This window comes from Thalassophryne amazonica, chromosome 20 (genome assembly GCF_902500255.1).
Source record: "Thalassophryne amazonica chromosome 20, fThaAma1.1, whole genome shotgun sequence".
NCBI classification, from domain to species: domain Eukaryota; kingdom Metazoa; phylum Chordata; class Actinopteri; order Batrachoidiformes; family Batrachoididae; genus Thalassophryne; species Thalassophryne amazonica.
The window spans coordinates 27249827-27534920 of NC_047122.1; the positions used below are offsets into that span (position 1 = coordinate 27249827).

At 40.8% G+C, this 285094-nt stretch overlaps 11 protein-coding genes, 1 long non-coding RNA gene and 1 pseudogene across 14 annotated transcripts; 4 read left to right on the top strand and 9 right to left on the bottom strand.

The window, feature by feature from the left end:
* The first annotated feature begins 24210 nt into the window (after positions 1-24210).
* cart4 (cocaine- and amphetamine-regulated transcript 4) lies at positions 24211-29622 on the top strand. Its single transcript, XM_034161466.1, is given in 6 exon segments — positions 24211-25146; positions 25224-25363; positions 28205-28288; positions 29134-29196; positions 29198-29221; positions 29223-29622. Coding segments are annotated over 6 exon segments (426 nt in total). The 5' UTR covers positions 24211-25052; the 3' UTR covers positions 29244-29622.
* A 15719-nt stretch (positions 29623-45341) lies between these two features.
* On the top strand, positions 45342-54417 carry jtb (jumping translocation breakpoint). Of its 2 annotated transcripts, none has more exons than XM_034160825.1 (6): positions 45342-45510; positions 45975-46191; positions 48536-48576; positions 48909-48994; positions 52531-52607; positions 54124-54417. In XM_034160825.1, exons 2-6 carry the CDS (start codon positions 46103-46105, stop codon positions 54278-54280), a joined length of 450 nt encoding a protein of 149 aa, XP_034016716.1. In that variant the 5' UTR covers positions 45342-45510; positions 45975-46102; the 3' UTR covers positions 54281-54417. The 2 variants fall into 2 exon arrangements, with proteins under 2 accessions (XP_034016716.1, XP_034016715.1); XM_034160824.1 differs by having other exon boundaries at positions 45345-45510; positions 52528-52607.
* A 656-nt stretch (positions 54418-55073) lies between these two features.
* Positions 55074-61875, bottom strand: glmp (glycosylated lysosomal membrane protein). Its single transcript, XM_034160823.1, has 7 exons — positions 61736-61875; positions 60416-60586; positions 60209-60307; positions 59889-60047; positions 59313-59531; positions 55642-55907; positions 55074-55562 (listed from the first exon to the last, which is right to left on the bottom strand). The coding sequence occupies exons 1-7, from the start codon at positions 61841-61843 to the stop codon at positions 55397-55399; spliced, it is 1188 nt and encodes a 395-aa protein (XP_034016714.1). The 5' UTR covers positions 61844-61875; the 3' UTR covers positions 55074-55396.
* A 1731-nt stretch (positions 61876-63606) lies between these two features.
* On the bottom strand, positions 63607-81557 carry cct3 (chaperonin containing TCP1, subunit 3 (gamma)). Its single transcript, XM_034160858.1, has 14 exons — positions 81425-81557; positions 75417-75478; positions 74104-74154; positions 73964-74026; positions 73714-73810; positions 73284-73401; positions 72839-73025; positions 72529-72678; positions 71882-72014; positions 71512-71593; positions 71197-71377; positions 70843-71088; positions 65789-65920; positions 63607-63774 (listed from the first exon to the last, which is right to left on the bottom strand). Exons 1-14 carry the CDS (start codon positions 81450-81452, stop codon positions 63682-63684), a joined length of 1623 nt encoding a protein of 540 aa, XP_034016749.1. The 5' UTR covers positions 81453-81557; the 3' UTR covers positions 63607-63681.
* Positions 81558-85902: 4345 nt separating this feature from the next.
* Positions 85903-88373, top strand: LOC117502167. The gene is made up of 2 exons (XR_004558203.1): positions 85903-86044; positions 88201-88373. It is a non-coding gene; the product is annotated as an uncharacterized LOC117502167 (long non-coding RNA).
* LOC117502165 (protein disulfide-isomerase A3-like) lies at positions 88154-98277 on the bottom strand. The gene is made up of 13 exons (XM_034161197.1): positions 97996-98277; positions 97784-97862; positions 96794-96911; positions 96600-96707; positions 96037-96166; positions 95836-95949; positions 95526-95651; positions 95091-95273; positions 94701-94809; positions 94419-94547; positions 89395-89474; positions 89249-89306; positions 88154-88401 (listed from the first exon to the last, which is right to left on the bottom strand). Exons 1-13 carry the CDS (start codon positions 98148-98150, stop codon positions 88312-88314), a joined length of 1479 nt encoding a protein of 492 aa, XP_034017088.1. The 5' UTR covers positions 98151-98277; the 3' UTR covers positions 88154-88311.
* A 12402-nt stretch (positions 98278-110679) lies between these two features.
* On the bottom strand, positions 110680-133829 carry LOC117501779 (GON-4-like protein). 2 transcript variants are annotated; one of them, XM_034160737.1, is made up of 26 exons: positions 133746-133829; positions 127229-127475; positions 126848-127062; positions 125605-125679; positions 125454-125504; positions 125328-125381; positions 123165-123260; positions 122997-123089; positions 122350-122511; positions 121452-121662; positions 121265-121366; positions 120610-120650; positions 120104-120201; positions 119839-120034; positions 119554-119640; positions 118549-118726; positions 118111-118261; positions 116315-116462; positions 114838-114954; positions 113927-114754; positions 113780-113857; positions 112702-112899; positions 112150-112293; positions 111819-112027; positions 111631-111733; positions 110680-111251 (listed from the first exon to the last, which is right to left on the bottom strand). In XM_034160737.1, the coding sequence occupies exons 2-26, from the start codon at positions 127455-127457 to the stop codon at positions 111138-111140; spliced, it is 3978 nt and encodes a 1325-aa protein (XP_034016628.1). In that variant the 5' UTR covers positions 127458-127475; positions 133746-133829; the 3' UTR covers positions 110680-111137. The 2 variants fall into 2 exon arrangements, with proteins under 2 accessions (XP_034016628.1, XP_034016629.1); XM_034160738.1 differs by lacking the exons at positions 127229-127475; positions 133746-133829 and having other exon boundaries at positions 125605-125675; positions 126848-126988.
* A 5887-nt stretch (positions 133830-139716) lies between these two features.
* On the bottom strand, positions 139717-167353 carry LOC117501475 (annotated as a pseudogene).
* A 2890-nt stretch (positions 167354-170243) lies between these two features.
* LOC117502060 (integrator complex subunit 3) lies at positions 170244-210712 on the bottom strand. The gene is made up of 29 exons (XM_034161050.1): positions 210452-210712; positions 206182-206265; positions 198949-199032; positions 197305-197418; positions 197103-197187; positions 196938-197004; positions 196709-196850; positions 194239-194368; positions 193841-193938; positions 191081-191272; positions 190903-190990; positions 190734-190813; positions 189082-189173; positions 188887-188993; positions 188419-188538; positions 186725-186854; positions 185714-185768; positions 184860-184963; positions 182264-182428; positions 182039-182192; positions 180790-180858; positions 180490-180565; positions 180299-180412; positions 175539-175587; positions 175296-175463; positions 174960-175060; positions 174807-174879; positions 170572-170749; positions 170244-170448 (listed from the first exon to the last, which is right to left on the bottom strand). Exons 1-29 carry the CDS (start codon positions 210533-210535, stop codon positions 170371-170373), a joined length of 3081 nt encoding a protein of 1026 aa, XP_034016941.1. The 5' UTR covers positions 210536-210712; the 3' UTR covers positions 170244-170370.
* A 6776-nt stretch (positions 210713-217488) lies between these two features.
* On the bottom strand, positions 217489-221066 carry LOC117502396 (zinc finger protein OZF-like). Its single transcript, XM_034161431.1, has 2 exons — positions 220642-221066; positions 217489-218983 (listed from the first exon to the last, which is right to left on the bottom strand). The coding sequence occupies exons 1-2, from the start codon at positions 220832-220834 to the stop codon at positions 217884-217886; spliced, it is 1293 nt and encodes a 430-aa protein (XP_034017322.1). The 5' UTR covers positions 220835-221066; the 3' UTR covers positions 217489-217883.
* Positions 221067-221205: 139 nt separating this feature from the next.
* LOC117501476 (zinc finger protein 84-like) lies at positions 221206-250779 on the top strand. The gene is made up of 3 exons (XM_034160372.1): positions 221206-221360; positions 223817-224428; positions 250052-250779. The coding sequence occupies exons 1-3, from the start codon at positions 221294-221296 to the stop codon at positions 250777-250779; spliced, it is 1407 nt and encodes a 468-aa protein (XP_034016263.1). The 5' UTR covers positions 221206-221293.
* Positions 250780-255432: 4653 nt separating this feature from the next.
* On the bottom strand, positions 255433-266843 carry LOC117502201 (zinc finger protein 583-like). The gene is made up of 3 exons (XM_034161239.1): positions 266592-266843; positions 264486-264776; positions 255433-256560 (listed from the first exon to the last, which is right to left on the bottom strand). The coding sequence occupies exons 1-3, from the start codon at positions 266764-266766 to the stop codon at positions 255641-255643; spliced, it is 1386 nt and encodes a 461-aa protein (XP_034017130.1). The 5' UTR covers positions 266767-266843; the 3' UTR covers positions 255433-255640.
* An 8777-nt stretch (positions 266844-275620) lies between these two features.
* Positions 275621-281782, bottom strand: LOC117501477 (gastrula zinc finger protein XlCGF57.1-like). Its single transcript, XM_034160374.1, has 2 exons — positions 281446-281782; positions 275621-277303 (listed from the first exon to the last, which is right to left on the bottom strand). Exons 1-2 carry the CDS (start codon positions 281780-281782, stop codon positions 275805-275807), a joined length of 1836 nt encoding a protein of 611 aa, XP_034016265.1. The 3' UTR covers positions 275621-275804.
* Positions 281783-285094: the final 3312 nt, after the last annotated feature.

Genomic DNA, 285094 nt, shown 5'->3' on the forward strand with positions numbered 1-285094 from the left:
TGGGCTACTGCTGGGTGAAGAAGAGGAGGAGAACGTGCCTAGAAACAGTTGGAGAAGAGGAATACTAGAAGGGTGGAAGTGAGAGTCAGGACTCTGAATGTTGGCAGTATGACTGGTAAAGGAATGACAGAGCTGGCTGACATGATGGAGAGGAAAAAGATGGACATATTGTGTGTGCAAGAGTCCAAGTAAAAAAATAGATTAGATAGATAGATAGATAGATAGATACTTTATTCATCCCCTTTAAGGGGAAATTCATTTGCCTGAGAGCATTCATACATACACAATTCATCCATTCAATAAAATACCAATAAATAAGCCAAATATAAAAACACATAAGAAGTAAAAAATACATTAACAAGAGGCGTTAAACAGTCTCATGGCGACCGGGACAAATGAGCTTCTATACCTCTCAGTCCTGCATCTCATGGAGAGGAGTCTGTCACTACGGTTGCTTTTCTGAGTAACCACAGTGTCGTGCAGAGGATGAGATTTGTTGTTAATAATAGAGTTCATAATACACCTCATCCTGCTCTCCACCAGTTCACCCACAGAGACCGCCTCCCTCCCATCGCTGACACGCACTTCCTAACAAATTTGTCCAGTCTGTTGCTGTCCCTGACAGACATGCTGTTCCCCCAACACACAACAGCAAACAGTACAGCACAGACCACCACAGATTGATAAAAAAGGAAAAGCATATCATTACAAACATCAAAAGATTTCAGTCTTCTGAGGAAGAACAGTCTGCTTTGTCCCCTTTTATATGCAGCATTTACCTGCACCGACCAGTCCAGTCTATTGTCAATATGGACTCCGAGGTACTTATACGTGAAGACCACCTCAATGCCCACATTGTCTATATTGACTGGTAGGTGTGCTTTCCTCTTGCCAAAGTCAGCTATCGTTTCCTTTGTTTTGCTGGTGTTCAACACCAGCCCATTGCACCTGCTCCAGTTGGTGAACTCCCTGATGACTGCCCTATACTCCATCTCATCCCTTCCCCTCACACAGGCCACCACAGCTGTGTCATCAGAATATTTCTGCATATGACATGTTGGAGTCCTGTAGGTGAAGTCCATTGTATATAGGGATGGGTATTGATAAGATTTTATCGATATTGGGGTGATTCTTTAACTACGGACACTACTGGCCTTGTAAATGTAATTTCCACCACACCATTGCCTTACAATATAAAGCGCCTTGGGGCAACTGTTTGTTGTGATTTGGCGCTATATACATGTGCTCTGATGTCACTATTTATCTCCATAGAAACTACCCAAACAATCTTTCATACAAACTGTTTAGGGACATTACAGTGTTGTGGTGGAAATTACAGCAATAGTGTGGGACAACTACATTTTGTTTAAAAAAAATCACAACAGCTGTATGACATTGAATACCCCAATTATGTTTTGATTATTTTACTGATATTTTATTCAGAGATATTTTAAAACATCAGAAAAAACATTTCTTTACCATTCATTTTTATAATTGAAGATCAAAAGTCTGGGTGTGGGACCAGCACAAAATGGCAATATTTGCATATAATGATGCTGAAAAAAGGTGAAAAAGTCATCATAGACTACTAGAACAAATTTCTTAACACACTTTCATTGTAAAGATAACTATAAAAGTGTGAAATGTCCCCTTTTTTGTGTTTTTCATAAAATATGATCAAAGGACATAATAAGTGCCCGTAGTCTAAGAATCACCCATTGATGCCATTATCTATTCTGCTTATCGATACCTCATGAATTTTGTACTAAAAGTAGGCTTTACAGGTTTTCTATGTATTTCATTGAGTCTTAAAGTAAATAAATATAAAATTGGTCACTGTATCCTTGATCTCTGGACATAAATAAAAATAAACAAAACGGTGTTTCGCTTTGAAGTTATTAATTCAGACTGGATTCTATCGTTCCAACTTGACTCGTCAGAGAGCCGCGCAACGTTTGGAGCTGTGTAAACAGAACGGAGGATGATTATCGTTTCTTTCTCGCAACAAGACAGGAGTCCCAGTTAGTAACTTTAATCCGCACAAAAGTGAATCACGATTGACATATTCAGGGATGAAAGTGGTGAAAAACAAAAAAAGCTGAAACCCAAAATTACCCCCCAACACCACCCACACGAAAATGTTTCAATTCTAGAAGCTCTGAAATACAATCTGGGACTATTCCAGACGATAAACTGCAGTGAGTGCAGCGTCCATTTAGGTGAAAAAAAACTTTCCTTATTCAAATTCATTCCAGTAGTATTCTGTTCTTACTAGGATGCAGCAGTTTTCTGGCTTGGCTGTTATTACTGTCATTAAACTGTCATTAAACTTAAATAAGACAGTGGTGAAATGGAGGCGTAAGAGTCACTAGGTGTTCACAGGAAACATTTATTTTTGTATGTATTTATTTATTTATTTATGTTCATTGTTGCTTTTATATTTTCTGTCATGTTTCTATTCAGGTTCTTTTTGTCTCTTTGTCTAAAATTGTACATAATAATCATTAGATTATTAATATATAAACAAAAATAAAGTTAAGAAATATTACAATTTGAAAACAAATGCACCCAAACTTGATGACTGCTGCAACTGCTTAATGCTAACTTTTAACATTGAAAATGCCATAGACATGCTAACGCGTTAGCATCGCTCCCGTTTTTAAGTTATAAAATACATTTATCAACTGTTTCAGAAGACCATAGCAGGTCGGTTTAACATAGAAAAGGTAAATAATACTCACAGACGTATGCTCTTTAGGGTTTTAGCGGGGGAAAATTAAGCAAAAGAAAGAAAGAATAAACGAAGCAATAGATCGAAGCATTGCTTCAATCTGCGAACCACTGCTTCGATTGGTTCAAGGTTCAAAGCAAAGCCGCGCTGCAGAAAAGTTGATTACGGACCCGCTGCAGGGTCCGTAATCAATGTAGAGAAATTGTCATTTTCCTGACAAACACCCCACAAAACAACGGCCACTCTGAAGGACCAATAACAGAATCGTTAAGCACAAAACTTATCGATGTTGGTGGATCGAATAATTTCTTAACGATACCCGAAAGGAACCGGTTCTCGATACCCATCCCTAATTGTATACAGTGCGAAAAGAAAAGGGGAGAGGACGATTCCCTGGGGAGCGCCAATGCTCGTTTGCGCAGTTCTAGAAACTGCCTGCCCCAGCCTGACGTACTGTGGCCTCTCTGTCAAGTAGCTGTTGATCCAGGAGATAAATACCTACTCCACACCCGACTTCTCATGCTTATCCCTCAGAATAGAGGGATGGATGGTATTAAATGTGCTTGAGAATGTTGTGTGTTGGGGGGGTGTGACTGGACGTTTTGGTGTTCTTTTCTTTTCTTTGCTCTCCAGGTGGTATGCAAACTGATTTATTGTCTGTGGAGGAGGTGCTGGCAGAAGAGTCCTTCACCCTCATCAACGTAATGTGCAGCACCTGTGGATGGTGCTCACGTGCAACCTTAAAGACTTTCAGCTGAAGCAGATAATGAGATGGCGTTCTGCATTTAAGCCATGTGTGATTCAAGCAGAATTGCCGGGAACTCGACCTTGTGATGTTCATTTGTGAGACGCTGAGGACCGCGCCTGGGTTTGACACATCGTGCCTGTGAAGGAGGACGGGTGAGGGACACATGCTGTCAGCACACATCAGAGGTGATTTGATTGTCTGAATAATTGTTAACAGTAATTTGGTATTTTGTTACGCAGTATATGTGAATATTGATGAGAGTTGTGCAGCTTGCTTCTCACTGCCGTGGCGTGCGGACTGATGATCCTCCACCTGTTGTGAGAAGCTGCTCATTTACATAAAGCTTAAATTCAGACCTGAATGTGTTGCTGATAGTGTGTGCCTTTGAAGGATATTAGTTGTAGCTGCTGACTTACCTCACCTTTTCTATCCTTCGCAGAGTCGGTTTGTCGTGTCCACCTGGGGGGTGTTTGGCGGTGAACGTGGGTCCAGAAGCGCCGGGCTTCGATCCTTTTGGGCGCTGGAGAGCGCGCCGTCCTTCACTCCGCCAGACAGACGCATTTACGTTTGTACACTTTGTGTTGCACAGAAGGGGGGAAAATAAATTGTTTTGTTATTGGAACCGCTTTCTGGTTGTTTTGGAGCTGGGTTCCGTCAGACGCAGGTCCGCTCCTCAACCCGCGTCGACACATAACAGAGAAGTCAAAGAATATAAGCCGCATGTACCCCTCCAAATCATCAAGAAAGGAGAGTGCCCTATGCAGCATAAACAGTATGGCATCCTCCACACCCATGTGCGCTTGATACGCAAATTGTAAAGGGTCAAGTGCAGGCTGTAATTGTGGCCCAAGAAGCCGAAGGAGGAGCCTCTCAAGGGTCTTCATAACTACAGACGTCAGGGCCACTGGTCTGTAGTCTTTGACCTCTGACGGCCTCCCGACCTTGGGCACTGGCACAATGCATGAGGTTTTCCACTGCCTCGGCACCTGCCCTGTCTGCAGGCTCTGGTTGAAGAGCACCTGCAGAGGCACTGCCAGCAACGCAACACAATCTTTCAGAACCCTTGGTGCTATGCCATCAGGTCCAGCTGATTTACCAGGACGCACCTTTCGGAGCTCCGCCCTCACCTCGTCCACGGTGACATAATTCCCGTACAGTCCCCCCGCATAGCTGCTGGGTGAAGCGAAGCAGCTGACAGCAGCAGAGGTGGAGACACCACCGGGTGGAGCAGAGCAGGAGGCACCAGCAGAGGTGGAAATGCCGCTGGGTGGAGCAGAGCAGAAATCAGCAGCAGAGGTGGAAACGCCACCAGGTGGAGCAGAGCAGGAGGCATCAGCAGCTGAAGTGGAGACGCCGCTGGGTGGAGCAGAGCAGTAGGCATCAGCAGCTGAGGCGGAGACGCTGCTGGGTGGGGCAGAGCAGTTGGCATCAGCAGCCGAGGTGGAGACGTCGCAGGTTGGGGCAGAGCAGTTGGCATCAGCAGCCGAGGTGGAGACGTCGCAGGTTGGGGCAGAGCAGTTTACATCAGCAGCTGAGGTGGAGACGCCGCTGGGTGGAGCAGAGCAGTTGACATCAGCAGCCGAGGTGGAGATGCTGCTGGGTGGAGCAGAACATTTGGCATCAGTAGCCGAGGTGGAGATGCCGTTGGGTGGAGACAGCTAGGAAGGTAATGGGTGTAACATCTGGACAGTAGAAGGAAGACAAGGAAGCTTGGTGGTGGAATGAAGATGTCCAGGAAAGCATAAGGAGAAAGAGGTTGGCAAAAAAGAATTGAGATAGTTGGAGAGATGAAGAAGGTAAATGGGCATACAAGGAGATGTAGTGTAAGGTGAAAATATAAGTGGCAAAAGCTAAGGAAAAGGCATATAGTGAACTGTACAAGACGTTGACCAGTAAGGAAGGAGAAAAGGACTTGTACCGATTGGACAGACAACGGGCCAGAGTTGGAAAGGATGTGCAGCAGGTTAGGGTGGTAGAGTTAAAGTTGTAAATGTGCTGACAAGTGAGGCAAGTGTGTTGAGAAGGTGGAGGGAATATTTTGAGGAGCTGATCAATGAAGAAAATGAGAGAGAATGAAGGCTGGATGATGTGGAGAGAGTAAATCAGGAATTGCAAGAGGATGAAGTGAAGACAGCTGTGGAGAGGATGAAGAGCGATAAGGCAGTTGGCCCAAATGACATTCCAGTGGAGGCATGGAAATGTCTAGGAGAGATGGCAGTGGAGTTTCTAACCAAATTGTTTTGTAAAATCTTGGAACGTGTGAGGGTGCCCAAAGAGTGGAATTGGCTCCTGTTTTTAAGAACAATGGTTATGTGCAGAGCTGCAGTAACTACAGAGGCATAAAGTCGATCAGCCACAGCATGAAGTTATGGGAAAGAGTAATAGAAACTTGACTTAGAAAACAAGTGAAGATCTGTCAGCAGCAATATTGTTTCATGCCGAGAAAGAGTGCCACAGATGTGATGTTTGCTATGAAAGACTGATGAAGTACAGAAAGGGCCAGAAGGAGTTACACTGTGTGTTTGTGGATTTAGAGCAAGCTTATAACAGGGTGTCAAGAGAAGAGTTGTGGAATTGTATGAGGAAGTCTGGCAGAGAAATACACTCAACAAAAATATAAACGCAACACTTTTGGTTTTGCTCCCATTTTGTATGAGATGAACTCAAAGATCTAAAACTTTTTCCACATACACAATACCACCATTTCCCTCAAATATTGTTCACAAACCAGACGAAATCTGTGATAGTGAGCACTTCTCCTTTGCTGAGATAATCCATCCCACCTCACAGGTGTGCCATATCAAGATGCTGATTAGACACCATGATTAGTGCACAGGTGTGCCTTAGACTGCCCACAATAAAAGGCCACTCTGAAAGGTGCAGTTTTATCACACAGCACAATGCCACAGATGTCGCAAGATTTGAGGGAGCGTGCAATTGGCATGCTGACAGCAGGAATGTCAACCAGAGCTGTTGCTCGTGTATTGAATGTTCATTTCTCTACCATAAGCCATCTCCAAAGGCGTTTCAGAGAATTTGGCAGTACATCCAACCAGCCTCACAACCGCAGACCACGTGTAACCACACCAGCCCAGGACCTCCACATCCAGCATGTTCACCTCCAAGATCGTCTGAGACCAGCCACTCGTACAGCTGCTGGAACAATCAGTTTGCATAACCAAAGAATTTCTACACAAACAGTCAGAAACTGTCTCAGGGAAGCTCATCTGCATGCTCGTCGTCCTCATCGGGATCTCGACCTGACTCCAGTTCGTCGTCGTAACCGAATTGAGTGGTCAAATGCTCACATTCGCTGGTGTTTGGCACGTTGGAGAGGTGTTCTCTTCACGGATGATGCGAAGGAGATGTGTTGCACTGCATGAGGCAAATGGTGGTCACACCAGATACTGACTGGTATCCCCCCCAATAAAACAAAACTGCACCTTTCAGAGTGGCCTTTTATTGTGGACAGTCTAAGGCACACCTGTGCACTAATCATGGTGTCTAATCAGCATCTTGATATGGCACACCTGTGAGGTGGGATGGATTATCTCAGCAAAGGAGAAGTGCTCACTATCACAGATTTCGTCTGGTTTGTGAACAATATTTGAGGGAAATGGTGGTATTGTGTATGTGGAAAAAGTTTTAGATCTTTGAGTTCATCTCATACAAAATGGGAGCAAAACCAAAAGTGTTGCGTTTATATTTTTGTTGAGTATATGTGAGGGTAGTGCAGGACATGTACATGGATAGTGTAACAGTAGTGAGATGCGCGGTAGGAATGACAGATTCATTGGAGGTGGAGGTGGGATTACACCAAGGATCAACTCTGAGTCCTTTCTTGTTGCAATGGTGATGGACAGGTTGATGGATGAGATCAGACCGGAGTCTCCATGGACTATGATGGACTAGATGACATTGTGATCCGCAGGGAGAGTAGGTTGAGTCTAGCCTGGAAATGTGGAGATATGCTCTGGAGAGCATGGGAATGAGCGTCAGTAGGAACAAGACTGAGTACATGTGTGTGAATGAGAGGGAGCCCGTTGGAATACTGTGGTTACAAGGAGGAGAAGTGGTGAAAGTAGATGAGTTTAAATACTTAGGGTCAGTTGTCCAATCTAATGGAGGGTGTGGTAGATAGTTGAAGAAGAGAGTACGGGTAGGATGGAGAAAGGTGGCAGGAGTGATTTATGACTGAAGAATATTTGGTAGAGTGATAGGGAAAGTTTACAAGACAGTAATGAGACCAGCTATGTTGTACGACTTGGAGGCGGTGGCACAAACAAAAAGACAGGAGGCAGAGCTGGAGGTGACAGAGCTGAATATGTTGCGATTCTCGCTGGGAGTAGTGAGGATGGACAGGATTAGGAATTAACATATCAGAGGGACAACTCAGGTGGGACAGTTTGGCGACAAAGTCAGAGAGGCGAGATTGAGATGGTTTGGTCATGTGCAGAGGAGGGACCCAGGGTATATAGGGAGAAGGATGCTGAGGATGGAGCTCCCAGGCAGGAGGAGAAGAAGGAGGCCAAAGAGGAGGTTTATGGATGTGCTGAGGGAGGACATGCAGGTGGTTGGTGTAACAGAGGAAGATGGAAAGGACAGGGTGAGTTGTAGATGGATGATCTGCTGTGGTGACTCCTAAGGCCTGGTTCACACATCAGGATAATTAGGCCGATATCGGACCCGATCTTCCCCTTCGGACAATCTTAAGGACGCCCCAACAATTGTGATGACGCTAAAGATAATCTCATCAGATATTCCTCCCGTGTGTGGTGTGTTAAGAGCGCTCTGATCTGCTCAGAAGGACGTCAGGGGTGCTCAGATCGCAAATTGGGGATATTCAACATGTTGGATTATTTTTGCCCAATATCGCAGCATGTGTTGTGTCCTCCGACCACAAACGAGCACACAGCCTACTGAATGTGACATGCAGCCAATCAAAAAGTGAGGTGACGGAAGCACGGAGCAGAAAATAAAATCAAAACAGCTGAAAGTCCAGTGGTCGCGCTGTCTCCACTCCTTTAAAGAACGCCTTTTCTTTTTTTTGTATTGTTTTTTCCCTCTGTTTTAAATAGTCCACAAAGTATCTCCATTTGTTTACTCTGAAGTCATGTTTAATCTCAAGAGATTTTGCGAGATTTCCTGTCTGAGCTGGGAATGTTCGTGTGTGAAATCTGTTCATGTGTGGTGTTGTTGTCCTTACCGTGTGGCTGAACACCACACACTGTACCACCAAACCTGTTAGATCTATGATTTTTTTTATCTTCACATGTGTGGTCTCTCAGGTTTTGGAAACCTAAAGATAATTTTAAAATCCTGTCATGTGAACCAGGCTTAACGGGAGCAGCTGGTAGAAGAAGACAATGAAGAAGTACTGGATCTTGCACAAGAGCAAGGAAGAAGAACCAAAGTGGTGGCACCACTAGCAACGTGGTAAAGTCAGGGGAGTCAAAATAGTGGCTAAGTGTTAGACATGCTATGTAGGCCCCAACAATGAATGAAACGTTCCAAGTTTAGATGTGGGTTAGCACGAAGGGAGAGAAAGATAGTGACTGTTTCAGGACCAGCACGGTTGCAACGCTGGCTTTAATATGGCAATAGAAGTCTGCCATAGCTTTTTACTATTTTACTATTAGCAATGATAGCTGTTAGGGACTGCAGAAAGGTCAAGGACATTTCACCTGGTAGATAGTTGCTTTGGACAGGTGGGGATGGACCAGTTGTTTGCCATCCAGGGCTCAGGGTGGTCCCATAGTGTGGTGTATGTGGCAAGGTGCAGAACCAACACCCAGACCTGACCTGATCTGACCTGAAACTGGTCTGGTTCCTTTGTTAGACTTCTGGTGCTGCTCAGATCTCTGGATCAGACCCACTAATACTCAGAGACATAAATTGTTCTACTTTAAAATGTGTGCAGGTGTTAAACATGACTCTGAGTCTTTGCTGGAAACCAGACCACTCTGTGCTTTTTGAACTGTGGCACTAAAAACACAAGGATGGAAAAAAAAGGGACAAGGACAGTTTCAGCTCTGTTGAAGCTTTGTCTGTGTTGACACGTGCTTTGTCACTTGTAACTGACTTCATATTTCTGAGCAAATCTGGTCCCTCGGGGCTCAGGTGGACTTGGCAGGAGATGATTTATTTCTGGTGCTGGTGACAGCACTGGACGTTTGATTGTGATCAGAAGTGTCTGCTGACGAGGACGATACCATCACTGTCACAAACCAAAGACGAGTGATGATGGAATCCCAGCAGGCAGAGCGTTTATTTCAGTTCCACGGGAACTTCCAGCTTCCAGCCGCCTGCTGCTCGTCTTCATGTCCACCATCTCTGCTTTATCGCCAGTGTGGAAGGACGGAGACAGTAATTAGTCCTTACAACATATGTCTGAGAAGTCAGTGTTTATGCATTTATCTTCAATGAGGTCATTTTCCAAAGGTGGACCGACAGAAGAACCAATAGATGGAAACAAATTGTCCCACTACTTTTGACTCCATTTACACCTGGAATTAAAAAGCGTTTTTCCACACACACTCGCACACACAGGCTCTCTCTAAACGCACACTCGCACACACAGGCTCTCTCTCTCTCTCTCTCTCTCTCTCTCTCTCTCTCTCTCTCTCTCTCTCTCTCTCTGTCTGAGGATGAAAGCAGTGTTTGATGTATTCTGACCTTCAGTGAATCTTTCTGCTGTTCACAGATAAAGAAACAACAAAGCAGCTCATTACACCGTCACACATCACAGCATTCAAACAACATCATTCAAACAACATTTGTGATTGTTGTCATGGTGAAGACACCAAACACATCTGTCTATTCATTTAAGCTGACTACAAGCTAATGTTAAAGCTAAAACTGTCATTGACCCGCTGACAACTAATTAACTGGCGAGCTGATCCTCTGATTGCTGAATAACTGTCTAACTGCTAAATAACTGGCCAACTGACATTCTAACTGCTGAATATTCAGCCAGCTGATCTTTAAACTGTTAATTAACTGGCCAATTGTCCTTCTAACTGCTAAATAACCTGCAAAGGGGCAGATCATTATTCCAAAGGTCCATTGGTCAGAAGGCCCATTGGTCAGCTAGTTGCTAGTAGGCTAGCAGCATGCAATGGTAACTATACAGTATTCCGACGGCCCAAAAGAACTGTCCAAGGCAGCAGCGACACCTTTCCGTTCTCTAATATTCCTCTGGATTTGAAAGTTTCTCTGTGGCATGTCCTCAGTTTGCTTCTGGCCTGGCAGTGGGGAAGTCCAAAAGCTGCATACCTCTGCCTGCACGCTCCTCCAGCACTCAGAGGCTTCTCCGTTAGGCATTACACCATGTCCACATCCTGATGGACTGCTGGACCAATGGGCCTTCGGAATATTGAATACTCACCCCTGCCAACGGCTAAATAACTGCCCAACTGACCTTTTAACAGTTAATTAACTGGCTATCTGATCTGCTGACTGCCAAGTAACCAAAAGGGTATTGGACGTAGTACTGTAGATCAAGGATTGGCTTTGAGCTGTTCTTGTTTCTTGAGGCAGTTTTGCCTTTTCATCTTTGCAGCACCTCTCAAGCTCCATCAGGTTGCATGGGGAGCATCAGTGCACAGCCATTTTCAGATCTCTCCAGAGATGTTCTATTAGGTCTGGACTCTGATTGGGCCACTCAAAGACATTCACAGAGTTGTCCTGAAGCCATTCCTTTGATATCTTGGCTGTGTGCTTAGGGTCATTGTCCTGCTGAAAGATGAACCGTCGCCCCAGTCTGAGGTCAAGAGTGCTCTGGAGCAGTTTTTCATCCAGGATGACTCTGTACATTGCTGCATTCGTCTTTCCCACAATCATGACGAGTCTCCCAGGTCCTGTTACTGAAAAACATCGCCAGAGCATGATGCTGCCACCACCATGCTTCACTGTAGGGATGGTGCCTTGTTTCCTCAAAACACGAGGCCTGGCATTCATGCCAGAGTGTTCAATCCTTGTCTCAGCAGAACAGAGAATTTTGTTTCTAATGATCTGATAGTGCTTCAGGTGCCTTTTGGCAAAGTCTAGGTGAGCTGTCATGTGCCTTTTACTAAGGAGTGGCTTACTTCTGGCCACTCTATCATACAGGCCTGATTGGTGGATTGCTGCAGAGATGGTCTAGTGGTTAAAGCGTTGAGCTTGAGACCAGAGGATCCTCGGTTCAAATCCCAGGAAGGTTCTCCTCTCTCCACAGAGGAATGCTGGAGCTCTGAGTGACCGTCAGGTTCTTGGTCACCACCCTGACTAAGGCCCCCGATCGCTCAGTTTAGACGGGGGCCAGCTCTAAGAAGTGTCCTGGTGGATCTGAACTTACTTATCTGAACTTATCACCCATTTACGGATGATAGAGGCCACTGTGCTCATTAGGACCTTCAAAGCAGTAGAAATGTTTCTGTACCCTTCCCCAGATTTGTGCCTTGAGACAACCCTGTCTCTCAGGTCTACAGACAATTCCTTTACTTCATGCTTGGTTTGTACTCTGACATGCACTGTCAACTGTGGGACCTTATATGTAGACAGGTGTGTGTCTTTCCAAATCATCTCCAATCAACTGAATTTACCCCAGGTGGACTCCAATTAAGCTGTAGAAACATCTCAAGGATGATCAGTGGAAACAGGATGCACCTGAGCTCAGTTTTGAGCTTCATGGCAAAGGCTGTGAATCCTTATGTACATGTGATTTCTTAGTTGTTTTTATGTCTGCCAAGGAAGTAATAAAATCATTTGTGTTTATTTATCTGTCTGTCTGTTTGTCTGTTCGTAGAATTATGTCAAAACTACTGCATGGATTTTGACGAAATTTTCATCACAGATAGATATCAGGGCATGGAAGAACGCATTTAATTTTGGAGATGATATGGATCCGGATTCTGGATCAAGATTCACTTTATATACGCTTTGAAGGATTACGTCAAAACTACTTCACGGATTTTGACAAAATTTTCAACACAGATACATATTAGCCCATGGAAGACTCCATTAAGTTTTGGAGGTAATCTGGATCCGGATTCTGGATCGAGTATCACTTTATATAGTCTTTGAAGGATTACGTCAAAACTGCTTTCATGGATTCTCACCAAATTTGCACCACAGATAGATTTTTTTTTTTTTTACAATTTTATTCATCATTTTCAACAGAATATGATTCACAAAACATTCCAGCAGTATACTGTTCTGTGGTGTTCATTTTTTTTATACACCAAACCCCAACAAATGATAGCGATTTGGTTTCAAGTCATTTTAAGGTGATCATTCAAAGCACAGATAGATATTAGGGCATGTAAGACTCCAGATCCGGATTCTGAATCAAGATTTCCCTTTATACAGGCTTTGAAGGATTACTTCAAAACTCCTTCATGGATTTGCACCCTAACCTTAACCATAACCTAATCCTACTCCTTCCCCCCACCCTAACCAAAACCACCCTGACTCCCCGCTTCACTTTTAATTTTGTGCAGTCATCACAGAATGAATTAGAATGAATTTGTGCTGTTGTTATGAAAATGAGGCACTTTTCGTCACAATATCACAAACCAATAGATTAATGTATATTTTGTGCTGCTGAATCACGACTTGCGGTGAGACTGGGTTGATTATTCATACCATTTGCCATTGTGTTTCATTGACCGTGCAATAGTCCTTTTTTAGCGTGCAATTTTGGTGCAATATGAAATGTGCTATTGCACACTCCGACCGCCACGCATGCTCACACTAACGGGGGCACATTTAGCTAAATATAGCGGAGTTTATTTTGCTGACAGATGCCGATTTGAAGGAGCTAATTGACACTGCTAATTCTTCTAACACACAAAAAAAAAAACAAATCCACGACACTGTAATCCGTCTGGAGGCATGAAGAGCTTTTGGGATGAAAAGTGATTTTTTTGATGGACTGAGGAACTACACAAAGTCTTTTTTTTTTTCTTTTTTTTTTTTGAAGTACACAGAGTCAGCGCACGGCATCACAAACTACATCGTCACAATTTTGGACTCCAATATAAAGTTCGTGTTGGACTGTTAAGCACCAGTGGACACCAAAATGGAAGTCCCTTTTCTGTTGTTTATAAATTAATAAAATATCAAATAACAAAGATCTATTTTAGCTGTTATACAAAACAAATAATGAATGTTTTTTTCATTCTTTCAATAGAACAAATATTTAATTCAGTGAAAGCTGGAATGTACTCGGCTTTGCCTCATTGAATGGAACATTCCATCTTTCACCTCATGAAATATTCGTACCATTGAACTCATAAACATTCATTATTTGTATAATGTATTATCTAGCCAATTACTCACCACATGGTGGATTTAATTCAACATCACCAACAATACTATCACCTCCTACCTATCCTGGATTCCAGAGAACTGTTAGGGCGTGACTAAAGTTGCCTCAAGAAGAGATAGCTGCTATTACTAGTACTACTACTATTACTACTACTATGCGACTGCTATTGCTACTTGCAAAATTGAAGAGGTAAAAAGCTCAATGGAAAAAGAAGAGAATAGAAAGCATGACACCAACCTTTTAGGACACTTGCTGATTATGATGCAGCTCCCCTGAACTATTTGTACTAGTGATACTATACTACTAAAGTGTTCAATAGCCTTTGTCACTCCCCGTATGTCAAAGTGTATGTGTGCTGCATGTGGCTCGATTCTGCAGCACAAAGTCTCTTCACTTAACTACTACTACGACTACAACTACTACTAAAGTGCTCAACAGCCTATTGTCACTCCTCATATGTCATAGTATAATGTGTGCCAAGTTTGGCTCAGTTCTGAGGTGCCGTTTGGACAAAATACACACACACACACACACACATATATTCAGTTATCTCTTATCGATAATTATCATCATCCATTTACTTAAGTACCATTTTAAATGCAGAATTTTTGCTTGAAATCGAGTATTGTAATAGTGTGGTACAACTAGTTTTAATACTAGTTTTAATTTGGCTGCTTTCAGTGATGCCGGTATTTGGTTAGACTCTTTCTCTCCGATTGTTCTATCTGAGTTATTTTCATTAGTTACTTCATCCAAACCATCAACATGCTTATTAGACCCCATTCCTGCCAGGCTGCTCAAGGAAGTCCTACCATTATTTAATGCTTCAATCTTAAATATGATCAGTCTATCTTTGTTAGTTGGCTATGTACCACAGGCCTTTAAGGTGGCAGTAATTAAACCATTACTTAAAAAGCCATCACTTGACCCAGCTATCTTAGCTAATTATAGGCCAATCTCCAACCTTCCTTTTCTCTCAAAGATTCTTGAGAGGGTAGTTGTAAAACAGCTAACTGATCACCTGCAGAGGAATGGTCTATTTGAAGAGTTTCAGTCAGGTTTTAGAATTCATCATAGTACAGAAACAGCATTAGTGAAGGTTACAAATGATCTTCTTATGGCTTCGGACAGTGGACTTATCTCTGTGCTTGTTCTGTTGGACCTCAGTGCTGCTTTTGATACTGTTGACCATAAAATTTTATTACAGAGATTAGAGCATGTCATAGGTATTAAAGGCATTGCGCTGCGGTGGTTTGAATCATATTTGTCTAATAGATTACAGTTTGTTCATGTAAATGGGGAATCTTCTTCACAGACTAAAGTTAATTATGGAGTTCCACAAGGTTCTGTGCTAGGACCAATTTTATTCACTTTATACATGCTTCCCTTGGGCAGTATTATTAGACGGTATTGCTTAAATTTTCATTGTTACGCAGATGATACCCAGCTTTATCTATCCATGAAGCCAGAGGATACGCACCAATTAGCTAAACTGCAGGATTGTCTTACAGACATAAAGACATGGATGACCTCTAATTTCCTGCTTTTAAACTCAGATAAAACTGAAGTTATTGTACTTGGCCCCACAAATCTTAGAAGCATGGTGTCTAACCAGATCGTTACTCTGGATGGCATTTCCCTGATCTCTAGTAATACTGTGAGAAATCTTGGAGTTATTTTTGATCAGGATATGTCATTCAAAGCGCATATTAAACAAATATGTAGGACTGCCTTTTTGCATTTACGCAATATCTCTAAAATCAGAAAGGTCTTGTCTCAGAGTGATGCTGAAAAACTAATTCATGCATTTATTTCCTCTAGGCTGGACTATTGTAATTCATTATTATCAGGTTGTCCTAAAAGTTCCCTAAAAAGCCTTCAGTTGGTTCAGAATGCTGCAGCTAGAGTACTGACGGGGACTAGCAGGAGAGAGCATATCTCACCCGTGTTGGCCTCCCTTCATTGGCTTCCTGTTAATGCTAGAATAGAATTTAAAATTCTTCTTCTTACTTATAAGGTTTTGAATAATCAGGTCCCATCTTATCTTAGGGACCTCGTAGTACCATATTACCCCATTAGAGCGCTTCGCTCTCAGACTGCGGGCTTACTTGTAGTTCCTAGGGTTTGTAAGAGTAGAATGGGAGGCAGAGCCTTCAGCTTTCAGGCTCCTCTCCTGTGGAACCAGCTCCCAATTCAGATCAGGGAGACAGATACCCTCTCTACTTTTAAGATTAGGCTTAAAACTTTCCTTTTCGCTAAGGCTTATAGTTAGGGCTGGATCGGGTGACCCTGGACCATCCCTTGGTTATGTTGCTTTAGACGTAGACTGTGTTTCATAATTATTGTATGGCCTTGCCTTGCAATGTGGAGCGCCTTGGGGCAACTGTTTGTTGTGATTTGGCGCTATACAAGAAAAAAGTTGATTGATTGATTGATTGAATACAGTAAAAAAATCTCAGTACTTATTCCTACACAGGATGCCAGTAGTTTATTGCAGTTAAAACTACGAATTCTCCTTAACTCATCAAATTATCATAAAAACACAGCAACACATACATTTTAAATGTAACCTAAAAATGTTGAAACTTTTCATTTAAAGCCACACAGATTTTAGTCAAAGCTTTAGCTGCTGTTGCACTAAACCTCAGCAGCTCCTGATGGAGGACGAGAAGCGGAGCTGATTTATTCTGTTCGTTTTTTTCACTGCACGGCTGTGACGTCGGCTGCAACCTCGCCTGCCAAATCATCTGCCGTGAATTTATCTCCACCGTCAGTTTGTCTGAGAGACGAAGAAAAACTGAAGGTCATGATGAGGCGTCAAAATTAAAAGGCCTACAAACCAAACCAGCTTCAAATGTCACACTTCATCTTCAGTCATTTACAGTCCAGCCATTCATTTCAGTGTAAAGAAATCATTAGTTTGAGAGTAAACAATTGTTCCCTCACGTTAAACACTTTCTGGTTCAACGTTAAAATGCATTCAGGTCTGAACCTTAAGGTAAACTTTTTGTGGGCAGTTGGTTGAGGGTTGTCTGTAAAACACTTCACATAGCTCTGCACCAGAAACAAAGATCTTTGGTCTTCCCACTCTGGGAGTAACACTGCTGCTGTATTATAAAGTGGATGGCTAAAATATTTTCTGTCCGAGATGCAGCTGGATCCACGTGCTGGATTGGATGATTTCTATGGTGGACGTGGGATCGACTCTGCTGTAGGAACAGATCCAATGAGTGGCTCGATGACCCACCCCCACCCCAGACAGTGGACTGGACGCCTACATGGACTCTTGTTAATTGCTGTTGTGTTATCTTCTGTATTGTAAACCTTTATGGTAGAATGGTCTAAGCAGTGGGTCACCCCTTTGAGTCTGATCTACTTGAGGGTTCTTCCTCAATATCATCAGAGGGAGTTTTTCCTCACTTGTCACCTGTGTGCTTGCTCTAGGGGTTGGTACGGTTGGACTTTACTTGTTTAAAGTGTCTTGAGGCAGCTTTGCTGTGATTTGGTGCTATATAAACTAAATAAATTGAATAGGATTTTGGAGGAGAAGAAGCCACCAGATAGCACCAAGGGTCTCTGGCAGCTGGTGTATTGCTGAGCCATTGTCCACTGCACTGCAGCATACAAGCTTAAACTTCAGGCTGCACAAGGCACAGAAAACATATTTTCTCTTACCAAAGCTGACCATCAACTACTGCTGTTGAGGGAACTTGTAAAGCTCCACAATGCTGTGGCAGCTCCATGTGAGTTACACAGACCAGGTAGAATTTCTGGATGTATTTGGAGCTGACAAAGTGGACTATATGTCATAGAGTAGATAAGGAGGTGTTTATTGGAGGAATCTGTGAGAAGACCCAAAGCTCTATGTTTCTCAACCCACACCTCTTCCCATCAGTCATGGTGGGCAATAGTTTGGTCCTGATTGGTGCCTATGCTACTGTCACACTGGACCACCTACATTGAGCAGTTGTACAAGAATGAGCCTCCTGCAAGGATGTTAGACATCTGTATTACCAAGGTCCTGCTGGATGATCCCGCGGTTAGTTGTAAAACACCAAATTTTATGACAATTCCAAAGGTGGTGAAACACCTGAGGACAGGGAAAGCTCCAGGGATCTGTGGGATTGGAGCTGAACTCCTCCAGGCAAATGGAGATGTTGTTTTTCCTGGTGTTGCAAACAGTTTTTGCTTTCATGTAGGACATGGTTACCATCCCTATGGACTGGAAGAAAGGAGTTATTGTCCCAAGAATACCCAAATGAGCTTGTTGTGGCAGAGCAGAAAGAGAGAAATACACTCAACAAAAGTATAAACGCAACACTTTTGGTTTTGCTCCCATTTTGTATGAGATGAACTCAAAGATCTAAAACTTTTCCACATACACAATATCACCATTTCTCTCAAATATTGTTCACAAACCAGTCTAAATCTGTGATAGTGAGCACTTCTCCTTTGCTGAGATAATCCATCCCACCTCACAGGTGTGCCATACCAAGATGCTGATTAGACACCATGATTAGTGCACAGGTGTGCCTTAGACTGCCCACAATAAAAGGCCACTCTGAAAGGTGCAGTTTTATCACACAGCACAATGCCACAGATGTCGCAAGATTTGAAGGAGCGTGCAATTGGCATGCTGACAGCAGGAATCTCAACCAGAGCTGTTGCTCGTGTATTGAATGTTCATTTCTCTACCATAAGCCGTCTCCAAAGGCGTTTCAGAGAATTTGGCAGTACATCCAACCAGCCTCACAACCGCAGACCATGTGTAACCACACCAGCCCAGGACCTCCACATCCAGCATGTTCACCTCCAAGATCGTCTGAGACCAGCCACTCGGACAGCTGCTGAAACAATCGGTTTGCATAACCAAAGAATTTCTGCACAAACTGTCAGAAACTGTCTCAGGGAAGCTCATCTGCATGCTCGACGTCCTCATCGGGGTCTCGACCTGACTCCAGTTCGTCGTCGTAACCAATTTGAGTGGGCAAATGCTCACATTCGCTGGCGTTTGACACGTTGGAGAGGTGTTCTCTTCACGGATGATGCGAAGGAGATGTGTTGCACTGCATGAGGCAAATGGTGGTCACACCAGATACTGACTGGTATCCCCCCCCAATAAAACAAAACTGCACCTTCCAGAGTGGCCTTTTATTGTGGGCAGTCTAAGGCACACCTGTGCACTAATCATGGTGTCTAATCAGCATCTTGATATGGCACACCTGTGAGGTGGGATGGTTTATCTCAGCAAAGGAGTAGTGCTCACTATCACAGATTTAGACTGGTTTGTGAACAATATTTGAGGGAAATGGTGATATTGTGTATGTGGAAAAAGTTTTAGATCTTTGAGTTCATCTCATACAAAATGGGAGCAAAACCAAAAGTGTTGCATTTATATTTTTGTTGAGTATATGTGCAAGTTAGGGCACCAGGGTTAGGAACCACTGTTCTAGACCTTACCAGCCCATGAACAAACACAGGGACAAAGGAAAACTCCCTCAAGCAGACCAGACTCGGTGAGGGCGACCATCTGCCATGATAATATGGTCAGCTAAGCAGGCACATATATGTCTGAGTGTTCACTGCTTTCATGTACTGTGCAGGGGTGCTCAAGTTCGGTCCTCAAGAGCTGCCTTCCTGATACTCTTAGTTGTCTCCCTGCTCCAACACACCTGAATCCAATGAAAGACTCGTTAGCAGGCTTTTAATGAACCTTTCATTGGATTCAGGTGTGTTGGAGCAGGGAGACAACTAAGAGTATCAGGAAGGCAGCTCTCGAGGACCCCTGATGTCCTGGGTTGTGGTGGTGAGGGAAGGTTTGCTGAGTTTAACTTTACAGAGGGAGATTGAACCCAGATGCAGAGAATCAAACAAATAAAAAAATATATATACGGGGGAGGGGGTTAAAAATAATTTTTTAGTAGACTTACAAACAGAACAAATGAAGCAGCAAATAGACTTTAAAGCAGCAAATAGACTTTCAAATAAACTGGGACCAGGAGAAGCAGCGAGACAACAGGAGCAGTAAAAAAAGACACCAGCAACAACAAGGAGCTGAAACAGCCGGACACGGCCACAAACAGAGAAACTAAACATGCACAATTACAGAAAGGAGGAGAAACTAAAGCGGCTAACTGATGCCCAGAACACTTCAGCCATTCACATTCACTCATGTGAACCACCGATCACTTGGAGCAGGTTGGGTGCCCTTGACTAAGGTGCCCTTGCTCAAGGGCACCTTTGTGCCCTAACCTGCAGGCTGCCACCTCCCTGTGTGTGTACAGGCCTACAGGCCTATTTGAGTTATATTTGATTTTTGGAGGAGAAATTGTTCAAATGGGTTTCAGGTCGGTAGTTTTGTGGCCCCCAACAGGATGCATGGAGCTTCTCTTTTCTCCAGTGTGCACTCTCATTTCCAGGGGGCGCTATTTATTCTGTGCAGACAAATTGTGTTGTGCTTGTGGTGTTTTTAAAGAGTGAGATGGACCCAGATCCGTGATCACCTAAAGTACCAAAAAAAAAAAAAAAAAAAAACTCAAAGTGGCCACCAGAACTATTTTTCTTTCTTTCTTTCTTTCTTTCTTTCTTTCTTTCTTTCTCCTCTGAAGCTGTTTGTGTGAAGAGACGCCGCCAGGCGTCCTGATGATGGCGTGCCGCTGACGATGCTGTGACGCTGCTGTGTGGCATTTCATGGTGAAGTCTGTGGTGTCACATGTTGTGTTTTTCTCTCAGCAACCTTGGTTCCATGAATGTGGCGGTTTGGACTTCATGCAAATCAGACACAGACAGAACGAGTCAAATCACGAGCGCCTTCTCTGTGCGTCATAGCTGCTCATGGCAACGCCCAGAGAGATGAATGATGGGAGAATTATAGGCACATTTAACAAATAATCAGCAAATAGTGCATTCTCCCAGGTCATGACCTCTGACCTTTGGACTAGGGTTTCCCAATCCTGATCCTTGGGACTCAAATTACTGCAATTTTTCCATTTGTCCCTGAACTAATCAAAGTGGATCAGCTAATCAACAACTGACTGGGCTGATATAAAAAAAACATAGCATGGTACCTTAGTCATATTAGCATCATTTTATACCAGTAAAGACACTGACTTTCAAACTGCTGTAATAACACAGAGATGATTTCAGTCTAATGCTAAAGCTGTAGCTAATATGGTGGTCATTCAGGGTTGAGCACTTTGGGGGTTTTGAGGGGTTGTGAAATGAACTTGTGATGGTGTGTGCAGGATTTGGTTGAAAACATCCATCGCTGTGTGTGGTCTGTATTGGAACTTATGAACTCAGGAAGTGGCTCTCCTGGACCATGTGAAACTTTGGCTAGATGTTGGCATTCCATCTGTTTCTGTTTTCTATTTCTACTGTTAAGAAATTCTTGTACAATCTGTAAAAACCTTGTAAGGGTTAGAATGGAGTAAGCAGTGGGTCACCCCTCTAGGTCTGGTCTGCTTAAGGTTTCTTCCTCATTATCACCAGAGAGTTTTTTTCTTACTACTATCACCTGTGTATTTGCTCAGGGGGAGTTGGTTAGGTTAGGCCTTACTCATGTGAAGCGCCTTGAGGCAGAATTGTTGTGAACTGGTGCTATACAAATAAAATATATTGAATTGAATCTGGGTTCAGATCAGCTGTAGAGCTGTGCTTCCTCTGACTGATCTGACATCGGTACAATCACTGGCTCACTAATTACAGGCAGTTTTTAGTTTTCAGTGACTACACTTCCTGAGGCTCCTGAGGAAGAGCAGACTGGAGCAGAAGCTGTTGGTGGGACTTGTGACCTAGACTGCTCTCTGGAGTGCTGTGGAACAGAATTTCCCCTCAGAGACAACTTAACTAATGAACTAACTAACTGCCTAACTGAGTGTATGTGGTTGTTTAACTGCAGCATTTCTGTCTCTGTTTGTTCTGTTGCTTTATTTGTTAGTTTGGTCAAAACTGATAGTCACTCAGTCTGGTCAGCGTCAGGTTTCTTTCTACAAGGAGATTTTCCTGAACACTATGCTTGCTCATTGGCTAGCTGGGTCAGGGTTAAACTTCATTCATGGGCCAGTGTTCCGTCAATGGGGCTGGGCGATATGACCTAAAATTCATATCACAGTATAAATTGAATCCCTTCACTGTAACGGTATATATTGCGATATAAACTGAAGTGTAAAAATTATAATGGAAGTGATACTGAATGGGTTATACGTATATTCCCTTAGCAAAGCAAAATTGATTAAAAAATGCAATTTTGAGAATTTATTGTGCAGTTCTCAAAACTCAAAATTAAAACCCAGCAGTCTATTGTGCAAAATAGTGCAAACGAACACAAATATAATTTTTTCATAACTTAGAATGTAAATTTCAAAAACATGAACAAATGTATTTAAAAAAACAAAGTTATATACAACTATTTACATTAAAATGCAGGAAGTGCTTCAGGCATTTTTTTGTACAACTGCAATAAGATGCCACACAAAGTATATTTGTGTCACTCAGAAAAAACAATTCCTGTCCGAAACAAGACCTCTCTCACTTGTGTTGCACATGTAATGTTGGACATTGGAATGACCTCAAACTTTGTCACTCCTGCTTCTGTCCAACTGGAGGCATGGAGAGACAGTGTTAGTACAGTTGTCTGCCTTTGGTGGCGTTTTGTCCAGAAAGTCCTTAGAGACCACCCCACATGGGTTGTTGATCCTGACTGGGTCGTGCGTTTCCACCAGTGATAAACGGGAAAGCCTGTTTTTTCTTCTTCTCTGCTTCTCCTCCCCCAAGACTGAACTGAATGAGGAAATTAGACATTTTGCTGCGGCTCCCTGCAAAAGCGCGCACCAAATATGACTATAAAATTCACAAAAAATTGCAGAAATGATTCATGATAATTCACGTTATAGTAGGCCTGTTAACAGAATTTAAAAACTGGTATAGAGCTTGAAGGGCGCACTGTTTCTTAACCAGCTACTCCTGCTTTGTGGTCTCTGTGCTTGCAGCAACAAGTGTTATCGCGATTTGTTGGTGGAGTCCAAATCTCCACCATAGAACAAATTAATATCATTTATACCGTCTACCGCATATGCCATGCACCCCTACCCACTGAGATGAACTAACAGTCGAAATGAGCTCCACTGTGCGCAACTGTGCATGCACATCTCTCTCTACTCCAGACTTTAATGCCTCACCCTTTGAGTTGGACTACCCCTCTTTACTGCGCAAGTGCGCATGTGCATCTCCCCATCAAGATGAACTCCTCGTCATCTAATAACAATGTTCTGCTTTAAAGACAGTGTGTACATGTAAATCGTTACTTTCTTAAATTGAAAAAATTGGGTTTTCTTCTGTGGGGGAACTCAACGTGACGGGGGAGTTCATCTCGGCAGAACACCGGGTCAGAGTTACATTTCACTTGTGGTCCGGTCTCTCCGAATGAACAGTCCTCCCTAAAAATCGGTCCGTCCTGCCTTCACTGCATAGCCGTCATTTCAAAGCTCAGCAGCATATTTTCTGAGCATCACCAGCAAGTCACTCGTTTTCTGCTTCAAACTGCACTCCAGTCATCATCTATCTCAGCGACAAATATCTGAAGCTTTTGTACAACATTCATTTCCACATAAATTCAGCATTATTTCATAATAAAAGATGGCGGACCAATCAGACAGCACAGTAGCAGCTGCGGCGCCTGCGTCATTTCAGAGCGTCTGTAACGACTCGCCATTTATCGCCTTGTTTCTGCTTAAAACTGACTTTAGAATGATTTAATAGGCCCCCCTGACACTTGCATGAGTTTGATCCATGCACTTGCACACGCTGCCGTGCACGATAGTAAACTCATCTCAAACACATTGTAAACTGGGTACAGCTTCGTGCAAGTGCGCAAAGAAAATTTTGAAATGTTCAAAATCTCCATGACACATTAATTACGTGAACTTCACGTGAACATTACGCAAGCAAGTCAAAAACACTTCGTGTGAGTGCGAGTGATTGAGTCAACGCACCGCATCAGAGCACAGCTCGTCTGAACGATTATAACGAGATGTTAAATCTATCATAAACATACTTTTACAGCTGCACACAAGAAGGGATGAACATGCAACTGTTTTACCAAGCCATTACAATATAAACATGACAATAATTACCTTTTAGATGGTTCCAAATACATTCTCCTCATTAAGCGCGTGCGTGATAAAAAACAGCAGCTGGAGCGCTCCTCTGGGATTCCGGAAGCGATGATGAGCCATTTTCAACAGCCAACTTGGACAGAAAATTATTAATCCACTACAAAATAATTTATTTTATATACACAGCGTCCAACGCACAGGGTGTGGCAGCCAGTGGAATAAAGCACAGCGTCCAGCTGGGAACACAGCGGGTGGGATTGTCACAACAATGTGCATGCAAGTGCGCGGATCAAAGTCGTGCAAGTGTCAGGGCACCTTTTGTCATCTGATGCTTAATAATCACATAAATTCATTTGATCGCTTTGGGTGTAGAGAGTCTGTCTCAGATGTGCTGCTGTGGTCCCAAATGCATGCATGCACAGTGAAGGCAGGGCGGACCAGTTTTTAGGGGGGACCGTTCGGTCTGTGATACAAGATCAGGGTTAAATTTACCTCATTTGTGGGCTGGGCCAGGATTAACACTTGCTCATTGGCTGGGTCAGGGTTAAACCTTGCTCGTAGGTTATACCTAACTTCAGCGGAGGTTGATGTTACGTTGTCATTCTGTTTGTTTTGCTTCAAAATATCCTAACAACTGGCAGATGGATTAAAGGATGTGAAGTTTCTGAAGGGGCAGAGGTCAGAGTTTGTATTTTTTTTTAAAGCTAACATTTACTGATACCATCATAACGAATATGTCCTTTGTGTCTTTCTTTTAGTTTCTCACGTTATGACATCACAATGACCTGATGATAATGAGAATGTTTTTGCTGACTCTTACTCCGGTGGAGGGATTTGCTCTCTGAGTGCTCTTCTATTTTCCATTCAATTTTTTGTTTGTTTATTGAGAAATGTTTTTTGTGTTTGGCCCCTGGAAGCTGCTATACATTTTAAACTCATCAGACATACTAAATTATTCTGTAAAAACAAACATTAACATCTGACAAACACACATTGTGACCTCCAGCTGTCACTGTGCGACCTTTGACTGATGCAGGCTAAATATTGTGATCCTGATGAATATTAATGAGTGGCAATTATCATCCATCAGCGCTGAATGCATGAATAATGTTTGATTGACAGTAGGAGGCGGACTCTCTGAGCATATAAATGCAGGTGGAGTCAGTGAGGAAGAAGAAGCTGCAGCTGAAGTTCCAGAAAGAAGAAGGAAGCGTAACGTGGCGTCATCAGCACACTTTGGAATGTGAGTCTTTATTTTCATTTTTAAAAATAATCCACACTTTCAAATTTGAATTTGATGATTCTGATTTCTGTGGGCAGACACGATGGACAGCGTCCGTACGGTGGTCTACTTGTCTTTCTGTCTGTCTGTGCTGACATCATTCTGCCAGGGTCAAAGGCCAGAGGACAACCAGCTGCCCTCGCTGCTGGATGAGTCCATCCTGGGATTCAGGGAACTGGTCAGTGTGGACTTTATAGTTTTCATAAAATTTGCATGTTAATCAAAATTAATATAATGATACAGAAGATTAATGACAAATTATCAGGAAATAAACTGCGACATTTATACATAAATCATCACAACAACTCAATTCAAATGTAAAATTAAATTTAGATCTGTTTAAATTGTAAATATGTAATAAAGATATTAAAATATAAATTCAAGTGGAGATGTTGCCATATTACATCCATCCATCCATCTTCTACCGCTTAGTCCAATTAAGGGTCGCGGGGGGCTGGAGCCTATCCCAGCAGTCATAGAGTGCGAGGCGGGGACACCCAGGACAGGATTCCAGTCTGTCGCAGGGCCATATTACATAGAATCAAAATTGCAATTTATTTAAATTGAAAAATTTAATGAAGCTGAATTTAATTAATAAATTCAAGGTATTATTATAGTATTATGCAATTGCTCAGTGAATCAGTGAGACCTCTCATCAAATTCAGGGACTTTTAGTTTATTAATTGAAGCTTAATTTTGGAAGATCAAGTTAAAATATTTGTTTATAAATCATTTATGTTGAAAAAGTTACAAATAAGCTGTAAATGTTGTTTACTAATGATGCTTGTTTAAAAAGAATGTCATATTGAAAAGCATCAAGAAGCATTTCAGCTCATTAATGCTATTAAATATTTTTGGTCACTCCAAATTCTGGGTTAGCAGATGGACAAAGATTAATTACCAAAGGAAAATTATTAAACATATTATTAATAGTAAAATATTATAAATTAAAAAACATTTTAATGAGGGTGTTAAAATTTGAATTACTGGCAACAAAGGCATCTAATGATGACTGCTTCAGTCTAACAAGCTAAATGAAGATGATGGAATTTAATTAATTTTATTTCTGATTTACAGTGGTGATATTTAATTCTTACTTTCATTATAAATGTTGTATTTATATTTAAAAAAACATTTAATTTTTTTTGCTCCTTTTTGTTCTTTTAGCATTTTAAATTTAAAAAATTGTTTAAATTTGAAAATCACATTTGTGTTTGGTTTCAGTTTATGAACAGACTAAACAACAAATATTAATTGTTTAATCCTACAGGTTTATAAAATGATCCGGAGTTACAGAAATAAAAATCAGGTTTTGTTCTCAATCAATCAGTCTGTCTGTCTGTGCATGCCAACACACACACGTGTGTGTGTGTGTGTGTGTGTGTGGTGTGTGTGTGTGTGTTGTGTGGTGTGTGTGTGTGTGTGTGTGTGTGTGTGTGTGTGTGTGTGTGCATGCATGTGTTTTATTGGCATGGCCAAGCTTTACCTTAGGTTTAGGTTGAGGCTGAGACAGTTTATTTTAAGTTTAGTTTGAGGGTGAGCCAATTTACTTTAGGTTTAAATTGAGGCCGAGCTAGTTTATTTTAAGTTTATTTTAGGTTTGGGTTGAGGGCAAGCCAGTTTATTTTATTTTAGGTTGAGGGCGAGCCAGCTTACATTAGGCTTAGGTTGAAGGCAAGCCAGTTTACTTTAAGTTTAGGTTTGGGGACGAGCCACTTTACTTTAGTTTTAGGTTGAGGGCGGGCCAGTTTACTTTAGTTGACGTAGAGGGGTGAGCCAGTTTACTTTAGGTTGAAGGTGAGGGTGAGCCAGTTTACTTTAGTTTTAGGTTGAGGGTGAGCCAGTTTACTTTAGGTTGAGGATGAGGGTGAGTCAGTTTACTTTAGTTTTAGGTTAGGGTGAGCAGTTTACTTTAGGTTGAAGGTGAGGGTGAGCCAGTTTACTTAGTTTTAGGTTGAGGGTGAGCCAGTTTACTTTAGGTTGAGGATGAGGGTGAGTCAGTTTACTTTAGTTTTAGGTGAGGGTGAGCCAGTTTACTTTAAGTTGAGGGTGAGCCAGTTTATGTTAGGTTTAGGTTGAGGATTAGCCAGTTACTTATGTTTAAATTGAGGGCGCACTAGTTTATTTTAAGTTTCTTTAGGTTGGGTTGACAGCAAGCCAGTTTTATTTTAAGTTTAGGTTGAGGGCGAGCCAGTTTACTTTAGATTTAAATTGAGGCACAAGATAGTTTATTTTAAGTTTACTTTAGGTTTAGGCTGAGGTAAGCCAGTTTATTTTAAGTTTAGGTTGAGCGTGAGCCAGTTTACTTTAGGTTTAGGTCGAGCCAGTTTATTTTAAGTTTAGGTTGAGGGCAAGCCAGCTTACTTTAGAGTTTAAATTGAGGGCAAGCTAGTTTATTTTAAGTTTACTTTAGGTTTAGGCTGAGGACAAGCCAGTTTATTTGCCAGTTTACCTTTGGGTTAGGTAAGGGTAAGGGTGCCCGTTTACTTTAGGCTTAAGTTGAATGCGAACCAGTTCAGTTTCGGTTTAGGTTGAGGGCGAGTCAGCTTACTTTAGGTTTAAAATTGAGGCACAAAGATGTTTATTTTAAGTTTACTTTAGGTTTAGGCTGAGGGTACGCCAGTTTATTTTAAGTTTAGGTTGAGCGTGAGCCAGTTTACTTTAGGTTTAGGTCGAGCCAGTTTATTTTAAGTTAGGTTGAGGGCACAGCCAGCTACTTTAGATTTAAATTGAGGGCAAGCTAGTTTATTTTAAGTTTACTTTAGGTTTAGGCTGAGGACAAGCCAGTTTATTTGCCAGTTTACCTTTGGTTTAGGTTAAGGGTAAGGGTGAGCCCGTTTACTTTAGGCTTAAGTTGAATGCGAACCAGTTCAGTTTCGGTTTAGGTTGAGGGCGAGTCAGCTTACTTTAGGTTTAAATTGAGGCTGGGCCAGATTGCTTTCAGTTGAAGTTTTAGTGCAGTTGAACAAAGGTTGCTGTGATGTCCCCTGAAGAATTTAAAACACTAACTGTGTTTCAGGCTGAAACTCTGCAGGGTGTCCTGCATGAAGCTGACAGCAGGGCGGCGCTCTCTGTGGAGAAGAAGGCCAGCGTCATCCCTCGGGTGAGAAAGTGATTGACAGCTGACAGTCATACAGCTTCTAGTGTGTGATGATTCTCTTCCACAGTGATTCTTTCATGAATTCCTCTTCCACATCAAACTGAAGGTTTTCATGGAGTTTAATCCAAAACTGTTCATCTATTTGTTTGTTTTTTCTCCCAATAATTATCATTATGATTATTATCATCTTTATTGTGATTATTATTATTAGTCAGTTTTTGAGGTTTGGCTGAGTATGTTTCTGTGCAAATAATTACTTTTTGTTTGTTTGTTTCAGGTTTGCTGACAAAAAAAAAAAAAAACAAAAGAAAAATGAATGAATTCATTTTCATGAAACTTTAGAAAAATGTTCATTTTTATTGGATTTAAACATTCTGAGCTAAATCTGTTAAATTGGGTGGAGCCAAGACAAACTTGTTTAATGATCAAATTTTTTTATATTTTGGCTGAGGTGCAGAATGTCATGAATAAGATAAGACAAGAAAGAAATTGTGCAACATTACGGCAAAGTAAAATTTGTAGAAATAGAAAGTAAACACGAATACTTAGGCATGACAAATCAAGAGAATGAAAAATAGAGAAACTCTATTTACATTGTAAGAAGGATATAAATATAATACATGCAGTGTGTACAATAAGCCCAGTGAGTGTATAGTTAAGTATATTTGTCAAAAGTATTGCACAGTTTGTTGGCCTGCAGTATACATAAATGAATATATACTTACTGGCAGATTGTACGCTGATAGTTATTGTTTCTATCAGATATTTCAGCTCCTGATGAAAAAATTAAAAACAGAATATCATAACAGCTCTGTCTGTCTCTCTCTCTCTCTCTATCTCTCTCTCAGTGTGATGTGGGCGAGCGATGTGCGATGAAACACGGCCCTCGGATCGGCCGATTGTGTGACTGCCCTGAGAGGAACTGCCTGCAACACCTTTTTTCCTGCGCTGCTACTGAACTCCCTCATCTGTCCTTCTGTACTCGTGAGATGCTCACTGACTCACACACCCATTACTTCCCAACACCGGGGTCATGACCTCAAGTTGGAGGTCATCTGATATATCAATGACATCATGAGCAAATGAATTTGTTCTTGTGTTTTTGTCTCATGTGAATGTGTATCTGATGTGTATCTGAAGTTAAATCAACAACAACACTGAATGAGCTTCATTTTTACTTTTTCTAAACATGATGCACCAACATGTGATTGGGCACAGTGAGGTCACATGATCATGTTATCCTTTGTCATAATGTTTACTGAATCTGTCATCTAAAATGTTATCAGACCTCATAATTTTAAAAATATGTATTAAAGGGAAATAAATGTCATTATTTCAGCTGAAGTCTCTCTCACACACACACACACACACACACACACACACACACACACACACACACACACACACACACACACACACACACACACACACACACACACACAGATACAAGGTTTGGGGGCTTTCACACTGACAGGAACTTACCCTAAACCCACATTTGAACCATTAGATCTGAAAAGGTGTTAGTTTAGAAATGACACTATCCTCACAGAGAGAGAAACAAACACACACACTTGTCTGCATGCTCTTCTTGTCTTTCTGTCTTCAGGTCTCAGATTTGTTTGTTTTTGTTAAATAAAGAGTCTTCATATAGCTGCATGCCTCCAGTGACTTCCTCTTTCCTCCCAATAAAAAACAACTCTGAGTCCTTCCTGTTGTGTTGAATTTAACTCTCCAAAGGTATAATTTTAACATCTTCCAAGAGTAGAATGAGAGATGACAAAAAAAAAAAAAAACACTTCTTGTGGCACATGGTGTGAGGTTTCCACTGTGATGCTCCGACAGTGTCGCTCCCTCATAATGAGAACAATGCAAGCTTAATCCCAGCCCAATTCCAGTTTGTGGTTTTTCTAGAGTCGATGCTCAAACATCCAGCAGATGGCAGCATCTCACTGCCACCAGATAGTTTTTGCCTTTACTTGACATCAGAGGTCTGATACATTTGTTTGCTCCAAGACAACAGAAAGTCACGTTTCACTATCTCATCTACTTCCTGGTAATTAATATAATTTAGGCAACGACCTTTGATTTGACCTTCACCTTGGACCTATGACCCTGACATAAACTATTGCAAAATGATAGTCCGCTGAGCTTGTCCATAAGAAATCTCTGGAGACGCAACCGTAGCCTTTACACTCGCCTCTTTGCGTGTTGTTCTGATGCTGACTCCACTCTTAGCAGTGGTTCCCAACCCTGGTCCTCAGAACCTGGAGTACTGCACATTTTCCATTTGTTACTCATCTACAGTTCAGGCAGGTGTGAGCAGTCAATCAACAGCTGCCCATTTTCCAGAGGTGGGATGAAGTCACGGTCAAATCATTCTCAAGTCATCAATCTGCAAGTCCCAAGTCAAGTCTCAAGTCAGCTTGCAAACAATTGGTGGTCATTATGACTTAGACTTGACTTGAGACTTGCTGATTCATGACTTGAGAGTGACTTGATGGTGACTTTGTCGCACCTCTGCCATTTTCCCACCAAAACAGCCCGACCCATGGAGGCATCGACTCTACTGGACCTCTGAAGGTGTGCTGTGGTTTCTGGCACCAAGATGTTAGCAGCCCATCCTTTTGTTGGACTGGACCACATAGTCCAACAAACATCAGTGAGCTTCCTGCAACCCTCTCACCCTTTCACTGGTTATCCTTCCTTGGAACACTTTTTGTAGGTACTGACCACTACAGACTGGGATCTTCCCACAAAAGCTGCAGTTTTGGAGATGCTCTGACTCAGTTGTCAAAGTCACTCAAATCATTATGCATCCCCTTTGTTCTTGCTTCCAATACGTCACCTAGGAGGGCAAAATGTTAACTTGCTGCCTAATGTATCCAATATATCTGCATAATAATCTTATGCCTGATCATGTACATGGTTGGGAGTTAAAAACACCTCAACTTTGGGAGAATGTTGAATGTTTAACTTTTTGAATATTGTGAATTTAAACACTGTGACAGAGTGGATTTCACGCCAGGCTTCTGCATTAAGATTCTGTTAGGCTGCTTAGTCCAGATTACAAATCATCCACTAAATTAGAGTTTTGTGGTTGGACTGAGACATTTCAGCTGGTTCAAAGCCGCCTGAGGGTGGAGCCTAAAGAGGTGATTGCCTGCATAGAAATATACAGATGATGAGCAGAACAGGGCAATGTCACCGACTAGTCGGTCATGTGACGTCTAAAGCAGATTAAGAGGCTTAATGTGGTTTAGTCACTCTGTGTTTGTTTAGTTTTTTGCTGATTGACAGGCGATGCAGAATGCAGCTGCAATTTTTGCTGCTGCTGTTGATGCTTCTCTGCTCCGTCAGCTGCAGCCTACCTGACATCACACCAACATCCACACTGCACCAGGTAAGCACAGGGTGGAGCCATGCTTTTTTTTTTTGCTACTGCTGGTAGCAGGTCCTGTCAGATCTCAGAAGTGACCGAGAGTCAGCCCTGACTGGCTGATCATCATTGCTGTTCGAGTCTCTTAGTGATAAATAGAAGTTTGTTCTTCTGCACAGAAAAACTGATTAGTTTGCTTCCTGTTTCTGACCTGACAAGTTTGATATATGACCTGCAGACAATCTGGACTTCTGATTTTCATAATATATGTATATATTTTACTCTTTTGCAATGTTGCAAGTATTTGAAAGGATCACAGTTGTAATTATGACAAAGACCTTGGCTTCTGGTAAAATCAGACTTTTGTGGTCAACATAAAATTTGGTCTAGTACACAGTAAATTCTGCAGAGTAAAATTTACTCTGCTGGGATAACATTTGGTCCCAGTCCAAATTCAGTTAAGTCTGGGTCAATCTTCTTTCCTACTCTCACCTATGGTCATGAGGGTTGGGTCATAACTGAAAGAACTAGATTGTGCATACAAGCGGCCGAAATAGGTTTCTTCAGGAGGGTGGCTGGTGTCTCCCTTAGAGATAAGGTAAGAAGCTCGGCCATTCGTGAGGATCTCAGAGTAGAGCCACTGCTCTTTCGCGTTGAAAGGAGCCAGCTGAGGTGGCTCTGGCATCTGGTAAGAATGCCCCATGGGCACCTCCCTAGGGAGGTGTTCTAGACACATCCAGGTGGGAGGAGACCCTGGGGAAGACCCAGGACTAGGTGGAGAGATTATATCTTCACACTGGCCTGGGAACGCCTCGATACTCACCAGTCAGAGGTGGTTAATGTGGCCTGGCAAAAGGAAGTTTGGGGTCCCCTGCTGGAGCTGTTGTCCCCACGACCCAGTCCCGGTTAAGTGGTTCAGGATGAGTGAATGAGTGATTTACGTTTCTTTTGGTCCTTTATATAGGAACCTATAATCAAACTTTGGTTGCCTTTTTTGTTTTCTTATTTTTATGACTCCATTTTTGATAAGCTGTTTTTATGTATTTTTAGTTGTTTTTTAATTCATTTTATTTTGTTTTAAGGAACACTGTGACAGTTCTTTGGAAAGCACTAAATAAAACAAATATTGTTGTTAATTTATGTCTAAATTAAAAATCACAATAAAGTGTTTTGTTTTATGTGCAGGTCATGACCTCTGAATCAAACAACATCCAACTCAGTCGACTTCCAGGTTTGTGCCAGCGCCTGAAGAGACGCAGAATCACTGTTCTGGTAATAAAAACAAAAACACGTTAAGAACTTCGATTTAAATATATATATATATATATATATATATATATATGTATGTATATATGTATAAAATCCATGTGTTTGTGTCACATGAGGAAGGATGGTTCAGACCCCAATCCAGAGATAAGAGTAGCAAGTTCAAAGACAGTAATGAGTGGGGCAGGTCAAAGGTTGGCATACAGAAGAGCAGTCCACAACTGGCATCAGTGTGTCCATGAGGGGATAGGCAAGAAAGCGGATAGAGAAGCAGAGAAAGGTCCAAAACCACGAGAGGCAATTAACAGCAAAAGTGTCCAAAAAGCAAGTAAGATCAAACAGTCACAAAAGGAAAATAAAGGTTGGCAACAAGAAGACCATCACTGGGAAACACAAGAAGAAATGGCTAGAAGAAAGCAACAAAGTACAAACATTCAAGTAACACACAGGAGGAGCAAAGGGGTATAAATACACACTGGAGGTAATCACACAAATGGATGACAGGTGAGAGTAATTATAGACAACAGCTGGAGAGAGACACAGGAAGAAAAGAAACACAAACACAAGGAAAAAACACAAGGAAACCAAGACGACTAAAATAAAACAAGAACAAACTACAATAAATATAGAAACACAACCGTTATAAAACAACCAGGAATGAAACACAATAAAACCAGACTACAATAACTCAGGAACTGACCTGCAGAACATTTAAACTTGAGCACCACACTTGTAGAGTGCAAACCTCCACCAACACTAGTTTCCAATTCCACAAAATTTTGACCTTGGAAAACAATTTCAAGGTCAAAGTTCTGTTAAAAGTGGCTTTTCAGAAGCTAAATTAGATGTGACCAAATGTCAGCAATATGTATTTAGTTCATGCACTTGAATCAAATTTTATTTAATTTAATTTATTTATTTATTTTTGTGGTCTGGTCAGGTTTGCTTGTTTTTTTATTTTATTTTATTTATTTTTTTGTGGTCTTGTCAGGTTTGCTTGTTTTTTTTACTTTTTCAGATCATTTTCACAGAACATCGGTTATCTCTACTATACACAATTTGTCATTGCTTTTTGGCATCTGGTTTCTGACACATTTTTGAAAATTCATTCAATGTTAAAGGATAGGGATTTTTCCAATTTTCCAAGATTATTCCTGACTTTAACCTTGAAAACTGAATCAGTTCTTGCCTATCAGGATATGAATCCTCTAAAAAAAATCATAATGATATATAAAAAAATTGTGGGTTACAGGTTACACAAACAGACAAACGGGGCAAAAACATAACACCCAACTCCTCAGAGGTAATAAACACCAAGGACATACAAGGAAAAGGACAGCACACAGACATGAAAACCCACAGGAAACTTAAAATAACTGTTGTATGGCTGGGGGGGCCTGGCTGCCGGTTTGTTTGTCTTTTTGTTTTCCTCCCAGGTGGTGTGCATTTGGGACTGAGTGGCTGTGTTGCTGAGGCTGTCAGGACCTCACCCTGATCACCTGCGACTCGTCAGGACTCACAGCTGAGGTGCATCTGGATGGATTGGAGCATGTTGGCATTTAAGACTGGAGTGCACAGTGTGTATTTGCCAGAGACTCGACCTTGTGACCAGACGGGTGAGATCGTCGTCTTGGGAGCCATCTCATCAGCAGCGGACGCTGAGAATGTCAGGTTTGATGCACGGTCTGTGAAAGAGGAGGGGGTGAGGTCTCACGCTCGTCAGCACACTTCCTGAGGTACGTTGGATTTTGTGACTAACAGTTATACATTCAGTAAATGTGGTGTCCCTCACACCTTATTGTATTGAGCTGTATGTTAGTCATGTATCAGCTTCCACTGCGGTGGAGTTTTGTGAACTGGATGTTCCATGCCTGCAGGTTGGGAAGCTGATCCGTAATCAAGCCAGGAAGTGTTTGCTGTTTGTACACCTTTAAGTGTTCTGTGTGTAGAGTGTGGACTCACATAATGGTTCCTTCTTTCACAGACTCGGTTGTTGCGGCCACCTGGGGGGTGTCGGCGGGGTCCTTGGGTCCGAAACAGCTTCTGGCTCCGGACCGTTAGCGCTGCTGGGAGTGCACCACGCCAGGCCGCACCTTTTTGTTATTATATTATCACTGTTATGTATTAAATTCAGTTAGCCTTTGTACCGTGCTCTGCTTATTTCATACTGGGTCCTTCAAACGCTGGTCGGTTCTCCGAGCTGCGTCCGACACATAACAATAACACCAGGAACAATCACAAGGGGGTGACGGAGGATAAGGACCAACCGGGATCATGAAAGTTTGGAACACAGAGATCCACAGCGTGTCAATTTCTATCAGATCGGACAAAACAGGAAGTGCAGGCATGTTAACCGACATCACATTCTAATCTTCCTCACAGTTTTTTCCAGAAACAACAAAACAAAGTAACTTTGCCCTCAGTGATGTCAGCATGTGAACATGCTTTGTGATGTAATGCAAGTGCTGTTACGCTTTTTCTGAAATTTTTTACTATCGTATTTTGCTCAAAATTAGATTTCTGCCTGAAAATCAGTGACACACGCATCATGTGATGATTACATGATGGCTGTGAGTGAGTCATGTGACAATCCACAACCATCACATGATCAAATGAAGGCCATCAGGAAGTAGAAATGTAAAGACTGCTACAGTAATATAAGTACTAGGGCACCACTGCTGTTGTACGTCAGATTCCATGTTTTTCTCCAACATGATGACACTTTGACCTGCTGGTGATTTCACTGATTAACAGCAGACAGGATGAGTTCATTAGTGAAATCACCTGGTGGATTTGATCTTTACAAAGAAACCTGCACCCTAGATGGTGGATGACAACAGAACCAGAACCAGGCAGCCGTGACGGAGCTGACAGGTGGCAGCAATGCTGTGGACACAAACAAATAAAGCCACCAAAAAAACAGAAGGCACGGAGTCAGAACTGAGCATGAACAGAGAAGTGACAAGGAATCACTGAGGCCACGTACCACACAGGCAGAACTGAGTTTCTGGCGATAGAGGCATGACCAGAGTTTAAGTACAGGTGGTGGTTGATTTCTGGTAGGTGTGAAGAATCAGCTCCGTGATGCGGTGCCTGGAGGAACAGGAAGGGAGGGGGCAGAGCAAACGCCAAGGCATCACATGAATGGCCATTCAAGTTAGAATTCCAAGTTGAAAATTTGGGTAGGATCCGTAAGACCAAGGTTGCCACGCAATGTGGTGGCGCAGACAGTGAACAGTAAACAGGAAAACCTTTTCCTGAATATTTACAATATTAACAACCTCTGACATGCAATTGAATGCAGCATAAGTGCTGAGCGTTTGTGTGAGGAAGCAGCTTTGTGGTTTCATTTTCAAACAGCAGGTGTTTCTTCTTGCAGTGTAACATGGACAAGTTCTGCTGGCCATGGCGTCACCAAGGGCGGAGCCAGGGGCAGAGAGATCCCATGCACTCTGGTCAGGTGTGTCGCTGTCCAAGTGGCTGCATGTGCTCACACTTTTATCTTCACACACTCTGAACATCTGCTTTGATTACAGACCTCCAGATGGCACGCGAGCAAGAACGAAAAACAGCAAAACATTGAAACCATCGGCTTTGTGCCTGATTTATAAACTCTGTATGTGTGTCTGTGTGTGCATATGAGGGAGTGTGTAACTGTGCGTGTATCTGCCCATCCATGTGCTTATCGTCTCCATCTGGCACCTTGGTGGAATTACACCTGAAACATCTGTTACTATCTTTGACTGGAAACATGGTTCCACCTCCTCTGGCTCGGCTCCTGGTTTTATTGTTGCCGTATGCTAACAGTGTCCTGAACAGGGTCTTTCACGCGCCAAGTAAAAACTGTCATTCGAGTCTGATTCAACTTGTTCTATGATCAACTTAATCATCAATAAACATTTTGCTTTATTGATTGTTTTTCTTTTGACAGTGATTTTGTCTCCTATTGGCTAAAAAGAGCATGTTGCTCTGCCTCTGCTTCCTGGTGGTGGCACTGTTTCATCTGTTAGTGCAGCATCACAGAATCTGCCAAACTTGAACACAAAGACAATAAAGTCATGATGAAATGAGATTTAAATTATCAAAAATTTTTAGTCATGGTTCCATAACAATTTATGATCAAAAGGTGCTGAAAAAGTAAGAAAATAACAAGGGACCAAAAACAGAACCTTGAGGAACTCCATATTTTACTCAAGAACATTTAAATATCATGTTATTATACTTTAAACATTCAGATAAATCACAGTTTCATCATTCAGATAAATATGGCCTACAAAGAGAGAATGTGATCAGAAATGTAAAATATGTGGTTTACTTGAAAACAGCAGGGCTTTCTATAACCTGCTAATTTAAGTCTCTTTACCGTCAAAATATTTAAATAAGCAAAAACTGGTGCAGGTTGTTTACAGCCCATCATAGTCTCGACTTCACTTACATTGGTTTCTATTCTTTGTTTTCTTTGAGTTTTTAACAGTCTTCAAGATGTTTGGATGCACAGCCGTTCCGCTGTGCTTCTGATCCCGTCAGATTTCAGCAGTTGGTCAGCTGGGAGACTGATTAAGCCCCTTTCACACCGGGCCTGCGTAGAGTTGCGTAGAGTTGCCACGAATGGCTACGTAAGTTGCACGCAGAAAAAACCTCTTGTGCACAGGTGGCAGAAGCTTGGCTCCATGACGCTGTTTTCACAAACTGCCTGGACACGCAGATGGATTTGATACATTGGAAAAAGTCAGAATAACTTATTTCCCGGAGTTAATGGACTTTATTTAATGTGCCACAATCGTGAGAGAACTTATGGAGGTGAAAGCACCGCAGAGCTGCAGCCAGGGATCTGTCCATGAGGAGTGGACAGTGAACATGTCCTCTCGCTGGCGATCCATCTATGAGGAGTTATACTGGACAGAGACATGTCCTCTCACTGGTGATCGGTCCGTGAGCAGGAGTTAATGGACGTTATTTAACGTGCCACAATCGTGAGAGAACTTGAGGAGGTGAAAGCACTGCGGAGTTGCAACCGGTGATCGTGTGTGCTATCCATCCATGAGTGGATGTAGACATGTCCTCTCGCTGGTGATCTGTCCATGAGTAGTTAGTGAATGTGGAAGCTTGGCCGGCCCGCCTCTTTATCTTCTGTGGTTTTGAAGTTTCACTGCCAGCAAAGTCTAATGGGATGAATAAAATCTAGCAATGCAGGTATGTACTGATAAAAAAAACGAAAAGGATTTTTTGCCCCAGTGTAGGGTTCTATACAGTTGCAGAATCATGGTGTACAGTAGCGCAGTGTTGTGTAGATTTTCATACAGTAGCGGAGCGTTGTGTAGAGTTACGCGGAACACTGCATCCAGTGCTCTTTGCCGAAAGTCCGTGAAAAAAATTACACGTTTAATTTTTTGCATCCATTTCGCAGACCCCTTTGCGTCCCTCAGGCTATTGCCACGTTGGGCTGCATAAGCTCAGTGTAGTGTCTACGCCGCATTATGCAACTCTATGTTGGTCCGGTGTGAAAGGTTCTTTAGGAATCCCAGCAGCTGCGGGTGTGTCTCCAGATCTAACTGGAGTTTTATCAGAAACTGTCGCCAGTCTCAAAATTGTGCCAAATCCCACTGTGGATGTCTATTGGATCAGCTGTGACGACCCTGAACAAACGGGAATAGCTGAAAGACAAACAACTCCAAGATGCTTATTTGCTCATCCAAGTTAACATTCTCAGTTGATCATTTTATTTTGTTATGGGGAAAAAATAAAATAAATAAATAAGTAAAAACTTTAAAAACATGATCACTTTTCTTGATTTAAAAAAGATTATTTAAAAATGCAGTTTCTCAATATATTTTTGTCGCACAATTGTTTCTAAATGTTTTATTCTGACAGAATATTACACTATCATAAAAGTGTAACTTAAAAAAAATTACATTAATCACTTGGGAATCCTTCAACTCAGTTCTTTAGACCGACATTTAAAAAATACTACAAATAAAACTACAAATTTTAATTTTTAAGTACGTTATTTATTTTTGTCACAGCATTTTATTGCCATAATATAGAATTTTTGCAAAATGTTGACTCTAAACTTATTTTACTGTATGTGTAAGAAACTAATTCAAAACATTTACAGCAAAAGTTAATTATGTCCGCCAAGGACGTAATAAAATCACCTGCATTTATCCCAGCTAACACAGAACGTCCTTGCAACATTGCTGGGAGGTTACATTTTCGTTGCACAATTAGGAACGTTCTGTCCACCTCCTGGCAACTTCCATCAGGAACGTTTACTTGTTACAGTTTTTGGACGTTTCTTTGGAACGTTGTACTTACGTTGAGGGGACGTTCTATTAACTACATAATTCACCAGCCTTATCAATCTTTATATTGATTGATAAGGCTGGTGAATTGGTATTGTTGTAAATTTAAATAAAGTCATTCCTGTATTTTCTTTCTTAACACTTATATTTTATAACTTGCTTAATTTTCCGAAACTTTTCATTCTCAGGGATACTTTAGTAGGCCTACCGACCAATTCAGCAAAACGCTGGAGGACCAGGAGTTTAGGAGGATAGTGGTAAATTATTGTTCCTAACACTTTTGCAGAAGTGGTTATTTTCATGAAAGTTGCATATTGCCATTGCACACATACTTCTTTTTACTCTGTCATAGGTGAATCTGCTGAAACAGCTATCTGGATCAATGCTGAACTCCTTTGCCAGGACGATGCTTGGTGAAATTGGGATGTGGCGGTTGTGGGCTGGCGTCAGCCATAAAGGATGGAAAGGGAAGAAAGCCCTGCAGCCTCTCACTCTCTAGAGTTTTGAAGAGTAAGTTATCAAGGTGTCTCACTGCATCATTTAATTTTAGTTAGCAATTAAAAAGAATTTTATCGTTTCTCCAGTTAAAAAAGAGGAAAATACAAGACCGTTTTTTATTTTGTTTTTGTGACAGAAGCCTTCAGCAACAAGATGGAAATTTTACCAGATGCTATCGATGATGCGTTAACTGAAACACTGCGCCATGCAGCAAAGAGGGTAAGTAGTTAAACTTTTATGGCATCAGCAACTCACAGGTGACTTGTACTAGCACCATGGCCACACCTAGTCATTCCCTTCAATCAAATCCCGGTCCAGTGTTGACGTTTCAAGAGTAAAGACCGTGACCGGCTCACATGCACCCCAGCTCTTTGGAGCAATCTCTCTCTCTCTCTCAATCCGTTCCTCACATTCTGTATTCTCTTTCCGCAAACATCTTAAAACCTATCTGTTTGGGCTCACCTTCCCTCCATAGTGTAACTGTCACTCGGCTGTGTTGACAATTGGAATTCATTCATTCATTATTGGTTTATTTGACAGGGACAGTGCATATTAATGAACGTACAATTGTTTATAGACAGTATATATACGAGGTCTGTCAATAAAGTATAGGTCCTTTTTATTTTTTTCAAAAACTAAATGGATTTCATTCATATGTTTTTACGTCAGACATGCTTGAACCCTCGTGCGCATGCGTGAGTTTTTCCACGCCTGTCGGTGACGTCATTCGCCTGTGAGCACTCCTTGTGGGAGGAGTCGTCCAGCCCCTCGTCGGAATTCCTTTGTCTGAGAAGTTGCTGAGAGACTGGCGCTTTGTTTGATCAAAATTTTTTCTAAACCTGTGAGGCACATTGAAGTGGACACGGTTCGAAAAATTAAGCTGGTTTTCTGTGAAAATTTTAGCGGCTGATGAGAGATTTTGAGGGTGATACTGTCGCTTTAAGGACTTCCCACGGAGCGGGACGTCGCGCAGCGCTCCCAGGTGCCATCGTCAGCCTGTTTCAAGCTGAAAACCTCCACATTTCAGGCTCTATTGATCCAGGACATCGTGAGAGAACAGAGAAGTTTCAGAAGAAGTCGGTTTCAGCATTTTATCCGGATATTCTACTGTTAAAGGAGATTTTTTTTTAATGAAAAACGTGCGGACGGATTGCAGTGTCGGCTCGCAGCCACCACGACGCTCCGCCACAGGAAAAACACCTCTGTTGGAAGCCTTAAGGACAAGTTGGAACATGCCCAACTGTTAAACAATTTCTCAGATACTCACTCCACTGAAAGCCATCAAAAGCCACCTGGATTTTACAAATGGTTATCAACACGGAGGTGTTTTTCCTGTGCCACCGCACCGCGCCGGCTGCATCCCGACACGCGGACCTGTCCGCACGTCTTTCATTAAAAAAATCTCCTTTAACAGTGGAATATCTGGATAAAATGCTGAAACCGACTTCTTCTGAAACTTCTCTGTTCTCTCACGACGTCCTGGATCAATAGAGCCTGAAATGTGAAGGTTTTCAGCTTGAAACAGGCTGACGACGGCGCCTGGGAGCGCTGCGCGACGTCCCACTCCGTCGGAAGTCCTTAAAGGGACAATATCACCTCAAAATCTCTCATCAGCCGTTAAAATTTTCACTGAAAACCAGCTTAATTTTTCGAACCGTGTCCACTTCGATGTGCCTCACAGGTTTAGAAAAAATTTTGATCAAACAAAGGGCCAGTCTCTCAGCAACTTCTCAGACAAAGGAATTCCGACGAGGGGCTGGACGACTCCTCCCACAAGGAGTGCTCACAGGCGAATGATGTCACCGACAGGCGTGGAAAAAGTCACGCATGTGCACGAGGGTTCAAGCATGTCTGACGTAAAAACATATGAATGAAATCCATATAGTTTTTGAAAAAAATAAAAAGGACCTATACTTTATTGACAGCCTTCGTACACACACACACACACACAGACACACACACACACACACATATATATATATATATATATATATATATATATATATATATATATATATATATATATATATATATATAATATATATATATATATATATATAGGGCACACACTTTAACGTAAATATGCCAGTTTTAGCATAATACTAATTTCCATCCGTAGTCTCCAGACATAAAATATAAAACACAGAGCATTTAACAAGCATAAACACATTGATAATTTACAATATAATACACTGTCATATTTTAATATAACCCAGAGCCATATAAAGGAGGAGTTAATCTGTTCCGGTCAAGATGGAGGTTAAAATGCTGTTGTCTCAATATAAAGTGCAGGAAAGTACTGAGGTAGAATTCAGTTGTAGGTGTGTACAGGTACAGTCAGTTTTATTATAAGATGCTGAATTAAAGTGCTTTGTCGTGATAGTAAAGTGCTCGATACAGCTGCAGTATCTCTTTAAAGTGCTGGTGTGCATAAGCTTACCTATGTGTTGTTGTGTGCGTGTATATGAAAGTATATTGCTTTTGCATGTCTTTAACTCGTAATGATTACAGGTTTGGTTATCTTTCAGTCATGTTTTAAGCTGTGTCTTGAATAAAGCAAATGTGGGGCTGAACCTGATTGTCGTTGGCAGAGTATTCCATGTGCTATTGCCCCTAATAGAGAGTACATTTTGAGCAAAGACAGTTTTTCAAAATTTGATCTCGCAATCACACCTAGCGGAGGATCTGGTGTTAATTTCATTGTACTTTTCCTGTTAATATTGTTCCTCAGAGGGAGTGGGGCCAAATTGTGTAGGGACTTGTACACAGCACAACACATTTTAAATAGCATGAAATTCTCAAAACTTAAAAGCTTATATTTTTCTAAGATTGGATGGTGATGACAAATCGTTTTTTGTTTTTTTTTTGTCCAATATTTTTATGGCTTTTTTGTACAATTGTTCTACTGGTTTCAGTACAGTTGTTCCTGCAAAGGACCCTGTTGTAATGCAATACTCTATATGTGACATGAAGGTTAAGTAAGATTTGGCCGCATCTATTGTAATAAACGGTCTTATCTGTTTAAAATTAGATCGATTGAACTTTACAGTGTGATTTTACCTTTTTGATACGTTTTTTGAATGTAAGATTTGGGTCTAATATCACTCAGAGATATTTGAATTGGTTCACAAGCACAGTTCTTCCCCTTCCAAGAAAACATGGGATCTGGCTAACTTAATTGGTCTTTTGGTGAACATCATACATACAGTTTTTGGTCTTCAGCAGAAGACAATTTTTATGTAGTCATTTGTGTATTTTACATAGTGCATTTGTGAGGTCTACAGATATTTTGTCACTCTTTCCCTGGGTCAAGATTACTGCGTCATCTGCATACATTTGCATATTTAGTTCAGAGCACACATCAGGGAGATCATTTCTATACAGAAAGAATAATAGAGGGGCTAATATTGAGCCTTGTGGAAGACCAACATAACTAGGGAGATACGAGGATGTGGCACCATCCACAACAACACGCTGCTTTCTGTTCGAAAGATAGGATTGAAACCATTGAATAGTATCCTCTGAAAAATTAAAATATGAATTGTAAAAATTGAGATATTGAATTAAGGATTCTGCATATTAATACATGGACTGGTTGAGCGCCCTTGAACTTCACTGTGCTGAGGGGACTGGCACTATAGAAGTTATTGTATAGTATTTTTATGAATGGTTTTCTTTGTTTTTTAGGCAAAGAAGGAGGATGAAAGAACTGGTACTGGTGTTAATGCTGACTCAGATGCTGGGGTGGATGAAGCCCCGGGCGACGATGTGGATGCCGATGCCATGGGCGACGATGTGGATGCCGATGCCATGGACCATTGTGTAGTGAATGATGACGCCATGGACGGCAGTGCCATGAGTGATGATGCCACAATTAGTCATGGGTCAGATGAGAAGTGATTCATTTTATACTGAGAACTTATGCCTCCCCCTCTGTAAGGTGCGGGGGAGACATGAAATAGGTGCCCAATTTTCCTTGCACAACTTTTTTCCTGGATGCCATGATCATCAACTCGACTGGACTGACGCTATGTTTGTTTTGATCCACCTTTGTGATCCACCCACCATTGTGGGGACAAATCAAAAGCTGTGTTCACCACGGGGACACGTTCGGCACTATTCAGGATTATTTGAGTTTTTTTGTTTTTTTTTTACCGATGACGAACAATGCGTAAAAAAATCTGACCAATGCAACTACATCGGTCCAAACCGGTCTGGATCCGGGACTGATGTTGCTGCTTTAAAGGGTGGACGGTGGCGACATCTTCAGTTTTTGTTTAACGTTGACCCTTCTAGTTAATTTTATACTGAGAACTTATCCATGGCTTAATGCTATTGTAACTGTAATAATACTGGATGATGTCACCTGGCTTAGTACCTGAGAGATTGGAGTGTATTTTACCTGTTTCTATGACTATTATTTTATGTGTTTATTTATGTAAGGTAAATTATTCTATTGAAGTTTTATTGCACTGAAGTCACTGATTGAGAAAAGAAATTTCATTTTCTAGTGTATACAATTGCACAGTGAAAATAACAATCTTTAAACCTTAGTCATGGGTCACATCACGGATGAGAACTGATCCCTGGCTTAATGCTATTGTAATTGTAATAATACTGGAGGGCGGATGAGAACTAATCAAGTTACTGAGAACTTGTCCATGGCTTAATGCATTGCTATTGTAATAATACTTCTAAAGTAATAAACTTGCAATTTACAGACTCATGCAGTGTTCAGTGTTCCTTCGTGTTGGGGGACATTGCAACATTGTTGCAGCAATGTTGTGTCACAACCTCCTGAGAACGTTCTAAGTTGGTTGGTTGGCAACGTTCTTGGCAACATTCCTGGAACGTTCTGGAGAGTCTCCAACGTTCCTACAACGTTGTGATACAACGTTACTGCCACTTTGATGTAACGTTCAGGCAACGTTCCATTGTTAGCTGTCTGCCTGTTAGCAGGATTATGTCAAAACTACTCAACAGATTTTGACGAAATTTTCACCACAGATATGTATTAGGCCATGGAAGAACCCATTAAATTTTGGAGGTGATCCGGATTTGAATCCGGATTCTGGATCAAGATTTCACTTTATATAGGCTTTGAAGGATTACTGTTAGCAGAATTACGTCAAAACTACTGCACGGATTTTGATGAAATTTTCAACACAGATTAGGCCATGGAAGACTCCATCAAATTTTGGAGGTGATCTGGATCCGAATCTGGATTCTGGATCAAGATTCACTTTATATAGGCTTTGAAGGATTACTTCAGAACTACTTCACAGATTCTCACCAAATTTGTACCACAGATAAATGTTAAGGCATGGAAGACTCCATTAAATTTTGGAGGTGATCTGGATCCGGATTGGCAAACGTCAGAAATCTCTGACTGTAACTTTCACCAATCCCTGTTCTCGTTGTTTTTAAACTGTTTGGTAGAATGTTATAATTTTTTTTATATAAAAGAAGATATTTTCAAATATTTTTAACCCTTCATTTTTCCTAAAAAATATGACATAATTAGTCAAAATTGTATAGTTTATTTCAGTATGAAATATCACAATATTTTATTTTATTTTATTTACAGCTGCGCATACGTGGCTTTTATTCTGAAGATGTGTGTGCGCAGCGGATGTTCCCATTAACCGGGCCACAGACGTTTTCACAACAGGATAACAGCTGACTATTTCGGGAGAAGGAATAAAGAGTTGTATTCTAAGGGGGAAACCGTTATTTTGAGCTGATTGGTCTCGGTTTTGCCAGTGCTGGTTTGACGGGTTTCGGTGAGTTTTTCTGTCTAATGTTAGCTTTTAGCTGCGTTTCGTAGTACGTTGTTAAGCTAGCAGTTAGCATTCGCTGGTAACAGCTGCGTGTGTTCAAAGTTACAAGAATAAATAAATGTTCGTGTTCGTTTAGAACACACGTCGTACATAGAGACTGAGCGTTAGCCTGCAGCTCTTCGATAATTGTTTATTCAACAAAAAATATTCTTTACTGGTTTTACGTTTTATGTTTTACTTTTAAATTATGTATTTTAAGCATCGTAAATACAGACTGTGGGTTAACTTTTCTGCGATATACATTTGACCTAATTATTGATTAATCGGTTTCAGGTAGCACCGTGTGATCGATTATTGATCGATCATGTCATCTCATAAAGTGGTGACGATAACGGAATTTACGTCAGGGCTTTTGGAGGCATGGTTACTTTGTACTCAGTTCTGATTGGTCTGTTGTATTTTGTCAGTGTGGAGAAGCCAACAGCTCTGTTGCCATGAAAACGAGGTCTCTTCACCCACATGCTGAGAGTAAATCATAAACAGGAACGTGACATTCAAGGTGGAGGCGGCGTTGTCCTGGTTGAGAACCAGGGTGATGGAGAGCGACTGCCGGATCCCTGTGCCATGTTGTCGTCTCCGGGTCCTCGCCTTCCACGCCCTCTTCTGGGGTCTTGTATCGCTCAGGTCAGGTTTCAAATCTCAAAAATCAACACATACACATTGACTGCTTTGATTGTACAGATTTAAAGGGTATATTACAATGGTAATGGTTCCTGATAATTCGCCAGCAACACGTGCCATTAACCGTGGTAACAGGTTGCAGCAGTTCCTGAGGACACCTGACACCTCAGCCTCAAATCATCACATTTGTGATCAGCGGGCAAGAATGTATACTTTGTGGCATTCGTGACTTGTCGCTGTTATGTGTAAACACGGCATAAGGTCATTCTGGACTGTATTTTTTTTAATCTCCAAATATAGTTAATATAGTTTTTAAAATGGCTTTAATTTGGCTTTCATTTAAAATGATTGTATTTTATGATCAACAAAGGTCCAACCGTCAACATTGCATACGTCTCAAGACTGAATCAGAATGATTACATACCAAAGTGTTGTCTCAGATTTCTCTGCTGCTGTGTTCACACACAGAGCCATGTAGAATTATTGTACCACTGTGGCACTCCACAGAAAAACAAACATCCCTTTGTCAGCCTTATAGATGGCAGATCCAGTGTCACCGACCGAACGGTCCTGCCTAAAAATCAGTCTGCCCTGCCTTCACTACGCATGCATCATTTTGGTGCATCAACAACATAATTTCTGAGCATCAACATCGATACACTGATTATCACCTTGTTTCTACTTAAAACTGCACTCCAGTCATCATCTATCTCAGTGACAGATATCTGAAGCTTTTGTACAATTGTTTCCACATAAATTCAGCATTATTTCATAATAAAAGACGGGAGACCATTCAGTCATTATTCCCTTGTTTCTGTTTAAAACTGACTTTAGAATGATTTAAGAGGTTTTACTTTGTCATCTCATGCTTAATAATCACATTATTTGATCGCTTTAGTTGTAGCGAGTCCATCTCAGATGTGCTGCTATGATTTGAAATGACACATGGATAGTGAAGGCAGGGTGGACCAGTTTTTAGAGGGGACCATTCAGTCAACGACACCAGTTTCACTGACAGTGGGACTACCAGTAGCGCTTAGCTTAGCCATTGCTTTAGCTTAGATTAGCCAGTAAGTCAAAGGGCTGGGAGCTGGTCTACATTCCGGCTGTCCTGTTAAATGCAGTCACTCATTGTCACGTTCTGTCCCAGACTCCGTGATCACACGCTGGGAGAGGAAACAAGCTTTAAGAATGTTTTCCTGGCTACATGAAAGGAAAGGATCAAATTTACGGTTGGATCCATCATGTTTTGAAGACAATTCAAAATTGTCCACCTAATAAGTAACACTAGTCATGTGATGACATCCTTGCAAAATACACATTTTAGCCATTTTGACGTATTTGCCGTCAAAGTCAACAACAAAACACTGACTTCACACTGCAGAAAATTGCTCATTTGATATTTTGTTTAGTAATGATAGTGTTGGAGGAGTTTTTAAAAGGTGAATAAGAACAGTATGCTGCTACCACAGAGAAATGTAGCACTAGATCTGACTCCATCTCAGAATCTAAAAACACATCTTTGAGCCAGAGTCTGTTTTTGGATTGAACAGTTGATGATAGAGGCCACTGTGCTCATTGAGACCTTCAAAGCAGCAGAAATGTTTCTGTACCCTTCCCCAGATTTGTGCCTCAAGACAATCCTGTCTCGGAGGTCTACAGACAGTTCCTTTGACTTCATGCTTGGTTTGTATCTTTGACATGCACTGTCAACTTTGGGCCCTTATATGTAAACAGGTGTGTGCCTTTCCAAATCCTGTCAAATCAGCTAAATTTACCCCACGTGGACCCCAATTAAGCTGTAGAACCATTTCAAGGATGATCAGTGGAAACAGGATGAGGGGGAAAAAATTAATTTTGGAATAAGGCATAACAAAAGGTGGAAAAAGTGAAGGGCTGTGAATACTTTTCGGGTGCACGTCTCAGCAGTGCAACAGGTCTCATGGTCATCTACAAAGTTAATCACCATGTAATGACCTCATCCTCGTTCTATTAACATCACGAGTTACAACATGATGGTATTTATTGTTTTAAAATTATTGTGAACAAACTGGAGGTTGTAGACTCATTTATTTATGTGTTCATTGGGGGGGGTACACGTCTAGCCTAATGCAAAGTCGAGGAATAATTTAACACAACTTAACAGACACAGACAACATAAATATGGACTCTGAAGCAGAATATTCCTGCAGTGATGTTGGGTTATAAAAGTTGAGAAATCCTTTAAAGCTCATATAGTTCAGTAAATAAATGATAAATAAAATGTATATAAGGAAAATGCATCATTTGTGTAATGTTAAACATGATCAACAGGGACTGAAAATCACTTTTGTTGTTTGTGTTGCAGAGTATTTGGATCGGCTTTGCTGAATGAAGATAAAGCTGCAGGTACAAACTTTGCTTTTTGTTGTCTCACAAATTAATTTTAGGGCAACATCCATGTTTTTCACACTGGTGTCAGGTAAACTGACTGAAACCAGCAGGAAAACTGAAAGTTTGCTACATTAACACTGCATTTAATTTCCTGCTGGAGAAAAAATGTGGGTGCATAACAACATCAAACTTTTTTCGCTGAAATGAGCAAAACTAATCTAACATTCAGAGTTCAGCAGAAAACAGATCAATCTTTAGTTTCTTGATATTTTATAATAACCTTGTTACAATCTTGAACATGTATGTTCTTTCCATGTTTGTCTTCTGACCTTGTTTCCCCTCTGCAGCTACCAAATCTGTGATTGCCCCCTGCTGGCTGGTGGAGGAATTTGTGGTGACGATGGAGTGTTCACGTTGTAACGCATTCCAGACTGTAAGTGTGTACGAATTAAATTAAAAACATTTAAGTTATTTTCGATGGCACTATGTTAGCAGCTTAGCTAGCAGGTGGTGTGAGAATACTACAGAAAAGTACTTATTACCGATGCCCAACAGCGGAGGATTATGTATTTGCTCGTTTATTTGTTTGTGAATAGCCAGTAACCTGCAGTTTTTCATATATCGCTATGATTTATTTATATTTATATATATATATATATATATATATATATATATATATATATATATATATACACACACACACACACAGATCAAAGTTAGGAAACATTTTGGAAAACTGGAAAAATCCCTATCTTTAACATTGAACAAATTTTCAAAAATTCATAACTGTCAAAAAAAAATCTAATTTCTTTCATATTTGAGAGCGTTATGTAGGATCGTATCCTTTATTGACTAACAAAGTTTGATCAGGATCTGATCCAGATTACAGATTTTGTGGACATTTAAACTTAACATTGAAAACCCCATTTAATGTGTATTTTACATTATATCTTAAACAAACATGCCCCAGTTACTCTCATATTTGAAAGTGAGGTGCAGACTGGCACTCACTATCGCCTGACAAAGTTTGATTTGGATCTGATCCTGATTGTGGCTTTTTAGTGCAGCAGATAACAGAATATTTACAGAGGAATCCTTCATATGGTGATGCAAGCACCAAAGCCAGCACAAATACTCCTTAGACATTACTCTTGAAAAAACCGACTAGCTACTTCAGTGTTCAATAGGCAGTGCTCGCTGCAGCCTGTCGCAAAAGCAATAAATGTTTTTATGTATGTCCACGTGAGGACAGCAAGCAGACACACGTACGTCACAGTGGACAGTTGCAAGGTCATGTCCTTCAAAACATGGTACTTGTTCCCCAGCTCTGATGTCCAGGCCCAGAGATCTCAACAGCTGCTGCTTTTGGCAGCCATGACCCCTGTCTGTTCAGTACACACACCAAAGTGTCACTCTCTGTTTCTGTGTTATGTGATCTTTTTTTTTTTTTTTTTTTTTTAATGTAACTGTGTATGTAGTTGTAGTAGCGTAAAACTTGTGCCAATTCAACATGCAGATCCACCTTGGATTTGCTGTGGCGACCCCGAGTGCAAACAAGGGAGCAGCCGAAGGGATTTACTAACTGTGTATGTAGTTATTGTAGTACTTTATTTAGTGTCTTATTTAGTAGTTATTATTAGTTATTATATAGTATTTAGTGAAGGGGCCTTAATGTTTTTACTCCATAACATTCAGTCATAGATAGTCCAAACTATACATTTCTGGAATCTTTGTGATCATACACTTAATGTATAGCTTTCAATCTGATTGGAACATTTTTTAATTTTGACCCTTGTGCAATTCTTCAATTGACAGTGATGAGATTTTTCCGCGGATTTGACAGTCCCGGGGGTCGATTTTGTGAAACGTCCAAATCCGTTGAGAAAATTTTAGGGGGGTGGGGGGGGGGTAAGAATGCAAAAAAAAAAAAAATAATGCCAGGAGTGCCTTTGTTTAATAAAATTGTCGTCTATTCAGAACACTGAGTGGTCTTTGTTTGTTATCGCCGATGCAGCAAGTTCGATCAGTCCGTCAGTCAGCCGAACGCGCAAGTAACGCTGTGCTGATCAGTGACCAGTATGAAGTAGGTGCACAATGAGCATGTAGTGTAAGGGAGTTAACTGTGTAGTCTTTCAACTTCCAGTATTCGGTACTTTCCCTCCAACAAATCAATCAATCAATCAATCAATTTTTTTTTTATATAGCGCCAAATCACAACAAACAGTTGCCCCAAGGCGCTTTATATTGTAAGGCAAGGCCATACAATAATGATGTAAAACCCCAACGGTCAAAACGACCCCCTGTGAGCAAGCACTTGGCTACAGTGGGAAGGAAAAACTCCCTTTTAACAGGAAGAAACCTCCAGCAGAACCAGGCTCAGGGAGGGGCAGTCTTCTGCTGGGACTGGTTTGGGCTGAGGGAGAGAACCAGGAAAAAGACATGCTGTGGAGGGGAGCAGAGATCGATCACTAATGATTAAATGCCGACAAAACAAATCATAAAACCGAGACGGTATCGAAGCGCAGTCGAAAGCTATTACTTACGCACGTTTTCATTGGTTATTACAAAGCTTATGACCAATCAGCGCAAAGGTTATATATGCGTTTCTCCTGTCCTTTCCTTTCTCCCGCCCTTACATGTATGTTTGTTGACAAGTGTGCCATGCTGAAAGTGGAGAATGCTGAAAATCAAGTAAGTCTAGTTATGAAAAAATATTTTGGTCACAAAAATACACATATACAGTAGATGGTCTTAGTAAGGGTTTACAGTTTGAATTATAGATATGAACACCTGGCATTTATAGTAGTTTTTAATATCATTTTAGTACAATTTACATGTTTTAAAACGGGTCCAGGGTCCCGTCCTGGACCCACCGGGGCCTGCGGCCCCTGGACCCTGGCTTACTTTCCTCTGAAAATTGAATTTGCCAATCTCATCCCTGAATTGACCCCAATCTGGCTGCCTACTGAAGATTCAAGTAGGCGGCCTTACTTGAATCTTAGACATTACTCCTTAAGCCCCTTTCAGACTGGTGCAAACATAGAGCTGCGTATTGTGGCGTACCGTCTATGCCAAGCAGCTCTATGCCGAGTTTTTGCTCCCTACGCGCAGTATGTTGAGGGCTACGCGTAGGACGGAAGAAATTAAACGTTTAATTTTTCGGCATAGAGCACTGGACACAGAAAATATGCAGTTTTAAGCAGGTCTGTGCAGCATGGCGTTACTGCATGCAAGTTTGTGCAACACAGTGCTCCTGTACACATCCAAAAACTGAGTGCGTCCATCTAGAGTGAATCAGCTGGACAGGATCACACAGCTACAGCACCTCTGTGCACTCAGAACAGCTGATGTAAGTGCCCTTAGTGATTTTTCCCGTCAGGCTGGGATTGAACCAAGGATCCTCTAGTCTCAAGCCCAACGCTTTAACCACTAGACCATCACCTCCCCATTTAATATTGAAAATCCCATTTGGAGTACATTTTGCATATCTTAATGTTAAATTTAAATGGCCACAAAATCTGTAATCTGGATCAGATTGGAATCAAACTTTTTCAGTCGATAAATATCAGCCTCCATAATGCTGTCAAATATGAAAAGAATTTGATCTTTTGATAGTTATGAATTTTCAAAAATTTGTTCAGTGTTAAAGATGGGGATTTATCCTGACTTCCTGACTTTGACCTATGACCTTGAAAATTGAATCAGTTCTTGCCTATCAGGATATGAATCTTCAGAACAATATATGAAAAACTGCTCTCCAGGCTGTTTACCAACAAATGTGTGATAACATAATTATTAACTTTGTTTTGAATCATAATCAGGACTCTACTCTGAACATTTAATGACCCCCCCCCCCCCCAAAAAATATGAAATATATTTCAGTGTTATGTTTCTCTTCACATATCTTGAAAGAGGCAGCAGGGTGGAGTCTTTGGTTTGATGACTGTTGGTGTGTTTGTGTTCCAGAAGACACGGGCGGAGTGCGAACAGACTGGTTATGTGGAAAAAATCAACTGTTCAAAGTCCAATAGAGACATGTACAAAAGGTGAGAAAATTTAATAACAGTGCAATAAAAAACACTCAAAACTTAAATTTTTACCTGAGCCCAAAACAATATGGCCATCTGGTTTGGTGAAGGCCTTTTGTCCGTCCGTCTGTCTGTGTTCAGCATAAGTCCAGTCCTGTTACTGCCAGAGTCTTCAAATTCACTGGGACCATTCTTGGTACACAAACCTTGGACAAGTTCAAAGATGGCTAACCTTGACCTATTTTAAGAAGTCAAAATCTCACATTTTGTTTTCTATTTTTATGCTACGAATCATGCAAATCCACTTTTTTTGGGGGGGGGGGGGCAGCATTCTGTAAAGGTTAGCAAGAAATAAACACTTCTAAAACTGAAAATGCTGTTTTTGTAACCTGGTAACACCTCTGGAATGATTTACAAGACATCTTGCGGACATCAGCATGCATGTGCGTCACACGCGGTCAAAGCTAACTTTATGCCCAGGGGAATTTTAGCATTGTGTTATATTTTTTATTTTATTGATATAGTTTATATTTCATTATGATTAGATAGTACATTCCCTCGGCTGCTCCCTTGTTTTGCACTCGGGTCGCCACAGCAAATCCGAAGAGGAGCTGTACGTTGAATTGGCACACGTTTTACGCCGAATGCCCTTCCTGACACAACTCCACATTACATGGAGAAATGTGGCAGGGGTGGGATTTGAACCAGGAACCTGCCGCACCAAAACCAAGCGCACCCATGCATTTCATTATGATTTGATATTGAATATTACTTTCATTTCAGATTCAATTTATGTTAGATAAACTGGTTTAATCTTTATCAGCTGAAGTAAAGATAAAATAAATAAATATCCCCCCCAAAAAATACAAGTTAGAATTTCTAAAAAATAACAGGATAATTATTTGATGTGTTTGTAGTTTCCAGAGTTGTGTTGCTCCACATTTTAAGTGGAAATGTTGCAAAGTACATTAGCCTATTTTGCAACAATTTTATTAGAATAAATGATGATGCCACTATCAAACAAGAGCAGTCAGCGATTTCTGACATCTGCTAATCCAGATCCGGATCACCTCCAAAATTCAGTAGAGTCTTACATGCTCTAATATATATATATATATATATATATATATATATATATATATATATATATATATATATATATATATATATATATATATATATATATATATATAAATAAATAAATAAATAAATTTGGTGAGAAGCCATGAAGTAGTTTTGAAGTAATCCTTCAAAAGCCTATATGAAGTGAAATCTTGATCCAGAATCCGGATCACCTCCAAAATGCAGTGGAGTCTTCCATGCCCTAATTTGTATCTGTGGTGAAAATTTCATCAAAATCCGTACAGTAGTTTTGATGTAATCCTGCTAACAGGCAGACAAATAAATAAATGCTTATTTTGTTACATCCTTGGTGGACATAATTAACATTTTATAAGAATTGTAAGTTGAATACTCTTTCATCATTAATTGCTTTAACATTCTCGACTTCCCATTTTAATTCTGCCCTCTCCAGCTGTCGCTCTGCTGTGATGGAGGAACACCTCTTCTGGAAGTTTGAGGCAGCCATGTTGGCTCTGACAGCACTCTTCGCTGTGTTGGTGGTCATCCGTCAGCGCTCACTTGACCGCCTCGCTTCTGAGAAAGTCCGACGCCAGATTGAGTCCATCTAGGACCAGAACCTGGTCTGGACTTCCTGAATTGTAAACTGGATTCAGTTATTAACTGATCCAGAAGAGCCAGATCCCAAAAGAACTCCAAATCCTCCAGGACGGTTTGTCTTCTTAATAAACCTGATGAGGAAACTTTATCGAAAGATTTTAAACTTCAGTTTTATCATGAAGTCATTTGACAGATGTTGTTTGACAGCACAAACAAAAGCATCAGTCTGTGAAAAACTTTTCCAGTTTATAAACACACAGAACGTAAAGTGGGTCTCAACCTTGTTGACCCTGGAGTGACCTGCGGCTATCTTGTTTTGGGAAGGGGGGGGGGAACCCTTATTTATGATTTGTTTATTTCTGCTTCAATAAAAGAAAAATGGGAAACAAAAAAGTCCCAAGTTGGGTTTGTACCGAAACGTCAGTAACATGGCGACTAGCTAAACAAGACTAAATCCGGCCGCACATTATACAGTAATATGGTAAGAATGCTAGTTAGTGGCATTTGTCTTATAGGGAAACAAACTGCGCGTTTCAGCATGCACATAATGGCATGTGTTTGAAGTTACGCTGCAGCACTTTCAGCATCTTTAAGCATTCTGTGATGCAGCTGGTGCTATATTTCCTACAGGTTTCAAACTGAAGTCAGATTACTTGCATTCTTGTGGATACCTGGCGAATAAAGGCTATTCTGATTACATCAATACAAAATTTGCATGGTGTCAGGTCACTTGACCGGTGGGACTTGAACTCAGATCTGTAGCAGCTACAAACGCTGAAATGTTAAACACGTCAAATTCAGAAATTCATTTAAACTTGTTTAATTGCTGCAGAAAAAAAACCCTTTATTACAAAACTTTGCTTTAATTTTAGAAGGAAAACTAAAATATTTTGCATGAATCAGTTTAAAAAAAACACGTTTATATAAAACATTCAGGCAAAATAAGCGATTCATTGTAATTTTAGCTAAAAATCACTGTAAAGAGGGTGAGTGGCTCGTGATTGGATCACATCTGTAAAAGTTTGTTTTTGTGTCCATTGTGTCACTGGTCTTCAGACAGACCCAAAGCTGATGTAAACCAGATCGCCCAGCATCCTGGCTAAAGGTGGGATCAGATGATGTTGCCATTAGTTGATTGGCTCGTAGGTTGGCAGTTGACTCTTCCGTACACAGACGTAAACTCCACCCAGAAGGAGGAGGATCATGGGAGTCCCCAGACCAACCGCCATGATGGTGACCACCAAAGGAGAGAAGGAATCAACTGGAGGAGAGCCGACACCCATCAACAATGTCCTAAAGGAGAGGAAACATTTTTAAGTAATTTTTTTTTTTGGGGGGGGTGGGGGGGTAGTGCACAAGCACGCTGCAGTACCAGCTGAGGAAGCGGGTGGCGTTGTAGAGCGGTTCTCCAGCGATGCCGAAGCTGATGTTGATTCCGAAGCTTTCTATTTCCGTTCCGTAGAAAGCTTGGATCAGCCTGGAGGCTGTTGGTGCCGTTGTGCCGTTCATATGCTGCGGCGCAGTGTGTCTGCACGGTGTTGCATCTTCCAGCTCTGCATGAGGCTGGCGATACGCCACGGGCTTCCACTGCACGAAACCATCCAAGCTGCTGTTCTCAGGTGGCACCCACTGAGACACCTGAGGGGTCAAAGGTCAAGTTTTTAACAGAAGTGTTTCAGATAACGGCTGAAGGATTGTTCAGTGTGCACGTTAAAAACCCCAATTAGGGCTCCAAACGCTGTGGGGCTGGCAGGGGCATAGCACCAAATTCTGGGCTCTAGGTACTAGCCATATTGAGCCTATTGTAATTCTCTGTAATATTGTATAGTTTGTATAGTCATCTTCTATCTGTCCCTCGGTTCCTGAGACTACAAAGACACCATTTATTCGGTAATCCTAAAAAGCAAATAGACAAAACAGGAAAAAAAATGTTGGAAAGGTTACTGAAATTTAATTAAATTTTCGTTAAATAATTTGCTTGTAAAGTGGCTCCATAAGCTCACCTTCACTAACATCCTCATTGCTTGTGTGCTTTTATGGTTTTGTCTTTTTATTGTGATTTTCTCTGTTTTTATTATGCTGTGTGAAGCACTTTGAGGCAATTTCATTGTGAATTGGCGCTATATAAATTAATAAATTTGAATTGATTTGACCAGATGAGGGACCAGAACCTGGATCAGCACCTCCTGCTTTGTCTGAAACTAAAGGCCATGAGGTTCATAATGTTATTACATTCTGATAATACATTTTTTTTTTTTTATTGTAAAAAGTTTAACCAATTTGTGTGTGTGCATGTATTTTTGTAGGTAGGTGAGTGTGCAACTGGACTGTGGCCATATTATATCCCACAGCAGCCTAATGCATGTTTTTTTTCTGTCATTGTAATAAAACAGACTTTTCCAAATCTGCACATATAGTAAAATGCAACACAAAACTGTATTTAATGACAGTTTTTTTGTGCCCCCCCCCCCCCCCCCCCCCCCCCCCAATGCTCTGGGCCCTGGTACCCCCCTGGGGGCTGGAACCCAGAACCAGGATTTATTTTTTTTTTTCTCCCATTAAATGCATGTGGGTGTCCCACTAATCTGAGAAATTGATCTCAAAATCAGCTGAAAATTTGGTACAGGTAATGTCGACCCCACTGTTACCTCATTTCCTTATGTCATGAATGATGAAGGGGGTGTGGCCTATTGGCTTATTAATTAGGGAAAGTGGGCAAGTGTGACACAAATGATAAAACTGCAATTAAGGAAAATGCATTTTGGCCCCAAACTTTCTGACTGTACATCAAACAATCAATTTCTATATGTACATATTGAGTGAAATGTGGATTTTCTGCCATAGGCCACACCCATTTCTGTTTCTACATTGTTACACAAAACCGACTTTCTGAACGCAACGTGGTCCACGACTCTGACCTGTACCAAACATTTTATATCCAATCTGTAGATGCTTGATGTAAAACTTATCAAAATCTGTTTGACAGCTCAAAAGCTGTGTGTGGAAATTTGAAAAAAGTTTCCAAAGCAGTGCAACAGCTAATCACACTCCAGAGAGAGAGAGAGTGAGAGAGATTTTTTTTCCCAGAACACTTGCTTTCTTGTAATGCTCCATGTTGACCTCTGACCTGACTGTATCTATAAATATACAAGCTGTAATTTTGGTCACACGCCTTATTGCACGTGTCTACATTAAAGCATAAGGGGGTGGGGCCAATCAGCTGTAACCAATCAGAGATCAGCAATGTTTTTATATCATTTTCTATTTGGATATTCAAATAAATAAATAAGTCCTTAATCATTCAGCCTGTGTCTGACATCTAGTGGTAGTATGTTGGTACTGCACCATCACAGCCGTTAGCCATTGTTTTTGTAATACTTTTAGAAAAATCATTAAACTTATTATACGCATTTGTAGTTCAAAAAGTTATCTGAATTTTAATTTAATAACTAAAATATCAATTATTTATAGACATTTTGTAAACCTGAGGTACTGATGAACTTAAAATACAGAAATATAAAATGTTTGCATTTACTTGTCAGAATTATTCAAAAATAACTGCAAATTGCAGATGTTTGGAGAGAACATTTGACTGTTGCTGATATTTTAAATGGCTTACTTTATTTAGCAGTTTGTTGCGCCAGTCACTTTAATTTGAAAGGAAGTGCTGCTGGCCACACCCACTTTACGTGAGCACAGAGCAGTAAGCCATCTCACACTCGCGGGTGACGCACTGCATTGTAGGAGAGGTGAGAGGTCATCACAGCTGACGTGTGTGAGCGGCGCGATTTAAATCCAAGTAATTTCTCTCTGTTTATCAGTATTTTGTGTCTTTGCGTTGCCAGCAGCCTCAGTAATTCCAGCTCCAACAGTGTATCTTAAAGTTGCTGCAGTTAAAAAGCTCGTAGTCGTAACTGAGTGTCCTGCTGGGTGCGAAGCATTTTTTTTTTTTTTTTTTTTTTTTTTACGACTATCGAGCAAAACAAAGGAATACAGTGACAACTCTCAATATTTATAACAATCAGATATAATAACGAAGTGATGATGAACCTCCAAAAAAAAAAAAAAAAATACAATCTGCATTACAGCATGTCCTCAATGAGGCAGGTGGATTGTATCCGTTATAATGCAGTCTGAAGTGTTTACTTTGGAAATTAGAGTGTTTAAAGTGGGACACCTGGATATCCCAACTAGGAATAATGGAAAAGGACTGCAGTTAAATTTTGTGGGTTTTCTTCACTTAACTGGGGCCATGATTAAGAGGGACGGCTGGGGGCTAGAGGTGAACGTTTTCATTAATCAGGAATGAAAGTTGGAGATTTGAAGATGATCAGATGCCATAGTAGTTCTGACCATAAGCGATGCCAACTAGCAATCCAGCAGCATTATTCCCAGGACCCGCCGGGCAGCATCCGGTGTACCGGTTACACCGGGAAGCCTGGTGGAGACGGAAGAGCACCACCAGGAGCCTGGGGATTAATTTGACTCAACACGGGAAACCTCACCCGGCTCGGACACGGAAAGGATGAACAGATTGATCGCTCTTTTGTTCTCACCGGTTCCTGTCGGTGTTTATTCTCAACGTTCTTTGTTGGTGGAGGGATTTGTCTGGTTAATTCCAATAATGAACAAGACTCCAGCATGCTAACTAGTTATGTGGTCCCGTGTGGTCGGCGTCAACTTCTTAGAGGGACAAGTGGCGTTCAGCCACACAAGATTGGGCCATAACATGGGTAATTGTGACAGTAGTGAAGAAGAAAACAGACATGCAAACTCCAGTGAGCTGGTGCTTGGATCCCGTGATTGTTGACCCGGAAATGCTATCAGCTCTCCAAGGCATGAGTACTCAAAACTGTGAGATGGCTTATTAAAGTAAAAATAAAAATAAATTTTTAGTTTGGACGGGGAAACGTTTATCAATGTTTTATGCTGCAGATGTCATTACTTTAAACTTGGTTAAATTGTATTTTATAAAAATTACAACTTTAAATTATATTTTAAGGTTTAAACACCTAAAATTATTTAATTTTGACACATCTGTACCTGGAAGATTGACGGCGTGAACTCGTCATCAATGGAGCGAAGAACTTCTACTCTGCTTAGAGGAAAAGCTCCGCCCACTGCCTGTAACTCCAACGAGAACTGTGAGCTAGGCGACCTGGGTGGCACACCGTTGAGCCACACTTTCAATTGGGAGGAGTTTGAGCTGTGGAGGAGGCGGGGATAGTCTTCATCACGCCCCTCAGATTCAAACGCTGACAGCTGCAGGAAAAAAAAAATAAAAAATCAAATTTTCAATATAAATTTCTCTCATTTTTAGGTTATTGATTTTCTTAAAGGGTTGGAGCGCGCACACACACACACACACACACACACACACACACACACACACACAAAAAAATCCATATTTGCACATGCTTCAAGCGAGCATGTTTACATATGAATTATTCATTTACATTATTTTGCTGATAGTTTTATTTGATGCATTTCAACATTAAAGCTAAAATGTGATTCTGCGACATGCATTACCACAAAGTACCGCCTCTATGGCATGACCGTCACTGGTACATTCTCTGCTCCTGGCAGCACCATGACAACAAAGCAAAATTGACCTCTGACCTGAAGGCAAAGTGTGCCGTTGCTGAAAGTTGGCGCTGTGCCACAGAGGCGCGCCGACGTCCCAAAGAGGTCAAGATGAGACCAGATGAAGCTCTGCAGCTCGTACGGTGGGAAGAGGCCAGAGGTGGAGTTGGCGGTGACGTCGTCATACTCCCACAGCTAAACAGGAAAGTGAAAAATAAGGTTCACGAGCAAAAATGACTGGAGTACATGCTGACCTTTGACTCTTAGCTAAGATGGATGTCAGTCGTCTCCTGTGTCCTCGATTCTCTTCCACCCACCCCTCCTTCCTTCCTTGCTCAGCCCCTATGAACACTCACTCTGCTGTAAATGATGGCGTTGCTGGACACGACGCTACTCTCTGGCGTTACCTTCAGGCTGTTGCTGCTGTTTGGAGACAAAAACTCTGTCCAGTTGACCTTAAAAAAAAATAACAATTGAGGCATTTAAAAGTTGTTTTTCAGAACGGTCATATCTGACAACATCATTCTTTGTTTGCGTTTCTGTAAAGTTTCAAGATCATGGACCTTCAGAATCGACGTTGGTGTGTTGGTGTGAATTAGCAGCAGCGTTGGCGCCCCCTGGCTGCAGAATAAGAAGTGCAGCGTGTCGTTGTCTCCCAGCGCTCGTATGTGCAGCAAATCACCACCAGGAGGCGCCACAGAGGAGTTCAGACCAGGATTCAACGTCACAGAAAGCTGGGGGCAAAGCAGAAACCGAATCCTCTCGTCAATCACACTGATCAAAGTCTGACATTGATTGATCAGTCACATAATTAATCAGACAACCAAATCCAATCAGTGTTCACTAGTGACCTGGTGCGTGACCATAAAAGATGAAGTCACATTTGATCAAATTTAAATTGAATCATCATTCTAAGAAATTGCAGTGAGGATTATTTGTAGAGTACAGTTTCTTCACATTTTCTACTAGGTTTATTCAGTTTACAGTGAAAAAAAAAAAAAAACAAGATTATGACTTTAGCATTTGTTTTTGTTCTGTTCATTGATAATTGTACAGGTTATAGGTTATATTAAATTTAAAAAGTATGTACCAATAAATAAATAAATAAATGGTGAAAATTTCGATCAGTGTTGTTCAGAGCCCAAGATGACACCTTTCAAAGTCTTCTCTTCACAGCCCAAATGTATAGTTTACTACAGATAAGTGAAGCCATAAGTAAAATAAACCAGAAAAAAAAAATCACATTTAAAAAGCTGAAGTCAAAAAATTTTAATATTTAAAAAACCCCCAAAACGATCAATTATCAAAATTGTTGCCTCTTAAGCTAATATTTGATTAATCATTGCAGCTCTACTGATGTAAAACTTTAGGTTTTTAAAAAACCTCGTCATTGTTTCAGGATTTTTTTTAAGTCGGGTTTGATTCAAATACATTAAAAATTCCCAAACTTATTCAGTTTGTTTGCTTGCTGTGTGTACTTGTTGTAATCTATATAAAAGTTAGTTGATTTTAGTTGCTTTTATTCAAATATGGAAAAATAAGAAAGAGATTAAGGAGAAAAGGTGTCTGTTTTAAGATATTCAATGCTTTAATAAAAAGAATAAATTTTCATATTCTTTGTTTTGCTTATTTTCTTACACAAATGTATTTTCATGAAATAGGTTTTATGTTAAGTTTTTCTTCAAAAAGCAGCAAAAATATATACTGATTAAAACATTTAATTATATTTTACAAATATCTAAAAAGGAGAATTGGTTTATAAAATGTAATTTTTTAAAACCACGTTATTTTTGATAAAACATCTGGTTTAGGAAAAAAAAAAACCTCGATTTTTATTTTTAGTGTCACTTCCTGTAAGATCCTCGGTTGTATCTGTTTCTTACCGTCCGACGGAAACTTTCGCTCTTCAAACGGTCACACAAACAAAAAAGCAACAAAAAGATAAACCGTAAAACATTTAAAGAAACCCAAAGCCGTATCGCCACCGCCATTTTTGTTGTGACCGAAAAGCCGGATATCACATGACCTGGTTCTCAACAGGTCAGGTGACCCAGTGCAAAAACCCCGCCCTCACTGTGACGTTCAAAATGATAGAAATGGCGAAACAAAAAAAAAAACCAGAGTGGACATCATTGGCCGAAGCAGCTGTGGCCGCCATCTTGTTCAAGAAATTTAATGAAGTTCTGCAAAGTGAATCAAACAAATCGTTCAGTTTACAGCACAAATATGTGAACTTTTAAGCACTCAAATCGGTATATAAAAAATAAAAATAAAAATTTGATGTTTGATTCCACCCAGGCCACGCTCTTTCTGTGTGGAGTTTGTTTTTCATGTTGGGTTTCCTCCATCCATGAAAAACAGTCGTACTGGTGGTAGTATCATACTTTTGGACATCGCACTGTTTCACGTGATATTTTCACCCCCCCCAATTTTAGGAAAAGAATAAGGCGCGCTCTTGGTCGTTTGCTTGTTTTTAATCTTCTTCCCTCGATGAAAAAATTTCAAACCAATGGCTGATCTTGTGTTTGTCTTCTCCATACGAGATGAAGCAAAATTTGCTTTATTGCTGTAATCTCAGGAGCGTGACATTATTCTGACAAGTCTTCTCATGAAGTAAACATTTTTTTTTTTCTTGCTGCAAGTTTAGGTCATATGTGACAAAAGAAATGGTTGCATGAAGAACATAAATTTCATGCCATTTAGGAGATATGGGTGCGGACGGCTTCGATGGGCAGTCGGATCATGTTGAAGATGAGAAGTTAAAATATGCATCAGAATCAGCAGTGAAGACGGAGAACGGCAAGCAGAACAACAGCGCTCAGAGCACAATATCCCTGCTGGCAAATGCTGCTTTGGTACAAGTGCATACTTTATTCTGACATTTCAAAGTATGTGATAGTTGATTTCAGAATGCAGACACCATCTCATGAAACTGGCACGTCTAGGTTTGTTAATCAAGGCCCATAAGTGCCAAAATGTGTCAATCTTGTACAATATATGTATTACCAACCTACAATTAGAACGTGTGCAAAATTCCTCCTAAAAATGTGAGAATTAATTTCAGAATGCAGGCACCCATTCATGAAACTGATGGAGTCTAGATTTGTTAATCAAGTGCCATACCTGGTAAAATGGGCTGAACACCAATGATATAACAATATGCAAATTTTGTACCAAGTTTCAAGAAATTCCTCCTAAAAAATTGAGTTGATTCCAGAATGCATATACCCTTTTGGGCATAGAAATTGCCATGAAATTGCCAGTGGCAGATACAAAGTCCCAGAGTCCCAAAGTACGAGTACAAAAGTCAAAAGGTCAAGAGCGATGATGGGCTGAGATATGGTCAGTGAAGAGAGAGCTAGAGGAGGAAGCTGATGAATGTGTGGAGTTCAAGACTGACAGAATGACAAATGAATCAGATGAAGAATAAAATTAGCAGAACTGGTCCACAAACTTGCCAGAGTCCACATCAATATTTCACTGTTTCTGAGTGAAAGATGTCTGAGGGGGTTTGGACATGAGACAAGAAGAACATGATGAAAGAGAGAGAGTCAAGGAAGAGTAAAGGAGGAGGGGACGACCCGCACAGATGAGTGAAAACGGAAAGATATTGTAAACTCTTATCTGAAGCCAAATCCGATTTTATTTTGATGAAATAACTTAGTGAAAAACATCTGACCAAACAAAAATAAAAGTGGCTTTAAACAAACTAATGAGGATTATTTTGTATCAGAACATCGAGAGAGAGAAAGAAGACATTTGCAACATTTTATTTGTTGAAGCTTTGCTGACAGTCCATACAGGAAGTGCTGTCATGTCTGGATCGTTGCTACTCTGGTCCGTGTCCACCCACAGAGTCACTTGTGTCTTTCTTCTTGTGGCCCGAAACGATGTCGTCGATGCGCAGCAACAAGACAGCTGTCTAAGAGACACAAGACAGAGACAGTGGATTAAAAAAATAAAAATTAGGGACTGAGGGCTAAAGTTGCTTTAACTAAAACAAACAAACAAAAAAAACAACAAAAGGACCAATCAGGTGGTGTACATTTAGTGTAAATTTATTTTACACTTCAATGCCCCAGTGATGCAGCAGATTTAAAAAAAAAACAAAAAAACTTGAGTTTGTCTGAAATTGCCCCACAATGACAAATTTTAAATTAATTTTATTATCTGTGATAAATGTGATCAGGTTTCACTGATTACATACATTCTCAACAATAACTGAAAAGAAAAAAAAAAAACCCACCACCACCAACAACAAACAAGCACTAGTTATCTAACTCCTGGCGTGCAAACATCATGAAATTTAACAGCACTTGAGGTTTTTTCCCCTCACATACAGCTCAAACAGCTGGCAGAAAATCTTTATGGATAATCACTGCAATCTTTAAATACTCCATCCGAAAACAACTGTCAACTTTAATTACAGGTATCCACATAATCTGCGATTTATGTATGTTTCTTCCTTATGGTTGCACAATATTTATTTAGAGAAAATAATGTCTATGATACAATATACTTTATTGTCCCCAAATGGAAATTTGTCGTGGACTTCCAAGTGCTCTGCAAACATTTCTGTCTCAAAAATCAATAAATACAACAAAACAGTAAACTGCTTGCATGCCTATGGAACATTCATCAGCATATTGCACATTTCCCATAATATAATTTACAATTAAAACAGCATAAAACATAAAAACCAGATTAAAAGAGATGAATTAAAGTACACACCTTATGAGTCTGATTGAGGTAGGAATAAAAGAGTTCTTGTATCTGTTCAGTTTGCACCTGGGGGCTCTGTATCATCTCCCAAATGGTAAAGTTCATACTCCTGATGGAGGATATGGGATGGATCACATAGTATTTTCTGTGGTTGTCTATAGACAAACTGCTCACAGATGGGCTGAAGGGGAACCTTAATTCCAGGTATTCACATAATCTGTTATTTACATATGTTTCTTCCATATGGTTGCACAATATTTATTTAGAGAAAATAATTTCTATCAGAAAGAGGTTAAAAGTACAACTACAAATCAAAAAGTTGCAATGTTAAAGCATTTACCACTTTCTATTTGCCATTCCTTTTCAGAACACTTAAGATGTTTTGACATTGAGGATACCAAGTGATGAAGCATGTCGTGTGTTTTGTCTCATTCTTCCTGCAAACACATCTTAAGGTGTCCAACAATATGGGTCATCACTGTTATATTTTTCATTTAAAAATGTTCTGCCCACTCCCTAATGGGGACCGGTCATGACTGCAGGCAGGCCAGTCCCTCTTCTGTACCCTCTTCTTCTGCAGCCATCTCTTTGTAATGTGTGCAGAATGTGGTTTTGAATCATTAAATGATGTTACACACTGCAGATGGGGAAATATGCAAATCCCTTCCCATCTTTCTTTGCTGAACATTGTTTTAAATGTTTGCATAATTCACACATGATTTGGTTAGAGGTGGTGTAATCGTGATTTGGTGAAAAGGCAATATCAATGAAAAGCCACTGCCTTTTCACCAAATCATGATTACAGTAACCCATTTGAAATAATGTTTTTATTTTTGGTAAACCTCATTACTTGCCCTAAATTGCCCTCATCTCAAATTGGATCAAAGTAAATTTAAGAATCATTGTTTTTCCCCTCCATGCTGTCATGTTTTCTGATTTGTGGTTGTACTAAGAATATTTAAACACTGCTATTAATAATTAAAACTAATTTCATCCACTGAACTAAAACTTGCATGTTTTGAAACTGAAGTGGACTTGTTTCACGTTATGTGATATTTTATGTAAACATCGTGGAGTATTTTGACAAAAAATGTTCTGTACATATTTTTCAGTGCATAATTTCAGACATTACATAAAGTACTCAAATCCCGAAGAACGAATAAACCAGCAGAAAATTCAGAGTGACTCCAGAATTGCGTTAAACTGAAACTCACCTCCACAGCAGTTTTGTAGGACTGAGCTTTGACAGCCATCGGCTCCCAGATTCCCAGAACAGACATGTCGGACAGAGCCCCCGTCTCACCATCCACCCCCCAGTTCACACTGTTGTCCTGAGTGTGTTTGGCCTAAAGACACAAAAACAAAATCCTCAGAACCTGATCCAGAATCAGCAGCAACTTCCTGTTTTAGATGTTTAAAAAAAAAAAAAAAAAAAAAAGCAAAGAGCAGTTAGTAACTAAAAGTTTAAAACCAGCACTTATTTATGCTCAGTCAGGACAACACTGTCACCAACTTTACTACCTGGCGAAGTCCCCACAGACAGATCAGGCTGAGGACATGACCACAGACCTCACATGACCCTAACACCTGGTTCACATGGCAGGATTTTAAAATTGTCAGTAGATTTTATACCCAAAAGACCCACACATGGCACAAAATAAATAAATCATATACAACAGTTTTGGTCATACAGTGTGTGGTGTGCAGCCACATGCTAAAGACAACACACCACACATGAACAACTCAATTTCAATTTATTTAATTTACATAGAGCCAAATCACAACAAAGCTGCCTCAATGCGCTTCACACAAACAAGGTCTAGCTTTACCAACACCTAGAGCAAACACGCGGGTGACAGTGGTAAGGAAAACCTCCCTCTGATGATACTGAGGAAGAAACCTCAAGCAGACCAGACTCAGAAGGGCGACCCACTGCTTAGGCCATTCTACCAGTTACAAAGCTTTATAACGGTGAAGAAAAAGAAAACAGGAATTCAATACAACATGGCATAATAACAAAATATGTATTTGATAAGTCCATGCAGGCAGTTATGCCACAGACAGAGGTCGCCCAGCAGTCCTTATGTCATCAGTGGGTACTGTTCCCGTGGCAATGTCCATTTCAAAAGCAGACTGACAGTGTGCAGTCTGTCACCCTGTCTTCAGTAGTTGTCCCACTATCCGTACCTCAGACAGAGGGGAAAAAGTGAACAAGAATGTCAACCTCAGGAAGAAAAAAAAAAAAAAAAAAAAAAAAAAAAAAAAAAATGTCGTGAGTGAACAATTTCATTCACGACATTCCCACGTCAGACGGGAAATCTCGCAAAACCTCTCGATATGAATGAATGAATGAATGAATGAAAACTGTTTATTTCGAACATTTGATACAACAACAATTACAAGATAGATCAGTAAAGACAACAACAAAAAAGTTCCTACTGTGTACCCAACATGTCCGAAAAGGGGTAGGGTGAAGCATCAGCTTATTTATCCCTACCCCTTCTTCCCCACAACCAGTAATACCCTTTGCCACATATACACATAAATTCCTACACACCTAAACCGATATCAATATATATATATATATATATATACATATATATACACACACATACATATACACATCAACATACACATATATACACATATACATATATACACATATATATACACAAACATAAATATACACCTACACATACCTACTTACATACAAAATACTATATATTTACAAGCCGAAGCAAACAACAAAAACACCCTAACCCTCATTACCCTTCCTCCTCCCTATACCCAGAAAAAAACATATTTTTGTACCGCTGTTTGAACTGGTTCATGCTTGGACATTGCTTGAGCCCCACTCCCAATCTGTTCCACATCCTCACCCCACAGACAGAAATACAGAAACCTTTTAATGTTGTTCATGCCCACTGATGCTTTAAATTAAATTTCCCCCTCAGACTGTAATCCCCTGATCTGTTAAAAACATATTTTTAATATTTGCTGGAAGTAAATTGTTTATTGCTTTATACACAATTTGTACTGTTTGAAAATGAACCAAGTCTGTGAATTTTAAGAATTTGGATTGTAAAAATAGTGGATTTGTATGATCTCTATAGCCAGTATTATGAATAATTCTTATAGCTCTTTTCTGCATTACTGACAGTGATTGTGTTGTACCTTTATAAGTATTACCCCATACCTCTGCACAGTACTGTAAATATGGTAAAACCAGTGAGCAGTAAAGAATGCGGAGTGAGTTGTGGTCCAGAATATGTTTCGCTTTGTTTAGAACTGAAATGCTTCTTGACAGTTTACTTTGTATATGTTTTATATGAGTCTTCCAGTTTATCTTATCATCTATTATCACCCCCAGAAACTTATTTTCATGTACCCTTTCAATATCTACCCCCTCGACTTGTAACTGAACCTGTATATCTGTATTACAATAGCCAAATAACATGTATTTTGTTTTACTTAAGTTTAATGATAATTTATTTCTGTCAAACCATATTTCAATTTCCCATTTCCATACTGATCCTCCTCAGTAACTCCTGCAAATCCCCCCCTGAACAAAAAATGCTTGTGTCATCTGCAAATAATACTAATTTTAATATTTTGGAAACATTGACAATATCATTTATATAAATTAGAAACAGTTTTGGACCCAATACTGACCCCTGTGGGACGCCACAAGCATTGTCCAAGCATGATGATGTATATTCCCCCAACTTCACAAACTGTTTTCTGTTACTTAAGTAGCTTCTCACCCAGTGCAACACCAACCCCCTAATCCCATACTGTTCAAGTTTATTGATTAATATGTCATGATTAATTGTATCAAAAGCCTTTTTAAGATCTATAAATATTCCAACTGAATGTAATTTGTGGTCTATGGCGTTTGTAATCTCCTCAACTGATTCTATTAATGCAAGTGATGTTGAACTATGTGCTCTGAATCCATATTGACTATCAGTAAGTAATTTATGTTTATTTATGAATTTGTCTAATCTATTATTGAATAACTTTTCTAATAATTTGGAAAATTGTGGAAGCAAAGAAACAGGTCTATAATTTGTGAAGTGGTGTCTATCCCCAGTCTTATACAGCGGCACAACCTTAGCTATTTTCATTTGATTGGGAAATTTACCGGTTTGAAATGATAAGTTACAGATGTATGTTAATGGTTCTACAATCCATTCAATGACCTGTTTTACCACCACCATATCAATTTCATTTAAATCGGTAGATGTTTTATATTTACAATTATTCACAATGTCTATAATTTCATTTCCATCCACTGCTGTGAGGAACATTGAACAGGGATTTCTTTCTATGAGATTATTATCCCAATCCTCAGGTTGGGAATCGGGAATTTTTCTGCCAAGCTTGGTCCAATATTTACAAAAAAATTATTAAAACCGTTGACTACCTCATCCTTATTTTCCTTCTTGACATTATTATCAATGAAATACTGAGGGTAACTCTGTTTTTTATTACCATTTTTGATAATGCTATTTAATATATCCCATATTCCTTTAATATTGTTTTTGTTATTATATAATATGTTACTATAATATTCCTTCCTACATACCCGTATAATATTAGTTAATCTATTTTTGTATTTCTTATATCTATTTTCTGCCTCTTTAGTCTTTAGTTTTATGAATTCTCTATACAGTGTATTTTTCTTATTACATGCATTTCGTAACCCTTTCGTCATCCATGGTCGAGCTTGGATTTTTGTTTTCTGTAGTCTTGTTTAATTGGACAATTTTTATCATATAATGATGTAAATATTTGTAAAAAAGTTTCATATGCACTATCAACATCACTTTCACTGTATACCTTTTCCCAGTTTTGCTCCTGTAAATCCTTCTTTAGTGTGTTCATGTTTTCCTCTGTCCGCACTCGCCTGTATTTTATTTTCTCCTCTGGCTGATTCCGCCGATGGTTTCTATTATAAACGATGAAAACTGGTAGATGATCACTAATGTCATTGATTAATAATCCACTCACAGTGTTATTCTCAATATCATTGCTGAATATATTATCAATTAAGGTGGCACTATGGGATGTAATTCTGCTTGGCCTGGTGATTTTGGATATAAACTCATACTGTACATTATACTGATAAATTCATCTGTTATTTTATGCTTATTTGGATTGAGCAGATCAATATTTAAGTCACCACAAATGAACACAGTTTTTTGATTAGTTTTTGAGAACATTTTTCCCATACAGTCAGTGAATGTTTCAATACTAGATCCTGGTGCTCTATATATACAGCTGACTAATACATTTTTGCTTTTTTCTTCACATATTTCAATAGTTATACATTCTAATAAGTTATCAATCACAGTTGTCATATTGTCTACTATTTTATAATCCATGTTCTTATCCACATACACAGCCACTCCTCCTCCACTCTTATTCTTTCTGTTTACACAATTAAATTCATATCCATCCAGTTCAAAATCCATTCCTTTATCTTCATTGATCCATGTTTCTGATATAGCAATTATGTTAAATATTTTTTTAAACTGACTTAAATATTCTTTAATGTTGTTAAAGTTTGCATATAGACTTCTGCTGTTGAAATGGATTATTGATAATTTGTTATCCGTTTTAATGATCCGATTAACTGTTCATCTGTATAATAGCAACAACTGTCATTGATATTTGAGAAGAATTATTGTCTGGGTCTATATCGTGCTCCAAGTCCAGTACATTGTGGTCTGTGTATTTAAATGTTCTCAGTTCTACTTTTCCATGATCAGCAATCCTTTGAGTTATATCCTTCTTGTCTCCAGATGTAGATGAATAGGTAGTAGATGAATAGGTTCCTCTGATATCAAACGTGACTTTGTAGTAATTCCCCTCCGTGCTTCCATCACCTCACTTTCTGATTGGCTACATGTCTCATTTAACAGGCTGTGTACTTGTTTGTGCTCGGGGCACACCCCGCATGCTGGGATACCAGGTCAAGACAATCCAACATGGTGAATATTCACGATTTGAGGTCTGAGCGGCCCCGACATCTTTCCGAGTACACGACAGCACTCTTAACACACCACACACAGCAGGAATATCTGATAAGATTATCGTTTGAGCCATCACCATAGTTGGGGCTTCCTTAAGATTGTCGGAAGGAGAAGATCAGGTCAAAAATTGTCATAATCATCTTGTCATGTGCACCAAGCATAAACTGACCTGAGATCAGCAAAGATTAAAGTAAAACTAATGGGTGAAATAGTGTGTTTGTTTTTTTTACCCTCAGTGAAGTCAGCACTCTGATGGTGGAGGCGCCACAGTTTTGTATCAGGGTTCGGGGAATAACCTCCAGCGCCTGGGCAACAGCGCGGTACGGCCACTGTTCGATCCCTGTCAGGGCACGGGAACGTTCCATCAAACGCTTCGACACCGCCATCTCAACAGCACCGCCCCCTGGCAGCAGGAAGGGATCCAGCAGCACGTTACGACACACTTGCATGGCATCCTGAAGGTTCCGCTCCACTTCCTGAACAACAACAACACGCCAGTGAACGCCTCACAGTCAGGACCTGATCAAATGATCAACAGTTAATCAATCAATATTCAGGATGTGATGGGAATCAGTCGCTCTCACAGCGAGAATCTCCTTGCTAGCTCCCCTCAGCAGGATGCTGCAGGCTTTGGGGTCCTTGCACTCCGTGATGAAGGTGAAATACTCGTCACCAATCTTCTTGACCTCAAACAGCCCCGCCCCTGTACCCACGTCTTCCTCACGCAGTTCGTCAGTGCGACTGACGATCCGAGCACCGCACGCCCTGAGAGAGACAAATCTCTGAGTGCTGACATTTCCAACATCACCTGAAGGCAACTACAACAAACACAAGTGTAGACATTCACAGCATTCAAAGTGAGCCAGCAAAGTATGTTGGGAAATATATTCCACTATTACCTGGCAATGCGGTTGTTGTCAGTCTTCCTGATGCGGCGGATGGCAGTAATGTTTGCCTTCACCAAGTAGTGCTGAGCCAGATCTGATAGACCAAACAAACACATAAACCTCAGAACCACACGATGTCACCTGTTTTTGGATGGTGGCCCTAACCTACAAAATATTAAATAAATAAATAAATAATGCAAAGGGTTCAAATTTCAACTGTTGACCTGCCAAATGTCACTCCTACAGGGACTAAACAGCATCACATATAATCCAGTTCTCCTGGAGGTTCCAACCTCCAAAGGTTCATGACCAAGTTGCTGGTTCCAATGGTGACTTGTATCCCAGGTGGATACAGATTTTAAATATCACTAGTTGTCAGTACCTGAGATTCCCTTCTCAGTGAAGACCAGGTCTGGTTTGAGGCGAATGATGTCTTCACAGATCTGCTGGATGTACTCCTCCTCCATGTGCAGGATTCTGGCAAAGTCCTCCTCCTTACTGATCTCGATGTCCGTCTGTGTGTGCGGAAAGACACACAATCACAAAAAAAAAAAAAAAAAAAAATTAAAAGCATTCATTTGAAAGTGGGCGTGCCTTTACTGTCCCACTGCTACAGAAACTTTTTTGTGCGTGACTAAAATAAAACATTCAAGAGGACACACTAGTTTCTGATCCATGTTCAACACTGGTTTCTCTCACTGCTTGAGGACAACCTGCTCCAGAAAAGTTGAAACTGTCATACTTTTAAAAGTTTCTTCTTCACTGATTTAACTATACAAATACGGCTCCTGTGCCCTTCTGCTTTCCAAACATTATTTACTTTGAAGACCCATAAATTAATGTGGATGGATGGCTGCTGGCCAAAGATGAATAATAATAGTAAAATTAACATTTTTAAATGGAGAACAATTTGTATCCAATTTGCTTAACTAATTCGTTAGCAGTGATTCATAATAAAATCCACCTTTTTAGAGGCAATAACTGAGCGTAACAAATGCGCTGTGATGATGTCATCCGGTGTGCAGTCACCTGACTCTCTCCCTTCTTGTACTCCAGCGAACAGTCCAGCAGGACGATCCGAGGGTCTTTGATCATACGTCTCATCCTCGGGTGAGTCACGTCTTTGTTCACCATCACACCGCTCAGTACGCATGAGTCCTCAATGATCCCGCCGGGAACCTTAAAAATAAAATAATAAAATTTAATTTTTGCACTTTGAGTTTACAGCGAGCACACCACGTTCACGGTGTTCCATTGTTCTTGGTTTAAATTAAATTATTTTGGGGAAGCAGTTTAGTTTCCTCATCGGTATGAATGTGAGCTGCAGTTACAGTCGTACCTTTTCCACCTTGGCATAATTCTTGATGTCGATCTCTCGATGTCCGCTCTCCTCACGCTCTACGGTGCGCACGGCGTCCAAGGCGATGCTGCAGGCCAGCTGGGACCAGCGGCTCAGAGCTTTGGTGTTGATGGCCGAGTGGATGATCTTCAGCATCATGGAACGATCTGCCGTGTCCACTGGCATGCTACAAGAAAAGTCGATGATAAAACAAGATAAGATACAAATGAGCCTCTGCAAGATGAAGAAACATACGCCTACAATATCTGGTTGAGTTTGATCCCAGCTTCCCCCTACAGGGCCACCAAAAGTATCGGCACTGTCACTCAGTCTTACCAGAGCCACGAAGGCCTCAGCACGAGGAATCCACTAGAGTGAGATCTGCACCAAATCTGAATCTTTGGCCTGTGGAAGCAAACTGCAGGTTTTGCTACCACGTCCTCACCTTATCTCCTTCAGCGCGTCCAGCATGTCCTCCAGAGCCTGTCGGTAGGCGCTGATTATAACACTCGGGTGCATCTGCTGCTCCAGAAACTGTTCGGCCACAGACAGCATCTCACCGGCTGGACAGAAAGACGCTGTGTCAGCTTCGGTTTGTGATCTCACAAAACCAGATTCCAGTCACGCAGAAATATTTCAGCAGGTTATCAAAAACAGTTTTTCAAATCATTTACTGTTTATTGTGTCGTATGTGGGTCAAAAAATGTCCATTGATCAAGATTACCCAAAGAGCCCCCCACAAGAATAAAATGTAGAAATTATATCATCTCAGATCACTTAATTCCTGTCGGTGCAAAAACCGCTGGGACACTTTATGTCTGACGTGACATCAGATCCAGATCAGTTCTTTGTGACAGGGTGCCAGCCGGCCTCACCCAGGATGATGACCGATGTCGTCCCGTCGCCCACCTCTTCATCCTGTGTGCGGCTGATCTCTATCATGGACTTGGCAGCAGGATGGTGGACCTGGATCTGTTACCATAGAAATAGCACATCAACACCTCAGCTTCACAGGGGACAGGTGGTTTCACTGATCAGTCACACAGTCAATTCACATTATCTTGTTTCTTTCAAAGATGTCAAAACTACACACAAGTTTGATGATTTAATCTAATGTGTTCTCACCTCTCTTAGGATGGCGTTTCCATCATTGGTCATCACGATTCCGCCTGTGGGGTCGAGCAGCATCTGTACAGGGACAGTTTTAGTAAAGCGTGTGAAGAAGTGCACGTCTGTCCTGTGATTGGACCCTGAAACCATCTCACCTTCATCATGGCCCGGGGGCCGAGGCAGGTCCTGATCACATCCGCTATGGTCTGCAGATGAGGAACAGGAAGTCAACAGGCAACAAGCACAGATTTTCATTAAAGAAACACTCTATAGAAAATGTTACAACAGTGAAAAATGTACATTTTTTTAAGAAACCATCAAATTATGTTCTTTCCTTAAAACAAATAAACAATTACGTTTGTTTTGAACAACTGAGAATAATGCGTGTCAGGTTTAACCAGTTTAACTCTGTTTAAAGTTCTGGTTTAAACACAGAAAGCAACGAAATAGTATTTTAAACCAGTTCATTTTCAATTTAACCAATTCAAGACATTTTCTTGCTCCTTAAGATGATGAAGCTAACAAACGGTGACAAAATCAGAGGATATCTGGTTTACTGTGAAGTTAAAAATCAGTAAATAGCTACTGTGCATTGAACAGGAAACTAATGCATCATGATTGTTCTGCGTCTCAGTTTTTAATGGTCGTGGATTTGTTATGTTATTTAAATGAACTTCAAATTTTTAAAGTCAACATTTATGTCATGAAAGTTGCCAATGACATCATTAGTAACTGATAAAAAAAAAAAAAAAAAAACATATCTGCAAGAAATATTTAAAACAGCAATACTCAAAGGCAGCGTGGCAGTTTTCCTGACATCACCGATCTCAGTTTGGCCAATGCGAGTGTCATGATCACATGACCAGTGCTGAATTGCCATTAAGGTTAAAGCGTCATTGAACATCAGCACGGTGGCTTAGTGGTTAGCACTGTTGCCTCACAGAGAGAAGGTCATGGGTTCAATTCGCGCCTGTGGCCTTTCTGTGTGGAGTTTGCATGTTCTCCCTGGGTTTGCATGGGTTTCCTCTGGGTGTTCCGGTTTCCTCCCACATCCAAAGACATGCGGGTTAGGTGGACTGGAATCTTTAAATTGTCCATAGCTGTGGGAGTGGGTGTGAATGTGTTTGTCTGCTTGTGGCCCGGCAACAGGGTGTACCCTGCCTCGCGCTCTATGACTGCTGGGATGGCCTCCAGCCCCCCACGACCCCTGTTTGGAGTAAGCGGTTGAAGGTGTGTGAAGGTGTGTGAGAAGGTGTGTAGGTGTGTGAAGGTGTGTGAGAAAGTGTGTAGGTGTGTCAGAAGGTGTGCGTGTACATCAGTGACGTCGGCTCATCACCTAGTGTTCAAATCTGAGTGCATTGATACAGGTTCCAGGTCCTCAGGGATCCTGAATCTGCCAAATGCTGACTGGGTCATTGCCGCACCTGTCTGAGGTCATAAGCTGTTGGGGGTGACGGGTGCGACTCACCTTGGCGGCGCTGATATTTCCTGTCTGGACTTTGCGTCCCGACTCTCTCTTTACATTCTGGTCTGCAGGTTTAGAAAAGAAACGAAAAGGAAAAAAAATAAAGACAACCCCCTGTACAACTATCATGTGGCACAGATGAACTATCAATTATTTTTATTTCCAATATTGACTGATCTGAGCATAAGGTTCATCTGCCCAGAAAATTTAACAAAGTAATGAAATGCTGATAAAAAGCCAATATTTAGTGCTGCTGTTTCTTTTCACTTTTATAATTAATTTAGATGTTGACACAACTTACGACTATTGCAAATGTTAGGATTTCTTTTTACTCCCATAAAAATGTCTGGATGTCAGAAACCACAAAGGTTAGAAAAACCAAACAGCAAGTAGGTCTGAAACCAACACCGCTACTAAGATTCTAAAAATTACCATCACTGTGGTCATGGTGCACTATAATAGCCACTTTTACATTTTGGCTAATAACTTCTAAACCGCAAGTTGTACGGACAATTTTTTTTTTTTTTTTTAGATTCTTTGGGTGCTTCTGCATCTATCTGGATAGGCCACACCCATCATTTTTCCATCATTTTGAATTGTTTGCAAATCTGTTTTTTTCCCCACTACTCCCACCATTTTTGTTCAATCTACATAAAATTTACCACACATAATGTTTGGACCAAGCCACACAAAAGTTATCCAATAGATTTTTGATCTTCCTTTCCGTTTTGCTGCTATTGGCTGCCAAATTTGAGTGGGTGTGGCCTAATTCGATAAATGTGGTCTAGCTCATGAAGCAATTACTATTTTGCAGTTAAATGTGGAGGACATGATCAGTATGGCATTCTTCAAAAACTGATACCTTAATTGAACTGATGGGGGCACTACAACCACCACCCATTGTAAACTGTGCAAGGCCCTGCACGCAATGACATGGAGTGTTAGCGAATACAGCGTTTTCATGTGACGTATCGGTCACGTCATTTTGTCCCATGGCCATTCTGGATTACAACGTGGTGGCCGCTGTGATACACTTCGTGCATTTAGCGAACAATTGCAGCAGTTTCAACGTCGATGTGAAGAAGCCTCACGGCACCATGGCGCTGTGAGAGGTCCGCCGCTAACAGAAATCCACTGTTACCAGAATTTTATTTTATTTGGCAATAAAATTATATAACAATACATAAAAATACTGCAGAGGATAACACAAGAACGCTTCCAATATGGATGCTTATTTACATTGTGGTCCTCGAGCACCGAGCTGCTGATCCACAAGCTGCCCTTCTAGCGCCTGGTGAGAGAAATCACTCAGGAATTCAAGACGACCTCCACTTTCAGAGCTCCGCTGTGATGCTCTGCAGGAGGCCGGCGAGGCTGACCTGGTCGGCAGCTTCCTAATTCACAATATCGCAGTGTGACACTGTCGGACAGTTCGTTACATTAATCAATCAATCAATCAATCAATTTCTTTATATAGCGCCAAATCACAACAAACAGTTGCCCCAAGGAGCTTTATATTGTAAGGCAAGGCCATACAATAATTATGTAAAACCCCAACGGTCAAAATGACCCCCTGTGAGCAAGCACTTGGCTACAGTGGGAAGGAAAACCTCCCTTTTAACAGGAAGAAACCTCCAGCAGAACCAGGCTCAGGGAGGGGCAGTCTTCTGCTGGGACTGGTTGGGGCTGAGGGAGAGAACCAGGAAAAAGACATGCTGTGGAGGGGAGCAGAGATCAATCACTAATGATTAAATGCAGAGTGGTGCATACAGAGCAAAAAGAGAAAGAAACAGTGCATCATGGGAACCCCCCAGCAGTCTACGTCTATAGCAGCATAACTAAGGGATGGTTCAGGGTCACCTGATCCAGCCCTAACTATAAGCTTTAGCAAAAAGGAAAGTTTTAAGCCTAATCTTAAAAGTAGAGAGGGTGTCTGTCTCCCTGATCTGAATTGGGAGCTGGTTCCACAGGAGAGGAGCCTGAAAGCTGAAGGCTCTGCCTCCCATTCTACTCTTACAAACCCTAGGAACTACAAGTAAGCCTGCAGTCTGAGAGCGAAGCGCTCTATTGGGGTGATATGGTACTACGAGGTCCCTAAGATAAGATGGGACCTGATTATTCAAAACCTTATAAGTAAGAAGAAGAATTTTAAATTCTATTCTAGAATTAACAGGAAGCCAATGAAGAGAGGCCAATATGGGTGAGATATGCTCTCTCCTTCTAGTCCCCGTCAGTACTCTAGCTGCAGCATTTTGAATTAAGTGAAGGCTTTTTAGGGAACTTTTAGGACAACCTGATAATAATGAATTACAATAGTCCAGCCTAGAGGAAATAAATGCATGAATTAGTTTTCCAGCATCACTCTGAGACAAGACCTTTCTGATTTTAGAGATATTGCGTAAATGCAAAAAAGCAGTCCTACATATTTGTTTAATATGCGCTTTGAATGACATATCCTGATCAAAAATGACTCCAAGATTTCTCACAGTATTACTAGAGGTCAGGGTAATGCCATCCAGAGTAAGGATCTGGTTAGACACCATGTTTCTAAGATTTGTGGGGCCAAGTACAATAACTTCAGTTTTATCTGAGTTTAAAAGCAGGAAATTAGAGGTCATCCATGTCTTTATGTCTGTAAGACAATCCTGCAGTTTAGCTAATTGGTGTGTGTCCTCTGGCTTCATGGATAGATAAAGCTGGGTATCATCTGCGTAACAATGAAAATTTAAGCAATACCGTCTAATAATACTGCCTAAGGGAAGCATGTATAAAGTGAATAAAATTGGTCCTAGCACAGAACCTTGTGGAACTCCATAATTAACTTTAGTCTGTGAAGAAGATTCCCCATTTACATGAACAAATTGTAATCTATTAGACAAATATGATTCAAACCACCGCAGCGCAGTGCCTTTAATACCTATGGCATGCTCTAATCTCTGTAATAAAATTTATGGTCAACAGTATCAAAAGCAGCACTGAGGTCTAACAGAACAAGCACAGAGATGAGTCCACTGTCCGAGGCCATAAGAAGATCATTTGTAACCTTCACTAATGCTGTTTCTGTACTATGATGAATTCTAAAACCTGACTGAAACTCTTCAAATAGACCATTCCTCTGCAGATGATCAGTTAGCTGTTTTACAACTACCCTTTCAAGAATTTTTGAGAGAAAAGGAAGGTTGGAGATTGGCCTATAATTAGAGCATTAAATAATGGTAGGGCTTCCTTGAGCAGCCTGGTAGGAATGGGGTCTAATAAACATGTTGATGGTTTGGATGAAGTAACTAATGAAAATAACTCAGACAGAACAATCGGAGAGAAAGAGTCTAACTAAATACCGGCATCACTGAAAGCAGCCAAAGATAACGATATGTCTTTGGGATGGTTATGAGTAATTTTTTTTCTAATAGTTAAAATTTTGTTAGCAAAGAAAGTCATGAAGTCATTACTAGTTAAAGTTAATGGAATACTCAGCTCAATAGAGCTCTGACTCTTTGTCAGCCTGGCTACAGTGCTGAAAAGAAACCTGGGGTTGTTCTTATTTTCTTCAATTAGTGATGAGTAGAAAGATGTCCTAGCTTTACGGAGGGCTTTTTTATAGAGCAACAGACTCTTTTTCCAGGCTAAGTGAAGATCTTCTAAATTAGTGAGACGCCATTTCCTCTCCAACTTACGGGTTATCTGCTTTAAGCTACGAGTTTGTGAGTTATACCACGGAGTCAGACACTTCTGATTTAAAGCTCTCTTTTTCAGAGGAGCTACAGCATCCAAAGTTGTCTTCAATGAGGATGTAAAACTATTGACGAGATACTCTATCTCCCTTACAGAGTTTAGGTAGCTACTCTGCACTGTGTTGGTATATGGCATTAGAGAACATAAAGAAGGAATCATATCCTTAAACCTAGTTACAGCGCTTTCTGAAAGACTTCTAGTGTAATGAAACTTATTCCCCACTGCTGGGTAGTCCATCAGAGTAAATGTAAATGTTATTAAGAAATGATCAGACAGAAGGGAGTTTTCAGGGAATACTGTTAAGTCTTCTATTTCCATACCATAAGTCAGAACAAGATCTAAGATATGATTAAAGTGGTGGGTGGACTCATTTACTTTTTGAGCAAAGCCAATAGAGTCTAATAATAGATTAAATGCAGTGTTGAGCCTGTCATTCACAGCATCTGTGTGGATGTTAAAATCGCCCACTATAATTATCTTATCTGAGCTAAGCACTAAGTCAGACAAAAGGTCTGAAAATTCACAGAGAAACTCACAGTAACGACCAGGTGGACGATAGATAATAACAAATAAAACTGGTTTTTGGGACTTCCAATTTGGATGGACAAGATTAAGAGACAAGCTTACAAATGAATTAAAGCTCTGTCTGGGTTTTTGATTAATTAATAAGCTGGAATGGAAGATTGCTGCTAATCCTCCGCCCCGGCCCGTGCTACGAGCATTCTGACAGTTAGTGTGACTCGGGGGTGTTGACTCATTTAAACTAACATATTCATCCTGCTGTAACCAGGTTTCTGTAAGGCAGAATAAATCAATATGTTGATCAATTATTATATCATTTACCAACAGGGACTTAGAAGAGAGAGACCTAATGTTTAATAGACCACATTTAACTGTTTTAGTCTGTGGTGCAGTTGAAGGTGCTATATTATTTTTTCTTTTTGAATTTTTATGCTTAAATAGATTTTTGCTGGTTATTGGTAGTCTGGGAGCAGGCACCGTCTCTACGGGGATGGGGTAATGAGGGATGGCAGGGGGAGAGAAGCTGCAGAGAGGTGTGTAAGACTACAACTCTGCTTCCTGGTCCCAACCCTGGATAGTCACGGTTTGGAGGATTTAAGAAAATTGGCCAGATTTCTAGAAATGAGAGCTGCTCCATCCAAAGTGGGATGGATGCCGTCTCTCCTAACAAGACCAGGTTTTCCCCAGAAGCTTTGCCAATTATCTATGAAGCCCACCTCATTTTTTTGAAGCCCACCACACTAAACTCACTATCTGGTATAAGATACAGATCCACTGAACCAACTGCTACACATCTATTATGATAAACAGCTTTATCTCGAGGATTTAAAGCCTCCTAATAACTGTACATTCTCTCCATTTTTCTATCACGCGCCAGCCTCCTTGTAATCCAGAATGGAGACGGCACCTGTCCTACAGCAAATCGGTCACGTGATTGAAAACCCTCTATAGGATGTGCAATGCTCACAACTAGTTAAAAAAAAAATGCTCACAAATAAGTGGCATGAAATTAAAGCGTGCCAGAAATTTTGAACATTTTACAGTTTACTAATTGCCACGCAAGATTGCATGTCAGTACAAGGATCAAATTTGTGCGTGTCAAGGTGGATTAAGATGCCTCCAGTTTTATAAATTCCACTGACATTTAAAAACTCTGGGGTTTAGAGATGGAAAGTTCAGTTTTTTGACATTGTTCTGTGGTTAGAGAGGGTACGCATTTTCTAGTTCCTGCCAGTTTCCATGTTTGAGGAGACAGACAAAATCATTGTCTCGCACAGCATCATGAACTAAATGCAACTGGTTCAATTTTTGGTAACGGTCTGGATGTGAAAAATCAAATTTCAACAAACTGTCCACATAGACTACTTGTAGGTCTCTTTCGTATTCTCACTTCTCAAACATAACCATCGAACACAATATATAATAAACTAACAAGACATCTGATCGATCAAATGTTATTTCAGAATGCGAAACCCATACGTTCTGCGTTTCAATAAACTTTCCCAATTCAACATTTGGCCGCTAAAGTTAATAACCGTAAACGTGGTTAACGGATTATCACTTAGACGAGGATGTGCTAGTTTAGCCTAGCAGCCCAGCTAACAGCTCCCATATCAACATTATGGCGCAGCTAGTTAGCATGCTAAGTGTCTGAGTGGCACATGGTGCCGTCGGTCGGCTGAAATACCAACCGTCAAAAACCGGATTCATTATGACCGTCTGTACAACAAAACAGAATAAAGCATTCAGATACTCACTGAGCACTAAAACCTGCTGTCCGATCATCACGACAACATACAAAAACCAAAAACCGGCAACAGACAAAAACCGGTAACAGACTCCTGGAAGCTTCTAAGGAGAGGAGAGGGAGGAGCTACGAGTGGGAGGAGCCTGCGAAATCACGACGGCTGTCCAAAAAAAAAAAAAAAAAAAAAAAAAAAAAAAAGATGGTTACCACTCCCTGTTGGTGATCAGTACTGAAAACAAATTACATGACAGTATAACATAATAAACCACTGGATTACAAAACGATAACATAATCTGAATACTTTTGGATGACTCCAAAATCAATTTTGGATTTTTGTTAACTCATAAACTATTATAAACTAGCGTGTTGCCTGTGGGGATCCATGGATTGGGTGTGTTTATAAAATAGGTAGCTGACATTTTCCAAGGGTGGTAATAAACTATGCAAAGTTTCTATAATGAGTTTAACCAAAAGTGCAGTGAATTAAAATGAGAAAGTTTTGTGAATAATTGTATTTATTATTTGGCACATTTAGTTGACGTCATGTTTTACAACTGGCAAGGTTGACATATTTCCATTGTTCAGAGCTTGTCTTGTTACCAGAGACTGATTAATGGTGATATCAACCTCCATTTGCTGTTGTTACACAATATCCTTAATTTCTCCAAAAATATTAGCCCTATCAACTTTCCATTTTTGCAGCATTCATCCTTGACCCAAAATACAGACTGAACCGTCCGCCCTGCCTCCACTGCGCATACATCATTTCGGACATCAGCGGCTCATCTGAGAGTCTCTTCACCCAAAGCGATCAAATGGATTAATGGAATTATTAACCATCAGGTGACAAGGTAAAGCCTCTTAAATCATTCTAGTCACTTTTAAGCAGAAACGAGGCGATACTGTGACGTTTTGAAATGACCAATGCACAGTGAACACATCAGCTAGCAAGTCGTGTAGCTGTGGAGCCCTGATTGCTTCCTCCATCTTTTATTATGAAATAATGCTGAATTTATGTAGAAATGGTTGTTATACAAATGCTTCAGATATCTGTTGCTGAGCTAGATGACTGGAGTGCAGTTTTAAGCAAAAACAAGGTGATACTCTGTGAACCGCGGCTAATGACGCATGCACAGTGAAGGCAGGGGGATCAATTTTTAGGGGGAACCATTCGGTCAGTGACACCGCAATTGAATATTTTTTAATAAAATCGAACTTTGTAAACGTTTAAATCGCCCACACTGTAAAACCCGTAGGAATTTTTGTTGTTGTTCCTGGCTGTTTCAAAAATAGTAAGTTGTTTTAGCTTCTCTTTTCCAGTAGGGGTCACCACAGCAGAGATTCTTCCATATTGATTTGGCACAAGTTTTGCATCAGATGCTTGGGCGGGGAGGGGGGTCTTGAACCAGGAACCTTCTGATCAGGAAACAAGTGCTCTCACCACTTGGCTGCCTTGCTGCTGTCATAAAGCACATTTTCCCCCCTATGGAACATTAATATGACAATGAACCCACAAACACCTTTATATTACAAAAGGGACATTTAATGACTGTCACAAACAAAATGATCACAGTATATCTATATTTGATAAACACATTTTATAAATATTTTCAGTCCAATGCTGGAAAATAAGGCTCACAATTGTTTTGCTTCACTTTTCACAAATGTACAAACAGTTGTTCAACAAATATTAAAACCAAAAATCTGATAAATAGAAAGTTTTCATTTTGTCCTTCAAAAAGAACGTAGAGAAGAAAGAAATGCTAGAATATTTGTGTGCGAAAAATAAATAACAATGAGCAAACAGTGCATAAAGATCCAGCTACCTTCGTGTTAATATTTTTGTTCAAACATGATTTCCTCATAAATCGGAGAATGTTGCTTCATTTTAGTGTGGCCGACAAGGGGCGCTGTTTGCACACTCCTGCTCAGAGTGATTGACAGCTTATTCTGATCCAAAACCAAAGAGTTTCTGGTTAGTATGACAATTATGAGTCAGGTGGTAATTGTTTATTTTCCAGACTGCAGAAAATAAACATCAACATGATGCATAGTTGATGTTTATTTTCAGGAATGGGAAATAAAAACAAAATAAAAATGTAGTCCGACAGTTTTTGGAATTCTTTGATAAGTTCACAGCAACACTTTTACACAAACATTCCTATCAATCACTCAGCAATATAAACAGTATGGTAATGCATGGTAAATCTGTCTGGAGGAGGCAGCTTTCAAAATGAGAATACAAGAGAATAGTGAGGGAAGCCACATACAGATCAAATTTAAGGCTCGAGTCTCCCATGTGCCTTGTGGCAAATTCTAGCAGGAATTTCACATTTTTTAAAGAAAATCCTTCTCTGCTCTACTGTGAAGCTGTGACTGGAGAAACAACAGACAAACGTGGCTCAATGCAGTTTCTCCAATCACAGGAACCTGTAACTCTTGTTAGAATTGTTTGGGTGCGTTGCCTCACTAGTCTCATTCAGAGTTGACTGGGTGTTTTGATGGCTTCCCTCAGTAGTCTCCTTCACAGTGTCTTGATGGCTTCCCTCACTCCACTCTTTGCACTGTCACTCAATCTGAAGAAAACTGGCTGTGAAAGTGATGATTTACTGTAAAGTCAAAGTATTCCACTAACTGTGTGTAGTACTTTATTACTTTACTGTATGAAAGAATTTGGTTGTTGCTCAATAATTTTGTTAATTTATTTCTGAGTGTATTTTTAATTTGCTCTCTAAATTCAAAGGCGTTCATTTTGCTGACAGGCCTATGTGACATCGTTTATGATTCAGCACATGCTTCTGTTGGACCAGGGGCCTCATGTACAACCTTAAAGGACATGTCTTTTTTTTTTTTTTTTTACATCCCAGTTATTAAGACAACATAAAAGTACTCATGATTGTAATTCCGCAGACGTGCTAATAATTAGTCAATCAATCAATCAATTTTTTTATATAGCGCCAAATCACAACAAACAGTTGCCCCAAGGCGCTTTATATTGTAAGGCAAGGCCATACAATAATTATGTAAAACCCCAACGGTCAAACGACCCCCTGTGAGCAAGCACTTGGCTACAGTGGGAAGGAAAAACTCCCTTTTAACAGGAAGAAACCTCCAGCAGAACCAGGCTCAGGGAGGGGCAGTCTTCTGCTGGGACTGGTTGGGGCTGAGGCAGAGAACCAGGAAAAAGACATGCTGTGGAGGGGAGCAGAGATCGATCACTAATGATTAAATGCAGAGTGGTGCATACAGAGCAAAAAGAGAAAGAAACAGTGCATCATGGGAACCCCCCAGCAGTCTACGTCTATAGCAGCATAACTAAGGGATGGTTCAGGGTCACCTGATCCAGCCCTAACTATAAGCTTTAGCAAAAAGGAAAGTTTTAAGCCTAATCTTAAAAGTAGAGAGGGTGTCTGTCTCCCTGATCTGAATTGGGAGCTGGTTCCACAGGAGAGGAGCCTGAAAGCTGAAGGCTCTGCCTCCCATTCTACTCTTACAAACCCTAGGAACTACAAGTAAGCCTGCAGTCTGAGAGCGAAGCGCTCTATTGGGGTGATATGGTACTACGAGGTCCCTAAGATAAGATGGGACCTGATTATTCAAAACCTTATAAGTAAGAAGAAGAATTTTAAATTCTATTCTAGAATTAACAGGAAGCCAATGAAGAGAGGCCAGTATGGGTGAGATATGCTCTCTCCTTCTAGTCCCCGTCAGTACTCTAGCTGCAGCATTTTGAATTAACTGAAGGCTTTTTAGGGAACTTTTAGGACAACCTGATAATAATGAATTACAATAGTCCAGCCTAGAGGAAATAAATGCATGAATTAGTTTTTCAGCATCACTCTGAGACAAGACCTTTCTGATTTTAGAGATATTGCGTAAATGCAAAAAAGCAGTCCTACATATTTGTTTAATATGCGCTTTGAATGACATATCCTGATCAAAAATGACTCCAAGATTTCTCACAGTATTACTAGAGGTCAGGGTAATGCCATCCAGAGTAAGGATCTGGTTAGACACCATGTTTCTAAGATTTGTGGGGCCAAGTACAATAACTTCAGTTTTATCTGAGTTTAAAAGCAGGAAATTAGAGGTCATCCATGTCTTTATGTCTGTAAGACAATCCTGCAGTTTAGCTAATTGGTGTGTGTCCTCTGGCTTCATGGATAGATAAAGCTGGGTATCATCTGCGTAACAATGAAAATTTAAGCAATACCGTCTAATAATACTACCTAAGGGAAGCATGTATAAAGTGAATAAAATTGGTCCTAGCACAGAACCTTGTGGAACTCCATAATTAACTTTAGTCTGTGAAGAAGATTCCCCATTTACATGAACAAATTGTAATCTATTAGACAAATATGATTCAAACCACCGCAGCGCAGTGCCTTTAATACCTATGGCATGCTCTAATCTCTGTAATAAAATTTTATGGTCAACAGTATCAAAAGCAGCACTGAGGTCTAACAGAACAAGCACAGAGATGAGTCCACTGTCCGAGGCCATAAGAAGATCATCTGTAACCTTCACTAATGCTGTTTCTGTACTATGATGAATTCCTCTCACTGTGAGCATTAGCAGGTGCATTTCTGGAAAACATCTAACTCAACAATCCTCTGCATTCTTCAGTGTTGTGACATCCTTATTAGCAAAATGGAAACATCCCAATAACTGACAGAGGGAAACGAACCTGCTCCGTCCAAAAATGAAGCTTCTGAGCTGCCGTTCGAAAGTGATGGCTCAGATTTACAGAGAGGAGACGAAACACTTCATCCCAAAACTTTTAACTTTTTCAGAGTGTTGGATTTTGGAGCCTAAAGTGTGATGACGCACTGTTTGTGTGGATGCTGGTTACTGAAGCTGATGTGGACATGGACGTCAGGACATCTGACACTGTTTATAACAGGCTGCCTGGACACAGAGATGGCTTTTTTACAATGAAAAAAGTCAGAATACATTATTTTCAGGAATTAATGGACATTATTGTACGTGCCACAATCGAGGCAGAGCTGCACCCGGCAATCTCTTGCACGCGTCTGCGGCTTTGATTGTGTGGAGCTTACATTTGGCAATTAATCCCTAACACGACAGTGAGTCTGGCATGTTCAGGATTTTACCCCTTTTGTGTTTTGTGGCTAGATTTCTATTTTATTTTATTTTTTTACTTTGAGAGAGTGAATTTGGAGATGTGTGCTGTGAAGCTTGATCTATCTGTGTGTGTGTGTGTACGCTGTGCAGCTGACAAGATGCTCATTTTCGCCTGGCAGCAGATGTAATTTTATTTTTTTTAGATTTTATTGATAACAACACTCATAATTAATCATGCACAAAACTGATACTGCAGCAGAGATTGTTGGTGACAGGCTGACTCGTGGCTGCAGGTGCACATCAACCTTCTTGGAGCTGCAGTTTTTAACAGGACTACATAAAAATTAATAGTTATCACTTAAAAATGAGTCATTGTAACACAACATCACACTTATGTAAACTTTGGAATGAATCTGTGCCCTGTTCTTAATGTTAGCAGCTACATTCCATTGAAGCACACGCTGGGATGCTTCTAGTAGCAACGTCACTTGTCGGAAACTCACAGGTACTTTGTTTTTGGATGTCTCCGTAGCTGTTTGTTGCGAATGCCGTATACTTTGAAACCGGTCACAAAAGGGCACAAAGTAATCCCGGTGGATCATCGGATGGTCACTAAGAGCTTAAATCTAAATTGTTATGAATTTGGTGCAACATGTCCTTTAAGCCAAGCCATGACAGCTGTGTTGAATGCAATCATCAAAATGTCATCCAGATACATCACATTCCAACATTAAAGTGCAATTTGCAAGAAGACCCGGTTTCCCTAATGTAATCGGAGCTATTGACTGCTCATATGTTGCTATAAAGTTACCATCACATGATGAATTTGTTTTTGTTAATAGAAAACGTTCAAATCATATGTGATGTGCAAATGCATCTAACTAACATCGTGGCTAGGTGACCTGGTTCAGCACGTGACTCCATCAGGACTAGCAGCGTGGTTAGGGCAGTCCAGTCTCATGCTCTGTCATGAAATGAACATTTCACGAATGAGTGACATTTCCGTGACACTGTTTATTTTACTATTTCTAACATTAACCCCTTCTCCTAAACCAACCTAACACAACTGTCTCCCTTCCCCTAACCCTAACTCCCCCAGACTCCTGCGTGTCACCCCACATTTCATGTCCCAGTCTGGCACATGCACAATGAGTAAATAGTTTAATTTGCATAATTGTTCCAAAAGAAACCAGCACGGCCACATTTGGGCATGTGAGCATTCAAATATGTTTGTTATTTTTGTTTCTTGTTGGTGAAACTAGAGCTTCTTAACAGGCCCCCGCTTGTCTCCCTGTGTTCAGCATTTGTCATTCTAAGCATGTGTATAGTTGTGATCTCACACACCATCAGCCACAGTGCACCTCATGTGTGCGCTGCTTCTGTTTCACTTTTATTCCGGTTGACAGGGTACCAAATAAAATATCCCTGCGTATCTCTACTTCATCTGTAGTTAAATTCCTTTTCCAAACAGAGAAGGGAATCCCTAGGTCCCAGGCCCTATTTAAATACATTTGCATATTTAAACGGGCATGGACAGGGAGGAGTTTGGTACTTCTGCATGTGCGCTCAATTCTATTCAGTAGGATGTACAAAAAGGAACATGCTTGGATCCATGCGTACGCACACTTTGATGCATCTGATTTTTTTTTTTTTCCTGCTTACGCCAGTTCTGGGTTTTGGCGTACATCCTGTTTCAGTAAGAAACCCACACAAGTCGTTGTAGACAAGGCCCCTGGTCCATCTCGATCTGTTGAAGTCAGCATGTGTCTGTCGTCATGGAGAACAGCTGGCTAGCTGTGATTGGTGGATTTATCAGAGCTCATCCTTTGATCTGCTCAGCATCAGGCTGCGGGTCGCATGTTCCTTCAGAAACTTCAGGAACTCTTTGACCTCTCGACCTCCCTGAAAACAAGAAAGTCAACGCAGAGTCCCCTGATGCACTACTACAAAACTCACCAGTAAACAGTAACAATTAAAAGCAGCAATTTTGTGAAAAATAATTTGTGCTGCTCCTGATTTAGTAACCTTACCTGTATCACAATTTAAATGATTTTGATTATTCAAAAATAAGCAACATACACAAATTAATTTACAAGCCAGTCTGTGGTCCTTTTACCCACCCAGTTAGACCGTCAATTTCTTAACCACGAAAGCCTTCGATATTAATGGGTTCGATATCAGTGGCTGTCCATTTGTCCAGGACAAATAGAAATGCTGTTGGGACAACAGGGGTACTGCATTATGTTTTTCCTTTTTGGGGAAGTGGCTCGATTCTTTATTTCAGTGATATTTTTAAACATGGACATCACTGGGAAAGTGCAGGTACAGCATCAAAGTCGTCACTGTTTGTGTGTTGCGATTTGTTAGAAAATCACAAATGCATCATGGGAAATGCAGTTTTAGCATGGTTAGCCTTCAGAAAACTTTCATTTCACACCGTGACAACTTCAGCGAAAGGAAAAGTCGTTAAAACTAAAGACTTGGAGCTGGTCTGTTGATCTAGATCACAGTCTGCTGATCTTGATCACGGTGTGCTGACCAAATTCCTGCTACGGTAGACCTAATTCAGTTCTACACAGCCATAAGACTCCATCAGTTATGAACCTGAATGCCACACAACCACCGAGGAAACAGTTTAAATATTTTTAGTGAATGTGAGACACATTCGATTCAAACTCAAATGTTCAAAGTGTCACGATGAAGCAGAAATAAAATAACTAAGTAAAAACTGCTGTAACAATGACGTTACCTCATAACGTATTGGCTCATCCTTTCTGCCAGCAGGAAGAAAGTAAATGGTCGGATACCTGGAAAAAAGAAAGAAAGAGTGAGAGAGAGAGACTTAGAATCTTAATTGACGGGTCCTGATATACAGTTCAGGTGTACGTGTCTCACCCCTGGATGTCGTAGCCCAGCGGAATGTCATTATCAACGGCGTTCATTTTAGCAATGACGACATGTGGATCAGCATATAACTGAAATCCAGAGAAGAAACATTACTCACAGACAAAATCATGTCTGTTTGCAGCTCACAAACCGCTCAGTGGGTTTCTTTTAGTGTGTAGATACATAAAGCTGCTGTGATGTCATCATATTATAAAAATTTGGAAAGTTGCAAGACCGCCAACTTATAAAACTTTAAATTTCAGATGGTATGTTATGTTTATATTTACTGCCCCCTACAGGCTGAAATTCAGCCATGAAAAATCATTGCAACCACTCATACATGTGAGTCCACCACCACCATCTGGCAGTTTGGCAGAATTACACCTAAAAAAACAAACCAATATTTTACAGCTTCTGACAAAAACTAATGACACTCCTGAGGTGTACACACAAAACCGTGTGGTGGGTGTAACATTCAATTCCTGTATTGTCAATTGTGTCAGTAGTGTGGCTCAAGCAGAGGGTCACCCCTTTGAGTCTTAGCACTGTCACCTGTGTGCTCACTCTAGGGGTTGGTAAGATTAGACCTTACTTGTGTGAAGAGCCTTGAGGCAGCTTTGTTATGAATTCGTGCTATATAAATGAAATTAAAAAAATGGTGGTTTGGCAAAATTACAACTGAAACATTAATTGCTATTAGGTACAGTTTCTAAGTTTCATTATACAGAAAAGGCCAGAACGTGGCTCGCTTTACAGATACAGGATGCAAACATTTAATAGTTTGGTTGATTGAGGTTTCCAGTGACTGTTATGCAGTTGTGTTCAAAATAGTAGTATTTAAAAAAGTGAGTAAAGCTCAAAATCCTTAAAATATTTTATTTCCATACAGGCAAATGTATTGGGAACACTGCACATTCTATTCCAAATCAAAACATGATTTATTACTTTACAAAAAGTGAAGAAAAAGGAATATTAGGCTGTTAAAAAATAGTGTCTGCATTTTTCTTTCTGTGACCCTTATTTAAGGACAAAGGTATCAAATGTTGTACATGCTGGTTGTTGTGCATTTGTCTCTGTAAATCTGAGTAAAATGGGTCATTCCAGACATTGTTCAGAAGAACAGTGTACTTTGATGAAAAGTTTGAGAGGTATAAAGAAGTGCAGAAAATGATATGCTGCACTGCTAAAATGATCTCAAATACTTTAAAATGGCAGCCAAAACCAGAAAGAGGTGGAAGAAAATGGAAAACCACAATTCAAATGGATCAAATAGCCAGAATGGTAAAAACTCAGCCAACGATCAGCTGAAGGGTGATCAAAGAAGGTCTAAGGGTACCTGTGACTACTGTAACAATTAGAAGATGTCTATGTGAAGCCAAGCTATGGGCAAGAACTCCCACAAAGTCCCATTATTGAAAAAACAACACGTGCTGATGAGGTTATAATTTGTCAAAGAACACAGTGACTGGCCTAAAGAGAAATGGCGTGACATTTTGTGGACTGATGAAAGCAAGATTGTTCTTTTTGGGTCGAGAGGCCGCAGACAGTTTGTTAGACAACCCCTAAAAACTGAATTCAAGCCACAGTTCACTGTGCAGACAAGTGAAGCATGGTGGAGCAAGGAGAAGTTTCTCATACTATGATGTTGGGCCGATTTATCACATACCAGGGATCAATTCAATTTATTACATTTATATACATAGCACCAAATCACAACAAAACTGACTCAAGACGCTTCACACATGTAAAGTCTAACCTTACATAACCCCTAGATTAAGCACACAGGTGACAGTGTAAGGAAAAACTGCCTCTATTGATATTGAGGATCAGTTTGAATACATCAAAATACTTGAAGAGGTCATGAGGTCACACCCCGCTTGTTTTCCTCCAGAAGAATCTCTACGACCTTGGTGAACCATTCGGCTTCCCCTCTTATCTTTCTGCTCTCCCCTACAGAGGTTGTCAAGGCAACTCCAGACATTATGCACACACGGACAGAAACTGATATGAACTCATCTGCACACTCATGCATGACGCACGCCTCCTCTACCAAGATTTCTACCATCCCCCCCTTGTGTCTCTGACCCCCCCCCCGCCCAACCAGGCCTCCACTCTGCCTCTCCTTTCCCCCCACTGGGAGGGAGCATGGCTCAGCTGCTGCAGATTTCCTTTTTCCCCTAGCTTGCAGCTGTGCCCCCCCACACTCATATTGCCTGAATTCGGATGGACTGCCTTAAAGTCTAGCATACATAAATAAATCAAATATATATGTGTGCCATCATTACGTTCAGATAGTAATAATTGTGGATTAATTTCTGTATTTTTTGTCTGAGGTAACTGGGTGTGATATGAATTGCCCTTTTAGGGATCAATAAAGTTGTGTGAATTTTGAATGTTGCCTTATGCAGAAGAGGAAATGCCCTTGAAATGGGCATTTCAACAACAAGACAAACAACCCCAAACACACCAACAAGCAACCAGCATCTTTGTTTCAGACCAACAAGATTAATGTTATGGAGTGGCCAGCCCAATCCTGGGACCTTAATCCAACCACCGGAACTTAATCCAATAGAAAACATGTGGGGTGATGTCAAAAATGCTGTTTCTGAGGCAAAACCAGGAAATGCTGAGGAATTGTGGAATGTAGTCCAGTGGTCCTGGGCTGGAATACCTGTTCACAGGTAACAGATGGTCGAGTCCATGCAACACAGATGTGAAGCAGTTCTCAGAAAAAGGTTTTATGCAACTACATATTGGTTCAGTGATTCACAGGAAAGATAAATCTTCAAGCATTATTCCACTTTATACCATAAATGCTTGAGTTTGTAAAAACAAATGCAGACACTGCTATTTTGTATTTTTTTTTAACAACCAAAACTCCTTTTTCTTCAGTTTCTGTAAAGAAATAAACTTGATTTTTTTTTTCTTGATGTTTTGATTAGGAATAGAATGTGCAGGGTTCCCAATGCATCTGCTGTATGGAAATAAAAGCAATTTTAAGGCTTTTGAGCTTTACTCACTTTTTTAAAACACACTGCTATTATTTTGAACACAACTGTAGGTCAGGTTAGGTCTGGGTGCCACATGTTGAACCATCCACCATATCAGAGAACCATCTTGGGTCCTGGATGGCAAACCACTCAGGCAGACAACCAGTCCATCTCCACCTCTCCAAAGTAACCACCTAAGTGCTGCAGCAGGTGAAATGTGGGCATGTTCTTTACCTACTCCAGCCACTGGGTCCTCAACAATGAGGCACCTACTTGCGTGATGGATCACATCCAAAGAAACACACCACATGCACAAAATGTTGTAGATGATGTCTCAAAATATCAGTGATCCTCCTCATTTAAGTCCCATTAAGTAACTGCTCATTTGACACAAAGGAATTCCAGCGGGACCTAAGGAACCTCCAGACAGACCTGGTACCAAAGACATCCAGTCGTCATCTTTAGTCACTGTTTATAGTCCAAGTCTCACAACCATACAGTAAGGCATGAAGCACCAGGAACCTAAAGACTTGGACCTTTGTTGTCCTGCAACGATACCAGCATCACCAAACACATCTGACCTCATGACTCCGTAAGATCTTCCCAGGATTCTCAGGATCTCTACAAGTTCAACACTTTTACCACATACAGATACAGATGGCTGAGTCAAGGAAATCACTGAGAGCCTTGATCTTAGTCTTGATGCAGGACAATCACAAACCCAGACACTCTGATTTGCTCAGGGTGCAGGACCACTTTGTGTCCCTAGGTTGAATAAAAAGTCTGAGGGCCACAGAGCCTTCTTTTATTGTGCACCTGTTTTGTAGAATAATCTCCCTACAGAGATAAAACAGTTAAATTCTGTAGAGACTTAAGTCCAGACTTAAGACGCATTTATTCTCCCTCTCGTAGGGCAAGCATACTGGCATAGTATGGTACTGTGCTTCCTATCCTTTTAAATTTATTTTATTAGCAACGGGACAGGTCTTGGCCTCACTTCATCTAAACTCTGGGTCTGTTAGTGAAGCTAAGGGCTAGCAGCCAGCAATCACCTTAGTATTCTCTCTGCTTTCCTGTTGATTTACTGCTGGCAAGCTCATACCTTAGATGTAGTTCTTCTGGCCGACTGATTCTGCTCTTTTTCTCTCTGTATGAGGCACTGATGGCATCACACAAGATTGACAGCCGCAAACCACAGAATGTTGGACTGACCATGAAATGCTGTGCTGATGCAGCACACTGCAGTCTGCCTTTTGAATAAACGCTGCCACAGTGCCAGGCCCACTGATGGCATGAGGAATGAACACTGGTCCTGCACCCCAGGGTGCTGGATGCCCCTTCCTGTGGCTTAAATTATTGCATTGTCATCTCAACAATTGCTTTATGTTTTGATTTCCTGTTTCTTCAGCTTTGTAAAAACCTTGTAACTGTTAAAATGGACTAAACAGAAGGTCACCCCTTTGAGTCTGATCTGCTTGAGGTTTCCACCGCAATATCAGAGGGAGTTTTTACTTACCATTGTCGCCTGTGTGCTTGCTCTAGGGGTTGGTAAGGTTAGACCTTACTTATGTGAACTGCCTTGAGGCAGCTTTGTCGTGATTTGGCACTATATAAATGAACTAAATTAAATTGTTTCCTCACTCAGCTTTTGAGTATTCATTAATTTCACAGAGATCACAGCATCGTCCACAGAGTCAAGGTCAGTAAACCATTCCGCAACAACAAACAACATGGTTTCTACAACATGGCCCAACATAGAGTCAATGCAAGCATTTAACAGTGGAGGAGTTCCTGCGTCCATCATCTCATAGCTTTGGAGCCTTTTTCAGAACAATCCAGACAGACCTGTAATCCATCATTAGCGCACAAAAGTAAAGCATTAAGTGGACATGGCCTGAACCAGTTTCTGCAGTATTCGGCCCTGATGCACCTACGTACTGGATCATGCACTGGAAAAAGGACGACATGTCTGTACTGTCACAGCTGATCCTCTAGTCAGGATAGACAGCAGCAGGGCTTATGTGAAATGTAGTCTCTCCGTACCGTGTCAGCCAGCTCTCTGTAAACTGGCTCCAGTTTCTTGCAGTGTGGACAGAATGGTGAGTAAAACTCAATCAGCACATCTTTCTGTGGATCATTGACAATATCTTCAAAGGACTCGGCCACCACCACCTGGACAACAGAGAATCTCGGTCACAGTGGAGCAATACAAGAGCAGAGCTGTACACCGTCCATCAGTCAAGCATCCATCAATACATCTGTCAGCTACGCGTATGTTGACCATCAAAGCATTAACCAGTCATCAACCATTAACACGTGTCCTACCTTCACAACACCACTGTTTTTCTCTGGAATCGGCTCAGATTTGATATAACGTTTGAGATGACCTGCAAAGTACTTGTCCAAAAACCTCTCCAAAGACAGACTATCCCTCCTGCAACATAACCAGTAATCTGATTACATCTTTCAGCAGCAACATGAATCTGAACATGATAAAGAAATTAAAGGTTAGTCTGGTTTGGACTTTGTAAACTGACAAACATTAGCGTGGTCCTGGATCGTGACCTAAGGTAAGTTTTTCATCTTATTTAAACTTATCCTGATTCTTCCTAGATGGTCTCATTAAACCTGATTAAGCTTGGTTTGATGTAGACATTTAGGTGAACTCCTCCCTCACTTTAACCTGGTTTGGTCCAGTTTAGTTCAGACACTCACGTGAACTCTTCCCTCATTGTGTACTTGTGACCCAGTTTTGTCTTTATGGTAACAATCGGAAGCTCTCCTCCATCTGTTACACTGAGTCCAAAGTCGTCCTCTAGCTCATTGAGGAAGTCTTTCTTATTGGCTACTGAGAAGGTCAAGCCCCGTCCAACATACTTTGATGCCACCTTCATTGCCCTGGAAACAGACAGGTGAGGTTAGTACTCCAGAACTGTTTTTACTTTGCATCACTAATCGCACGATCCTTCACGACGCTGATCACACAATGATCAGCCTGATTTTTTTCAATTAGCTGACTGTGAGCTACTGCAGTGACTGTACATGTACATTCACCTATTAGCTGAACGTGAGCTTTCGCAGCTACTATACATGTGCGTTCACCTTTTGGCTGAGTGTGAGGTAGCGCAACAACTGTACATGTGCGTTCACCTGTTCCTCCAGTAGTTTGAGCCTCTGGCGTTATGCTGATAGTCAAGGTCATAATAGACTGTGAGCAGGTCACGAACCCGCAACTGGTCTTTGTTTGCAAGAGTCATGTGAGGGCACATTCCGTAACTATGGAGACAGCGAGGGAGAGACCTGTGTTCAGCTGCAGTTCTTCTAATGACCATTAGGAGCAAAATAAAAAGTTTGATTTCCCCTGGAAGATGTCCATGCAGCAGAAGACAGTGAGCAAAGTCACATAGCAGGACCTTTAACCTGTGTACAATGTGGTGATGGAACAAGGAGCTGGTCTTACATGTGGTCTCTGATGAAGCGTCGCAGGGATCCAATGGTCAAGTAATCGCTAAAGATGACGACTCCATCCTCAAATTTGTTGGCCAGTCTGGGAGGTCTGAACAGCAACACGCTCCTGCAAGGACAATCCCATAGACTGCATCATCACCAGGTAATCCCTGAAGACCATGACCATGGACACAATGTCTGTGCAGATACTGACTCAGTGTCTGCCCCATATTTCTCCCCCAGCTTCAGGTCTGTGACGTGGGCAAATCGGAACTGCTCCCTCAGTAAACCTGCAGCCTTCAGAAACTCAGCCATCCGAGAACTCTGTTCACCTGAGAAGACACCTGAGACACATCGTTTCCCATGATGAACATGGTGACTGAAGTGGCCCAAGATCCAAATACACCAAGACAGGTCTGAGGAACCTCTCCACAAAAAGTAGCACATGCTCCAAGGTTCCTTTTGCTGAACAAAATCCCCTCAAGATCAGATTACAACATGTTACAAATTACTTTAAGACTAGAATAGACCAGTGGCATCCAGAGACATTCCAGAAAGGGCCAACAGGGTGCAGACTTTCTTTGCAACCAACTCCAGCGGGTGATTTCACTGATTAACATCACTTTGAGCAGATGGGAAGAGTTCTTCAGTGAAATCACCTGATGGAGTCAGTGGTTGCAAAGAAAGCATGCATCCTCTTGGCCCTTTCTGAAATGTCTTTGGACACCACTGGAATAGACCAAATTAGCATAAAGTAGTCTAGAACTGATTTCTCACCTACGATGCTGGCATCAAAGTGGCTGATGAAGGCCAGAAGGTCTTCATCAGTCTTCAAATGGACAGAGTCTGGACCAGACTGCTTCTTCATGTAGTGGTAGATCCCATCTGAAGATAATGTTTATCTTATTAGAAACAATCTGTTGGATTGCCTTAAAACTGGTTAAAAAGACCAGTGTAGCTGTTTGTTTTACCTGCAGTGCGTGGCCCATCATAGGGGGCAGAGTCTCTGCCGTTCCTGAAGATCTTTAGGGTAGGATACCCAGACACGCCAAAATGACCACATATCTCTGTGTTTGTTGTACAGTCCACCTGACAGACAGATAGATATAACTAGAGAGCATTCAGCATCACACAGAGTTTCAAAGTACACATAAGACATCATAAAAGTCCTGGGCTTATTTCAGAATATAATACATTTTGTTTTACCCAAATGAAGCGATAATTTATTTGAATTAAACCAGTATTTAAATTTTTGTAGTTCCCTCTCCATCATGTTCAGGAGCTGTCCCAAATGATCCCCACTACCAAACACATCTCTGGTACCAAACACATCTATCTATCTATAAAAGTCTGAATTAAAACTGATTCTGCATCTAAATGTAATCAGGTGTAGAAATGGCATTGTGAGAAGAAATACTGCTGGTGGTCACATGACTATTTATAATTATATCCAATATATTAAAGGCAGCTGTGTGTGTTGTGTGTGTATATGCAAAACTTTCATATCATTGGGCAGCACGGTGGCTTAATGGTTAGCACTGTTGCCTCACAGCAAGGTCATGGAATCGATTCCTGCCTGTGGCCTTTCTGTGGGGAGTTTTCATGTTCTCCCAGCGTTTGCACGGATTTCCTCCCACAGCCAAAGACATGCAGGCTAAGTAAATTGGAAACATTGTCCAGATCTTCCTTGAGATCTCAATGGGACTAACGTGGTTCAATAAAAATTAAATTACATTTGTCACAGTCCAACAAAAGCACAGTCACATTTATTGTGACTTCCCACGTGGAATACCTTGATTGTGTACAATAGTTGAGACTAATGTAAAAAATAAATACATAAATAAATAAATCTCAATTCATATACTTACACTGGCAAAATCTCAGACCTGGCAAGATTTCGTACTTCAAAATCTCACACCCGGGTACTGCTCAGATGCACTGTGCGTGATTTGGTAAATTACCTTTGCTAATTGGACGATTCCCTTCAGTTTGGTTGCTGCCTTGTCAAATTCTGGAGCTAATTTCTTACAATGACCACACCTGAAGGAAGGAAATTGAAAAAGGTAAAACGAAGTGTTAAATATTTGAGAGTAAGATTAAAGAAGCGAATTGACTTTCCAAACCATTAAAACAAAACATTGATTTTGTCTAAGTGACGTCACGGCACCGTTACCATGGAGCGTAGAATTTCACCAGCATGGTCTCGTGCTCTGTTGCCAGGTAGTCAAAGTCCGCGTATCCGAGCTCGAGGACATCTCTGCGCGCGAGCTCCGCGGCGGGAAGAGACAAGAGCACGAAAGTAAGGGCGGGAAAGAGGACGGCGGGCATGGCGGCGAATAAAGATTAAATAATAAATATGAGGAATGAAATTAATGTATTAGAGCAAACCAAACAAGCAGCCTCCGAAAACCGTCAACGCACTGTTATTTAATGGTACTAAAGCGGAACGACATAACTTTCAAAATAATATAACTTTGAAGATTTTTTTTTTTTTTTTTACATGACTCAGTCCGCAACAGGGGAAAAAGTAAAAGCGAATATTATGGTTTTAAATACAATCTCTACAGCATTTAGCTCTTTGCAGACAGCAGGTACTCCAAAAACTTTAGTGCACCTGACAACAATAATCCTTGATACGAGTGATTTTATTTTGAAGGTGGAGCATCCGGCTCGCCAATAAAAGGCGGGATCAACATAAATTGGACCAATAACTAAAATTCCACAAACCTCCTTGCTGATAAAATAATTTGCTCATTAACCTGTCAATCACAAGGTCATTATTTGTACACATCTTGCAAAATTTTTTATCAAACATAGGAACAAATATAACACACAAGGAGTAATACAGAAATCTGTACTTATTTTGGTAGCTCTCATGTTAATTTAGAAAAGGTAAATTGCATTTTATATTTATATTGCAATATTTTATTCATGTATGTATGTCCATTCTTCAGAATCACCTTTCCATCATTCAGGGCTTTGATAAATTTAGAAAATGCTTATATGTTGTTGATGGACCGAATTTTGCAAAGTATTAAGTTTTTTAAGTTAAAAAGTAAAAAAAAAAAAAAAAAAAAAAGGATTAATTTGTGTGTGTGTGTACGAGGTCTATTAGAAAAGTATCCGACCTTATTATTTTTTTAAAAAACCATATGGATTTGAATCACGTGTGATTGCATCAGAGAAGCTTGAACCCTCGTGCGCATGCGTGAGTTTTTTCATGCCTGTCGGTTGCGTCATTCGCCTGTGAGCAGGCTTTGAGTGAGGTGTGGTCTACCCCTCTCGTCTATTTTTTATTGCGAATAAATGTCTGAACGATTTGGAGCTTTGCTGCATCAGTTTTTTTCCAGAAACTGTGAGAGACCTCCAGGTGGACACCGTTCGAAAAATTAATATGGCTTTCAGGGACGATTTTATGAGGATTAAACAGATTACGGAGTGTTACTGCCGCTTTAAGGACTGCCCACAAGTCCTGAGAGAGTGGAGCGCTCCCAGCCCCCATTGACAGGCTGACACCCCGCTGGAACAACCAGATCATTTCCAACGTGAAAGCTTTGTTGATCCGGGACCTCGTCTGACTTTCACAAAAAGGCAGAAGATGTGGACAGTGCTCACGCAAAGCCTGCCCACAGGCGAATGACGCAACTGACAGGCATGAAAAAACTCACACATGCGCACAAGGGTTCAAGCTTGTCTGACGCAATCACACGTGATTCAAATCCATATGGTTTTTTAAAAAAATAATAAGGTCGGATACTTTTCTAATAGACCTCGTATATATATATATACATGAGTATATAGATAGATAGATAGATATAGATATATACACTCAACAAAAATATAAACGCAACACTTTTGGTTTTGCTCCCATTTTGTATGAGATGAACTCAAAGATCTAAAACTTTTTCCACATACACAATATCACCATTTCCCTCAAATATTGTTCACAAACCAGTCTAAATCTGTGATAGTGAGCACTTCTCCTTTGCTGAGATAATCCATCCCACCTCACAGGTGTGCCATACCAAGATGCTGATTAGACACCATGATTAGTGCACAGGTGTGCCTTAGACTGTCCACAATAAAAGGCCACTCTGAAAGGTGCAGTTTTGTTTTATTGGGGGGGGGGGGGATACCAGTCAGTATCTGGTGTGACCACCATTTGCCTCATGCAGTGCAACACATCTCCTTCGCATAGAGTTGATCAGGTTGTCAATTGTGGCCTGTGGAATGTTGGTCCACTCCTCTTCAATGGCTGTGCGAAGTTGCTGGATATTGGCAGGAACTGGTACACGCTGTCGTATACGCCGGTCCAGAGCATCCCAAACATGCTCAATGGGTGACATATCCGGTGAGTATGCCGGCCATGCAAGAACTGAGACATTTTCAGCTTCCAAGAATTGTGTACAGATCCTTGCAACATGGGGCCGTGCATTATCCTGCTGCAACATGAGGTGATGTTCTTGGATGTATGGCACAACAATGGGCCTCAGGATCTCGTCACGGTATCTCTGTGCATTCAAAATGCCATCAATAAAATGCACCTGTGTTCTTCGTCCATAACAGACGCCTACCCATACCATAACCCCACCGCCACCATGGGCCACTTGATCCACAACATTGACATCAGAAAACCGCTCACCCACACGACGCCACACATGCTGTCTGCCATCTGCCCTGGACAGTGTGAACCGGGATTCATCTGTGAAGAGAACACCTCTCCAACGTGCCAAACGCCAGCGAATGTGAGCATTTGCCCACTCAAGTCGGTTACGACGACGAACTGGAGTCAGGTCGAGACCCCGATGAGGACGACAAGCATGCAGATGAGCTTCCCTGAGACGGTTTCTGACCGTTTGTGCAGAAATTCTTTGGTTATGCAAACTGATTGTTTCAGCAGCTGTCCGAGTGGCTGGTCTCAGACGATCTTGGAGGTGAACATGCTGGATGTGGAAGTCCTGGGCTGGTGTGGTTACACGTGGTCTGCGGTTGTGAGGCTGGTTGGATGTACTGCCAAATTCTCTGAAATGCCTTTGGAGACGGCTTATGGTAGAGAAATGAACATTCAATACACGAGCAATAGCTCTGGTTGACATTCCTGCTGTCAGCATGCCAACTGCACGCTCCCTCAAATCTTGCGACATCTGTGGCATTGTGCTGTGTGATAAAACTGCACCTTTCAGAGTGGCCTTTTATTGTGGGCAGTCTAAGGCACACCTGTGCACTAATCATGGTGTCTAATCAGCATCTTGATATGGCACACCTGTGAGGTGGGATGGATTATCTCAGCAAAGGAGAAGTGCTCACTATCACAGATTTAGACTGGTTTGTGAACAATATTTGAGGGAAATGGTGATATTATGTATGTGGAAAAAGTTTTAGATCTTTGAGTTCATCTCATACAAAATGGGAGCAAAACCAAAAGTGTTGCATTTATATTTTTGTTGAGTGTAGCTAGATAGATGTGTTTGGTACCAGAAATGTGTTTGGAAGTGGGGATCATTTGGGACAGCTCCTGGACATGATGGAGAGGGAACTACAAAACATTAAATACTGGTTTAATTCAAATAAATTATCGCTTCATTTGGGTAAAACAAAATGTATTATATTCGGAAATAAGCCCAGGAACTTATGTAGAAACTTATTATTGAATGATGCTGAAACTGAAATCAATCAACCAATCAATCAACTTTTTTCTTATATAGCGCCAAATCACAACAAACAGTTGCCCCAAGGCGCTCCATATTGCAAGGCAAGGCCATACAATAACCATGAAAAACCCCAACGGTCAAAACGACCCCCTATGAGCAAGCACTTGGCCACAGTGGGAAGGAAAAACTCCCTTTTAACAGGAAGAAACCTCCAGCAGAACCAGGCTCAGGGAGGGGCAGTCTTCTGCTGAGACTGGTTGGGGCTGAGGGAAAGAACCAGGAAAATGCCGAGAAGGGGGGCAGAGATCGATCACTAATGATTAAATGCAGAGTGATGCATACGGAGCAAAAAAAAGAAAGAAACAGTGCATCATGGGAACCCCCCACAGTCTACGTCTAAAGCAACATAACCAAGGGATGGTCCAGGGTCACCCGATCCAGCCCTAACTATAAGCCTTAGCGAAAAGGAAAGTTTTAAGCCTAATCTTAAAAGTAGAGAGGGTATCTGTCTCCCTGATCTGAATTGGGAGCTGGTTCCACAGGAGAGGAGCCTGAAAGCTGAAGGCTCTGCCTCCCATTCTACTAATAGTAACCGAAACCAAATTCATACATACATACATGAACTACTGCATTGAGGTTTGGGGAAACAGATATAAAACAAACACAAACCCAATATTTCTGTTACAAAAGAAAGCTATAAGCGTTATAAGTAAAAAAAAAAAAAAAAAAAAAAAAAAAAAAAACCCATATCATGAGCCAGCAAACCCACTGTTTGCTTGCTTACACATTCTGAAATTTTGGGACTTGGTTGATTATATTACAGTACAGACCATGTAGTTAACAATAAACTCTTGCCTCTAACTGTTTTAAATGAGGGAGTCCTGTTATCACCTGAGAGGAACATTAGTATTTGACAGCTTAAAGATTGGAACTACTGTAAGAAGTCACTGCATCTCCGTAAAAGGTGTTAAAATCTGGAATAACTGTTCTGATAGTATTAAATTATCTGGTACTTTGGCTGGCTTGAAAAGAATTTATAAAAACAATATAATTTATTATAGTACAATAAATTAGGTTAACTGACTTTGTTACTGTTCTATCTGTGTTATACACTGCTGTTTGTTCTGCTGTGCTCAAATATTTTCTTTTACTGATTAATCTATATTGTATCTGCTTGTCTTTCTTGTCTTTTTTTTTCTTTTTTGGTATTTATTGTTATGGGTGTACATATATGTGTATATAGCAACTGGTGAAGGGGTGGTCGTTTATAAGCTTTTGCTTCAGCCTTCACCCTTTCGGCCGCACAAAACTGGGAAATTGAGTTTTTGTTTTCTTTTGTTTTGTATTATGAGAAATTCTTTTGTTAAGTATGTGTGTGTAGTTGCTTGACGCGAGGACTATGGAAACCACCATGTGTGTGTGCCGCCAAATAAAATTCATTCATTCATTCATTCATAGATAGACAGATAAACACTCATCTTCATCTTCAACTGCTTTTCTGGGTTCAGGTCGAGGGGGCAACAGCTCCAGCAAGGGACCCCAGACTTCCCTTTCCTGCGCCACATTGACCACCTCTGACTGGGGAATCCTGAGGCGTTCCCAGGCCAGTGTGGAGATATAATCTCTCCACCTAGTCCTGGATCTTCCCCAGGGTCTCCTCCCAGATGGACGTGCCTGGAACACCTCCCTAGGGAGGCGCCCAGGAGGCATCCTTACCAGATGCCCGAACCACCTCAGCTGGCTCCTTTCCACGCGAAGGAGCAGCGAATCTACTCCAAGCTCCTCACGGATGACTGAACTTCTCACCCTATCTCTAAGGGAGACACCAGCCACCCTCCTGAGGAAGCCCATTTCAGCCGCTTGTACCCGCAATCTAGTTCTTTCGCTCATGACCCAACCCTCATGACCATAGGTGAGAGTAGGAACGAAGATTGACCAGTAGTTCGAGAGCTTCGCCTTTTGGGTCAGCTCCCTTTTCGTCACAAGAGTACGGTACAGTGAAGGCAACGCCACCCCTGTTGCGCAGTTACCATCGGTCATCATGCCTGTCATTGTTAATACAAAGCTAAAATGTAATTTGTGTGAAATTAAAGAAATTTCCTCACATTTTTAAAGCACTGATGCATTTACAGTGCATCTGGAAAGTATTCACAACACTTCATTTTTTTCCCCCACATTTTATTTTACAGCCTTATTCCAAAATGGAGTAAGCCCCTTTTCCTCCCCACCCCCCTCAAAATTCTACTCACACCACCCTATGACAACATGAAAACAGGTTTGTTTGGGGGGGTTTTTTGGTTGAAATTTTTGCAAATTTATTAAAAATAAAAAAGTAAGGAATTACATGTACATACAGTAGTGTTCAGAATAATAGTAGTGCTATGTGACTAAAAAGATTAATCCAGGTTTTGAGTATATTTCTTATTGTTACATGCGAAACAAGGTACCAGTAGATTCAGTAGATTCTCACAAATCCAACAAGACCAAGCATTCATGATATGCACACTCTTAAGGCTATGAAATTGGGCTATTAGTAAAAAAAAAAAGTAGAAAAGGGGGTGTTCACAATAATAGTAGCATCTGCTGTTGACACTACAAACTCAAAACTATTACGTTCAAACTGCTTTTTTAGCAATCCTGTGAATCACTAAACTAGTATTTAGTTGTATAACCACAGTTTTTCATGATTTCTTCATATCTGCAAGGCATTAATTTTGTTGGTTTGGAACCAAGATTTTGCTCGTTTACGAGTGTGCTTGGGGTCATTGTCTTGTTGAAACACCCATTTCAAGGGCATGTCCTCTTCAGCATAAGGCAACATGACCTCTTCAAGTATTTTGACATATCCAAACTGATCCATGATACCTGGTATGCGAGATATAGGCCCAACACCATAGTAGGAGAAACATGCCCATATCATGATGCTTGCACCACCATGCTTCACTGTCTTCACTGTGAACTGTGGCCTGAATTCAGAGTTTGGGGGTCGTCTCACAAACTGTCTGCAGCCCTTGGACCGAAAAAGAACAATTTTACTCTCATCAGTCCACAAAATATTCCTCTATTTCTCTTTAGGCCAGTTGATGTGTTGTTTGGCCAATTGTAACCTCTTCTGCACGTCTTTTATTTAACAGAGGGACTTTGCGGGGGATTCTTGCAAATAAATTAGCTTCACACAGGCATCTTCTAACTGTCACAGCACTTACAGGTAACTCCAGACTGTCTTTGATCATCCTGGAGCTGATCAATGGGTGAGCCTTTGCCATTCTGGTTATTCTTCTATCCATTTTGATGGTTGTTTTCCGTTTTCTTCCGCGCGTGGTTTTTTTTTTTTTTTTTGTCCATTTTAAAGCATTGGAGATCATTATAGATGAATAGCCTATAATTTTTTGCACCTGCGTATAAGTTTTCCCCTCTCCAATCAACTTTTTAATGAAACTACGCTGTTCTTCTGAACAATGTCTTGAACATCCATTTTCCTCAGGCTTTCAAAGAGAAAAGCATGTTCAACAGGTGCTGGCTTCATCCTTACATAGGAGACACCTGATTCACATCTGTTTGTTCCACAAAATTGACGAACTCACTGACTGAATGCCACACTACTATTATTGTGAACACCCTCTTTTCTACTTTTTTTTTTTTTACTAATAGCCCCATTTCATAGCCTTAAGAGTGTGCATATCATGAATGCGAAAGCCATCATTAACACCTAAACAGAAAAAACAAGGTTACAATGGGCTAAAGAAAAGCAGTCATGGACTGTGGATGACTGGATGAAAGTCATATTCAGTGATGAATCTCGAATCTGCATTGGGCAAGGTGATGATGCTGGAACTTTTGTTTGGTGCCGTTCCAATGAGATTTATAAAGATGACTGCCTGAAGAGAACATGTAAATTTCCACAGTCATTGATGATATGGGGCTGCATGTCAGGTAAAGGCACTGGGGAGATGGCTGTCATCACATCATCAATAAATGCACAAATTTACGTTGATATTTTGGACACTTTTCTTATCCCATCAATTGAAAGGATGTTTGGGGATGATGAAATCATTTTTCAAGATGATAATGCATCTTGCCATAGAGCAAAAATTGTGAAAACATTCCTTGCAAAAAGACATATAGGGTCAATGTCATGGCCTGCAAATAGTCCGGATCTTAATCCAATTGAAAATCTTTGGTGGAAGTTGAAGAAAATGGTCCATGACAAGGCTCCAACCTGCAAAGCTGATCTGGCAACTGCAATCAGAGAAAGTTGGAGGCAGATTGATGAAGAGTACTGTTTGTCACTCATTAAGTCCATGCCTCAGAGACTGCAAGCTGTTATAAAAGCCAGAGGTGGTGCAACAAAATACTAGTGATGTGTTGGAGCGTTCTTTTGTTTTTCATGATTCCATAATTTTTTCCTCAGAATTGAGTGATTCCATATTTTTTTCCCTCTGCTTGGTCTAAAAAAGTAACCGTTACTGACTGCCACAATTTTTTTTCCTTATTTCTTATAGTGTTTCTTAAAGCCAGAAAGTTGCCATTTGAAATGACTTTAGTTTTGTGTCATGTCTGTGATCTGCTTTTTTTCCACAAAATTAAACAACTGAATGAACATGCTCTGAGGCCGGTGATTCCATAATTTTTGGCAGGGGTTGTAGTCTCTCAGTTCCTGCTGCTGAAAAACATCCTCACAGCATGATGCTGCCACCACCATGCTTCACTGTAGGGATAGTGCCTGGTTTCCTCCAAACATGAAACCTGGCATTCATGCCACAAAGTTCAGTCTTTGTCTCATCGACCAGAGAATTTTGTTTCTCATGGTCTGAGAGTCCTTCAGGTGCCTTTTGGCAAACTCCAGGTGGGCTGCCATGTGCCTTTAACTAAGGAGTGGCTTCCATCTGGTCATTCTACCATACAGGCCTGATTAATTGATTGCTGCAGAGATGGTTGTCCTTCTGGGAAGTTCTCTCTCCACACAGGAATGCTGGGGCCCTGACAGTGAGGTTCTTAGTCACCTCCCTGACTAAGCCCCTTCTTACCCGATTGCTCAGTTTAGATAGGTGGCCAGCTCTAGGAAGAGTCCTGGTGGAGCCAAACATCTTCCTTTTATGGATTATGGAGGCCACTGTGTTCAAAGCAGCAGAAATGTTTATGCCTTGAGACAATCCTGTCTTGGAGATCTACAGACAATTCCTTTGACTTCATGCTTGGTTTGTGCTCTGACATGCACTGTCAACTGTGGGACCTTATATGTAGACAGGTGTGTCCCTTTCCACATCATGTCCATTCAATTGAATTTACCCCAGGTGAACAACAATTAAGGTGTAGAAACATCTCAAGGATGATTAGTGGAAACAGGATGTATCTGAGCTCAATTTTGAGGGTGTTAATACATATGTACATGTGATTTTAGTATAACAAATTTGCAAAAATCTGAAAGAAAAAAAAAACCTTTTCACATTGTCATTATGGGGTATTCTGTGTAGAATTTTTAAGAAAATGAACTTCATCCATTTTGTAATAAGGCTGTAACATAACAAAATGTGGAAAATGTAAAGTGCTGTGAATACTTTCCAGAGGCACTGTACAGATCATCATGACATCGACCTGCAAGTGAAGTGACTACCAGTTTACTAGGCGAAGGCAGCAGCATGAAACCAGGAGCGGCTGGTCGGTCACTAGATTATAGTGCCCTGCCCCCTCAAAATATTTAGTTCTTTCAGCTTCTTCCTTTGTCACTTGAGGTCAACACAGCAGATCTGCATGTTGATTTGGCACAAGCTCTACACTGGATACCTTTCCTGATGCAACCCCATATTACGTCAGACACAGATGGTCTTGAACAGGGAACCTTTGCATTAACCGCTTGGCCAATAAGTATGTAATTTCAGAGAGTAAAGCCCACTTCCTGAGTGGGTCACTGGTCACATGAAAGTCTGTGTAGTCATAAACGTTTCACAGTCATGTGACCCGAGGTTGTCAATCTGTCCTTTTTATGGACAGTTTCCCCTCACCTGCTGTCACTCTGGCCTTATACCCAGAAAAGCTATTGGTACACTGACAGCCGCTAAGGCTTTTGTGATTATCGCACAGCATTGTTTGACCCAAACATCAGCATGGACTATTCTTTGGAATCTTAAGCGCCATTCGAAGCGTAGACTCCAAACATTTTTCTAGCTGAATTGAAAACAAGAAGCCAATTGTGGAATAACTAAGCTAAAATACCTAGTTATCATTTCAAATGTGTTTATTGTGAAACATTACAATCAGCAAGGAACTTATCCTGACATCTGCATGTTTCTGTAAACAATACCCAGTTATTGATTGATAATGTTCAATATCAAGGTAGGATATCACATAATTCAAAGCAAAGGCTGCAGCCGAAGCACTCTAGATCTATATCTGAAGCTTTGACTCAAACCTGGTCTTGCAGGATGAATTGAAAACAAGCCCCTGGTTAGCAGCGTATAGCCAAACAACTTCATCAAACAGTTTTAAAGCATTTCCATGGTTCAAATACATTTGATATGATCCCATATAGACTAATAGAGTAATAACACACTGAACAGCCACTTAAACAGCAGTTCCATGCTGTGATTGTTAAACACATTAATTATTGTCATCCGATGACAGGTCAGAGGTTACTGTATTTTGCTACAAATATGCTCAGTTGCCAGTTTATTAGGAACACCTAGTAACTCATAATGCATCCCTGCGTGAAATCCCCCTTCATGAAGTGAAAGCGTACTCTCTTAAAAATCAAACCACCAGCTCCCACTGCATGAGACAAATTTTGCTGCTTTTATCATCCTGAGCAACTCACACTCTAAAACAATTACAATTCAGCTTTATTAGTTTGAAAATGGTTTTCACATTTTTAATGAACTTTACATTCATTCAGTCTGAACAAACAAAAATCCTTCACAGAACTTCCTTCTACGGGCCGAAAACAAGAGAACACAAACTTATGTAATTAAGCTTCAAAGACAATTTCATTTTTTGTACAAGAGCAAGTTTTTTTTCCTTTAGTTTTCTCATGTGGACTGTTATTTTAAAGGGGTCATTTTTACCGTTTACAGGTTTCACGTTGAATATCTTCAAAATTTCACAGCTGCAACTTTTGTTGTTCTCTGCCCCGCCTATTCAGGTGTGTTCAGCCAATCAGGAACCAGGAAACACCACATAGTAGGTCGAATGGATTGGATTAAATGTCAGACTAAAACTAACAGCGTTAAAGCTTTCCATTATCTCACATTCATCTAGAACTGAAGAGGTCTGTGAGACAACTTCAGTCTGCAGGAGGCTCCACCTCCCAATCCCATCAGAGGGGGTGTGGCTAGTAGCAACTCCTTTCTCGGAGACAGGTATAAACACTTTTTTAAGGAGGCATAACCTCACTGTCTGTGATGCACTTTTAACTACAAACTATATGTTTCAATAATACCTGTTAATCTACAGCCACATCCATAAGTATTTGGACAGTGATTTTTTTTTTTGTACCTCTGTACTAATATATACAAAATAAAGACGCTTGTAAACTTTTATCTTTCAAAGGGTATTATGAAATCATTAACTATTTAGAAACTAGATTTCTATGATAAAGCTGAAAAAGCCAGCCACTAACAGTTACTTTAATGTATATATTATATACATATTGTTGGTAGTAAATCTATTGTAACAGAATACCTGAATTAAACTGGTCAGCTTCTGTATTTGGACATGTTTATGTACGTAAGCAAGACAGGCCAAATAATTTCCCCTTGAAGACCTTCACTCAGACCTTTTTATGGTGTGTTAACTGACAAGTTTCACTGAAATCTATAAACTGCTCTCAAAAGACTCATTAACAGTGTGATTCTTTTATGACTACAAACTTTTGTTTGCAAAATGGAATAAAAAAATGGCTTTAACATTTTTATACTGTCCTTCCATTTTCAGTGGCCATAAGAAATTGGACAAATCGACTAGCTCATGACCAGGTGCGGTCTGTTCCCCTTGTTATAGCTAATTAGTAAAAGTTATGGATTTGTTTATTGGAGCTCTCCATATAAGGTCGTATAAGGCTGGGAAAAAAAAAAAAAAAAAAGTGACTCACTCACTGGTTTACAGAGTATGGATTGTCAGGTTTATGGACCTAAACTATGTGCTGAAATTCAAACTGACAGAGTTTCACAGGGCAGATGGATAATGAGCCAAAGCAAATAGAAATATATGGAACATTTTTCAGTGTTTGAGTCAGTCACCTAACCTCAGCCCAACAGAGCATGCTGTACACTTCCTGAAGACAAAACTGAGGGCAGAAACACCCACTAACTGTATAGTCTGACATTTACAGATTCCGAACATCGACAGCATTTGAAAAGCAACAAACCTTAGAATTGCTTCAGTTTGGCCAATGACTTATGGTCTCTGAAATTAGAAAAACAACCTACAAAAACAAGTATAATTCCTGAATGGTTAATGTGATATTTGTGTCAAACCCTTTTAAAGTTGAAAGTCTAAAATACAAGAACACTGTTAATCAAAAGACATCTGTGGTAGTTTACGGAGGCTGAATTAGAACAATGATCTGTCCAAATACTTATGAACCCGATTAGATATTAGCTAGTTGTAAAGAGTATAAAAATTAACCCTTAAAAATTCCCTGCAGTCCAGTCTCACTGTAGCTGCGAGGCTCTGCCCCCACAAGAATAAACTTGTGAATGTTGTCACAATCACAGCAGCTGACTGTAAGAAAGGTAAAGTTCTTAACTATGGGGATGCATTTGCCTGTTGCTTCCTATGAAATTAAAATAAATCAAACCCATACTTTTATAATGCTAAAATAAATGAAATACAAAACAAGATATTGCATTCTTGTTAGTGTAAGAAATGATCAGTTTTACAACCAGTTGGTGTTAGACACGTCCAGGGATGGATTCAAGAATATTTCCTTGTACATCAGTGAAATGACTTATGTTCAGAGCTGGTAGCTTTGTATCTTGCACCAGGCTGTGTGTGTGAGACAGGTGAAGGAAGCCACCAAGACACAAAGATAACTGAATGAGTTCCAAGCTTCCTTGGCTGTGACTGGAGAGATTTTAGTCAGTTGCTTCTCCCATCACAGGCCAAGTAACAAAATGCGTTAGCAATTTGTTTTTACTTTCAAATTAAAGAAATGCGTTTTAAAAATTCTTGTGTCTTAACTAAAGTATTTTTTTAGTTGTTTTTGTGGTCTGTTTTTAAAGGCACTGTAAAATTAAACAAAAATTGTTGTAAACATGTATTTTTTTTGTCTCCCCACAGAAGCAGCATCTGCTTTAACATTTAAATACTTCATCAGAATGAGGTCATATGAGGTTTGACAAGCAGCCATATTTAAAGTGCTCACATCCCATGCACTCCACCGTGGGCCTTGCTTTAGATTAATAATTATCATGATGGTGTGAGTGGATGGTGAAGTCTTCTCTCTTTGTGTACTCGCAGATTACTGACCAATCACTTCAAAAAGTGGGAGGAGCTGTCCAATGGTCAGTCATGCACAGCCACACCCCTTTTCTTCATAACCACAGCCACTTTTGGACACATACAGCTTGGAGATTATTTCCCATGAAGCTTGAAGTCAGCAGGACTCTGGAATAAAGAGGATCCAGATCTGACCTGGCACCTCTGGACTTGGCTTGGATAGGCTCAGCATTCAGTCCGGGGCGGCTTCCATCGTGTGGATTGACTGCTTTTTGGAAGAACAGGAAGCAGATGTTTGGGAGGCTGAGAAATAAAGACTCATCAAATCCTGGAAACGAATGCTGACCTGTAGAAAAAAAACAAAACAAAACATGTAAACAGGAAGAAGTGTTTCCAACAAGTCATTTTATTTTGAAAGTGCTGTTGAGAAAGTTTATGTGCCAAACATATTTTGTCTGAATTTGCTGATCAGGATGAAACAATTCAGTCACAGAAATGTGTAAAAAACAAACAAACACTACTGCAGATGTTTGAACATGTTCTTTTTTGATGTCACGTGAATCAATCAAACAGTCAACCCGAGGACCTGTCACCCGGACCACGCCACAAGGAACTTTTTTATTTTTATGCATCCGAAAAACATCCTCCTGAAGCAGAAAACATTTGTTCAGGCTAGAAACTGTGGCTAACGGAAGTAACTCTGTCCGCCCCCCCATTAACCTCACCTCTCGGGCTGTTTTGTTCCCTAGCTGGGCAGATATTAGCCTGAATGTGTTCTGATTGGCTCCTCGCTGCTGACAGGTTGTCAGGATGGTGCGGTCCGCCTCCCTGAAACAGGACACAATGATTGGTCAAAATATTCAGACTGTAACACATAAACAGAACCAGATTCATCAGTGGCAACAGTTCTAACCGGGTCCACAGGACGACCTTCTCACCGCTGGAGTTCAGCAAACTGTTTTTAGCACAAACCAGCTGCCTGGATGCTCTGAGGTTCAGTCCGCTCCTCCTGCTCCCATCCGGGGGATTCTGGGATATGGAGTCAGTTTCAGCATGCAGCTTTTGGAAGAACTCCCAAAACTCTACCTGCAATTCAGGGTGGTCGCTAAGGAGGGAAGAGACCTAAGAGGGGGAGGAGCCAAAGTTCTGTTTAAGGGATTTTTAAAGGTGACACTCAAATCCATTTATACATAATACAAAGTTGCTGTGATCTTTAATCTTATTAGCAGAGATCAAATATTCACCTTAGAAAGGTCATCAGACTCTGGGGCGGAGTTACCCAGCAGAAACGAAACCACTTCCTGGTACTGGGCGGTGCCTTCCCCAAGGCTCCGCCCTAGCTGCTGCAGAAAATGACGAGTGTGTTCGAACAGCTGCTGCTCTCCCAGCTGAAAGTGGATAAAGAGACAAGATTATGCCACACCCACAGACTGATGACATCACATCTGCAGAGCTGCCTGTGTAATTTATTTGTTTTTCATTTTTTAAAGTGGCCACTGACATTTCTGTCTCACAGCGACAGGATGAAAGTTAACAGACTTGCATCATTTTGTTTCTGTTCAACTGAACCATTTTTGGCTAGAAAAATTCTGATAAAATGTTTTGTAAATGATGCATAATGGAATCAATTCTAATCTGAAGGCCATCAAACTTTTCCACGTTCAAGTTGCATGACGTATGCGTTCGCACGCACGCACGCACACACACACACGAGGTGAGATGATGCATGCTGATCCAGAGCCACGTGTATGTGATGACATGACTCCCGCAGCCTTGTGATGTCAGCACAGACCTACCAGCCCACAGCTGCGAGCTTGTGTCTGATTCAGGAAAGCGGCATAGTCCCGCAGCAGCTGAGGCCACGGGCGAAGCACTGCGCTCAGTCTGTGAAACAGATCCACTGGGTCGCCTGCAGGCCCCGCCTCTGAAAACTGATCCAGAACCTGCAGCAGCAGCTCGGTGCGGCTCGGACACACCTGAACTGCATCACACACCTGAAAGGTGAGAGGAAGAGCAACCAATCACATCAACCAATTACTGTGTACGTCACTGGATGGATAAGTAAACGAACGGAAACAGAAGACTGTGGCACTATGTCCTCCATGTGAAGCGCCTTGAAGCGGCGCTGTTGTGATTTGACATGATATAAACAGAGAACTTGAATTGAAACAGCCAATTACGGCACTGTTTCTTAAACTTGATGATGTCAATAAAACCTTTGCTTTTACCTGAATGTTTACACGCACTACGGTTGTTGTAGTTTACATTTAAGAAACACTTTTTTAATCATTGTGTTTTTTTTAAAAGTCATAAAATCTGACATCTTGTTAAAGCGACACCTGATGCCTGCACCCCTTGTGCACTGACACAGCAGTGAGCATAAAAAAGTGTAAACTGGACCAGATGTGTCTGTAAATTTGGACAGTGACTCTATATTTCCTGTAAATATCAGTTATTTGACTCAGATTACTACTAATAATCAGTACTTAGGTGTGTGTGTGTGTGTGTGTAGGATAAGGGTGGGGTGGGCTCAAGTGCACACCTCCTCTGACATTTTATTCTGGAGCTGATGTTTGATCTTTTTCTTTAATAGATCTAGGGAAGCAGCATCCTAAAGGTTCAATATTTGACCAGAGGGGTTGCAGGTTCAATTCTACATCAAACAGCAAACTCACGAAGGCGCCCATTGAGCTCCCGGTGTGTGACTGATCACCTCATGAGCATCTGAGCGGAAGCAGCGGACCACAAGGTGTCGCTGTAACACACGCAGCGTGGCTGTAATGCAGTGTACAAACACACTCTGTTTTGGAATTCTATAGTTTTTGTTTACTCAAGTTGAATTTGACTGCAGTATAGAAAAATGTGTCGTCTCACCCGGCGGAGGTAATCCTGAGCAAACACCTCATCCTCCTGCTCCTCTTGCTCCCGCTGCTGCTCCTCCAATGACGCCTCCTATGCTCACACAGAAATTCTGATGAATATGTCAAAGTTTCATTGTAATACACGTTATATAAAACACACCTGCACATTTACTTCAGACACTCTGGATTTGTTTGATGTTCTTCCATCATCATTTTCTTCTTCTGCTCTCCACGCCGCCAGCGTTGCAGCACTTTCACACGGTGACGCTGCCTCCTTACAGTGCGATGGGCTGTCACCATCATCAGGGCTGATGCTTCCTGCTGCGCTCGGCGAGGATACAGACAGAGTCAGAACAGGAACAAACACATCCTCCTCTTCTGCTCCTGCCACGCAGGGGGAGGTGGGAGCTTCACAAGAAGGAGGAGCCACTGCTGCTCCCTGATGACTGTCTCTCCTCCTCCTCCGCAGCCTGGCAAAGGTCAGATAGTGGCAAATGATTTGCTCTCTGTTTGATGAGGACATAGTGGAGGCAGAGCTGATGTGGGTGGAGTTATCCAGCTTTCCACTGGCCTTCAGAAGAAGGTGAAAGAGGAGGACACGGGTGGGGCTGAGGGCACGACTGGGGCAGGAAGAAGGCGGAGATTGAGCTTTGAATTTGAAAAGTGGCTGCGAGTATGTAGGCCTGGTTTGGCCATCAGCTCGATGTGATGCTGTGGGTGACGTGGGGTTATGATGAGGTGGTGTGACCTCCTGGGCGTTTGTCTCCTGTATGAGCACGAAGCCAATGCGGCGGAACACCAGATTGGTGGGGAGGGAGGATGGGTAACGCGTCCCAGATAAATATCTGTAATTATCGGCTGCTGTCCGTAGGAAGGCCCGATGACTGTGGCGACAGCGGGTTAGCTTGACAGCAGCTCTTGTCTGAGGAGCAGACACATAGGAGCTGCTGAAGCCTTTGACTGACCGGTAGATGACAGGAAGGCTCCTCTGTGGGGAGACAAAATGTTTTAAAGGACACAAAGCTGCTTCAGAAAACGAACTCCACAGAGCCTAAATGGCTGTTCTCATACCGCCAGCCACAGGGGCATGATGCTCTCATCTCTCTCCACGGGGGGGCGCTGATCTGCCGGATCCACCTGACCACAGGCTAACGGCATGGGCAACAAAACCCGCTGGTACCGGTACGCCTGGAGAGGATTTGGGATCAGCTGTTTACATATGTGTGTGCACATGTACAGTAGTGTTCAGAATAAAAGTAGTGCTATGTGACTAAAAAGATTAATCCAGGTTTTGAATATATTTCTTATTGTTACATGGGAAACAAGGTACCAGTAGATTCAGAGGATTCTCACAAATCCAACAAGACCAAGCATTCATGATATCCACACTTAAGGCTATGAAACAGGGCTATTAGTAAAAAAAAAAAGTAGAAAAGGGGGTGTTCACAATAATAGTAGCATCTGCTGTTGACGCTACAAACTCAAAACTATTATGTTCACTAAACTAGTATTTAGTTGTATAACCACAGTTTTTCATGATTTCTTACCACAGTAGGAGAAACATGTCCATATCATGATGCTTGCACCACCATGCTTCACTGTCTTCACTGTGAACTGTGACTTGAATTCAGAGTTTTGGGGTCGTCTCACAAACTGTCTGCTGCCCTTGGACCCAAAAAGAACAATTCTACTCTCATCAGTCCACAAAATATTCTTCCATTTCTCTTTAGGCCAGTTGATGTGTTCTTTGGCAAATTGTAACCTCTTCTGCACGTCTTTTATTTAACAGAGGGACTTTGCGGGGGATTCTTGCAAATAAATTAGCTTCACACAGGCATCTTCTAACTGTCACAGCACTTACAGGTAACTCCAGACTGTCTTTGATCATCCTGGAGCTCATCAATGGGTGAGCCTTTGCCATTCTGGTTATTCTTCTATCCATTTTGATGGTTGTTTTCCGTTTTCTTCCATGCGTCTCTGGTTTTTTTGTCCATTTTAAAGCATTGGAGATCATTGTAGATGAACAGCCTACAATTTTTTGCACCTGCGTATAAGTTTTCCCCTCTCCAATCAACTTTTTAATCAAACAACGCTGTTCTTCTGAACAATGTCTTGAACATCCCATTTTCCTCAGGCTTTCAAAGAGAAAAGCATGTTCAACAGGTGCTGGCTTCATCCTTAAATAGGGGACACCTGATTCACACCTGTTTGTTCCACAAAATTGACAAACTCACTGACTGAATGCCACACTACTATTATTGTGAACACCCCCTTTTCTACTTTTTTTTTTTTACTAATAGCCCAATTTCATAGCCTTAAGAGTGTGCATATCATGAATGCTTGGTCTTGTTGGATTTGTGAGAATCTACTGGTACCTTGTTTCCCATGTAACAATAAGAAATATACTCAAAACCTGGATTAATCTTTTTAGTCACATAGCACTACTATTATTCTGAACATTACTGTAGCAATTGTATTATTTTAATTGTTGTCTGGATGACAAGTGGACTAAATTTAATGGCCCCAGAAATCACAAAAACTGTCTCACCTTGACAATGTTGTCATGGAAACTAGGTCTGCAGCACTGAAGGATTCTTCGTCGCACCTGGACTGAAGTCTTCCGCAGCAGGAACTGAGACACCAGTTTAGTCGGGTCATGTGACCCCTCCATGTTCCTCAGACCCAACACTAAAAGGCTAAATCAAAAACTGTCATCGTACACGCGAGGAAACAAAACGTACAGCATGACAGTGACTGTACTCACAACAGAGGGGAAGCATAATGTGTTGGAATTTCCAGAATTGTGCAACAACAAATTAATTTCTAGTTGATACAAAAATAAAAAAATATAGAACTAATTTCGTGAAGCTAATAATGCTAACACTATTTAGCAATGGTTGCAAAGGAGAAGAATAGACAGCACCACCAAGACTTTTAGAGAAGAAAAAAATCTGCATGAAACAAAGACTGATTATGTGAACTCGTTTTTACACATTAACAACAGCAGCTCTGCAAGCACGTTACGTGTGTACGCGGTGCACATTACATGTACAGCAGTGTTGCCACAGTTACTTTGAAAAAGTAATCCAATTACTGATTACTCCTTGAAAAAGTAACTTAGTTACTTTACTGATTACTCAATTGTAAAAGTAACTAAGTTAGATTGCTAGTTACTTTTTTAATTACTTTCCCCAGCTGCCGACAACAACCCTCTGCCACCTCAACATGACAATGATACTTGTTTTGCCAAAACTCACTTTATAGTCACCCTTTCTTGACTTCAATGAAAATAAATACTTGTTTTATACAAAGTAAAATAAAGACCTCTTTCTTGACCTCATATTTAACTGTTGACAGCACTGTACCAGTAAAACTTGCAATTTCTAACCTACATTGTTTATAAATGTAACTATTAAATTCTTTCTAACATTTTTCTAACATTTAAATTCTCTCTAAACATTTTACTTGTCGAAATTATTATAAGTAGTATTAGTAGTTGTAGTAAAAAAAAAGGTTTCAAAACTGGACCTTTAATCTAGGGGTGTTGTGGGGGTGGGGCACATCCTTGGCCCACGCCCCCATTCCATGTGGATTCACCCCTGCTTTGGCATTTGAGCACAAATAATGGATAACATTTATTTATGCAGAAAACATGACCAGATTTACAGGTAAGAAAGTTTTATTGCGTTTTCACACCATGTGGTCCTCACAAAGAGAGTTTAGGTGCATTTGAGTGGAAAATAGTGTTAGTTGTTGATGCGTCATGGAGGATCAGCTGTTTTTAACGAGCAGATACGGAGGAAGGGAAAAAAAAGCATAAAAATGTCTCTGTAAAGCTCAGTGCAGGTGTGCTGGTGTCACCGCGCTTTAAGAGGTGAGGACAAGTCGTAGCTGGTGCAGAAAACCGCGGATGAAAAGCTCACAGCTCGCTTAAAGTGGGCAGTTCAGTCGAACCCCGACCCCCTGCCCACGGACCAAGTTTAATGCTGCTATCGACCCACAATGAAAAATAATAGTAACGCACAGTGACTTGGAGAAGTAACTTTAATCTGATTACTGATTTGGAAAGATTAACGCGTTAGATTATTTGTTACTAAAAAAAGTGGTCAGATTAGAGTAACGCATTACCGGCATCACTGATGTAGAGCTAACTGTTGTGCTTAATATGAACTTACATGTTAACATCAATGAACATGTTCAAACTAAACAAAAAACATTATTTGGTTGAAGTATATTATGGATTTGTAGCTGACACCATTTTCAAATGTGGTCTCAACTGTTGACTGGGCGGGGAGTAAGGAAACGTCCAACAATATTAAAAAAAATACGAGCTCGTGCTGTTACCAGTCCTCTGCTGCAGTGAAAGCTGCTGTCCTACGGGGGCAGTAAAGAGCAGGATCAAGGCTGACGCAGGGAAGCAACTCTGGATAGAGGAAGACCGGACGGGTGGCAAAGATCCAGGCCAGTTCAGCAGGCATGACAGGGAAGCTTCGCACTGGCACGGACAGGAATTGACAGACAGACAGACACAGACAAACACTTTCCTCTTATTTACTTGTGATAACTGATTTTTTTGGACATGCAATGCTTCTAATAAACCTCTCAGAAAACTAACATAACTTAGTTTGTCTTCTGTGCTCCCGCTGTAGTACTGATATTACGTTAAAATGCTTTTATTGTGAAATAATCTGGAAATCATTCTCATTAACAGCAGCTTGACACAACTGGCAGCCTGAAGTGCTGCGTGTACAGCAGCTGGCAGCTTTGGAACGCCATACTCACTGCGCCCAAGTGCATCAGGAGGGCGGGTTTGCGGCTGGGAGGCGATGGGCTTCTGTTGCAGCTCCTCCAGCAACTGCAGCGCCCCCTGCAGGTTGGAGGCTCTAAAGATGCTGCTGAAAGAAGGATAATCTGGCAGCATGAGCAGCTCACTCCGCTGAGCCAATAAGTCCAACTCCAGCTGGAAGCAAAAGTGGAAACACCGCACTAGTACCACCAACAAACACTAAGCTGCTGGTCATTTGTTATTAGTATTAACAGGTTCACAGCAGGGTTAAAACATGCTCAAATGTTCTGATAATCTACGTGTTATTTAGCGTGTTAATTATTATAGCTTTTATTATTAATGGTGAGGAAACGTAGGTGATCTGTGATCCCTGGAGCGCTCCTCATGGTTCGGCACACATATGATCCATGGATTAACCACAAAGTTTTCATAACAGTGTGAAGAGTTTTTCAAATCTGCTGCTTCAAAATTAAAATGAAGTCATGAAGTGACTTTAGCCTTCATGCAGCTCATCGACCATCACCTTGGAATGACTGAGAACAGCAGTGTCTCTGCACAGCAAGCGCACGGCTGACCACACAACGAATCATTTTAAAAAGTTTATTTACATTAATGAGGTAAGCATGTGTGTTTACCCCTCTAGGATCCTCTACATGCTACCAGAGACTCCTAATGACATTTTTACCTCATCAGTGGCAACAAGTGTTTTTAGCTTGACCCATACAAATACATTATGTAGCCAGTTATCTCATGATGTTTGTGCTCTAAATCTAAATTAAATTAATTTTTGCTTCAAGTTAAAATCAAGCCCAGTTTGAAAAATGTCAAATTTTGCCCTTTAATTTAACCTTTATTTATCCAGGTTCTATTTTCCCTCAAAGGGGAAAATAGAAAATCCAGCTGTCAATCACCACAAACACACACCCACTTAACAGTAATCCAATCAAATGCCTCGCAACATGAAGTGGTGTTTGAGTTACATGACATGAAGCAATCATTACCAGGAACTGTCTGGTGGTCTCGGCCTCGCTGTGCAGTTTGGACACAGGTGAAGTCAGCAGGTGAACCTGAGTCAACAGCTGGACGTGCTGATGGACAGAAATACGACATGTTCAGATTTGTACAAGCTCAATGAAGCCCCTGACGAGTCCCCCCCCCACCCCGTAAGACCTGCTGAAGCCCTTCTGTCACAAGATTCCAGATTTCTGAATGTACACACATAATTTAAATCATCTTTGTGAACTTTGAACTTCTTAGAGAGGAGCTAATGCTCGCAGCGCATGTACCTGCTGGATCTGCTGCTGTAGTTGGACTTTGTGCGACCCGTCCAGCCTCAGCGTATACGGTTCTGAAACCTGAGTGTTGGTCAGCAGGCCCAGCTGCTGCCGTTTATGGAGCAGACCCAGCTGCTGCCGAACCGTTTGCCGCCCTGTGATTGGTCCATCCTCTGGGTCATCCTCGTCCAATCCTCCACTCAGAGACCTGCGGACACAATACCTGTGTAGAAGGCCAGGATTTTTTGGGGGGAGGGATGTCACGTAATTTACATACTTGTGCTGTTCCTCTAGCGTGTGTGCTGCTTCTTGTGTCTCATCCTCCTCCTCATGACCTTCTTCATCAATGTCCTGTCCAGTAAGATCCTCCTTTAACTGGAACACAGAGTCCACTGCGTCACTTAAAGTCAAAGTGAGACCCAACTTTATCATACAACGAATATTATCCAAAAAGAGCATAAAAAATACCATTACTTTACTGATGTTTTCTTAAAAATGAACCCAGAAACCATCAGGGGCCCTTTAGAAATATTGAACATCAGGAAACGTGATAAAGCATGATGAACACTCAAAATGACAGATGACCACATGCCCCTTAAATCCTGAAGCTGTTGTTAAATGACTTTATTATAGTATAACTGCACAATTTAATTATTTCAAAGTTTTATAACAGTGATTTATAAAAATCATGAGCTTTATTAGTGTTACCCGGCTTTTCAGATTTAGTTTGGTTAGAGTGGATGGAGTTTCAGTAAAGAGTGAAAAACACATTTTAAATCTCACCGTTTCAAACAACTCCTCCATCAGCTCATTCACCTCCTTCTCTGGAAAACACAGATTGTCACCAGTCATCATCTGATTTCCACTGATTAATCAGCAATGTAAGTGTGATGGATGGCTTTGGACCATTGAAGACAGCAGCTTCATTCAGTATGTACGGGGTTCCACTCACAGCAGCCTGATCTGAACCCGAGTCACTGCACCCATCTCCTCCCATAGCTCAAAGTTAAAGTCAGGCTTACTGTTAATTCTGCCACATGTATTGCTTATGACAGACCTCCGTGTACACAAATAAAATGCAACAGGGTAAACTTTGATGAACATTTCCATGGAGATGGCGAGGTAGTGGAACACTGCCCAAATCAGGTCACAATTTATAAAGATTAAGTGCTTAAAAAAAAATAAATAAAAAAGAAAAAAAAAGGCATTTTTAAGTTTCTCACTGCTGCACACAGGAAACTTTCGGGACACACACACACACACACACACACGTTTAACATCAGAAGTTTAAAATGTATGGCTATTGTGTTATTGTTTTGGTGATATCCTGGTGGTTTGCTGTGAATAAAGCAGTTATGAGTGAAACACTCAGACACAGAAAATTAGTATTGTTGAAGGTTTGGTTGAAAGTAGAGAATCATCTCCTAAAGCTACTGACTGGTGATGCGGACGGCTTTGTCATCACGGTAATCTTCTACATCTGGCTCATCGATGTCAGCCAGGAAATTATACTCTGGATCATCTTCATCGTCACACTCCTCTGTTGAAAAACAACAAAAAAGTGTGAGATTGACAGCTAGTGATCCCCCCCTCCACACACACACACACACACAAACCCCACCCACCTTCATTTTCCATGTCCGAGGTCATCAGTCCCCTGAGCCAATCAGTCCACTCCCTGTCCTCAGGGGCGGAGTTTGAGTCATACATGTCAGGTGTGATGTCAGGGGCACGGAGCTCTGCCTCTAGCCGTCCCAGAGGGACATCACGGAGCGGGCGCTTTGAGCGTGTGCGGTACGCCATCAGACCAGCCTCATCCTCGGACTCTGACAGAGGCTGACAGAGAGAAGACACTGGGATTTCATATCTCATTTGACCTGTTGTCATGGAGACGCCGTACTAGCACACCTATTTATTCACTGCCATAACTGCACAGACATTAGCTGTAGCGCTAACCAATCAGACTTAAGATAATGGACAGATGTCCCGCCCACTACCGCACATTTTTACATGGATATTAACTGTGAGGAAACAACTGAATCTGAACAATGTCCTCGTGCGTTACCATGGTGACATGGTCAACAAAAAGATGAAAAACTGACCCACAGAGAAACTCGCAGAGCTTCCTGAAGCTTTATCATTAAAAACTAACAGTTGAACAATAATCACAGCCATGACGCTCTCCTCTGGTCTATACTGAAGGCGGGACCCCCACACAGCTTTATGTGGTGTACTTCAGCAAGAGGCAACAAACTGCAGAAGTACAGCATCAAAGTAATACCACCGGCCAGCAACGACACAAAACTGGTAAAGATTAAAGAGGGAGTGAATTTATTATTTACAATAATCTGCCACAAACAACGAAGACCAGAAGTCTTCAGGAACACGTGTCCAAAAAATTACACAGATTCAAGTATTAAGTAAACATAAATAAATCAACAGTCAAATGAAACCATTTCTAATTAGAAAACATCATTCACAACAAATTTAAAACTACCCAGACCCCCTTGTAAATCATGTTACCTGATAGGGTTCCATGCACACAGCTAGCTCCTCCTCCACAGCGTGAAGTTTCTCCAGGAAGCTTCTGTCAGTCACCGCTTTGGAGGGTGGAGCTTTGGGAGGAGGGGGTGGACCCATTGGCACAGATTCTGACTGTAAATGCTTGAAGCAGCTGCGAGAAGTCTGAGAACAAGTAAGGCCCAATTTTTTTAGTGTTTCAGTCACATTTCAGAACAAATTTGAGCATTTGACAAAACAAATAGTCTGGTGGAGAGGGACATGAGAGAAAATGACTAATGTAGGAGTTTTTTTTTCTGTGGTGACTTTCAGAAAGGTTTTGCAGGTCAGTGTTGAAGTTTTGCACCTGGTTGACATGAAAGACCACATGAACCACACACAGGGGTTTTTCTAAAATTAAAATATCTTAAACTAAGAATTCACCCCCTGTACAGTTGTCATGGAGGAGCAAACTAACTGCAGAGATCAAAACCCTTTTTTTGGACCAAGCTATAAACATTTTTTTTTTCTGCTCTAAAGTTGGATGTTTTAAAATGGGTTTCTATGGGAATGTGCTCTGTTTTGGAGCCAGCCTCAAGCAGCCGGTCAAAAAAACTGCACTTCCTGGTTGGGGTCAAAATGCAAGCTTGAGTGTTGCCGCTTGGTCTCACCTGCCAGGGGCTGCAGCTGCTCTCGTCCAGCCTGGACTGTCGCCTTCCTCGAGGAGAGGAAGCCGCACTCTCCATGTCGCTCTCATGGAACGTCTGGGAGGAAAGAACAGAATTAGAGTCCAACCGCAAAGCAATACATACAGTCTGCAGGTTCAGACACACTCTCACATCTTCAGCCGTCTCATCCTCTTCTTCCTCATCAGGGCGATACTCTTCATCAGATGAATCTTCCTCAGCCAGAGGGATGTCCACAAACTGAGGAGCCTGAAGACAAGAAACACTTCAGAACCCAGTTCCATGTTAAATGGATCTCTAATAACTCAATGTTGACCTGCTGAGCAAAGTTTATAGTAGGGATATCCCGATCAGGTTTTTTTGGCCCCGATCCGATTCCGAGTCATCTGATTTTGAGTATCTGCCGACACCGAGTCCTGATCCGATACTTTAAAAAAAACTGAATGAACAATGAACAAATGCTAAATATATAATATTTTCATTTTAATCACCTTATTTTATTATTTATCACCTAAACAGTGCAATTCTCCTTGAGGTAGCTTGAACAATCAAGTAATAATCTACCAGACTTAAAAAAATGTACAAATTTCCATGTCCAAGGTTCCTTATGTTAAACAAGAAATTATCTAATCTGAAATAACAGGTGGTTTTAATTTACAGATGAAAGGTTTCTAAAGAACCATTTATTGATTTAGTTATTTTAATTACAGGTGTTCTAAACTTTTTTTTTACAACAACAACAAAAACATTTCCAATGATTTTTCTTCAGAAAACTGCTCTATAAATGAGCAGTACTGTGACACGTTTTTGTTTTGTACAGATCAGTAGTTTCTGCATCAATCTGTTTTGTACAGATCAGTGGTTTCTGCCACTAGTCTTGTACATTTTGGCCCGACGCGTCGTTCCTATTGGACAGGGCGAAGCTACGTCACAGCTCAGAGCATCGAAAGTTGAATTGGGTTGAACTTTTGACCTCGTCAGCCTGCCGACAAGCAGCAATGCGCACTCCCGTCAGAAGCGTCGCTTTAGCTCGGCTGTTGACGCGACGTTTCTGATGCCTCTAAAAAGCAATGCATCTCATTTAAAATAATGCTTTTTAGACTGATTCTTGATGCCTCTGACGATTCCGATGCATGAAAGGCCCATTAATCTGCAATAATGAGCTTGAAATAGTGCTGATCAAAATAATGAGGATAAAATCTATATCAGATTCCTGATTGGGATGCAATGTCCGATTTTGTTCAAGTCTAAAACTACGTGATCAGGCCCGATTTCCGATCACGTGATCAGATCGGGACATCCCTAGTTTATAGTGCAGCAGATAACTGAAACAATCTTTCAAATGGTGATACAAGCACCAAATTTGACACACATACTCCTTAGACATTACTCTTTTAAAAAAAAACAGTGTCCACTTGAATTTTCAATAGGCGGCCAGGTAGGAGTCAATTGAAGAATTACATAGGAGTCAAAATTTATGAAAGCTCCAATCATATTGAAAACTACATATACCACATTATTTGTCTCATCATCAAGATTCCAAAAAGGTATAGTTTGCACGATCTGTGACTGAATTCTATGGAGTTATGGGGAAAAACAGCAAAAATGGTGACAAAGGTCAATTTCAGTTTGTACAGGGGTCAAAAGTTAAAGTTGCTCCAATTTTGGTAAAAGGTGATGCAACCACATCAAACAGAGCAGGACGCTCCTGGGATGAGGATTTGGACTACCAATCTGGAGACCTAGGGTTGATTCCCGGTCAGGCTATCTGTTTCTGTCTTTGCATCAGACACATTATCTGCGTCATCTCAGTCCATCCAGCTGGAGGTGGATACCAGCCTCGGGTGGGGAAGTAACCTGTGATGGACTGCTTTCACCTCCAGTGGAAGGCATCGAGTCTCATCCCCTTCAAACTACAGAATCCAGTGATATGTTTCTGTATTGTGGATTAGACAAGTTGCTTCCACTGAATCCTGTAAGGCACACCTTAAAATTTAGTTTTTTAATTTCTATGTACTTTTTCAGTAAATGTTGGTTTTTGTGTTTGAATTTATTGTTTTAATTTTTAGGTTTTTATGGATGGATGTTAAATTGTCTTCATATTTTATTATCTACAGAAATTAATGCATTATTATTAATAAGAATAATACATCTTCCACATCAAATCAGTAACAAACACAAAGCTGGTTGTTAAACCTGGCTTCACACCAGAATTCATGAATCAGCTAAATCAGCACTAACTCATCAAGTTAAGGTTATTGTGGATTTAGCACATCAAAACGTGAGCATGGAGGAGGTGAAACTATGCGACTATACCTTGATGGCGTCACTGGATGTCTTGATGGGCGAGATGTTCCAGGCTGGAACCACCTGCAGTCACTTTGAAGAGTTAAACATCAACTAACTTTTTCCAATACTGTGTCTTAATGAAGACAAACTCACCATTCCTTTCTCCAGGACTTCTTTAAACTTTGACCGAGTCATTTTGGGCTCCTGAGGTTTGGAAAGGGATAAAGAAATCCAGATCAATGAACCTTATCAGTTCTGAACCTTCAACATGTTTCATTAATTGGATTTAAACAGGTTCACTCACAAACGGTGGGATGGCTTCAGTCTCATTGATGGCGGCTTTCATCATGGCAACCACATGCTCATTGGTGATCACTTCCTGGTGGTAACATAGTGTTTTTATTTTTTCATCAATATCCTCAACATTTTATAAACAAAATTAAAAAAACAACAACTGACAAATTCTTCAATGACAGTCAGCTGCTTTGAAACATTTTTATATTTAAACCTCAGAAATGTGCAGTCATTCAAATGATGACAGCCCACTATCGTAGCTAATCCGTGCTAAAATCAGGCCAATTATAAAGAAACTCGTGTAATGGGCCAGTGAGCTGTAGCTCCACACAGACTCACACCCCTGTGGCCATTATTCTGTAGTTCAGTAGATTTCTTTGGCCCCATATGCATGTGGTATGTTTCTATGACAATAAACAGCTAACAGCTAGCTTATAATGTATGGCAATAAAGAGTACTCACTCTCAGCAAGAACCAAGTGTCTGTCACAAATTAGGTTTTTTTGTCTCTGTTGTGATAAAGTGCACAGAGCAGCCACACAAAGAAAAAAAAAGCAGACCACTGTTAAATAATAATAATATGAGTAATTAATAATAATAATAATAATAATAATAAATAAATAGTAATAGTAATAATAATAATAAAAAATGCTGGGTAGTGTTTATTCTGGAGGTGGCCACGTGTTCCATTCTGATTTCAAATAACACCAGCAACCAGGGGAGGGGGGAAAGTACATGGAAAGTACATGCCTTAGAGTTTTGTTTCTGAAATAATGGCCTCAAACAGTATGATCAATACAGAGGAGTGGACAGACAACACTGCATTGTGTGTCAGGAACTTGATGTGAGGAAGCAGAACTGATCCTGAGCTTCAAAGGTTTTTTCCGTCTAGCACCTTCACACACTCATTAAGTAGTTGGTTGAATTTTTCATGCTCCATATAAATGTTCCGCTCGCTGCGACGCATTAACCTTGGACAGTTTAGGGTGACACAAACTTTTATGTTGCACATGACATGAGCAGAGAGCAAATGAAGCAGACACCAAAGGGCAACCCTGAAAATGATCAAAAATTAAGCAAAGTATTTCCACACTGGCAACTCTCGACACAAATCATTTCCACACCCGTCTCATGATAGAAAGATTTTGTGCGTCTGACACGCAATGTAAACCATTTCTGTGTATCTGATTCCTAACATAAACTTTTCCATGTGTCTGACCCCTGATGTAAAGCATTTCTGTGCATCTGACTCACATGGATGATGTTCTTGACGTTCACAGTGGTCAGGTTGTGCTGTTTGGACTTTGTCTCGAGCGACTGGTCCAGTTTCCTGTCAATCTTCACCTCAACTCCCACCTCATCCTCCTCTTCTTTGTCACTTTGTGAAGAGTCAGCATTCGTCCTCCCCACCAGCTTCCTCTTCCCCCCTCCTTTCCTTCTTCCTGCCATCACGTCAGATTGAATGTCGTCTGACGGAAACATCTCGTAAGTCAATGTTCAACTCAAATCACAGGAAAACACCAAAAGTTTTGCATGTGTTTTAAATATTGTCATATTAAACTCAGACATGGATGTAAAATACTTCACACTGGTCCCGCCCCCAGTAACTGATGCTGTGACATCTTTGCGCATTACCCATGGTGATGATGAGGCTAGAGTCAGTGTTATCTTCCTCCACCAGCAGGTAGCCTTCCTCCTCCTCCTCAGCAGCAGCTCCACCCTTTGCAGCATCCGGTGACAGCAAGGCATCATAGGAATCATCCACAGGACTGCAAAGTTGCCCGCTGTTGCTCCTATTGGCACCGATGTCTGCTGCACCAGTTTGTGTATGGGATGGGGCGAGGTTGGAATGTTTGTGGTTCATTATGGAAAAACATGACCTGACCGCATGAAAACAATAAGTTGACAAATTCAATATCCAAGACTGAAAAAAAGTAGACATTCTGTTCATGCTCCTCCTTTGAGTAAGGTGTTATCAATAAAATTTGTTACTTACAATTTTATTTTACATGGTGTAGATTTTTAATGACTCATAAGTTTATGTGTTCTTTAAAAGATATCAACATATAGTACCTACGTTCTTAAGTTTCTATTTGATAACATATAGATTCTGCTTTTTATATTCCTATAGTATGCTAGCAGTTACTTTAGATACCAATACACATTACATCTTAGCTTCTGTTTCTATAATAAAATGCCAGATTTACAGCTTAGCCTACTAACTATAATTTAATTTTACTACTAGTCCTATACTAAAATACCTATACTACAATCTTCTCCTGTATTAATATTTAGGTTTTAAAACCTACTCTTGTATATTATATAATACCATATTTTTGTATATGTTGTTTATTACCCTTATTATTTAATTATCAGTTATATATATGATGTCTTATCTTTCTTATGTCTTATTAATTATTATATATATATATCATTTTTTTCTTGAGCCACTTGGGTGGGTAGGGAGAGTTTCCATGGGATAAAAAAGCTTTTCAACCTACCATCCCTGGTTCTCAAGACCAGGCACCCAAGTGGCTCTACTCTACTCTTCGTTTTTAGATATTCAGATATACCTTAGTGTACTAGCATAGTTCCACCTTAGAATTGGAATATAATATATAAGACATACCTACTGAATTTTCATGGCTCCAGAAATTATTTTTGCCTAAAAAACGGCAGACCCCATGCACACTAAATTGGCCATATCTCAGAAACTACTTGGCCTACAGGCCTCAAACGTCAGATTTGTTGTTCTGAATAGTCTGGGAATATTTGATTAAAATTTAAAGAAAATCTGAGACAAAGTGCGTGAGATACCTCAAATATTTGTTGAATTGACATGGAATGACCCTTTCCCCTAAAAGGGGATGAATAAAGTATCTATCTATCTATCTATCTAGTAGAGACTCATATTCTACCAAGCCATTTATTATTATGACAAGATATCTAGACAAAGAATGACACCAATACCTTACTGTGGAAATTAGAAAAATATCTGTCATGTCAACTCCACATTAGAGCCACACCATGCTGAAGTGATCACAGTAAGAAAGTAAGAACTTGTAATCAACGGAAACTCTACTAGTAGAGTCTCCGATCGGAGAGTAGACTCTAGTACATTCTCCGACTGGAGACTCTACTAGCAGCCTCTACTGTGATTCTGCCAGCAGAGTACTAGTAGAGACTCCGAATGCAGTGTCTAATGGTAGAATCTCCAATTCTACCAAATCGCAGGCTCTACTTTGACATATACAACCCCTGGCAAAAATTATGGAATCACCGGCCTCGGAGGATGTGAATGTTTTCACAGTTTTTGCTCTGTGGCAAGATGCATTATCATCTTGAAAAATGATTTCATCATCCCCAAACATCCTTTCAATTGATGGGATAAGAAAAGTGTCTAAAATATCAATGTAAACTTGTGCATTTATTGATGATGTAATGACAGCCATCTCCCCAGTGCCTTTACCTGACATGCAGCCCCATTATCATCAATGACTGTGGAAATTTACATGTTCTCTTCAGGCAGTCATCTTTATAAATCTCATTGGAACGGCACCAAACAAAAGTTCCAGCATCATCACCTTGCCCAGTGCAGATTCGAGATTCATCACTGAATATGACTTTCATCCAGTCATCCACAGTCCATGACTGCTTTTCCTTAGCCCATTGTAACCTTGTTTTTTTCTGTTTAGGTGTTAATGATGGCTTTCATTTAGCTTTTCTGTATGTAAATCCCATTTCCTTTAGGCAGTTTCTTACAGTTCGGTCACAGACGTTGACTCCAGTTTCCTCCCATTCGTTCCTCATTTGTTTTGTTGTGCATTTTCGATGTTTGAGACATATTGCTTTAAGTTTTCTGTCTTGACGCTTTGATGTCTTCCTTGGTCTACCAGTATGTTTGCCTTTAACAACCTTCCCATGTTGTTTGTATTTGGTCCATAGTTTAGACACAGCTGACTTTGAACAACCAACATCTTTTGCAACATTGCGTGATGATTTATCCTCTTTTAAGAGTTTGATAATCCTCTCCTTTGTTTCACTTGACATCTCTCGTGTTGGAGCCATGATTCATGTCAGTCCACTTGGTGCAACAGCTCTCCAAGGTGTGATCACTCCTTTTTAGATGCAGACTAACAAGCAGATCTGATTTGATGCAGGTGTTAGTTTTGGGGATGAAAATTTACAGGGTGATTCCATAATTTATTCCTCAGAATTGAGTGAGTCCATATTTTTTTCCTCTGCTTGGTCTAAAAAAGTAACCGTTACTGACTGCCACAATTTTTTTTCTTAATTTCTTATAGTGTTTCTTAAAGCCAGAAAGTTGCCATTTGAAATGACTTTAGTTTTGTGTCATGTCTGTGACCTGCTTTTTTTCTACAAAATTAAACAACTGAATGAACATCCTCCGAGGCCGGCGATTCCATAATTTTTGCCAGGGGTTGTATATGCTGATTCTGGCTCCCCCTCACTCCTCATTCTCCTGGACCTATCTGCTGCATTTGACACAGTCGACCATGACATTCTACTCACCCGGCTCCACCCCACCACTGTACTCACTGACAGTGCCCTCAGTTGGTTCCATTCATACCTCACAAACCGGACAGAATACATCTCCATGTGTCATTCCACAACAGCAAATCCACACACAGTCACCTGCGGTGTTCCCCAGGGGTCAGTCCTTGGTCCCATTCTTTTCATCATCTATCTCATTCCCCTTGGTCAGGTCATCCGTCACTATGGGTTTTCATTCAACTGCAACACCGATGACACACAGCTCTATGTCAACGCCACTGCTGCAACCCCACCCTCATCATCACCGCCATCCCCGTCACAACTCACCACCTGTCTGAATAAAGGTATGGATGGAGCTCAACTTCCTCCAACTCAACAGCTCCAAAACTAAAGCCGTACTGGTCGGCACTCCTCACCAGACCAAAGCATCACCCATAACCAGCATCACCTCCGGAACATCTCCAAACTCCAAACTCTGCCCCATTCTCTCCCTCTCAGATACCAAAAAACTGATCCATGCCTTTATCTCCTCCAGACTGGACTACTGTAATGCACTTCTCATCGGGAGCCCTAGCAAGAGCCTGCAGAGCCTCCAATACATCCAGAACTCTGCAGCTAGGATCCAAACATGAGCACATTACCCCCATCCTCCACTCACTCCACTGGCTTCCTGTCTCCACTAGGATTGAATACAAGGTCTCCTTTCTCACACACCAATGCATCTATGGACATGCCCCCACCCCCCCCTCAAAGAACTCCTCAACCCACAAAACACAACATGTTCCTCCCGCTCCATTCACTTAAATCTCCTCCACATACCCAGAACCAGGCTAAGGACCATGGGAGATAGTGAGCCTTCTATCCTGCTGCCCCACGCCTGTGGAATAGAGCCCGACGGATATGGATTTTTTGAGGCCGATGCCGATAATGATATTTGGATGAAAAAATGCCAATAATCGATAAATCGGCTGATTTGCCAATAGCTGATAAATCAGCCGATATTATTTTTTTTTTAATAAATAAAATGTTCTTTTTTGGACTCTTAACAAAAAAGGTATGAGCTAAAAGCTGAAGCTTTGTCCTCATATTGATTAACTTTATAACAGAAGAATTTTCAGGTTCAAAAAATATAACTGGAGCAGTTAGGAGGCTATTCAAACGGGCCAACTAGCAAGATATCACTCCTGAAAACGATCTTTGCCATATCACGTGAGGTAAATCTGCCCTACAATTGGATTTTGGAAAACCATGTGACGGAGAACCAATTCCGATTGGACACTCACATTGCACGTCATCACACATCTTCTATGAGGAGTACCAAGATGGCCGTTGGTGGATCGAAAGTCTGCGGAGTTAACTTTTCAGCAAAAAAAAAAAAAAAAAGTAAGTTTCTATCTCATATCATTAAAAAGTTATTTACAATTTAGTAAAGCTTGGTCCCAGCCGTCGTATACGACGGCGTCGGCCCCAGAGGGTTAATGGCAAATGGCAGTAATTCCCAGAACCCTTCCAGATGACCAGTGAATCTGACTGTTTCAACCTCTTAGCAGTAAACGAAAGTTTTTCATGCTAGAAATAAGGTCTACACAACGTGGGCTTAATAAAAGTGTGACTGACGCAATGAAGCACATTTGACACATTACTACATAAACTGAGTTAAACTGAGTTGAACTGAAATGGGAGAAATGTGGGGTGACTATAATCGCAAAGTTATTACAAACAACATCCTTATAAACTTACTTGTATGCTTTTGTCAGCTGATCAGTGCAGTGTGACGGCGAACTATGGGGGCCGGTGATGAACACATTTAAGCAGGGGTGTAAGTAGCTCTCAGTTGAATGGAGTCAGAGCTCCATCTACTGGACAAACATTGCAAGGACATTTTACACTGCCAACGCAAACATTATTTCAGTAACTGTTCTGTTTCTGAGAAATTATCAGCGTCCTATCTGCAAAATTTCAGCCGACAGTGAGTACTTTGAAAAGGGCTTATATCAGCCGATCGGTCGGGCTCGACTGTGAAATGCCCTCCCTGACACCCTGAGGGCAACATAATCCACTGACTGGTTTAAAAGGAGTTTAAGACATTTCTTTTTAGAGATTTATTTAAAAACATTTTTTTCCCCCATTTTAAAATACGACTGCTTGTCTTGTTTTTTGCTTTTATTTTATCTTTTTAACCTGTAGCCCTTTGAGATCTTTGATGAAAAGGGCACTATAATATATATATATATATATATATATATATATATATATATATATATATATATATATATATATATATATACATACACACACACACACACACACACACACACACACACAGTGCTGCCAAAGTAACTTTGAAAGGACAACTTGTTGGCAGCTGCTGAATGTATTTAATAAAATAACTCATAATCTAACTTGGTTATTTTTAAGATTTACTCAGAAAAGTAACTATTAGTTACTTTGCTCCCTTCAAGGATAAAGTTTGTTTTTGAAAAGTGTTCACAGTTCTACAGGAACCTAAAAGACATTTTAGAATTAGTGATTCACTCACATCTTTCTGTGACATTAAACAGGAAACATGTCAAACATGGATCAACTCTTGTTTTTTTAATGTGTTTATTTCGTGTCAGAGGAAGAAATTATTCACAAACTGATTTTGTTCAGCTTCAGTTTTTGATTTGGATTAACATTTGTTTATGATCTGACATTCATACCAACTCATGGGAATCTATCTGTATTATATCCAGAGATTAGACTCACTTAAAGGTAACATTAACCACTCGGGGCGCATATTTATTTAATATTTTTCACTTTTTTCAGTGTGTAGAATCAGTTATACGTACAGACCATTAGGTGTCACCACTGAGGCGTCTTTACCCTGTTTTATGGCGTAAATAGTTCCTGAAACACAAAGTTCGATGTCTAAATCGTTCATTCAATAATAGCTATGTTACTCTTCAGATTATCGCAGGCTAACAGCTAGTTAACAGAGACTAGCCGGTGTCGTGGTCTGAGTTTGCGCCAGTCTCATTTTACCACGCGCATGCTCAAATCGATTTTTTTTTTCGCGGTCAACTTCCGGGAGGTCTAGAATTACGATTTCTTGCGGCGATCTTCAACCGAGCAGACGTATTTTGAAATAACTGTATTTTCCACACACTTTTGATTCAGAAACCTTGAAGTGGGACATAAATTCAGACTTGCAGGCTGGAAATTTCAGACTAGCTAGGTAACTAGTAACCAGAATTATAATGGTTAAATCAATAAGCATCAATAGAAAGTGACAGGATTTACTTGTGGTTCCAATTTAAAAAAATTATTTAATATATTTGCTTGGCAAATTTGGACCAGGGTCAATAACACACAAGTCTCAATATACCAAGATGATAAAATCAGACTGGTGGTAAGTTCAGACTGTGACTGCTACAGTCTAATTTTACCTGGTAAATTCAGACTGGTGGTAATCTCAGACCGTGACACCGGCGTTAGCTAGCATGTCAAAGCGCTCTGATAGACCGTATGCACCTGACGATACAGACGCGTCACTTCAGCGCTTTAATGCGTTACTTTGAAGTCCAACAGACGTGGGGATACGCTGCAAGGGGAAAAAAAGAGCCAAAAAAATAACCCCCAAAATTTAAATGATTACCTTCCAAATGACAACGCAAATCCGCGCGGGTGATGCCGCACCGAATTCTTCGTTTCCTTATTATTCGCAGTCAGTAAAACGTTTGGTGCACTGTCGCCATCAAGTGGATAGGGGTGGAACAGCAGGAATGATCGCGCCACCTAAAGCATTGGAGTGCCAAATCCGGTTCTGGATACATTATCCAGCATTTTGTAGCTTCAAAGACTAAGCCACTTTCACCACAGACAGCATCCTCATAACCCTGTGTCAGCGACAAAACCTGATAACCTGCAGAATCCTGTTCGAAAGTCTGGGACAGAGCAGACCTAAATTAAGTGATCCACAATTTAACAACTTTATTGTCCCTGTAAAAAAAACATACATCAGACAGGAATCTAAGCAGTACAAAATATATAATACAAAATACAGTTATGATCAGATCTGACTAACAACTAGTTGATGAATGCAAACATTGAGCTGGCTGATAGGACGAGCCTAAACACAAGTGGTATGATGGTGTTCTTGTGGCGTCTGGTTGGACAGCTGCTCTCCACAGTGTTTCAGTTTTTCAGGTGCTCATTGGATCTCTTTGGTATTGTTGAGTCTCTACGGAGGTCAGTCCACCAATCTGAAGGCCTTGACCCCACGGCTTCCCAGTCAGGAATGTGGCTGGTCTTAAAAGTCTCAGATTCCATATTAATTGATCTTCCTTGGTCTATGTTGTTTAAGAGGTTATTGTCATGTTCTGAACCTCACCAGGGTTCCACATCGGCCCACTGGCCTTCTTAGCCTCTTTCATCTTGTGGGATGTGCGAGGAGTGGCTCAACATGTTGCCATCAAGGGCGTCGGTGCCAAGTTTTCCCAGTGGTTGATGAGCAAGTGCAGCTGCATATACAGGAAGTTAGTCCTAGTGGGCGGACGTTGTCATTGTATGATGGCACTGAACGGTGAGCTGATGTAGGTTTTTGTCTGTCCAGGTGACAAAGAGCTATATGGTGACCCACACAGTCAGTGTGCCTGACAGACCAACAGGTCTTAGTCAGCTGAGTCCTTAATAGGCTGATAGTTACTAAGACTTTTCTGGAACAGGCATGATTAATGAGTTCACTACAGAGAGGTTGGAAATGTGTACAATTGGCAAAAGTCTGAACTACAACATCAGGACCTGCCCCAGCTGGTAAGTCTGGAGTCCTTAACGCTTTGCCACATCTGTGGATTGGACTTACTGCTGCAGTCTTCCTCCAGCTGTAGTTTGTAGACCTGAGAGCATGGCCACTGAGATCTGGAACCTTCCTGGTCTTCAGAGAGCACTGCCACTGGTTGGTAAGATTAGACCTTACTCGTGTGAAGCGCCTTGAGGCAGCTTTGTTGTGATTGGTGCTATATAAATGAAATGAATTGCCACTGTGCTCTAATAGCAGCAGTGGAAGACTGTCATTCAGGACAATCCACGTACGAACCTGCACAAGGACAAGTGAGCAGCAGATAGAAACATTCCTCCCACAGTACGTACTAGGGGAGCTACGATCACTACCTTTGCACCCCCCCAGGACTAAACCAAACCAATTTTCTTAGGTTCCTTAGATAACCCCAAAACACAATCAGGATGTTCCCAAAAATAAAAACTGGCCTCAAGCCAGTTATCCAAGATGGCCACCAAAAGTTTTTTTGTTTTCTTTCACTCAAACACCTTTAAACAACATATAAACAACTTCCTACTACGTATTTTAATGATAAGGGTCTATTGGTGGCCATTTTGAATCTTAAACCCATTCATGAATTTAATTTAGGCACAAATGAGTTGAGCGGCCATCTTGGACGCCATCTTGGCTAACTGGCTTGAGGCCAGTTTTTATTTTTGGGAACATCCTGATTGTGTTTTGGGGTCATCTAAGGAACCTAAAAAAGTTGGTTTGGGGGGGGTGTGCAAAGGTAGTGGTCATAGCTCAGCCAAAGCAAAACTTTTCCTTAAGTTGGAAGCTGGGTGAATGTTTTGTGGTGCCAGTAAGGCACCAACCCCAAAAGGACTTCTCTACAAGCTGGAGACCACCTACAGGCCCAGAAGAGGTCCCACAGGGTCTAGGGCACAGAATAGGGGCGCAAACTCTGTCCCCAACACCAGGACAAACTACAGCAGGAAATATTGGAATGTGGTCAAGCATCCTTCTGAAATGTTGCATTATTCAAAGGCTCCAATGATTATTAAATTTTAAGAAAGAAACTGTTACTACAACCCCTGGCAAAAATGATGGAATCACCGGCCTCGGAGGATGTTCATTCAGTTGTTTAATTTTGTGGAAAAAAAGCAGATCACAGACATGACAAAACTAAAGTCATTTCAAATGGCAACTTTCTGGCTTTAAGAAACACTATAAGAAATCAAGAAAAAAAGATTGTGACAGTCAGTAACGGTTACTTTTTAGACCAAGCAGAGGAAAAAAATATGGACTCACTCAATTCTGAGGAATAAATTATGGAATCACCCTGTAAATTTCCATCCCCCAAACTAAAAGCTGCATCAAATCAGATCTGCTCGTTGACACTGACCCTATGCCATGACATTGATCCTATGTCTTTTTGCAAGGAACGTTTTCAGTTTTTGCTCTATGGCAAGATGCATTATTATCTTGAAAAATTATTTCATCATCCCCAAACATCCTTTCAATTGTCCAAAATATCAAAATAAACTTGTGCATTTATTGATGATGTAATGACAGCCATCTCCCCAGTGCCTTTACCTGACATGCAGTCCCATATCATCAATGACTGTGGAAATTTAGATGTTCTCTTCAGGCAATCATCTTTATAAATCTCATTGGAACGGCACCAAACAAAAGTTCCAGCATCATCACCTTGCCCAATGCAGATTTGAGATTCATCACTGAATATCACTTTCATCCAGTCATCCACAGTCCACGATTGCTTTTCCTTAGCCTATTGTAACCTTGTTTATTCTGTTTAGGTGTTAATGATGGTTTTCGTTTAGCTTTTCTGTATGTAAATCCCATTTCCTTTAGGCGGTTTCTTACAGTTCAGTCATAGACGTTGACTCCAGTTTCCTCCCATTCGTTCCTCATTTGTTTTGTTGTGCATTTTTGGATTTTTGAGACATATTGCTTTAAGTTTTCTGTCTTGACGCTTTGACGTCTTCCTTGGTCTACCAGTATGTTTGCCTTTAACAACCTTCCCATGTTTTTTGTATTTGGTCCTGAGTTTAGACACAGCTGACTGTGAACAACCAACATCTTTTGCAACATTGCATGATGATTTACTCTCTTTTAAGAGTTTGATAATCCTCTCCTTTGTTTCAACTGACATCTCTCGTGTTGGAGCCATGATTCATGTCAGTCCACTTGGTGCAACAGCTCTCCAAGGTGTGATCACTCCTTTTTAGATGCAGACTAATGAGCAGATCTGATATGATGCAGGTGTTAGTTTTGGGAATGAAAATTTACAGGGTGATTCCATAATTTTTTCCTCAGAATTGAGTGATTCCATATTTTTTTCCTCTGCTTGGTCTAAAAAAGTAACCGTTACTGACTGCCACAATCTTTTTTTCTTGATTTCTTATAGTGTTTCTTAAAGCCAGAAAGTCGCCATTTGAAATTACTTTAGTTTTGTGTCATGTCTGTGATCTGCTTTTTTTCTACAAAATTAAACAACTGAATGAACATCCTCCAAGGCCGGTGATTCCATAATTTTTGCCAGGGGTTGTATTTGTAACTGATCACATGCAGCTGTGCTCAACAGTTTACATAACCAGGGAGAATTTTTGTTTTTTGGCCATTTTTCAGAGAATATGAATAACACGAAAACTTTTTTCCCACCCATGGTTAGTGGTTGGGTGAAGCCATTTATTCTCAGACAACTGTGTTTACTCTTTTTAAATCATAATGACAACAGAAACTACCCAAATTACCCTGATCGAAGGTTCACATACCCGTTCTTAATACAGTGTTTTAGCCTCATTTAACATCAGTGACAGCTTGGAGTCTTCTGTGGTAGTTGTGGATGAGGCTCTCTGATGGCAAAGCTGCCACTGAATGTGTCTTGGACTTTATTTACATCAATTATGAATAAATACAAACAGTATGGCACTCTATAGTAAATCTGCATGGAGTAGACAGTTCTCAAAAACAAGAAGAAGAGTGAGAAAAGACACCAAGACACCCAGACAACCCAGAATACAACCCCTGGCAAAAATTATGGAATCACCGGCCTCGGAGGATGTTCATTCAGTTGTTTAATTTTGTAGAAAAAAAAGCAGATCACAGACAGGACACAAAACTAAAGTCATTTCAAATGGCAACTTTCTGGCTTTAAGAAACACTATAAGAAATCAGGAAAAAAAATTGTGACAGTAACGGTTACTACAGATCAGCTTTGCAGGTTGGAGCCTTGTCATGGACCATTTTCTTCAACTTCCTCCAAAGATTTTCAATTGGATTAAGATCTGGACTATTTGCAGGCCATGACATTGACCTTATGTGTCTTTTTGCAAGGAATGTTTTCACAGTTTTTGCTCTATGGCAAGATGCATTATCATCTTGAAAAATGATTTCATCATCCCCAAACATCCTTTCAATTGATGGGATAAGAAAAGTGTCCAAAATATCAATGTAAACTTGTGCATTTATTGATGATGCAATGACAGCCATCTCCCCAGTGCCTTTACCTGACATACAGCCCCATATCATCAATGACTGTGGAAATTTACATGTTCTCTTCAGGCAGTCATCTTTATAAATCTCATTGGAACAGCACCAAACAAAAGTTCCAGCATCATCATCTTGCCCAATGCAGATTCGAGATTCATCACTGAATGACTTTCATCCAGTCATCCACAGTCCACGATTGCTTTTCCTTAGCCCATTGTAACCTTGTTTTTTTCTGTTTAGGTGTTAATGACGGCTTTCGTTTAGCTTTTCTGTATGTAAATCCCATTTCCTTTAGGCGGTTTCTTACAGTTCGGTCACAGACGTTGACTCCAGTTTCCTCCCATTCGTTCCTCATTTGTTTTGTTGTGCATTTTTGATTTTTGAGACATACTGCTTTAAGTTTTCTGTCTTGACGCTTTGATGTCTTCCTTGGTCTACCAGTATGTTTGCCTTTAACAACCTTCCCATGTTGTTTGTATTTGGTCCAGAGTTGAGACACAGCTGACTGTGAACAACCAACATCTTTTGCAACATTGCGTGATGATTTACCCTCTTTTAAGAGTTTGATAATCCTCTCCTTTGTTTCAATTGACATCTCTCGTGTTGGAGCCATGATTCATGTCAGTCCACTTGGTGCAACAGCTCTCCAAGGTGTGATCACTCCTTTTTAGATGCAGACTAACGAGCAGATCTGATTTGATGCAGGTGTTAGTTTTGGGGATGAAAATTTACAGGGTGTTCCATAATTTATTCCTCAGAATTGAGTGAGTCCATATTTTTTTCCCTCTGATTGGTCTAAAAAAGTAACCGTTACTGACTGCCACAATTTTTTTTCTTGATTTCTTATAGTGTTTCTTAAAGCCAGAAAGTCGCCATTTGAAATGACTTTAGTTTTGTGTCATGTCTGTGATCTGCTTTTTTTCTACAAAATTAAACAATTGAATGAACATCCTCCGAGGCTGGTGATTCCATAATTTTTGCCAGGGGTTGTACACAGTATTAAGAACAGGAGTATGTAAACTTTTGATCAGGGTCATTTGAATATTCTGTTGTCAGGTTTAAAGAGTAAACAGTTGTGACAATAAATGGCTTCACCCAACCACTAACCATGAGTGGGGGGGAATTTTTTTTCCTGTTATTCATATTCTCTGAAAAAAAATGGGCAAAAAAAAAATCTGCCAGGGTATTTAAAGGGTATGTAAACAACTGTGTCTTTGTGGCTACAGCCACGGTGGGGTTCGAACACCAGATTACTTGTACTTGAGCGAAGTTAGAACATCTTTTCAATCCGGACTTCACCTTGTTATTTATGGAAACTGGGTGCAACATCATCTTATTTCTACAGTATATCTCTTTATTCTGTGTACAAACAGTCAGACCAACAGCTGATCCAGGAGTTTGTAAAACAGTATTTAGGTTTGTAGCCAAAAATATTCCAGAAAACGACTCGCCGCTCTATTTACATATTTATATATATATATATTTATGTAATGTTTAATGGTTTGAATGAGAAAATGCTTTTTAGGGGGCGACTCAGCTCATAAATCACAAAAACAAAACAAAACCACAAAACCTGTCGGTTAAAAATGATTTTTTAAAAGTCTGTGTGATTCTGAGACATCTGCTGTCAATCAATTAAAAGTTGATCATTTGAGCTGATGGCCTTCCAAAGTTTAACGCCACCTTTGGAAACAGTCACAGTGTTCTGACCACAGTACTCATGAGCAGGGCAGCATCACACCTCAGTAACTGTCATCGTACCACAAAGTTTATGAGAGAGATGATACTCAAAATGTACGAGGAGGTTCACTGCTTCGTAGTAAGAGTCCAAATGCCCCCTTCAAAATAAAGTAATAAAAGTTGCTATTCAAACGTCACGTCTGTCATCACATGTTCCTGCGTTAAAATATCACCAGTCCGCTCAGCTTGTGCTTTCCATAAAATCGTCCTGGTGCAAGATGACCTTTGACCTGACAGCCACCTCTCAGCTGTCATTATCTCCATGGAAACATTGGTTTTTAAATCAGCAAACGTTTTCAGTTAGTCAGCAAATCAGTTCATGTTCAGTGCGTTGTGTAGAGCCCCGCCCCCTCCATCAGCAAGCCAGTGTGAGTCATGGACTGAGGGGAGGGGCCTCTTTCAGTGGTTACAAGCAGCAAGTTAGCTGGTGATTTGTGATTGGTCGGTGGACCGGTGTCAGTCACTGTCCGAGCCCACGGCTGATGAACCTTTTCGTTTTCGCTTTGGTGCTTTGGGCTTTGAGTCCTCCTCCTCCTGAAACACACAAAAGGGAGCTTCAGAAGGCAAAACCAAAAAATACTGCCACCTGGTGGAACAAAAACAACAAACAAGCTACCAGCACCCTAAACCTGTGATTCTCAAAGGGGGACATGAAGTACTGAAATGGAGCCAACATACTGAGGCGCTGCTGGAGCCGCTCTCCTCCTCATTGTTAGCAGGAGGTGCTGCTCCTTTCCGTGAACGAGGTGAGGATGCTGGAGCCTTTCGGCGAGATTTAGGCGGCTTTGACTGCGAATCTTCATACTCCTCTGCCAGGGCGAAGAGATCACTGAACCTAGAGAAGGATGTCAGGAAAATGTGTTAATATGGAACATCATCAGCAAATAATCTGCCACTAAGATGTTGGGCAAAGGCAAACAATCTGCCAGTAAACTAGTGGTGAGAATCTTTTGGCACCTCACTATTCGATTACAATTCAGAGGGCTGCGATTCGATTATAAAACAATTGATGCATCTTTTTTTCTATACAGGATTTGTTTTTTCCTCACTGTATAACTACTTCTTACTTTTCAAATCAGTTTTTTAATGATGTTTATGGATTTATTTTCAACACTTTCTTTAACAGCTTAGCTATATTTGCACCCATGTGGTTGTAATTCACTGATTCTAAATTCTGAAAACCAAGGAGGCTGTTGGCCCCCTCCAGCCCACCTGCTAATGGCCCAGTCACATGGCACACCACGATTCCTGAACGAAGGGAAAAAGTTAAAAAAAAGTCACAATTCGTTCAGAAAAGGTGGACGAAAGAGCTTTATCACCGAATAGCCTGCGAAGCAAGAGCATAAAAGGGACGAAAGAGAAACTAAACAAAACCAAAACTAACGATCTCGACGCTTTAAATGAAACGCGCCTGGAGCCACAGCTGGAGCAGTGTGTATCTGCATCTCTGCGTTCCAGGACTCTGCATTGGGATGGAGCTCATAGAGCCTGAGTCCCAGAGAAACTGCAAATAGAAGCTGTGGAGATCTGTGTGCACGTCGGTGGGTCCACCTGCTTTGGTTCCTCATCCAGAACAAAAGAGGGATCACCTCTTTCATCATCAGAATCCACACTGTCTGACAACACGCTGCACGCTCTGTCTTACGCCAAAAAAACAAAAAAAAAAAAAACAAAAAAAAACCTCTGGTGTTCCATGGTCACTGCTCTATCACTGTATTACGTTACTAAGCCACACACACACACACATATATATATATATATATAAAACAGAAAACTGTCAAAAGGGGGAATAAATACAAGTGTAAAGATGATTGAATATATAAGAGCAGTAAATTGATCAGTGCACTGACTCATATGTGCGGTTATTTCAACCAGCTGCAGCTGATCCACAATGTGAATTCTGCTTCCAGAACAGCTCTTTATATAATCTTTTGAATTATGTACCTGTTGCCACATGTACATAAGGGCTGGACTGTCATTCCTACACTCAGTTATATTTAATAAAAAAAAAAAATAAGCGCACGCAGCAGCTGCTGCTGCCGCTAATGCTGCATTCAAGTACCGTTGGAAATTACACAACTTTTTTGTTGTTTCAAATTCAGCAGTTGCTTGTGGCAAAATAATTAATTGTATCCACACAAAAGATTAATTCTGGCCTATATAAGGTGCCTGAGCTCATTGAAGCTGATCCCCCACCCAGATAAAAAAAATCCAAGCAAACAGGCTGAGTTTGCCCTGTAATTTCCGACTTTATATGAATGCAGCAGCAGCCTCAGCGCTCATAAACCGGCTTCTGCACTGTGTGAAAACATTCAGCTGGTCAAATGAAGTCAAACTAAACAACTAGAAGCACTCAGAGAGTGCAAACCTCCGCCAAGGCCATGGGGTCACTGACGCCATAACATCTACACGCTGTGGAATGATTGAACCTAAAAAAGTCTAACAATGATGTTTGCTCAGTAGTAAAAAGTTTCATCTGCTGTGACTGGATAGCATGTATCCTTAGCGCTTGGCATCACAGTTTATTACAACTTGCACCTTTCCCAGAAGCTACTGTCATCTGAGCACTGATATTGATATTGCATGTGCTTATAGACAAAAACAAGTAAGAGACAAAATTCTATTTATTATTCAACTAAACTGCAAATATATTAATTTTTTATCATTTATGAAACATTCTCTAAACAAGACCATAGGGTCACTGACCCTAAAGAGATTCCCTTCTTGGCACAGTGATCTATTCAACAATTCAGTGTTACAACCAAAACTATGATACACACACTTTTCTTTCCTTTATATTTGACATCGTTGACCATGAAAACATACCACATGAACTTGGAATCACTTTTATGTCTTTATTAGTTCAAAAGTTATTGTATAAAAACGATTTTTCGGTAATGGTGGTTTTCTTCTGGATCTAGCTCCATAACATTTGAAGCTACATCAAATCTAATGACACCTTACTGAATCAGTACAGATTCAGCTACAATTTGGTGTTAGTTGTGCATCTCTAGCTTCATTTGTCACCTCACACTGACATTTTCTATTTTCCCTACATTTTTGCATATTCTGGATCACCAGATCCGGAATCCGGATCCGATCATCATCAAACTTTGTTGTTTGATAGAACATTTGACTATGTTACACCCTAATTTTTTTCAAGCCTTTCTGCCTTGTTTTTGTGGAGTTAGAAACTAGAATGTCAAAATTCCCCCTATCCCGCAATGGTGAAGAATCCTTTAAAAATTCCTGGATCCGGATCGTGATCCGGATCACCACTAAAATTTAATCACTTGTTCCTCTTGTCATTTCCAACCACTCCACAAAATTTCATCAAAATCCTGCTGAGTTATCCTGCTGACAAACAGACAAACAAACAAACGCGACCGAAAACATAACCTCCTTGGCGGAGGTAATAATGTTACAAAAACTAAAACAATTAAAAAACGTCAAGAATGACAGCAAAACAAAACATGGACGAATTGAAATTTTTCAACAGTTTAAAAATCCTGATGAAGTGCCAGCTGCAGGAATGAAGTTGCGCGAAGGTTAAACGATGCCAACGAAAGTCAACAAAAGTCCAGATTTCTTGTTTCGTTAAGGCTTCATTGCCCTTCGTTAAGTGCTGTGTGACTGGGCCATTAGGCTGCCTGTATAAGTGTCGCTTCAGACTAAAGCGTGTTTGGAATATTACTGCTCCAGGAAAGAAAAGAAAATTCAAACTCATATCTGCAGCTTTTTCTGCCTTTCGTGCACAGTGGCTGTGCTGCACTAATGCACTTGGAATTTCTGCCAGAATAACTAAACAAGAGTCATCAGGAGATGATATATCCCCCTGGCCCTCACACATCACTAATGCAAAGTATCGGAGGATCATCCAAGTACACGCTTATGCTAAAGGTGAATGAAATTGGTCAACTGGTTCTTGAGATATGTCACTAACAAAGGTGGCAATGACAATATCTTCAATATCTCACTGTAACGCTGAAATTGACCTCAAAGTCACCAAAATTGACTGGTGTAGGGGAATCACTCAAGTATACCCTTATGCTAAATATGAATGAAATTGGTCAACTAGTTCTTGAGATACTGCGCTAACTGAATGAAATTGGTCAACTAGTTCTTGAGATACTGCGCTAACAAGCAAAAATGGACAGACGGGCAAACATGCTGATCGCTATATCACCTCGTAAATGGACTGCATTTATACAGCGCTTTTCCATCTGCATCAGACACTCAAAGCGCTTTATAAATAATGACTCACATTCACCCCAATGTGAGGGTGCTGCTACACACCAGGAGCAATAGGGGATTAAAGACCTTGCCCAAGGGCCCTTAGTGACTTTCCAGTCAGGCTGGGATTTGAACAGAGGATCTTCTCGTCTCAAGCCCAATACCTTAACCACTAGACCATCTGCAGTTTTAATTTTTGGGAAGTGCATGTCAGGCTACAAGCAGAAATTTTGTGATTTTTTCCTGCTGTGAGATCAATAATGTGTATCTTATCTTATAAAATGGTTTGATTTTCTCTTGATATTTAGAATTGGCTAATAAAAAATAAAATCATGTGCAAAAAGAAAAAATATAATAAATTACCCATTTTCTCTTTTTCCAGACATGCAAGTACGGTGAGGTAAAAAAAAATCTGAAACTGCAACACCAACACTGGGGAGCATGTGGGAGGGGGTTACCTTCCCACAGGTGGGGGCCCGGGGGGAATTTTTTTTTTTTTAATGAGGTACTAAATGGTGCATTTTGAGCACAATTTTGAGGATGAATAGAAGAAAAAGCTCATATTTGTTCACAAAGATTTTCTGCATTGATCTCATATGGCAGCCCAGCTGATGAAAATCCAGGGACGAGTAACTTTAATCCCTGTAAACCACCAATGGACAAACCTCATCTTGTGAGCTTCATCACAGCTGGCCTGGACATGCTGCAAAGCCTGAAGGATCGGTGTCTGAGTGAAGACTGAAAGAAAAGAAAAAAAAAAATCAGTACCAATCAATCACCAATAATCAATCAGCCAATATGTGCATTAATGTACTGACAGTTGTTCTTGGTGTTGCTGAGGTTTAATCTCAGGTTGTCCATGTGCTCCAGGATCTGTTCCAGGGTCAGTTGTGCCAGTTTACTGCTGGAGCTTCTCAGACTGACAAGAAGTCAGAAAGGAAAACTGTTACATGATGACTCAAGCTGTAAATTCACATTATCCTGATTTTAAAATTAGTGTTTTCAAACAGGCCTCAGTACTGCAAACTCAACAAATATTCATCCATCTCAAAATCACATCAGACTGGAGACTGATGTGGTGCAAATCCACCATGCAACAGGAAGCGCTGGCTTCTCAGTGCTGGATGGGCTGACAGTGGACTTCCTGTCTGTACCTTTGTCTCTTCCTGGGCTGGTTGTTGTTCTTGATCAGCTGGGCCTTGATGTGCTCTCCCAGCGTGTCATCATATTTGGAGGCCCAGTGCCGCAGGATGCTGGTGGTGAACTGATCCTCGGGATGACACGGTCGACTGAGCACCATCTTCACCATCTCCTCACTCGGTCTGTGCACACAGAATTTATCATGAGGAGACAGCACAAACTTACAAATCACACCTCATGTGTGTTGTGTGTCGTACTTCTCTCTGCGTAGCTGCAACAGCAAACAGGACAAAGCTTCAGGATGTTCTACAAACAGAAAGCAAAGACAGCCAAAGCCAATTAAAGTGAAGCAAAACTTAACCAAACTTCAGTGATGTTTATGACATTGCTTCAACAACAACAAAGCGGGAAAAAAAGTTTGATTTGTTTGACTTGTCTCGACTCTGTAGTCCAGAGTGTTTTTTTTTTTTTTTACTTTATTCTTAGAAAGTCATTTGTTTTACAGTAGAAGAAGAAGAGCCTTTATTGTCGTTTTCACTGATTAATATCACTTTGAGCACGTGGAATCAGTTAATCAGTGAAATCACCTGGTGGAGTGAGTCGTTGCAAAGAAAACCTGCACCCTCTCTGCCCTTTCTGGAATGAGTTTGAGACCTCTTAGACAGATTTATTAACTTTAATTTTAACTTTTTTTTTTTCTTTGTGCATCATGAGATAATGTCATTGTGCAGCCAGGATCGCCTGGTGTCTGTGGTAAATGAGACATTAAGGCGCTATGACATTTTCAGCTTGTAGTGCAGACAGAGAGATGGTGGGGATGCGGGGAGAAAAGACTCGGATGACTGACCTAACAGCAAGTGCAACTGCAGCGCAAAGTGCCAGAGGGACTTTTCTTCATCCACGACAAGGATTTAATTGTTTTCAGACGACGTTTTCTGCAGGACGTGTTGATTGAATCCACAACAACTAACAGGTAAGGCTTTATATTTATTGTGTGTGTGAATTTACGCCGCATGAGGGCCGCAGCTTTCAGCCAATTAATGGACAGCATCAATTGATGTATTCCGACTTTCGACTAAAAATCCATAAATTAGCCGCATCATTGTTTAAGCCGCAGTGTTCAAAGCGTGTGAAAAAAGTAGCGGCTTATAATCCGGAAATTACAGTATTTACATCAGCATATGTTCACCATGTGTGGCTTTCTGTGCACATGCTACGTCACAGCATTCCACAAGCAATCGGGGGGGTTTCTTCTGATTGGTTAAAATTGTGTCAATGGCGGCATTTATGAAATCATCGATGATGAATGAATTCTGACTTTCGGAGGCAGATATTTCAGTTGTAAGAGCTCCTTACTTTCATTTAGACGCATCAATCGTTAGTTTATAGCACAGTCTATCTTCCCAGCTGTATTTTATCAGTGAGTTTTCTTTTCCTTTAAAATTGGTCTGTATGAACTGTACTCAGATTTATCTTTGCCCACTTTAGGAATTACCAGATGATGGCATGTCTCCAAGAAACTGTCCACTAAGTGTAAAGTTAAAACACTTCAGTAGTGTTGGTGATAATAACTCTCTAACTGGTTTATACCATTCTGCAGAGTATCCATCCTCACCTGGCATTTATTTGTTTTCAGTCTTGAGACGGCATTATCCATCTCTTTTTGTGTCATTACATTCATCATTATTTTATTGTTATCACCTAATGGATGGCAGATTCAGTGAGTTAAGAAAATGTGTACTAATCAAAGAATCGGCTCATTTTGGTTGTGCATACAGATGTTTATAGTAATTTTCAAAGGAGTTTTGTATTTCTTTTAATTTATGACATACAGTGCCTTGTAAAAGTATTCAGCCCCTTGGTATTTCAGACATTTTAATTTATTTATGCCATTTCAAACACCAAAAGTAAATGAGGCTTCTCGATATAAAAATTTCTAAAATTATCTTCCTTAAACACAAAGCAAATCTCTACAACTTGATAAAACATTAATTAAAAATATAAAGGCCAAGATGATGGGTTTCATAAGTAATGGGCCCCTTTGGTATAATACCTGTAAATAATCAGTTTTATTGCCAGTTTTCTTCAGACAAGTCAGGGGATGGATACATGAACATTTCCAAGTCACTGAATATGTCTTGGACTTTATTTACATCAGTTATAAGAAATACAAAGAATTATGGCACTCTATGGTAAATGTGTGGAGTAGACAGTTCTCAAAAACTGAGTGACTGTGCAAGAGGGAGAAGAGTGACGAAAGCCACTAAGACATCCAGACAACCCAGAAGAAGTTATAGGCTTCTGTGGCTGTGATTGGAGAAATTGTGCACACTGCATGTTTCGCATTTTGTATCTCCAGTTATACAGCTTCATGATGAAGTGGTGTAGAGGAGGATTTTCTTAAAAAAGAAGACCTGGAAATTCAGCTACAATTTGCCAGAAGGTACATCTGAAATGCAAGCCTAGATTTAATGTTTTGGTGAAGGAAAATCCTTCTCTGCTCTACTCCACTATGAAACTAAGAGTGGTGATGCATAATGCAAAATTGTGTTAAACTGTTAAGCCTCCATGTCGTATTTTTAATTTCAGTGTCCAGATGTAGGGATAAATATACAGCTGTGTGGTCTGAAATGTCTTTGACCCCTATTTGACACTTTAGAATTCTGTCATTCTGAAGTAAACATAAAAAAGTTGTCAATTCTTGAATGCACATTATGAGGGTGAGAGTAAAATGTAAACTGCCTTTCTGTTGGTTTAATTCCTCCAGACGTTTTTGTTTGTTTTTTTTTTTTAACAGTGATTGTCTCACGACTAAATTGTTACATTAGCGAAGTCAAGAGAGGGTTGTAATTGCATATTCCAATCTCCATCACAAATAAGAACCCATCAGTGTCTTCCACAATCAAATCGAACATGTTCTGTATAAATGCTTTATCATTACATGGGGGTCTATACACATTTAAGAGTGTTACCTGTTAGTGATCAACGCAACCTCTTACTAGAATGCATCTCCCCTCAGTAGCTGTAATCGGTTTGGTAGTCTGGAATGTAACTTTGTTAGAGATTAATATTACAACTCCTCACTTTTGTCCATGGTTGTTTGATGAGTAATACACATTTTTAAGCCCAAGGTTTAAACTTTTCATGCTTACTCCTTTTGATAAGATTTTGCAGACCATTAACATTTAAAGCAATTTTTTGGTACTCCTGATTTAACAAGCTACCTCTTAATTTTAATGCACATATTTTCCCCCTCCATTAACCTAAACACGTAAATTAAAACTGTCTGTGTGGAACTAAACAACCAAACAAAATAACCTCCAACAGTGAAATAACATAACTTCTGAATGGGGAGGGGAGGCCTCCAAAGGGAGGGGCCCTCCAGATGCATCCCAACTTAGTCCTGTAAGCAATATAGTGGTTTTGGTGCAGTTTCTGTTACCCAGAAAAACAGCCCAAACAGTGTTTTTACAACATTATGAGCTAAGAACTCTTATTCTCATAACGATGTTACTCATACATAGAAATCTATAACATTCAACTGGTGTTCAGTCCAAAAAAACAAGAAAAGAAAACCTGAGGTGCACTCACTGGAATCTCCTGAGCTTTTCTTTGGCTCACTCAATGTCCGTGGGCTGGTTCCGTTGTCTTGAGGACCCGCTGACCTGCCACATGTTTTCTCCCAGTTTCTTACAGGGTGTTACAGCTGTCTAGGGTGCGTCGGCAGGTGAGTGGCCCTCATCGGTTTCTTCATCAGCTGTTAATTTCCCCTTCTTCAGCATATCCTCTGTTGCCTCCTCTGCAGTGTTGTACGTGGTGGGTCCTTCATAAAAGACTGAGTTTTGTGGGTGTTTGGAATCCAAGTCCCCGTTCTTTAACACACCTTCCTCAATGGCGCATACTCCTTCCTATTTTTTATAACTTCTTTGACCTGTGGTCAAAGTGCACTCTTTCCACTGAGATGTATCGCTTTCTTTTTCCATTCAGTGCGCAGCACCAGTTCCTTGGTTTTATACATGAGGAAACAAGCTATCTTGGATATCGGCGCGGCTTGCAGTGGTGGTTTTCGTCCAAGTGGCCGATGACTGCATTGTATTTTAAAGTCAATGTCCGCGAGTTACAACTCTGACTTAATAAACTTTTCCAGAAACTCTCATGCATTGTTCCCCTCCTGTCCCTCGGGAATCCCGAAGATGTCGAGGTTATTTCTGCGGGAGCGTGTTTTTGAATCTGTCAACTTGGACACAATACACTCTTGCTCCTTCAAAGCCTGGAGAAGCGCATCCTTCGTGTTAATATTCCACATCGGCCACTCTGTTCTTTATTTCTTCCATTCTAGCCTCTGTGTTCTTAAGGTCTGCACCGAGCTCGTTCATTTTCTGGTTGACTTCTTTAAAATTCCCGAGCTCTTCCTTCATGTCTCCTTTGATTATCTCAGAGAATCTGTTCAGTTCCTTTTTCATATCCAAGTGTCCTGCTTTTATGTCAGCACGGATAGCACCTATGCTAGCTTGCAGGGCACCCGTATTAGCATGCACATTAGCTTCACCTGTATCGACGTCTCCTGCCACCATATCCTCGTTTTTCTTACGATTGAGACTCATTGTGGTCTTAGCTTTTCTTAGCTGGCATTTCTCCACAGAAATTACAGATATGCACACATTAATTACTCTAAAATGGGGGGAATGTCAGACCATTCTGGGAGCTCTCGAACTACACTCAAGTGTCTTTCTTAATAAGGTTTTAATGACTCATGGCAAGGCGACAGGATCAGGAGTCTGTGCTCCTGATCCTGTCGCCTTGCCATGAGTCATTAAAATCTTTATTAAGAAGGACACTTGAGTGTTGCTGGCTATATTTTTGCATTGACTTAGTTTTTGAGCCGTGCACCTCCACTCCTGGTCCCTGTGAGGTGCTCGTTTTTCTCTGCTTAGCTCTCGACCTACACCATCAACCAGATCACTGTCATACCTGAGGTCTCAGTCCAGTGTGTTCATCTTTCATTACCTTTGTACTTGAGGTGCTGCAGGATGGGGATGATTGTTTCCAGCGGGATGCTGGAGCCAGGAACAGCTGCCACGTGCTGTACTGCTCAAATGTCTCCCAGTCCAGAGACTGAACTGAAGAATAAAAAACAAACGCCACAGTGTCAGATGCCTCAAACAATCAATCAATCAAGTGATGTGTTCATGCTTACTCAGGATGTTGAGGACCGAGTCTTTCCTGAACATCACCAGGTTGCCCATCATCACATGACACATCAGCTCCTGCAACTACATGGAGAATACAACACATTAAGGCCCAGACCAAAAACAAATGCACACACTTTAATTCCTTCTGAAAAAGTAATTCAGTCTTAATAATTTGTGACACTTCTGTGAAACAAGGCTGAAAACAGAATTTTTTATTTATTTTTTAATTTCAGGAAAAAACTTGGAGGCAGGCTTTTTTTCATTTTCTTTTTTAATTAATTAATTAATTAATAATAATAATAATACCTGTGTGGAGTCGATGACGGCAACAATCATGTTGAGCAACTCTCCACTTCGCAACGTTTCATCTGGAAACTAGACACAAAAACGAATTTATAGCACAACAAGCTTTTATTCATAAGAATATTCAGACACCTAAATATAAAAAATATTCCCAATCAATAAAATCACACAACCAAAAGAATAAAAAATAGACACTTGTATGTACAGTTAAATATTAAATGTGATATTTCCCCACAGCACACTGTGTGAAGCTTGATTTAAATAATAAATTGTGTTCTTTATAATTTGCAGTTGTCTAATTAATTATTAAGAACCTGTTGTCTTATGTACAATTTGTACATGTTTAAATCAAATCATCATTTGTTCCTGTTGTGCAAATCAAGGAATATTTGTAGATCACCCTCTGTGCATTTGCAGTTATTAATGAGACAAAAAAGTAACTCCATAGGAAACTAGCTTTGAGTTAGCGTGCAAGCTAATATCCGCAAAATGTTTTGTAAATGACTCCAGAGGTGTTATCAGGTTGCAAAACATCATTTTCAGTTTTATTTCTCGCTAGTTTTACATAATATACCAAAAACAAAGCTGTTAGCAAGCAGCTTCACCATGAAGTGACATCACCATACTAAGCTTGGCAAAATGCCTTTTAAATAAGTTCAGAGTATTATTGGGTTCCAAAAACAGTGTTTTCAGTTTTAGAAGTGTTTATTTCTCAATAGAGTTTACATAATATATAAGAAACATATATGTAAACATATAAAAAGCAGTTTTGAAGAGACCAGGGACTGATGTCACGGTGCAGCTCTACTCTGATTGGCTGTCACCTGTGTCACTCAAAAACAAAACAGATCAGACTGAACCAGATTGTGATTTTTTTTAACCTCTTAAAATACACCAAGGTAGCCATCTTTGAACTTGTCCATAGGTCTGTATCTCAAGAATGTTCCCTGTGAATTTCAAGAGTCTATTACTAACAGGAACGGACTTATGCTGAGCACAGACAGACAGATGGATGGACGAAAAGCCTTCACAATACCCGATGGCATATTTGATGGCCAATCGGGTAATAAAAGGGTCCAGGAGGTGTCATGTTCACAGGACCTGATTCCTGTGAAAACACCCTGCTTGGGGGGAGGCGTGTCAATGATGGTCCTACGGAGTGATGAGTTGATGAAGTAATATGGTGTCAGACCGTGTTGAACGTTTGCGTAGAAACTGTGGATGTTCTGTGTCATTTTAAAATGTTCACCCTCAGAATAGATGGACGGTGTCAGATAACAGAGCAGTCCGGACGTCATCCTCTGACACGCTTCATGTCCTCATCAGACAGGGTGAAGGTCACCGAGTGCCGTCGCCTGAGCAAATGACTCATACAGAAGCATCTTCCCATTGGCGGCTTTACTGAGGACAGACAGACGTTTGAGTGCTGGAGCTGAAAGTGGCTTCATCGGTCTGCTCACACGTGCACTCACCTAGCCTTGACCGGTAGTACAAAACAGGTGGTATCCGATCTTAGGTTGTTTCTGGTAAGTTCAGCCAACATGTCGAGCAGCACAGAGAAGCCGTGTTATCTCCTGCATGGTGCAAAGATTCCGGAACACCAGACAGAGAGGCTTACACACAGAATCCTCCAGAGACCTGCAGTAAGTTAACGACCACCTTTAGAGTCAGCAGACTCCTCCAGAGATGTAACAGACCGCTATTACTACTACAGGCTTTGTGATTATGTGATTTTCATGATGTTCGTCAGACAACAGCAGCACTAAGTCACTGTGCTGCACCTGAAGCAGTGGCTGCTAACTGGTGCCATGCGGGCCCCCATTTACCCTGCCCATTTTCTCTGTGGGCCCCGCCCTCCTTTTGCATAGACATGCTTTACCATAAATGTTTATTTACCGTAAATGTTTCCAACATCTACAGCAAAATATAGCAAGATGTATCCCAAAATATTTAAGAGCTGATTTATTTCAGATTCAGGCAGCTTACTACTGGAGGGTGATATTTGACCCCCTCCGATTTGCCTGAACTTGTTTTTGGTGGAAGGTCTATGTGTAGATAGAAAAGCCTAAGTCCCTAAACCAGTGGCGTCCAGGCCTCTAAAAGGGTCAATTTCTTGAGGGTCAAAATTACTTAAAAATTCGGTTTTGAAGTTGAAATATTTCAGTGTGCCAATGACGGCCCAACTTCATGTTCATTGGTGTCAACCTGTGATGGGAGGAAAATTGCAAAATTTTGGCAAGCAGTCGAGGGCACCACCTATAGGGGGCGCTGCAGTGACGCTTATTCTTTAGGCATTTCTGGACCACGCATCAACATCCTAAAATAGATTATGCATGATCTGAATCCATTGGCAACCCCAATACTATGCCACTTGAAATTAAAGTGGGATAATAAAGACCTGAGAGTATAAGTCATGTTGTGTGGGCCGCCAGAAGAGGAGGTACTGGGCCCACCACCAGAGGGCGCCCTGCCTTAAGTGCAGGCTTCAGGCATGAGAGGGCACCGCCACGGACACAGCCGGGGGTGACAGCTGTCACTCATTATCTCTTGACAGCTGTCACCCATCTACACTACATCATCTCACTCCATAAAGACCGGACGTCATCTCCACCTCGTTGCCGAGATATCATCTACCTGTGAAGGTAATATTCTCTGCTGTATCTAAAACTGTCATAGTCTGAAATCTTTTTGCAGCCGCTTTCTTGTGGTGTGCCTTATCTGCTGGATTGGCATTTGGTGTGAACAGCGACGGCTTCGCTTCACACCCAAACCAGATAAGTGGTTAACAGGAGCTGCACGAGTGTGTGATTAGAGGTGGAGGTGACTTTCCACCTTCTGACTTTTTGTTACTGGGTGTGCACACACCCACATCTCACTGTTTGTGCTCCTCGCCAGCAGTACCAGATCCGACAGTCGGGGACGGTGATCACCTGGGAATTCGGGACTTGGCGGCTCCAGTATTCACCAGGTTCGGTGGCGGTGGAAATCGTGTGGTCCCGGCTCTTCTCAGGACAGACGTCTTCTATCCTCGAGCCTGCCCACACGTCACCTTGGTGTATTGACTGCTATCAGATTCTGTGATTGTCTGTATAATCGTTGTGCACATTCACAACATTAAATTGTTACCTTTTGGCTCATCTATTGACTGTTCATTTGCGCCCCCTGTTGTGGGTCCGTGTCACTACACTTTCCCCAACAAGTCAAGTCGGTCAAAACATCAAATTCAGTGTTTTGGGGGTTGCATATTTCCATACCTTTACTGATGTGTGACACACATAATAAGATTGTTTTATAGCCCATAGTGTTCTAATAAATTATTTCTAATCAATTCACACTTGTAAACTTACCACATTATAATGGTCAGAAAAGAGTTAATACAGCTGAACCCCACTATAACCTTAATATGATAGCTAGTAGACCTACAGGGCTGCCTGATAAAGATTTCATTCAAATCTGATGAGGGCACATGCAGATGTGCAACCCTCAAAATCACAATTTAACGTTTTGACCGACTTGAGCACCACTTATTCATGCCTTCATTATGCCACATTAATTTCAAGCGACATAGTATTTATTGGGCTTGCTAATGGAATCATACATATCCTAGCTTGGGATGACCCTTCTAGAGGCCCTAAAAAAAAAAAAAAAAAAAAAAAAACTGGTTTAGGGACTTAGAATTGTATGATTTTTCCATCTGCCCATAGACCTTCTACCAATAAAATAAAATCCAAGAAAATCTGAGATGGTCATATATCCTGCACTGCCTGATCCTTTAAAGAACTGCCACTTTAACAGAAAGCAAACAAAATAAAGCCTGAGATCCAGTGCAGATGGCACCAACACAGTGGACCCCCACCTCCACTCTCATGTTCATGGAAACATTTTTTTTCTAATAGATCTCATCAAAACCACTTCACCACATATAGTGTAACCATAGAATGAGACCGCTCAGCATGTTGGTGATATTTTGAGATATTTTCAGCCTCACAATCAACATTAACAAAATATACAACAACGTGTCATTACTGGTGAAGAGTAAAAATAACAGTGTCTCAAACATACTCCTCAGAGATCTCCTCAGGAAGGACGTCTCCTCTAAAATGGTCTTTAAAAAGTTCAGCCAGACAGGAAGCCAGAGTCGACATCTGCTCCGTGTCAAAGTCCTCCTGAAATACGACAAAATAAATCACAATAAAAACAGAACAATAAATCCCAATAGAATAAACGAAAAATTACAGCAACATAAAATAGAGCTGTGTACAGGGATTTTTCTTCATCATTTAGACACCGTTTGGATATAAGCAGGATGCTTTATGTGGATTACTTCTTCAGATAAATCCCACTGAAACTAACAGGTAAGAATTTATATTTACTACGTGTGTCTTTTACTCTGCCAATCAATGCACTAAGGATGTATTTCGTTGTTTAAGTTGCACGCTTCAAAGCGTGTGGAAAAAAGCAGCAGCTTTTAGCTCATAAATGACGGTGTATCTAATACCGAGATAAACTGACTTCTAATACTGTGTTTTACTGCTTTTGAAAGATGATGGCAGTATTTGGGGTTTTATTTTTTATTTATTCATTTTTTATGCGTTCTTTGTGTTTGTGATCCTTGAATTTACCCAGCAGCTCCTGTGGTGCTTAAAGTGAAACTGGTTTATCAGAAGCCAATAGTGTAATCTGATGTGGCCGCGTCCAAATCAATACTAATAGTTATCGGTTATCTGTAATAAAGATAAATTTTTTAGCAGTTTATCGGTTTAGCGTCATAAAAGATAACTTTTCAGTTACGTGATTAATGGCTATTAGCTTTGATAGCCAGTGACACTGAAAGCATCATTATTAGTCCTTTCTGCTGTTTTCACAAATTTGATAAAATGGTTTTGTTTTATTAAGTTGAGAAGAAACTCACCTCCAAGATCAGATCTACGATCTCTTGCATCACCTCGCACTGCGTCTCTGTGTCGCTGAGGATGAAAAGTAAAAAAAAAAAAAAAAAAAAAAAAAAAAAGTTTGAAAAACATCCTAATCCAGGAGTCTGCTGAGTGACAGAAAAATAGACGCACAACCCTTCTGCTGATGCACAGACCCGCTGTGAAAGGAAACAATATGGCTGTAGCAGATTTGGTCAATAAGCAGACAAAAGCTTACTTAATTATGTAATTACTAATTCATTATTTCACATAGGGTTACAGGGTCACCACGGGGTGTTTCGGCGATGTTACATGAAGCCTTCCATTAGAAATGGAATCATTTTTATCAGTGAAAAAAAGAACTGAACCAAAGTATCGTAGCCAAACTGCTCACACTGCAGCAGGAAAGACACAGCAGAATCAAACCACCGGCGTCTCCACCTCAGAGCCAGACTCGCACGGATCTGTCAGAAACTGTGACTGGTGCTTCATGTTTGTAACTCCGCCTTCTGTATGTTTCTATCATTTTGAAAATTCTTTCAAACCTCCACAATGTCATCTCACTCATCTTCAACCTCTTATCCGGGATCGGTTACATTCACTACTTGAAGAACTTCGCTGATCTTCTGTCACCATGTATGTGATGAACATGTGCACAAAGTCTGGCCGACAGTGGGCAATAGGTGGAGCGTTTAGTTGACGAACAGGCGCTAATGATTTCTTTGCCCTCATCATTCCGGCTGATGCTCGGATCACATCAAGTCGTTTCTGAGCTGACTTTATCTGACCTTTGTGTTTAGATTATCAATTATTTTAAATTGGTAAGGGGTTATTAGTGTCTAAAGCTAGCTAAAAGGGGGGGGGGGGGGTTAAGCCTTCAGTTTATTCATTGCTTTTTATTTTTTAACTGCAGGGATAGGCTACAGCCACCCCGTGACCCTTGACTGGAGTAAGCAGGTACAAAAAAAAAAAAAAAAAAAAAAGAAATCAGCTATTTTTGTCCCACCTGCTTTTCTGTAGTTGCATGACCTTGTCCTTCATGGTGTCATCCAGTTGGTCCAGCCAGGGAGTGATGTCAGCAGGTTCCTCCATCACTGCCTCTTTGATCGGATGGAACCTGAACTCCCGCTTCTTTCCTGAACTCAAACAGAGAAAGAAAGAAGGGGGGAAAAAAACTCACCAGAATCAAACTTTCTGTGATACCGCTATGCAGGGTTCTAAAATCGTTTAATGTAAACTGAGCTCACAGTTTGGAGCTTAACACCTGCAGCTGTTATTGTAACAAACAGCTTTAAAACTAATTCATTCAGACTCAAACAGAGCCAAAATAAAAGACTACCAAAAATAGAATTATTTTAAACTGGGTGATCACAGATTATAATACTTTATTCTATTGTTTTTGTTTGTGTGTTTGGATTTAGATTTTTACTGCATTTACAATATTTCCGGGGCGCTTATTTCAACATTTTGTCCTTATAAGCAGACAAAGGAATGAGGTCTAATGAGTGCCACTCTAGGATCCTTTCCTTCACTTCATTACAGAATGAACCAATCACAGGCCAGATCATTACCAACACAGAACTGTTGGCGGCGCTACACATTTCTTCAAGTTTGCGTACACTGCTAGACATAGTTAGCATTAGCCATGCCATTCGTCTGACACTAGTAGCCACACAGATTTTAAACTGTCATGCACCTGGGTTTAAAAACAAATCTCTTCAGGCACGCTTTGAGATTTCTCACTCATATGTTCTTAGAAAACTCTTCTCCTCTGTTCTTGAGAGCATTCACCACCTCCATCATACTCTACACTCACTGGCTGCATATACGAGTACAAAGGTCAGCACAGTGTAAGGTCAAAGTTCAACACATCTGAACTTTAAATGTGGTGTATGTCTGCAGTGTTGCGTTTCTCCATGTAAAGACACATTGTACAACACAAACAATATGGAGGAGGTGTGGACACATGCACCGGTGCTTCATCCAACATGCCACACAACCGTGCCAGGTACTGGATAGCAACCACCCAGGCAGATAGCCAGTTCATTCCAACCTCTCCAGAGTAACTGCTACAGCCAAGTGAACCATGGACGTGCCCTTGACCCACACAGCTCCAGTGCAGGCTCCCAGACTTGACTCTTCATCTGAGTCTCATTAAGTAACAACACAAAGTCATTCCAGTCGCACTCAATGGTCTTCTTAAATCATCCTTTCTAGCCATTGTACATACAGTGAAATAGGGGCAGTGAGCAAACACAATTTGGTGCTGAGGGATCATCTCTAGATGTAGACACGTTGCCTTGCTTGGAGGAAAAGAAAGAAGCAGACCCTTTTTTTTTTTTTTTTTTGATGGTGGGGGAAACCGGAGTGACCGAAGGAAGCCCAAAGACACAGGACGAACATCCAAACTCCACACAGAGAGGAACTGGGCATGGGGAGAATCAAACTCCAGACCTTCTTGCTGACAAGAGTGCTAACCACTGAGCTACAGAAGAACATTATTTGAAGTTAGCAAGAATTGTGAGGGAAGCTACAAATACTGCAGATACATCAGGTTTTGTCTATGCAAAGCTCAATGACTGAACCACGTGGAATCAACTCAAATTTGCTTTTAAACGTGGAATGTTAGTGGTTTTGGAATCCAGCCAAAAGACTTGATACTTATTTAAACTGACTCCAGTTTATTTTCTTTAAATCACCTTTGTTGTTGACCTCCTCCTCATCATCACTAAAAGTAGCCTCCGTGTTGTCATAGCAACCCTCCTCCTTGTCCAGGACATGGTTGTCCATCTCCAAGGTAACAGCCTCCTCCGTTTTGACTGTGAGAGAAACCACACGCGCACACACACACAGAGCCTGTTCACACTGTTGAAGGGAAATATCTGCATTTTCCTTACATGTCACAACAATCTCATTTTTATTCAAACTTGCACAACTGAGCTGTTGATGATGATGAGATAGATAATATCAACAGTACAGTAGATTTCTACTCTGACCATTAGCTAACATGAACCTGACCTTTCCAATTTAAAAAAAAACCTAACAAGCTGGACATTCAGCCAATAAATTTGTAGCTGCTATTTCTGACTGATAAATTTTAATAATGTTCTAAACTCACATTAACATCTTAAAATGGTGATTATGATTTTAACGTGTGCACTTATACCTTCAGTAGGGGGCGAGGGCGAGCTGCAAAATTCAGGGAATCTCTCTCTGAGCATCGAGCGAAGCTCTCGATCCAACTTTGGATTATCAAAGAGTGGCGCGAGATGTCTGAAAGACATTAATATTAAAGTGTGAGCACAAACAAAAAAAAAACAAAGTGGGCATCACAACGGTCACTGTAGAAACAGACTTACGCCAGAACCCTCTTCTCCATGATGAAGGTGAGCGAGAGTTAAACACACCCTGACGAACCTGAGACTCCAACGGAGGAAAAAAGTGAGGGATGATCTGAGGATGGATGGAAATAAGGAAAAGTCAGAAATAATTATAGGGAGGAAAGAATAAAGGAAAAAAGAAATCAGCATTTTCTCTCAGTATCAAACACGGCTGAACATTCTGCCAATCAGAGAAGACACAGCCAACCAATTATCTCACAGAGGAAGTAGCACACACACTGCCGTTAGTTTAGGCTCTGGCAGCTAAATATTCTCTGCTCGTCTGTGGGCCTTCCCAGACCCTCATGACCAACTGTGGGCTGTCCCAGACCGGCAAGTCTGACTGTGAGCCATCCCAGAACCACGATTATAAAAGTCATCACACACTCACAAGCCTGTAGAGGAAACTCAAAAATCCTATCTCAAGTCCTGATTCTCTAAGAGAAATATAACTAAAAAAAAAACAGTGCACTGAGAGCACAATATCACCCCCACCCCTGGTCAAAATGCTGATTTTGTACAAGTGTTTGTGATAGCTGATTTCAGAATACAGACGCCAACTCACGAAACTGTCAGTGTCTAGGTTTGTTAATCAAGAGCAATAACTCTGTCAAAAAATTGTCAGTCTTGTGCAATATTACAATTTGCATATTACCATCCTATAACAAGGACTTAAACCAAGTTTACTGAATTTCCTACTAAAATGTGAGAGGAGTTGAATTCAGAATGCAGGCAACCCTCATAAAAATTGATGAGTCTAGATTTGTTAATCAGGGACCATAACGCTGGTAAAATAGTCCCAAGTAGAATGATATGAATATGTGTATTACCAACCTATAAGAAGGACTTGTGTCAAGTTTCATAAGATTCCTCCTAAAAGTGTGAGAGGAGCTGGTTTCAGAATGCAGACACCAACTCATCAAACTGACAGAGTCTAGATTTGTTAATCAAGAGCCTAACTCTGATAAAAAGGGACCAACTCCAACGATAAGACAATATGAGTATTACTAACCTATAACAAGGACGTACCAAGTTTCACAAAATTTGTCCTAAAATGTGAGGAGTTGATTTCAAAACAGAGACACCAACTCATGAAACTGACGGCGAGAACTCTTAAAATGGGCCCAACAATATGATAATGTGTGTATTACCAACCTATAACAGACTTGTACCAAATGTCCCGAAATTCCTCCTGGAAGTGTGAGAGGAGCTGATTTAAGAACACTTACACCTTTTTTGGGAGGGATGGATGGATGGACAGACAGAGACATCTCCACGACATAATCCCCCCTCAGGCCTTCGGCCAGCAGAGGATAAAATGTTATGGGTCGCTCTTGTGTCATTATAACATGGTCAATCACGAGGATAATTTTCATGCTGTCTGCCGTCTTCATGTGTCTGCCATAAGCTGAAATTTGTACTTCATAAACACCACATATTTTCACCATATGTTTACACCATGGTTCTGTTCTGTAAAATCTGCTTCCTCACGTGCTGTCGCTGAACTAAACACGTGTGTGATGTCAATGGAAAAAAATGGGATTTGGATTATGATATTTTGAGACACCACATTGATGGAAGACTATTCAGGCGCTCGGTGTTCACCATGTCAGTAGTGTGTAAGTGTGTTACCCTGCACATGAAGTCCAGCAGCGTAGCCGTGATGGCTGGATGAGGCTTCATGGAGTGATGCATCACCAAGATGGCCGGCTCTGAGGCACAAAGACAGAGGCAATGTTTCAGCCCACAAGGACATCAAGTGATTGATGTAAGTGATGTCTAAAGTCAGTAAAACGGTCACCTATGTTCATGATGCTGTCTTTCTCGGGGTTGAAGAAAAGCCAGTCATAGAACAGAGCCAGCTTGGCATTTGAAGCAGCAACATTAGACTGCAGAGACAGATTTAATTTCACCGGTTAATCACACAGATCAATAAAGATATTGATTTGATATGTTGTGTCATGATTCAGATGTGTTACCGTGCAGGTGGTGAGCAGCCAGCCAATGATAGCCCAGCGTGGCAGAATGTCAGAACTCAGCACCTCATTGGATGGGTGGACCACACCGCAGATGTAACGAATCAAATCACAGCGCAGTGACTGGCTCTCTGCTGTGGACAGGTACTGTCTCTGGAACCAATCTGGTACCGTTCTGCTGCCCAAAACGCACCTGAAAACAAAAGAAGCCCAATTGTGTAATTTGTACATAAACAGCTACGCCCACATATAATTAAAATTCAGTCACAAAAAAAAGCCACAATTCAATGTCTTTATCTGGACTCAATGATCAACAACCAACCCAACGACAACCTCAACAACAACCATTGATGACCTCAACAACAGCAACCCCAACAATGACCTCTATGGCCAATGACCTCAACAACGACCCCAGCGATGACCTCGCAGACAACCCTAATGACAAACCCAAAGAAACACCCCTACAATCAACAATCTCAATGATGACCCCAACAACAAACCCATGGACAACAACAATGGCCCCAATGACAACCACAATGGCAACAACACCCTCAACAATGACCTTAAAGATCTCAAAGACAACCCTAACCACCAATCCAACAACAACCCCAACAACTGCTGATTTTCTCAGTCATTGTGCATTACCATTGTGCAACTACCAATAGAACACAAAATACAACATTAGATAACGAGAAATCTACTGCAGTAGGACATCTCAGATGATCTGTTAGGACATTTCACCACACAACAAGACATATTATTCCAGGTGTTTGTAATAAAATGCTCAAAATGACAGACAGCTACCCACAACAGCTAGCAACTGCTGCCAGTGTACACTGGGTTATAGATGTTACTAGCACATTATCCACCGGCTCTAGATTGGGTAGTATTTATAAAATAGGTAGCTGACATTTTTCAATGGTGGTAATAAATTATGCAAAGTTTCTATAATGAGCTGGAATGGCGTGTGATAAATGTGGCATGTGGAATGTTTTTAGAACCTTTGACCTCAACAGTTTTTAGAGGAAGCACACAACCCTTTTATATCCTGTTAATTATGTTTTTTATGTTAATTTACTGTCAATGTATTTATAAATTGTTTAGGTTCTTATCATATACACATTATTATTGTTAATTCTATTTTTAAATGGACCATATTGGAAATAAGTATTTTCACTTTCTTGTGTTATCCATGTACTTTTAATGTATTTGCAATTATATTATGTACTTACATTGAACTTACTAAGTAAAAATCATGCATGCACAGATACACATACACAGACACCACTTCGCTTTTAATGTAGCTAATATCCCTAATTTCTCCAAAAATATTAGTCATATCATCTTTGTTTTCACAGCGTTCATCCTTGACCAAAAATACATAAGCATACCAAACAGCAAATGTCAGCTCTCACCAGTTTCTCCATGATCAAAGACACACACACACACACACACACACACACACACACACACACACACACACACACACACACACACACACACACACACGCTACTTGGCTATTAACACATAGATGAGAGGTGGAGACGCTAGGCTCTGCCACTGTCATTCAAAGCCACCGTGCCCCTAATCATGCATAACTTTATGGCCTAAAACACTTAAACTAAGACGTTAGAACCCCCCAACCCCCCACCACCATAACGTTTTCATGGAAGGGATCTATCTTTTGAGACCAAAACTGTTTTTTGTACCAGGCTGTAAAAATGTTTTTTCTGCTCTCAAGTTGGACATTTTAAGATGGGCTTGAATAGGAATTGCAGCATGGTGGCTTAGTGGTTAGCACTGTTGCCTTACAGTAAGAAGGTTGTGGGATCAATTCCCACCTGCAGCCTTTCTATATGCAGGTGCATGTTCTCCCCATGTTTGTGTGGGTTCCTTCGGGTGCTCTGGCTTCCTCCCACAACCAAGACATGCAGGTTAGATAGAATGGAAACTTTAAATTGTCCGTAGGTGTGCGTGTGTATGTGTTTGTTTTTCTATATGCGGCCCTGCAACAGACTGGCATCCTGTCCAGGATGTAATCTGCCTCATGCCCTGTGACTGCTGGGATAGACTTCAGCCCCTATGACCCTTAATTGCATTAAGCAGTTGAAGAAGAGTGAGTGATGAGTGAGAATGAATAGGAACCTGCTCACTTATAGAGTCAGTCTCAAGCGGCAAGTCAAGGAACTGCAAGTTTTTTTCTTCAGGATGGGCTTCATCTCTCCCACTGATAAAACAATATAAAGGTTGCCCCCTCCCCAATAAATTATGCAATAAGGCATTTATCAATCAATCATACTGCACACATGACAAGATTTTTATGGAAGCAGTAGATACGGAAATATTTTGCAGCTTTGCTCAATGAACACGAGTCACATTCATCAGTAAAGTGAGAACCCAGACCTATTTTTAACCCAAATGTTGTTGAATGAACTGAAGACTGTTAACCATGTAGTAGTAGTATAATAATAATAATATTAGTTGTAATTGTTACACCGAACAGTCATATCAGTGACATGAGAGCTGTGTTTCAGCTTTGTTTGTGATCATGTGTCGCAGCGGCTGAGTCCAGTTGGGCCAGATGCACTGGCGACCTGGCGCCAGCCCACAGCATTCACACAAAACAGTGCCTAGGGTGAGCTCACCCTTACATCTGAGCCAAATCTGAATGCTTTTGGTTCTGACTTGAACAACCACAACCTTTGTGGAGGTGATAAAGCAACAAAATAAAGTGTGTTACCCTTGAGGTCATGAATAGCAGCTTGGTCTCCATGTCAGGAGTGAGGCGACAAGCCAGGAACTTCCTGGAGGTGCGAGCTGTCAGCAGCTGGAGGACACCTGAGACAGAAACCTCAAAATCAACCACTCTTTGAAATGGCTTTATCCAAATCCCAGAACTTTTCCAAATGCAATGATCAAACTGGAAGGAAAGAGACTGGATTACAAATTAAAGAAAAAAGAAAAGAAAGGAAATATTAATTCAATAGCCACAGGGAGGTATAAAAAGACAAAATCTTCAAAAACTTCCAATAAATGTAGGACATTCATTGGCAACCTGAGATCTGAGGACAAGTCAGTCCTGAGGAGATTTACCAAGGTCCTCAGGACTAAGGACCTGTAAGGACTGAGGAGTTGTACCTGTGAACTGAGCACTGAGGACTTGTGGATTGTGCAGCAGGTCTCTCCACAGCAGCTCCATCTCTGGAATCCGAGCGACATTTTGCAGCAGACGAACCAGATCTCTGCCGATGATCAGACACTCCATAAACTGCACACAGAGAATTTAATCTGAGCCACAAATGTAACCTGTTGTATGATGTTTTATTGATATTTTGTGGAATAAGACGGAATTTGTTTTTCTCATCTGTCAATAGACTTTGGACAGCTCCAAATGTAGGGTTTTGGTAACATCAAACCCCAAACCATTTAAAGGTACACTGGTGCTCAATATACTGTGTGGAGAAGCCAAAAACAATCAGAGTTCTCACCACTGACCTGAACATTAGAGGTGCCGAAAAAAATCGATTCATGTCCGAATCGCGATTCTTATTTATTAAGATTCTGAATCGATCCGAAATGTCCAAGAATCGATTTTTAAAAAGCAATTTTTTAAACATTTTCTTGCTTACTCGCTGTGTGTACTGTTTGTCAGGCAATGGTCTCTGTACTACAGCGTCCCCGCGAATGGAGGGTCCGGCCAGCTTCAAACATTCATGAGCTGCAGCTTAGCGTGGTGGACGAAGAGCTAATTCAGCCAACACCGTCTTCGCTGAAGGCAAAGTTTGAGCGCATTTTGGATTTTATTATTTGCTGCGTAAGAAGGAGCTTGACATGACTTATGCAGTGTGCAAAATCTGCAAAATGAAAGTCAAGTACTTCAGAAACACTTCAAATCCGCAAGGCCACATGTGACGCCATCACCTGGAGCTAAAAGAAGCGGAGCAGCAGTCTCTGCAAACTACTGACCAGCACACACTCCATCACTTTGCTAAACTGCCAGCCAACTCTGAACGAGCAAAGCAGATAAGTAAATTTACATCCTTAGAATCACTTGATTAACCTTGTAAAGCTGCTTTTCTTAAACATAAACATTTTTTAAGTAATATAACTATTTCTCAGAACTCTTTCAATCGAAAATCCGATTCTGAATCGACTCGTCACCCCAAGAATCGGAATCGAATTGAATCATGAGTTGTTGTTAGATTCACATCCCTACTAAACATGTTCTTCAGTTTAAAAGAAAGACGTCTTGACACGCCACACTGTTTGAAGGAAGGCTTTTCCAACTTTACACTAACAGTTTCTACAGCTTAGACATCATCTTTACACCTGACAATAAGTCTAATCTGATTACCCAATTACCTGGTGTAAGTAAAGAGCCATGTCAGCAAAAAAGCAAATTGAAAATAAATAAATAAATAAATAAAAAAATAATCTTTGCTGAGGTGCACACGTACTGGACTGTGTGGACTGTCTGGAACAGGGGTGATACCCAAAGAGGTATTGGCTGAAGCACGAGCAGGAATTTAAAATATAGAAAGGAGTTGAGTGGCAGTAGAGGAAGTGGACAAAACACCGATTATGTTTTGTGCAGTTTGTCACAGATTTGAGAGGGATAAAAGGCGGCCGTTTTTCAGAGACACATGGCAGTGTTATGCAGAGTTCTGTTGCACCTCAACAGCACAACATAAAAGAGAAAGTAGCGAACATCAGAATGATCTTTCAAAGTGCAGCTTGAAAATGATGTAATGTAACAATCAATGATATTCAGGGATGCAAAACTTCCAGTCAGCGATAAAGTCTCTGTCATTGCTAGCAAGCTCACAGCAAGCCCACACTTAATATAATAAAATAATATAATAATCCTTGTGGTGAAGCCCATAGCTTATGATAATGAACTGGCAGGGAATGTGGTGGTGAGCACGTAACACATACAATATAAATAAGGCGCCGCATGCCGAAATTGGCCTGCATCAATTTTGTGTTTTTGCCGAATTTCACTGACGCTGGTACAGCTGGTGCAAGAACCGGCACGTCCGCTAGGTGGAGAGTGTGCTTTGGCCAAAGACGGCCACTGACAACCACACAGTCAAGTTGTTCCGTTTCACTCACACACAATATACATGTTATCATGCTACTAGTGTGCAGTACATTGACTGTATTCAACATAGAAACTATTTCAATTTAATTTCAATTTGAAACAAGATTTATTCTAAAAATATGATATTTTCAGTTCCTAACTTGGTATGCAGGTGCTGTATGTGTCATTTTTCAGGTTTGAAATGACATATGTACCTCTTTCTAAGAAAAAAATAAAAATAAAAAATCCGCCAGCCGTCACCACTTTTTTCTGATGTCAAGGATGTAAAACTAATTGTTTTGTAAAGGGGCCTAACCAACCAGCCCTTCAGTTCCATCCCTCACTTATTTTTTTCTTTCCTTCTTGGCTTGTCTTCTTATAGGTCTTTCATCACAAGCAAACTTATACTAAATTTACATACATGTCAGGCCCATTAGCGCAAAAGGTTTCATCCCCAGGTTCCTTTTTTACTTATCTCCTTACTTTCCCTCAGGTTCCTTCCCTCCTCATCTCTTACCTTCTCCCTCAGCATGCTGATGCAGAAGTCAACCCAAGGTGTGATCACTCCTTTTTAGATGCAGACTAATGAGCAGATCTGATATGATGCAGGGTTAGTTTTGGGAATGAAAATTTACAGGGTGATTCCATAATTTTTTCCTCAGAATTGAGTGATTCCATATTTTTTTCCTCTGCTTGGTCTAAAAAAGTAACCGTTACTGACTGCCACAATCTTTTTTTCTTGATTTCTTATAGTGTTTCTTAAAGCCAGAAACTTGCCATTTGAAATGACTTTAGTTTTGTGTCATGTGTGTGATCTGCTTTTTTTTCTACAAAATTAAACAACTGAATGAACATCCTCCAAGGCCGGTGATTCCATAATTTTTGCCAGGGGTTGTATTTGTAACCGATCACATGCAGCTGTGCTCAACAGTTTACATAACCAGGGAGAATTTTTGTTTTTTGGCCATTTTTCAGAGAATATGAATAACACGAAAACTTTTTTCCCACCCATGGTTAGTGGTTGGGTGAAGCCATTTATTCTCAGACAACTGTGTTTACTCTTTTTAAATCATAATGACAACAGAAACTACCCAAATTACCCTGATCGAAGGTTCACATACCCGTTCTTAATACAGTGTTTTAGCCTCATTTAACATCAGTGACAGCTTGGAGTCTTCTGTGGTAGTTGTGGATGAGGCTCTTGATGGCAAAGCTGCCACTGAATGTGTCTTGGACTTTATTTACATCAATTATGAATAAATACAAACAGTATGGCACTCTATAGTAAATCTGCATGGAGTAGACAGTTCTCAAAAACAAGAAGAAGAGTGAGAAAAGACACCAAGACACCCAGACAACCCAGAATACAACCCCTGGCAAAAATTATGGAATCACCGGCCTCGGAGGATGTTCATTCAGTTGTTTAATTTTGTAGAAAAAAAAGCAGATCACAGACAGGACACAAAACTAAAGTCATTTCAAATGGCAACTTTCTGGCTTTAAGAAACACTATAAGAAATCAGGAAAAAAAATTGTGACAGTAACGGTTACTACAGATCAGCTTTGCAGGTTGGAGCCTTGTCATGGACCATTTTCTTCAACTTCCTCCAAAGATTTTCAATTGGATTAAGATCTGGACTATTTGCAGGCCATGACATTGACCTTATGTGTCTTTTTGCAAGGAATGTTTTCACAGTTTTTGCTCTATGGCAAGATGCATTATCATCTTGAAAAATGATTTCATCACCCCAAACATCCTTTCAATTGATGGGATAAAAAAGTGTCCAAAATATCAATGTAAACTTGTGCATTTATTGATGATGCAATGACAGCCCATCTCCCCAGTGCTTTACCTGACATACAGCCCCATATTCATCAATGACTGTGGGAAATTTACATGTTCTCTTCAGGCGTCATCTTTATAAATCTCATTGGAAACGGCACCAAACAAAAGTTCCAGCATCATCATCTTGCCCAATGCAGATTCGAGATTCATCACTGAAGACTTTCATCAGTCATCCACAGTCCACGATTGCTTTTCCCTTAGCCCATTGTAACCTTGTTTTTTTTCTGTTTAGGTGTAATGATGGCTTCGTTTAGCTTTTTCTGTATGTAAATCCCATTTCCTTTAGGCGGTTTTCTTACAGTTCGGTCACAGACGTTGACTCCAGTTTCCTCCCAATTCGTTCCTCATTTGTTTTTGTTGTGCATTTTTGATTTTGAGACATTACTGCTTTTAAGTTTTCTGTCTTGACGCTTGATGTCTTCCTTGGTCTACCAGTATGTTTGCCTTTAACAACCTTCCCATGTTGTTTGTATTTGGTCCAGAGTTGAGGACACAGCTGACTGTGAACAACCAACTCTTTTGCAACACTGAGTGATGATTTACCCTCTTTTAAGAGTTTGATAATCCTCTCCTTTGTTTCAATTGACATCTCTCGTGTTGGAGCCATGATCATGTCAGTCCCACTTGGTGCAACAGCTCTCCAAGGTGTGATCATCCCTTTTTTAGATGCAGACTAACGAGCAGATCTGATTTGATGCAGCGTGTTAGTTTGGGGATGAAAATTTACAGGGTGTTCCATAATTTATTCCTCAGAATTGAGTGAGTCCATATTTTTTTCCCTCTGATTGGTCTAAAAAAGTAACCGTTACTGACTGCCACAATTTTTTTTCTTGATTTCTTATAGTGTTCTTAAAGCCAGAAAGTCGCATTTGAAATGACTTTAGTTTGTGTCATGTCTGTGATCTGCTTTTTTCTACAAAATTAAACAATTGAATGAACATCCTCCGAGGCTGGTGATTCCATAATTTTTGCCAGGGGTTGTACACAGTATTAAGAACAGGAGTATGTAAACTTTTGATCAGGGTCATTTGAATATTTCTGTTGTCAGGTTTAAAGAGTAAACAGTTGTGACAATAAATGGCTTCACCCAACCACTAACCATGAGTGGGGGGGAATTTTTTTTCCTGTTATTCATATTCTCTGAAAAAAAATGGGCAAAAAAAAATCTGCCAGGGTATTTAAAGGGTATGTAAACAACTGTGTCTTTGTGGCTACAGCCACGGTGGGGTTCGAACACCAGATTACTTGTACTTGAGCGAAGTTAGAACATCTTTTCAATCCGGACTTCACCTTGTTATTTATGGAAACTGGGTGCAACATCATCTTATTTCTACAGTATATCTCTTTATTCTGTGTACAAACAGTCAGACCAACAGCTGATCCAGGAGTTTGTAAAACAGTATTTAGGTTTGTAGCCAAAAATATTCCAGAAAACGAACTCGCCGCTCTATTTACATATTTATATATATATATATTTATGTATGTTTAATGGTTTGAATGAGAAAATGCTTTTTAGGGGGCGACTCAGCTTCATAAATCACAAAACAAAACAAAACCACAAAACCTGTCGGTTAAAAATGATTTTTTAAAGTCTGTGTGATTCTGAGACATCTGCTGTCAATCAATTAAAAGTTGATCATTTGAGCTGATGGCCTTCCAAAGTTTAACGCCACCTTTGGAAACAGTCACAGTGTTCTGACCACAGTACTCATGAGCAGGGCAGCATCACACCTCAGTAACTGTCATCGTACACAAAGTTTATGAGAGAGATGATACTCAAAAATGTACGAGGAGGTTCACTGCTTCGTAGTAAGAGTCCAAATGCCCCCTTCAAAATAAGTAATAAAAGTTGCTATTCAAACGTCACGTCTGTCATCACATGTTCCTGCGTTAAAATATCACCAGTCCGCTCAGCTTGTGCTTTCCATAAAATCGTCCTGGTGCAAGATGACCTTTGACCTGACAGCCACCTCTCAGCTGTCATTATCTCCATGGAAACATTGGTTTTTTAATCAGCAAACGTTTTCAGTTAGTCAGCAATCAGTTCATGTTCAGTGCGTTGTGTAGAGCCCCGCCCCTCCATCAGCAAGCCAGTGTGAGTCATGGACTGAGGGGAGGGGCCTCTTTCAGTGGTTACAAGCAGCAAGTTAGCTGGTGATTTGTGATTGGTCGGTGGACCGGTGTCAGTCACTGTCCGAGCCCACGGCTGATGAACCTTTTCGTTTTCGCTTTGGTGCTTTGGGCTTTGAGTCCTCCTCCTCCTGAAACACACAAAAGGGAGCTTCAGAAGGCAAAACCAAAAAATACTGCACCTGGTGGAACAAAACAACAAACAAGCTACCAGCACCCTAAACCTGTGATTCTCAAAGGGGGACATGAAGTACTGAAATGGAGCCAACATACTGAGGCGCTGGCTGGAAGCCGCTCTCCTCCTCATTGTTAGCAGGAGGTGCTGCCTCCTTTCCGTGACGAGGTGAGGATGCTGGAGCCTTTCGGCGAGATTTAGGCGGCTTTGACTGCGAATCTTCATACTCCTCTGCCAGGGCGAAGAGATCACTGAACCTAGAGAAGGATGTCAGGAAAATGTGTTAATATGGAACATCATCAGCAAATAATCTGCCACTAAGATGTTGGGCAAAGGCAAACAATCTGCCAGTAAACTAGTGGTGAGAATCTTTTGGCACCTCACTATTCGATTACAATTCAGAGGGCTGCGATTCGATTATAAAACAATTGATGCATCTTTTTTTCTATACAGGATTTGTTTTTTCCTCACTGTATAACTACTTCTTACTTTTCACAATCAGTTTTTTAATGATGTTTATGGATTTATTTTCAACACTTTCTTAACAGCTTAGCTATATTTGCACCCATGTGGTTGTAATTCACTGATTCTAAATTCTGAAAACCAAGGAGGCTGTTGGCCCCCTCCAGCCCACCTGCTAATGGCCCAGTCACATGGCACACCACGATTCCTGAACGAAGGGAAAAAGTTAAAAAAAAGTCACAATTCGTTCAGAAAAGGTGGACGAAAGAGCTTTATCACCGAATAGCCTGCGAAGCAAGAGCATAAAGGGACGAAAGAGAAACTAAACAAAACCAAAACTAACGATCTCGACGCTTTAAATGAAACGCGCCTGGAGCCACAGCTGGAGCAGTGTGTATCTGCATCTCTGCGTCCAGGACTCTGCATTGGGATGGAGCTCATAGAGCCTGAGTCCAGAGAAACTGCAAATAGAAGCTGTGGAGATCTGTGTGCACGTCGGTGGGTCCACCTGCTTTGGTTCCTCATCCAGAACAAAAGAGGGATCACCTCTTTCATCATCAGAATCCACACTGTCTGACAAACACGCTGCACGCTCTGTCTTACGCCAAAAAAAACAAAAAAAAAAAAACAAAAAAAACCTCTGGTGTTCCATGGTCACTGCTCTATCACTGTATTACGTTACTAAGCCACACACACACACACCATATATAATATATATAATAAAACAGAAAACTGTCAAAAGGGGGAGGAATAAATACAAGTGTAAAGATGATTGAATATATAAGAGCAGTAAATTGATCAGTGCACTGACTCATATGTGCGGTTATTTCAACCAGCTGCAGCTGATCCACAATGTGAATTCTGCTTCCAGAACAGCTCTTTATATAATCTTTTGAATTATGTACCTGTTGCCACATGTACATAAGGGCTGGACTGTCATTCCTACACTCAGTTATATTTAATAAAAAAAAAAATAAGCGCACGCAGCAGCTGCTGCTGCCGCTAATGCTGCATTCAAGTACCGTTGGAAATTACACAATTTTTTGTTGTTTCAAATTCAGCAGTTGCTTGTGGCAAAATAATTAATTGTATCCACACAAAAGATTAATTCTGGCCTATATAAGGTGACTGAGCTCATTGAAGCTGATCCCCCACCCAGATAAAAAAAATCCAAGCAACAGGCTGAGTTTGCCCTGTAATTTCCGCTTTATATGAATGCAGCAGCAGCCTCAGCGCTCATAAACCGGCTTCTGCACTGTGTGAAAACATTCAGCTGGTCAAATGAAGTCAAACTAAACAACTAGAAGCACTCAGAGAGTGCAAACTCCGCCAAGGCCATGGGGTCACTGACGCCCATAACATCTACACGCTGTGGAATGATTGAACCTAAAAAAGTCTAACAATGATGTTTGCTCAAGTAGTAACAAAGTTTCATCTGCTGTGACTGGATAGCATGTATCCTTAGCGCTTGGCATCACAGTTTATTACAACTTGCACCTTTCCCAGAAGCTACTGTCATCTGAGCACTGATATTGATATTGCATGTGCTTATAGACAAAAACAAGGTAAGAGACAAAATTCTATTTATTATTCAACTAAACTGCAAATATATTATTTTTTTATCATTTATGAAACATTCTCTAAACAAGACCATAGGGTCACTGACCCTAAAGAGATTCCCTTCTTGGCACAGTGATCTATTCAACAATTCAGTGTTACACCAAAACTATGATACACACACTTTTCTTTCCTTTATATTTGACATCGTTGACCATGAAAACATACCACATGAACTTGGAATCACTTTTATGTCTTTATTAGTTCAAAAGTTATTGTATAAAAACGATTTTTTTCGGTAATGGTGGTTTTCTTCTGGATCTAGCTCCATAACATTTGAAGCTACATCAAATCTAATGACACCTTACTGAATCAGTACAGATTCAGCTACAATTTGGTGTTAGTTGTGCATCTCTAGCTTCATTTGTCACCTCACACTGACATTTTCTATTTTCCCTACATTTTTGCATATTCTGGATCACCAGATCCGGAATCCGGATCGATCATCATCAAACTTTGTTGTTTGATAGAACATTTGACTATGTTACACCCTAATTTTTTTCAAGCCTTTCTGCCTTGTTTTTGTGGAGTTAGAAACTAGAATGTCAAAATTCCCCCTATCCCGCAATGGTGAAGAATCCTTTAAAAATTCCTGGATCCGGATCGTGATCCGGATCACCACTAAATTTAATCACTTGTTCCTCTTGTCATTTTCCAACCACTCCACAAAATTTCATCAAAATCCTGCTGAGTTATCCTGCTGACAAACAGACAAACAAACAAACGCGACCGAAAACATAACCTCCTTGGCGGAGGTAATAATGTTACAAAAACTAAAACAATTAAAAAACGTCAAGAATGACAGCAAACAAAACATGGACGAATTGAAATTTTTCAACAGTTTAAAATCCTGATGAAGTGCCAGCTGCAGGAAATGAAGTTGCGCGAAGGTTAAACGATGCCAACGAAAGTCAACAAAAGTCCAGATTTCTTGTTTCGTTAAGGCTTCATTGCCCTTCGTTAAGTGCTGTGTGACTGGGCCATTAGGCTGCCTGTATAAGTGTCGCTTCAGACTAAAGCGTGTTTGGAATATTACTGCTCCAGGAAAGAAAAGAAAATTCAAACTCATATCTGCAGCTTTTTCTGCCTTTCGTGCACAGTGGCTGTGCTGCACTAATGCACTTGGAATTTCTGCCAGAATAACTAAACAAGAGTCATCAGGAGATGATATATCCCCCTGGCCCTCACACATCACTAATGCAAAGTATCGGAGGATCATCCAAGTACACGCTTATGCTAAAGGTGAATGAAATGGTCAACTGGTTCTTGAGATATGTCACTAACAAAGGTGGCAATGACAATATCTTCAATATCTCACTGTAACGCTGAAATTGACCTCAAAGTCACCAAATTGACTGGTGTAGGGGAATCACTCAAGTATACCCTTATGCTAAATATGAATGAAATTGGTCAACTAGTTCTTGAGATACTGCGCTAACTGAATGAAATTGGTCAACTAGTTCTTGAGATACTGCGCTAACAAGCAAAAATGGACAGACGGGCAAACATGCTGATCGCTATATCACCTCGTAAATGGACTGCATTTATACAGCGCTTTTCCATCTGCATCAGACACTCAAAGCGCTTTATAAATAATGACTCACATTCACCCAATGTGAGGGTGCTGCTACACACCAGGAGCAATAGGGGATTAAAGACCTTGCCCAAGGGCCCTTAGTGACTTTCCAGTCAGGCTGGGATTTGAACAGAGGATCTTCTCGTCTCAAGCCCAATACCTTAACCACTAGACCATCTGCAGTTTTAATTTTTGGGAAGTGCATGTCAGGCTACAAGCAGAAATTTTGTGATTTTTTCCTGCTGTGAGATCAATAATGTGTATCTTATCTTATAAAATGGTTTGATTTTCTCTTGATATTTAGAATTGGCTAATAAAAAATAAAATCATGTGCAAAAGAAAAAATATAATAAATTACCCATTTTCTCTTTTTCCAGACATGCAAGTACGGTGAGGTAAAAAAAAATCTGAAACTGCAACACCAACACTGGGGAGCATGTGGGAGGGGGTTACCTTCCCACAGGTGGGGGCCCGGGGGGAATTTTTTTTTTTTAATGAGGTACTAAATGGTGCATTTTGAGCACAATTTTGAGGATGAATAGAAGAAAAAGCTCATATTTGTTCACAAAGATTTTCTGCATTGATCTCATATGGCAGCCCAGCTGATGAAAATCCAGGGACGAGTAACTTTAATCCCTGTAAACCACCAATGGACAAACCTCATCTTGTGAGCTTCATCACAGCTGGCCTGGACATGCTGCAAAGCCTGAAGGATCGGTGTCTGAGTGAAGACTGAAAGAAAAGAAAAAAAAAAATCAGTACCAATCAATCACCAATAATCAATCAGCCAATATGTGCATTAATGTACTGACAGTTGTTCTTGGTGTTGCTGAGGTTTAATCTCAGGTTGTCCATGTGCTCCAGGATCTGTTCCAGGGTCAGTTGTGCCAGTTTACTGCTGGAGCTTCTCAGACTGACAAGAAGTCAGAAAGGAAAACTGTTACATGATGACTCAAGCTGTAAATTCACATTATCCTGATTTTAAAATTAGTGTTTTCAAACAGGCCTCAGTACTGCAAACTCAACAAATATTCATCCATCTCAAAATCACATCAGACTGGAGACTGATGTGGTGCAAATCCACCATGCAACAGGAAGCGCTGGCTTCTCAGTGCTGGATGGGCTGACAGTGGACTTCCTGTCTGTACCTTTGTCTCTTCCTGGGCTGGTTGTTGTTCTTGATCAGCTGGGCCTTGATGTGCTCTCCCAGCGTGTCATCATATTTGGAGGCCCAGTGCCGCAGGATGCTGGTGGTGAACTGATCCTCGGGATGACACGGTCGACTGAGCACCATCTTCACCATCTCCTCACTCGGTCTGTGCACACAGAATTTATCATGAGGAGACAGCACAAACTTACAAATCACACCTCATGTGTGTTGTGTGTCGTACTTCTCTCTGCGTAGCTGCAACAGCAAACAGGACAAAGCTTCAGGATGTTCTACAAACAGAAAGCAAAGACAGCCAAAGCCAATTAAAGTGAAGCAAAACTTAACCAAACTTCAGTGATGTTTATGACATTGCTTCAACAACAACAAAGCGGGAAAAAAAGTTTGATTTGTTTGACTTGTCTCGACTCTGTAGTCCAGAGTGTTTTTTTTTTTTTTTTACTTTATTCTTAGAAAGTCATTTGTTTTACAGTAGAAGAAGAAGAGCCTTTATTGTCGTTTTCACTGATTAATATCACTTTGAGCACGTGGAATCAGTTAATCAGTGAAATCACCTGGTGGAGTGAGTCGTTGCAAAGAAAACCTGCACCCTCTCTGCCCTTTCTGGAATGAGTTTGAGACCTCTTAGACAGATTTATTAACTTTAATTTTAACTTTTTTTTTTCTTTGTGCATCATGAGATAATGTCATTGTGCAGCCAGGATCGCCTGGTGTCTGTGGTAAATGAGACATTAAGGCGCTATGACATTTTCATCTTGTAGTGCAGACAGAGAGATGGTGGGGATGCGGGGAGAAAAGACTCGGATGACTGACCTAACAGCAAGTGCAACTGCAGCGCAAAGTGCCAGAGGGACTTTTCTTCATCCACGACAAGGATTTAATTGTTTTCAGACGACGTTTTCTGCAGGACGTGTTGATTGAATCCACAACAACTAACAGGTAAGGCTTTATATTTATTGTGTGTGTGAATTTACGCCGCATGAGGGCCGCAGCTTTCAGCCAATTAATGGACAGCATCAATTGATGTATTCCGACTTTCGACTAAAAATCCATAAATTAGCCGCATCATTGTTTAAGCCGCAGTGTTCAAAGCGTGTGAAAAAAGTAGCGGCTTATAATCCGGAAATTACAGTATTTACATCAGCATATGTTCACCATGTGTGGCTTTCTGTGCACATGCTACGTCACAGCATTCCACAAGCAATCGGGGGGTTTCTTCTGATTGGTTAAAATTGTGTCAATGGCGGCATTTATGAAATCATCGATGATGAATGAATTCTGACTTTCGGAGGCAGATATTTCAGTTGTAAGAGCTCCTTACTTTCATTTAGACGCATCAATCGTTAGTTTATAGCACAGTCTATCTTCCCAGCTGTATTTTATCAGTGAGTTTTCTTTTCCTTTAAAATTGGTCTGTATGAACTGTACTCAGATTTATCTTTGCCCACTTTAGGAATTACCAGATGATGGCATGTCTCCAAGAAACTGTCCACTAAGTGTAAAGTTAAAACACTTCAGTAGTGTTGGTGATAATAACTCTCTAACTGGTTTATACCATTCTGCAGAGTATCCATCCTCACCTGGCATTTTATTTGTTTTCAGTCTTGAGACGGCATTATCCATCTCTTTTTGTGTCATTACATTCATCATTATTTTATTGTTATCACCTAATGGATGGCAGATTCAGTGAGTTAAGAAAATGTGTACTAATCAAAGAATCGGCTCATTTTGGTTGTGCATACAGATGTTTATAGTAATTTCAAAGGAGTTTTGTATTTCTTTTAATTTATGACATACAGTGCCTTGTAAAAGTATTCAGCCCCTTGGTATTTCAGACATTTTAATTTATTTATGCCATTTCAAACACCAAAAGTAAATGAGGCTTCTCGATATAAAAATTTCTAAAATTATCTTCCTTAAACACAAAGCAAATCTCTACAACTTGATAAAACATTAATTAAAAATATAAAGGCCAAGATGATGGGTTTCATAAGTAATGGGCCCCTTTGGTATAATACCTGTAAATAATCAGTTTTATTGCCAGTTTTCTTCAGACAAGTCAGGGGATGGATACATGAACATTTCCAAGTCACTGAATATGTCTTGGACTTTATTTACATCAGTTATAAGAAATACAAAGAATTATGGCACTCTATGGTAAATGTGTGGAGTAGACAGTTCTCAAAAACTGAGTGACTGTGCAAGAGGGAGAAGAGTGACGAAAGCCACTAAGACATCCAGACAACCCAGAAGAAGTTATAGGCTTCTGTGGCTGTGATTGGAGAAATTGTGCACACTGCATGTTTCGCATTTTGTATCTCCAGTTATACAGCTTCATGATGAAGTGGTGTAGAGGAGGATTTTCTTAAAAAAGAAGACCTGGAAATTCAGCTACAATTTGCCAGAAGGTACATCTGAAATGCAAGCCTAGATTTAATGTTTTGGTGAAGGAAAATCCTTCTCTGCTCTACTCCACTATGAAACTAAGAGTGGTGATGCATAATGCAAAATTGTGTTAAACTGTTAAGCCTCCATGTCGTATTTTTAATTTCAGTGTCCAGATGTAGGGATAAATATACAGCTGTGTGGTCTGAAATGTCTTTGACCCCTATTTGACACTTTAGAATTCTGTCATTCTGAAGTAAACATAAAAAAGTTGTCAATTCTTGAATGCACATTATGAGGGTGAGAGTAAAATGTAAACTGCCTTGCTGTTGGTTTAATTCCTCCAGACGTTTTTTTTTTTTGTTTTGTTTTTTTTTTAACAGTGATTGTCTCACGACTAAATTGTTACATTAGCGAAGTCAAGAGAGGGTTGTAATTGCATATTCCAATCTCCATCACAAATAAGAACCCATCAGTGTCTTCCACAATCAAATCGAACATGTTCTGTATAAATGCTTTATCATTACATGGGGGTCTATACACATTTAAGAGTGTTACCTGTTAGTGATCAACGCAACCTCTTACTAGAATGCATCTCCCCTCAGTAGCTGTAATCGGTTTGGTAGTCTGGAATGTAACTTTGTTAGAGATTAATATTACAACTCCTCACTTTTGTCCATGGTTGTTTGATGAGTAATACACATTTTTAAAGCCCAAGGTTTAAACTTTTCATGCTTACTCCTTTTGATAAGATTTTGCAGACCATTAACATTTAAAGCAATTTTTTGGTACTCCTGATTTAACAAGCTACCTCTTAATTTTAATGCACATATTTTCCCCCTCCATTAACCTAAACACGTAAATTAAAACTGTCTGTGTGGAACTAAACAACCAAACAAAAATAACCTCCAACAGTGAAATAACATAACTTCTGAATGGGGAGGGGAGGCCTCCAAAGGGAGGGGCCCTCCAGATGCATCCCAACTTAGTCCTGTAAGCAATATAGTGGTTTTGGTGCAGTTTCTGTTACCCAGAAAAACAGCCCAAACAGTGTTTTTACAACATTATGAGCTAAGAACTCTTATTCTCATAACGATGTTACTCATACATAGAAATCTATAACATTCAACTGGTGTTCAGTCCAAAAAAACAAGAAAGAAAACCTGAGGTGCACTCACTGGAATCTCCTGAGCTTTTCTTTGGCTCACTCAATGTCCGTGGGCTGGTTCCGTTGTCTTGAGGACCCGCTGACCTGCCACATGTTTTCTCCCAGTTTCTTACAGGGTGTTACAGCTGTCTAGGGTGCGTCGGCAGGTGAGTGGCCCTCATCGGTTTCTTCATCAGCTGTTAATTTCCCCTTCTTCAGCATATCCTCTGTTGCCTCCTCTGCAGTGTTGTACGTGGTGGGTCCTTCATAAAAGACTGAGTTTTGTGGGTGTTTGGAATCCAAGTCCCCGTTCTTTAACACACCTTCCTCAATGGCGCATACTCCTTCCTATTTTTTATAACTTCTTTGACCTGTGGTCAAAGTGCACTCTTTCCACTGAGATGTATCGCTTTCTTTTTCCATTCAGTGCGCAGCACCAGTTCCTTGGTTTTATACATGAGGAAACAAGCTATCTTGGATATCGGCGCGGCTTGCAGTGGTGGTTTTCGTCCAAGTGGCCGATGACTGCATTGTATTTTAAAGTCAATGTCCGCGAGTTACAACTCTGACTTAATAAACTTTTCCAGAAACTCTCATGCATTGTTCCCCTCCTGTCCCTCGGGAATCCCGAAGATGTCGAGGTTATTTCTGCGGGAGCGTGTTTTTGAATCTGTCAACTTGGACACAATACACTCTTGCTCCTTCAAAGCCTGGAGAAGCGCATCCTTCGTGTTAATATTCCACATCGGCCACTCTGTTCTTTATTTCTTCCATTCTAGCCTCTGTGTTCTTAAGGTCTGCACCGAGCTCGTTCATTTTCTGGTTGACTTCTTTAAAATTCCCGAGCTCTTCCTTCATGTCTCCTTTGATTATCTCAGAGAATCTGTTCAGTTCCTTTTTCATATCCAAGTGTCCTGCTTTTATGTCAGCACGGATAGCACCTATGCTAGCTTGCAGGGCACCCGTATTAGCATGCACATTAGCTTCACCTGTATCGACGTCTCCTGCCACCATATCCTCGTTTTTCTTACGATTGAGACTCATTGTGGTCTTAGCTTTTCTTAGCTGGCATTTCTCCACAGAAATTTAACAGATATGCACACATTAATTACTCTAAAATGGGGGGAATGTCAGACCATTCTGGGAGCTCTCGAACTACACTCAAGTGTCTTTCTTAATAAAGGTTTTAATGACTCATGGCAAGGCGACAGGATCAGGAGTCTGTGCTCCTGATCCTGTCGCCTTGCCATGAGTCATTAAAATCTTTATTAAGAAGGACACTTGAGTGTTGCTGGCTATATTTTTGCATTGACTTAGTTTTTGAGCCGTGCACCTCCACTCCTGGTCCCTGTGAGTGCTCGTTTTTTCTCTGCTTAGCTCTCGACCTACACCATCAACCAGATCACTGTCATACCCTGAGGTCTCAGTCCAGTGTGTTCATCTTTCATTACCTTTGTACTTGAGGTGCTGCAGGATGGGGATGATTGTTTCCAGCGGGATGCTGTGAGCCAGGAACAGCTGCCACGTGCTGTACTGCTCAAATGTCTCCCAGTCCAGAGACTGAACTGAAGAATAAAAAACAAACGCCACAGTGTCAGATGCCTCAAACAATCAATCAATCAAGTGATGTGTTCATGCTTACTCAGGATGTTGAGGACCGAGTCTTTCCTGAACATCACCAGGTTGCCCATCATCACATGACACATCAGCTCCTGCAACTACATGGAGAATACAACACATTAAGGCCCAGACCAAAAACAAATGCACACACTTTAATTCCTTCTGAAAAAAGTAATTCAGTCTTAATAATTTGTGACACTTCTGTGAAACAAGGCTGAAAACAGAATTTTTTATTTATTTTTTAATTTCAGGAAAAAACTTGGAGCAGGCTTTTTTCATTTTCTTTTTTAATTAATTAATTAATTAATAATAATAATAATACCTGTGTGGAGTCGATGACGGCAACAATCATGTTGAGCAACTCTCCACTTCGCAACGTTTCATCTGGAAACTAGACACAAAAACGAATTTATAGCACAACAAGCTTTTATTCATAAGAATATTCAGACACCTAAATATAAAAAAATATTCCCAATCAATAAAATCACACAACCAAAAGAATAAAAATAGACACTTGTATGTACAGTTAAATATTAAATGTGATATTTCCCCACAGCACACTGTGTGAAGCTTGATTTAAATAATAAATTGTGTTCTTTATAATTTGCAGTTGTCTAATTAATTATTAAGAACCTGTTGTCTTATGTACAATTTGTACATGTTTAAATCAAATCATCATTTGTTCCTGTTGTGCAAATCAAGGAATATTTGTAGATCACCCTCTGTGCATTTGCAGTTATTAATGAGACAAAAAAGTAACTCCATAGGAAACTAGCTTTGAGTTAGCGTGCAAGCTAATATCTGCAAAATGTTTTGTAAATGACTCCAGAGGTGTTATCAGGTTGCAAAACATCATTTTCAGTTTTATTTCTCGCTAGTTTTACATAATATACCAAAAACAAAGCTGTTAGCAAGCAGCTTCACCATGAAGTGACATCACCATACTAAGCTTGGCAAAATGCCTTTTAAATAAGTTCAGAGGTATTATTGGGTTCCAAAAACAGTGTTTTCAGTTTTAGAAGTGTTTATTTCTCAATAGAGTTTACATAATATATAAGAAACATATATGTAAACATATAAAAAGCAGTTTTGAAGAGACCAGGGACTGATGTCACGGTGCAGCTCTACTCTGATTGGCTGTCACCTGTGTCACTCAAAAACAAAACAGATCAGACTGAACCAGATTGTGATTTTTTTTAACCTCTTAAAATACACCAAGGTTAGCCATCTTTGAACTTGTCCATGGTCTGTATCTCAAGAATGTTCCCTGTGAATTTCAAGAGTCTATTACTAACAGGAACGGACTTATGCTGAGCACAGACAGACAGATGGATGGACGAAAAGCCTTCACAATACCCGATGGCCATATTTGATGGCCATCGGGTAATAAAAGGGTCCAGGAGGTGTCATGTTCACAGGACCTGATTCCTGTGAAAACACCCTGCTTGGGGGGAGGCGTGTCCAATGATGGTCCTACGGAGTGATGAGTTGATGAAGTAATAATGGTGTCAGCCGTGTTTGAACGTTTGCGTAGAAACTGTGGATGTTCTGTGTCATTTTAAAATGTTCACCTCAGAATAGATGGACGGTGTCAGATAACAGAGCAGCCGGACGTCATCCTCCTGACACGCCTTCATGTCCATCATCAGACAGGTGTGAAGGTCACCGAGTGCCGTCGCCTGAGCAAATGACTCATACAGAAGCATCTTCCCATTGGCGGCTTTACTGAGGACAGACAGACGTTTGAGTGCTGGAGCTGAAAGTGGCTTCATCGGTCTGCTCACACGTGCACTCACCTAGCCTTGAGGTAGTACAACAGGTGGTATCCGATCTTAGGTTGTTTCTGGTAAAGTTCAGCCAACATGTCGAGCAGCACAGAGAAGCCGCTGTTATCCTCCTGCATGGTGCAAAGATTCCGGAACACCAGACAGAGAGGCTTACACACAGACTCCTCCAGAGACCTGCAGATAAGTTAACAGACCACCTTTAGAGTCGCAGACTCCTCCAGAGATGTTAACAGACCGCTATTACTACTACAGGCTTTGTGATTATGTGATTTTCATGATGTTCGTCAGACAACAGCAGCACTAAGTCACTGTGCTGCACCTGAAGCAGTGGCTGCTAACTGGTGCCATGCGGGCCCCCATTTACCCTGCCCATTTTCTCTGTGGGCCCCGCCCTCCTTTTGCATAGACATGCTTTACCATAAATGTTTATTTACCGTAAATGTTTCCAACATCTACAGCAAAATATAGCAAGATGTATCCCAAAATATTTAAGAGCTGATTTATTTCAGATTCAGGCAGATTACTACTGGAGGGTGATATTTGACCCCCTCCGATTTGCCTGAACTTGTTTTTGGTGGAAGGTCTATGTGTAGATAGAAAAGCCTAAGTCCCTAAACCAGTGGCGTCCAGGCCTCTAAAAGGGTCAATTTCTTGAGGGTCAAAATTACTTAAAAATTCGGTTTTGAAGTTGAAATATTTCAGTGTGCCAATGACGGCCCAACTTCATGTTCATTGGTGTCAACCTGTGATGGGAGGAAAATTGCAAAATTTTGGCAAGCAGTTGAGGGCACCACCTATAGGGGGCGCTGCAGTGACGCTTATTCTTTAGGCATTTCTGGACCACGCATCAACATCCTAAAATAGATTATGCATGATCTGAATCCATTGGCAACCCCAATACTATGCCACTTGAAATTAAAGTGGGATAATAAAGACCTGAGAGTATAAGTCATGTTGTGTGGGCCGCCAGAAGAGGAGGTACTGCTGGCCCACCACCAGAGGGCGCCCTGCCTTAAGTGCAGGCTTCAGGCATGAGAGGGCGCCGCCACGGACACAGCCGGGGGTGACAGCTGTCACTCATTATCTCTTGACAGCTGTCACCCATCTACACTACATCATCTCACTCCATAAAGACCGGACGTCATCTCCACCTCGTTGCCGAGATATCATCTACCTGTGAAGGTAATATTCTCTGCTGTATCTAAAACTGTCATAGTCTGAAATCTTTTTGCAGCCGCTTTCTTGTGGTGTGCCTTATCTGCTGGATTGGCATTTGGTGTGAACAGCGACGGCTTCGCTTCACACCCAAACCAGATAAGTGGTTAACAGGAGCTGCACGAGTGTGTGATTAGAGGTGGAGGTGACTTTCCACCTTCTGACTGTTTTTGTTACTGGGTGTGCACACACCCACATCTCACTGTTTGTGCTCCTCGCCAGCAGTACCAGATCCGACAGTCGGGGACGGTGATCACCTGGGAATTCGGGACTTGGCGGCTCCAGTATTCACCAGGTTCGGTGGCGGTGGAAATCGTGTGGTCCCGGCTCTTCTCAGGACAGACGTCTTCTATCCTCGAGCCTGCCCACACGTCACCTTGGTGTATTGACTGCTATCAGATTCTGTGATTGTCTGTATAATCGTTGTGCACATTCACAACATTAAATTGTTACCTTTTGGCTCATCTATTGACTGTTCATTTGCGCCCCCTGTTGTGGGTCCGTGTCACTACACTTTCCCCAACAAGTCAAGTCGGTCAAAACATCAAATTCAGTGTTTTGGGGGTTGCATATTTCCATACCTTTACTGATGTGTGACACACATAATAAGATTGTTTTATAGCCCATAGTGTTCTAATAAATTATTTCTAATCAATTCACACTTGTAAACTTACCACATTATAATGGTCAGAAAAGAGTTAATACAGCTGAACCCCACTATAACCTTAATATGATAGCTAGTAGACCTACAGGGCTGCCTGATAAAGATTTCATTCAAATCTGATGAGGGCACATGCAGATGTGCAACCCTCAAAATCACAATTTAACATTTTGACCGACTTGAGCACCACTTATTCATGCCTTCATTATGCCACATTAATTTCAAGCGACATAGTATTTATTGGGCTTGCTAATGGAATCATACATATCCTAGCTTGGGATGACCCTTCTAGAGGCCCTAAAAAAAAAAAAAAAAAAAAAAAAAACTGGTTTAGGGACTTAGAATTGTATGATTTTTCCATCTGCCCATAGACCTTCCACCAATAAAATAAAATCCAAGAAAATCTGAGATGGTCATATATCCTGCACTGCCTGATCCTTTAAAGAACTGCCACTTTAACAGAAAGCAAACAAAATAAAGCCTGAGATCCAGTGCAGATGGAACCAACACAGTGGACCCCCACCTCCACTCTCATGTTCATGGAAACATTTTTTTTCTAATAGATCTCATCAAAACCACTTCACCACATATAGTGTAACCATAGAATGAGACCGCTCAGCATGTTGGTGATATTTTGAGATATTTTCAGCCTCACAATCAACATTAACAAAATATACAACAACGTGTCATTACTGGTGAAGAGTAAAAATAACAGTGTCTCAAACATACTCCTCAGAGATCTCCTCAGGAAGGACGTCTCCTCTAAAATGGTCTTTAAAAAGTTCAGCCAGACAGGAAGCCAGAGTCGACATCTGCTCCGTGTCAAAGTCCTCCTGAAATACGACAAAATAAATCACAATAAAAACAGAACAATAAATCCCAATAGAATAAACGAAAAATTACAGCAACATAAAATAGAGCTGTGTACAGGGATTTTTCTTCATCATTTAGACACCGTTTGGATATAAGCAGGATGCTTTATGTGGATTACTTCTTCAGATAAATCCCACTGAAACTAACAGGTAAGAATTTATATTTACTACGTGTGTCTTTTACTCTGCCAATCAATGCACTAAGGATGTATTTCGTTGTTTAAGTTGCACGCTTCAAAACGTGTGGAAAAAAGCAGCAGCTTTTAGCTCATAAATGACGGTGTATCTAATACCGAGATAAACTGTGACTTCTAATACTGTGTTTTACTGCTTTTGGAAGATGATGACAGTGTTTGGGGTTTTATTTTTTTTATTTATTCATTTTTCATGTGTTCTTTGTATTTGTGATCCTTGAATTTACCCAGCAGCTCCTGTGGTGCTTAAAGTGAAACTGGTTTATCAGAAGCCAATAGTGTAATCTGATGTGGCCGCGTCCAAATCAATACTAATAGTTATCGGTTATCTGTAATAAAGATAAATTTTTTAGCAGTTTATCGGTTTAGCGTCATAAAAGATAACTTTTCAGTTACGTGATTAATGGCTATTAGCTTTGATAGCCAGTGACACTGAAAGCATCATTATTAGTCCTTTCTGCTGTTTTCACAAATTTGATAAAATGGTTTTGTTTTATTAAGTTGAGAAGAAACTCACCTCCAAGATCAGATCTACGATCTCTTGCATCACCTCGCACTGCGTCTCTGTGTCGCTGAGGATGAAAAGTAAAAAAAAAAAAAAAAAAAAAAAAAAAAAAAGTTTGAAAAACATCCTAATCCAGGAGTCTGCTGAGTGACAGAAAAATAGACGCACAACCCTTCTGCTGATGCACAGACCCGCTGTGAAAGGAAACAATATGGCTGTAGCAGATTTGGTCAATAAGCAGACAAAAGCTTACTTAATTATGTAATTACTAATTCATTATTTCACATAGGGTTACAGGGTCACCACGGGGTGTTTCGGCGATGTTACATGAAGCCTTCCATTAGAAATGGAATCATTTTTATCAGTGAAAAAAAGAACTGAACCAAAGTATCGTAGCCAAACTGCTCACACTGCAGCAGGAAAGACACAGCAGAATCAAACCACCGGCGTCTCCACCTCAGAGCCAGACTCGCACGGATCTGTCAGAAACTGTGACTGGTGCTTCATGTTTGTAACTCCGCCTTCTGTATGTTTCTATCATTTTGAAAATTCTTTCAAACCTCCACAATGTCATCTCACTCATCTTCAACCTCTTATCCGGGATCGGTTACATTCACTACTTGAAGAACTTCGCTGATCTTCTGTCACCATGTATGTGATGAACATGTGCACAAAGTCTGGCCGACAGTGGGCAATAGGTGGAGCGTTTAGTTGACGAACAGGCGCTAATGATTTCTTTGCCCTCATCATTCCGGCTGATGCTCGGATCACATCAAGTCGTTTCTGAGCTGACTTTATCTGACCTTTGTGTTTAGATTATCAATTATTTTAAATTGGTAAGGGGTTATTAGTGTCTAAAGCTAGCTAAAGGGTGGGGGGGGGGGGTTAAGCCTTCAGTTTATTCATTGCTTTTTATTTTTTAACTGCAGGGATAGGCTACAGCCACCCCGTGACCCTTGACTGGAGTAAGCAGGTACAAAAAAAAAAAAAAAAAAAAAAAGAAATCAGCTATTTTTGTCCCACCTGCTTTTCTGTAGTTGCATGACCTTGTCCTTCATGGTGTCATCCAGTTGGTCCAGCCAGGGAGTGATGTCAGCAGGTTCCTCCATCACTGCCTCTTTGATCGGATGGAACCTGAACTCCCGCTTCTTTCCTGAACTCAAACAGAGAAAGAAAGAAGGGGGGAAAAAAACTCACCAGAATCAAACTTTCTGTGATACCGCTATGCAGGGTTCTAAAATCGTTTAATGTAAACTGAGCTCACAGTTTGGAGCTTAACACCTGCAGCTGTTATTGTAACAAACAGCTTTAAAACTAATTCATTCAGACTCAAACAGAGCCAAAATAAAAGACTACCAAAAATAGAATTATTTTAAACTGGGTGATCACAGATTATAATACTTTATTCTATTGTTTTTGTTTGTGTGTTTGGATTTAGATTTTTACTGCATTTACAATATTTCCGGGGCGCTTATTTCAACATTTTGTCCTTATAAGCAGACAAAGGAATGAGGTCTAATGAGTGCCACTCTAGGATCCTTTCCTTCACTTCATTACAGAATGAACCAATCACAGGCCAGATCATTACCAACACAGAACTGTTGGCGGCGCTACACATTTCTTCAAGTTTGCGTACACTGCTAGACATAGTTAGCATTAGCCATGCCATTCGTCTGACACTAGTAGCCACACAGATTTTAAACTGTCATGCACCTGGGTTTAAAAACAAATCTCTTCAGGCACGCTTTGAGATTTCTCACTCATATGTTCTTAGAAAACTCTTCTCCTCTGTTCTTGAGAGCATTCACCACCTCCATCATACTCTACACTCACTGGCTGCATATACGAGTACAAAGGTCAGCACAGTGTAAGGTCAAAGTTCAACACATCTGAACTTTAAATGTGGTGTATGTCTGCAGTGTTGCGTTTCTCCATGTAAAGACACATTGTACAACACAAACAATATGGAGGAGGTGTGGACACATGCACCGGTGCTTCATCCAACATGCCACACAACCGTGCCAGGTACTGGATAGCAACCACCCAGGCAGATAGCCAGTTCATTCCAACCTCTCCAGAGTAACTGCTACAGCCAAGTGAACCATGGACGTGCCCTTGACCCACACAGCTCCAGTGCAGGCTCCCAGACTTGACTCTTCATCTGAGTCTCATTAAGTAACAACACAAAGTCATTCCAGTCGCACTCAATGGTCTTCTTAAATCATCCTTTCTAGCCATTGTACATACAGTGAAATAGGGGCAGTGAGCAAACACAATTTGGTGCTGAGGGATCATCTCTAGATGTAGACACGTTGCCTTGCTTGGAGGAAAAGAAAGAAGCAGACCCTTTTTTTTTTTTTTTTTTTGATGGTGGGGGAAACCGGAGTGACCGAAGGAAGCCCAAAGACACAGGACGAACATCCAAACTCCACACAGAGAGGAACTGGGCATGGGGAGAATCAAACTCCAGACCTTCTTGCTGACAAGAGTGCTAACCACTGAGCTACAGAAGAACATTATTTGAAGTTAGCAAGAATTGTGAGGGAAGCTACAAATACTGCAGATACATCAGGTTTTGTCTATGCAAAGCTCAATGACTGAACCACGTGGAATCAACTCAAATTTGCTTTTAAACGTGGAATGTTAGTGGTTTTGGAATCCAGCCAAAAGACTTGATACTTATTTAAACTGACTCCAGTTTATTTTCTTTAAATCACCTTTGTTGTTGACCTCCTCCTCATCATCACTAAAAGTAGCCTCCGTGTTGTCATAGCAACCCTCCTCCTTGTCCAGGACATGGTTGTCCATCTCCAAGGTAACAGCCTCCTCCGTTTTGACTGTGAGAGAAACCACACGCGCACACACACACAGAGCCTGTTCACACTGTTGAAGGGAAATATCTGCATTTTCCTTACATGTCACAACAATCTCATTTTTATTCAAACTTGCACAACTGAGCTGTTGATGATGATGAGATAGATAATATCAACAGTACAGTAGATTTCTACTCTGACCATTAGCTAACATGAACCTGACCTTTCCAATTTAAAAAAAAACCTAACAAGCTGGACATTCAGCCAATAAATTTTGTAGCTGCTATTTCTGACTGATAAATTTTAATAATGTTCTAAACTCACATTAACATCTTAAAATGGTGATTATGATTTTAACGTGTGCACTTATACCTTCAGTAGGGGGCGAGGGCGAGCTGCAAAATTCAGGGAATCTCTCTCTGAGCATCGAGCGAAGCTCTCGATCCAACTTTGGATTATCAAAGAGTGGCGCGAGATGTCTGAAAGACATTAATATTAAAGTGTGAGCACAAACAAAACAAAAAAACAAAGTGGGCATCACAACGGTCACTGTAGAAACAGACTTACGCCAGAACCCTCTTCTCCATGATGAAGGTGAGCGAGTTAAACACACCCTGACGAACCTGAGACTCCAACGGAGGAAAAAAGTGAGGGATGATCTGAGGATGGATGGAAATAAGGAAAAGTCAGAAATAATTATAGGGAGGAAAGAATAAAGGAAAAAAGAAATCAGCATTTTCTCTCAGTATCAAACACGGCTGAACATTCTGCCAATCAGAGAAGACACAGCCAACCAATTATCTCACAGAGGAAGTAGCACACACACTGCCGTTAGTTTAGGCTCTGGCAGCTAAATATTCTCTGCTCGTCTGTGGGCCTTCCCAGACCCTCATGACCAACTGTGGGCTGTCCCAGACCGGCAAGTCTGACTGTGAGCCATCCCAGAACCACGATTATAAAAAGTCATCACACACTCACAAGCCTGTAGAGGAAACTCAAAAATCCTATCTCAAGTCCTGATTCTCTAAGAGAAATATAACTAAAAAAAAAACAGTGCACTGAGAGCACAATATCACCCCCACCCCCTGGTCAAAATGCTGATTTTGTACAAGTGTTTGTGATAGCTGATTTCAGAATACAGACGCCAACTCACGAAACTGTCAGTGTCTAGGTTTGTTAATCAAGAGCAATAACTCTGTCAAAAAATTGTCAGTCTTGTGCAATATTACAATTTGCATATTACCATCCTATAACAAGGACTTAAACCAAGTTTACTGAATTTCCTACTAAAATGTGAGAGGAGTTGAATTCAGAATGCAGGCAACCCCTCATAAAAATTGATGAGTCTAGATTTGTTAATCAGGGACCATAACGCTGGTAAAATAGTCCCAAGTAGAATGATATGATAATATGTGTATTACCAACCTATAAGAAGGACTTGTGTCAAGTTTCATAAGATTCCTCCTAAAAGTGTGAGAGGAGCTGGTTTCAGAATGCAGACACCAACTCATCAAACTGACAGAGTCTAGATTTGTTAATCAAGAGCCTAACTCTGATAAAAAGGGACCAACTCCAACGATAAGACAATATGAGTATTACTAACCTATAACAAGGACGTACCAAGTTTCACAAAATTTGTCCTAAAATGTGAGGAGTTGATTTCAAAACAGAGACACCAACTCATGAAACTGACGGCGAGAACTCTTAAAATGGGCCCAACAATATGATAATGTGTGTATTACCAACCTATAACAGACTTGTACCAAATGTCCCGAAATTCCTCCTGGAAGTGTGAGAGGAGCTGATTTAAGAACACTTACACCTTTTTTGGGAGGGATGGATGGATGGACAGAGACATCTCCACGACATAATCCCCCCTCAGGCCTTCGGCCAGCAGAGGATAAAATGTTATGGGTCGCTCTTGTGTCATTATAACATGGTCAATCACGAGGATAATTTTCATGCTGTCTGCCGTCTTCATGTGTCTGCCATAAGCTGAAATTTGTACTTCATAAACACCACATATTTTCACCATATGTTTACATCATGGTTCTGTTCTGTAAAATCTGCTTCCTCACATGCTGTCGCTGAACTAAACACGTGTGTGATGTCAATGGAAAAAAATGGGATTTGGATTATGATATTTTGAGACACCACATTGATGGAAGACTATTCAGGCGCTCGGTGTTCACCATGTCAGTAGTGTGTAAGTGTGTTACCCTGCACATGAAGTCCAGCAGCGTAGCCGTGATGGCTGGATGAGGCTTCATGGAGTGATGCATCACCAAGATGGCCGGCTCTGAGGCACAAAGACAGAGGCAATGTTTCAGCCCACAAGGACATCAAGTGATTGATGTAAGTGATGTCTAAAGTCAGTAAAACGGTCACCTATGTTCATGATGCTGTCTTTCTCGGGGTTGAAGAAAAGCCAGTCATAGAACAGAGCCAGCTTGGCATTTGAAGCAGCAACATTAGACTGCAGAGACAGATTTAATTTCACCGGTTAATCACACAGATCAATAAAGATATTGATTTGATATGTTGTGTCATGATTCAGATGTGTTACCGTGCAGGTGGTGAGCAGCCAGCCAATGATAGCCCAGCGTGGCAGAATGTCAGAACTCAGCACCTCATTGGATGGGTGGACCACACCGCAGATGTAACGAATCAAATCACAGCGCAGTGACTGGCTCTCTGCTGTGGACAGGTACTGTCTCTGGAACCAATCCTGGTACCGTTTCTGCTGCCCAAAACGCACCTGAAAACAAAAGAAGCCCAATTGTGTAATTTGTACATAAACAGCTACGCCCACATATAATTAAAATTCAGTCACAAAAAAAAGCCACAATTCAATGTCTTTATCTGGACTCAATGATCAACAACCAACCCAACGACAACCTCAACAACAACCATTGATGACCTCAACAACAGCAACCCCAACAATGACCTCTATGGCCAATGACCTCAACAACGACCCCAGCGATGACCTCGCAGACAACCCTAATGACAAACCCAAAGAAACACCCCTACAATCAACAATCTCAATGATGACCCCAACAACAAACCCATGGACAACAACAATGGCCCCAATGACAACCACAATGGCAACTGCAATGACCAACACCCTCAACAATGACCTTAAAGATCTCAAAGACAACCCTAACCACCAATCCAACAACAACCCCAACAACTGCTGATTTTCTCAGTCATTGTGCATTACCATTGTGCAACTACCAATAGAACACAAAATACAACATTAGATAACGAGAAATCTACTGCAGTAGGACATCTCAGATGATCTGTTAGGACATTTCACCACACAACAAGACATATTATTCCAGGTGTTTGTAATAAAATGCTCAAAATGACAGACAGCTACCCACAACAGCTAGCAACTGCTGCCAGTGTACACTGGGTTATAGATGTTACTAGCACATTATCCACCGGCTCTAGATTGGGTAGTATTTATAAAATAGGTAGCTGACATTTTTCAATGGTGGTAATAAATTATGCAAAGTTTCTATAATGAGCTGGAATGGCGTGTGATAAATGTGGCATGTGGAATGTTTTTAGAACCTTTGACCTCAACAGTTTTTAGAGGAAGCACACAACCCTTTTATATCCTGTTAATTATGTATTTTTTATGTTAATTTACTGTCAATGTATTTATAAATTGTTTAGGTTCTTATCATATACACATTATTATTGTTAATTCTATTTTTAAATGGACCATATTGGAAATAAGTATTTTCACTTTCTTGTGTTATCCATGTACTTTTAATGTATTTGCAATTATATTATGTACTTACATTGAACTTACTAAGTAAAAATCATGCATGCACAGATACACATACACAGACACCACTTCGCTTTTAATGTAGCTAATATCCCTAATTTCTCCAAAAATATTAGTCATATCAACTTTGTTTTCACAGCGTTCATCCTTGACCAAAAATACATAAGCATACCAAACAGCAAATGTCAGCTCTCACCAGTTTCTCCATGATCAAAGACACACACACACACACACACACACACACACACACACACACACACACACACACACACACACACACACACACACACACACGCTACTTGGCTATTAACACATAGATGAGAGGTGGAGACGCTAGGCTCTGCCACTGTCATTCAAAGCCACCGTGCCCCTAATCATGCATAACTTTATGGCCTAAAACACTTAAACTAAGACGTTAGAACCCCCCAACCCCCCACCACCATAACGTTTTCATGGAAGGGATCTATCTTTTGAGACCAAAACTGTTTTTTGTACCAGGCTGTAAAAATGTTTTTTCTGCTCTCAAGTTGGACATTTTAAGATGGGCTTGAATAGGAATTGCAGCATGGTGGCTTAGTGGTTAGCACTGTTGCCTTACAGTAAGAAGGTTGTGGGATCAATTCCCACCTGCAGCCTTTCTATATGCAGGTGCATGTTCTCCCCATGTTTGTGTGGGTTCCTTCTGGGTGCTCTGGCTTCCTCCCACAACCAAGACATGCAGGTTAGATAGAATGGAAACTTTAAATTGTCCGTAGGTGTGCGTGTGTATGTGTTTGTTTTTCTATATGCGGCCCTGCAACAGACTGGCATCCTGTCCAGGATGTAATCTGCCTCATGCCCTGTGACTGCTGGGATAGACTTCAGCCCCTATGACCCTTAATTGCATTAAGCAGTTGAAGAAGAGTGAGTGATGAGTGAGAATGAATAGGAACCTGCTCACTTATAGAGTCAGTCTCAAGCGGCAAGTCAAGGAACTGCAAGTTTTTTTCTTCAGGATGGGCTTCATCTGCTCCCACTGATAAAACAATATAAAGGTTGCCCCCTCCCAATAAATTATGCAATAAGGCATTTATCAATCAATCATACTGCACACATGACAAGATTTTTATGGAAGCAGTAGATACGGAAATATTTTGCAGCTTTGCTCAATGAACACGAGTCACATTCATCAGTAAAGTGAGAACCCAGACCTATTTTTAACCCAAATGTTGTTGAATGAACTGAAGACTGTATTAACCATGTAGTAGTAGTAATAATAATAATAATATTAGTTGTAATTGTTACACCGAACAGTCATATCAGTGACATGAGAGCTGTGTTTCAGCTTTGTTTGTGATCATGTGTCGCAGCGGCTGAGTCCAGTTGGGCCAGATGCACTGGCGACCTGGCGCCAGCCCACAGCATTCACACAAAACAGTGCCTAGGGTGAGCTCACCCTTACATCTGAGCCAAATCTGAATGCTTTTGGTTCTGACTTGAACAACCACAACCTTTGTGGAGGTGATAAAGCAACAAAATAAAGTGTGTTACCCTTGAGGTCATGAATAGCAGCTTGGTCTCCATGTCAGGAGTGAGGCGACAAGCCAGGAACTTCCTGGAGGTGCGAGCTGTCAGCAGCTGGAGGACACCTGAGACAGAAACCTCAAAATCAACCACTCTTTGAAATGGCTTTATCCAAATCCCAGAACTTTTCCAAATGCAATGATCAAACTGGAAGGAAAGAGACTGGATTACAAATTAAAGAAAAAAGAAAAGAAAGGAAATATTAATTCAATAGCCACAGGGAGGTATAAAAAGACAAAATCTTCAAAAACTTCCAATAAATGTAGGACATTCATTGGCAACCTGAGATCTGAGGACAAGTCAGTCCTGAGGAGATTTACCAAGGTCCTCAGGACTAAGGACCTGTAAGGACTGAGGAGTTGTACCTGTGAACTGAGCACTGAGGACTTGTGGATTGTGCAGCAGGTCTCTCCACAGCAGCTCCATCTCTGGAATCCGAGCGACATTTTGCAGCAGACGAACCAGATCTCTGCCGATGATCAGACACTCCATAAACTGCACACAGAGAATTTAATCTGAGCCACAAATGTAACCTGTTGTATGATGTTTTATTGATATTTTGTGGAATAAGACGGAATTTGTTTTTCTCATCTGTCAATAGACTTTGGACAGCTCCAAATGTAGGGTTTTGGTAACATCAAACCCCAAACCATTTAAAGGTACACTGGTGCTCAATATACTGTGTGGAGAAGCCAAAAACAATCAGAGTTCTCACCACTGACCTGAACATTAGAGGTGCCGAAAAAAATCGATTCATGTCCGAATCGCGATTCTTATTTATTAAGATTCTGAATCGATCCGAAATGTCCAAGAATCGATTTTTAAAAAGCAATTTTTTAAACATTTTCTTGCTTACTCGCTGTGTGTACTGTTTGTCAGGCAATGGTCTCTGTACTACAGCGTCCCCGCGAATGGAGGGTCCGGCCAGCTTCAAACATTCATGAGCTGCAGCTTAGCGTGGTGGACGAAGAGCTAATTCAGCCAACACCGTCTTCGCTGAAGGCAAATGTTTGAGCGCATTTTGGATTTTATTATTTGCTGCGTAAGAAGGAGCTTGACATGACTTATGCAGTGTGCAAAATCTGCAAAATGAAAGTCAAGTACTTCAGAAACACTTCAAATCCGCAAGGCCACATGTGACGCCATCACCTGGAGCTAAAAGAAGCGGAGCAGCAGTCTCTGCAAACTACTGACCAGCACACACTCCATCACTTTGCTAAACTGCCAGCCAACTCTGAACGAGCAAAGCAGATAAGTAAATTTACATCCTTAGAATCACTTGATTAACCTTGTAAAGCTGCTTTTCTTAAACATAAACATTTTTTAAGTAATATAACTATTTCTCAGAACTCTTTCAATCGAAAATCCGATTCTGAATCGAATCGTCACCCCAAGAATCGGAATCGAATTGAATCATGAGTTGTTGTTAGATTCACATCCCTACTAAACATGTTCTTCAGTTTAAAAGAAAGACGTCTTGACACGCCACACTGTTTGAAGGAAGGCTTTTCCAACTTTACACTAACAGTTTCTACAGCTTAGACATCATCTTTACACCTGACAATAAGTCTAATCTGATTACCCAATTACCTGGTGTAAGTAAAGAGCCATGTCAGCAAAAAAGCAAATTGAAAATAAATAAATAAATAAATAAAATAAAATAATCTTTGCTGAGGTGCACACGTACTGGACTGTGTGGACTGTCTGGAACAGGGGTGATACCCAAAGAGGTCTATTGGCTGAAGCACGAGCAGGAATTTAAAATATAGAAAGGAGTTGAGTGGCAGTAGAGGAAGTGGACAAAACACTGATTATGTTTTGTGCAGTTTGTCACAGATTTGAGAGGGATAAAAGGCGGCCGTTTTTCAGAGACACATGGCAGTGTTATGCAGAGTTCTGTTGCACCTCAACAGCACAAACATAAAGCAGAAAGTAGCGAACATCAGAATGATCTTTCAAAGTGCAGCTTGAAAATGATGTAATGTAACAATCAATGATATTCAGGGATGCAAAACTTCCAGTCAGCGATAAAGTCTCTGTCATTGCTAGCAAGCTCACAGCAAGCCCACACTTAATATAATAATAATATATATAATAATCCTTGTGGTGAAGCCCATAGCTTATGATAATGAACTGGCAGGGAATGTGGTGGTGAGCACGTAACACATACAATATAAATAAGGCGCCGCATGCCGAAATTGGCCTGCATCAATTTTGTGTTTTTGCCGAATTTCACTGACGCTGGTACAGCTGGTGCAAGAACCGGCACGTCCGCTAGGTGGAGAGTGTGCTTTGGCCAAAGACGGCCACTGACAACCACACAGTCAAGTTGTTCCGTTTCACTCACACACAATATACATGTTTATCATGCTACTAGTGTGCAGTACATTGACTGTATTCAACATAGAAACTATTTCAATTTAATTTCAATTTGAAACAAGATTTATTCTAAAAATATGATATTTTCAGTTCCTAACTTGGTATGCAGGTGCTGTATGTGTCATTTTTCAGGTTTGAAATGACATATGTACCTCTTTCTAAGAAAAAAATAAAAATAAAAAATCCGCCAGCCGTCACCACTTTTTTCTGATGTCAAGGATGTAAAACTAATTGTTTTGTAAAGGGGCCTAACCAACCAGCCCTTCAGTTCCATCCCTCACTTATTTTTTTCTTTCCTTCTTGGCTTGTCTTCTTATAGGTCTTTCATCACAAGCAAACTTATACTAAATTTACATACATGTCAGGCCCATTAGCGCAAAAGGTTTCATCCCCAGGTTCCTTTTTTACTTATCTCCTTACTTTCTCCCTCAGGTTCCTTCCCTCCTCATCTCTTACCTTCTCCCTCAGCATGCTGATGCAGAAGTCAACCTCTTTCTGGCGTAAAACCAGTAGGTTTTGTGCCCCGTGGTCAACAATTAGGCGAAGGTAGGTATAGACTGACATCGCTATCAGCATTCCGCTCTTTATCACCCATTCCCTGAGGAGGAGGAGAAGAAGAAGAAAAAAAGAGAATTCAAGTGTATATATACACAATAAAAGCTGACTGTAAGAGCTAAAGACCTACTTCTGGTCCACCAGGATATCAAGGACACTCTCAGCTAACCACAGGTTCTTTGAGGAGATGTCTCCACCTGCACAGGAACAAAATAAGAACAACCAGAGCACAATGTGAAGATGCTATTGATTATTGATTACTCTTGAAGTCATGATCATTGTTTGTGGCTCTGACCTGCAATCTGTTTCAGCAACGTCATGACGACTCCATCAGCCCCCATCACGCCGCTCTTTACCAGCTCCCTGACTAGCCACACCAGCTGCACGCAAACACTTACTCAGGCACAATACACACACTGCATGGACTATACATGTGTACTACATAAATACTGCAGTTTTACTTTGTACCTAAGTACTACAGTATTAGATAGTTATACCTGAGTTCGGGGTCCATCCTGCAGCTTGAGGAACTTCTCCATGAGGAGCTGGTTTATCTTACCCAGGACCACATTCATGCCATCTCTGTTGACCAGCGTCAAGTCTCTGTAACACTGCGCGCGCGCACACACACACACACACACACACACACACACACACTTTTCACAGCTTGGACAAATGTTTATTTTCACTTGAATGAGATTTTTTTCATTTCTATTACAAAGCATGGCATTTTAGTCACAAAGTGTATTCAAAGTTGTGACCAGAAGGGGTCACTTGATGCTGACAATTAAAATAGAAGTTTTCTTTGATTAAGGGGTAGGCTTATGCAACACACTGACAGTTTTTTCCACAATTCCCCAACATATTTGTCTCACAGACATGTGTCTTAATTGGGTGGCAGTGTGTCGGAAGTTGTAAAAGCACACCATGAATGTGACAAGTTCACGACAGAAGGCACTGCGGTGCCCAAAAGAGCATTTGTATGCAACACCTCGCATAGAATGTTTTGATATATAAATATAGGTACATTACGTTCATTGTGGACTCACCATAAGCTTTATTTTTTCCCATGAACTGTATAATCCAGAGTTTGACTCACAGAGCTCTGTGTGGAGCTCTGGCTAAAAGAGGACAAAGTGAGTTTTCTGAACTGGTCAAGTCACGTGACCTTTTTTCAGTCCCCACAAAATAAAAAAAAATCTTTATAATTTTCATGACTCAGTTGCTTTCCAGCCATAAAAGGTCCAATGAAAGGTGATAATTATCCAATGAGGTCATTTTTCCACCGATTTAGCTGACACCACCCACTTGAATGACGGAGAGACATGCGCGCGCACACACACACACACACACACACACACACACACACACACACACACACACACAAGATAAATCCAAACTGAAGAGTGTGGAAAATGAATCATTTAATATTTAGCTCATTTTGTCCACCACTGACCTCTCTTTATCTGCCTGTATCTCTCTCTCGGAGAGCACATGAACAGTGAAGAAATATGACGTCATGCTTTCAGACCACGGAAAACCACTCAAATCTAGCAAATATGTCAAGAAAGCAGTAGATCTCTGTGGAAATGTGACATCATCTGTAGCAGCCCAACTCCATCATTTCTGCATCTCGGCAACATTTTAGAACACACAACGGACTCACAAACGATGCCATCCTGTGTAACGGGGCCATAAGCCCCCACATCCCACAGTAAAATTTTCTGCAACGGAATTGTTCATTTTGGGTGTACGCATATTATGCAGTCTAAACCGCGCCAGAGCACATTACACAACAAAGTTCACTTTGTTAACTTGTGTTTGCCCTCTGGGCCTTGTCCAGACTGGTGTAAACATGTTGGCAAACTCCAGACACACCCACAGTGAAAATGTCACCCCGGACAGCATGTCGTGGGTGTGTCTGGAAGACAAACCAACTACCCAGATCCATGCGGGATTCCGGACACACCGGAGACATTTTGTGTCATAGTGTGTCCTAATTACTCTCATTTTGCAGATGGTGGTAGGTAGTTCACCCTCTTATTTTTGTGAGTCCTCTGGTTTCCCACCTCCCTTTGCTACAAAGAGTTTTGTTTTTTCCTGATGGAACCTTTTGGTATGTCTGATTTGTCATGACTCACCCTCTGGACCTGAGTTGGTTCTGTCAGGACCACAGTGAACAGTCCCAAACAGATTTCCTCATGCTGCTGCTGACCTTTGCATACCTGCAGGGACCAAACAACATGACAAACTGACACACAACATGACACTGCTGAATCAGTAGCAACAACATAACAAAAGCAACACTGTTCTCCCTTTCATATGAGTACCATATTATTGTTGTACTGAACTACTTTAACCTCCATTTTAAATTACGCTCCTGATAATTGGCACAGGACTCTGTCTCATATCTAAATTCTGGTATAACAGTATATCCCCCCCCACCCCCCAGGGACGAGCAACCTTAAATTCTATATTTCATGGATGTTTTATGGTCACAGATGATTTGATGGTTTGATTGATGGTGAACGACAGAACTGGTGCCACGAGGGGGCGTTTGGGGGTGACGCCCCCTCACATCATCAACCTCGCCCCCTCAGATGTGAGAGTTATCAAAAATAAAAATAAAAAAGAAAGAAAAAGAAATACTGGAAAATATAGCGCATCACAGTTTCGCTGATTTTTTTAGTCCAATTTTGCATGCTTTTTTTTTTTAACAGTGCATTGTGCTCTGCGTCCTCATCAAGCAGGCCAGCCTGTCGAGATGACGGGACACCTGTTGCGGCACCGCGAAAGGAGAGCATGCACATTGTGTTCTGCATGTCTGTTCATAAGAATCTTCTCGCCCAGAAGAAAAAAGAGCGCCAACAACTACCCGTAACTGTGTTCTTCACTCGGAAAAAGACACCTGCAGCAAGGTGTGAGTGGAAAAAGGCGCGACAGTGGAGCGGCGCCAGGACGAAGAGGCGCGATCAGAGGAACTGTGAAATACTGGTCAGTCACTATTAATAATTTGTTATGTGTCCCTAACCCTCGTAGGTTGATCGTTAAAATTAAATTCGTTAGTTCTAAAAGCCATCACAATTATTTATAGGAAAACGTTCTATTTTTATTTCTCAAACAAATGTTTGGCCCTGAAAACAGGTTGGTCTTATTTTTCTACTAAGGTTTGAACTTTGAGAGTGTTTACACACGAGAGAAAAGTGAGAAAATGTTCATGCCTGATTCAGAAAAGTGTATAGTGTGTAGTGAGGGGTTTTACAGCCTTAAAACATCTATAATAATTGTAAAAAATAACGCTGACTACTTCACGGATTTCGCCTATTGCGGGCAATTTTTAGAACGTAGCTCCCGCGATAAATGAGGGACCACTGTATATCTACATGAAATGTTTATGTGGGGTTAATCTACTGTCTCGTGTCGTTTCTCAGTTGCTGGTTTGGTTTTGTGGTATGCAGGAGATCACTTGACCGAGGGTCTATACGTTCAAATAATAATTAAAAAATACTGTCATCACTCTTTACTCTTAGTCAGTCTCTTACAACGGTGTAGCCTAAATACACAAGTTTCTAGGAGCGCACCCAATTCATTACGCACGCTCAGAGGCAGGTACCCTCCGATGCGCACTTTTTGTGTGTGTGTGTGGGGGGGGGGGGGGGGAGACCCCGCCCCCTGTGATAAACTCATCGCCCCCTTAATATTTTTTTTCTGGCGCCGGGCCTGGTGAACGATATTGGTATTTCTTTCTGTATGTATCTATAGCTATCTACAATAGTAATATTTCCTATTCTGAAGTATCTTTAAATCACCCTTTCAAATATACTCTACAAATACATGGACCTGATTGACAACCTGAAATATGTGATGTGATGGAAATGTGATCAAAAATACCCCAATTTAGTTTTTTGCATAAAATATAAACAGTATATGTATAGAATACACAGTACCATACCATACCATCTTTATTTATAAAGCACTTTACTACAACCAAAGCTGAACCAAAGTGCTGTACACTAAAACATACAGTTGAGCTTCCTTCCTCAAATAAATAAATAAATAAAAACACCTGAGGGAGTTTTCCCCACCACTGCTGCCTAGCTGCTTGCTCAGTTGAGCTGGTAAGGTTAAACCTCACCCTTGTGAAGTGCCTTGGGATGACTTATACATAAATAAACTGATTTCAAGAAAAATGTCAACATGACATTAAATGAGAAGAAGTGTGGGGTCAGAGGTCAAACGCGCCTTATGCCTGGTCCACATGACAGGATTTTCTTTTTTTCTTTCTTTTTAATATTTATTTCATTCATTTAAAAGAAAAACAGAAAAGCAAAAAACAAAAGCACCACAATACCAGAATGAAAAGGAGCAGAAAGAAGAACAAGTCTTATGATTTCTGCCCCTTTTAACAATACAATCTTTCAATATACAGCATCATAGTCAACATTATTTAACAGATTGCATTTCTTTAACTTGTCACATACCACTGACCCATTTCATAATTATGACCAGAAATTAATAGATTACATCACTGACAGGTTACATTTAAACTTAAGACACTCCAAACATTATTAACAGTTTACTTTTTTTTTTTTTTTTGACTTTCTTGCAGCCCACTGACTTACTTCATAGTTTCATACTTACTTAATACATCTAATTTAATATGTTTTTTAAATAATTTAAGCGACCTTAATTCTTTAATTTCTTTATTAAGATTGTTCCATAATTTGACACCATTTACTGCAATACTCCTTTCCTTTACTTTGGTTCTAAATCTTGGTTTTTTAAAGACTTCTATTCCTTTCAATTTATAACTACTTACTCTTTTTTCAAACATATTTTGAATGTTTGTTGGTAAAGTATTTTTATTAACTTGGTACATCGTTTGTAATATTTTCAAATCAACTAAATCATGAAATTTAAGTACCCTATACTTAATAAACAATGGATTAGATGGATCTCTAAAACCACTGTTACTAATCACTTTTAAAGCTCTTTTCTGCAAAATAAATAAAGGTTGTATATAGGTTGTATATGTTGATCCCCAGATTTCTACACAGTAAGTTAAATATGGGACAATCAATGAATTGTACAATGTTAATAAACCATAACTATTTTAAAACTGTTGGTAGGTTTCCAAAACCTGAGAGACCACATGTGGAGATAAAAAAAAAAATCATAGATCTAACAGGTTTGGTGGTACAGTGTGTGGTGTTCAGCCACACAGTAAGGACAACAACACCACACACGAACAGATTTCACACACCAACATTCACAGGTCAGACAGGAAACCTTGCAAAATCTCTCGAGATTAAACGTGACTTCAGAGTAAACAAGCGGAGATAGTTTGTGGACTATTTACAACAGAGGAAAAAAAAAAAAAACGATACAAAAAGAAAAAGAAAAGGCGTTCTTTAAAGGAGTGGAGACAGCGCGACCACAGGACTTCTGGTAAGTCAGAATAGCTGTTTTGATTTAATTTTCCGCTACATGCATTCGTCACCTCGCTTTCTGATTGGCTACACATCACATTCAGCAGGCTGTGTGCTCATTTGTAATCGGAGGACACCACACACGCTGCGAGATCGGGCCAAGACAATCCAACATGTTGAATAACTCTGATTTGTGATCGGAACGCCCCTTACGTCTTTCTGAGCAGATCAGAGCGCTCTTAACACACCACACACGGCAGGAATATCTGATAAGATTATCTTTAGCATCATCACAATTGTCGGGGCGTCCTTAAGATTGTCGTAAGGGGAAGATCGAGTCCGATATCAGCCTAATTATCTTGCCATGTGAACCACGCATTAGGCCCCATCATGGATGCTTAGGATGAAAAAAAAAAGACAGCAATCTAAAGTCTTGGTAAATTAAAAGACAGCAACTCCCCAGAAAATTTTAAGAATTTAAGTACCCTGTGGTGCATTTTGGTGCATTATTTGGATTAAATTTGGACTTGAAACAGCTGTTAAATTTCTCTTGTGATCTCATGCAGTATGGCATGTTGTACCATCCTGTAGGAGTATATACATATAACAACACAATAGTTTACAAATATAGCTAACTCATGCAAAAAACTTTGATTTAGTTTGTTTTTGATTGGGCTCAAAGACTAGGTATTAAAATCTCAACATTCAAAGAACTAGTTAACTTCATAATGCTTTGAGACTAGAGACTAGATAATTGCTTTCAGACTAGATAAAGATACATAACATAATACTGATGAGATTCTGCTTAGGATCAATTCACTTTTGTATGCCATCACAGAAGACATTACCATGTATACACTATTATAATAAATACATATACAGTCAGCCTATTTGTCTGCTCTGAACACTGACATGGCATCTAATCAGTCATTCTATACCTAGAGTGTCACATTTTCTTCTTACAGAACTACATAAACACAGTATAAACACATCAACCATTGTTTCACATCCTGGTTTTTCTCCTGTGTGAAATCATATTTGAATATCACACTGACTAAATTAATATGGATGTACAAAACATGAATATTAATCTAAAATATCTACTATACTTTAAGTCAAGCCTTAAAGCCTATTTTTAGTCTCTTTCTTATGAATAGTTATTTTTTATCTGTTTTATTCTTTTACTTCTGTTTTTAATTATGTATTTGAATTTTTAATTTTTATTTATTTTAATTTTTATGTTGAACTGTTCTACGTGAGGTGCCTTGAGGTGGCTTTTGTTGTGATCTGACGCTTTATAAGCTGATTAAATTGAAATTGAACTGAACATTTTATTGAGTCTTAAAGTAAATAAATATGAAATCTGTCACTGGATCCTTAAACTTTGGACATAATAAACTCTACATGGTGGATCCTTGATCTCTGGACATAAATAGAAATAAACAAAATCTGTAGTTATTGTCAAAAGCATTACCTTTCAGACATTTTGGCATGAATGTCTTTCCATATATCTGAGCTGAGCTCTTACAGCTGGCTGTGCTGTATGTCCGCATCAGTTTAATTCATAAAGAACACAGGACGTCTCATTTTGGGAAGAAAAAAAACAAAAAACGTTTTAGTCAATTGTAGTTTATTTTCTGTATTACAGCGTTTGGAAAGAGGTGTCATTTTATTTAAAGCAGCAATTTTGTGTCAATGGAACGGAGGACGATTCTCGTTTCTTGACTACAACATGACAAGAGTCCCAGTTAGTGACTTTAGTCCACACAAAAGCGACTCACGACATTTTAATGGCTTTGAGAGGAGTTAAGAAGCGGACTTACCGTTTCTGAAGAGCAGCGAATCAAAGAACCACGAGCCAGTGGTTTGAAGCATTGCTTCAATGGCTCACGCATCAAAGTGGAGTCGCGCTGCAGAAACGGTTGATTACAGAGCCGCTGCAGACCAAACCCTGAATATCCGTAAGACTTTATTCGTACGTCCGTATGACTCTGAAACTTGGAAAAATCCATATAATTTACGGACAATCCGTATAGGTTGACACGTATGGATTTGAGGAAATAAAAATTAATGTTTTGCTAGTTCTTTTAGACGGTGAGATTTTGCAAAAAGACGGAAATCCGTCCAAAGACGGCGAATAAGCATCCATGCCCCATCCACACGGAGATGGGTTTAGGCTTATCCGTGGTGGCACAGTGGCTTAGTGGTTAGCACTGGTGCCTCACAGCAATAAGGTCATGGGATCGATTTCCAGCCTTTCTATGTGGAGTTTGCATGTTCTCCCCGTGTCTGCATGGGTTTCCTCCCACAATCAAATACATGCTTATTTAGGGTCTGCTACTTTCTCTGCCCCAGACCAAGGCAGTGCTTACATCTGGAGTTGGTCCCAGGGTGGCAGACTGTGGCTGCTCACTGCTCCTAGTGGTTGGATTGTGTCTAACTGTAATTAGGATGGGTTAAATGCAGAAAACAAATTTTGTTGTATGTATATAGGGTGTCTCAAAAAAATGTACCCAAAAGTACTCTGAAATATGAATACCAGGAAATGGTATTCATATTAATAAGGGTGTTTTTCCTCATTTTAGGAACCCTAAAGTTTGTTCTCCAAGACATTAAAGACCAGGAAAAATGTCCTTGAGTTCTGTGCAACGCATCCTAAGGCCTTACTTGCATCACTTTCCATACAAAATTCAGTCTCAGAGTGAACTAACTCCCCAACAAATAGCAAGGAGACCTGAATTTGCTAGGTGGTTTTCCAGAAAACTGGAGATGGATAATTTGTTTCTTAGGAAACTTCAGATGAAGATGTTACATTGATCATGTGGTGTAAAAGATAAAGGGTTAAAACATCAAAAGGGAAATACTGAACTAAAAACTGTGCATTGGGGAGAAAAATTACATACTTCGGCCACATGGTCATGCAGAAAATGTCTGATGATATTGATTGGGTTTTCTGTGCTGTCAATATACTTTTGGGTACATTTTTTGAGACACCCTATATATGTGCAATGCCAATAAAGGCTCTATTCTATTAATATATATATATATATATATATATATATATATATATATAAACAGTCTGAAAACGCCAGAATTGTGTCTTCGTGTGGACAAGTAATACAAACTTTTCTGAAACAATGATGTCATAGCCCCACCTCTCTAACCTCAGCCACTCACAGTGAATGGCATGTCGTTGTTAACAGTGTAATTGAACACTTTTTTTGGTTTGTTTTGGTGGATTATTAATGGGATTTATTTCATTGCTGGCATAATGCTGAAGAGACGAAAAATGCCTGTAGTGAATGCTGGGATTGTATTGACATGAATAATATAATTGCAGGGAAAGACTTTCAGCTTTTAAACTAATTAATTTTTTTCTTCTTGGTGGTGGTGGGACAAAGTGCCACCATCCTCCAGCTCAGGGTGAGAAACACACCAGGAGCAGACAAACACTAAGGGACGTCTTTTAAAACATTGTGTTTATTCACAAGCACTTTTCACGATAAGGAATTAAAGTATTTCTACTCGTCCTTCAAAACAAGGGCATCATTTGATGATGAATCCACGCAACAGGTCAGATTAAAAGACTTTATATTTATGGTGTGTGCCTCTTTGTCAAGTTTAACTTCTGCTGCTACACTTATTAGCTCCTTACACCAGTTCTATCTTCTCTGTTTTTTGTGGAAGTGTTAGAGTGCCAAATACAGGCCTGTCACATGTAACCTAGCGTTTTCAAGCAGTTTCGTGTGGGAGCAGATACTTCTTGAAACAGTGCTGTGTTTACAGAACACTTTCTGAAAAAGACAAAGAAAAAGATGATATAGGGAAAGTTCTGTTTCTGTGTGGACAAGGCCTTAGACACAGTTGACTGATTTTTTGAGATGTCTTGCTGGAGGAACATGAATGAACATGCAGTACGTGTCAAAGATGTAAAGAGTTTCTTACGTTAGCAGTGAGAGCATCGTTGGCCTCTCGTTCTGACAGTCCATTTGTCAAAGACTGCACAATCCCAACACAACGCTCCAGTCGCTGCACAGTCACACAAAACACACGTTAAACACACCAAAGAAGGCCAACCCTCCACAAAAGTCAAAATAACGCCCCCGTCACACATAGCAAGAATGTGCAGGAACCAGGCCGACACTGCAAAAATGGTCATAATCCGGACGCAGTCAGGAGGAATAGAGGCGTGATCAGCCGTGCCAGAACGCAGCCAGACTGCCTCATGCACACCTGCAAAATGCAGCCCAAACATATTTTTGACAACAGTCCGACGACACAGACTGCCGTCAGACACCACCGGCATTGGAGCTGTCAATCACTCACCCACACAATCACATCTTCGCTGGTCCTCACATTCCCAGCGGTAAACTGACCTCTCATCAGCGTGCGCTGGCAGGAGTGTGTGTCTCTCACGACAGAGTGAGCGCACGTGTGTGCATAGAACAGGTGATCCAAACAGCGTGTGAGTGTGTGGCCGAAATGCTCACTCAACTGCGTGTGTGTTCATAATGGCTGAACGAGCCGCTGCGCATGCACACGTTGAGCCCAGGAGCTGTCCTTCCAGAGAGCACACACAAAAAGGCCGACAACTGTCAGTGATCACCTGCTGTTGTACGGTCCTGCAAAAAAATCCCTTTCAGTGTTTGGTCAGTATAATGCTCCAATCGCTGGAGCATTGCTAGATTTTATTTGTCCGGCTGGACTCTATCAACTGCTGCTGAACTGTGCTGACGGTGCGCCAACTTTCCCTATTCGCACAACATTCTTCAGATGCAGCCTGCAAACTTTTTTCTCTTTTTTGTAACTCTTCTTTTTCTAGCCAACTCACCATTTCCTTTTTCCTTCACTTGTGGCCATTTCAGCATACTTGATGTGCATCTTAACACAATTCCAGTTGGATTATCGGTGCAGGTGGGATTTATTTATGCTGAGGTGGATGATGCATTTGTGAGCTGATCGATGTTGCCAGCACACAGCACATCTGGGTGAAAGGGATTTCACCACATGCTGCGGTCCCTGACTGCTGTCTGCGCTGTGGAACGCTTCTGGGGTACTGGAGGTGACTTGTATGTTTATTTATGTTGTCATGGGCTGGGGAAAGAGTTCCACGTCATACCTGCTACAGAGTTAGGAGGAGAATATGTAATAATACGTGCATTACAGTGGTGACATCCCCTTCAGCTGCATTTTGGGGCGCAGTACCGAGCCTCTGATGTGCACAATGATGCATGTCAGAGTGCCACATACATGTTATTACATATCAACATTTTCTTTGCCCTTCCTGGCAGGGGTCCAGTGGAGGTCAACATATGTGGCACAACATGCCGGCAGGCTTGGGCATGACTGATCCATCTCAGAGCACAATCAACCGCGATCAGATTGTTTCAAATGCTGTTATAACGCCGTCAGAATATGTAGACTGCTATCAGATGATGCAGAAACTGCACATAGACCACCGTCAGATATGCATCTCATTGCGATGGTGCCAAGAGTGCTTTGAACTGTGCAACACACTTGGGACAGCCGAGAGAATGGGACTAAACATGTAGACTGCTCGGTGATTGCCGTCCGTCTGTCTTCAGACCGCACCTCAATACTTCCCGACTGTGGCCAGATGTGCCATTCTGATGCAATTTGGCCTCAATCAGCCAATGTGTGACGGGGGTTTAACAATGATCACAATTAGAATCTTGCTACAAAGACTGAGATATATTAACTTTCACATATTTGAGATGACAAAAAGAGAAAACCAACAAAACAAATGAACATATACTGTTCTCTTCATAAAGAGCCAGCACAGGAAGATTCATGAAAGTGCACAGATTTGTTAAAAAATATTAAAGCAACTCAGAAAAACGAAATAACTGATTAACTGTATTCAGCTTCCTCTGTGGATGGCTGTGAGACATCAACAAAATGACAAATAAACCACAATGATGAGGAAACAAGTCTGAATTAGTCTACCCTGAGGCTCCTCCCCTGCTGTGACTGACAGACTCTCCACAGGAATATGAAATGAACTCGAGTACATTACAGCAGAAAGTCTGCAAAGAGCCTGATCCCTAAAGCAACCAACATGTTTCTGGATCTTAGATTTAAATAAGATGACCAATATGATGTTGAGTGAATGCTAGCCTTGTTTCAGCTACTCTTGGCACCACCATAGTAGATCATCAGGCTCCATCTCACCCTGCCCCTCTGCATCTTCCTGTCACACCAGCCACCTCCATGGCCTCCCTCCGGATTCCAACATCCATTAAAAAAAAAAAAAAAATCCTCTTTGGCCTCCCTCTCCTCCTGCCTGATGGCTACATCCTCAGCATCCTTCTCCCTTTATACCCTGGGCCCCTCCTCTGCACATCTTCAGTCTTAGGGGCCCATTGCTTGCTGTCTTATTGCATGGTTGCCAGACGTGGACTCTAACCAGTGACCTAAGGTCTTTGGTACCAGGTCCCTTTGGAGATCCTTGGGGCCCGCCCAAATTACTTTATGTCAAACGAATGGTTACTTAGTGAGAATCTGATGAGGAGGATCACTGACATTGTGAGGAAGCATCAGCTACATTTTATCCATGTGGTCTGTTTCTCTGGTCATGATGCAGAACACAGGTGCCTCAGTGTTGAGGCCCCCAGTAGCTAGAGATGTAGGACATGCCCACGTTTGACCTGGCTGCAGCAGATCAAAGGTGACTTTGGATCATTGGCTGCCATCCAGGAATCAAAGTGGCTCAGTGGTATGGTGAAGCAGATGCTGCATCCACTTGACCTGCACAAACCATCTCAATCTGAGGTCTCAGACATCATCTCTAAAGTGTCTTACCTCTTCCGTCACTCTGATTTACTCATTCTGACTCCTATCCATCACATCCCAGCATTCTCACTTCAGCCACATCAGGCAACAGAAATAATAATTTTAAAAAAAGTCCTGGCTGGCAGCACAAAAGTACAGTCACTTGCCCAGTTCCGGATCACTGCTGTAGCATTTGCGCCACTGTTTCTCGTAATCAACGTGAATAAGCTAATACTTGGTACCAATGGAAAGACTGATGTTTTGTCTACAAAACATGTTCCAGCCATCTTTGTGATCATCAGAGGAATCAAAACATCCCAGTGTCTGTGGTGTGTGCGTATTTTCTGACTCACTCATTCCTGCAAGTGTGAAAGTGACGATCTCTATTAAGTAGCAAAGGTGAGTTAGCCATTCAGTGTCATTGGTTCTAGAGTGGGAAAATACTTACTTACTTGGGTAGAAAATGTCAGTGTGTTATGTCTTGCTGTTTAATTGCTGCACGCATTTATCTCTGACGCGAAAATTTGCCGGTTGTGGATCACTGAAGCAGCAGCCTCGTGTTAGTACTTGTGAGCCATGTGTACTTTGGGGTCATCTCAACATCACGAAAAGGGATGAATGTGGGGGCTTCTACGTTTTAATTAGGGAGAAATCTCACCTCCACACTTCATTTTTTGCATGTAAAAACAAATAACAGTGCCTTTCGAAACTAAGTAAATTCTCATTTAATAAGTATAATTTATATCATTTTGTGTTCAAAACACATTCTCAGGCACAGTGTGCATCATTCTGCATTAGAAGGGCTCCAGCCAGATGCCAGGAATGCCCCCAAAGTGACACAGAGTGTCGTGATCCAGAACCGGGAAAAGTGATCCATTTGGCTTCACACTTTAAGTAGAAGGGCTAAATTATCCTGTCTTTTTCAGCAACATCCAAATACCCAATATAACAATACCCAATAAAGGACATTCAGTTGCATTATAGCTCCGTATAGCAGGACTTTAAAAAAGGTGATCCAGAATTGGGCAACTGTCTGTACCACTTAGTACCTAAATGAAGCTGAAAGGGACTTTGATTCCAGGCAGTCAGGAGTGCTCTTCTATTTGAACCCTGACAAGACACGGTGCAGTTACAAACATCTTAAGTTGACATTAGAACTTTTCACATTAGACATTTTCACTCTAAATGACAAAGCTGTCATGCTCATAGCGCATGCGCACCTGTCCATGTTTACCTATGATTAGCATGCTAAGCTAACGGCCTGCTAGCTGCGCTAACAGCTAAGCTAAGGGTGGCCAAGCTAACACCGGCTACGCTACCAGTGACTACCCGCTGTTCAGCTTCAGAAATCGTTCCGTAGCCTCTTTAGAGCCCCGGCCCTGTCCCCGGTAAACCGGCAATCCTTTATCCCCGTCCACTTTACCTCCTCCAGCTCGTCTTTGGCATCCAGCGGAGTGGAGAGCAGCAGGCGGCCCTGCGGCTTCGCCTTGGCCGGCACAGCCTCCATCTGCTCTGCCCCGCTGGGAGTCCGGCTCTGTGGAGTCACGGAGCGGCCTCTAAGTCCAGTTTTTTTTAGGAACGGGGGCTGTTTGTGAACTTGTTGACTCTCACAATCGTGTTCTCTGTCACAACACAAATAACGGGCATCCGCACACGGCTTACTACGGGGGCGGGCCTACTACTCACGTTTACCAAGCGTTCTCTTCAGACTTTAGAGTGACGTTGACATTGACCAATGGCAGCAGAGGAAATCAGGACCCCACCGTCCTCATGTAAAGGAGGGTTCAGACTCAGTCCAGCACACTCCATGCACTCTGACACACTGATATGTATATATGTGTGTGTGTATATATTTTTACTAATAGCCCAATTTCATAGCCTTAAGAGTGTGCATATCATGAATGCTTGGTCTTGTTGGATTTGTGAGAATCTACTGAATCTACCAGTACCTTGTTTCCCACGTAACAATAAGAAATATACTCAAAACCTGGATTAATCTTTTTAGTCACATAGCACTACTATTATTCTGAACACTACTCTCTCTCTCTCTCTCTCTCTCTCTCTCTCTCTCTCTCTCTCTCTCTCTCTCTCTCTCTCTATATATATATATATATATATATATATGTATGTATATGTGTGTGTGTGTGTGTGTGTGTGTGTGTGTGTGTGTGTGTGTGTGTGTGCAAACTTTTGACTGGTAGTGTACATATATATGCTGTTTATATATATGTATCGATATGTTGAGCCATATGGAGAAAACAATAACAGTGGAAAAAGAACATGCGCTGATTCAGAAAATCAACAACAGCAGGCTGTGCTGTAGATTTTGTGGTAAATAACAAATGCTCAGCTTTTAGCAAGAAACATATGAAGAACTTCCAGATAGATTGTGGAGCGATGTGCAGCATCATCCCCGAAGATTTCCTGAAGCCAGTGGTGGTGGTAGATGAGAAGACCAGAAGCAACAAGCTCTGCAGACCAAAGACTCTCTCTCTCAGAGCTTGTTGCTTGTTGGAGTTTCAGGTAGTGAAGCAGAAAAACAAGCAGCCTGACTGCACAGGATGAAGCTTATTAAAAGAGAATATGAGAAGATCCTAGAAGAGAAGAACCAGATCCTTTGGTGTTGTCTGCATTGAGGTAAACATTATTGTCGCAACACCAGGCTACCAGATTTGCCACCACCTCTCTTCTGTATGCTGTCTCATCCCCACCAGTGATCAGACTGACTGTAGTGTCATCCGCAAATTTAATCATGCTAGTGTGGTTCTGGGAGGCTACACAGTCATACGTGAAAAGTGTGCAGAGCAGGGGGCTCAGCACATAGCCCTGAGGAGTTCCTGTGCTCACAGTTCTTATGCTAGATGTGCAGTTATAAACTTGAATTGATTTTGGTCTCCTCTTTGTTTTCTCTATATTTGGTGAATTGTTGCCGATCGTTGTGAAGATTAAAAATGAAAGAAATAAAACTTTGTTGTAAACAAACGCCTTTTTCACTGTGACTGTTCTCTAAACATTTTTGTTTTACAAAGTAAAATGTGCATTTTGTGCTGCCTTACAGTTTCTCTTTGCTATTACTAACATTTCATGATTACTTTTCCACGACACTGGCATTGCTCGATTCCATAGAAGAGATCAATAAACACGTGGACCAAAGGGTAATAGTTGCAGGTTTATTTATTGACTTAAGAAAGGCTTTTGACACAATTGATCACAATATATTATTTCAAAAGTTGGAACTGTATGGGATCAGAGGAGTTGATTGATTGATTGATTGAATAAACTTTATTGTCCCCAAGAGGCAATTTGTCTTGGGCAAAGTACTACAGAGTTGCATTAAAAGACATTGACAAAGACAAACACAAATAACACAAACACAAACATTAAAAGAGTTGCTCTGAGTTGGATTAAACGCTACTTACAAAACCGAAAGCAGTTTGTTAAACTCAGGGAATACTGTTCTTCATATCTGAACATCATTTGTGGGCTACCACAGGGTTCTGTGTTGGGCCCAAAATTATTGATTTTATACATTAATGATTTATATAAAGTCTCAGATATGGTTAAAACTGTGCTCTCTGCAGATGACACAAACCTGTTTTGCTCAGGGGAAAATCTGCAACAATTATTATCTGATTTAGGAACAGAAATGATAAAGTTAAAGAGATGGTTTGATATTAACAAATTAATGTTATTTGGAAATTATAAAAAAAGACATACAAATTCAGTTAAATATACATGGGGTAAACATAGAACGTGTCAAAGAGAATAAGTTTTTAGGTGTCATTATTGATGAAAAAATTCATTGGAAAGCTCATATTCAGCAATATCAAATGAAGGTATCAAAAAGTATTGCAGTATTAAATAAAGTAAAGCATGTTCTTGATTTCAGAGCACTACATACTCTCTATTGTTCATTGGTTGCACCCTACTTGACTTATTGCGCTGAAGTTTGGGGCAACAATTACAAAACTACATTGCAACCATTAGTCATTCTTCAAAAAATAGCATTAAGGACAATTCATAATGCAGGTTATCGAGACCACACCAATCCACTGTTCATTAAATCTCAAATATTAAAACTTAATGATATGATTTCGTTCAAGACTGTTCAGTTAATGCATAAAGTGAAAAAAAACAAGTGCCATTTAGAATTCAAGAATATTTTACTGAGAGAGAAGGAAAATATAATTTGCGGGGCTTGTATCATTTTAAAATTACTGGCGCTCGGACGACCAGGAAAGGTTTCTGTGTCTCCATGTGTGGCCCTAGATTATGGAATAACCTGACGGATGAACTCAAACGATGTCCAAGTATCAATCAGTTTAAAAATCAATATAAAAAATGATGTTTTCAAGATATGTATCTAAGGAAGTATGATGGGTTTTGTGTTGTCAGTTGTAATTGTGAACTTGTTCAGTAACATTCATTTGTATATATGCATGTATGCATATGTGTATGTATATCTATGTATATGTATATATACACACACACACACATATATATATGTGTGTGTGTGTGTAATTATGTATGTATGTGTAGGTGTATTTTGGTGTGTATATGTATGTAAATATGTATGTAGACAAAGACACGATGTTCACTTGATATGTTTATGATAATGGGATTTGAGTTTGTGCTGTTAAATGTGTTTGTAGCATGGCCCAAGCAGAGGGTCACCCCTTAGAGTCTGGTCTGCTTGAGGTTTCTTCCTAAATACATCAGAGGGAGTTTTTCCTTACCACTGTTGCCTGTGTGCTTGATCTGGGGGTAGGTAATGTGTATATATGTATGTATGTATATATGAGGTGGGCGTTTATAAGCTTTACTTCTGCTCACCTCCTTTTTGGTCACACATGTCACTGGAATTGTCTTGTATATCAGTTTTTGTTATTGACGAGTTGTGTGCCAAATAAATAAGTTCAAGTTCACTTTTAACAAAGTCTGACAGGTGGCTGTTTATGTCTGTTTTTTGTCTTCTCCATGCTGACATTTGATCCTGATCACTCATCTTTCATCACTGATTTTTCATCCTCAGCTTTGATTTGATTCAACTTAAATATGTTGTTGAAACATATCACATTTGAAGAAAAGGATAAAACATTTAGGCACATCAGTCTCACCTCCAAAGCATAAATCTTTTCCAAGAATGAACAATAATCACTAAATAAATGTACTCAAAATATCTGCACTATTTTCAAAACACCTTAGGCCAATTAGCAAAATAATAATACTAATTCTTGTTTCCGAGAAGCCGATTGACCCCGTGTCACATTTCCAGTAAGATGACTGATCCAGATATAAACCTGCGTGTACATTCCACAAATAGATTGCTAGTCATCTACTTGAATTTTTCATCTTGCCAGATCGGCTCACTTTTTTGTGAAGCTGCACCGAGGACTTTAATTCTATTCACAGTCTTTCGCTGCTGTTTAAACTCCTCAATAAATTCTGTTCACACCAGAAATTTGTGCTGCTAAATCCAAAGTATTATTAAAAAAAACTTTGTGATTCTTATTGTGATTTGCATGAAGTTTATTAAACATGAATTTATTGTACCTGCTTTCAGTGTACAGTGACCCAAAACTACGAAAGCATTGTTATGCTTAATACAGGGACAACTTTAATACATCTAAACATACAATACACTGAGCACAGAGCATTACAAATAGCTTTTTTTAGGCTTGAAGATTTTTGTCAAGTCACACAGCAAAGTCTGTCAGGGGACCTTTAAAAAAAAGAAATCAGTCAAACACTGGTCAGTCACTTAACATGTGGTCTGATCATGGATACAGAGCACACAATATCATAAAAAGGTTGTATAAACAGATTACAGTGAACATTCTGTGACTGCAGAGACCAGGTCAGAGGCCACAGAGCCCCACTCGACGTGGAATCAAACGCACATGGTCCCACCATGCTTAACTACTGCATGAATGAATGCTGGGAAACTTCTAAGCCGACCACTCACTGTGCAATATACAACAAAAATGTGCGTTTTGCTCAGATCGCGCATTTCGAACATACTCAAACTTGCTGTGATGGTATTGCTGCTCATTGCAGTCAGAGCACAAACTGCAAGAACAACAGCCGGTGAATGCTCCACTCATCATCATCACACAACATACACACTGAGATGTTGCTGCAAGCAGAGACACACAGTGTCTTGGACACGTACAGACACAGGGAGAGTGGGTAACCCCAGCTTTAGTAAGTGCACTTAAAACAGCCGATTTCACTTATTAGCTCATCTACCTGCCTGAAGAGTTCAAATAATTACAATCAGCTGGCACTGTAAGTTCTTGAATAGCATTGGCTGCACAAACTTCTATTCTGTGTCCAATAAATATATTTGTTTTTATTATTATTACTCACATAAACACCCAACAATGGTGTTCTATCTCAGGTCTCCATCTGTGTGCACTTGTAAATTTAGCACCGCATTAATCAAAATGAGCAGAATTTGATCACAGAGTAGAATTTTTTTGTCAGTGGAGCTCTGAGAGAATCTGTGCCACATAGTGCACAACTTCTCTGTGTGGATAAAGTCACACAGCGTAATATGTTGCGATGTGCACTTTTCCTGAAATACATTTCTGCATTTTGTCAATATGGTACTGCACTGCATTAATAAGGTATAAGCTCAATGTATCATTGTGTAATGTTTGGCTTTGGGCTGAAAATGTATCCAATTTGCTCCAGACCAGGCTATTACAGAATTGATGACTCTATTATTATTTTTTAATCACATTTACCACTGTTTTGAGATGTCATACTGTAGTGATAATGGTGCAATAGCTCAGGGTGACTGTAGGACAGGATTTTGTTGAAATGTATAAAGCTCTTTTTCAAATTCAAGTCATCAAACAAATTGGTAATAATCAGTGTAAGATTCAATTGTCTTTATTTAATCTACAAAATATACAGCAATATAATAAAATACATGAGGAATATCACAACAATACATAAAAAGGAGCAAGTTGCCAAACCATTAAAATAAGTGACTGAGCATGAATAACTTGTTCCAGGTAAACCCGTTCACTAGATACCTTAAGATATCCACTGTGCGAGTTTTTCAGACTAGATTTACACAAGTTATAATAAGAATGATGAGTAAAATTAATGATCTATAAAATTAATTTCACTTTGATGTGGTCGCAACCCTGTCCAGTCGAAGATTCAAGCTTCTCTACTTTGATGTGGCAAAAAACAAAAAAAAGACATCTACACTAAATCAGACCTAAATGCAATTCTTAAGTATAATTTTTTTAAGTCTGTTGTACCAGATTTAAAGTTTAAGCGCTCTGAATGTAGGCAAGAATTAACAAGTAAAATAACAAATGGGAACAAACATATTTATATAATCAGCATATTTCTTGTCTACCTCTGTCTGAAATTCATAGACTGGTCTATTTTAGCCAAAGACTCAAATGAGACTTTTTTGAGGGAAAATATAAAGCCTGAAGCAGAAGCCAGGTTTAAGTCATCAGGCTGATAACCATAGTCATTGTGCCATCAGAGTATGGTGGTTAACAGTGGTTAGCACTGTTGCCTCACAGCAAGAGTCGTAGGATCGCTTCCCACCTGTGGCCTTTTTGTGTGGAGTTTGCATGTTCTCCCCGTGTTTGCGTGGGTTCCCTCCAGGTGCTCCGGTTTCCACATGCAAAGACATGCAGGTTAGGTGAGTTGGAAACTTTAAATTGACTGTGCGTGGGATGTGTTTTTCTGTCTATATTTGGCTCTATGATAAACTACCATCCTGTCCAGGGTGTACCATGCCTCATGCCCTATGACTACTGGGATAGGCTCCAGCACCCCCCACCCCATCCATCCTCCTTAATTGGTGTGGCTGGTATAGAAAATGCATGGATGGAGGGTATAGAAGATGGATGGATCATGCCATCAGCTGTAATCCCTGTGGAGCCAACTCACACAAAGAAAGCCTGGCTATGTTGATCTCACTATACGTACTATAATGTTTAGATCACAGAAGTCAGAAATGAGCTTGTACAGGCCTAAATTCTTACGTCGGCCAAGGACGTAATAAAATCATTGGCATTTATTTATCCATGTGTCTGTCTGTCATCAGGATTACGTCAAACTACTACAGTATAGGCTGTGAAGGATTACTATTAGCGGGATTACGTCAAAACTACTGCGCGGATTTTAAGGAAATTTTGAACACAGACACATATTAGGCCATGGAAGACTCCATTAAATTTTGGAGGCGATCCGGATCCGGGATCAAGATTTCACTTTATATACGCTTTGAAGGATTGCAGCAAAACTATTTCATGGATTCTCACCAAATTCGCACCACAGAAAGATATTAGGGCATGGAAGACTCCACTGAAGTTTGGAGGTGATCTGGATCAAGATCCAGATTCTGGATCAAGATTTCACTTTATATAGGCTTTGAAGGATTACTTCAAAACTACTTCAAAGATTCTCACCAAATTTGCACCTCAGATAGATATTAGCGCATGGAAGACTCCACTGCATTTTGAAGGTGATCCGGATGTGGATTGATGGACAGAAATCTCTGATTGCTCCTGTTCTTAATGCAGCACAATTGCTTCATGCACTGTCAGAACAGACACACGAAACAGATAGACAAGAGGAATCCTTTAAGGATAAATCATGGACTGCTGGACCCTCCAATGGCCTTAGAGTTCTATTTCACCTAAATCATATTATAAAGATTTGCTCTCACTTTAATAATACTGTTTCAAATTTTTATGTAAAGAAGGCTAAATTTTTCCTCTTTTAAAAACTTGACATCCTATAATAATCTGTAAAAGCCTGTGTTTGAATACTTGTTGTATGTATTGCCACTTCACTGTAAATTCTTCCACAGCTGTTCAATGAAATATTTTATGCCTCATATGAATCATTGCGTGTCTCATGAGATGGGATTTGCGACCAAATTTTTTGCCACAGTCTGAGCAGCTGAATAGTTTCTCTCCTGAGTGCGCTTTGATGTGTCTTGACAGACTTTTCTTATGACCAAATCTTGTGCCGCACAGAGGGCAGTTAAATGGTTTCTCTTTTTTATGACTTCTCATATGCTCATTCAAATCCTCCTTGTAAAATATTTGATGACATGTTAAGCATTTGCATGTTTTCTTTTCTGTGTGAGTTCTCATATGTCTCTGCAGACTTTTCTTGTGAACAAATCTAGTGTCACATTCAGAGCACATAAATGGTTTCTCACCTGTATTACAAGTTTTACTACTTACAGAGACATTATCATATCTCACAGATGTTAACCCTGACTGAGTGTCTCTGATATCCTCCCAGTCGACATCAGTCTCAGGCTCAGAAATAACTGAGGTCTCATCAGTCGGTGGCTCAGTCTGACCATCTGGATCAAACCATTTGGCTTCTTGTAGTCTTTGGTCCTCAGTTTGGTTTTGATGGCCCAAATCCTCTTTGAACTCTTCATACTGATTCAATGTTTGGGCACAAAGTCTGAGGTCAAGCTGGGGAGCCCCCTGGTGGAGGCCCATGTGTAGTTCCAGGTTTTCTTCTGATGGAAAATCTGCAGCACAAATAGAGCAGCTGTACAGTGTCTCAGCTCTGTGACAAAGTTCAAGTTTAATATTGCTGTGGGTAATGGACCCAGAGACAAAGGATTTCTTATCATTCTCACAAACCATATCACTCACAGACACCTTGCTGGTCCGTGTAATTTTTAAACCTGATGCTTGTTGCCTGGTCTCCTTCCAGAAATGACTGTTGTCAGTCTCCGCTTCATCAGTTTCACTCTTCATAGTGATGACAGGAGAATGGAACTCGGTGACATCAACCTCCTCATGTTCCACTTTAATGTACGCAGGATCAGAGTCCTTGTGGTCCAAACACAGACTCCAGTCCTGCTGAGGGCAGTCTGCAGCTTCTTGGTCCAGACAGGGAATCTGGTTGTGTTGCTTTTCTTTACCCGCCAACATCTCTTGCAGGTCTGCAGTGACAACAAAAATAAAAAAAATTAAAGAGAGAGAGAGAGAGAGAGAGAGAGAGAGAAAACCACACAAAGAAAATTAAGTTTATTATGACCACACAAAAACTGGCAGCCTTTCTAATGTTCTGGGTGTGTGAAAGCCACATGGACACAGAATTAAGGGTTATGCCTCAAGTGTGGGCTGTTATTACATTAAAAAACATTGCAGAATTTGAATTGTCAGACATCTGAATGAAGCAGCTGAAAACAATCAGAAGAATGTGATGTTAGAGAAGCAAGTAAACTGACTGGATTTATATAGCACTTTTACATCTGCATCAGACGCTCAAAGCACTTCACAATAATGCCTGACATTCACCCCAATGTCAGGGTGCTGCCATACAAGGCGCTCACTACACACCGGGAGCAACTAGAAGATTAAGGACCTTGCCCAGGGGCCCTTAGTGATTTCCGGTCAGGCTGGGATTTGAACCGACAATCCTCTGGTCTCAAGCCCAATGCTTAACCACTAGACCATCACCTCCCCTCCAAGTCCAAAACAGACCCTGAGATTCATCGGGCCAGTGCTTAAACTTGGACACCACAAAACTCAAGGACACTAGACTGACACGTGAGACGGCTCATGTGGCTGGACTCCTGGATCATCCTAACACTCAGTAAAGACAACCAGCTTCCACTGGTGTTGAGGGAGCTTGGGAAACTCCACATTGAAGAGGGTGCACTGTCTGAAGTGTGAACATCTGGAAGTGGCCAGATGTCTGAAGGTGGATACTGTTTGTGCCTGAAGAAGATCTCACTACTTTTGGTGCGATTGTTGGAAGAGTCTCTGTATGGAGGGAGTGACAGTTGCTGTGACAGACCAGCGTGTTGAAAGGTGTTGGATATTACACCTATCAAGTTTGTGAATTCAGACAACAGACTTGCTGTGTCTTCCCTGAGAATTCATTTGAAGTCTTGTAGGGTATAAATGGAATAGTTTTGACTGTATTGAATGCTTGGTCTCCAAACTAAAGGTCAATGTCCATTGGCCTCTATGACATGTGATATAAGTTACCCTGTAACATGATAACTAGCATGATACATGGTCCAAACTATTCTTTTAAAACCCTGTTAACTCAACTAATATTTTGCATCATTTTTTAATCAAAATTGGAGCAACTTTAACTTTTGACACCTGGACAAACTGAAACTGACCTTTGCCACCATTTTTGATGTTTTTACCCCATAACTCCTGAACATTCAGTCATAGATAGTCCAAACTATACCTTTTTGGAATTGTTATGATCAGACAAAACTGCAGTGTAGTTTTCAATCTGATTGGAGCATTTTTAATTTTGATCCCTGTGTAATTTTTCAATTGACCCCCTACCTGGCCACCTATTGAAAATTCAAGTGGCTAGTCGGATTTTTTCAAAAGAGTAATGTCTAAGGAGTATTTGTGCCGAATTTGATGCTTGCATCACCATTTGCAGGATTTTGCTCTAAATATTCTCAGATCACTGAGTACCTGCAGAAAGACTATGTCAAATGGATTGTTGCTTAGTGAAACACAGATGTAGATGACAACATTTGGCAGGGACTTTTTCCTTGTTTTCTAAATGCAGAAGAAATAAATGAGCTTATTCTGTGTCAGTGGTTAAAGATAAAGGTGAACAAACCTGATGCATCTAAGCGAACGTGAGGGTTTAAAACAGCGTCCAGTAGGTGGCGCTGTCGTAGGTTCTCCTCTTTGGAACGACAAAGTTCCTGCTCGTACGCTGCCATGGTTCCTTCAAACAGCACAAAGATCTCTTCGGCAGCCGCAGCCAGTCGCTGCTTCACCAGCGCTCTCAGTAGTTCTCCTTTAGACATTTTACACGCTCACGTTGCAAACCACGTTATAAAGGTACAAAAAAAATCACTTTAACCAACAAACGTTTTACAGATTTTAGTGAGTGGCAGCCTGAACGGTCAAACACAGCGCCATGTTGGTAGTCAAGCTTCAAACAGTGAGAAGAGGTGGGCTGATTTCACAATAAAAGTCCTGTAAAACTTTATTCTTCTTGACAGCACATTCCTTTATCCACATCTTTTGTAGCGAACGCTTTAAATGTCCTAAAACTACTGTGGATCCAGGCAGATTGCTCACTTAGCAGAAAGGTAGCGTGTGATTTTTACAGTGAAATGTTTCTATGAAGAAATGCGTTTGGTGACTTTATTGTGAAATAATAGTTGATGTATTGCTGACTTGACAGTAAAAGATGTGATCACGTTTGGCTAAATCTAAAGAAAAACAAAAAGCATCACCGTAGACATTTGCAAAAAGAAGAAATGATCCGGAGCCATCGTAAAATTCAGACCGTGGTTTTAAAAGATGAAGTAACGCAGCGGAGAAAAGGTCTGTTTTCTGTTTACTGCTGGAAACGTCTTTACTGCTGAGCACGCTAAGCTAACGGTAACCACAACTAGCTCCTGCAAAAAACAAGAACCTCATAACACACACATGCCCAACGCTATCGGTAGCTAAAATCTGATAGCTACATCTAGCTGTTGCTTAAAAAAACCTAAAACAAAACTGACATTAGCTAGCAGCAACAGCTAGTTCCTGCTTAAAAAAAAAGCTAACATTAGGTAACTCCTGTTAGCCACAACTAGTTCCTGCAAAAAAGAAAACAAAACAACGCACAGCTAGTGATGGAGAAACTGAAGCTTTTTGAACCACTGAATCAATATGAAGCAATTGTGTTGAAATGGTTGTTACGAAGCATTTGATATATTTAAATATAGCGACATCTGCTGGCTAATCTTCAACATACCACTTGCATGGAGCAATAAAGGGCAAGGTGTCATGAAACATTATGTCTCTTTAGTAATAAAGATTCAATGCGTCCATCTCATAGTTTTAGGTAGAAATTGAAGTTTTGGGTATCCCCCCCCCCCCCCCCCCAGTCCAGTCCAGTCGAAGATTCAAGCTTCTCTACTATGTTGTTCTATGCATTTTGACGCCCTTGTTTGTGTTGAATGTGGCAACAGAGAGGTTGGAGATTTGTACCTCACTATCTGGCTTCTTGGCATTGTGTCAGGAAAAAGAGAAACACTCAGTCTGGGAGTTCTAACTACAATATTAAGAGGGAAAAAACAGAAGAGCGAGTGATGGATATCACCCCGCTGGGAGAAGCTTTATTCAGCGACTGTTCGGAGTGACTTCGGGTCGAGGGGAAACTGGTCAGACAGAGACCCGGAAACAAAGAGCAATAATATCATTTCCCATAATGTCTTTTGCAGCGTCTGTTGGTTAACACGCAAACCTTCAGAATTAGCCCATTACTTTAAAAAATATGTGGGATATTTTCACTTTGTAAAAATGACAGAGTTGCAGTTAATCAATTAATTAATCAATTTTATTTATATAGCGCCAAATCACAACAAACAGTTGCCCCAAGGCGCTTTATATTGTAAGGCAAGGCCATACAATAATTACGTAAAAACCCCAATGGTCAAAACGACCCCCTGTGAGCAAGCACTTGGCGACAGTGGGAAGGAAAAACTCCCTTTTAACAGGAAGAAACCTCCAGCAGAACCAGGCTCAGGGAGGGGCAGTCTTCTGCTGGGACTGGTTGGGGCTGAGGGAGAGAACCAGGAAAAAGACATGCTGTGGAGGGGAGCAGAGATCAATCACTAATGATTAATGTTGATGAACTTTCCATAATTTGTTTTAAGGTAATACGTAAAACCATGAGTGGTTGGAAGGATCTCTGCAAGCGATCATGAGGCATTTGTGTTTATCGTCGAGAGATCGCACAGCCAGAAATCAACTTCGAGAGTGCAGGGGAGCACTGGTCACATATTCCTCCTCGCTTGCAGTACTTTTTTTCATCACTCTGGCAGCAGTTTCCTGTGAGTGCGCACATGCGCAGATATAATTTGCGTGCTTGCAGTTAATATCTATGCGTGTGAAAGAATATAATATGCCCAAATGCATGTTTAATCACGTGAGTGCTTTTGGCTCTATTCTGATACCATAAAACTCCAGCCAGGCAGGAGTGAAAGAAGCAGTGAGATCAGTTAAAAGGCCAAGTGAGAAACTAAAGCAAGCTTAGCTTGGCCCAGTTGCTGAAGAGCTGGGAAACCTAAACATTAGACTTGATATAAATGGCCTACAAGAGTGTTGACAAATGACGGTGTAAGCTGGGAAGCCACTATCAGATGACTTTGTTACCCACAGCTAGCTTCGGCCAAAAACAAAAGTCAGCATTATCTGAAAACCTGTTAGCCACAGCTACCTCCTGCTAAAAAACACAAAGCTAACTTTAGCCAAAACCTGTTAGCTGGAGAACAAGAAATTTTTGTGTCAGTTTTGTGCAAAGGAAACATGTCCTGACCATTTGGTTGGACTCCAGAATAAAACCAGTCCAAAGTAACAGTCAGTCCTTGAAGTGTCTGAGAAAGCAGTAAATCCTATATAAGCCCGTTGATGCCGATGCTTATCGCCGGATTCTGTAGCGTCAAGCAGATGAGAGTCTGTGACTCTCCCTGGACAGGACACCAGTATGACACCGGTTAATTCCTTAACCAAGGCCGGTACCTATTTGCAGCTAGGTGGACTGAGACAATGTAGATTCAGTGTTTTGTCCAAGGACACAAACAGATAGCATGAGTGAGATTCAAACCCAGGTCTGCATATTGGTAGGCCAGCTCTTTATCTACTCAGCAACCTGCTCTCTGAGAAAGGAGCAGTTTAAAATTAATCTGAGGATGACCTCCACACACCCTGACCTCAGTGGGACTTTAGCTAATTGTTATGGATGTGTAGGTTTGTTAAAGTATGATGTTATTTTGTCTTTTATTTTACAGACAAGGATCAGCAGAAACTCTGGACAAATCAGGATGGACTGCAGCATCATGGTCAGGAGGAGGCTGATGAAGAAGAACCTCAGTCCTCAGAAACTATGAGAAACCTAGATCCTGACGATGATTCTTCAGAGTCTTCTGAACCAGAGACCGATGACAGTGAGAAAGCTCCAAGGAAACGATTCAGTTGCTCCAAATGTGGTAAACGTTTCATCACCCAGAGGTCTCTGCGGAGACATGTGCCCTGTCACGAAGAAGAAAAGACTCTCAGCTGTTCAGTATGTGCAAAATGTTTCCGATGCAATTCAGAGCTGGTGAAGCACATGAGAATCCACACAGGAGAGAAACCATACAGTTGCAATCTGTGTGGAAAATGTTTTGCACGGAGGGAATCGGTAGTTAGCCACATGAAGACTCACACGGGAGAAAAACCATTTGGTTGCTCCTTTTGTCCAAAACGTTTCAGAAGTAAGCAGCACGTGGAGACACACACCAGAATCCACACAGGAGATAAGCCGTTTGCTTGCATGTTTTGCAACAAATGTTTCTGTAGCAAGTCTGAGGTGACCCGACACACCAGAGTCCACACGGGACAGAAGTCTCACAACATGTATGGTGAGTAAAATGGAGTACGACATCTGACGGAACATATAATGAGACAAAAATGTGGTCAGGTCTGGGAATGTGTGGTGTTTCCTTCACAGCAGTGGTTCTCAAACCTGATCCTCAAATAGTACAACCCCAATTCAAATGAAGTTGGGACATTGTGTTAAATGTAAATAAAAACAGAATACAATGATTTGCAAATCCTCTTCAACCTATATTCAACTGAATACACCACAAAGACAAGATATTTCATGTTCAAACTGATAGACTTTTTTGTTTTTGTGCAAATATTTGCTCATTTTGAAATGGATGCCTGCAACACATTTCAAAAAAGCTGGGGCAGGGGCAACAAAAGACTGGTAAAGTTGATGAATGCTCAAAGAACACCTGTTTGGAACATTCCACAGGTGAACAGGTTAATTGGAAACAGGTGAGTGTCATGATTGGGTATAAAGGAGCATCCCCAAAAGACTCAGCTATTCACAAGCAAAGATGGGGCAAGGATCACCGCTTTTTGAACAACTGTGTGAAAAAATAGTCCAACAGTTTAAGAACAATGTTTTGCAATGTTCAATTGCAAGGAATTTAGGGATTCCATCATCTACAGTCCATAATATAATCAGAAGATTCATAGAATCTGGAGACCTTTCGACACGTAAGCAGCAAGGCTGAAAACCAACATTGAATGCCCATGACCTTCGATACCTCAGGCAGCACTGCATTAAAAACCGACATGATTGTGTAAAGGATCTTACTGCGTGGGCTCAGGAACACTTCAGAAAACCATTGTCAGTTAACCTGTTTTGCCCCACTGGCAACAATTGTTGCCAAAGTGTATCACTGTCATTTTCTACTCACAATATAAAAATCTCAAATGTACTAATGCAACTTTTTCCACTTATAAAAAAAAAAAATCTGGGCATAAACAGGTTAACACAGTTTGTCGCTACATCTGCAAGTGCAAGTTAAAACTCTACCATGCAAAGCGAAAGCCATACATCAACAACATCTAGAAACATCGCTGCCTTCTCTGGGCCCGAGCTCATTTGAAATGGACAGCCGCAAAGTGGAAAAGTGTGCGGTGGTCTGATGAGTCCACATTTCAAATTCTTTTTCGAAATCATGGATGTCGTGTCCTCCGGACAAAAGAGAAAAAAAGACCATCGAGATTGTAACCAGCGCAAAGTTCAAAAGCCAGCATCTGTGATGGTATGTGGGTGTGTTAGTGCCCATGGCATGGGCAGTGTACACATCTGTGATGGCACCATCAATGCTGAAAGGTACATCCAGGTTTTGGAGCAACACATGCTGCCATCCATGCAACGTCTTTTTCAAGGATGTCCCTGCTTTTTTCTGCAAGACAATGCCAAGCCACATTCTGCACGTGTTACAACAGCATGGCTTTGTAGTAAAAGAGTGCGGGTACTAGACTGTCCTGCCTGTCGCCCATTGAAAATGTGTGGCGCATTATGAAGTGCAAAATACGATAAAGGAGACCCTGGACTGTTGAACAACTGAAGTCGTACATACGTATTTTTATTTTTTGCTGCCTAGATGAAAAAGCAGTTTCAGAGTCAGACATCATCTGACAAGGAACACATTTAATAAATGACCAAAGGACAGGACAAAAACAGACACAGACATTTTAATGAAATGGGTGGCCTGACAAACATAATATTTGGCCAAGTTTGTGTAAATGCCCACCCCAAATTCAGATGCACAAATACAGCGTGTGTGTATCTATTTATGGGTGATTCTTTAACTACGGGCACTATTGGCCTTGTAAATGTAATTTCCACCACACCATTGCCTTACAATATAAAGTGCCTTGGGGCAACTGTTTGTTGTGATTTGGCACTATATACATGTGCTCTGATGTCACTGTTTATCTCCATAGAAACTACCCAAACAATCTTTCATACAAACTGTTTAAAGGGACATTACAGTGTTGTGGTGGAAATTACGGCAATAGTGTGGGACAACTACATTTTGTTTAAAAAAAAATCACAACAGTTGTATGACATTGAATACCCCAGTTATGTTTTGATTATTTTACTGATATTTTATTCAGAGATATTTTAAAACATTAGAAAAAAAACGTTTCTTTACCATTCATTTTTATCATTGAAGATCAAAAGTCTGGGTGTGGGACAAGCACAAAACGGCAATATTTGCATATAATGATGCTGATAAAAGGTGAAAAAGTCATCATAGACTACTAGAACAAATTTCTTAACACACTTTCATTGTAAAGATAACTATAAAAGTGTGAAATGTCCCCTTTTTTCTGTTTTTCATACAATATGATCAAAGGACATAAGTGCCCGTAGTCTAAGAATCACCCTTATATGAACTGCAATTCTTGACATGATCTGAGTGATGTCTTGTGCAGGGCTCTGAAAACTCCGCCGATCCGAGGAATTCCACAGATTTCATCATGGGGGGTGGGGGGTTAGTGTTTTACTCTGTAATTGTGATCATCACTGAGTTTTTAAAATGGCTACCGCAAAGTGTTCTTTTTTTACGACATCATTCAAGTTTTCTAAGTCCGCGGACTCTGATCTGTATAACAGATACAAATCAGTGTCCTCGGATCCGTGGAACTCCACAGAGAAAAATGCCTCTCTCAAAGCATGGTTGTTACAGCGGCAGTTGTCATAATGCGGGACTGGTTGGTTGCTACAGCAACACTGTGGAACTGCTGCTAAACGTAGCATGTGGACATGTGATACTTTTAGAGCTATCAACTTTTTAAAAGAAGAATTTTGCAGCATGTCTGTGTCACGGAGCGATGTCAGACAGAGGGAAGATGGCAAAAAGACTATTTGAAAGAGTTTAATTAGGACTCAAGAATTAAATTCACGAACACATCCGAAAGCTAAAAGAAATGGGAAAAGCAAACTGCATCTTGTGCCATCAGGAAACATGGTAAGAATTTTTCTCCGTGTGGAAAATAAACCGTGCAGACAAGGTTATGTGACTTTTTTTATATTAATCTAGACTTTCTTTCATTGGAAAAAAGACACTGTGGCTTTGAATGGATTTACAGGAAGTTAAGTTTATATAAAGCCAAGGTTTATGTAAACTTGTGTCTAACACATTTTCAAGCATAGTAAAGACTAGGGCTGGGCAATATGACCTAAAATTCATATCGTGGTATAAAATCTCTTCACGGTAACGGTATATATCCTGATATAAACGTAAGTGTAAAAATTGTAATTTAAGTGTTCTGAATGGGTCCTTTAGCAAAGCTAAATTGAGAAAAATAAATAAATAACAGCAACAAAAAACAAAAATGGATATAATGTAATTTTGAGAACATTTATTGTACAGCTCTCAAAACTACAGCTACAATTTGTGAGAAGGTACAACCAAGATGCATCCAAGAAGCCTAGATTTGATGTTTTGGTACATTTGTTGTTGGGTAAGTAGCTGAGGTTTCTTCTCCGGAACACTAGATGGCACAACCACTCTGAATACATGAACTGTTGTCAAGACAAAGGTATTTTCTCATTTCCAAAATGAAACAAGAACACCCCCCACCCCCCCCACCCAGTACTTAATTTACTCATATTTGAAGTCAGTCTGGGTAAATTGAAGTTGATTTTGTCTTTAAAGCGTTATTTAATGTGGGGCTTTCTCAAACTGAGGCGGCATGCGTCGAATGATGAGCTATATTTTTTTACCTCAAACGTTATTGGCAAGCCCTAGTTTAACTAATTTTGAGTGGTTTTTAGATGTATTGAAAGCAAGAAAATTACACTTATGTTGTAATATTTAATAAACTTTTTTGCATGTTTCTGTCCAAGTCTAAGTTAACAAAATAAATGATCTTGAAAAGGTCATGAATAATGCTGAAAAGGTTAAAAACATTAATATTTTTTCATGGATATAGCATTTGCTCTCAACTTCAAAAATGGCACACAGTACCTTTTAATCCAGTGAGGAAGAGGCCCGTGTCTTGCAATTTAACATAGACTGTAATACCCCCGTCTCACATAGCCAGAATCATGCAGAATGGCATCAGAATGACGATTTGCCGCACATCCGAAAAGTGTTGGGTTTCAGTTCCAAAACGTTCTGACAGCCATCTGCGAGAGTCCACATAGATGGTCACAGTGGCCTTGAGTGTGATGCACATGTTCAAAAGCCTCCAGGCGCCGTTGAGATGGGACACCTCTCCGACAGCGGTCCATGTGCAACCTGAGGACCATCTGACCGCAATTTACGATTTGAGCGCATACAAGTGTGCATGTGGCGCACATGCACCATGCACACATGCATGCTGTGCACTCAGACTCACATGCACATGAGGAACACAGCGCTCCCTCCCACTCTGGTCCCGTGTTTGCCATCCAGATGTTTGGACATTGGGCAGTCTTCAATGCCTTTTATGGCCATCTGACAGCAGTCTGTGTCACCTGTTGTCTACATGCATTTTGGATGCCATCGTACAGGTGTGGACGAGGTAATCTGGATGCATTCTGACACTGGTGACCATGCCTCTTTTCCTCCCGACTGTGTCGGATTATGGCAATGTTTGTAGTTTCCGGCATGGTTCCTGGACATTTTTGCTATGTGTGACAGGATTTAAATCTAAATTTACACACAGTAGCTTAGTTTTTTTGTCATATTGACAGTTTTTCAACATTTTTTTAGTGGGATTGCATTACGTTTGTTAACAGAATAAGTAAAATATAAATAAACTGTTTGAACAAGAGCTGAACCTGGACTGATTTGTCAAACCTGCTCTTTTAAAAATGAAACCTGAATAAAAAATCTTTATACAAATGATTATGGCATCATTTGTAAACAGTAAACAGTTTGTACAGTTGATCTTTTCATGTGAAAATGAGTGAAGCTGCCCTTCCTCTCCTGTCTCCCTCACTCTTCCCCTTGCTCAGTCAGACTGTCATTTTTTCCTCCTTCGGCTAAACTTGGGAGATTTTTGGAAACACAGGGTCTTTCACCTGTAAAATAAACTGTAACTTTCTGAAAATACAGCAGCTACGGACACAGAATTATTGGATTAACTGGATTATGATGGAGGTTTTTTCAGATGCTGTTCAGAGTGCTCAAGATGATCAGAGCACAGGCAGCTGACAGCACAGAGGCTTAAAGTAGACGCAGTTGTTTGTCATGGTCTCTGTGCCGGCTACATCACATGTCTTACATGAACAGTGAGAGATGAACCTCAGCTCAGAACACCCCCACCCCCCACACTTCCCTCTGCAGCAACGGAGCAGTGGTTCACAGACACTTCACACACAGAAGTTTTCCTGGATCGAAAAACGGTGCAGGCATTATCACGATTAGGCGGTGAAGTCCAGATTTCTATTGTAGGCCAAAGTGATACCGTATACCGTATAAACCAGATATACCGTGCAGCCTTAGTAAAGATGCAGTTTATTTCATATATAGTTTGGTGAAACCACACCCTCACTGGCACTTCAGCAATTCAACAAACAGCACATTGTTGATCCTTGGCACCAGTATGCACTCTAATGCTCCTGTTTTCCATTACATTTGTGTCTTTACTGTTCCTGCAGATGTGCAGCAGATGAGTAAAGAAGAGGTTTCTGCTAAACAAATGGACCAGGAGGATCCAAATTGTCAATACATTAAAGAAGAGGAGGAGGAGGCGGATATAAAATGTGGTCCTGTCTTTGAGACGAGTGATGATGACGAGGAACCTCAATCCTCACAGTCAGCTGAGCACACACAAACAAACATGGATAGACCAGAACCAGTCTTGGATCCAGATTGTGATTTTCACACAGGTACTGAAGATGACGCTTTACGTGCTTCTGAGTCCGAGAGCGATGATGAGTGGAAAGAGCCCACTGAACCTCAGTCAGGTTTAAAGTCAGTGAAAAAGAATCATTGTGAAGACAGTGAAGGTCAGAACAGCAAACCATTCCACTGCCTGTGCTGTGCAAAAGGATTTGACACCCAGAAGTCTGTGCAGAGACACATGTTGTCCCATGAAAGTGAAAAAACTCTGTGCTGTTCTGTTTGTAAGAATTACTTTCGCTGCCCTTCAGAGCTTGTGAAGCACATGAGGAGCCACACCGGAGAGAAACCGTTCAGCTGCTCACTTTGTGGGAAAAGTTTCACTCGTAAAGAATCTGTGGTTCGTCACATGAAGAGTCACACAGAAGAACGTCCGTTCACCTGCTCATTCTGTCTGAGGGCCTTCAGGAGTAAACAGCACCTTATGGCACATACTAGAATTCACACAGGGGAGAAACCGTTTGGCTGCTCACTTTGTGATAAGAGATATGCATATAGGGAAAGTCTAGTTATTCATGAGAAATGTCACAGTGACGAGAAGGATTTCTGCTGTCCATACTGCCTGAAGGCGTTTAAATTTAGGAAACACGTGGAGGTCCACATGAGGATCCACACAGGAGAGAGACCATATGAGTGTGACGTCTGCGGCCGAACTTTCAACACCAAATCCTACATCAAGAAACACATGCGTGTGCACACAGGAGAGAAGCCGTACAGCTGCAGTATATGTGACAAAAGATTCATGTGGATGTCAGGGGTCAGAAACCACAGGTGCGGAGCTCAGCAGGAAGCTGGTAACACTTCAGCACAGACCAAACAATGAAGCACAAGATGAACAGTCAATGTGGAAAATTCAGCAACAGCATTGATTTTAAAAATAAAAATTATCTGTTGGGTTTTCAGATTTCCCATCAAATCATTGCAGAACTCAGAGGTCCAATCAAAGTGCATATATCTGCCAAAATTGTCCAACCAACAGATCTTTGTACCGCATGAATGTACAACTTTGTGACGGCATAATGCTGGTGTGATGTAATGAGAATGAGATGTTAAATTATATTAGAAACTTCCTTAAAACATACGGTAGTCACCTTTTCCCTGAGCCATGAATCACCTCTGGCAGAGTTTAATCAAAATCTGTCCTTTTTCATTGAGTTATTGTGTCCAGAGACTGAGAAGCTAATACGCTTGCTAATGCGGTGTGTGTGATCTCGACCTTAGTTGTGCTTTGACATACATATATGATATAATATAGTGTTGTACTAATATATCATGTTAGGTCTCAAAAGTGAAGCAGACTGTCCTGATTCATACATGGTTGGGAGACCCCTTGGAAAGACTCAGGGTTGTCTGTGTTTCTCCATCTAGAACTGGAGCTGTGTCAGGAAGGGCTTCCAGGGTAAAACTTTCTAAATTCCAATGCAGATTTGTACTGGAGCCACTGTGGTGAACATAAACAACCGGGGGCACATTTCAGACAAAACCGATCCTGTGTTACAAGCCCTATTTGGTAGTACTGAGGGCTTCCAAATAATCAGTAAAGACAACTGTAATATACTGTATCATGCAATACAGGGGAAGCTGCAGCCAGGATTTAGTGGTGCAGTGTGCACCCCAAAGTCCTGTACTCCTTCTGGAGAGTTCACAAGTCCCCAGAAATATTTGCCATTTCTTTTCACAGGAGGTGTTATCTTCTAAAATCCCATCAGATGAGAACAGGTATTATATCAAAGGGGCTGATTACTTATGCAACCCATCATCTTGGTTTTTATATTTTTAATTAATTTATATCAGGTTCTAGAGATTTACTTTGTTTCAGTCTAAGGAAGATAATTTTAGAAATTTTTATATTAATAAGCCTGATTTTGTATCTGAAATGCCATAAACATTAAAATCTGTGAAATACCAAGGGGCAGAATACTTTTGCAAGCCACTGTAGCTGGTCTCTCTACTGTCTTGTAGACTTTCCATTTCACACTTGCAGATATTCTTCAGTCACAAATCAGTCCTGCCACCTTTCTACACCCACTCCACCCTGCCTGCACTTTTCTTCACCTCTCTACCACACTCTCCTTTACTATGGATAGTTGACCCCAAGTATTAATATCTACCACCTCTACTCCTTGTAACCACAGTATTCCATTGGGCTCCCTCTCATTTTGAGATACTGTACCAGTAATAAAAGTTCCCATTAACAATAAAATGAGTAATGAAAATAAGGAATTTTCATCTGTGGTCCTGAATGAGAACACGGTGGAACAGTGGTGAGCACTGTTGCCTCACAGCAAGAAGGTCATGGGTTTGATTCCTACCTGCAGCCTTTCTGTGTGGAGTTTGCATGTTCCCTTGTTTGTGTGGGTTTCCTCCGGGTTCCTCCCACATTTAAAAGACATACAGGTTTGGTGAATTGGAAATGTTATAATTGTCCAGGCCTCCCTTGCAAAAGAAGTCTTGATCTCAGTGGGGCTAACCTGGTTAAATAAAAGGTGTCCAACATTTTACATAATATTTTCAAATACTTCATTGTTATGTAACGTTGTTGTTATGCTTTTGCCTGCTCTCATTTGTTCAGCATCGCAACAGCACATCCAGGACAGAACCGTATTAAGATTTGACACAGGTTTTATGCTAGATGCCCTTCCTGACAAGTACAAGTAAACTGCAACATGAACTGTTTCAGTGAATAAAAACATTGCACTTGTCAAAACCATGAAAAGTAATAAAGAGAAAATGCCTAAAACTGATTGAGTTTATTTAACTCATTTTTTTTTTAAACAAGAGGAGGATGTCCACATTGTCCGGTGAGAAGGAGACAAGGATAAGGACCCTTTCTGGACAAATACATTCATCCCATCCACTGATTAAAATTCATTCAGGTCAGTGGTCCTGATCAGTACACTTGGAAACAGAATGAGTCATTTTCTGGCGTTGTGGACTTTTCTGGCCAGCTTGACTGTGCATGCGCTTTGAGCGCGACAGGGAAGAGATGACAGACACTTTTCCCTTAACATTAACAGATTTTTTTGTGTGTGGTTGGAATTGAAGCGCTGAGCCTGTTTCACAAGGCTGTAACAGGCTGCATGTGCGCTACAGCAATAGCTCGTCTCCACAAGTGTGTTTTTTTTTATGTTGTGGGTTGCTTAGCTGTGACGTTTCTTCCATTCGGATTGTGATATTTTTCACCCCACAACTGCATTAACATTAATGCAGTCATCACTTTAAAATCAAGTCACCATGACATTGCCTGAATTGGACAAGTCCAATTCAGGCAATGTCACGGGGGACCTGTGTTCATGTCGAGGGCTGCACGCCTCTGCCTACCTCCATATCTCAAGCAGCATGAGCATTCACAAAACCAGGTGAACAAGCCAAATTTAATGGCAGGTACACACACACCTCTTAGGAAGTTCATGTTCTAAGCACAGAGATCACAAATGGTAAATGGACTGCATTTATATAGCGCTTTTCCATCCGCATCAGACGCTCAAAGCGCTTTACAATTATGCCTTACATTCACCCCGATGTCAGGGTGCTACCATACAAGGTGCTCACTACACACCGGGAGCAATAGGGGATTAAGGACCTTGCCCAAGGGAACCTTAGTGATTTTCCAGTCACGCTGGGATTTGAACTGAGGATCTTCTGGTCTCAAGCCCAACACCTTAACCACTAGACCATCACCTTCCCCGACAAATAATCAGTGACTCGATATTAAATCTAACGTGGAGTTGATCAGTTAAAACACTAGTGATGGCAGCAGGAACTACCACACTGATTAGGGTTAGAGGTGGTTTTCAAGTCAAAGCTCTCAAGGGGGGCATATTATTGTTCTGAGTGCTGTCTATAGTCCTCACTCATATCACCACCACCATATGAAGAGGAGAAGAACCTCAGCTACAACTGAGATAAAAGCTTCACAGAAGTGTAAAGTTATTTCAGTATTTGTAAGAGCAGTAACCAGTGCAGCGAAGGATGAAGGCCACCAAGTTTAACGAGACAAGGCATATTTAACAAGGCAGCAAAGTTTTCAAGAATGAGTAGGTTTCTATTAAAAACTAATACATTTTTTCAAGCTCTGAATGTAAGCAGTCAAGTTTCATATGAAGAAAATGAGGGTCTGAATATTATCCTGCTTCCTGGCATCTGGCAGACTGACCATGAACCTCCGGCTGTTGATGCCAACGTGAACCACTGCAGCAGCAGAGTTACCCTGTTCATTCATCTGAAGAGTAGATGATGTGCAAATGAACCATTTATGGTCATTTTTGATTCGCTTTTGTGCCTAGTCTCACATCCAATGCTGTATTTTCTGTTTTAAGAATTTTTTTTTTTTTACTTTCACACACAATTTGTGACAACATACAAAACAAGATTGTCTCAATATCCTCAAATGTTGGTTTTCTGTCAGAGTTAATGCCTACATTAGAGGATCATTGTCTGAAGTTTACTGGAATGTTTTTTGACACAATATCTTCTGTTTTCTTTTCAAAGTAGGCCAGGAAATCATAGGCTGCAAATGAACAGCTTGCTGACTGTTGCCCTTGACTAAATTTGGCCACAGTGTCACAGAAAAATTTTGGATTATGCTTGTTTTTGCTGATTAATTCAGAATAATAAGCATTCTTAGTAGCCGACTGTGCTTATGCTTGAGATATTATGGGTGCCCATTAAACTAAGGTGTTTGCAACTTGGGGTGGTGCGATTTGACAGGAAGTAGAGCAGTTAAGTCCATTAGTGTGTGCTGTGTTCAGGCTATACTTGGGACCGTGCACTGAGTGACTGTTGAGAAAGATACTGCAGAATCTCACATACGGTGCATCCAGAAAGTATTCATAGCACTTAACCGCTTCACTTATTCCACATTTTGTTATGTTACAGCCTTATTCAAGAATGGAGTAAATTCATTTTTCCCCTCAAAGTTCTTCTCACAACACCCCATAATGACAACATGGAAAAAAAAGTTTTTTTTTGTTTTTTTGCAAAAGTATTAAAAGTAAACTAAGAAATCACATGTACATAAGATTCACACCCTTTGCTCAATGCTTTGTTGATACACCTTTGGCAGCAATTACACCCTCAAGTCTTCTTGAATAATACAACACCTGGCAAAAATTATGGAATCACCGGCCTCAGAGGATGTTCATTCAGTTGTTTAATTTTGTAGAAAAAAAGCAGATCACAGACATGACACAAAACTAAAGTCATTTCAAATAGCAACTTTCTGGCTTTAAGAAACACTATAAGAAATCAAGAAAAAAAGATTGTGGCAGTCAGTAACGGTTACTTTTTTAGACCAAGCAGAGGAAAAAAATATGGAATCACTCAATTCTGAGGAAAAAATTATGGAATCACCCTGTAAATTTTCATCCCCCAAATTAACACCTGCATCAAATCAGATCTGCTCATTGACATTGACCCTATGCCATGACACTGACCCTATGTGTCTTTTTGCAAGGAATGTTTTTGCAGTTTTTGCTCTATGGCAAGATGCATTATCATCTTGAAAAATGATTTCATTATCCCCAAACATCCTTTCAATTGTCCAAAATATCAACATAAACTTGTGCATTTATTGATGATGTAATGACAGCCATCTCCCCAGTGCCTTTACCTGACATGCAGCCCCATATCATCAATGACTGTGGAAATTTACATGTTCTCTTCAGGCAGTCATCTTTATAAATCTCATTCGAAAGGCACCAAACAAAAGTTCCAGCATCATCACCTTGCCCAATGCAGATTCGAGATTCATCACTGAATATGACTTTCATCCAGTCATCCACAGTCCACAATTGCTTTTCCTTAGCCCATTGTAACCTTGTTTTTTTCTGTTTAGGTGTTAATGATGCCTTTCGTTTAGCTTTTCTGTATGTAAATCCCATTTCCTTTAGGCGGTTTCTTACAGTTCGGTCACAGACGTTGACTCCAGTTTCCTCCCATTCGTTCCTCATTTGTTTTGTTGTACATTTTTCGAGACATATTGCTTTGTTTTCTGTCTTGACGCTTTGATGTCTTCCTTGGTCTACCAGTATGTTTGCCTTTAACAACCTTCCCATGTTGTTTGTATTTGGTCCAGAGTTTAGACACAGCTGACTGTAAACAACCAACATCTTTTGCAACATTGCGTGATGATTTACTCTCTTTTAAGAGTTTGATAATCCTCTCCTTTGTTTCAATTGACATCTCTCGTGTTGGAGCCATGATTCATGTCAGTCCACTTGGTGCAACAGCTCTCCAAGGTGTGATCACTCCTTTTTAGATGCAGACTAACGAGCAGATCTGATATGATGCAGGTGTTAGTTTTGGGGATGAAAATTTACAGGGTGATTCCATAATTTTTTCCTCAGAATTGAGTGATTCCATATTTTTTTCCTCTGCTGAACTGAATGAACATCCTCCGAGGCCAGTGATTCCATAATTTTTGCCAGGGGTTGTATGATGCCACAAGCTTGGCACACTATCTTTGAGCAGTTTTGCCCATTCCTCTTTGCAGCACCTCTCAAGCTCCTTCAGTTGGATGGGGAGCGTCGGTGCACAGGCATTTTAGATCTTTCCAGAGATGTTCAATTGCATTCAGATCTGGGCTCTGGCTGGGCCACTCCAGGACATTCACAGAATTGTCCTGAAGCTACTTCTTTGATATCTTGGCTGTGTGCTTAGGGTCATTGTCCTGCTGAAAGATGAACCGTCACCCCAGTCTGAGGTCAAGAGCCCTCTGGAGGAGGTTTTCATCCAGGATGTCTCTGTACATTGCTGCATTCATCTTTCCCTCAAACCTGACTCGTCTCTCAGTTCCTGCCACTGAAAAACATCCCCAGAGCATGATGCTGCCACCACACTTCACTGTAGGGATGGTGTCTGGGTTCCTCAAAACATGAGGCCTGACATTCATGCCAGAGAGTTCAGTCCTTTTCTCATCAGAACAAAGAATTTTGTTCCTCATGATCTGAGAATGCTTCAGGTGCCTTTCGGCAAACTGTAGGTGGGCTGTCATGTGCCTTTTACTAAGGAGTGGCTTCCATTGGCCACTCTACCATACAGGCCTGATTGGTGGATTGCTGCAGAGATGGTTGTCCTTCTGAAAAGTTCTCTCTCCACAAAGGAATGCTGGAGCTCTGACAGAGCGACTATCGGGTTGATTTTCACCTCCTTGACTAAGGTCCTTCTTACCTGATCGCTCAGTTTAGGTAGGCAGCCAACTCTAGGAAGAGTCCTGCTGGATCTGAACCTTTTCCATTTACGGATGACAGAAGCCACTGTGCTCATTGGGACCTTTGCACAGCTAACCAACCAAAAAGTTAACTTTTATAACACTAAACCCTTAATACGCTAAAAAAATTTGTGAAAGTTACAGCTAACTGCAAAATTTTTGTATTGAATCAATACACTCTCAGCTACTGATAAGCCAGTTTTGAGTTTAAGCACTGCAGGGGCTGCTGGGTAAATTCAAAGGCAAAAAAAACAACAAAACAAAACAAAAAAAATCAAAAGCAGTAATTCGCAGTTTTAGCAGTCACAGTTTATGTTATACATTTATAAACCGTTAACGGCGCTGTATTCATACTGTTGTGTGGGCCGCCAGAAGAGGAGGTACTGCTGGCCCACCACCAGAGGGCGCAGCCGCCTCACAGGAGCAGCCAGGGTAACAGCTGTCACGCATCACCTGCAACAGCTGTTACCAATCATCTGATCGGCAGGAGTATATCAGCAGGACGACGTCTCCACCTCTTTGCCGAGATATCGTTTCTACCGAGAAGGTAATAATCTCAGCTGACTGCTTGACAGTAACTTTTGTGATTTTTGTGAGTGATTGCAGAACTTTCCAACGAGAGGTGGAGGCAGCTTACCTGCCGTTCGGATTCCTGGGTGCGAACGCGCCCTCCTTTAATTGTTCTTTATTCCTCGCCAGCAGTACCAGGTCCGACACGCGGAGGCAGTGGCCACCTGGGAATTCGGGACTTGGCGGCTCCAGTATTCCCGGGGTCTGGTGGCGGAGGAAACCGTGTGGTTCCGGTTCTACTTTGGAGAGGCGTCTCCTATCTTCGAGCCTGCCCACACGACACCTGTGTGAATTTGACTTTGTCCATTATTGTAATCTGTTGTACTTGTTGTGCATATTCACAACAGTAAAGTGTGTTATTTGACCTACTCCATTGTCCGTTCATTTGCGCCCCCTGTTGTGGGTCCGTGTACTTACACTTTCACAACACACAAAAAACAAATGCATGAAAAAGAAATAAAAAATAAAAGGTGATAATCTGAATTGGTGCTAACCGAAATAACGCATGTGCAGTGAAGCAGTGCTAACTAAGTGCATACTAACATGTATGATTTTACCTTTAACAAATGTTTTTGACCGTCAAACCTTACCAGCAAAAATGTTAGCGGAACTTAATTTAGCGGAAGTTAATTGGTCCGCTGATGATTTTCAACGTTAACTGAAAAGCTAGTCTGGTAAGGAAAAAGTTAGCTTCACTAATTAGCGGTTAGCGGAACTGTGCCCACCACTGCCTTCAAGGCAGCAGAAATGTTTCTGTACCCTTCCCCAAATTTGTGCAATGATACAATCCTGTCTCAGAGGTCTACAGAAAATTTCTTTGACTTCATGCTTGGTTTGTCCTCTGATATGCACTGTCAACCGTCGGACCTTATTTGTAGACAGGTGGACATTTACCTCAGGTGGACTCCAATTAAGCTGTGGAAACATCTCAAGGATGATCAGTGGTAACAGGATGCACCTGAGCTCAATTTTGAGCTTCATGGCAAAGGCTGTGAATACTTATGTATATGCATGCAATAATAATATTAATATATTAAAAAAAAAAAACTTTTTTCACATTGTCATTATGAGGTATTGTGTGTAGAGTTTCGAGGGAAAAATAAATTTCATCCAGTTTGGAATAAGACTGCAAGATATCAAAATGTGCAAAAAGTGAAGTGCTGTGAATACTTTCCGGTACGCACTGTAATTTGACACTAAATTCAGTTATGATAAAGAAACTAATGTGACACTTAGAGGAAGCCATATCCATATCAGAAATGACAATACCACGAACCAAGACCAAATCCAGAGAATGACCACAGTGAATCGATTCCTGGACAAATTGAAGAAATCCAAACCTTTTAAAAATATCCAACAATACTTTGTTCAAGGGGATCCAAAGGCTTTTGAACATGAATATTATAGGGTCCAAAATTGTTAGATTCCGGAATAGGTTTGTATCATCTCATTGGCATCTCATATCTTTGAATGTAGTGATGGATGAGAGCATCATAAACCCCACCTGGTGCATGGCAGAAATGAAAACAATTTCCTACATTGTGTAGCTATTCATTCCTCTGTAAGACTTTACTTGCACCTTTAAAAAAAAGACAATATGAAAAAGATCTCAATTATGTTTAAATAAATAAAATAACTTTTTGTTTACAGGACTGCTTCATAAAAATAAAAATAAAATAAAAATAAATAAAACAACATGGAAAACCTGCTGAAGTGATCTGGCTTTGGCAGAGTATGTTCTTGAGCTCATGGTAGGATAACATCTGCCCCTTTCCTCAAACACTGATAAAGTACATGAGCATTTCCAAGCCACTCAATGACTTGGAAATGTCTTGAGTTGTTGAAAGAAAACTGGCTGTGAAGGTTATGATTTAGTCCTTACTTATAGAATCAATTGCTCCCGTTCCAACTTCTTTTGGAATGTCCTGCAGCCTTAAATTCAGAAATGTATGTACATGAACAAATGAAATTAAATTGAAAAGTTTCTTACAGCGAGGAGAATGGGACAATTTCACAATAAAAGTACTGCAACAATATGTTCATCTTGGCAACACAGGACATTTCATGTCTGTTGTAACGAAACTTTAAATGTCATAAAACTACTGCAGATCCAATGACAATTACTTACTTGGTTCTTTTGCAGAAAGGTAGTGTGTGCATTTTACAATAAAATTGCCCTGAAGAAATGAGGCTGTGAAATAATAGTTGATGTGTCATTGAATTGACAGTAAAAACTTAAAAAAACGAAAACAATCAAACTCCATGTATGGTCGCAAAATACTTTTGGAAACATACAAAATGATTTGGGGCCATCATAAAATGCAGAATGTAGTTTTATAAGATGAAGTGACGTAGCTGAAAAAAACGTCTGTTTTTATATTTACTTGCTGAAAACAGCTTTACTACATAGCATGCTAAGCTAATAGCAGTCACTGCTAATGATAATGACGATCAATTTTAAAAGTAACTAAGTTAGATTACTAGTTACTTTCAGCAGCAGTCTTTATTTTTTAAAGAAAAATAAAGCATGAAAATGTCTTTGTAAAACCATAGCTAACTAACACACTCATTAACTAACTGCAAATGTATTCATAACACCCACATAACTACAAATATCTTTGGCAGCTACTCCTTGTAACCGAAACTGTTATTAGAAATCAAATTATAAATTTATGACTACAGTAGACCTGAGATGACATATTACACATCTACAACTTAACAAGTACAATTTACTACACTGAAATAAGCAACACAAAAATAAATTTAGTTTTTTATGATGAAATGGCAAAGGTTCTGACACCTTTTTGTATTAAATATATGACATTTTCAGAGTATTTTGCCTCTTGCTTCTTATACTCAAAGATATTCATTTCCAATCTGGTAAATAATGCACAAAATGTATCATGCTTTGGAATATTTACAAAGCGACCCGTTCCAATTGGTAATTTATTCATTCCACTTTCAAATTTGATTAGATTAATTCCTTGTTTTGTAAAATACTCAAGTGTTTTCTTTAAAACTATATCAGACTTTTTTTTGGGGGGGGGGGGGGGGGGGTAATTGCAGATTTGAGCCATGTTGGATCTATATCAGAAGTTTCCCATAAATTGGCCATACCATTTCTGTTTAAAAGATCTTAATTTTTTGTAAGCATTGTGATTAAAAAACACCATGGTTTGACCTTTTTTTTTTTTTTAATTAGCCTTAATATTTTACAAGATGGTTTGGATGATTTTCCATTTCTAAGTTTTGACCAAAAATGTATAATTTTGTTTGCTATAAAGTGTCTATCATTTTACAGAATTCAAGGATTCTTAATGTACATTAAGAATGTGAATGTGTAATCGTCGATTAATAGTCTCTGGTCCCCTCCCCTCCTGGGGTACTGATGAGGCGTTTAGCAGGCTGACATCATTAAATAGGTGGCTGGCGCAGTTTTGTAGACAGCAAGGCTTTAGCTTTATTGATAACTGGCCTTCGTTCTGGGGCCGCCTTGGCCTGCTGATGCCCGACGGCCTCCACCCTACTGGGGAAGGCGCCGCCATCTTGTCTGCGAACATAGATAGAGCTCTACAGGGAGGGTAACATTAGGAATCTACAGCAGGCCACGGAGCAGGTGATTAGAGACCCTGCAAGGCTTATGACAAATGTGGATGTGGAATCCATTAGCTTAGTAGGGAAATTAGTGCAGAAAATCCACTATTGTGATAGTGCAGTTTATCAGCCAGGGAGGGAATTTCAACAAGTTGAGACTGTGGCCTGCTCCCGTAGACATGTTCATAAAAATCATAGAGGGATGTGCTTTGCAAACTTAATACCCATTACTATATTGGATCATGTTGAAATTGAGGATGGCCCAATGGTTGTTCCAGCAATATCAAAGATTTCATGTCTGCTACCTACAATGCGTGTGGAATGTCTCAAACCTAAACCTACTTCTAGGCATCTTATATATGCCACTCTGGAACCACCCCTAAACCCAAACAGCTCAACTGTCAACCCCACTGAGGTCCTTAGACTGGGTCTCATTAACATAAGATCACTGTCCTCAAAATCATTGTTGATTAATGATTTAATTATTGATCATCACTTAGATATGATTGGGTTATATGAAACCTGGCTTAAACCTACAGCAGTCCTCCCCTTAAATGAGGCCTGCCCACCAGCATATACATTTAGTCACGTCCCTCGTGATGCGAAGCAAGGTGGGGTTGTAGCTCTTATTTATAAATCTAGGTTTAGCTTATTAGCGGTTGGGGGTCACAAATATAACTCGTTTGAGCATCTGATTCTGTGCTCCGCTCAGGATATTACGCATTGCCAAGGTCAGAAGAATAAAAATCAGCCATATTACTTTGTCACTGTATATAGGCCTCCTGGCCCATATTCTGAATTCTTAGATGAATTTGGTGCGTTCATTTCCAACTTGTCAACGAGAGCAGATAACATTCTGATCATTGGTGACTTGGTGACCTGGATTACTTTCAGAAGAAAACAGATAACATTAGGTTGAACATATCCCAGCATGCCTTAACCCAGCCACTACACCCTGCTATTGAGGTGGGCGCCACTACTGAAGTATTACCTAGATTTACAGAATTTGATGGTATCTCTCTAGACATACTGACGAAACTCGTAACGTCAACAAAAAGCACAACCTGTTTATTTGATCCTATACCAACAAAACTGTTTAAGGACCTGTAGCCCACTCTTGGGCCGATTGTGCTGGAAATGATTAATCTTTCATTAACTTCTGGATCTGTTCCTAAACGTTTCAAATATGCAGTGATTATACCATTACTTAAGAAACCTAATCTTGACCCTAGTGTATTGAAAAACTATCGCCCGATATCAAATCTATCATTTTGCTCTAAAATTCTGGAAAAAGTGGTGTCACGGCAGCTTGTAGACTATCTTACTGAGAATAATCTCTTTGAGCCGCTGCAGTCTGCTTTTAGAAAATATCATTCCACAGAAACGGCTCTCACTAAAGTGGTGAATGATCTTCTGCTTACAATGGATTCGGACACCACTGCGGTTCTGTTGCTGTTAGATCTCAGTGCTGCATTTGATACAGTGGATCATCATATTCTACTTGATAGGCTGGAAAATCATTTTGGGATTACTGGGAGTGCCCTTGCATGGCTGACGTCATACTTGACCAGTCGTTCTCACTGTTTTGTACAGTAACACTACCTATAACCTTAGTGACATGAAATTTGGGGTTCCTCAGGGGTCTGTCTTAGGCCCCCTACTTTTCTCCCTTTATATAGCACCCCTTGGGCACATATTGCGGCATTTTGGGATTACCTTTCACTGCTATGCAGATGATACTCAGTTATATTTGCCGATAACTGCTGGTAATCTTGTTCACATAAAATCCTTAGAAGATTGCCTTGCATCAGTGAGAAGTTGGATGTCTAGAAACTTCCTACTTTTAAACTCTGAAAAGACTGAAATGATGGTTCTTGGTCCAGTGAGACATCGGCATCAATTTGACCAGTTAACACTCAGCCTAGGCTCGTGTGTCATACATCACACTGACAAAGTGAGGAACCTTGGGGTAATTTTTGATCCTTCGTTGTCCTTTGGTTTCCATATTAGAAATATTACTAGGACTGCTTTCTTCCACCTGCAAAATATAGCGAAGATTCGTCCCATACTGTCTATGGCTGATGCGGAGACCCTCATCCATGCGTTCATCTCTTCTAGATTGGACTACTGCAATGTTCCATTTTCTGGCTTACCGCAGTCTAGCATTAGGGGTCTCCAATTGGGTCAGAATGCTGCAGCCAGACTTTTGACACGAAGCAGAAAGTTTGACCACATTACACCCATTTTGGCGTCTCTTCACTGGCTTCCTGTCCCAGTGAGATCAGATTTTAAGGTTCTGCTACTAACCTATAAAATTATTCATGGACTAGCACCTCCCTACCTAGCTGACCTAATTAAACCTTTTGTACCGGCCCGGGCTTTACGTTCTCAGGGTGCAGGACTACTTTGTGTCCCTAAGATGAATAAGAAGTCTGCGGGTCACAGAGCTTTCGCTTATCGTGCCCCTGTTCTGTGGAATGATCTCCCTGTGTCAATAAAACAATCAGATTCTGTGGAGACTTTCAAGTCCAGACTTAAGACGCACTTATTTTCCCTTTCATATGGCTAGCATACTGGTGCAGTTTTGTTTTACGCTTTTTACTCTTTTAATTCATGTTATTAGTAATTGAAGTGGGCCACGGCCTCAACTTCACCTAAATTCTGGGTCTTTTAGTGAAGCTTAGGGCTAGCGGCCGGCGATCACCTTAGTATTTCTTCTGTTTTTCTTGTTGATTAATGCTGGCAAATTATACAGTATTTTTTGTCTTTCTGATGCCTGATTCTGTTTTTTTCTCTAAGGTGCAGCTCCATCCAGAGATGGGAGTTGTGTTTGTGTTGGCGATCCTCCTGTCCTGTGCACCAACAGCAATTGTTGTATATTTGTCCGTGAATTGTTCTGTGAATTTTTTCTGTAATTTATGTTTGTAGCATGGCCCAAGCAGAGGGTCACCCCTTTGAGTCTGGTCTGCTTGAGGTTTCTTCCTCAGAGGGAGTTTTTCCTTACCACTGTTGCTCTAGGGGTTGGTAAGGTTAGACCTTACCTGTGTGAAGCACCTTGAGGCAACTCTGTTGTGATTTGGCGCTATATAAAGGAAAATAAATTGAAAAATTGAAATTGGTATTGCATGAGGAAGTCTGGAGTGGCAGAGAAGTATGTTAGGGTAGTGTAGGACAAAACCTACCATCCCTGGTTCTCAAGACCAGGCACCTAAGTGGCTCTACTCTTTTTTTTTTTTTAAAGAAATTTAGATGTACCTTAGTATACAGGAGTAGAGTTCCACCTTAGATTTGGAATGTATAATAGAAGACATACTTACTGAATTTTCATGTACAAGGATAGTGTGACACTGGTGAGATGTGCAGTAGAGATATGCTCTGGAGAGAAGGGGAATGAACGTCAGTAGGAGCAAAACTGAGTACATGTGTGTGAATGAATGGTGAAAGTAGATGAGTTTAAATACTTGGGGTCAACTGTCCAAAGTATTGGACAGGATTCTTGCAGGAATCACCAAGTTAAATTTTAGACCTTTTTTAGACCATTATGAGAAAAATTTTAGACCAACCTTAAGACCACCCCCCCCCAAAAAAGGACAATCACATTTGATTCTCAAAATCATGTCATTTTGTATTGGTTTCAAACATGTCAAAGTACACCGAAAGCAGAAAACAAGACTGAGTGATAATACACAACATATACGATAAACAACGACCAACCGGAAAAAAGTTAAATTTTCAAAAGGCGCTATACAACCATATATCTCAGCTCCTCTCCTTTTGCACTAATCTCAGCCTCAAGGGCTTTCACTTCAGCGACTTTGTCTTTGTGTGCTCTTCTCAGAGCATTCGACTTCGAAAGCAGCTGAGCCATCTTTGAGCCAGCTCTCTTCAGAAATCACTGATCTCTACAAAATAGATCGGTGGAAACGACTGATCTGTACAAAACATTAACGTGTGACAGGACTACTCATTTATAGAGCAGTTTTCTGAAGAAAAATCATTGGAAATGTTTTTTTGTTGTTACCTCAAAATTTCTGATTACTGTTAAAAGTTTAGAACACTTGTAATTAAAATGGCTAAATAAATCAATAAATGGTTCTTTAGAAACCTTTCATCTGTAAACTAAAACCACCTGTTATTTCAGATTAGATAATTTCTTGTTTATAGGAACCTTGGACATTTATTTTTAGACAAATAAAATAACATGGAAACTTGTACATTTTTTAAAGTCTGGTAGATTATTTATATCTCATTTCAACCAGAAAAAGACACTAAATAAATACAAATGTTTATTATAAATGCATCAGGAAATAATTTAACAATGACTGCAGTGTGATTGTAAAGTAGGATTTATGTGACATAAACCTCATGATGAATTTTTTTTATATATACTCATTTAAACTTGTAATTTCATCAAAATATGTAATTGCCTTTAATGTTATCAGGACAGAGTCATTTCTAAAATATGAATTTGAGCACAGTAAGTGGAGAGTTTCTACCTGTGCAAATGTCTTTTGACTTTGATTTGTGGACATTTTTAATGATCCGTTCATTTATTGTTAAAATATAAAATAAAACAGCTTTTTAAAAAAATAATGAAATAGTTGCTGTTCAAAGAGCCTTTTATTTAGAAGCAGGTAATGTTCTGCTGAATTCTCTGGACCAGATGAAGGTCTCTTCTGCAGCTTTGAACTCTGGTGGTTTTGCTGAAAAGCAGAGATGTTTTCTTTCGACTGGACTTCGTGGTGTTCAGCTCATCAATGGAAGTTTGGTTGTCTGCACAGCAAATGTTCCTGATTGGGACAAATAAAAATATTCTTTTAAATATAAAGAAACACTAAAAACAGTTTATATATAAAAACGGGAAAAACGAGAAAAAAACGACAGAAAAACGCCCGAAAAAATAAGTTATTTAAAGTTGAGCGTTTGTGGTGTCTGAAAAAAGCTGTAGCTTTATTTGGTAAAAATAAAAAAGACAACCATTTAGAAATTAAAGCGTTCACTCAGATCAACTGTGCTAAAAGGCTAAGCTAACATTAGCCGATCATTAAACCTTTACAGCAGTTCAGTAAACGTCACGTTTTATTTTTACATTATTCTCACCTCGATAAAGCTGCAGAAGTAAACTCCGTTGGGCAAACTGGGACTTCGCCTATATCCAAAAAGTGGGAGATTTCGGACTGAGGGGGTCTGCTCCATCCCGCAGGCTGCCTGCCTCGGTCTGCCCAGGAATGATGCCTGAAGGCCGGCTTCTCCGTGTGGGTCGGCCCTCTGTCGCGGTTCGATCGATATCCCACCAAGTCATCAGTCCTCCCTCGGTCGACGTCCCTCCGAAAAGTAGCTGGAAAAAAGCTTCTCCGAGCAGGGTGATGGGAGAATCGTTCTACTGCTGTTTTTTTAAAGCTTTTTTGTGGTTCAGGCGACGTAAAATCAAGATAGCGATCGCTGAACTTTTTTCAGGTTGTGAAACAGCCAGAGTGTGACGTGGCCGCAATCTCCGCCCCCTTGCCGCTTCCGAAGCGACGCGTCTGACGTCGCGACGCGTTGGAAAGCGTTTCATTTTTCTGTTCTACAGACACTTCTCGGCATGGACGGAGCGAATGTAATTTTTTAAGACTTCAGTAAATTAAATTTTAGACCTGCGGTGAAAATGTGGGTGTTTTTAAGACATTTAAAGGCCTAAAATTTTAGTTTCTGAATTTAAGACTTTTTAAGACTTTTTCAGACCCCGCGGGAACCCTGATTGGAGAGTGTGGTAGAAAATGAGGAAAAAAGTGTAGGCAGGGTGATGTGGGTTGAGAAATGTGGCAGGAGTGATTTATGAAAGAAGAATATCAGCAAGAGTTTACAAGACAGTAGTGAGAAGAGCTATGTTGTACGGCTTAGAGACTGTGGCAGTAACAAAAAGACAGGAGACAGAGCTGGAGGTGGCAGAGCTGAAGATGTTGCAATTGTCTTTGGAAGTGATGAGAATGGACAGTATTAGGAATGAACATATCTGAAGGACAGCTTAAGTGGGACAGTTTGGAGACAAAATCAGAGAGGTGAGATTGAAATGGTTTGGACATTTACTGAGGAGGGACCCAGGGTATATATGGAGAAGGATGCTGAAGATGGAGCCACCAGGCAGGAGGAGAAGTGGGAGGCCAAAGAGGAGGTTTATGGATGTGCGGAGGGAGGACATGCAGGTGGTTGGTATGACAGAGGAAGTTACAGAGGACAAGGTGAGATGGAAACGATTGACCTCTGCTGTGGTGACCCCTAACGGTAGCAGCCGAAACAAGATGATGATTAGGAATACTTTTACAAAATTTAAACAAAAGGACAAATTATTCACAATGTCCTAAACAACAAATTTCACATATTCATCTAGTACTTCTAATAAATCACTTCCACACTTAAGAACTGGATGGTTTCTAATTCAACTTCAAGAGAATATAACTTTTGTTTTACTGGTATTTAACTGCCACATTTTACAATCCTCATTTATTGCATTTAATGGTTCTTGCAGCTTTGTTGGCTGTTGGCCATCGCAATAGTGTCACCTGCATACCGTCGTGAGAACATCAAGAAGCAAGAAGTCCAAGCCGCTGCCATATCTAAAATAAATGTTCAGCAGATCTAAAAATCCCATTTGACAATTCAGCAGGTGTCTGATTTCAGGTAGGTAGCTTCTGCTCAAAAACAAAACTAGTGTTAGCTAAAACCTGCTAGCTACAGCTAACTCCTCCTAAAAACATAATGCTAACCTTAGTGAAAACATGTTAGCCACACTTAGATCCTGCTTTAAAATAAAACTCCACAAAGCTAACATTAGCTAAAACCTGTTTGCCACTGCTAGGTCCTGCTTTACACACACACACACACACACACACACACACACACACACACACACACACACACACACACACACACACACACACACACACACACACACACACACACACACACACGTTAACGTTAGCTAAAACCGGTTAGTTGGACTACAAAATGAAACCAGTCCAAAGGAACAAATCAGTCCTTGAAGTGTCTGAGAAAGCAGCAGTTTAAAATTAATTTGGTGAGAATGACCCTCATTCACACCGACCTCAGTGGGACTTTAGCTAATTGTTATGGATGTGCTGCTAAAATCTGATGTTATTTTGTCTTTTATCCTACAGACAAGTATCAGCAGAAACTTTGGACAAATCAGAATGGACTGCAGCATCATGGTCAGGAGGAGGCTGATGAAGAAGAACCTCAGTCCTCAGAAGCTGTGAGAACCCCAGATCCTCACAAGGATTCCTCAGAGTTTTCTGAACTTGAAAGCGACAACAGTGACAAAGCTCCCAGGAAACTATTCAGTTGCTCGAATGCGGTAAACGTTTCACCACCCAGAGGTCTCTGCAGAGACACGTACCATGTCACGAAGAAGAAAAGACTTTCAAATGTTCGGTGTGTGCCAAATATTTCCGTTGCAATTCAGAACTGGTGAAGCACATGAGAATCCACACAGGAGAGAAACCATACAGCTGTTGTCTGTGCAGAAAATGTTTTGCACGGAAGGAATCTGTAGTTAGCCACAAGAAGACTCACACTGGAGAAAAACCATTCAGTTGCTCTTTTTGTCCAAAACATTTCAGAAGTAAGCAGCACATGGAGACACACACCAGAATCCACACAGGAGAAAAGCCATTTGCCTGCATGTTTTGCAACAAACGGTTTTGTAGCAGGTCTGAGGTGACCCGACACATCAGAGTCCACACGGGACAGAAGTTGCACAAGATATAAGGTGAGTGAAATGGGATATGACATTTGATGGAATGCATAATGAGACTAAAACCTGGTCAGGTCTGGGAACATGTGCTGGTATGAAGAGTTGCCACATCAAAATAAGTTCTAGTCATGATTGGCAATCACCCAGACATATTGATCCACCTCTCCACCACAACCAGGTGACACATGGGCATGTTCTTGGCCTTTTCCAGTTCCTGGGGTCCTTGGCAGTGAGGTACCTTCATGCTGAATGATGTTTAATTTGCCCTCCCTCACAATTTAATTAGTTTGCTTCTCATCCGTCTCCGTAAGTAACCATTTGATACAGTCATTCCAGCGGTACCGATGTCACTTTATATCACTCGTTAGAGTCCAAGTCTTACAACCACAGTCTGTCAGATGACTTCTTGACTCCCTAAACTTTTCCCAGGCATCTCTCCTCGTCGTAGGCCAAGAAATAATTAACACAGCTGAGATCAGTAAATCTATCAAGCTCAGCACTTTCACCACACACACAGGCACTACTGATGACCAAGTCCAGCAAGTCATTAAAAGCCTAAATCTTAGTCTTCATACATAGCTTGGTGAAACAGCGCCCCCGACTGGCCCTTTTGCAGTTAAACAAACAGCAGATTGTTGGTTTTTGGCCCAAGAATGCGCTCTCTTGCTCCTGTTTTTTTTCCATTATGTTTGTGTCCTCACTGTTCCTGCAGACGTGGAGCAGATGAACAAGGAAGAGGTTCCTCCTAAACAAATGGACCAGGAGGATCCAGATTTTCAACACATTAAAGAAGTAGAGGAGGCGGATATCAAATGTAGTCCTGTCTTTGAGAAGGGTGATGATGATGACGACGACGAAGAACCCCAATCCTCACAGTCAGCTGAGCACACACAAACAAACACAGATAGACCACAACCAGTCTTGGATCCAGATTGTGATTTTCACACAGGTACTGAACATGAAGCTTTACGTGCTTCTGAATTCGAGAGTGATGACAAGTGGAAAGAGCCCACTGAACCTCAGTCAGGTTTAAAGTCAGGAAAAAAGAATCACTGTGAAGACAGTGAAGGTCGGAACAGCAAACCATTCCACTGCATGTGCTGTGGGAAAGGATTTGACACCCAGAAGTCTGTGCAGAGACACATGTTGTCCCATGAAAGTGAAAAAACTCTGTGCTGTTCTGTTTGTAAGAATTACTTTCGCTGCCCTTCAGAGCTTGTGAAGCACATGAGGAGCCACACCAGAGAGAAAACGTTCAGCTGCTCACTTTGTGGGAAAAGTTTCACTCGTAAAGAATCTGTGGTTCGTCACATGAAGAGTCACACAGAAGAACGTCCGTTCACCTGCTCATTCTGTCTGAGGGCCTTCAGGAGTAAACAGCACCTTATTGCACAGACCAAAATTCACAGGGGAGAAACCGTTTGGCTGCTCACTTTGTGATAAGAGATATGCATATAGGGAAAGTCTAGTTATTCATGAGAAATGTCACAGTAACGAGGATTTCTGCTGTCCATACTGCCTGAAGGCGTTTAAATTCAGGAAACACGTGGAGGTCCACATGAGGATCCACACAGGAGAGAGACCATATGAGTGTGACGTCTGCGGCCGAACTTTCAACACAAAGTCAAACATGACCAAACACATCCTTTCACTGGAGAGAAACTGTACAGCTGCAGCACATGTAACAAGAGATTTGCATGGATTTCTGGAATCAGAAACCACAGGTGTGGAATTCAGCAGGAAGCTGGAAACACTTCAGCACAGACCAAACAATGAAGCACAACTTGGCCACAGAGGGGAAAAGATCCAACTGCTTCTTTAGTTTGTGGTGCTAAACCACTAAAACCCAAAGGTAAGAAGGCAGTACACAGATCCTCAGGTTAGTGTTTTGGCTCATTGATCTTCAACCAGATAAACGTTTTAAATGACCAAAGGTCATGGATTTGATCAAGCATTAAATGTTCCTCATCTAACACTTGCATAATAATTATGTTACCTATGCCATTTAGCTTGTATAGGTAACATAATTACTATGCTATTCAAACAATATACTTTATGTATTTTAAATAAATACTGTCATTATTACTGATTTAGAGTAAGTATATTTTATTAATACTAAATACATAAAGCTGAGGATTATGCATTTCAAATAAATAGGATTTATTACAGTAATGAATATGCATCATGTAAGGTTTATTTGGTAGGTTTGTATTAAAATTCTGTAAAAAGTAAATGGGAATTTGTCATGTAATAAAATTACATAAATCTTAAAAGTTAGGGTTAAATATTTCTGAGTGTGCCCATGCCTGTCGTCCGAGGACACGGACGACACCTACACACGCCACTCACACACAGAGATGTGCACACACACCACTGACTTCATGAATGAAACTCTGTCAACAAAGGATAATTGTGTAAAAATATAATATACTGTATATGTTTCGTAATGGTTTTAGGGGCCGCACTATGCTGAAAACAGCAGCAGCACGGTTCAGCCAAGCAGCGCAGTTTAACAGCGCAGATCCATTAACTTTCAACACTAATATTTCAGAATAATGCTTTCCTGACATGATTTAATGTTATTTAATTTTACTGGCTCGATATCCAGGTCAGAATGGCATTTTAACACGTATTTTGCGAGTGTTTTTCTGAGTGTGTTCAGTTGCGGATCCCCATTGAAAATGTACTAACATCATTAACATTGTGTATTAACATCGCTTCATTCCTGCAGCTGGCACTTCGTCAGGATTTTTAAACTGTTGAATAATTTGAACGAATGCTGCCGAAAACCTCAATTCGTCTGTATTTCGTTTTGCTGTCGTTCTTGATAGTTTTTTATCGTTTGCTTAGTTTTTTTAACGTCAGCGTTTAGTTTGACTTTGCTCAACCAGCTGACTGTTTTCACACAGTACAGAAGCTAGTTTGTGAGCGCTTTTGTGGAGAGATGCAGCTCCTCCGCGGTGGAGCTGGTGTGTGTGGTTTCTTGCCACTGCATGTGAAGTGGCAAGTGCTGCTGCGGTCATGCCGTGGTGGTGGCCGGCCAGGAAGAATTTGTCAGCCTCTCCGCCAGCGCACGGCAGTCCGTGATCATGGTGTTGTTCCAGCGGTGTGTGCACATGAGGAAAGAGTCGCTGCACAAAAAGTCCAGCCGGAGCTGCAGCATTCTGTCCATGAACTCTGAAGGGCTTGCTGTCCTCCAGCCTGTGCAGAGAAAAGATCCTGCTGGCCCTTTCAGCGTCTGACAGTTCAGAGGTTTTGAGGAAGTGATCCTTGATAACTGCGCATTTGTTTGCAGCGGGAGGGCTTTGCAGGAGTGTGATCAGCCTCATTTGTTTCCATGGAGATACTGATGGCCGACACGATCGTTGATGGCTGTGTATTCGTTAGCAGCAGGGGGCTTTGCAGGAATGCAGTCAGCTTCGTTTAACCCAGTGTGATCAGCTGGAGAGAAGGTGAAGTGCCTGCCTGCGTGTATGTGTGAGTCTGATCCACGTACACAGCACCTGTGTGCGTGTGATCAGAAACAGCAGGGTTTTGAAGAAAAGGCAAAGAGAGACAGCACTAGCTATCATGTTGTTCCTCTTCCATTCCTTTTGCACTCTTGATTCGCAGGCTATTCTGCGATAAAGCTCATTCTTCCACCTTTCCTCAATGATTTGTGACTTTACATTTTCCCTTCGTTCAGGAATTGTTGTATGCCGTGTGACCAGGCCCCAGCATGACCTTTCATACTACTGGCATATTTTTATTTAGTCTTTTCTGGTCTTGTTCTGTCTGTTGAAGTTCCTCAGGGTACAGTTGTGAGCCCCTTTTGATTTTTTTTATATTCTGCAGCCTTCAGTCAGATCAGATGTTGTTCTGGAATAATGTTATGCTGATATACTGATTTACACATCTGTTAATACAGCTAACCTCTCATCTTAGGAACTTGGAGACTCATCTGGCTGCAGAGAAAACGTGACACTGGGATGGTGACCACTGGTTTAGTTCCATATCAACAGTATGATCAGTTTAACTGGAGTCTTGGAATATTCAGCTAAGTGGGAAAAAACCCTGATTCATAATCCACCGTGTAATCTTCATATTGGATCAATTTCCCAGTATGCTCCTTTTAGTTACCCAATATTGCAAAGATTTGAACCATTCTGATGTTTTTGCCTCATCCAGTGTTCATGTGCCGAAGGCTTTATGAGTTCAAGATGGAAATTTGTGGATCCACTGACCGATTCCATTAATCTTATGTCGCACAAAACAAGATGCAAAAAGAAATATTTACCAAAATGCAACGGTATAAAAGTAGAGTCCTAGTAGAAACTGGCTATCCACGAGTCCACGACATCCAAACCATCAAACAGGACAAACCAGGATATTCCAGCAAACAGAGTGACAAACTTGAATACTGAAAAGATCATGCGTTAACACAGGTGTGAGAAATTAACTAAGAAAGTGTAACTATACAGAACCAGGTGTAATAAGAGAAAATAACTGCACCAACAACCTACTAAATTACCCAAACACTTGAGACAGAGAACACCTCAAGAAACACAACTCATATACTCAGAATGGGTTGTGATCCATTTCTCAGTTATATAAGAGTATCCAGCAGGGTAAGCAAAACAGTACAGAGTAAAAAATTGGTGGGAAAAGGAGGGGAATATGATCCTTTCTCTGGAAAGTTGGTCAAATATTTGTCAACACCATGGTGAGAGTTTATCTGGAAAAACATTGTCAGATACTTTATTACACCAATGCAGAAGCAACATCTCGATGGAGTAGACACCTGCTGGAGACAGTGTAGGGTCACTGGGGCCAATCGTTTTCATATTTTCTGGGGGTGTCAGATCATTAACAAATACTGGAGAGAAATAAGGGATCATGTGAATAATGTATTTGGTGCTAACTTTCCCCTGAAATCTGACACACTGTATTTGGGGGACTTACCTGTACAACACCGAGAATACAGACAAAAGACTGCTGGGAATTCTACTCTTGGTGAGTAAGAAGGCCATCACAAGGAAATGGCTGAAACCAGAACCTCCAACCATTGAGGACTGGATAGACATACTGCACAATATCTATATCATGGAGAAACTGACCTTTTCCATAAGGATGCAAAAGGACACATTTTATAGGATCTGAACTAAATGGACCGAATATGTGAAACCTTATCGATTAGACTTTACCTAAACACTGGAAATGGAACTTATCAGTGAATTGTAGCATGCTTCTCTAGTTTGGCTGTTTACATGTGTTTGTGTGGTTATTGAAAAATGTAAAACAGAAAAAAAAGGGCTATGACATCTGACTGCATTAACTTTTTCTATTTCATTTTTATGGCCTTGTAAATACAGCATAGAAATATTAATAGTATTAATATTTTAATTCTGTTGGTATTAAGATACTTTGGTCTTTTCCTTATATCAGCAGTGCTTTAATATTAATATTGTCAAGTTATAATTGTAAATTATATGTGTATCCTGACAGTGATTAGTCTGAATTATGTATGTACAAGAATTCAGAGAGAAACCTTACAGCTGCAGTGTGTGTAGCAAAGGGCTGCTCAATCACCACAGCACTTACAAGGGAGAAACCATTCAGCTGCTCCTGGTGTCTGAATCTGTTAGATTTAACAAACAATGAAACTCCACACTGGATTGAAATTTTCTGCTTGCTCTTTTTAGATGTTAGAGGTGAAGAGACATCTGCTGTGGTGTGGTGCCCCCTCATGGCTCAAAGATAACAGTGAGCACAGTCTGGTGCCACATATCCTGTCAACCTGACTCCATAAAGGGCAAAGTGGATGTAGCTTTCTTTGTAACCACAAACTCCACCAGATTATTTCACTGATTAACAGCAACGGGATGATTTCATCAATTAACTGATTCCATCTGCTCAAAGTGATGCTAATCAGTGAAATCACCTGGTGGAGTGGGTGGTCGAAAAGAAAATCTGCTCTTGGCCCTTTCTGGAATCCATTTGAGACCTCTGTTCTACAGAATCACACAGAATATATGGATCACTCAGCAGGAATCATCAATCTTGTTGCTAATTAGGTCATAAAAATGACTTCAACGCATGGTCGGAAAAAAAGGCTTCAAAATAAGGTTTTATTATTAGATTTACCCCCCCCCAACAAGTCCATAATTTTTAAATGAATGCATTAAACAATTTGGGAACTCCTCTGATTGGTAACCGACAGCCATCTACCAGATTCGCATGATCCACGGTGTAACAGAGCTAGCCTAGCTTAGCGCAAAGACTTTACAACATGAAAGCCAACCTGAGATTCACATTTGGTTCTTCAGAACGTGTATATGAATGGATCTGCCTCAGTAGGCCCTGCTGCCCTGCTGTGAGTCTCTGTGTGGTTCTTCAGGTGACTGAGTAGGTAGTTCCTCCTTGTGAAGGTTCTGCGGCACACAGAACAGCTGTACGGTCTCTCTCCCGAGTGCACCATTGCGTGCCGTTCCAGACTTTCTTTCCGGTTAAAATCTCGGCCGCAGAAGGTGCAGCTGTATGGTTTTTCTCCTGTGTGGATTCTTTTGTGGATTTCCATCCTCTTGATTGAGCCACACTTCTTCCCACAAAAGTCGCAGGTGCTGCCGATCTCTTTATGGAAACGCAGATGAGTCCTGAGACTCTCAGTGGACTCCAGAGTTTCCCCGCAGGCGCCACAGCGGCGCTCGAGCTGCTTGCAGTGGTTCATTGCATGCCTGATCAGGTGGCCCTGTGTGTAGAAATAACCCTCACACACTTTACAGAGGAATGACCTTGTTTGCGTCCTGCTGAACTTCCTCTGTGTAGACCTTGCATGGTTGCCATGGAGACCCCCAGACCGGCGGTTCCTCTGTGGTTCTTTTGGGGCTTCGCCAGCCACAGCATTGCTGCTGTAGTCTGTACATAACTCAGAACTATGCAACTCACCAGACTGAATCAAAGTGGAGTCAGTGTGGTGAACAGGATGTACAATAATCCTCATGGCAGGCTGTGATGTCACTGGGAGGTCAGAGAGAAGCTCCTCCCTCAAGTGTGTCTGGATCCGACTGGGCGATGGACTTACTTTGCCAGTGAGGTATGTCTGGACCTGATTCTGTGACTGACTTTCTTCATTGTTGTTCCTCACCACAAGCCAGGTGTCAGCCTCCTGAGGCCCTGAAGCTCTGCCCTCTTCCTGTTTAATGTGCTGCTGCTGTTCTTCAGTGGTGAAATTCTGCAGATCAGCTGTGATAAGAAAAATTTGATTTATTATGCTGTCAGCTGAGGGAGTTCACTGATGCAAATTCTGTCTCAATTTTTTAGTGTATTTACAAAAAATTGATTCTGAAAGTCTTCAGTCTTTTGTTTACTGAAGTTCCGGTTTGGGTTGATTAGTTTGAACCAAAAGCCAGACAGACGGTCAAACTTTGTCAACTTCATCATTTGAGATTTCAGGAGGAACATCAACAGCATCCAAACCAGAACAGAGTCTGAAGTCTTAAGCCTGGTTCACACGATGATTTTAAAATTATCTTTAGGTTTCCAAAACCCGAGAGACCACACACGTGAAGATAAAAAATCATGGATCTAACAGGTTTGGTCGTACAGTGTGTGGTGTTCAGCCACACGGTAAGGACAACACCACACACGAACAGATTTCACGCACGAACATTCACAGCTCAGACAGGAAATCTTGCAAAATCTCTCGAGATTAAATGTGACCTCAGAGTAAACAAACGGAGGTACTTTGTGGACTATTTAAAACAGAGGGAAAAAAACAATACAAAAAAGAAAAAGAAAAGGCGTTCTTTAAAGGAGTGGAGACAGCGCGACCACCGGACTTTCTGGTATGTCAGAACAGCTGTTTTGATTTTATTTTCCGCTCCGTGCGTCCGTCACCTCGCTTTCTGATTGGCTGAATGTCACATTCAGCAGGCTGCGTGCTCGTTTTGGTCGGAGGACACAACACACACTGTGATATTGGGCCAAAAAAAATCCAACATGTTGAATATCCCCGATTTGCAATCGGAGCGCTCCTGACACCCTTCCGAGCAGATCAGAGCGCTCTGAATACACCACACACAGGAGGAATATCTGATAAGATTATCTTTAGCGTCATCACGATTGTCGGGGCATCCTTAAGATTGTCGGAAGGGGAAGATCGGGTCCGATATCGGCCTAATTATCCTGCCGTGTGAACCAGGCCTTAGTTTCCAGCAGAAATACTCCTTAGACATTACTCTTTAGGACAAAACAAAAACCATATTGGCCACTTGAATTTTCAATAGGCAGCCAGGTAGGGGTCATTTGAACAATTACACAGGGGTCAAAATTAAAAGATGCTCCAACCATATTGAAAACTATACCACATTATTTGTCTCATTACAAAGATTGCAAAAAGGTATAGTTTGGACTATATGATGAAATGTTATGAGGTAAAACCAGCAAGAATGGTGACAAAGGTCAGTTTCAATTTGTACACGGGTCAAAAGTTAAAGTGATACAAATTGCTGGTTGAGTTAATGGGGGTTTAAAAGGGATAGTTTGCACCGTGTGTCATGCTTAGTTATCAAGGTTACGGGATGATGTACAGTAGTGTTCAGAATAATAGTAGTGCTATGTGACTAAAAAGATTAATCCAGGTTTTGAATATATTTCTTATTGTTACATGGGAAACAAGGTACCAGTAGATTCAGTAGATTCTCACAAATCCAACAAGACCAAGCATTCATGATATGCACACTCTTAAGGCTATGAAATTGGGTCATTAGTAAAAAAAAGTAGAAAAGGGGGGTGTTCACAATAATAGTAGCATCTGCTGTTGACGCTACAAACTAGGGCTGCAGCTATGGATTATTTTATTAATCGAGTATTCTATCGATTCTTCTTCTTATTATTATTATTATAATCGAGTAATCACATAAAGAGTACTTTTGCGTTTTTAAACATCAACAGTCCAGGGCTCATATGGCACAATGTCACTGTGCCAAAGTGTTGGCATTTTGCTGAAATGGCGATGGGATGTGGCTTCCTGTTTTGTTTTCTGCAACTTGTAAAATTTAACCATTTTTTAAGTTTTGTTTTTTGTTTTTTATAAAGGTTGATGGACTGAGTCCCTGCGTGATTTTTTTTTTTATCCCTCTTTCTCTGCAATTCAGCAGATGCATGTCAGCTGGAGGTTGAACATGCAGCCTCGCAGTCTTTTTTTTTTTAAATTTAAGTTACTGTGTTTTTGAAGTGTTGTGTGTTGCCCAAAAAAGCAAAAATTAAAAAGTCAAACAGTGTGAGTCTGAGGGAAAAACAGAAGAAAGAATGGACTTTCTGCTGTTTGTCAATGTGGCCGAGGAGAGCTGTGACTCGCCCGGTCTGAGAGCCCCTCACACTGGGCAGAGAGAGACAGCAGCCGGCCACCAGGTCAATAGTCCCTCCCCACGTAGAGCAGACTGTCTTCCTCTTTGTCCCCCGTTAGGGGTCGCCACAGCAGATCAATCGTTTCCATCTCACCCTGTCCTCTGTATCTTCCTCTGTCACACCAACCACCTGCATGTCCTCTCTCAGCACATCCATGAACCTCCTCTTTGGTCTCCCTCTTCTCCTGCCTGGTGGCTCCATCCTCAGCATCCTTCTCCCTATATACCCTGGGTCCCTCCTCTGCACATGTCCAAACCATCTCAATCTCGCCTCTCTGACTTTGTCTCCAAACTGTCCCACCTGAGCTGTCCCTTTGATATGTTCATTCCTAATCTTGTCCATTCTTGTCACCCCAAATATTTAAATTCATCTACTTTCACCACTTCTACTCCTTGTAACTGCACTATTCCACTGGGCTCCCTCTCATTCACACACATGTACTCAGTCTTGCTTCTACTGACTTTCATTCCCCTTCTCTCCAAAGCATATCTCCACTTCTCCAGACTAGACTCAACTTGCTCTCTACTCTCACTACAGATCACAATGTCATCTGCAAACATCATAGTCCATGGGGACTCCTGTCTGATCTCATCTGTCAACCTGTCCATCACCACTGCAAACAAGAAAGGAGTCAGAGCTGATCCTTGGTGTAATCCCACCTCCACCTTGAATGAGTCTGTCATTCCGACTGCGCATCTCACCGCTGTCACACTATTCTTGTACATGTCCTGCACTACCCTAACGTACTTCTCTGCCACTCCAGACTTCCTCATACAATGCCACAACTTCTCTTGGCACCCTATCATAAGCTTTTTCTAAGTCCACAAACACACAATGTAACTCTTTCTGTCCTTCTCTGTACTTTTCCAACAGTATTCTCAGAGCAAACATTGCATCTGTAGTGCTCTTTCTCGGCATGAAACCATATTGTTGCTCACAGATCTTCACCTGTTTTCTAAGCCTAGCTTCTACTACTCTTTCCCATAACTTCATGCTGTGGCTGATCAGCTTTATGCCTCTGTAGTTACTGCAGCTCTGCACATCACCCTTGTTCTTGAAAATAGGAACCAGCACACTTCGTCTCCACTCCTCAGGCATCCTCTCACTTTCCAAGATTTTATTAAACAATCTGGTTAGAAACTCTACTGCCATCTCTCCTAGACATTTCCATGCCTCCATTGGAATGTCATCTGGACCAACTGCCTTTCCACTCTTCATCCTCTTCATAGCAGCCCTCACTTCTTCCTTGCTAATCTCTTTTACTTCCTGATTTACTCTCACCACATCATCCAGCCTTTTCTCTCGCTCATTTTCTTTATTCATCAACTCTTCAAAATATTCCCTCCACCTTCTCAGCACACACTCCTCACTTGTCAGCACATTACCATGTGCATCTTTTACCACCCTAACCTGCTGCACATCCTTTCCAGCTCTGTCCCTTTGTCTGGCCAATCGGTACAAGTCCTTTTCTCCTTCCTTACTATTCAACTTCTTGTACAGCTCGCAATATGACTTTTCCTTTGCTTTTGCCACTTCTCTTCTCGCCTTACGCCGCATCTCCTTGTACTCCTGTCTACTTTCTTCATCTCTCCGACTATCCCAAAACTTTTTCGCCAACCTCTTTCTCCTTATGCTTTCCTGGACCTCTTCATTCCACCACCAAGTCTCCTTGTCTTCCTTCCACTGTCCAGATGTCATACCCAGTACTGCCCTAGCTGTCTCCCTCACCACATCTGCAGTACTTTTCCAGTTGTCCAAAATTGCTTCCCCTCCAACTAGTGCTTCTCTCACCTGCTCGCTAAATTTCACACAACAGTCTTCCTCCTTCAGCTTCCACCATATGATCCTTTGTTGAGCTCTCACTCTCTTCTTCTTTACCTCTAAAGTCATCCTACAAACAACCATCCTATGCTGTCTAGTGACACTCTCTCCTGCTACCACCTTACATTCTGTGATTTCTTTTAGCTTGCATCTCCTATAAAGAATGTAGTCCACCTGTGTGCACCTTCCTCCACTCTTATATGTTACCCTGTGCTCCTCCCTTTTCTTAAAGTAGGTACTCACCACAGCCATTTCCATCCTTTTTGCAAAATCAACTACCATCTGTCCTTCCCCATTCCTATCCTTGATACCATATCTACCCATTACTTCCTCATCACCTCTGTTCCCTTCACCAACATGCCCAGTGAAGTCTGCTCCTATCACCACTCTTTCATGCTTGGGCACACTCTCCACCACCTCATCTAACACACTCCAGAAATCTTTCTCCTTCATCTCACAACCTACCTGTGGGGCATATGCACTGATGATATTCATCATCACCCCTTCAATTTCCAACTTCACACTCATCACCCTGTCAGACACTCGCTTAATCTCCAACACACTTTTAACATACTCTTCCTTTAAAATGACCCCAACACCATTTCTCTTCCTGTCCTCACCATGGTACAACAACTTGTACCCACCGCCGATGCTCCTGCTCTTACTTCCCTTCCACTTGGTCTCTTGCACACACAATATGTCTACCTTTCTCCTCTCCATCATTTCAGCCAGCTCTCTCCCTTTACCAGTCATACTACCAACATTCAAAGTCCCCACTCTCATTTCCACCCTTCTAGTTTTCTTCTTCTCCCGCTGTTCGTGGCAACGTTTTCCTCCTCTTCTTTGTCATCTTCGCCCAGCAGTTGCCAAATTTCCACCAGCACCCTGTTGGGCAATAGCACCGGTGGCAGACGTTAACGCGGGCCGCGACTGATCCGGTATGGGAATTCGATTCTGAGTCTGCATAGTTGGGTTGGCTTGTTTTACGCCGGATGCCCTTCCTGACGCAACCCTCCTCATTTATCCGGGCTTGGGACCGGCACTCAGAATGTACTGGCTGCACACCCCAAAGTGGCTGAGTTACGTAGAGCAGACTGTGTGTTTTTTAAAACTAGACAAACACACTGCTTCGCTTTAAATGCACAGTAAGTCTATTTCAGATGATCAGCCGGACCATCTTTCTCTTAAAAGGCTTTATTTTACTCTATGTGTCACGTTGGAAAGCGGTAGCTATCGTTATTATTCGAGTTACTCGACTAATCATTTCAGCCCTACTACAAACTCAAAACTATTATGTTCAAACTGCTTTTTTAGCAATCCTGTGAATCACTAAACTAGTATTTAGTTGTATAACCACAGTTTTTCATGATTTCTTCACATCTGCGAGGCATTAATTTTGTTGGTTTGGAACCAAGATTTTGCTCGTTTACTAGTGTGCTTGGGGTCATTGTCTTGTTGAAACACCCATTTCAAGGGCATGTCCTCTTCAGCATAAGGCAACATGACCTCTTCAAGTATTTTGACATATCCAAACTGATCCATGATACCTGGTATGCGATATATAGGCCCAACACCATAGTAGGAGAAACATGCCCATATCATGATGCTTGCACCACCATGCTTCACTGTCTTCACTGTGAACTGTGGCTTGAATTCAGAGTTTGGGGGTCATCTCACAAACTGTCTGCGGCCCTTGGACCCAAAAAGAACAATTCTACTCTCATCAGTTCACAAAATATTCCTCCATTTCTCTTTAGGCCAGCTGATGTGTTCTTTGGCAAATTGTAACCTCTTCTGCAAGTCTTTTACTTAACAGAGGGACTTTGTGGGGGATTCTTGCAAATAAATTAGCTTCACACAGGCATCTTCTAACTGTCACAGCCCTTACAGGTAACTCCAGACTGTCTTTGATCATCCAGGAGCTGATCAATGGGTGAGCCTTTGCCATTCTGGTTATTCTTCTATCCAATTTGATGGTTGTTTTCTGTTTTCTTCTGCACATCTCTGGGTTTTTTTTTTTGTCCATTTTAAAGCATTGGAGATCATTGCAGATGAACATCCATCCATCCATCCATTCATCCATTTTCTTCCGCTTTATCCGGAGTCGAGGTCGCGGGGGCAGTAGCTCAAGCAAAGCCACCCAGACCTCCCGATCCACACACACCTCCCCCAGCTCCTCCGGGGGAGGAGAACAGCCTAATTTTTTTTGCACCTGTGTATAAGTTTTCCCCTCTCCAATCCACTTTTTAATCAAACTACGCTGTTCTTCTGAACAATGTCTTGAACGTCCCATTTTCCTCAGACTTTCAAAGAGAAAAGCATGTTCAACAGGTGCTGGCTTCATCCTTAAATAGGGGACACCTGATTCACACCTGTTTGTTCCACAAAATTGATGGACTCACTGACTGAATGCCACACTACTATTATTCTGAACACCCCCTTTTCTACTTTTTTTTTTACTAATAGCCCAATTTCATAGCCTTAAGAGTGTGCATATCATGAATGCTTGATCTTGTTGGATTTGTGAGAATCTACTGAATCTACTGGTACCTTGTTTCCCATGTAACAGTAAGAAATATACTCAAAACCTGGATTAATCTTTTTAGTCACATAGCACTACTATTATTCTGAACACTACTGTATGTCACGTCATGGAGTCCAATGGGCATAGACCACAGAGCCCTATATAAGTATTAGAGTGCACAGTCACACTGAGATGTGTCCTGGTAAGGGGGCGTGGTCACCATTTTGGATCAGGGCAACGCACACAGACGCTCAAAGAATCTCATCAAGAAACAGGTGCAAAATGTTGGTGGCAATGCCACAAACAGAGGAAAAAGGGAGACAACATTTGCTTCCATAATTAAGCAGTTTTGGTTATTCTTGTTGCTTTTCCCATGACTTTTGGGAGATAAACTGGTGTGTGTTCACTCGTGTATCCGCTTTGAAAATGCACATGAAACATTTCACATCCGGGCACTTCGTCAATATTTTTGCCCGGTTAGGAGGTGTCATGTCGCCATCCGCATTGGGACATTTGCATTAGTAGGCAGCATTGGGAGTGTGCAATCTAGTACTTCTATAGGGCTCTGTGGCGTTGACCTTGTTTGACCTTTACTTTACAGACCATGCATTCAATAGTCAAAACTATTCCATTCATTAATCCTTTTAGCTCAACCAATAATTTGCACCACTTTTTACCAAAATTGGAGCAGCTTTAATTTTTGACCTCTATACAAGCAGAAACTGACCTTTGTCACCATTGTTGCTGTTTTAACCCATAACATTCAGTGATAGTCCAAACTATACCTTTTTGGAATATTTATGATAGACAGATAATGTGATATAGTTTTCAATATGATTGGAGCATCTTTTAATTTTGACCTCAAGTCACCAGTCTTTTTTTTTTTTTTCCTTTCTTTTTTCAAAAGAGTAATGTCTAAGGAGTATTTGTGTAAATTTGGTGCTTCTGGGACCATTTGCAAGATTGTTTCATTTATCTGCTGCACTATAGGAAGCGTTTGTGTATTAGTAGCTTTTCCTCTTTTTGACGTAGCCCTGTGCATGTTCATGTGCGTTACACTTGCTGTTTGATGTTTACGTGCACTGACTGTGCATCTGGTTTCCTGACAGCTGACTATTCTCTCTCTAATGCCACCTGCTATGTAGATAGCTTTTTTTTTTACTTTGCTTCCATGTGTATGTCCAACTCCTGCACTGCCCTCACATACTTCTTGCTACTTCAGACTCCCTATTTATTTTGCCTACCGATCAAATTTCAGCACCAACAGTGGACACACTCTGCTTTAAAACACACTGAAAGCATTCATGTGTTCAGTTCATCTATAATGACTGCTCAGCTTCTGCCATACAGTGTTTCTAAACAGATAAAAAAACAACAACAATAAAGAATCTGGTTTAACTCTGTTTGCACTGACCTGGTTCCTGATAGCTGGGTTCTGGTTCCTCCACTTCCAGTTTCCCACTCCAAACTTTGTTCCCAGTGGATTGTGGTTCAGATGGTTGTTCTGCACTGCATGAATGGATCTGATTGGACAATGAGGTACAGTCATCTTTGCTTATCTCCATCAGCCAATTAGGGCACTGTGTGAATTTGGTACATGTCTCCTGGGCTCCTGAAGCTCCACCCTCTTCCTGTTTGATATCCGAATACACAGTGACGCTCCTTCCACTTGCCTGCTGCTCTTCGCTGGAGCTAATCTGCAGATCTGTGGTTATGACAACATTCAGAAATGATTGGCAGTAAATTCTTGGAGCAGATCATGTTTTCTTATTTCTAACAGAGCACTCGTTAAGAGTGCAGCGCTCCACTGATGTCAGCCTGTAAGAACCTGCTTGGAAATTAATCCACAGAATACTGAAGAAAGTCTATAAAATTTTCAATTTCTTAACTCTTTTGATGTCCTTGATGGAAAATCCATCAAGGACATTTGGGTTACTGTTGAGTTTATTAATCAATCCTGGGAAAGTATTATTGGGAGAACAGGTATAAATTTGGCACAGCAGAGTCACCTTAGGATAGCCAGTCCTCCTAACAGAAGGATTCCTGAAGGGTACGAAGCAGACAGCGGCCCGTCACGGATCAATACTTGAACACACACACATGCACACACACCCAAGTAGACTCGTACAGTGACCTTACACAAAGAAAGGGGGGAGCGCATCCAGTGGCGCTCATTATACCAACTGTTGTGTAATGAGTTGTTTAAAGTCTTCACAATACCCGATGTCCATATTTTGGCCTTGGGTATTGTGAAGACTTTGCATTCATCTGTGCTCAGCATCAGTCCAGTCATATTAGTGTCAGGGTCTTCAAATTCACAGGGACTATTCTTGGGACTCAGACCTTGGACAACTTCAAAGATGGCTAACATTGACCCATTTTAAGAGGTCACATTCTGTTTTGCTCATACAGTCGAGGGTATTTTGACATTGTGTTGTACTTTTAAACTGACAGATGTTTACGCAAACTCATCAAGCTAACCACTGGGGTTTGTTGGAATTCAAAGGACATAGTCACAGAACAAAACATCCTTCATTTATGTCACCATTTTTAAAAAAAAGCAAAAAGCCCTCGCTGCACACCAGCCAAAAATAACATTCAGGAGCTTGTCATGATATAATGTACTGTATAAACATTTTTTTTAAGAACTGCGTATTTATTTATTTATTTTTTTACTTTGACTTTTGACCAGTGAGTGACAGACGAAGTAAAACGTACTGATGCTCGCTGGTTAATTAGCCGTGTTATCTGCCTCATTGGTGATCCTGATCCTCACACCATCTATCCACCTACCCAATCCAGTACTAACAGGCACCTGAATTAGCTAATCAGCTTGTGGCAGATCAGAGAGCAATGGAATATCTGTAGGTTAGGTGGTGCTTGAGGACCAGGTTAACAAACACTGCTATTTATTTCACCAATATCACAGTTCCCTACCAGCTGTGTGGCAATGTGATGGTTTTTCTTTTTTGACTCACTCTTCAAAAACTCCCTTTACACAATAGGTGGCTTTCCTCAACAAGAGGTCTTTCTAAAAAAAAATAAAAAAAATAAGTGAAATACTCCCACATTCCTCCGTTAACAACGCACAAGTTTTGGCTATGCAGTTTTTTGGAAAGGTGCGGGTTTTAACTGCACACTCTTGCCTCACATCAAGAAGGTCTGGTGTTCGATTCCACCTGTGCCCAGGTCCTTTTCTGTGTGGAGTTCGCATGTTCTCGTGACTGCGTGCGTTTCCTCCAACCATCAAATCACGCTCATTAGATTCTGCCCCTTTCTCTACCTTTGAGCAAGGCAGCGTCTCTGCAGCCGGACTCAAGACTGCTCTCTAACTTAAATTTCTGTTATCATGTAAACTAGATCACCACATAAACGTACCTATGTAAATTTATGTGATGATCTAGCTTTACATGATCTGGGCGGTGTGGAAGCCGTTTATTCTGGAATCTGAATTTAAAACCATCTAACCTCGGATCCTAACGTTAATCACGTGATTGCGGAAACAGTTACACAAACCGACCTGCGGCTCGTCCGTCGATCACGTGTTTTAACCGATAAACTTGCTCTTCGTAATCTTTGATGGTAACAGAGAAAACTTGGAAGATGTCGTCAACGGCCGCCGTAAGCCGCTCGTTAACAAACAACCGCAACACCTCCAGCTTCGCCATGTTTCCCGCAGGAAACACATGACCCATTCGCTCCAAAATAAAAGCTCACTTCAAAATAAAAGCTGTGCACCGCTTCAAAATAAGACCTCCGCCTCACTTCAAAATAAATGTTGTGCTGCTGCATAATAAGACATCTGCTTCCCTTCAGTATAAAAAGTTGCTTCAAAATAAAACCCCTGCATCTTTTCAAGACAAAAGCTCTCTGCAACTACAAAATAAAAGCTCTGTGCCACTTCAAAATAAATGAACCACACCCAGCTTCAAAATAAATGTCCTTGCTTGTTATGATCAGTACATTGGCCCTGACTTGTAACAAGTAGTGGGAAACTTATGTGGTGGACATGACATTATCCTGGCCAAAGGTGATCTTGTTTGTATGTAATTATAAGCATGACAGGAGATCATGAGAGCCCGCCCACACGTGCATTGTGTGGGCTGTTGAGAGGTGATGTTGTTTATGGTACGACTTTTGTTCTATTGAATTTGTGCTTGTTCACAGAGCAATGCCACATGAACTTATCATTAGTGCATCAAATATCAATAAGTACCATCTTGTATGCCATTCAGGACAGTCTCACATTTTTAAGCCCCGAACCAGAAAGGAGTGATGAATATTACTTAAAATTCTTTAAAACACTTGAATCCAGAATCCAGTTTTCCTGATGCTGTCACAAACAACTGCAGTGCAGCAAAAAAAAACAACAAAATAATAATAAAAAACAAAAAAATAATAAGTAGAGAAATTAAAATTAAACAGAAAATATATGCAATAGAAAAAAAACCTGACATTATTATTAAGCCGATATAAATTCAACATTCATGTGGTTCCAGAATGAAAACAGCTTTAAGTCACTGAATGCTCAAAATGAGTGGCGTGGCCCTTAAAACAAGGGGTGTGACTTCATTAAGATACAACTACAGTGGAAACATGACACTGTAGAAATACTCTTGAAAAAGATCCTTGATGTGAGTGTGAATGTGCTCATCTGTCTGTGGGACCTTGTGACAGACTGGCAACCTGTCCAGGGTGAATTCTTCACCCAATGATCGAACCCTAACCCTGCCTCTCTGCCAATGATCTAACAATAACCCCGCCTCTCTGCCAATGATCTAACACTATCCCCGCCTCTCGGGCCAATGCTCTAACCCTAACCCCGCCTCTCGACCAATGCTCTAACATATTGAAAACTATACCACATTATTTGTCTTTGATCATAAAGATATAGTTTGGACTATCTATACTCAACAAAAATATAAATGCAACACTTTTGGTTTTGGTTGAACTCAAAGATCTAAAACTTTTTCCACATACACAATATCACCATTTCCCTCAAATATTGTTCACAAACCAGTCTAAATCTGTGATAGTGAGCACTTCTCCTTTGCTGAGATAATCCATCCCACCTCACAGGTGTGCCATATCAAGATGCTGATTAGACACCATGATTAGTGCACAGGTGTGCCTTAGACTGTCCACAATAAAAGGCCACTCTGAAAGGTGCAGTTTTGAAAGGTGCAGTTTTGTTTTATTGGGGGGGATACCAGTCAGTATCTGGTGTGACCACCATTTGCCTCATGCAGTGCAACACATCTCCTTCGCATAGAGTTGATCAGGTTGTCAATTGTGGCCTGTGGAATGTTGGTCCACTCCTCTTCAATGCCTGTGCGAAGTTGCGTCGACGAACTGGAGTCAGGTCGAGACCCCGATGAGGACGACGAGCATGCAGATGAGCTTCCCTGAGACGGTTTCTGACAGTTTGTGCAGAAATTCTTTGGTTATGCAAACCGATTGTTTCAGCAGCTGTCCGAGTAGCTGGTCTGAGACGATCTTGGAGGTGAACATGCTGGATGTGGAGGTCCTGGGCTGGTGTGGTTACACGTGGTCTGCGGTTGTGAGGCTGGTTGGATGTACTGCCAGATTCTCTGAAACATCTTTGGAGACGGCTTATGGTAGAGAAATGAACATTCAATACACGAGCAACAGCTCTGGTTGACATTCCTGCTGTCAGCATGCCAATTGCACGCTCCCTCAAATCTTGCGACATCTGTGGCATTGTGCTGTGTGATAAAACTGCACCTTTCAGAGTGGCCTTTTATTGTGGGCAGTCTAAGGCACACCTGTGCACTAATCATGGTGTCTAATCAGCATCTTGATATGGCACACCTGTGAGGTGGGATGGATTATCTCAGCAAAGGAGAAGTGCTCACCATCACAGATTTAGACTGGTTTGTGAACAATATTTGAGGGAAATGGTGATATTGTGTATGTGGAAAAAGTTTTAGATCTTTGAGTTCATCTCATACAAAATGGGAGCAAAAACAAAAGTGTTGCGTTTCTATTTTTGTTGAGTGTATGATGGAATGTTATTTTATGTAAAAACAGCAAACATGGTGACAAAGGTCAAATTCAGTTTGTACAGGGGTCTACAAATACAAGTTGCTCCAATTTTGGTAAAAAGTGATACAAGTAAGTAAGTAAGGTTTATTTATATAGCACCTTTCAAGATAGAAATCACAAAGTGCTTCACATAAGAACAAAGAAATTAAAAACAGCAGAAACATAAAACCATAAAAACTAGGTAAAAGCCAGCCTATACAAAAGGGTCTTTAGCTTCACTTTAAATGTTTCAACAGAGTCCACGGAGCGTAGGTCCAAAGGCAATGCATTCCACATTTTAGGTGCCACCACCTCAAAAGCACAGTCTCCCCTGGTCTTCAGTCTTGTCCTAGGCACAACCAATAGGCCCAGGTCCGAAGACCTCAGAGACCTACTTGTCACATATGGATGTAATAGCTCTGTGATATAAGATGGCATTTGACCATGCAGAGCTCTAAAAGTCAGTACTAGAATTTTAAATTGGAGTCTGAAATGGATGGGGAGCCAGTGCAAGGAGGAGAGGATTGGGGTTATATGTGACCTCTTTGATGACCTCGTCAGCAGCCTCGCAGCCGCATTCTGAACCGTTTGTAAGCGGTCCAAAGAGGACTTGCTAAGGCTAAAAAATAGAGAGTTACAGTAATCCAAACGTGATGACACAAATGCATGAATGATCATCTCCATCTCCGCCCGAGACACAATGCTGCGCAGATGGGCAATATTGCGCAAATGGAAAAAACAAGACTGTGCCAGGCGGGTAACATACGCGTCAAAATTGAGGGAGTGATCGAACGTAACACCCAAGTTCCTCACTGCTGAACGAACAAAAGGGCCAGAGAACCAAGATTCCCAACCACAGTGGGAACAAACTCGTCAGGGGCACAAACAAGGACCTGTCTTTGCTATATTTAAGGACAAATAGTTGGCCGCCATCCAGTCACCAATAACCTCAACACAGTTCTGAAGAGCAGATACCCTAGAGACCGTTTGAGGAGTGAATGAGATGTACAGCTGGATGTCATCCGCATATCAGTGGTAGGAGACATCTTTAAAACTACTCAAGACATGACCAAGTGGGAGCAAATATAGAGCAAACAATATAGGTCCCAGAACAGAACCCTGAGGCACACCACAGGATAGCATGGCAGAGGAGGACATAAATTTACCAGCAGCAACAGCGAAAGTCCTGTGTGAAAGATAAGACAAAAACCAGTCCAGAGCAGACCCAGAAATGCCCACCCAAGTCCTTAGTCTCTCAACTAAGACTCCATGATCCACCGTGTCAAACAATTTATTGGTTGAGGTAATAGAATTAATAAATGGAAGAGTTTTAACTGTAAAGGTCTCAAAAGTAATGGACAAACAAGGTTGACATCCATTGGATTCCATGACATATGAGATATGTTACCCTGTGACGTGATCACTATGCAGAACAGATGGTGCAAACTATTCCTCAGTGAGGGTGGAGATTAAAATAGGGGACTGAGAGTCCAAGAGGATGTACATTGGAATCGGGGTGTTTGAGCCCGTGAGGGCAGATGTTGGGATGAGGCCTGTAAGTCTGTGAGGGCAGGGACGGGAACCACTCTGTGATCACAGCCTTGAGCTTTTACATGTTAGAAATTTCTTAGGATATCAAAAAAAAATAAAAAAGATTAGCACTACTATTATTCTGAACACTACTGTATATATATCAGAGATCACTAATAATGAACACGTGCGGAAAAACTTACAATCATGAATACTTTGATGTTGTGTTGCTAACGGGGACATTAAAAAACATGCAGCATGTCCTTTAAGTTTGCAGCGAACCAAGTTTGGGCCCTATGACTGTTGATCCAGAAGTGCTCTAGGCTTTCCCAAGTATGCACACTCGTAACTGTGAGATGGCTTATTCCGATCAATGAGTTATGTTGGCATTGGAAGCCGATACCGATATTTGATCAGATTGTCCCCATCACTAGTCAGATCACTGAAGCAGTCACAATTCCACCAACATAAAACAGTCACATCTGGTCCAAGTTACAAAACATCTACATATAAGACCAATGGCAGTGGAACTCAAATCAGTAAATGGACTGCATTTATATAGCGCTTTTCCATCTGCATCAGAAACTCAAAGCACTTTGTAATTATGCCTTACATTCACCCATTCACACACACTCACACACCGATGTCAGGGTGCTGCCATGCAAGGTGCTCACTACACACCGGGAACAACTAGGGGATTAAGGACCCTGCCCAAGGGCCCTTAACAATTTTCTGGTCTGGGTGGGTTTTGAATCGAGAATCCTCTGGTCAGAAGCCCAAATGCTTAACCACTCGATCCTCACCTCCCCAGTCAAGTGGTAGGTCCAGTTTGTGTGTTTAACAGCTATGGATCCAAACCCCTCAAATCTAAATAGTTGGGCTGAGTCCTCATTCACTTCCAAAGTACAGCAACCATGACATCCAAAATGGTTTTGTCTAAATACAGTGGTGTGAAAAAGTGTTTGCCCCTTTGAGCAATTTTATAATAATAGATTTTTTTAGATATTAATATTGGAATTTTTTTTTAGGACATTAAAAAAAAAAGTTTTTGTATATTAGACAAAGCCACCCAGACAACCCCATAAAAGTTAGACTTCTGTGGCTGTGATTGAAGAAATTGTGCATAGTGCAAGTTTTGAATTTTGCATCACCAGTTATACAGTTTCATGATGAAGTGGTATAGAGCTTTTTTTTTTTAAATAAAAGAACACTTGAAAGTTGTATTTTATCATAATTCATGTAAATAAAGGCCAAGACTTAATCAGTGTCTTGGGAATGTTCATGTATCCATCCCCTGACTTGTCCAAAGAAAACTGGATGTAAACGTGATGGTTTACATGTGCTATACTAAAGGGGGCACTTACTTATTCACACCATAATTTTAGCTTTTAGATTTTTATTTCTTCTTATTCATGATGTAGAGATTCACTGTGAGTTTAAAGGCTATAACTTTAGAAATTTTAACATACAAAGCATAACATACACCTGTTTGTTCCACAAAATTGACAAACTCACTGACTGAATGCCACACTACCATTATTGTGAACACTCAGCAGATGCTATTTTCAGGAGATAATGGACTCTCTATCCAACGTGACACAATCATGACAGAATGTGAACTGAAGTCAGAGCTGTGATTGGTCATTACGCGCGCACATGTGATCAGAACCTGAGGGAAAGTAGACCTGGACATTATTCTCTGGCCGGCTATACATACCTGAGGACTAGTGGAACTTGAAAATGATCTCTGGATGTCGATCTGAGCGAGGAGTTGGTGACCCTTTCCTTGGCTGGCGATTGCACACAAGCGCATGATTGCGATGCGTGCATGGGCACTTCTTTGATGTTGTTGGACTTTTTATTTGGAAATCTTTATAACTGGGTGAGTGGCATGTGAATTGTTTTTTTCATCTTTTACTTTGTGCCCTTTCAACGAAAGTAAAACTTTTATTTTACTTTGAGTTTGTGGGAATGGATCTGGATGTGTGTGTGTGTGTGTGTGTGCAGCAGCTGTTTTAATGCACAGCTCAGCTGTTTTATTGCTGCTGTGAACGTGGACGTGAAATATCACACATCTGATCACATCTGTACAATCACACAGATCTGATTACATCTGTCTGATAATCCATATTCATAAATGCAGAGTACTGAAAAGGACCCCCAATTAGCACGGACGTCTGGCTGAATTTGAACAATATATAAGCAGTATTAAGATTATAGACTCTTCCAAATATCATAAAACTGTCAATCAATCTCTATAACAAACTTTTTAAAGAGAATTAATGTTGACGAATCCCTTAAAATAAATAAACAGCTGCTATGCGTTTAAAAATGGCTGCTGCACTGTTTTAGCTCGTATGTCAGCTGTTTTATTGCCGCTTTGTACATGGACGTGGAATGTCTCTGACATTGTTTTTCACAGGCAACATGATGACAGACATATATATGTATACACACACACACACACACACACACATATATATGTACACACATATACATTTTCACAGTTAAATACACTTATAAGTGTTCTGTTTTGATTTTAACAGGCTGTGTTTATGACTAATGGCCAGGCAGGTGCACTAAACCTTCTCAGGGCTGCTGCTTTTACTGTGACTGCATAAAAATAAACAGTTATCACTTAAAAAGGAGTCGTCATCATAACACAACATCACACTTATGTATGCTCAGGAATTAATCCTTGCCTCAGTTCTTAACGTTAGCAGCTACATTACATTCAAGCGAGCGCGGGGATGCTTCTAATAGCTACGTCACCGCTGTCAGAAACACACGAGTACTCACGAGCACTTTGTTTTCGGAAGTCTCCGTAGCCATTTGTTGCAAATGCCATATACTTTGAAACCCGTCATGAAGTGCACAAAGTAATCCCGGTGGATCATCGAATGATCACTAACAGCCTAAATGTTAACTGTTATGATTTTGGTGCAACATGTACTTTAAACAATGTGGCTGGAGTTTTGCATGTCTGCTTTCTTCTTCACTACTGTCACAATTACCCATGTTATTCCTCAATCTCGTGTGGCTAAACCCCACTTGTCCCTGTAAGAAGTTGTCGCCGACCACACGGGACCTGCATAACTAGTTAGCATTTCGGAGTCTTGTTTGTTATTGGATTTAACCAGACAAATCGCTCCACCAACAAAGAACGTTGAGAATAAACACTGACTTGAGCTCGTGGGAGCCACAGAGTGATCAGTCTGTTCATCCTTTCCGTGTCCAGGCCAGGTGAGGTTTCCCGTGTTGAATCAAACTAAGCCGCAGCCTCCACTCCTGTCGGTGCCCTTACGTCTCCCTCCATCTTCCCAAATGCTGCCTGGCGGGTCATGGGAATAACACCACCGGATCGCTAGCTGGCAACGCTTATGGTCCGAACTATGACAGTATCTGATCGTCTTCAAACCTCAGACTTTCGTTCTTGATTAATGAAAACACTCTTGGTCCAAGAATTTGACCTTTAGTGGCATAATACGAATTCCCCCGGCCGTCCCTCTTACTCATGGCCCCAGTTAAGAGAAGAAACCCCACAAAATAGAGCCACAGTCCTATTCCATTATTCCTAGCTGGTGTATTCAGGTGACTAGGCATGCTTTGAACACTCTAATTTTCAAAGTAAACACTTCGGACCACATTATAATGGATACAATCCACCCGACACTGAGGAAATGATGTAATGCAGATTGTATTTTCTTTAGAGGTGTGTTTATCATCACTTCGTTGTTACATCTGGTTGTTATAAATACTGAGTTGTCAATGTATTCCTTTGCTCTGTTTTGCTCTAATAAAGTCCTAAAAGAAAGAAAGAAACAAACAAAAAAAAAAACTTCGGAACCCGTGGGAGACTCAGTTAAGCGCATTCAGGGGGTGTCGATTGAAGATCAGGGGCTGGGACAGACGGAAGCTCGACCCTGAGATCCAACTACACGCTTTTTAACTGTAACAACTTTAAGATATGCTATAGGAGATGTTATTACTGTGGCTGGTGGCACCAGACAGACACAAAATAGTGATAGAGAGAGAAATGACTTGGATTTAAATAGCTGCTCACACGCATAGCCTGTGCTTGGGTCAAATGACCTCTCACCTCTCCCATAATGCAATGCGTCACTCGAGAGTGTGAGATGGCTTATTTTCCGATACAACCTGGAAAGTTTTCCAATTCAGGACCCATCTGTGCGTGAGCTGAAAGTCTGGTTGCTGGGCTCTGTTGCTGTGTCGGGGTGGGGGAGAGGAGTGCCTGCAGATTGAGCCAGAGCACGGACGCTGTTCGCTTTTAAACGGGAGGAAGGGTCCAACGATTTATCCAGACAGACTTCAGCATGAGTAAATTAAGTACTTTTATTTATGGTTTTGTGGCATTTTGGAAATGCGCATGTTTCAGCATTCTGAAGAGGTAATTTCTTGGAGAGAGAGAGCGAGAGAGAGAGGAATTTTATTTTTTGCTCCAACACTTGCTTTGACAATGTAAACATATGTTTCCCATGTCAATAAAGCTCCAATGAAATTGACATTTGAGAGGGAGAGAGAGACTGCTGTCTTTTCTCTATAAAGTCCATGCTTTTTTTTTCAAGACCTGCCATTTTTCATCAATCAAGATTTGATTGATTTGATTTTTTTTTTTTTACACAGGGACACCCAAAAAATTGCGTACAAGTACATGTACTGTTTTAAGAAAGGAGTACATTTCCAAAATACCACAAGAAACCACCAAAAAATAATAATAAAAAAAAACTAATTCTTTCACCACAATATCAAATCTAGGCTTGCATCCTACATGTACCTTCTGGCAAATTGTAGCTGAACTTTCAGGTCTTCTTTTTAAGAAAATCCTCCTCTATACCACTTCATCATGAAGCTGTATAACTGGTGATACAAAATATCCTCCGGTATTGGCAGATATCGAAATTCAGGTATCGGGATCAGATTGGAAGTAAAAAAAAAAAGTGGATTGGTGCATCCCTAGATCTGACCTTCTAAATAGGTTCAGTTCTACTCTAGAAGGCTCTGAAAACAATTTTGTAAGTGCTTCTCAGCCAGTGCTTGTAGTCTGCTTTTAGGTATGTGAGGAGAATAGTCAGACTGGTGCAGAACAAGTGTTACAGTGCAGGTCACGCCAACAACCACGATGCACCACCCACAGACTCTACAGCTGTGTGAGGTCTGACTGTAGGGCCTCTTGGTTTTTCTGTGCCTGAGCATCATCTTCCACCTGTCCTGTGTCCTTCTGCAGCATCGCCTCCCCCACACTATGAACTTTGACATGCAGGTTCAAGGACCTCTTGGCCTGGAAGCGCTTGCCACAGACTTGGCAATTGTAGGGTTTTTCGCCAGTGTGGATCAGGATGTGTCTCTTCAGGTCCACATCCTGCATGAAGCCCTTGCCACAGACTTGGCACAAGAAGCGCCTCTCTTTGTTGTGGAAGCGGACATGGGTGTCCAGAGTCTGCTTCTGGGTGAACCCTTTACCACAAATGCTGCAGGAGAAGGCCCGTTCACCTGTGTGGATCTTCAAGTGTGTCTTCAGGTTGCCGCTCTGGTTGAAGGCTTTGCTGCAGAAGTTGCAGCTGAACGGTTTTTCCCCCGTGTGGATTCTCAGGTGCATCTGCAGCGCTGCATGCGCCGGGAATCCTTTCCCACAGAAGTGGCAAGTGTTGCCAATTTCCCGGTGTGAGCGAAGATGATCAGCAAGACTCTCGGAGGACTCGTACTGGTGGCCGCAGAGACCACAGCGGCACTCTGACTCGTTTACGTGGGCTCCCACGTGCTTTACTAACAAAGTCTTCCTGTCAAATTTATCACCGCAGACTCTGCAGAGGTAGGCTGGCACAGAGCTCCGGAATCGCTTTGCCTTGGCTCCTGTGATATCTGTCTGGTGGATCTTCATGTGTTGTGTCAAGCGGTGTTCCTTCCCAAACCTCTGGCCGCAGACACGGCACAGGAACAAGCCATCATCGCTGTGGACCTGCATATGCCTCTCCAGAGAGGTCATGTGACAGAAGGCTCGTCCACACTCTTTGCATTTGAAGGCTTTCTCTAAAGCATGGATGCGTAAGTGTGATGTCATATTACCCTTCTGACTGAACTTCTTCCCACAGACCTCGCAACTGTACGGTTTTTCTCCGGTGTGCAATCGCACATGCAGCTCACATGCCAGGATGGACTGGAAGCTTTTCCTGCAGAAGGGGCAGGTCTTGCTCTTCTCCTGGTGGGTTTGGAGGTGAGCGGTCAATTCCTCAGCGGAACCTAAACGCTCCCCACAAATACCACACCGGCATTCCGGGTCCTTGGAGCAAACCTGCAGCACATGTTTGAGGAGGAAGCCTTTTCCCTGCAGAGAGCGAGTGCACACCTTACACCAGTGACGCTCCGAAGACGAAGATTTCTTACGTTTCTTTGAGACATGAAGCAGAAGTCTTCCCCTCGCCTTCCTCCTCGTCTGTGCCCTCAGTGTTATGGAGCACTGCTGACTAGTCCATTCACTGTCAGGGTCGCTGTCGGTCTGGGTGGCAGGTGAGGTGGCCTGAGACCTCCTTGGTGAGGAAACGGCACTGCCTTCATGTTCAGCTTCCACCTGCTTCAGGTCTGCAGAGTCATCCGGCAGCTCAGCGTCATTCTGGATCAAGTTCACGGGCTCTGGGAGGTCTGAGGGGGATCACAGAGAACAGGGTCAGTGAGATACGGCAGCAAAACTCTTCCCACAGCCAGCTGAGATGGCAGGGGCAAAAGCAGAGTGCGCCACGCACTTTGATTGTTTCTTTTTAACACACGAATAAGAAACATTTTGTTGGGGACATTATCATGGCAAAGTATTTAACTCTGAACGGTAAGTTGATGAGTCCCCCATGGCACATACACCTAATGATATTTTTGAAATGATCTCCATGCTAGCATACTGAAGGCTTTTGTCACTAATAATCACAGACTTCTTGCTCCTTTTCTAAATGAGATTTGTCAAGATATCACATACAACTGGCTCTCAGCTCCAAATAGTTCAATGCTGAAATTGTGTTTGTTGCCAGATTGAGAGTACTTGCATTTATTTAGGTTTGGCCGCATTGCTTTTTATGATATACTAGTCTAAGCAAGCAGGACAGTTAATATATTGAAAAAAACATAAATCTAACATTTTGGATAGATTTATGGTGCAATAATTTACCCCACTTTTTATCAATATTTGAGTAACTTTAACTTTTGACACTGTACAAACTGAAATGGACCTTTCTCACCATTTTTGCTATATTTTACCCCATAACTCCATAGAATTCAGTCATATATGGTCCAAACTATACCTTTTGTAATTTTTTTTATGATAGACAAAAAATATGGAATACCTTTCAATATGATTAGGGCAATTTTAACTTTTGACCCCTGTGTAATTCTGACCCCTACCTGGCCACCTATTGAAAATTCAAGTGGATACTCTATTTTTTAAAAGAGTACAACCCCTGGCAAAAATTAGGGAATTACCAGCCTTGGAGGATGTTCATTCAGTTGTTTAATTTTGTAGAAAAAAAAGCAGATCACAGACATGACACAAAGCTAAAGTCATTTCAAATGGCAACTTTCTGGCTTTAAGAAACACTATAACAAATCAGGAAAAAAAAATTGTGGCAGTCAGTAACGGTTACTTTTTTAGACCAAGCAGAGGGAAAAAAATATGGAATCACTCAATTCTGATGAAAAAATTATGGAATCATGAAAAACAAAAGAACGCTCCAACACATCACTAGTATTTTGTTGCACCACCTCTGGCTTTTATAACAGCTTGCAGTCTCTGAGGCATGGACTTAATGAGTGACAAACAGTACTCTTCATCAATCTGGCTCCAACTTTCTCTGATTGCTGTTGCCAGATCAGCTTTGCAGGTTGGAGCCTTGTCATGGACCATTTTCTTCAACTCCCACCAAAGATTTTCAATTGGATTAAGATCTGGACTATTTGCAGGTCATGACACTGACCCTATGTGTCTTTTTGCAAGGAATGTTTTCACAGTTTTTGCTCTATGGCAAGATGCATTATCATCTTGAAAAATGATTTCATCATCCCCAAACATCCTTTCAATTGATGGGATAAGAAAGTGTCCAAAATATCAACATAAACTTGTGCATTTATTGATGATGTAATGACAGCCATCTCCCCAGGGCCTTTACCTGACACGCAGCCCCATATCATCAATGACTGTGGAATTTACATGTTCTCTTCAGGCAGTCATCTTTATAATCTCATTGGAACGGCACCAAACAAAAGTTCCAGCATCATCACCTTGCCCAATGCAGATTCGAGATTCATCACTGAATATGACTTTCATCCAGTCATCCACAGTCCACGATTGCTTTTCCTTAGCCCACTGTAACCTTGTTTTATTTCTGTTTAGGTGTTAATGATGGCTTTCGTTTAGCTTTTCTGTATGTAAATCCCATTTCCTTTAGGCGGTTTCTTACAGTTCGGTCACAGACATTGACTCCAGTTTCCTCCATTCGTTCCTCATTTGTTTTGTTGTGCATTTTCAATTTTTGAGACATACTGCTTTAAGTTTTCTGTGTTGACGCTTTGATGTCTTCCTTGGTCTACCTGTATGTTTGCCTTTAACAACCTTCCCATGATGTTTGTATTTGGTCCAGAGTTTAGACACAGCTGACTTTGAACAACCAACATCTTTTGCAACATTGCGTGATGATTTACTCTCTTTTAAGAGTTTGATAATCCTCTCCTTTGTTTCACTTGACATCTCTCGTGTTGGAGCCATGATTCATGTCAGTCCACTTGGTGCAACAGCTCTCCAAGGTGTGATCACTCCTTTTCAGATGCAGGCTAACGAGCAGATCTGATTTGATGCAGATGTTAGTTTTGTGGATGAAAATTTACAGGGTGATTCCATAATTTTTTCCTCAGAATTGAGTGATTCCATGTTTTTTTCCTCTGCTTGGTCTAAAAAAGTAACCCTTACTGACTGCCACAATCTTTTTTTCTTGATTTCTTATAGTGTTTCTTAAAACCAGAAAGTTGCCATTTGAAATGACTTTAGTTTTGTGTCATGTTTGTGATCTGCTTTTTTCTACAAAATTAAACAACTGAATGAACATCCTGAGGCCGGTGATTCCATAATTATTGCCAGGGGTTGTAATAGCTAAAGAATATTTGTACCAAATATCTAAAGAGTGTATGTGCCAAATGTGGTGCTTGCATGACCATTTGAAGGATTCCTCTGTAAATATTCTCTTATCTGCTGTACTATCTGCAGTTTTACCAAACTTGCCCACTGTGGATTATACCACGGGAAAAACTGATGGTAAGTTTATAGATGACAAAATGTTCCACGGGACGTGTGCTTTGGAGATGCAGCTGATGCAAATCAAGTAAGATAAAAAGCAAAATGCGCGCAGCATAAGCCATATGTCCACAAACCCACACATAGACAAAAAATTACTTCACAGAAGATACAATAGAGTATGGAATCACAAAGGTAAGGTTAAACCTTACCCTTGTGAAGCACTCTGGATCAGCTTACTGTATGTTGTGATTTGGTGCAAAGAAATAAAGTGAATTGAAACGAAATACTAATATATCCAACTGAAACGTAGGCAGCCTCACAGTGACTCCTGTCTGACGGCAGCAGGTGTGCGCTCGCCTCATTAAAGGTATAGGACCACTAAACCGTTTAAGATTTAAGGCATGAAAAGAATTCTCTTTGTCACCGCTAAAATTTTATTCATTAGCCTTTAAATAGGGGATTCATAATATGACTTTACCAATATGATCAAAATTTACAGTGTCTAGAAAAAGAAATAAATAAAAAGTTCCCCTGAAGGGTAAATTTTCAAAAGAGCAGACGACCTTGAAATACTTATGGCAACATTGCTAGAGACCTACACAGTCTATGACAGCAATGTCATAGATCATGTGGGGGCATCCCCAGACTTCTGTGAGGGATTCTGGAAAGGACACGGCAGCAACCAATCAGAGTAGAGAGATAAGTGACCTCACTGACTAGTCCCTCTCTGGCCGTTAACCCAACATAGCGGAAAACAATCGGAAACTGCAGCGTTTCTGTGTAAATCTACCAACTATCTCATATTTTATGTAAAAGCTAGCAAGGTGGACTGGAATCTTTAAATTGTCCGTGGGTGTGCGAGTGGGTGTGTCTGTGTTTGTGGCCCTCATGCTCTATGACTACTGGGATAGGCTCCAGCCCCCTGCGACCCTTAATCGGACTAAGCAGTTGAAGATGTGTGTGAGATCTAGGACAAAGTCACATTCATGCACAAGATCCCGAGAACAAAGCGTCTGCTTGAGGAGTAATTGCAGCCTCCATAAGGACTTACTTGAGATTAATTTTGTTATAACAAAGAGTACCACACATTTTTTTAAAATTCCTACTGGTTACCAATATGAAGTTCCGAAAATGTCTTTAAATGCCGAAAATGCCTTTAAAATGTAACAAAAGAGCACACCATGAGCTTTTTTTTAAAAAAAAAAATACCTGACTAAACGTAGCGTTTTGTTAAAATGTTAATAAAGAAGTGCACAATACGGTTAGACTTTTCTTTCAATGTGTAAATAAACGTAAGATTTTGTTAAATTGTATCAAGCACGTTCACTTTTCCTTTACGACACCAAAATAAACACAAAGCTTTGTTAAAATATAACAAAGGAACGCATCTTGCACTTTGACATTCTTTTTCATGAGTGAATAAACTTTTGTTTATATATAACAAAAACAGCGCACCATATATTCGCCTTTTTTTCCGCATAAGGTTTTGTTAAAACGTAAGAAAGGAGCGCACCTTGCGCTTTGGCGCGGTGGCGCACATTCTGCGTAGTCTCCGCCGCACCGCACGGTGGCGCTCTGTTGAGCTGCACTCGGGGATTGAGCAGTGCGTCCAGCAGCGCCCTCTGTCGGCTGATCTCTCGCTCGCAGCGCTGTGCACGGTCCTCCGTCTCCTGTACGGTTTGAGCTAACAGCGCGACGATCTCCTCCGCCGCCGCCGTTAGGCGCTCGCTCAGCAGCGCTCGCAGCGCCGCCGGTTCCTGTCCTTTTTCCAGCAGCAGTTCCAGCAAATCCTCAGCGGCGGCAAACAGCCGTTCGTGAACCGAAACTCGGAGCAACTGCACGGCGGACATCTCCTGAGCGCAGCCGACTAACGCCGAATCCACTTCCGGCGGAGCCACAGCCCGCAGCGACCCCTGCTGGAGCGGAGGGACCACAAACGCTAGCAAAGGCCAGGGGCCTCGCGGCTAAAAACATTAGGATCTACAACCCCTGGCAAAAATGATGGAATCACCGGCCTCGGAGGATGTTCATTCAGTTGTTTAATTTTGTAGAAAAAAAGCAGATCACAGACATGACACAAAACTAAAGTCATTTCAAATGGCAACTTTCTGGCTTTAAGAAACACTATAAGAAATCAAGAAAAAAAGATTGTGGCAGTCAGTAACGGTTACTTTTTTAGACCAAGCAGAGGAAAAAAATATGGAATCACTCAATTCTGAGGAAAAAATTATGGAATCACCCTGTAAATTTTCATCCCCAAAACTAACACCTGCATCATATCAGATCTGCTCGTTAGTCTGCATCTAAAAGGAGTGAACACACCTTGGAGAGCTGTTGCACCAAGTGGACTGACATGAATCATGGCTCCAACACGAGAGATGTCAATTGAAACAAAGGAGAGGATTATCAAACTCTTAAAAGAGGGTAAATCATCACGCAATGTTGCAAAAGATGTTGGTTGTTCACAGTCAGCTGTGTCTAAACTCTGTACCAAATACAAACAACATGAGAAGGTTGTTAAAGGCAAACATACTGGTAGACCAAGGAAGACATCAAGCATCAAGACAGAAAACTTAAAGCAATATGTCTCAAAAATCGAAAAATGTACAACAAAACAAATGAGGAACGAATGGGAGGAAACTGGAGTCAACGTCTGTGGCCGAACTGTAAGAAACCGCCTAAAGGAAATGGGATTTACATACAGAAAAGCTAAATGAAAGGCATCATTAACACCTAAACAGAAAAAAAAACAAGGTTACAATGGGCTAAGGAAAAGCAATTGTGGACTGTGGATGACTGGATGAAAGTCATATTCAGTGATGAATCTCGAATCTGCATTGGGCAAGGTGATGATGCTGGAACTTTTGTTTGGTGCCTTTCCAATGAGATTTATAAAGATGACTGCCTGGAGAGAACATGTAAATTTCCACAGTCATTGATGATATGGGGCTGCATGTCAGGTAAAGGCACTGGGGAGATGGCTGTCATTACATCATCAATAAATGCACAAGTTTATGTTGATATTTTGGACAATTGAAAGGATGTTTGGGGATGATGAAATCATTTTTCAAGATGATAATGCATCTTGCCATAGAGCAAAAACTGCGAAAACATTCCTTGCAAAAAGACACATAGGGTCAATGTCATGGCATAGGGTCAGTGTCAACGAGCAGATCTGATTTGATGCAGGGTGTTAATTTGGGGGATGAAAATTTACAGGGTGATTCCATAATTTTTTCCTCACAATTGAGTGATTCCATATTTTTTTCCTCTGCTTGGTCTAAAAAAGTAACCGTTACTGACTGCCACAATCTTTTTTTCTTGATTTCTTATAGTGTTTCTTAAAGCCAGAAAGTTGCCATTTGAAATGACTTTAGTTTTGTGTCATGTCTGTGATCTGCTTTTTTCTACAAAATTAAACAACTGAATGAACATCCTCTGAGGCCGGTGATTCCATAATTTTTGCCAGGGGTTGTACTTAAAAAAAAAAAAAGTCATTTACATTTTCCCAGAAGGCACATGGGTAACAGAAGCAGTGATTGTTCCACCGTGATGTGTAACTTTTGATACAAAATACAAAAAGTTACACAATGTAGTTTTTCCAAGCATATACACCCATAACTCCTTCAGACTTGCCTGAGTGTCTTGGTTCCTTCCCTCGCTAGTCCCTCTTGCATATTTTTTGAGTACTGCCTCATAACATACTGTATTTCCTCATTATTAATGGAACATGTGTTCATCACCTGTCTTAAAAAATGGCTGGAACAGTAAAAATAATCTTTCGTTTGCCCAAGTATTTATGGTCACTAAAAATGGAGGTACTGTGTATAAAAATGCCTGTAATTCCTAAATTGTTCATGTGATTATTTCTGAATTAATCCTGAAACACTAAAATAACAGCTGGAATGTTGCATTTGCAGATGCTGCCCAAATATCTATGGACCCAGCTCTACTGGCGCTTCTCATTTCTTTTCTGATTGATGTTGATTCACCTGGGCTTTGGGTGACATGGCTGTGCTTGATTATTTGCTGTAGGTTTTGGTGACCCAGCTTACACAGAGATCTTGAATGTGGAACCTTCTGGTTTGGAATGAAGCATTCAGCACAGTATGAATGTGTGATTTATTCTGGTTTGGAATGAAGCATTCAGCACAGTATGAATGTGTGATTTATTCTGGTTTGGAATGAAGCATTCAGCACAGTATGAATGTGTGATTTATTCTGGTTTGGAATGAAGCATTCAGCACAGTATGAATGTGTGATTTATTACAGAGATTAGAGCATGCCATAGGTATTAAAGGCACTGCGCTGCGGTGGTTTGATGGCAGTATTATTAGACAACATTGCTTAAATTTTCATTGTTACGCAGATGATACCCAGCTTTATCTATCCATGAAGCCAGAGGACACACACCAATTAGCTAAACTGCAGGATTGTCTTACAGATATAAAGACATGGATGACCTCTAATTTCCTGCTTTTAAACTCAGATAAAACTGAAGTTATTGTACTTGGCCCCACAAATCTTAGAAACATGGTGTCTAACCAGATCCTTACTCTGGATGGCATTACCCTGACCTCTAGTAATACTGTGAGAAATCTTGGATTAATTTTTGATCAGGATATGTCATTCAATGCGCATATTAAATATGTAGGACTGCTTTTTTGCATTTGCGCAATATCTCTAAAATTAGAAAGGTCTTGTCTCAGAGTGATGCTGAAAAACTAATTCATGCATTTATTTCCTCTAGGCTGGACTATTGTAATTCATTATCATCAGGTTGTCCTAAAAGTTCCCCGAAAAGCCTTCAGTTAATTCAAAATGCTGCAGCTAGAGTACTGACAGGGACTAAGAGAGAGCATATTTCACCCATATTGGCCTCTCTTCATTGGCCTCCTGTTAATTCTAGAATAGAATTTAAAATGATTCTTCTTACTTATAAGGTTTTGAATAATCAGGTCCCATCTTATCTTAGGGACCTCATAGTACCATATCACCCCAATAGAGCGCTTCGCTCTCAGACTGCAGGCTTACTTGTAGTTCCTAGGGTTTGTAAGAGTAGAATAGGAGGCAGAGCCTTCAGCTTTCAGGCTCCTCTCCTGTGGAACCAGCTCCCAATTCGGATCAGGGAGACAGACACCCTCTCTTCTTTTAAGATTAGG

Coding starts and splice junctions, on each gene's coding strand:
- jtb (XM_034160824.1), top strand. CDS start 46,103: ATGGAGAGCGACTGCCGGATCCCTGTGCCATGTTGTCGTCTCCGGGTC. Junction 48,577..48,908: donor GAATGAAGATAAAGCTGCAG/GTACAAACTTTG, acceptor TCCCCTCTGCAG/CTACCAAATCTGTGATTGCC. Junction 52,608..54,123: donor AATAGAGACATGTACAAAAG/GTGAGAAAATTT, acceptor TGCCCTCTCCAG/CTGTCGCTCTGCTGTGATGG.
- glmp (XM_034160823.1), bottom strand. CDS start 61,843: ATGGCGGTGGCGATACGGCTTTGGGTTTCTTTAAATGTTTTACGGTTT. Junction 60,308..60,415: donor CACCAACGTCGATTCTGAAG/GTCCATGATCTT, acceptor TTTTTTTTTAAG/GTCAACTGGACAGAGTTTTT. Junction 55,908..59,312: donor TCACGCCGTCAATCTTCCAG/GTACAGATGTGT, acceptor TTGACCCCTCAG/GTGTCTCAGTGGGTGCCACC.
- cct3 (XM_034160858.1), bottom strand. CDS start 81,452: ATGATCGGACAGCAGGTTTTAGTGCTCA. Junction 74,027..74,103: donor GCCCCCGGGCCATGATGAAG/GTGAGATGGTTT, acceptor GTCCCTGTACAG/ATGCTGCTCGACCCCACAGG. Junction 72,015..72,528: donor ACAAGAAGGGAGAGAGTCAG/GTGACTGCACAC, acceptor CCGCACACACAG/ACGGACATCGAGATCAGTAA.
- LOC117502165 (XM_034161197.1), bottom strand. CDS start 98,150: ATGCCCGCCGTCCTCTTTCCCGCCCTTACTTTCGTGCTCTTGTCTCTT. Junction 96,912..97,783: donor GAATCGTCCAATTAGCAAAG/GTAATTTACCAA, acceptor TCTGTCTGTCAG/GTGGACTGTACAACAAACAC. Junction 88,402..89,248: donor ATGAGCCAATACGTTATGAG/GTAACGTCATTG, acceptor TCTTGTTTTCAG/GGAGGTCGAGAGGTCAAAGA.
- LOC117501779 (XM_034160737.1), bottom strand. CDS start 127,457: ATGAACCACAAACATTCCAACCTCGCCCCATCCCATACACAAACTGGT. Junction 120,651..121,264: donor CAAAGCCGTCCGCATCACCA/GTCAGTAGCTTT, acceptor TGTGTTTTCCAG/AGAAGGAGGTGAATGAGCTG. Junction 118,727..119,553: donor AGACCACCAGACAGTTCCTG/GTAATGATTGCT, acceptor TTTTGCTTCCAG/CTGGAGTTGGACTTATTGGC.
- LOC117502060 (XM_034161050.1), bottom strand. CDS start 210,535: ATGGAGGCTGTGCCGGCCAAGGCGAAGCCGCAGGGCCGCCTGCTGCTC. Junction 197,419..198,948: donor AACCAACTCAGGTCCAGAGG/GTGAGTCATGAC, acceptor GCGCGCGCGCAG/TGTTACAGAGACTTGACGCT. Junction 184,964..185,713: donor TCGTAGATCTGATCTTGGAG/GTGAGTTTCTTC, acceptor GTCGTATTTCAG/GAGGACTTTGACACGGAGCA.
- LOC117502396 (XM_034161431.1), bottom strand. CDS start 220,834: ATGTCTAAAGGAGAACTACTGAGAGCGCTGGTGAAGCAGCGACTGGCT. Junction 218,984..220,641: donor CGTTCGCTTAGATGCATCAG/GTTTGTTCACCT, acceptor TTGTCACTGCAG/ACCTGCAAGAGATGTTGGCG.
- LOC117501476 (XM_034160372.1), top strand. CDS start 221,294: ATGATCCGGAGCCATCGTAAAATTCAGACCGTGGTTTTAAAAGATGAA. Junction 221,361..223,816: donor AGTAACGCAGCGGAGAAAAG/GTCTGTTTTCTG, acceptor TTTATTTTACAG/ACAAGGATCAGCAGAAACTC. Junction 224,429..250,051: donor GAAGTCTCACAACATGTATG/GTGAGTAAAATG, acceptor CTGTTCCTGCAG/ACGTGGAGCAGATGAACAAG.
- LOC117502201 (XM_034161239.1), bottom strand. CDS start 266,766: ATGGGTCATGTGTTTCCTGCGGGAAACATGGCGAAGCTGGAGGTGTTG. Junction 264,777..266,591: donor GATCGACGGACGAGCCGCAG/GTCGGTTTGTGT, acceptor TCATAACCACAG/ATCTGCAGATTAGCTCCAGC. Junction 256,561..264,485: donor ACCCAGCTATCAGGAACCAG/GTCAGTGCAAAC, acceptor TTCTTATCACAG/CTGATCTGCAGAATTTCACC.
- LOC117501477 (XM_034160374.1), bottom strand. CDS start 281,782: ATGTCCGCCGTGCAGTTGCTCCGAGTTTCGGTTCACGAACGGCTGTTT. Junction 277,304..281,445: donor CCACCGCGCCAAAGCGCAAG/GTGCGCTCCTTT, acceptor GATCCCCCTCAG/ACCTCCCAGAGCCCGTGAAC.